Raw genomic sequence first — 261450 nt, 5'->3', positions numbered from 1 at the left:
CCCCTAGCCTGGGAACTTCCATAAACTGCAGATGTGGCCCTAAAAAGCAACAAAACAAAACAAACGAACAAAACAAAGAAGAAAAAAAAATTGTAGGGGAGAGAAAATTCATTATAATACAGTACTGTATTTACCAACACCCTAAGTTTACATCGTCTGCTTACAAGATGAACTGTCTTTCAGAACCAACATCAATATCACGCTGTGGGTGTTGTATGTATTACTAACACTAAACATCAAAAATGAAAAGATAGGAGTTCCTGCTATGGCTCAGCAGTAACAAGCCCGACTAGTATCCATTAGGATGTGGCTTCCATCCCTGACCGCTCAGTGTGTTAAGGATCTTGTGTTGCCACAGCTGTGGCGTAGATCAGGGCTCCAGTTCAGAGTCAATCTCTGGCCTGAGCACTCCATATGCCATGCCATGGGGTGGCCAAAAAAGAAAAAAAAAAAAAGGAAAAGAAAAGGTCAAAAAGAAACTCGCATTTATTTACAGGTGTCATGATTCATTTACTGATAAAGAAGAAGCAGTAATAAGTTTTTTTATGGTAGGTTAGTCTATACACAAATAAATCCATTGTTATAATAATTTTATGACATGCAGTATTACAGTCATATTTATAGCACAGAATTGAAAACACTGTCTTACGTTTAAAACAAAAAAAACACTCAACTGTGATGATAGGCAGTTTCTCCAATTATGAAAGAGAGAGAGACGTACTGTACAGTAACATAATTCTTTGAAAGCAACGTTATAAAACAGTAAGAAAACTAACATTAATTGTACATCAAATGTCAGCTTTTACCTGTGTAAGGATGGACTACTATCTATGTGCATTTTAGGTATGCCATAAACCTAACTTTGATATTTCTAATCTCCATGGTTCCTCTGTTTTTTCAAATTGTCACCAATCTCCAAAACTTTTTCCAATATTTTATTGAAAAAAATGTCTTTGGAAAAAAACCCTTACGTAAGTGGACCATGCAGTTCAAGCTCGTGTTGTCTGACTAGAGTGTATGTTTTCACTTTGCTGGAACCAAAAAATAAAACAAAGAATAAATTTAACAAAACAGAAACAGACTCACAGATCTAGAGAACAAACTGGTGGTTGACGGGTAATGGGGGTGGAAGGGTGGGTAAAATAGATGAAGGGGATTAAGAGGTACAGACATCCAGTTATAAAATAAGGACTCACAGGGAGTTCCCGTCGTGGCTCAGTGGTTAATGAATCTGACTAGGAACCATGAGGTTGCGGGTTCGATCCCTGGCCTTGCTCAGTGGGTTAACGATCCGGCATTGCCGTGAGCTGTGGTGTAGGTCGTAGACACGGATCGGATCCCCCGTTGCTGTGGCCCTGGCATAGGCCCGCCACAGCAACATTAGTTAATGGGGCTACAGCTCCCATTAGACCCCTAACCTGGGAACCTCCATATGCCTCGGGTGCAGCCCTAGAAAATGCAAAAAGACAATAAATAAATAAATAAATAAAATAAGGAATCACAGGGATGTGATGTAGCACCAATATTTTTTAAAGGTTTTTATTTTTTCCATTATAGCTGGTTCACACTGTTCTGTCAGTTTCCTACTGTACAGCAAAGTGACCCAGTCAAGCACACATATATACATTCTTTTTCTCACATTAGCATGCTCCATCACAAGTGACTAGATATAGTTCCCAGTGCTATACAGCAGGATCTCTAGAGCCAATAATAGCATAATAACCTCATATGGTGCATAATCTACAAAAATACTAAATCACTATGTTGTAACCTGGAATTATTATAACATCATAAGTCAACAATATTTTAATTAAAAAAATACAAAGAAAGGTAGTTCCATCTATCTTTTATCTCAAATTTCCTGGATGTTTTATTCTATTCCTCTGTTCCTTCTTTTGTCTACTAGATTTGTTTGACTCTGAAAAATATGTACTAAAATCCCCTACTATAATTGCATTTTTACTACACTCTCTTAATAGTTTTTGCTTCGTGTATTCAGCTACTGTATTGATTGTTGAACATGGTTTATGGTTGTTATACCTATTTTGTAAATTTGCCTTTTATCATTGTATAATATGCCTGTTTGTTCACATATTAATATTGCCAGACTTGGAGTTCCTGTTGAAGCTCAGTGGAAACAAATCTGACTATCTGACTAGCATCCATGAGGACGCAAGTTCGATCTCCGGCTTCATTCACTGGGTTAAGGATCTGGTGTTGCCATGAGCCATGGTGTAGGTCACAGACTTGGCTTGGATCTGGCGTTGCTGTGGCTGTGGTGCAGGCCTGCAACTGCAACTCCAATTTGACCCCTAGCCTGGGAATCTTCATATGCCATGGGTGTGGCCCTTAAAAAAAAAAAAAAAAAAAGCCAGACTTGGCTTCTTTTGGATTATATTTATATAATCTGCTGGCATCTCTTTACATCCTCCGAATTTTAACCACTCTCACTTTGTTCAAAGTGCATTTCTTACGTAACATGTGGTTGGCTTTGGCTTTTTAACCCACCCTGACAGTTGTCAGTAGATATTATCCCACTGTCTTCTGATTTCAGGGTTGCAGATGGAAATCTAAACCAGCCCGATTCGTTTTCTGCGTCAATAGCTGGTTTTTCCTGTCTGGAAGACAGTGGAACTTTGTCATTATCCTTATCCTTGGAAAGACTGCATTTTACCAGAGAATCTGTCCTGTGTGTTCCTTTTGGGAGGGGGGGGGAATGTGCTCCTTCCTTGGAACTCAAGGCATTCTTTCTATCTGAAGAAGCAAGCATTTCTCTAACTCTGGAAGATTTCTTCACCTCTTTGCTTCAGTATTGCCTCTCCTCCCTCTACTGCTCTTTCTCCTTCCGAAATTCCTACTCACGTACACATTACAACTTCTGGGCCTGCCTTCCGAGCCTCTTATAGTTACTCTGTGGATTCTGCCCTTATATGTTTGTTGTTTTGAGGGGTTTTTTCCGCTTGTTTTTCCAGGCCTCTGTTCCCTTCTTAACAGTGGCTGTACCCTTCTTCAGCACATCTGCCATATTTTTAGAGTCAGAACTTCATTCTTGAGTTTGGTGACAGCAGCTGAATGCTCTCAGTGGGTGCTGCCCTCCACCCCGCCACCGGCAGCCCACCCATGGTGTCAGTTCCTCCCTAGCTGCAGTGCTTCAGGGCTGAATCTTAGCAACAGCAATTCCATGAGTTATAGTTTCTGCCCTGTATACAGACAAGGTGTCAGCTGGAAAATTCTCAGTTGCTCATCCCAAGCTCTGCCCTGCCAACCCCACCCACCCCAGGTTCCTCAGCTGCAAAGGTTAGTTTTCTTACAGCCTCTAAGATACAGAGGCTTCAGCTCACCTGGTAGTCCCCAGCCACACTTTGGGGTCAGCAAGACCAGCAGGATCTCTGGGGACAGTTGTGTCAGTGGTAGGGTCACTAGATAAAGTACATAACGTGGGACACATTTATAATAAAAGAATTATTATTTATCTGAAATTCAAATGAAATGGGATGTCCTATATTTCTCTCTCTCTCTCTCTCTCTCTCTCTCTCTCTCTCTCTCTCTCTCTCTCCCCCCTCCCTCTCTCTCTCTGGCTCAGTCTGGCCCCCTAGTCACCTGAATGGGTCTCCGCTCTAATCTCTCCTCTCATCTGTGGATCCTATGGGCCAAGCTCTCCAGCAACACCGGGGCTCTGACCCTGGCCCCCAGGCCCCTCTGGCCCCTAGCTCTCTTTGGCTGGAGAGCAGGCTTGTCCACACTGAAAGCCCTCAGCAAGGAAGGTCCTGCACGAGTGCGCGCACACACACACACACACACACACACTCACACCGCCCCTCCCCTTGAGGGGCTCCAAGGACATTGAGTTGGGAGGGGAGAGCCAGGTGCATTTCAGCAGCTCTTTTGGGACATGTGAGGGAGGCTGTTCTCGCCCCCAGCCCTGCAGTCGATGAGCCAGTCTGCCAGTTACCGAGCAGACAGGCCTGCAAGCTCTCTGAAAGCCTGTCTGAAGTATTTTTCTGAAGATGGGAATATGGACTCCAGCAAACAAGGAGGGAAACAGAGAAGAAGAACCCACAGGATCTGAAAGAGAGCGGCTCAAACGGGGGTGGGGGTGGGGGTGGGGGTGGGGTGGGCAGTGTGGCTGCGCAGTCGGCCTGGAGAGGAATCAGCTGTGCTGAAGCCAAATCAGAGCTACAGAAAGGTGGTGTCTGTCCAGGGAACTGTGTGGAGATGACAGAAGAGCCTGTGGAGGTGGGAGGAGGCAGACAGCCCTTGTCCCCCAGTCGACTGTCATTTGAGCTGCTATCAGATCACTCAGGGCTACTCCCTCAGACTTGATCCTACTCAGAGTCCTATCCCCAGGGCCTCAAGATATCAAACCGGTATCTGAAGAAGGACAAAGGATATTTGCTAAAAGCCAATCAGCACCATCAGTCCTGCTCAAACTCAGACTCCAGAGATTCCAAAAGAAGTAATTTCAGACCCTGAGTTCCCCCTTTGTCCCACCTCCACCCACTGTAGGTAAAGGAAACGAGATAGAAAGGCAATCTTTGGGTTCTGATCTGGCACAGAAGGGGCTGGGATGCTGCTCCTGCACCTCACCCAGCAAAAAGATGAACTCTGAATACCAGCTGAAAGCTGCCAGAGAGGTGAGGGAATGGGCAGATCGCTGCCTCCAAAACTGGAGACAGACAGACGGATATGGAGGGTTGCACCTGACTGAGCACAGGTCCACAGCTGAAATGTCCACAGGAACTGAAGGCCAGGTAGAAAGACCTGACCTGCAGCTGACACATCGGTGGAGGCTCTGTGTGGATCATGGGGAGGCGGCCCGATTTTGTGGGTTTCACCTCCTGGAGCACAGCCAGATTCTTCCGACATGTCAGAGAAAATTCCCCTCTGCTTCTGGCAAGAGGAGGGAAACAGAGACCCTCTGTCCTTCTTAACAAGGACTATGCCCTCTGGTGAAACATTCAACCAGAGCCTAACCTGCCAGGTCTTACCAGAGGCTAACTGACCTGGAGGAGGGAAATACCCCACCCAGCCCCCTAGCCGTCCTGTCCTGTCCCACCCAAGGTGAGGTGGGGGTGACTGGGAAGCACAAGTTCGTGGCCCAGAGGCAGGGCTCACTGAGTGCTTGTCACAGGCCCATAGAGTGCTTCCTGCTCCCTCTACCTTCCTGCCTCATTTACAGAAGATTTTAGCCAGCATATCATATCCAGCTACCAAGAAAAACTACAAGCCTTACTCAAGACAGAGCAAGGATCAGAACCAGACTCATATGTGTTGCAGATGATAGGATTCTAAGACATGGAATATAAAACAACTATGATTAAGGCATTAAGAGCACTAATGGATAAAGGCATTCATCTTTATTAGACAACATCCATGAACAGATGGGAAATGTGAGTGGAGAGCTGAAAATTCTAAGAAAGAACCAACAAGAAATGCTAGAGATCAAAAATTCTGTAGCAGAAATGAAGGCTGTCTTTTGATGGGCTTCATAGCAGATTGGACACAGGAGGGTCAGGAACCTGTAAACTTCGGACTTAAGAGAAACCTCCCAAACTGAAAAGCAAACAGATAATAGGTGGGAAAAAAAAAAAAACAGGATAGTATATCCAAGAGCTCTGGGACAACTACAAAAGGTGCAAATACACGTAACAGGAATACCAGAAAGAAGAGAGAAAGGAACAGAAGAAATGTTTGAACAACAATGACTGAGAATTCCTCCAAATTAATGTCAGACACTCAACTACAGATCCATGCAGCTCAGAGAACACCAAACAAGATAGATGCCAAAAACTACACCTATGGATATTATTTTCAAACTCCAAAAAAATCAAAGATAAATAAAAATCCTGAAAAGAGCCAGAAGGGGGAAAAAAAACCCTCACCTCTAGAAAGACAAAAATAAGAATTACATCCAGCATCTCCTCAGAAACCATGTAAACAGGAAAAGAATAGAATAAAGTATTTAAAGGGCTGAGAGAAAATCCCCCCAACCTAGAATTCTACACCCTGTGGAATTCTCCTTCCAAAATGAAGGAGAAATAAAAGCTTTCAGACAAACAAAAATGGAGGGACTGTATCACCAGTGACCTGCCATGCAAGAAATATTTAAAAAGTTCTTTAGAGAAAAGAAAAATGGCACAGGTCAGAAACTTGGGTCCACATAAAGGAAGGGCATTAGAGAAAGAATAAGTGAAAGTAAAATAAACACTTTTATTTTTTCAATTCTTAATTGATCCAACAGATAACAGTTTGTTCAAAATAATGTCAACAACAGATTGTGTATATATGTATATACAGATATAATGGTGATGTAATGGATAAGTGGAGTAAACAATAACAATTATACATGGACAGGAGGGAGAAATTAGGATGATTTACATAAGTTACCCACAGTAGCTGAAAGGCAGTACAGTGTTATTAGAAACTAGACTTGGATTAGTTGTAAATGTATATTGTGAACTCTAGGGCAACCACTGAAAAGGTAAGAAAGAAGAAGCATAACTAATATGCTGAGAAGGGAGAAAAATAGAATCATATAAAATGCTCAATTAAAGTCACAATAGGCCAAAAAAAAAAAAAAAAAAGACTAAAAGACAAAAATAGGAACCAAAAAAAGGGCATAAGTAGAAAATAGTAACAAATTTGATAGACATTAATTCAATTATGTCAATAACCAATTGGAATGTCAGTGGTCCAAAATGCACCAATTAAAAGACAGATATTGTCAGAGTTCCCATCATGGTGCAGTGGTTAACGAATCCGACTAGGAACCATGAGGTTGTGGGTTCGGTCCCTGGCCTTGCTCAGTGGGTTAAGGACCCGGCGTTGCCGTGAGCTGTGGTGTAGGTGCGGCTTGGATCCTGCGTTGCTGTGGCTCTGGCGTAGGCCAGTGGCTACAGCTCTGATTGGACCCCTAGCCTGGGAACCTCCATATGCCGCCGCAGGAGCGGCCCTAGAAAAGGCAAAAACAAACAAACAAACAAAAAAAGACAGATATTGTCAAGGCAGATCAAAAAACAAGCCCCAACTATAGGTTGTCTGCAAACAACTAATTTTATTTTTATTTTTTACTTTTTTCGTCTTTTGTCTTTTTAGGGCCACATGCAGCATATGGAGATTCCCAGGCTAGGAGTCAAATCGGAGCTACAGCTGCTGGCCTATACCACAACTACACCAATATGTGATCCGAGCCATGTCTGCAACCTACACCACGTCTCATGGAAACACCAGATCCTTGACCCACTGAGCAAGGCCAGGGTCAAACTTGCATCCTCATGGATACTAGTCGGGTTCTTTAACCACTGAGCCACAATGGGAATGCCCAAGAAACTAATTTTAAGCATAAAGACTTGTAGATTAGATGTAAAAGGATGGAGAAAGATATACCATGTAAACATGAATAAAAAGAAAGCAAGAATAGCTATATTAATTTCAGACTGAGCAGACTTATAGCTAAAGAAGGTTATCAGTGCTTTAAAAAGGGTATTACCTAATGATAAAAAGGGTTCAATTCCCTAAGCCACATAACAATCTATAATGTTTACACATTTAACAACAGTTTCAAAATGTGGGAGGCAATAACATATACAGATGAATCCACTAGTACAGTTGGAGACTTTATTTTTATCAGAAATGGACAGCTCTAGCTGGCAGAAAGTCAGTAAGGACATAGTTGAAATCAATAACATCTAAAATCTAGATATAATGGACATCTATAAACTATTTCATCCAGCAACAGCAGAATACACATTCTTTTCAAGCTGAACTGGAACATAACCGGAACAAGATAGGCCACATTCTCAACCGTAAAATGTATCTTCATAAATTTAAAAGAATAGAAATCATAGAATGTCTATTTTCCAGGCTGCAATGGAAATGAGCTAGACATCAAAAACTGAAAGATAGCTGGGAAATCCCCAAATACTTGCATATTAAACAACAAAATTCTAAATAACATTGCAAGGGAAATTTTAAAATATTTCAAACTAAATGACAATACAGCTTGTCAAACTTTGTGGGATGGAGCATAAGTAGTGCTTAGAAAGGAACTTATAACATTGAAAGCATATATTAGAAAAGAAGAAATATCTAAAATCAACCATCTATGCTTCCACCTAAGAAAACCAGAAAAAAAGCAAACAAATTAAATCAAAAGTAAACAGAAAAAAAGAAAAAAATAAGAATTAGAGCAGGAGTTCCCAGTGTGGCTTAGCAGTAACAAAACTAACTGGTACCTATGAGGATGTGGGTTTGATCTCTGGCTTCACTCAACAGGTTAAAGATCTGGCATTGCCGTGAGCTGTGGTATAGGTTGCAGACATGACTCAGATCTGGCATTGGTGTGGCTGTGGTATAGGCCAGCAGCTACAGCTCTGATTCAACCCCTGGCCTGGGAACTTCCATATGCCATGGCTGTGGCCCAAAAAAAATAGGACCAAAAAAAAAAAAAAAAAAAGAATTAAATTAGAGCAGAATCAATGTAATTAAAAACAGGAAACTAATAGAAAAAATCAATGAAGTCAAAAGCTGGTTCTTTGAAAGATCAATAAAATCAATAGGCCTCTAACTGGACTCATTAAGAAAGAGAAGACAAATTTATAATATCAGAAATAAAGAATGGACATCTCTACAGATCCCATGAACATTAAAAACATTATAAAAGAATACTATGAACAACCCCATGCCCATAAATTTGATAACATAGATGAAATGGATCAGTTCTATGAAAAATACAATCTGCCAAGACTCACACAAGAAGAAATAGACAATCTTAATAAGGCTAAATCTATTGATGAAATTGAATCAATAATTAACAACCTTCCAAACCTGAAAGCACCGGGCCCAAATGGGCTCATTAGTGAATTCCACCAAGCCTTTAAAAGAAGAAATTATATCAATTCTCTATAGTCTCCTTCAGAGGATAGAAGCAGAATGAATACTAAGTCTTTCTAAGAAATCAGCATGACCCTAATACAAAAACCAGGTAGAGTCATGATAAAACTACAGACCAACATCTCTCATGAACATACACACAAAATCCTCAACAAAAATATGAATCCAACAAAGTATAAAAAGAATTATATGCCATGACTAAATGGGACTTATCCCAGGAATTCAAGAGTGATTTAGCATTTAAAAATCAGATAATGTAACCCATCACATCAACAAGCTAAAGAAAAAAAAATCACATAATTGTGTCAAGAGCTGCAGGAAAAGCATTTGACAAAAATCCAACATCCATTCATGATGAAAACTCTCAGAAATGAACAGAGGGGAACTTCCTCAACTTAATAGACAGCATCTACAAAACCCTATAGCTAACATCATAGTTAATGGTGAGAAACTTGAAGCTTTCTTGCTAAGACCAGGTACAAGGCAAGATGTCCCCTCTCACAATTCCTTTTCAACATCATACTAGAAGTCCTAGCTAAAGTAATAAGAAAACAAAACAAAAGGTATACGGATAGGGATTTAAGAAATAACACTATATTTGTTTGATGTTGACAGAACTGCCTATGTAGAAAATCTAAAAGAATTGACAAGAAAACTGAAACCAACTAGTTACTGTAGCAAGGTTGCAGGATACAAGGTTAATATACAAAAGTCAATTGCTGGTTTCCGTCTTGGCGCAGTGGAAACAAATCCGACTAGGAACCATGAGGTTGCAGGTTCAATCCCTGGCCTTGCTCAGTGCGTTCAAGCTCTGAGAGCTGTGGTGTAGTTCTCAGATGCAGCTCAGATCTGGTGTTGCTGTGGCTGTGGTATAGGCCAGCAGCAACAGCTCTGATTAGACCCCTAGCCTGGGAACCTCCATATGCCGCGGGTGTGGCCCTAAAAAGACAAAAGACAAAAAAACAAAAAAACAAAAAAGTCTATTGCTTTCATATATACCACCAATGAACAGGTGGAAATTGAAAATCAAAATAAAATTTACATTAGTAATCCCCTCCAAATGGAATACTTGAATACAAATCTGAAAAAATAATACCAAGATATAGCTGAGGAAAATTCAAAACTCTGCTGAAATAAGACAAACTAAATAAATGAAGAGATAGTCCATGTTCGTGCATAGGAAGACTCAATGTGGTAAAGATGTCAGTTATTTCCGACTCAACCTGTAGATTCAATGCAATCCCAGTTAAACTCCCAGCAGGTTATTTTGTGGATCTTGACAAAGTGATTCTAAAGTTCATATATAGAGGCAAAAGACACAGAACAAATACAACATGAAGGAAAAGATTCTATCCAACTTCAAGACTTACTATAAATTAGGAGTTCGGAATTAACATATACACACTACTATACACAAAACAGATAACCAAAAAGGACCTACTGTATAGAACAGGAAACTATACTCAATATTCTGCAATAATCTATAAGGAAAAAGGACCTTAAAAAGAATGGCTATATGTATATGTACAACTGATTTACTTTGTTGCACATCTGAAACTAACACAACATTGTTTTAAATCAAATATACTCCAATAAAATATTTTAAAATACTTACCATAAAGCTATAGTAATTAAGAAATTGATGTGTTGGTGAAAAGACAGACAGACCAATGGAATATAATGGAGAGCCCATAAATAGAGTCAACTGATTTTTTTTTTTTTTTTTTTTTGCCATGCTCAAAGCATGTGGAAGTTCCCAGATCAGGGACTGAGCCTGTGCCACAGCAGTGGCTGCTGCAGCAACAATACCAGATCCTTAACCCACTGCACCACAAAGGAAACACCAGCGTCAACTGATCTTTGACAAAGGAGCAAAGACAGTGAAATAGAGCAAAGATAGTCTCCTCAACAAACAGTGCTGGAACACCTGGATATCCACAAGCAAAACATTTTCTAGACATAGGCTTTAACCTTTTCACAAAAAGTGACGGAAAATGGATCACAGACCTAACTGTACAATGAAAAACTATAAAAATTTTGGGAGGTAACATAACCAGAAAATTCAAATGACCTTGGGTTTGGTGATGACTTTTTAGATATAATTCCAACAGCACAGAAGAAAAACTTGGTAAGATGGACTTAGTTATAATAAACATTTCTCTTCTGTAAAAGACATTGTCAAAGAATGGCAGACAAGCTGCAGGCTAGGAGAAAATATTTTCAAAAGACACATCTGATAATTACACAAAATGTAGGAGGAACTCTTAAAATTCAGTAACAATAAAACAAACAAGCCAATTAAAAATGGGCTGAATTCTTTAGTAGATACACATCACCAGAGAAGACATACAGATGACAAGTAAGCACATGAAAATATGCTCCACATCATATGTCACCAGGAACATGCAAATTAAAACAACAAGATATCACTACACACCTATTAAAATAGTCACAAATCAGGACACTGATAACACCAAATGCTGGTGAGGATGTGGAGCCACAGGAACTCTCATTCCCTGTTGGTGGGGGTGGAGACTGGGACAGCTACTTTGGAAGACAGCTGGTGGTTTCTTACAAAATTAAACATGTCCTTACCACATGGTCTGGCAATTGTGCTCCTTGGTATTTACCCAGATGTGTTGAAAAGTTACATTCAGACGAAACCCTCACATGCAGGTTATAACAGCTTTATTCCTAATTGCCGAAACTTGGAAGCTAGGAAAATGTCCTTTTGTAGGTGACTGGGTAAATGCACTGTGATCCATGCAGACAATGGAATAGTATTCAAGTGCTGAAAAAAACATGAGCTATCAAGCCATGAAAAGGCAGTTTTTTTAATTCACTTTTTAGGCCCGCGGGTGCAGCAGATGGAAGTTTCCATGCTAGGGGTGAAATCGGAGTTGCAGCAGCCAGCCTACACCACAGCCACAGCAACGCAGGATCTGAGCCATGTCTGTGACCCACACCTACAGCAACACGGGATCCCCAATCCAGCAAAGCCAGGGATCTAACCCACAACCTCATGGATACTGAGCCACAAAGGGATCTCCTCATGGAAAAATCTTAAATGCATGTTACTAAGTGAAAGAAGCCAATCTGAAAAAGCTACATATTGTGTCATATGTATATGACATTGGAAAAGCAAAACTACAGAGACAATAGAGATCAGTGGTTGCTGGGGGTGGGTGGGGTTGGGAGGGACAAAGAGGCAGAGCATAGAGTGTTTTTAGGGCAACAGAAATACTCTGTATGAAACCCTAATGATAGACACATGTCATTATAAATTTGTCCAAATCCGGAGTTCCCATTGTGCTCAGTGGGTTAAGAACCTGACATAGTGTCTCTGAGGATGCGGGTTTGATCCCTGGCCTTGCTCACTGGGTTAAGGATCTGGTGTTGCCGTGAGCTGTGGTGTAGCCCAGCAGCTGCAGCTCCCATTCGACCCCTAGCCTTGGAACCTCCATATGCTGCGGGTGTGACCCCCCCAAAAAAAGAAAAAAATGTGTCCAAACCCATATAAATCACAACATTCATCGCATTAATGAGCGCTAATGTGAACCATGACCTCTAGGTGGTGATGACGCATTAATGTAGGTTCATCAGTTGCAGACAGTACACCACCCAGTCGGGGATGCTGTTAACAGGGGAGGCTGTGCATGTGTGGGGCAGGGAAACAAGGGAAATAAAGTCTATTTTATACACACCACACACACACACACAACACACATACACGTTTTGGCCAATGAGGAAAAGCTCTGTGTGTGTGTAAAATATACACTCTATCCCCACATCTTGTTATACAAGCATAATAGTTTTCATGTTTTTTCTTGCCTTGGTTTCCTCATCTGTAAAGTGACACTAATAATAGCAAAGTCCTTAAAGGACTGTGAGGGGGAATGAGGGACTAAAGGACAGAGGACAGTGCCTGGCATGCAGTGAGCGCTACCGAGGTGCTAGCTACGTGGCCAATGAACAGCAGCGGTGCTCAGTGTTGTGGAAAAGTACACAAACTGGCAATAGGAAGGATGTGTGTTTGTAATGACTGTAGACAATTATATCAGGACACAGATAAAATGCAGAAACAATGGTGTCCCTTGAGCTCCTGTAGCTCGTGGTGGCTGCAACATCAATGTTGCTCTGGTGACACACCTGCTCGAAGATTGTGCAAGTGAGTGTGTAAATTCAGGAAAATCGTGTACTTGGAGCCACTTTGTACAACTACTTTCCCATAAAGTACTGTATTTCACAGCAAAATTCAAGGAATTAAGAGCAAGCTGACTATAGATTCATGCTATAAATGGAGGTTTATGTTAAAGAAATGCGAAGGGAAACTTGGTACCTTTTCTTCGTATTTGGTGTAAATCTATGTCACCATCATGGCGTGAGAATGCGACGTCCCTGCTTCCAGGTGGCGCCCACAGGCCCTGAGGGTTCCTGGGAGAAGAGTTTGCTGGGATAATGAGACTCTCACTGTGACAGATCTGGGCCCAAAGCCTCTGAGACTTCCCATCTCTCGGCACAGCTCAGATGCTCAAGGACAAGGACAGTGCCCTCCCTGCTCATGTCCCTCGAGAGGACAGGGTTTGCTGTTCCTGCCTTGAAGGGTGGAGTGAGGACACCCGCTGTCCTTCCTGGGGGAGGCCCCCCCACCCAGGAGCTGGGGTTATGGCCACAGGTACCAGTTGACCCAGCCAGTGTGTCTCCTGGGCCTGCCGGCCATCAGAAAGCCGGTGACCCCTTCACCACCTCCTGTCCCCCGTGTGTCCACACCCCCTCTTCTCCTCCCCTTGTGCTTTCTGGCAGGTGGGAGGCTGAGGCCCACTTGAGGTCCTCGTGGCTATTCTGTGGGTCCAGTGAGTGGCCCCAAAAGTTCAGGTCTCGGGGGCATGGGAGACCCCACTGGACTTCGGTTCTTGGCCACATTCTCCAGCTGGTTTCCTGGAAAACCTGTTTGGCCATTTAGGGTATGAAAACCGTGAATAAATGTGTGCTCTGATCCACACGGACCGTAAGTCTGACACCCAGCATTTTGCTTTGTGAACATCCTAGAGGGAAAGAGAATTCAGGGTTAAGGTCCTTTACCTGAGTGCAACCTGATGGAACCTGTTCGAAGAGTAAGCACTTACATATCTACACACACACACACACACACACATGCAGGTAAGCTTCCATATACCAGTTTCTCAGTAAGAAGAATTACAAAAATGGTTACACATTTTCTCACGTTTCCCCTGAGATGACGGGCTAGTAGGCTATGGGGGACAGTCCCAGATCTGAATCCTGCCACCTGCCAGGCATATGACCTCAGGCAAGATGCCAGTGTCTTGGACCTCTGCTGCCTGACCTCCTGGAGGAATGGGATCTGACATATGTCACCAGGTGCAATGGCCAGCGTGTTGGCCAGTGCGTAAAGGACCTTGTGGCAGAAACAGCAAACAAAGGACGCCAAGTGTTGGATTCACATCCACACTCCCCTTCAGGGGTGATGCAGGGGGGTCCACAGGGAGGCCCTACCTCCGAGGGTCCTATGTCCCTTGTAAGTAGCTTCAGGAGCCTGTCTGCTCCATAAGAACCCAGTTCAATCTGGTGTCCCCAGGGCTATGGAAGGTCAATCCATGGCTCCGAAGCCTCGCTGCTGTGTTGGCAATGGGAGCCACGGCCCATGAACGGAGCCTTGGAAATAGTAAGGACATCTCGGAAAGATGCTTAGAGCTTTGAACCACCCACATCGCCTCTGACAAGACCCAATCCTGCTCGGATGGACTGGCCTCGTGAATGGATAAATTATAAATCAAGAAAGACTGCCTTTAGAATGGCCCAGGACCTTGTTCATAAAGACCCCAGCAGCATGTCCAGCAGGGGCCCCAGAAATCCAACCCACTTGGTGGGCTCAGCAGATTGACTTCAAAGGCAGTCAACCTGTGTGAATATTTCAAACTTGGTAAAAACATACAAGTGTGAAAGTGAATTGAAGCCATAAGTTCCTCAAACTCAGTAACGAACCCCTTCTACAAGCCAAGTCACTACCACAGCACTCTCCTCTGTCAGGCTGAGACAATGTTGCACATGGAACGTCCTTATTAAGAAGTATGAAAATAATAGACCTGTTCTCTGATGGTGTCTAGCATCTCTGAGCCCAACGTTCTGTAATCCCAGGCAATGGGACAGTGCTGTCTTGGGCTCCATTCATAGATTAGCTTGAAAGGAGCTTGCTTGTCTGCTCTGTGAGCAGAGTGGGATCTCCATGAACCTCAGCCCAACCAAGGCTGAGAGGCTCAGGTGTCGCCGGGTGGGGATAGGAGGCCACGCCCAGCCGTGAAACGGAAGCCAGGTCACGACTAAACCCAACAGGTCTCAGGCCACCATCAGACAGTCCACTCCAGAAATTTTCCATGTCCACAGTGGACAGCCAGGGCTGTCTGCTCTGAAAATGTCTCTGAACCTGAACTATATCTGCCTGGCTTTACAGTGGGGCTTCAGAGTCACAGGGAAAATGTCCTAAGCTGAGCCCAGAGCCCGAAGGTGTTCCAGCCAAAGCCCCAGCGCAGCGCCACGACCTTCCAACGGGAGCCCCACCTCCACTATCTCCTCTCTACTTCCCTAAAGGAAATGACCAGCGCTGATGACCAGCAGGAGCCCTCACCGGGCAGCAAAGGGACACACCGTTTGCACCCAATTCTTACAGAGAGCCCTGCTCGGGGAAATATTTCAGGAAGGTCTCAGGGACGGCGTGTCTAGAATTCAGCTTTTTTAGGGCTCCCTAAATTCTGCCGTAATTCAATTTAGGCCTCGCCCACTAGGCTGCAGACCCCGTTAACTCAGCATTTACTGCGGGATCAGCTGGATCACTCCCCGAAGCCCGGTTTGTATTTGTTGCAAAACAAGGAGGAATTGCATTGAGGACATCACCCTATTTCAGTGCCATCTTGTCAACCGTGATTTTAATTTATGTGAAGCAAATATTTATGCTGGGAAATTATTTAAGTTTTGTAACTTAAGTGAAAATGACATTTGGTGCATGTTCTATTTATCACACATACTGTGTAGTTCTTCCTGTGCTGTATATATGTATGCTTTATTTTATGGACAATATGAGGAATTTTGATGAAATGTACGGTCTCCTTAGGCCCTAATCTGGACTCTAGCCTTTGTGGCAGGCCAGTCACATGGACACATCATGTGGGGTGCCCCTTGGGGCCTGATCTGTAAGCTGAGCCCATGCCCACATGCACAGCTGACCCAGGGCGATCAGGACCCCCAAGCTTTGCCTGGCCCCACTCCTGGACTCTGCCCACCTGCCAGCCGGCTCTGTCTTTGCCTCTCCCTCCAGCTCCTGGTCACTAGTCCCCCCTCAGCCTTCTGCTCCAGCTTTTGCTAAAGTATCTGGCACAATGGCAGATAAATATTTGTTGCACAGAACTTATCTGTGTGTGGTTTTGCATTGCTCCTGAGATGGACCCATGGGTGACCACCCCCACTCAGTAAACAGCCACTCCCTGCCTGGCCCCCTAGGTTTCCTGCAAGCAAACCTGGACGTCTCTTGTGCCAAGAGAGCTTGTCAAATATCGGATAGCACAGAGTGTCAGGAAAACACTTTCTCCTGAGGAATAAATAGAACACTCCCTTCCAATCATGAGAGCAATGTAAATTATCTCTCTCTCTCAATCTTTTTTTTTTTTTTTTTTTGGTAAGAGTTGCCAAGAACCTTCAATACACATAAGCTACATTACAGCCACTGTCCCGATGCTGTCTCTTCTTTGACCGTGCTCTTCAGCTTTGGGTCCTGGGGCAGTTTTCCTTGAGGTGTGACCTGGGAACCACCTGCATCAGCATCACCACAGATGTTTGTTCGCAATGCTGGTTCCTGGACCCCTCAACAGAATCACCAGAAGCAGGACTCAGGAATTTGCATTTTACAGACACCTCAGGTACTATAAGGCCCAACTAGAGAATCCCAGAGTTCTGCTGTTGGCTCAGCGGTAATGAACCCCACTGGTATCCATTAGGACATGGGTTCAACCCCTAGTCTCATTCAGTGGGTTGAGGATCCAGCATTGCCATGAGCTGTGGTGTAGGTGGCAGATGTGGCTCCGATCTGGCGTTGCTATGGCTGTGGTGTAGGCTGGTAGATGCAGCTCCAAGTCGATCTCTAGCCTGGGAACTTCCATATGCCATAGGTGTGGCCCTAAAAAGACAAATAAATAAATAAGTAAACTTGAAAATCCCTGGCCCTTTTCTATGTTATTTGTTATAAGATACCCCCTTATTCTTCTCAGAAGAAAAGGAAATTTATCATATAAAAAAAGTCATAATGATGATGGCCTTAGGTAATTTTTTTTCTTTCTTTTTAGGGCCACACCTGCAGCATATGGAAGTTCCCAGGCTAGGGGTCGAATCAGAGATGCAGCCACTGGCCTATACCACGGTGCAGGACCTAGTCAGGTCTGCAACCTGCTGAGCCACAATGGGAACCTGGCCTTAGGTAATGTTAACAGCATCATTTAATTATTAATGGATTAGCTTTGCTTTGCTTGACCTTTGTACAATGTATGAAAATCATTATCAAGGTTTATGTTCACAATAATTTCTGTAGAAATTAAGACAGTATTAAGCAGGTGTATTAAATAAAACAAAAATAAGTGCTGAGAGACTAGAAACAAACTGAATAACACACTCTTGCAATAAAACAGTTACCGGGGAGTTCCCATCGTGGCGCAGTGGTTAATGAATCCGACTAGGAACCATGAGGTTGCGGGTTCGGTCCCTGCCCTTGCTCAGTGGGTTAATGATCCGGCGTTGCCGTGAGCTGTGGTGTAGGCTGCAGACGCAGCTCGGATCCCGCGTTGCTGTGGCTCTGGCGTAGGCCGGTGGCTACAGCTCCGATTAGACCCCTAGCCTGGGAACCTCCATATGCCGCGGGAGCAGCCCAAGGAAATAGCAAAAAGACAAAAAAAAAAAAAAAAAAAAAAAAAAAACAGTTACCGAGGGCCACTGCAAATGGACTCCCTCTCACCCTCAGCTCTCAGTGGCCCACAGGACGTCAGGCAGACAGGTGCAGGTGAACCTCTCGGGTGCACTCACAGCATCTTTCAGAGCCTGTGGGTTCCGACCACAGCCAGGGAGAGTATCACTCACGAGCCACGCGGAGTTCAGAAATGGAAGCAAAACAAGTTGCTTATGATCCCAGGAAAACAAGCCCCTTTCAGCCCTCATGGAGCAACCAGAGACACCCCAAGACCCCTGGTCTCCTTGTCAATCCTGCCCACCAAGGCTTCCCCTCTCGCTCCCCTGCCCCCCGCACAGGGTCCAGGAGACTTCAGCACCACAGGGGCAGCAGGGGGCCCGCAAGATGTGAGGAGGGCTCCCCAGGAAGGCCTCTGACCTCTGACCGAGACCAGAGGCGCACCTTTGAGGTAGGCAGAAGGGCCATGTAGACACCTGAAGACAAAGAGGGAGTCCAAGCTGTTCTAAATCCCAAGAGGAGTTCCCTGGTGGCCTAGTGGTTAGGACTTGGCATTGTCACCACTTTGGTCCATTTCAGTTTCCAGTCTGGGACCCGAGATCCCACAACAAGCTGCTGTAGCCACAGCCAATCAAACAACCAATCAATCAATCAACCCCCAGAGAAGGCATATAAACCCCCCTCCAATCCCTGGGTGGCATATGAGTCACATGTTGTCTGAGCTTCTCTGGGCCGTGCAGCCCCCACCCACCCCACTCCAAGCACCTGCCACATCTGCCTGGTCTTCCTACCTGACCTCATTCTGCAGTGACTTATGTTTACATGGACACATGCAGTACTTGTTTAAATGGACAAAGTGGTGTCCTTAGCTGGCCATAAACCCCAAGAGGCAGGAGCCCGGCCCTACAGTTGAGTTTTTAAAACAGCTTCATTGAGGTATAATGCACAGACCATACATTTCCCCTATTCTTTCTTTCTTTCTTTCTTCTTTTTTTTTTTTTTTTTCTTTTTGCCTTTTCTAGGACTGCTCCTGCGTGCAGCATATGGAGGTCCCCAGGCTAGGGGTCTAATCGGAGTTGTTGCTGCTGGCCCACGCCATAGTCACAGCAATTCGGGATCCGAGCCGCATCTGTGACCTACATCACAGCTCACGGCAATGCCGGATCCTTAACTCACTGAGCAAGGCCAGGGATCTAACCCGAAACCTCATGGATCCTAGTCGGATTCGTTAACCACTGCGCCACAACGGGAGCTCCCATTTCCCCTATTTCAAGTGTACAATTTAGGAGTTCCTATTGTGGCTCTGTGGGTTAAGAACCTGACATAGTCTCTGTGAGGATGTGGGCTGCTGAGTGGGTTAAGGATCCTGCCTTGCCACAAGCTGTAGTGTAGGCCACAGATATGGCTCAGATCTGGTGTTGCCATGGCTGTGGTATAGACCTCAACCGTAGCTCCAGTTTGACCCCTAACCCGGGAACTTCTATATACCGCAGATGTGGCTGTAAAAAGAAAAATTAAAATAAAAATTAAAAAAAAAAAGGAAAGTGTACAATTCAATAGTTGGGCAACCACCACCACCACAGTTTTAGGCATTTTCATCCTCCCCAAAGACACGCTGGACACATGAATGGTCTCCCCAGTTCTCCATGTCCTGGGCTGAATTGAGTCCCCCAAGAGATAGCACATCCAAGTCCTGACCCCTGGATCTTGGGGAGGTGACGTAACACAGAAACAGGGGCTCTGCAGATGCCATCAAGTTAAGATGTGGTCATACTGAATTCAAGTGGCCCCAGGTCCATTGTGACTGGTGTCCTTAGAAGAAGAGGGAAGATTGATGCAGAGACACAGGCACACAGGGACAAAGGGCATGGCAGGTGGAGACAGAGGTTGGAGCAAGCTTCTACAAAGCCAGCAGGGCCGAGCACTGCAGACGACTAGTCCTGGATGAGGGAGGCAGATGACTCCCCAGGCCTTTCAGGGGAGCACATTCCTGCCTGTAGGGGTCTCAGATTTGGTGCCTCCAAAACTAGGACAAGATAAATAAACCTCTGTTCTAAGTGCCTAGTTTGTGGTTCTTTGCATGGCAGCCCCGGGAAACTAACACACTACCCAACAACCCCTTTGGCCCTGCCCAGCCAACCATGAGTCTACTTTGTCTCCATAGATTAATGCATTCTGGACATTTCATGTACATGGGATTACACAAGATGCGATCTTTCATTGAGTGTAATGTCTTAACTTGGTATAAGGTTATCCATGTCATAGCATGTACCACAGTACTTCACTCCTGTTAAATGCACTGCGGAAGACTATTCCATTAGATAGGTAACCACGCTTTGCTGATGCATTCCTCAGTTGAGGGACATTTGGGTTGTTTCCACTGTTGGCTCTTATTCTACCATGAAGAGCACATGCAAGTTTTTGTGTAGACGTGTTTCATTGCTCTTGAGTATATGCCTAGGAGTGGTACTGCAATTCATACGGCGACTCTATATTTAACCTTTCCAGGAAATGCCGTGCTGTTTTCCAAAATCACTGCACCATGTTACGTTCCCATCGGCAGTGTCTCAGGGTACCAATTTATCCGAATCCTTTACAACACTTGTGATTATCTGTCTTTTAATTACGGCCATCCTGGCAGATGTGAAGCTATCTCACTGTGATTGTGGTTTGCCTTGCCCTGACGGCCAGTGAGGTTGAACATCTTTTCATGTGCTTATTGGCATCTTCTTGGAAGAAATGTCTATTCAGATCTTTTGCCCATTTTCATTTTTTTTATTTTTTATTTTTATTTTATTTTTTTGTCTTTTTAGGGCTGCACTGCAGCAGTTGGAGTTTCCCAGGTTAGGGGTCAAATCAGAGCTGTAGTTGCTGGCCTACACCACAGCCACAACCACAGCAACTGGGGATCAGAGCCGCGTCTGTGACCTACACCAAGGCAATGCTGCATCCCTAAACCACTGAGCAAGGCCAGGGATCGAATCTGCATCCTCATGGATGCAAGTCAGATTCGTTTCTGCTGAACCATGGCAGGAACTCTGTTTTGCCCATTTAAGGAAACTAGGCTGTCTTTTTGTTGTTGAGTTGAAGGAGTTCTTTATATATTCTGGGTAAATGGGTTGTCTTTGCTTGAGTTGTACTATTTGCATATTTTATGGGGAAACACGGAGAACAGGATGAGGAGAACGTTTGTCTCCTGTGCGTGGCTAGTGTTCAGGAGGACCATGTGGGTTTCATGTTATGTTTAATGAACAGGCTGGAATAACATCTTACAGAGCTGCTGGGTCACAGTTTGGGGGTAAAGAAAGGACTCGATGTTGGCTGACTACCCACCAAATGACCCTCAGGACAACCTAAGGAAATTCTGTGTTATAATCACCCAGGAACAGGTGAGCACAAGGAAATTACTTCTCAGATATCACACAGCTGATCAGTAGTAGAGCTGCTTTTCTTCCCAAATCCTGTATTTTTAAACACCCTGGCCCTTTGTCCCTTCAAGATGTGGCAAAGCAAAGGGACATCAAAGCGGAAGGACCCCCCCCGGGGCCTCTGATACACACATGTCACCTCTCCACTTCCCGTCTCACCCGAGAAGTATAAACACTTTACATGGTTTCCAGCTCATAAATGAATAGTCTGTGCAAATCCTTCTCATGCAGGGAAGCATAGGAAGATCTGTATCGTGCCAATTCTTCTGTTAAAAACAGAAGCCCAGACTGGGATATGCAGAATTTCTCTGAGAAGGAGCAGAAAGGGGCCATAGTTTTGGAGCTCCAGCAGGGATCTCATGAGTCCTGCAGAGGCTCCCTGGATGTGCTGGCTCGGACCCCAGAGACACTTTCCCAGGGTCCAAAGTGCAAACGGCTCCTGCAGCTTGTGGTTCTGGCCCTGAAGCCGAAGGCCCCAGACTCCATTGAGCATGCAGCGAGCGTGTTCTGGCCTCAGAGTGCGCTCTCCCAGAGACCCGCGGACATCGAAGTCTCAGGGATCCAATTTCATTGCTGTGGACAAGTGTCTTCATCCTTCCAACCCCCAAATATAGGCGAGATGAAAAAGAGAAGTGAAAGTTGGAAAGTCTTCAAAGCGCGATGTAAATTCCCCCAAACATTTAAAACCCTGAGATTGCTCTCTGGGAAACAGTGCATCTGATCATCTCAATTTACAGCCTATTCTGGAAATTTCTCTTCCAGAATGAGGAAAAAAAATCTGCAAACCACTCTTGTTTGTAAAAAATATTTTTTTCTTTTTTAGCCGCCCCGTGGCATACACAGTTCCTGGGCCATAGATGAGATCTGAGCTACAGTTGTGACCAACTGGGCAGCTGCAGCAACGCCGGATCCTGAACCCACTGTGCCAGACTGGGAATTGAACCTGCGTCCCAATGCTCCTGAGAGGCCACCCACCCTGTTGCTCCACAGTGGGAACACCATAAATTATTTTCTCAAATGTCAAAGGAAGGTATCAGAAAGTAGAAAAATAATTAAAAGTGGGAAGATTTCCTGAAATTACCCAAGTAACCTATGGGAGAGTCTCAGGAAAAATGAGAATGCGATTACATGGCCACGTCAACACTTTAATTGGACTTATTTTCACAGGGCTGCCCAAGCAGAGGAAGAAAGAAATTACTTGACTTCAAGATAAAGCTAAGCCTTCTCTGGGAAAAAGAACCCAGGAAGGTGGCTGATTCCACCAGATCACATCTGTGCCGCCTGCCTCTCTGGGACCTCCTCACACAGCCCGTGCCGTGTCCTCTGTCCCCTGTGGATCTCCTCCCAAGCTGGAGGTCCCTGCGAGGCAGGCTGTGGGAATGCCCACAGGACACCATTGTTGCCGGAATTCTCCAGATAAATGGACATTGGGATTTTGTCTCTCCAGTCTCAGAAAGGGGCCAAGAAATGTTAGTTTCCCCCAAAAGCCAACTGAAAACTGAAGTCCAGCCCTGGACCTTGTGCTGCACCCCGGGTGGTCTGTCACCCTAGTGACTGTGCAGCCTGAGGCAGCCCTCAATCTCAATGCTGCTGCTATTGACACTTTCTTATCCCAAGGAGGGAGGTGGCTTCTGCAGATCCCTCCTTCTGCTCACAGTCTGGTTGTTTGAAAGGATGAAATCTAATTTTAACATAACTTTAAAGAAGCATTTGGAGTTCCCACTGTGGCACGGTGGATAAGAATCTGACTGTAGCGTCTCAGATCACCATAGCAATCACCTGTGTTTTCACATAATTGTTTGAGATCACAAAGAAGCAGATTTCCAAGGCTGGCTTCCATTTTAGCTGTAGGAAATCTCTTCATTACACATTTTTCTTCATCTTCAGAGCCACACTCTTCACATTAAAAAAAAAAAAACAAAAACTTTTTTATGGTCCCTATATTTTTGTTTCAGTTTATTCACCTTTAAATAAAAAAACCTCGAAAGAACTTATGTCCATTGACTATTAGAAAATATCTGACAATACATATTACCTTGAATATTTGGTTTTACCTGGAAGGTACCATATCATTCTTTTATGGTGTTTTTTTTTTTTTTTTTTTTTAGGGCTGCACCTGGGGCATATGGAAGTTCCTAGGCTAGGGGTCAAATTGGAGCTGCAGCCTCCAGCCTGTGCCACAGCCATAGCAACTTGGGATTTGATGCAAGTCTGTGGCCTACACCACAGCTCATGGCAACACCTGATCCTTAACCCACTGAGCGAGGACAGGGATCGAACCTGCGTCCTCATGGATCCTAGTCAGGTTCATTACCGCTGAGCCACAATGGGAACTCCTCCATATCATTCTAAGATGTGAGGGGAGGAGGACCTGGGGAAAAGGTCCCATCCTCTCCCAAAGTGGTGGGAGGTGGGGGTGGGGAAGGGGGGCGGGGGCATGGGAGGCACAGTGTGGCCCAGGACTTCTCCCTCATCTTCATGTCCCTTTCTCCTCCTCAAAGGCAGAGGGGACTCAATGCTGACACTGAGTTCTCAGTCCACCCGCCAGAAGGTCCCCAGCTGGGGCATGTGGCTCTCAGACTGTGACACTGCCGTGGGCCTCCCAGGCTCTTCTGTGGGACTTCACGGGAAGCCAGGCAGGAGGCATGTGGTACTTCCTTTGCAACAGGAACAAGCTGGAAACTCCTGCCTTTTGTGGTGCGATAGGGGCTGGGGGTGGTGGCAGTGTGGCTGTCTGGGTGGGCTTGGGGGGGAGGGGGCCTGGCCCAGGCGCTGGGCCGGAAGGGCAATGTGGAGAGCAGCCCGCCCTCATCAATGGCCACGGCGTCCCCGTGCCCCCCTCCTGCCCATGCTGCGTGTTGACAGCACTGCTGATATGATGCATTCACCACGTTTAACCACAAATGGCACCAATTAGGCATTTCATAAAGTTCTGCACCCACGGAGACAATTCCTTATCTCGGCCTCTGGGTGGTGGGGGGATGGGGAGATGAACATGTGTCTCTTGCCTGCAGAGGAGTTGTCAACACATCAGCCCTCATCTAATTCGAGGTGACAAGTGGGGCCAATCTGTCCTCATGAGAGCACTCGACTCCACGTGACTTTGCAGCGATAACAGTGTGTGTTCACATTCCACTCTGACTCAGCAGGTTTTCACAAGCACGAATTTCCCTCTTCTCTACTCCCCTTCCCTGATAGAAATATAAAATGTTATACTAAATCCACCGCTGGGCAGTGTAGCGGCTCCTCTGACAAGGAAGGGGATGGAATTATTGGGCATTTGCAGAGGCTGGGGCAGAACTAGAGGGGCGCTCACAGCCTGGTTGCAGAGGATTTAAGAAGAGTGCCTGCCAGTGACTGAGAGAGGCTGAGACTGAGCCCACAGCCAAACCAGCAGGTGAATCTGCAGCTTCCTGGTCGCTGGTCAATGTGAGACTCTCACAGGAAGAGCAGAGCCCAGTGTTAGCATTCTGCATGGGCCCCAGGCTCCGAATCCCACAGGGGATGAGCCAAGTGATGCCTGAACATGCACAGGGGTGCATTTCAGGGGAGGAGACCTGAGTTTGCGGAACCCAAATCTTTCCTAAGGAGCTGTAATCATCCTTCCCTTAGTTCTGAAGGGAAACACTGTATCCAAGGCTGTGCCTTAAAAAGATCACCCAGAACCAGGGCAGTCAGTGCCTGGCCTGTAAGACACACAAAAGTGAGATACTCAACGTGGAAGTTGGATATGTTGATGGACAACCTAGGTGTCCATCAACAGATGAAGAGATAAAGGAAATGTGGTACATACATGCAATGGAATATTACTCAGCCATAAAAAGAAAAGGAAATAATGCCATTTGCAGCAACAGGGATGGACCCTGAGATTATCATACTAAGTGAAGTCAGACGTCATATGATATCACTTGTATGTGGAATCTAAAACATGATACAAACTTATTTACAAAGGAGGAATAGACTCAGAGACTTCAAAAACAAACTTGTGGTTACCAAAGGGGAAAGGGGGTGGGAGAGGGATAAATTAGGAGGTGGAGATTAACATATACACAGGACTATATATAAAACAGATAATGAACAAGGACCTACTGCATAGCACAGGGAACTCTACTCGACATTTTGTAATGAACTATAAGGAAAAAGAATCTGAAAGAGAATATATATATATGTATATATATATGTGTGTGTGTCTGCATATATATATATATATATATATAGCCAAATCACTTTGCTGTACACCTGAAACTAACACAACATGGTAAATCAACTATATTTCAATTTTTAAAAAATGAGATACTCATGGAAAATCTTCTCCCAACAATAGCCAAACCTCATTTCAACATCATTGTATTAGTTTCTGAGAGTCCCTTAGCAAATTACCCCAAATTATTTGGCTCACAACATCAGCTCATCCCCACCCAGAGCCCTGGGGTACAGCCCCACCCCCTCCCTGACCAACCTCTCTTCCTTCCAGCTCCTGGGATCCTGGTGCACCTGTGTGTGGCTGTGTCCTTCCACTCTCTGTCACCACCTTCCCCTGTCCTCCTTCTGTCTCCTTTATTTGCCCCCAGTGGTCATACAATCCAATGACAAGATAATCCAGGAGGATTTCATCTCAAGAGCCTTAACTTAATGACCCTGCAAAGACCCTTCCCTAAAGAAGCTACATTCACAGGTCAGGGGGCTAAGACATGGACCCATCCCAACCATCTCTGCTCCTGGAGAGTTTTCCCATGAATATGTCCTCCACCAGCCACGCTAATTAATCCGCCAGCAGCTAAGACTAAAGCTACACCCATGTTGCAGGCAGCATCCCATTCGAGCCACTGGTCACGGGCTCCAAAGCACCAAGATGAGGCCAGCCCCCTCCTACCACAGCAACCATGGTGCCTAGAGCCCCTGCCCCAAGTTAAATAAACCCCTTGACCTCTGAGGGCTACAGTGGAAATCCACTTGGCCAGAGGTCTCTCTGAGAGTCCAGCAGGATGATTGCAAGTGGCACAGGAGGAAGTCAGGTGCAAGTCGCTCATCCAGAACCCTCCCGGCAGGTGGGAAAGTTACCTGAACACCTCACAGGGTGGAGGTGTGCTTCCATAAACACCCAAAGATCTTGAAAATGACACCTCATGTACTCATCACTGAGTTTCTGGGAGAGAGGTTGCTAATGCCTGGTGTCCACAGAAGAAGTAGAGTCTCCAGGATACTCAGAATACCCCTGGGAAGAAAGTGTTCACAACTGTTAGTACCGCATCAGTTGGGGACCACGGCTAACAGTGCCTCAGCTGTAGTGAAAAGCTGTAGGCGGGGTGTTTCCAGCACAGTCAAATAGTTGACTCTATCCTTGTTTTGGGGGCGGGGGGAGGGTGGCCTGATAGCTGTCAGTACAGCTTTTCCTTCTGTACAGGCCACCAGCAGGTGGCATATATATTCTGCGTGGAGTGACAGTGAGGAGCTTGGAGACACCCAGAGGTGTTACACGAACTGCGCTTCATGCAAAGTTAAAAGGGATGGAGATGAAGTCCTACCAGGAATTGTCTGGAAGGAGCTGGAGAACCAACAGCAGTTCAAACAAGGCACTTTATGCCCTTGGCACTTTCTTTCCTGGGGAAGGTTTTGGGTTGTTGCTAAAAGATGAAGAATATGAGGGCTTTTCCATCCCTCAAATGCTGGCTTTCTGCAATCTGAGCTACTCCCTTCCCATGTTCCACCACAAGCTTGGGAGTTATTTGGTTTTTTTTCTAATAATTTCCTTCCCGCACCCAGACCTTCTGTGTAGACAAGGTGAGGAGGTCCTCACCACGTGACCGTGGTCCTCACGCCCAGGACACACCCACCCACCAGAGAGGCCCAGGCTCTGCAGCTGAAATGAGTCTGGTTTCTCTCAAACCATAACCCAACCAGGCGGCTGCCTCCCAGACCATGACCCAACAAGGTGGCTGAGGATCACTTTTTGGGGAAAGGAAGACAAGCCAAGCCCAGGTGCTGTGGGCAGAATCCCGAATTTCCGGAAGAGAGCCTGGGATGCTGATCTCGTCTCACTAGCCCTTGTTCTCATCTGTGACAGGAGGCGGTGACTGGGTTGTGTATTTCCACTGTTCTGTCAGCTTTAACCTGTCATGATCCCAGGGGACATAACGCGTCTGTGACAGTAACACTCTTCTAGAAGGGAGACATGATGTGTCTGGCAATTTCAGGATTTTACAAGGAAGTCAGAACCCTGTGCTGTTCAATTCTGGAGGGACATTTTAAGAAGGACTTTGACTTTGCACATTTAGAGAGGAATGTATACCAGTTCATTCAAAGTAGGCAGACTCCCTGGGGAGAGTTGCTGTATACAGATGGCTTTTTTTACTTCAAAATGTTATGTACATCATTTAATCACTGCTTTTTTTTTTTTTTTTTTTTTTTCTTTTTCGGGCCGCACTCTCAGCATATGGAGATTTCCAGGCTAGGAGTCTAATCGGAGCTGCAGCTGCTGGCCACAGCCACAGCTACAGCAATGCCAGATCCAAGCTGCATCTGTGACCTACACCACAGCTCATGGCAATGCTGGATCTTTAACCCACTGAGCAAGGCCAGGAATCAAACCTGTGTCCTCCTGGATACTAGTCAGGTTCATAAACTGCTGAGCCACAACAGAAACTCCTAGATAATATCCTTTTTAAAAAATTTACATATGGGAGCTCCCATTGTGGCTCAGCAGTAACACACTGTACTAGTATTCATGAGTATGTGGATTTGCTCCCTGGCGTCGCTCAGTGGGTTAAGGATCCATGGTTGCCATGAACTACAGTGTGAACATAGGCAAAACACTCTCTGACATCAACATCATGAATATTTTCTCAGGTCAGTCTCCCAAAGCAATAGAAATTAGAGCAAAAATAAACCCATGGGACCTCATCAAACTGAAAAGCTTTTGCACAGCAAAGGAAACCAAAAAGAAAACAAAAAGACAACTTCCAGAATGGGAGAAAATAGTTTCAAATGATGCAACTGACAAGGGCTTAATCTCTAGAATATATAAGCAACTTATACAACTCAACAGCAAAAAAACCAATCAATCAATGGAAAAATGGGCAAAAGACCTGAATAGACATTTCTCCAAAGAAGATATACAGATGGCCAACAAACACATGAAAAAATGCTCAACATCGCTGGTTATAAGAGAAATGCAAATCAAAACTACCATGAGATACCACCTCACACCAGTCAGAATGGCCATCATTAATAAATCCACAAAGAACAAGTGCTTAGAAATCTATACATAGAACTTCCATATGACCCCGCAATCCCACTCTTGGGCATCTATCCAGACAAAACTCTCCTTAAAAGAGACACGTGCACCCGCATGTTCATTGCAGCACTATTCACAACAGCCAGGACATGGAAACAACCCAAATGTCCATCGACAGATGATTGGATTCGGAAGAGGTGGTATATATACACAATGGAATACTACTCAGCCATAAAAAAGAATGACATCATGCCATTTGCAGCAACATGGATGGAACTAGAGAATCTCATACTTAGTGAAATGAGCCAGAAAGACAAAGACAAATACCATGTGATATCACTTATAACTGGAATCTAATATCCAGCACAAATGAACATCTCCTCAGAAAAGAAAATCATGGACTTGGAGAAGAGACTTGTGGTTGCCTGATGGGAGGGGGAGGGAGTGGGAGGGATCGGGAGCTTGGGCTTATCAGACACAACTTAGAATAGATTTACAAGGAGATCCTGCTGAATAGCATTGAGAACTATGTCTAGATACTCATGTTGCAACAGAAGAAAGGGTGGGGGGAAAACTGTAATTGTAAAGTATACATGTAAGGATAACCTGACCCCCTTGCTGTACAGTGGGAAAATTAAAGAAAGAAAGAAAGAAAGAAAGAAAGAAAGAAAGAAAGAAAGAAAGAAAGAAAGAAAGAAAGAATCCATCACAGTATGAAAAAAAAATAAAAAAAATAAAAAATTTACATATGGGAGTTCCCATTGTGGCTCAGCAGTAACACACTGTACTAGTATTCATGAGTATGTGGATTTGCTCCCTGGCGTCACTCAGTGGGTTAAGGATCCATGGTTGCCATGAACTACAGTGTGGGTTGCAGACGTGGTTCAGATCCTGCATTGCTGTGGCTGTGGTATAGGTCGGCAGCTGTAACTCTGATTCGACCCCTAGCCTGGGAACCTCCATATGCCATGGGTATGGCCCTAAAAAGACAAAAAAAAGGATGTGTGGGCCATTAGGTGCACTGGAGTTAACACTTGTCTTAATTTTGCTGTCTAGGATCTGAACCTTCTTATTTGCAAGAAATTCTCCATTGGTTAAGTGTGGAAAGACACAGGCCCCTCCTTTCACTATAAGGATTAAAAAGATCATATCAGAAAAAAAGATGTTTATAAACCAAGACTCATTTCCCAGGTCCTTTGCCACTAGAGAAGGATCATACGATAAGGCTCAGCCAACGAGAGGCTCCACCCAGGACTTGGAATCTGAGCAGGATGCTGGAAATAGGAGAGCAGGCTGCGCCTGTCCAGGGACCTTGGGGCAGCCACAATGGAGATGATGGTGCAGACAGGGGCCATGGCATCCCATCCTCACTGGCTTTGGGTGCCATTTGGATTGTGGTCGAAGCTGCCTGGCCCCTGTGGTCCTGCTGATGTGTCCGCACGGCTCTCCAGCACTCCTGGTTGTTTCCTGACCTACCCCATACCCTTGAAGTCAATTCCTTGTCTATTTGTAATAAGAATAATAACAAATAAACCAGAACAGTAAGGCTAAATAAACAGCTTTGGTGTGCATGGTCTTGGCTGGAAAATAGCACCTTGAACAGGGAAATCCTCCATTATTAGGTTTGTCAAAGGAAATGAACACGGCATTTTTTTTTTTTTTTTTTTTTGTCTTCTTCTAGGGCCGCACCTGCGGCATATGGAGGTTCCCAGGCTACAGGTCTACTGGGAGCTGCAGCCACTGGCCTATGCCAGAGCCACAGCAACGTGGGATCTGAGCCACATCTGCGACCTACACCATAGCTCATGGCAACACCGGATCCTTAACCCACCGGGTGAGGCCAGGGATCGAACCCACAACCTCATGGTTCCTAGTCAGATTCGTTAACCACTGAGCCATGACGGGAACTGAACACAGCACTTTGATCCTTTAACTTTCCTTTCAATTTTGTTCGTGGCATGGAAGATGACAAATACGCACACACACATACACACATACACACAACTACATAAATATCTATATATTGTCTCCTATATGCTTCCCTAGGATTTCAGACAGCTTATAAACATATGTTGTCAACATCATAGTAATCACACTTCAGTAAAAATATGTTATATTGGGGAAAATGGACAAATAAAATAGAATTATGAGTGAAGTTAATGCAATATATTCTTCTAAACATCAAGCAACGCATTTGATTCTAAGCTTTCTACCAGCCAACAGAAAGGGGGAAATGCGATTACTTACACAATTCACAGTTCAAAAAACCCACAAACCTGTTGGCTTGTGTAACCGAATCAGGTTTGTTTTGCTCACATCCAGCCAGCTGAGGTTTGCAGCAGAGGCTTCATTCTCAAGGAGTGAGGAGAGGGAGGAACAGATTCCAAATCTGTCCCCCAAAGGTAAGCGGCCAGGGGCATTTATGGGATGAGGGATAAAGAAGCAGGGCGGTTGGAGGCATGGGGAGAGTGGGGAGCGTGGGGAGCGTGGAGAGGGTGGGACAAGGTGATTGGGAAAAGCGGCATCACGGTCATTCAGGGCAGAGGCAACTTGGCTCCAGGCCTCTGCACACTGTAAAGGGCACCGCAGAGATGCCGTGCAGGCCCAGTTGGAGGGTCTGGGGTCCCATGCACTCTAAACTGGCTCAGCTCCAAGTAGACCCAGCGGAGTCCAAGGTTTCAGGAAACAGCTCCGGCAACCATCTTACTGTTTAGGCTCCGTGCTCGTGGAAGACGTGCAGGTCTAAAAATGACCTTGACTGGTAATGGCAGGTGAGATGGATTTGATTAATAATTACACATTGTTTCACTTATGAGAAATGTAGCTATTTCTGATATTAAGCCCGGGTCATAAATTTCCTCAAGGGTCTTAACTAATACGGCATAATGTAATAAAATGAGCACGGATCTCAACAAAAAGGGATGTAGGGTGTTTTTAGCGCCGTAAGCAGCTCTGTGTCAGGAAGTATCGGTCTGTCCTATTTTGTTCAAGTAGCTGCAACTATGTGCCCTTGGCTTCCAAGCCATTGAAGACAAAACCTAAAAGGAAGAAAAGGATGTCTGTGTGTGTTGGGTGCTCCCTGGGGGCCAGACACATTTCGTATGTTGTCTTTGTCAACAAGGCACTTTATAGGATGTTTCACTCAACGGGACTAGGAAGCACCTCCATGAGGTGCAGGCTGAGAGATGACCCGAGCCAGGTCACCCGGCTGGAAATCACTTCCTTCCAGAGCGAATCTCCTCAAAGTGACTTCCTCAGGGTATTATCACTGTTTCATGTTTATTACCTAAAGATGCCTCTCATTTATATTAACTGCCAAGGATATATTGATAAAATGTCCATTCGATGAATTTCTGAAGCTCCATGCTGGACACTCCAGGGAGAACCCAGGTGACAAAATAATCCCTTCCCCCAGCTATGACATTCACCATGGAGGGAAGTGTCCCCACAATGCTTGGAATAGCTTAGGACGTGTCTCAAATAGATGTGAGAATTGTTACACACTTCTGTGCTCACAGTTAAAATCTTTTTTTTTTTTTTTGTCTTTTTGCTATTTCTTGGGCCGTTCCTGCGGCATATGGAGGTTCCCAGGCTAGAGGTCCAATCGGAGCTGTAGCCACCAGCCTACCCCAGAGCCACAGCAACGCAGGATCCGAGCCGCGTCTGCAACCTACACCACAGCTCACGGCAACGCCGGATCGTTAACCAACTGAGCAAGGGCAGGGACCGAACCCGCAACCTCATGGTTCCTAGTCGGATTTGTTAATCACTGCGCCACGGGAACTCCCTAAAATCTTTTTTCTGCTTTTTATTCCTTACTTTAAAGGTGATATTGTGTCTTGTACCAACTTTGGTTAAAATCATGAATCAGTTGACTCTACATTCAACATCTTCAAAGCTACAAGCTCTACATTGGAATTTCCTAGAAAGAGGAACAGAGATCAGACCAAGAACCACAACACTCGTGCTGTGATTCAGGGGCCACGTCAAAACAATCCTTGTTCCCCTGTGATCCCCCAGCTCTTTCCAAGCCAAAACAGGGCATCAAGTCCACGCAGGGTTGCTTTCTCAAGTGTATTTAACCTAACTTAAGAAAGAGTGAGGAGTTCCCGCTGTGCCGCAGCAGAAATGAATCCAACTAGTATCCGTGAGGATTCAGGTTCGATCTCTGGCCTTGCTAAGTGGGTTGGGGATCTGGAGTTGCCATGAGCTGTGGTGTAGGCTGCAGATGCAGCTCAGATGCAGCTTAGTCATATGACTGTGGTGTAGGCCAGCAACTGAGGCTCCTATTCAAGCCCTAGCTTGGGAACCTCCATATGCCATGGGTGCAGCCCTTAAAAAAAAAAAAAAAAAATGGAGGGACCATTAAGAGATTTATGTGGGTACAAATGACAGAGATCAAATTGACTGGCTGTTCCCTCAGAAAACAAAAGCATGGTCTTCACCAGTAGAAACAGGACACACAGAACCTTGAGGAGGGCAGGGCGCAGGCAAGGCACAGAGGGAAGGTGATCCAGAGAAAAAGTTAAAAGCCTTTAACTTTTGTGAGAAGCTGCAGTAGACAGAATGGCTGGTGTGTTGTTGGGAAATGGGAGTTGAAAGGGGAGAAGCTAAAATCTGAGAAACAGACATATTTTCCATGTCTAATCTGGAGAAAAAGCCAAAAGTATTCATCCTATCCCAGCAATGTTTTTCTTCTCTTCTGACTATCTACAGGTCACCTTTAATCAGGTACATTCCTTCGTAACTGTTCTAAGTTTCAATATTCTAAGATGCACTTTTGTGCCATCAAGACAAACAATCAACTCATTTAGTTAAGTCCTTGTGCCTGCACCAGATGGCCTCTCTTGGAGCACAGAAGAAATAACGGTGACCAGCTTATGCAGCTAATTAGCTGGTGACCTCTCCCAGGGTGACGTCAGGGCAGGGCCTGACCCACGCCGACACTGCCTTTGGCGCTGCAAGCAGCCGTGACTGCCAGAAGATGCTGTTTGCTGAAGCGTGAAACCCAACCAGGGTGAGATAAAAGGAGCTTAGTCCCTATAAAAATAGGATTGTTTTTCCTTAATGAGCTCTTTTTAATCAAGGGCTCTTAATCAAGAATGCTTTTCTCAACTGAAGTTTCAGGTTTCCAACTTCAGAAGAAGCTCTCTGGGCCACAGGTAAAAATTAGTGGGTGAGGCTCAGTAACTTTTACAGACGCACGTGTCCTTTTAATTGCCTTTGTCTCATTAATACAAGTCACCAACTTTATCCTGAAGATAAAGTTTCTTTTCTAGAGTTTCCACAGGCTGTAAGGAGTTTCTGTACTCACCCAGAGAGCAAACACTTGCTTAGTTATTCCTCTAAGCCAGGCCTGGGGCCCGACATTAGAAACTCAAAGACAGATGAAAAGGGCGGGCTCTGCTCTAAGAAACTCACAAAAGCCTTGGGCAGGAAAGGAAAGCAGCCATTGCTCTGCCAGGCAGAAAATGCAGCACTTAGTGTTTGAGTGTCCATGCTTTCTCTGGGGAGGAGGCGCCGGCAATAGGGTACCCGGGGAATGTCACACTAGACGAGACAGAAGGGGCTGCCTCCAAATGGCACCTTGGCTCCTGACCAGAGGCCAGCCGTGCCTCAGGCCTCCTCGCCAGGCTTCTCTTTTTGCCCCGATCATCACGAGCACCAGCTGCTGACTGACCTATTCTCTTAACTGACTCCCTGGAAGATCACACCTCTTCTTTAACATGCTCTGACTTTTCTCCTACCACGATTTAGTGACCGCTTGGCCTCGGTCACTGTCCATCATCTCCTGCGTTCCGAGGCCTCCCGTGCTTTTGTTCCCAACAGTCAACACTTGTGTTGACTCGTGTTGACAAAACTTGTGACTTTTCCTGATCAGCCACCCTCTGGCTGCATGTGCCACATGTGCAGAGCCTGGCCAGGGCGTTTCTATCCTGGGGGTGACAGTCAAACAGGGCCTGAAGGTGCGGGGTATGAAAGCCCTGCCCCTGACCTTGGGCCTGTCTGGGCTGTTCCCCTGGGAGATCAGGTAACCTTTGCAAAACTGGACCTTCATGTCCTTCCCTGTCCAACTCCCGCTTCCTCCCACCAGCTTCCCCCAGGATGTGCCTCAAGAAACCCCTGTGCACAGACCCCTGTGTGTAGAGCTGCTTCTCAGGAATGTGATTTAAGACCCTCCCCATGAAAAGAAAAGGAATGTCTTGTACTCACGGAATATGGGGTCTACCTGCTCCATGACACACAAGCTCCAGGAAACGCTGGTCTGACATGTCACGTGGTAAGTTCAGAAGGCAGGGAATGCTCACAGTTATGCGGCCGATGCTTTATAATCTTTATCATCTTCTCCAGTTTATTTACTGAGACTGACTCTCCTGGAAAACAGCTTACTTTGTAGCATCCTCATCTCTGTTCATTTGCTCATCTTCAGGACTTTCCTGCCTGTTTCTCTCTCCCGGAGCCTGTTCCATCCTCCTCTCGTCATGGTGAACCCACATACTGACTATGCTTTACACTAGAAAATGAATTCCTTGACCTTTAAAAAATATTTTTTAATCTAGTAATTCTCTTCTGCCAAGCTTTAATAATTCGTATGCATTATCATTTATTCCTCGTCATTTTCCTTAATAGGAAATAGCTACCCCAAATCATTATTACACTTATTTGTGTTTATTTGCTCATTCTCTGTTGACCCCACTAGAAGCTAAGCTCCAAGGGGTAGAACGTCACTTGTCTTATGGTTGCTGTGTCCCAGTGCCTAAAACAGGGCCTGGCCCATAACTACTCCAGTATTACTTGAGGAAATTTTTTTGGCCACAGCATGTGGAAGTTCCCGGGCCAGGGATGGAACCTGAGCCATGACAGCAACACAAGCTGCTAGTGACAGTGCTGGATCCTTAACCCACTGAGCCACAAGAGAACTCTTTGTTGAGTACATTGGGTGCAGTTTTTCAACAGTATAGTTCCAAATTTAGTTCTCTCTCCTAGTTCTTTCTGTGCTTATTGAGGCACCTGTGATGCTTTTCCTCTTGGTGCAGATGTGCCTCATTAAAGAGGATGATGAGATGAACCACCCTGGCCTATCTTGGTCATCTCTGAGGACCTAAAGTCTTTGGCAAGTCAACATCATACCCCTATTATATTTATGGGTATAAAATTACACTTTACCATAAATAATAGATCGGAGATTGAAATCAGCTTGTCTGCACACATGATTTTTCTTTAGTCTGTGGACAAGACTTGTCTGAGGGGGACTGGAAAGCAGCTCTTGGAAAATCCATGTTTCAGTCTTGAGATCTTGAATCTGAGCATGTGTTTGCTCCTTGATAAAATTAGGATAATAATAAACTCCTCCGTCTCCTAGGATTGTCGTAGAGATTAAACCTATACATTTATGTAAATGCTGGTAGTGTAATTGTTAGGTATTATACAACTATTAAAAGTTATGCTATTTTAATGACTATCACACATGAACAAACAATCTTTAGTGTATCTTTCCACTCCAAACATACTGGAAACAGAAGTTGAATTTGAATAATTAAAGAATATTATAACTGAAAGTAAAATCTAATTGCAACCAAGGGGGATTGCAGGGGGTGTGAAACAACTGGAACACTCATAACTGCAGGGAGCATGAACTAGTACAGCCACTTCGGAAAATTGCTTATCACTGTCCACGAAAACCCAACGTATCATATCTTGTGACTCAAAAATTCCATTCCTAGGTTTGTACACAACAGAAATTCATACATATTTTCGCCAAAATATACATAGAAGACTGGTCACTGCAGTTCCATGCAAAATATCCAAACACTGGAACAGAAGGTTGGATAAATAAATAGTGTAATGTTTTAATAACAGAAAACACCAGTGAGAATGAACAGAGTAAACAGACTGCACTGAATGCAACATGGATGAATTTCACAAACACAACATCGGGCAAAAATACCCAGACGCACAGGAATGTGTGCCGTTTGGTTCCACATATAAGGAGTTCAAAACTAATCTGTGATGTTACAGGGAATGATACAGTTCCCGTGGGGCGGGGGGTAATCAAACCAGAAATATCCCCCTTCCTTCATCCACAAGCTGACCACAGAGTGCATTCTCTTTTTGAGAAAGTACTGAGCCGAGCAATTGGGCACTTTTCCATATGCGCATTTAGATTTTGATACAAGTTGACTTAAAGGAGGAAAAATCCAGTGGAAGTTTTAATGAGTACAGTAGAATCAGTGATGTGCTGGCATGCTAGCTTTCAGGGGGACAAAAAGACTTGATTTGTAGTATTTGCCAAGTCTATATTGTAAACACTCTCATCTTGTTTGATTTCTGCTTATCAGTGTTTTAACAACCAGCTCATAAAAGCCCCGAATATTTATGGAGTTCCCATTGTGGCTCAGTGGGTTAAGAACCAGACACAGTGTCCATGATGATGCAGGTTTGATCCCTGGCATCTCTTGGTGGGTTAAGGACACAGTGTTGCTGCAAGTCATAGCATAGGTCTCACATGCAGCTTGGATCCCACATTGCTGTGGCTGTGCTGTAGGTTGGCAGCTGCAACTCTGATTTGACCCCTAACATGGGACCTTCCATAAGCTGTGGGTATGACCCTAAAGAGAAACAAACAAACAAAAAAGAATGCCCCAATAAAAAAAATTTTTTTTTAAAAAGTCCCGAGCATTTAACAGTCAGATCTTGCAAGTTGAAATGAGCTGTTTCAGTACATCACGGAGACAACACTGAAAAGAGGTTAACCCTAGTGGGGCTTTTTACCTTATAGATCACTGATGCTCTTTAATTCCAGGTATGCTTTTTGCCTCATAGTCCGCAAGAGAAAATTACTATATTATCATAAAAAGTTCAATTTATAATCTCCTCAGAAAAGAAAATCATGGACTTGGAGAAGAGACTTGTGGCTGCCTGATGGGAGGGGGAGGGAGTGGGAGGGATCGGGAGCTTGGGCTTATCAGACACAACTTAGAATAGATTTACAAGGAGATCCTGCTGAGTAGCATCCAAAGATATGTCTAGATACTCATATTGCAACAGAAGAAAGGGTGGGGGGAAAAATGTAATTGTAATGTATACATATAAGGATAACCTGACCCCCTTGCTGTACAGTGGGAAAATAAAAAAAATTATAAAAAAAAAAGTTCAATTTATAAAGAATGGCATGCCCCTAATAAGAGAGCTTCAAAATACATAAAGCAAAGTGGGTCAAACTACAAGAAGAAATGCATCAAAACCATCATCATAATGGAATATTTTAACACATCTTTCTCAGTAATCTGTAAAAAAAATCAATAGATAATTGATGAACAACACTAAATTAAAAGTTTACTCACTGGGTAAATAGAACATTGGTCTCACTTTTGCCGAATGCACATTCTTTTAGGTAAAAGCATCTCTCAACAAATTTCAGCAAATTGGTATCATCAAGAAAAAAGTCAGAGTCCCCATCATGGCTCAGTGGAAACTAATCTGATTAGTATCCACGAGAATGCAGGTTCGCTCCCTGGCCTCACTCGGGGGGTTAAGGATCCAGCGTTGCTGTGAGCTGTGGTGTAGGTCGCAGACACATCTTGGATCCCAAGTTTCTGTGGCTGTGGCATAGGCCAGAGGCTACAGCTCCAATTGGATCCCTAGCCTGGAAACTTCTATATGCTGCAAGTGTGGCCCTAAAAAGATAAAAAAAGAAAAAAGAAAAAAAGTCAGAAAACTACAGTCTGTTGCTAAATCCAGCCCACTTTCTGTTTTTGTAAATAAAGTTTTACTGAAACAAGGCATGCTTATTTATTTATGGGTTGCCTGGGACTGTGTTAACACTGCAAAGGCAGAGTTGAGCAGTGACAGCACAGACGCATTGGCCCACAAAGCTTAAATCACACGCTATGTGGATCTTCACAGGAAAATGTTGCCAATCCCTGATATAGACCATATTCTCCAACAGTGCAAGACAATAAAATAAGCACAACAGTTTAGAAGTTTAAAGAGACACTTCTAAATAACTCATGCCTCAAAGGAGAAATCCATAATTGTAATTAGGAAAATAATCAAAAGTGAACAATAAGAAAAATAGTATAAAACTTGTAGAAAACCACTCAGGGAGTTCTTGGAACTGTCTAGCCTTATAGGATTATAGTAGAAAACAGGAGAGGTAAAGATGAGTGAAATAAAGCATGCAAGTTAAAAAGTTGGGAAAGTACAGTTTAGGGTCACAATGTGGTGACAGGGTTTCAATATATCCTCCTCCTGCATAAAACAACTAAAAAGCTTGAGGAAACACATGAAACAATGGTTTTCAGACACTGCAGGACCAGAAGCCCCCAGAGGCCAATCCCATAGGCGAGTGTCAGAGAGGCAGGGCTAACAGAGGGTAAGCTCCAACAGCCCCAGGGGACCAGCATGTGTGCAGTCGGAGTCCTAGAAGAAGAGGAGAGTAGGGTAAGAAAGAAAAACATTTTTATCAAGAATGGCCAGTTCACAGAAACAGAAAGTAGAATAGTGGTTTTGCCGGGGGGCTGGGGAGAGGGAGGATGGGGAGTTAGTGTTTAATAGGTACAGTTTCAATCTGAGATGAACTCTCCGTGGGGATGGAGGCTGGTGATGGCTGCCCATCGCTGGGAACATACTAACTGCCTAGTGTACACTAACTGAACTTTTAAAATGGTTAAAGTTGGCAGTTCCCATTGTGGCTCAGCGGAAATGAATCTGACTAGTATCCACGAGGATGAGAGTTCAATCCCTGGTCTCTCAGTGCATCAGGGATCTGGCAGTTGCTGTGAGCTGTGGGGCAGGTCACAGACATGGCTTGGACCCCATGTTGCTGTGGCATAGGCTGGCGGCTGCATCTCCCATTCGACCCCTAGCCTGGGAACTTCCATATGATGTGGGTGCAGCCCTAAAAAGACAGACAGACAGAAAGAAGGAAAGAAAGAAGGAAAAGTGGTTAAAGTTGCAATTTTTATGTCATGCATATTTTGACACGAGAGAAGAAACAACCGCCTGAAACATTTCAAATTTGAAGAAGAGTCTGAACGTCCAACTCCAAAAAGCTCAACAAACTCCAAGGATAAGAGAAACATGAAGAAAATGATATCAAGGCAGACAACAATACATGTTTTTAGTCAGTGACACTCTTAAAATTCTTAAAAGCAGCCAAAGGAACACATGCAGTCTGTTGGCAGACTTCTTTTCAGAAACAATGGCAAAGACAGCCAAACAACACTTTTAAAATACTGGAAGAAAAAACTATCAAGTAGAAATCTGTAGGCATCAAGTATATCTTTTAAAAATAAAAGCAATAAAAAAGAAAGAAATCCTGCCATATGCAACGACATGGCTGAACCTGGAGGACATTGTGCTGAGAAATAAGCCAGACACAGGACACACACTGCACGACTTCACTGTCGTGAGGAATCTTAAATAGTCATAGGAGCAGTGAGTGAAATGACAGTGGCAGGGACTGGGGAGGAAGAAATGGGAAGTAGTTGTGTAAGGTGTACAAAGTTTTAGTTACGCAAGGTAAGTTCTAGAGATCTGTTGTACAACACAGAGCCTGTAGTTATCACTACTGTATACACTTGAAGAGAGTTGAGAGGGCAGATCTCATGTTAAATATCCACACCACAATTTTTTAAAGACCAATAAAAACAAAAATAAAGACAAAATAAAAATATTTGCAGTGGGGGAGGGAAGGACCGAGAGTTTGGGATAAGCAGATGCAAACAATTATATACAGGATGGATAAACACCAAGGTCCTACTGTATAGCACGGTGTACTATAGTCAATATCCTGTGAGAAACCATAATGGAAAAGAATATTTAAAAAAGATAGGAGTTCCTATCGCGGCTCAGTGGAAACAAATCTGACTAGTGTCCATGAGGACCCAGGTTCAATTCCTGGGCTCACTCAGTGGGTGAAAGATCCGGAGTTGCTGCGAGCAGTGGTATACGTTGCAGATGAGGCTTGGATCCCTCGTTGCTGTGGCTGTGGTGTAGGCCAACATCTCTGATTCAACCTCTAGCCTGAGAACTGCCATGTGCCTCGGGTGTGGCCCTAAAAATGGGCCAAAAAAAAAAAAAAAAAAAGAACATGTATGTATAACTGAATTAGTTCACTGTACAGCAGAAATTAATACAACATTGTAAATCAACTATACTTCAATAAATAAAATTTTAAAATATTTTCAGATATACAAAGGATTTAAGAATTCATGTATAGGAGTTCACGTCATGGCACAGCAGAAACGAATCCGACTAGGAACCATGAGGTTGCAGGTTCGATCCCTGGCCTTGCTCAGTGGGTTAAGGATCTGGCGTTGCCATGAGCTGTGGTGTAGATGGCAGACGTGGCTTGGATCCTGCGTTGCTGTGCCTGTGTCACTGTGGCTGTGGCGCAAGCCGCCAGTTGTAGCTCCAACTGGACTCCTAGCCTGGGAAACTTTATATGCTGCAAGTGCAGCCCTAAAAAGCATTAAAAAAAAAAAAAAAAAAAAAGGAATTCATGTATAGATGACCTTCCAAAAAGAAAGACACTTTACATGTAAATACAAATAGGGAAAAAGTAAAAGGATGGAAAATAACATAATATGCTAACAAACAACAACAACAAAAAAAAAATCTGAGTGGCTCTATTAATATTAGACAAAGTAGGGAATTCTCATTTTGACTCAGCCAGTTACGAATCTGACCAGTATCTATGAAGATGTAGGTTTGATCCCCGGCCTCACTCAGTGGGTTAAGGACCAGGCATTGCAGTGAGCTGTGGTGTAGGTCACATATATGGCTTGGGTCTGGCAACCCTATGGCTGTGGTGTAGGTCGGCAGCTGCAGCTCCTATTCGTCCCCTAGCCTGGGAACTTCCATGTGCCACAGCTGTGGCCCTAAAAAAAAAAAAGCAAAAAAAAAAAAAATATATATATATATATATGTTAGACAAAGTAGATAGAAGAGCAAAAATACTACTAGGGATAAAGAAGGCCATTTTATCTTTTATTTTAAGAAGGATCATTTTATTATGAGGACACAACAATCCTTATGTGTTTGTGCACTTAGTAATAAAAGTTCAAAATACATGAACCAAAAATTGATAGAAATGCAAGGAGACATATACAATTACATAATTATAGCACATTGTCTCTTGCTGGATAACAAATTACCACAATTTAGCAACATAAAACAAGACCCATCAATTATCCCACGGTTCTGCGGGTCTCAAGTCCGGCATGGCATGACTGGGCTCTCTGCTGAGTCTCCCAAGGTTGAAATCAAAGTGTTGGCCCAACTGGGCTTCTACTGGGGGATCTGGGAAAGAATTCACTTTCAAGCTTGTCCAGGCTGTTGGCATAATCCTCTTCTTTGTGGGTGTATGACCGAGGAACCCACATTTTTGTTAGCCATCAGCAGTCCTACCTTCAACTTCAGGAGGCTATCATGGTCCCTCATCACATGGCTCTGCTCTGTCCATCTTCTCAGACCTTGAATCTCTCTGACTCCTCTTCTGTAACCAAAGAAAACTCTCTGCTTATAACAGGCCCATCTGACTAGATCAGCCCCATCTGGATAGTCTCTCTTCTGCCATATGGGGTATCATCATCGTGACAGTGGTGTTCCTTCATAGTCACGGGTCCCACACACACTAAAAAGGGAGGGATTATGTAAGACTGAGAGTATTGGAGGGTCTCTGTTATAAGAGACCCTCTGGTCTCCAGTGACCCGTGTCCATCCCATGTGCAAAATTCACTCACTGCTATCTCAAGGTCTCCATAAGTCTCATCCCACTGTGGCAGTAACCTCAGACCCAACATCTCTGTTTGTGAACCATCCGAGTTGGATGTGGATTGGGGCTCCAGGTGTAATCTGTTATGTACATCTCTGGGGGCACAGTTCTCTCTGTCTGCTGACCTGCGAAACTAAAGAAACACGTTATATGCCATCGACTTCCCAACAAACAAGATGTGATGGGCACAGGATAGAGTCAGAGGTTTTCTAGTTCAAAAGAGGGGAAGTGAAGGTGAAAAGTAGTCGGGGGTCAAATGCAGGTATGAAATCCAGGGGGCAAATTCCAGCTGACAGTCCTTGGTTAGGCTTCAAGGATTAGGAGTCACCTTAATGGCTCCCAGCTCCCAGCTCTGCACTCTTGAGTCCACATTCTGAGTCATCTCCCCACCAGACCAACAGTTTAATCAGCCTGCTTTCTGCATGTGGAATTTTCAGGGTCTGACAGCCTTTTTTCAGTTTGTAGACATCTGCCCTTTCAGTCCAAACTGGAAGTGTTTCGGCTGGTATATAACTCTCAAAAATTTTGTGGATCTTGAGTAGATTTCACTCCATTGGAAGAAATGAATTTATAGGTCTCTTTGAGAGGATATTTTCTCTATATTTGGTTTCTTTTAGATTCTTAAGGCTTAATTTGAGATCTTTTCCAAAAGAGATAACAGCTTGAGACTTTTGCAATAGAAGCATTTTAGTGGTATGAATTTTCCTCTAAACACTGCATTAACAGCATCACCCAAGTTTCGGGTTATTTTTTATTTTAATTCAGCTTGAAATGCTTTCTAATTTAACTTCTGATTTATTCTTTGACCAATGATGTATAATTTGAGGTGTGAGTTTTCAATTATTGGAATTTTCTAGGTGACTTTTTAAATTACTAATGTAATCCTGTTGTAAACATAATTTGTATGCTTTGAATTCTTTTAAATTTATCTTTTTGAGATTTGTCTTATGGTTCATAATATGACTTATTTCTTTTTTCTTCTTCTTCTTTTTTGGCCACCCCACGGCATATGGAGTTCCTGAGCCAGGGATCAGATCTGAGCTGCGGTTTCGACCTTCATCCATAGTGGCAGCAATGCTGGATCCTTAATGCACTGTGGCTGGCCAGGATCAAATCTTCATCCCAGTGCTCCAGAGATGCCACTGATCCTGTTGTGCCACAGTGGGAACGCCTTCAACTTTTTTTTTTAAACAAGAAGGAACAGCTTTTTTTTTTTTTTTTTTTTTTGGTCTTTTGTCTTTTTAGGACTATACCCACAGCATATGGAAGTTCCCAGGCTAGGGGTCAAATTGGAGCTGCAGCTGCAGGCCTATGCCATAGCCACAGCAATGCAGGATCCAAGGCTTTTCTGCAACCTATACCACAGCTCACAGCAATGCCGGATCCTTAACCCACTGAGTGAGCCAGGGATCAAACCAATGCCCTCATGGATACTAGTTGGGTTTGTTAATTGCTGAGCCATGACGGGAACTCCCTAATATGGCTTATCTTGGTGTAAGTTCCCAGTGCATTTGGGAAGAATGTGAATTCTCCTGTTGTAGGTAGATCATTCTATAAATGTCAATTAAGGATACATTCATTAAATCTTCTATATCCTTGTTGATTTTCTTTCCACTTGTTTTATCAGTTATTGAGAGGGTGCTGAAATGTCCAATCACAATTGTAAAAATATGTTACTCTTCCTTTCAGGTTTTTTTCTTTTTTTTTTGCTTCAAGTATTTTGAAGTTCTGTGCTCATATGCATAATAATGATGAATTAATCTCTTTAACATTATGGACCTTATTTCTGGTAGTATTATGTGTGAGAAATTTACTTTGTCTTATGTAGATATAACTATTACATTTTTCTTTAGATTAGTGTTACCATGGTTTATTTCTTCCCATCTTTTTACTTTTAGCTCCCTTTATTAATATATTTAAATTGGGTTGCTCTTAGGCAGGCATAGAAGTGGACATTACCTTTTTTTAAAATCCAAACGGACAATCTCTGCTTTTCAATTGGGATGTTTAAACCATTTACACTTTATGTGTTTATTGATATGGTTAGGTTTAAATATGCCATCTTTTTATTCCCTCTTTATTTGTCCTATTTTTTGTTTCCATTGTTTTCTTTCTCTTGATTAATTAAATTATTTCTATAATTCCATTTTATCTCATTGGTTTATTATATCTGACTCTTTTCTTTCCTTTAGAGGATGTTTTAGAGTTTATAGTATACATCTTTGCTATATACTATATAAAATCAGAGTTTAAATCTTTGCTGTCAAATGCAAGTAAAAATGGAGGAGTAAGAACATCTGAAAATTTTCTCTTTCATAAAAGCAATTATATGGAGTTCCTGTTGTGGCTCAGAGGGTTAAGAACCCAACACTGGCTCTCCAAGGATGCGGGTTTGATCCCAGGCCTCACTCAGGGGGTTAAAGATCCGCCATTGCTGCAAGCTGTGGTGTAGGTAGCAGATGTGGCTTGGATCTTGTGTGGCTGCGGTCTGCAGATGAAGTTCCAATTTAACCCCTAGCCTGGAAACTTCCATATGCCACTAAAAAAAAAAAAAAAAAGCAATGATAGAATTGGCAAAAATGGTCAAGTTCAACTTTTCAGAACTCTGGAAATTAACCAAATGTCTTCAGCAATCCAGAGAGCATTTAAGAAAAATGACAGTCTTGGTTAGGATAGAGAGATTTGTGGCATTTTGAATTGCCCTACTCCCATTTCCTTCTCTGTGGTTCTCCTGATGAAAAACAGCAGCCTGGCAGCTGCCAGAGGAGGCAAATTTGCATTGGAACTCCTTCAAAGCTTTATTCCCAGAGAACTGTGATTATTTAACCTGCTTGGTGGGTCCCTGGAAGACCCCATTGGCAAGACTGTCTTTTTTCAATCTGACTTAGAGCTCACTCACTGAAAAAGTCTTTCCTCCAAAAGCATTTGCTGAAAATAATCAGAGGTACTTGTTAAATATTGCAGCTGCCTCAGGCAATGACTAACAGCTGGAACAATCAAGAAGCTAACCAAAATGCTTAAAAGGAAAATCTGGGGAGTGAGTCCATAGAGGGCTTTGAAGAACTCTGATACATTCCTGGGAATTTAGAAGATTATGTGCTTGTATAGAGTTGTGAACATGATCAGGAAACACCTGAGAAGGTCATAAGCTCTCACCCTTGCAAACAGTTTGAACTTCTTGAGGCTTACCTTGAAGCTGGTCCTGTTAGGAAGGGTCAAAACAGCCTTGGGTCTAGGAAGAAATTTTCACTACTATTGAGGCGACATCTTTCTAAATGTCCCATGTGTTGGTAGGTTTTTCCATTCCAGCTAGTAGGAACATGAACCCTTCCTAGTTTCGTCTTTGCTCTAAAGATTGTTTGACCTTCTCAGTTTCAGTAGTAGTAATACATTTCCCATAGTTTTTTTCTCTTTCTCTCTCACACACACACACTCACCAGGACTGAGTTGAGGACTTGAGATAGGTCTTCTGCTGGTTTCAGCTCCTCACGTGCAGCTCTCTCCCATCCAGTGCTTTATCCTGTGACTTTGAGCCAAATTGTTGTCCTCAAATTCTCAACACTGGCCCCTCATCCAAGGGAGACCAACATGTCTGTTTGCCCTCCTCCCCCTGTGCTGTGTCCCCACAGCTTTTCCCAGGCAGTAAGCTGAGCAATGATAAGTTTCACTCAATCTGTTTCCTTTCGTGCAGAGAACATGGTTCTGTACTACTTTGTGTCCAATGTCTGAAAACAGTATTTTGTCTGTTTTTGAAGTTGTTTAAGGTAGGAGGCTGTGATGGTTAATTTCATGTATTTACTTGAAAGTGCTTCTGTATGCGTTTAACATTTAAATCAATGAACTCTGAGTACAGTGATTGCCCTCCATAAATGTGGTGGGCCTCATCCAAGCAGTTGAAGCCATAAATAGAACAATGAGACTGGCCTCCCTAAGCAAGTGAAAATTTCTCCAGCAGACAGTCTTCATATTTCATCTGCCTCAGTGGCATTTCTGGGTGTCTGCCCACCAGCCTTCTCACCATCGACTTTCCATAGTTTCCAGGCTAATGGTCTTAGAACAAGACCTGCACCATTACCCCTTCTGGGTCTGATCCACACTGCAGATTTTTTTTTTTTTTGTCTTTTTGTTGTTGTTGTTGCTATTTCTTGGGCCGCTCCAGCGGCATATGGAGGTTCCCAGGCTAGGGGTTGAATCGGAGCTGTAGCCACCGGCCTACGCCAGAGCCACAGCAACGCGGGATCCGAGCCGAATCTGCAACCTACACCACAGCTCACGGCAACGCTGGATCGTTAACCCACTGAGCAAGGGCAGGGACCGAACCCGCAACCTCATGGTTCCTAGTCGGATTCGTTAACCACTGCGCCACGACGAGAACTCCCACACTGCAGATTTTTTATTTCCCCACTTCTGTAATCATGTAAGTCAATTTCTTACAATAAATACATATCCTATTAGTTCTGTTTCTCTGGAGAGACCTGAAATTTACAGAGAGTAAGTCCATTCCATGGTATTCTGTTATGACTGGGATAGAAGTTCATAATGCATTTAAAATCTGTAATAATTAAGATGGTTTGGTATTTATGCATTGCAAAGAAAAGAAGATAATGGACTAAAATAGAGAGCCCTGAAACAGATCCACGAGTATACAAATACTTGATATATACTGAGATTACAAATTTCTAGGGAAACGATGTCTGTACAATTATTTTTGTGAGGATGTTTATCTATATGAAAAATGAGGAGTTCTCTTGTGGTGTGGTGGATTAAGAATCCAGTGTTGTTATTGCAGTGGCTTGGGTCACTGCTATGGTGCAGGTTTGATCCCTGGCCCAGGAAATTCCACATGCCAGGGGTTCCACCAAAAAGAAAAAGAAAAGAAAAAAATGCCTGAGTTATACCCAAATATCCAGTTTAGAAAAATTAAAGACTCTAATTACAACTTTTGGAAAGTAATAATGTAAAACATACCTATAACCTCTGAGTATGAAAAAGTACCTTCACAAGGCCTCAAAAGCACAAATTCTTAAAAGACTATAAATTTGGAGTTAATATATGTAGTACATATAGCAGTCAAATATTAATATTCAGAAAGCACTTAAAGTCAACAAGATAAAAAAGTCGAGCCATTCTTCTAACTCAATAATCATATTCCTGTGGAGTAGGACGTCTTGAAACATGCATGTGTCAGGAGAATGTCCAAGAGCATCATTGTAACAGAAGGAAAAAACTGGAAATATTCCAAACAGCCTTTGATGGGATGTAGAAACTAAACTGTGATATATTCATAAATCAAATACTTTTGAGCAGGAAAAGTGAATGAACTCCAACTACTTTGATGAACCTCATACCTATAATTTCAAATTTTAAAACAAATTATAGGAGAATAATATGATTATTTTCACAACATTTAAACACAAGAAAAACTACACAATATATATTTTAGGTACAAATATATAAGCAGCAAGTCCAAACGATGACATAACTCAGGAGGATGTCAACTCTGCAGGGGGATAGGAGGTGTGCTCAGGGAAGGCCGGATGGGTTTGATGACAACGACAATACCTTTTTCTTAAACTAGGTATGTGGGTGTTTACTTCATCATTATGCTTATAACCTAAGTAAATTTTATATATGCCATATTTATCAGCTATTTCATAAATTTTTAAAAGTTGAAGAGAAGCAGAAAAAGAAACTGAAGAATGGAGGAGAAGGAAAAAGCAATCACAAGGAAAGACGTGAGAGAACTGGGATCAATCAAAACAGAGAATGATGGAGTTCCCACTGTGGCACATCAGGTTAAGGATCTGATATTGTCATGGCTGTAGCGTAGCTTACAGCTGTTGCTCAGATTTGCTCCCTGGCTCGGGAATTTCCCCATTTTGTGGGTGCAGCCATAAAACAAACCAATGATAATGATAATAATAATAATAATAATAATAATCCAATAAAAACAAAATAAAAATAAAAGCCCAGAAAATGAGATCAATTCTCCTGATCAGAAAATGATCAGGAGAAATGCATGCCCCTAGCAATCTCGGAAATGCTAGCTAGCTGAGTTTCCCAGAGTGCTTGGAATGAAGGTTCAAACCCTTTTATTTAAGTATTAAAAGAAGTAATTTATCAGTTACCTATTATATTTAAGCCCTAAGTGTATAGGATGGATGAACAACAACAAGGTCCTGCTGCATAGCACAGGGAACTCTATTCAATATCCTGTGCTGATAATGAATCACATTTCTCAATGCTGGTCTATTATTTATTTATTTATTTATTTATCTCTTTTAGGGCCACACCCATGGCATATGTCAGTTCCCAGGCTGGGGGTCAAATTGGAGCTGTAGCCTCCGACCTATGCCACAGCCACGTGGGATCGGAGCCATGTCTGTGACCTACACCACAGCTCACAGCAATGCCAGATCCTTAACCCATTGAGCAAGGCCAGGGATCGAACCTGCATCCTCATGAATGCTAGTCAGATTTGTTTCCACTGAGCCATGATAAGAACTCCTATACATCTTTTTAAAAATGTATTTTTTGAAGTATAGTGGGTTTACAATGTTAATTTTTGCTGTATATATACATTCTTTTCATATTCTTTTCCATTATAGTTTATCACAGGATATTGAATAGAGTTCCCTGTGCTATGCAGCAGGACCTTGTCGTTGTTCATCCATCCTATACACTTCCAGTACTTTCCTCCTCCACACCCTCCCCCTTGGCAACTGCAAAACTTAGACATCTTTAATAACTTGGTTCTGATTCCTCTTTAGAAATATGGTAACACTGGAGTTCCCATTGTGGCGCAGTGGTTAACGAATCCAACTAGGAACCATGAGGTTGTGGGTTCGATCCCTGCGCTTGCTCAGTGGGTTAACGATCCGGTGTTGCCATGAGCTGTGATGTAGGTCTCAGATGCGGCTTGGATCCTGCATTGCTGTGGCTCTGGAGTAGGCTGGCGGCTACAGCTCCGATTCGACCCCTAGCCTGGGAACCTCCATATGCCGCAGGAGCGGCCCAAGAAATGGCAAAAAAAAAAAGACAAAAAAAAAAAAAAAAAAGAAAATTACCCACTTGGAATTCTATGCCATCCTAAAGAATGAGATAACAATACCATTGTGGTAAAGTACCAAATAAGGGAATTAGCACCTTTAAGAGGGTCCACATATGACTTTAGGTAATACTTTGTCCATCTTAGTAGCCTCTTGCTTGACACGAGTTAAGAAAAACAGATGGTTTTATAGTCACAGGTGACCTTTTGGGATGTGTCCTGCGAGTCTAATGCATTTGAAATTGGTTATAACCATACTCTGGTCTGCAGCCTCAGATAACAGATACTTGCATATTGGTAAGAAGTTTCAGTGATTTACCTAAAAGTAATATTGGTAATGGCTGTGAGATGTGAGTTTTTAAAGCCATTCAGGAAATGGAAGATGATCTCACTCCCAAATGAAGTTAACTATATACATGAAAGAGTTCTGCATTCCTTCCAAACGAGAAAAAAAAAAAAAAAAAGATTCTAATGCTAATCATGAGGCTTCCATAAACTAGACGATTTACCTACTTCATCCCTGGACACATTTTAAAATTTCCTCAAGTGAGAACAAAGTGCAAAAGCAAATTTACCTTAGAAGCTAAGGCACGCCCATAATTTACTTGTCGAGTCATGACTCAGCACACAAAACCAACATTTTTTGGAGGGCCATAAGCAGGACTTGTGGAAGTTCCTGGGCCCGGGACCGAACCCATGCCACAGATGCAGCCAATGCCACAGCTACAGCAGCGCCAGATCCTTACCCCACTGTGCCACATGGGAACTTCCAAAAACAACATTTTAATGTTAATTCTCTAGAATGTTTTCTGTTGAGTAATTTATAAAATTACTGTAATTGTCATAAAAGGCCATCTCGATGCTTTATTTCCTAATTATTGGGGACACTAAGTATAATTAAATAATTATAACTGAGTGTTTTTAACTCATTAAATGTACATTTCAAATCTTGACATATAAATTAGATACATTTTTTAACTGTCTTGTATTACATTTATTTCTACCATGTAAACAGGGTCTACAATTTACCCCTCCAGAGACAGAATTTTTATATTTTTACAACTCAGGAAGCAGTTAGGAAGGGGCAGTAAACGCTCCAAGGAGTTTGCATTAGGTGTGTGACACCCACTGCCCGTAGAATGTTTTTACAAAGACAGAATTCCCTGTGGTTCCTGGCTGGGAGTAGTGTTTCTTCACTCCCTCAAAATCTCAGTTTCATACCTAGACAACAAAATTTCAAATGGAAGCAAAACAAAGGTCTTTAGTGAATTTTCAAAAAATTTTAAAAGAGAGAAATTTGCTAACACTTTCAGTGATATTCCTAGATATTTTCTCCCATGAGAAATCCACCCTGGGGGTCACTTGATAGTGGAGAGAGCAGGACCCTAACCACTGGCCCACCAGGGAGCACCTCACATGGCAGGTGAATGACTGGGTTAATCAGGGGCTGAATCCAGGCTGGGGCCAGGTCTTCTCTATACATGCCCAGCAAGAAAGCTGAATTTGCACACACAACCTTTCGCTTTCCATTTCAGTACATCATGGTCACAACATAGACAGGAACCCCAAATGGAGCAGCCTGAATGTGAGGGGTACTGCTGATGAGAGCGACTGCTGGTCTTCACTGTCATCTGTTTCTCTAGAGTCAAGTGTTCGTGATCACACCCTCACGTGAGTCAGCCCTTGCAATCCACTGGACAAACCCAAGACCTTGGCTCCTCTACCTTGATCAATAGGACAGTTCCACCTGGCTTCCCTCAAAATCCACACACCAAAAAATAAACTTCATGTCTTCCTTGAAAACCCATTTATACTCAGAATGTCTTCTCCAGCCTGCCATGTCCAGCCCCACCCATTCCTCTGCAGAGGTGTGCAGCTGTGTCATGTCCGTAAGACATTGCTTCTTCTCATCACGGTTGGTTGGCAGGGATGCAAGTGCTCCCTGGGCCCACAGGATAGCATGCCACGTCTTATTGATATTTCCAGGCTGAAGATTCCAATCAGATTCCCCTCTTTGAGAGGCAGAGTGAACAGCAGTTGTTTGTAGGCAATGAAGCAGAATATCATGTAGAATGAAAGTCTAAGGCAGCCTTTCCAGCGCCTGCAGATTACACCTGATGCCAGGGTCTCAGGGGTGCCCAGATACACCCAGGAACGCTCCAGTGACCTTGAGGGGGCTGAGAGACCATGGGAAGAATACAGGACACTTCTGATGACAAATATTTCTAAATTGGCAGGTTACTCCTCTTGTCTTTATCAATGTGAAAACAGAAACGAGAATAGTCGGCATCCATACTTTTTCTCTCTCCATTTATTTGTCATTTGAAATGTCTCTCAGGGACATTTTGTAGTTTTCTTTCTGTCTGTCTGTCTGTCTTTTTAGGGCCGTACCTGCGGCATATGGAGGTTCCCAGGCTAGGGGTTGAATTGTACCTGTAGCTGCCAGCCTACGCCACAGCAATGCCAGATTCAAGCCGCATCTGCGACCTACACCACAGCTCATGGCAACGTGGGATCCTCAACCCAGTGAGCAAGGCCAGGGATCAAACCTGCAACCTCATGGTTCCTAGTCGGATTCGTTTCCACTGCACCATGACGGGAATTCCACATTTTGTGGTTTCCAATGTGTAAAGCTGTTCACATATTTTGTCAGGTGTATCCCCAAGTATCTGAATAATTTATGCAACTTAAATGGAAGATTTAAAAGTTCAATTTCTGATTGCTATTAACATAAAGGAAAATAGCCAATTTTGTATACTGAATTTGGATCCTGCAATCTTTCTAAATTCATTATTAGTTCTAGTAACTATCTTGTAGATTCTATCATGTTTTCTATATTGAGAATTATGTCTGTAAAAAAAGGACAAAGTAATCTGGATTACTTCTATTTTCTTTCCTTGTCTTATTGTATAGGGAATAAGAAGTTGCAGGACAATGTCAAATGGGAAGAAACATTACAATTTTTTCATCAAGAAGTATGTTAGCTGTGGCCTTTTTCACAGACGTTCTTTATCAAGTTCAGGAAATTCTCTTATATTTCTAGTTGCTTAGATTTTTTATTATGAACAGGTGATGCATTTTCTCCAATCCTTTTTCAGAAAGGATAAATTATTCAAATAATCATTTGATATTTGTATTTAGTTTTGTGTCTGTAACTTTCTTCCTAATTCTTCTGCATAAGGCTTGTTGAGTTTCTTGCAACTTTGTATATATAGATTTACTAAAACTTGGAATATTTTCAGCCATTATTTCAAGTACTTTTAGTGTTTCCTCCCTTTCTTTTCTTCAGAGATTCCAATTAGACATAATTAGTCCACTTGGATTTGTTCCAAAGCTCATTGCTACTGTTCCATTATTATTATTACCATTATTTTCTGTTTTATTACTAGAAATCTAGTTTCTACTGTTATCCTTTAAAGTACCATAATCTTTTCTTTCGCAAGGTCTAATCTGCCATTAATGCTATTCAGGATATTTCTCATTTCACACGTAGGTTCACCTTTGAGTCACACTGGCTCTTTTATATCTCCCATGTCTATGTATTTTGAACATATGTAATAAGGCCATAATAACTATTTTCTAAATGAACTTTTTATTGAGATAATTATACTTCACCTGCAATTGAAAGAAATAACGTAGATCCTAGAAACACTTCATCCAGTTTCAAAAGTGTTAATACTTTGCAAAACTAGGGTACAATATCACAATCAAGATACTGGCATTGATATAATCCATCTCTTTTTCAGACTTCCCAAAGTGTCTCTTGTACCAACTCATATATATGTATTTAGTTCTATATAATTTTATAACATGTATGTCCATGAATCCATCAGCAGAGTCAAGATAAAAATAATTCCATCACCACAATTATCCCTCATGCTGCTTTTTGTGAACACATTCATTTGCTTCTCCTGTCCCCTTCAACCCCCAGCCAACACCGAGGATCTGTTCTCTAAATCTAAGTTTTTATCATTAGTATCCACCTACCAATGTCACGTAGGTGGAATCACACAGTAACTAACATTTTGAGACTGGCTTTAAAAAATTATCTTAATTTTCTGGAGAATCATCCAGGTTGCTACATGTATCAAAAATATTCCTTTTTACTGCTGAGTAGTAGTCCAGAGTATGGATGTACATCCGTTTAATCATTCACCTGCTGAAGAAACGCCAGCCTGTTCACAGCTTTTGGCTATTGCAAATAAAGCTGCTATGAACATTTATGTATACATCTTTAGGAAGATAAGGGTTTTAATGGTTCCCTTTAATGGTAAGTTTTATGTAGTTTCATAAGAAACTGCCAAACTATTTTCCAAAGTGGCTGCGGCATTTTATATTCCCTTCAACAGTGTATACACAGCTATCTCTGCACCCCCATCGGCATTTGGTATTTTCTCTATTTTTTTTTAATATTAACTGCTCTGATAGGTGTGTAGCAATAATTCATTGTTTTAATTTGCTTTTTCATAACTGCTAAGGATTATAAGCACTTTTCATGTGCATATTTGCTATCTGTATATTCTGTCTGGTGAAATATATGTTCATGTATTTTACCCATTTCTAATTAGATTGACTTTAATGTTCAGTTTTGAGAGTTCCTGATATATTCTAGGTATCAGTCCTTTGTTGGATATGCAATTTGTAAATATTTCCCTCAGTCTGTGTCTTTTCATCCACTTCACATGATCTAATTGCAGAGCAAAAGTGTTAAATTTTGATTAGTTTCAATTAATCAGTTTTTTTATGTATCACTCTTTTGGTGCCAAATCTAAGAACTATTTGCCTATACATAAATCTCAAAGATTTTCTTCTATTTTTCCCAAAAGTTATATAGTTTTATGCTTTACACTTAAGTCCACATTTTGAGGGTTTTTAAAAAAATTTTTTTAATGATTTTTATCTTTTCTATTATAGTTGGTTTACAGTGTTCTGTCAGTTTTCTGCTGTACCACAAAGTGACCCAGTCACACATACATATATACATTCTTTTTCTCACATTATCATGCTCCATCATAAGTGACTAGATATAGTTTCCAGTGCTATACAGCAGGATCTCATTGCTTAATCATTTTAAAGGCAATAGTTTGCATCTATTAACCCCAGATTCCCAGTCCATCAACTTCCTCCCCCTCCCCCTTGGCTACTACAAATTTGTTCTCCATGTCCATGATTTTCTTTTCTGTGGAAAGTTTCATTTGTGCCATATAGTAGATTCCAGATATAAGTGATATCAAATGGTATTTGTCTTTCTCTTTCTGACTTACTTCACTCAGAATGAGAGTCTCTAGTTCCATCCATGTTGCTGCAAATGGCATTATTTTGCTCTTTTTATGGCTGAGTAGTATTCCATTATGTCTATATACCACATCTTCTTAATCCACTCATCGGTCAATGGACATTTGGGTTGTTTCCATGTCTTGGCTATTGTGAATAGAGCTGCAATGAACATGCGGGTGCATGTGTGTTTTTTAAGGAAAGTTTTTTCTGGATATATGCCCAAGAGTGGGATTGCTGGGTCATATGGTAGTTCTATGTATAGATTTCTAAGGTATCTCCATACTGATCTCCATAGTGGTCATACCAGCTTACATTTCCACCAACAGTGCAGGAGGGTTCCCTCTTCTCTACCCCCTCTCCAGCATTTGTTACTTGTAGACTTATTAATGATGGCCATTCTGACTGGTGTGAGGTGGAATCTCATGGTAGCTTTTTTGATTTGCATTTCTCTAATAATGAGGGATGGTGAGCATTTTTCATGTGCTTGTTGGCCATCTGCCTATCTTCTTTGGAGAAATGTCTATTCAGGTCTTTTGCCCATTTTTCAATTGGGTTTTTGGCTCTTTTGCTGTTGAGTTGTATAAGTTGTTTGCATATTTTAGAGATTAAACCCTTGTCTGTTGCATGGTTTGAAACTATTTTCTCCTATTCCATAGGTTGTCTTTTTTGTGTGTGGTTTCCTTTGCTGTGCAAAAGTTTGTCAGTTTGATGAGGTCCCACTGGTTTATTTTTGCTCTTATTTCTGTTGCTTTGGGAGACTGACCTGAGAAAATATTCTTAAGGTTGATGTCAGAGAATGTTTTGCCTATGCTCTCTTCTAGGAGTTTGATGGTGTCTTGTCTTTTGTTTAAGTCTTCAAGCCATTTTAAGTTTATTTTTGTGCATGGTGTGAGAGTGTGTTCCAGTTTCATTGATCTACATGCAGCCGTCCAGGTTTCCCAGCACCACCTCCTGAAAAGACTGTCTTTCTCCCATTTTATATTCTTGCCTCCTTTGTCGAAGATTAATTGACCGTAGGTGTCTAGATTTATTTCTGGGTTCTCAATTCTGTTTTATTTTGAGTGTATGTCTGTTTTGGTACCAGTACCACACTGTCCTGATGACTGTGGCTTTGTAATAGTGCCTGAAGTCCGGGAGAGTTACACCTTTTGCTTGGTTTTTGTTCCTCAGGATTGCTTTTGCAGTTCTGGGTCTTTTGCGGTTCCATATAAATTTTTGGGTTGTTTGTTCTAGTTCTGTGAAAAATGTCATGGGTAATTTGAGAGGGATTGCACTGAATCTGCAGACTGCTTTGGGTACTACAGCCATTTTTACTATATTGATTTTTCCAACCCAGGAGCATGGAATATCTTTCTATTTTTTAGTTGTTTTGTAAGTTGTGAAATTTAGGTTGTTTCATTTTTTCCCTATAACTGTCCATCTGCTCCAACACAATTTGTTAAAAAGGCTATCCTTTCGCCATTGAATTGCTGCTGCACCTTTTTCAAAAATCAGTTGAACAAATTGTTATGGGTCTATTTTTGGCTTCTTTATTCTGTTCCATCGATCTAAATGTCTGTTCCTGTACCAAAACTATACTGTCTTAATTACTAGCAATTTAGTAAGCCTAACTTGAGTAGGCTGCTGTGGCTCATGGCAACACCAGATCCTTAACTCACTGAGCAAGGCCAGGGATGGAACTCATCCTCATGGATACTAGCCAGGTTCTTAATCCACTGAGCCACAATAGGAATTCCTCTTCTTTATTCCTTTATATGTCAAAGGACACTTAGGTTGATTTCATGCCTTGACTACTATAAATAGTGCAGTTATTAACACTGGTGTGCATGTATCATTTCAATAGTGATTTTGTTTTATCCAGATATATGCCCAGGAGTGGAACTGCTGGACCATATGGTAACTTTATTTTTAGTTTTTTTTAAGGAACCTCCACAGTGGCTATACCAGTTTATATTCCCACCAACAATGTAGGAGTGTTCCCTTTTTTCCACACCCTCTCTAGCATTTATTATTATTATTATTTTATTTGTAGACTTTTACAAAATAGTCATCCCAGAGTTCCAGTCATGGCTCAGTGGTAACGAACCTGACTAGTATCCATGAGGACATGGGTTCGATCCCAGGCCCTGCTCAGTTAGTTTAGGATCCGGTATTGCTGTGGCTGTGGTGTAGGCTAGCAGCTGCAGCTCTGATTAGACCCCTAGCCTGGGAACTTCCATATACTACAGGCATGGCCCTAAAAAGACAAAAATAAGTAAATAAATAAATAATAGTCATTCTGACTGGTATGAGGTGATACTTCGTTGTAGTTTTGATTTACATTTCTCTGGTAATTAGCCATGTTGAACATGTTTTCATGTGCCTATTGGCTATCTGCATGTCTTCTTTGGAGAAATGTCTATTTAAGTCTTCTGCCCATTTTTTGCCTGGGTTATTTTTGTATTATTGAGTTGTGTGAGCTGTTTGTATATTTTCAAAATTAATCCCTTGTCTTTTGTATCACTTGCAAATATTTTATCCTAGTCCGTAGGCTGTAGGATGTCTTTTCCTTTTGTTTAGGGTTTTCTTTGCTGTGCAAAAGCCTGTGAATTTAATTAGATCTCATTTGTTTATTTTTGCTTTTATTTCTATTGTCTTGGGAGACCTAGGAAACTGTTGCTATGATTTATGTCCAAGAATATTTTTCCTATGTTCTCTTCTAGGAGTTTTATGGTGTCATTTCTTATATTTAATTATTTAGGCCATTTTGAGGGTTGTTTTCTGTTTATGGAGGGTTGTTTTCTGTTTATGGTGTATAAGACTGAGTTAACTTCATTGATTTACATGCAGCTTTCCAGATTATCCAGCACCACTTGCTGAAGAGACTGTCTTTTCTCTATTGTATAGTCTTGTCTTCTTTGTTGAGGATTAATTGAACAAAGTGTGTGGTTCACTTCTAGGATCTCTATTCTGTTCCAATAATCTGTTCCATCCATATGTCTGTTTTTGTTCCAACACCACGCTGTTTTGATTACTGTAGCTTTGTAGTATTATCTGAAATCTAGGAGGGTTATGACTCCAGATTTGTTCTTTTTCCTCAGAATTGCTTTGACAATTCTGGGTATCTTGTGGTTCCATACAAATTTTAGGATTATTTCTTCTAGTTCTGTGAAAAATTTCATGGGTAATTTGATATGTATAGCATTAAATCAGTGGATTGCTTTGGGTATTAAGGCCATTTTAACAACACTAATTCTTCCAATCCAAGAGGATGGGATAACTCATTTTCAGTTTAATTTATCACTGTTTTATACTTCTCAGGGTATGTCTTTCATCTCCTTGGTCAGGTTTGTTCCTAACTATTTTAATTTTTTGAAGTGATTTTAAAGAGATTTTTTAAAAAAGTTTCCCTGATATGTCATTATTAGTATAAAGAAATGCAAAGATTTCAGATGTTAATCCTTTCTTTATTTTAATTTGTTTGAATGCACCATGGCATGCAGAAGATTTCGGTATGTTAATCCTTTCTTTAATTTGTTTGAATGCACCATGGCATGCAGAATCCCCATGGCATGCAGAATCCACACCACTGCAGTGAAAACACCAGATCTTCAAACCACTGAGCCACCAGGAAACTTCTTGGTATATTAATTGTGTATCCTGTCTCCTTGCTGAATTTATCAGTTCTAGTAGTTTTTGTGTGGAGTCTTTAGTGTTTTCTTTATATAGTATCATGTCATCTGCATATAAAGACAATTTTACCTCTTCCCTTCCAATTTGGATATATTTCATTTTTCTTGTTTGACTGCTATGGCTAGGACTTCCAGTATTATGCTGAATAGATTTGTTGAGAGTGGGCATCTTTGTTCCAGATTTTAGCAAGAAGGCTTTCAGCTTTTCACTATTATGTTGGCTGTGGGTTTTTCATAAATGGCTTTTATTATATTGAGATATGATTCCTCTAAACCCATTCTGACAAGAGTTTTTAAATTTTATATATGTTAAATCTTATCAAATGCTTCGTCTTCATCTTTTGAAATGGTTATGTGGTTTTTGTTCGTTGATTTGCATATGATAAACCATTGTGACGCTGGGATAATTCCAACTTGGTCATCATGTATGAGCCTTTTTATGTGTTGTTGAATTTGATTTGCTAATATTTTGTTGTGAATTTGTGCATCTATGTTCATCAAAGATATCTGCCTTTCATTTTCTATTTGTGTAGTGTCTTTGACTAGTTTTGATATCAGGATTATGGTGGCTTTAGAGATTGGCTTTGGGAGTGTTTCCTCCTTTTTAATCTTTTGGAAGAGTTTGAGAAGGATCAGTATAAGTTCTTTGTATGTTTGGTAGGATTCCCCAGTGAATCCATCTGGATCTGGACTTTCGTTTGCTGGGAGTATTAAAATTACAAATTCTATTTCACATCTGGTGATCAGACTATTCAAATCATCTGTTTTCTCTTGATTTAGTTTTGGTGGGCTGTATGTGGAAGAACTTGTCCATTTTTTCTAGGTTGTCCAATATGTTGGCACATAATTGTTCACAATATTCTCCTTCTCTCTATTTCTGCAGTATCAGTTCTTATCTCTCCTCTTTCACTTCTTATTTTATTTGGGTCTTCTCCCTTTTCTTCTTGGAGAACCTGGCCTGAGGTTTGTCAATTTTATCCCCTGTTTGCTATTGTTCTTTTAATCTCTACTGTTTAATTTCCTCTGTGATTTTGTTTTTGCTTTTTTTTTGGGGGGGGAGCTGCACCTGTGGCCTATGAAAGTTCCCAGGCCAGGGGTGGAATCAGAGCTACAGCTGCTGGCCTACACCACAACCACAGCCACACAGGATCTGAGCCATGTCTGTGACCTATACCACAGTTCACAACAATGCTGGATTCCTCATCCACTGAGCAAGGCCAGGGATCAAACCAGCATCCTCAAGGATACTAGTCAGATTCATTTCCACTGTACCACAACAGGAACTCCTTCCTCCGTGATCTTTATTATTTCCTTCCTTCTGCTGAGTTTGGGTTTGGTTTGTATTTCTTATTGAATGTGTACTATGGGTTTTTCTGGATTTAACTTCCTGAAAATATCAATTAAATCTAACTGTTCTATTACATCACTTAGTATCTCTATTGCCTTACTGATTTTCTGTCTGAAAGGAATGTCTGTTGATGTCAGTGGGGTATTAATGTCCCCTACTATTATTGCATTGTCAAATTCTCCCTTTGTGTCTGTTTGAATTTATGTATTTAGATGCTCCTGTATTAGGTTCATGTGTTAACAAATGTAATATCCTCTTCTTTTATTGATCAATTTGTCATTGAATAGTACCCTTCTTTATCTTTATGACCTTTGTTTTAAACTCTATTTTGCCTGCTATGAGTATTGCTACCCGGCTTTGTCATTTGCATGAAATATCCTTTTCAATCTCCTCACATTCATGTGTGTCCTTCACCAAAAAGTATGTCTCTTGTATGCAGTATACTGTGGCTCTTGTTTAATTATCCAATCTGTCATTCTATGTCTTCTGATTGGAGAATTTAATCCATTGACAAGTAAGGTAATTATACATAGATATGTATTTACTGCTATTTTTAAACTCCGTTTCAGGTTGATTTTGTGTTTCTTCCTTGTTCATTTTTCTCTTTTGTTTTTCCTTTTGTGATTTGATGGTTTTCTTTTGTATTATGCTTCGGTTTTTTTCTCTTCTTTTTCAGTTGTGTGAATGTATTGTTTTTGATTTGTGGTTACCATGGTTTTCAGATATGTTTAACCTGTTAGCATATCTATTCGCTTTAGATTGGTAGTCATAAAGGCTCACACATCCTAAAAGATGTACATTTTCTTACTCCCCCCTCACATTTTATGATTTTGGTGTTTATTTTACATCTTCATGTAAATTTATCCTTTTGCTTTTCATTGTAGTTGCTTTAGAACAATTTTTTTGATTTTTTAAAAACATCTATGTACTGCTAGAGTGATTTACTTTCCTATTGTTATTTTTCCTTCTTATACCTTCTTGCTCCTTTTCAATTTAGAGATTTTTTTAATATTTCTTTTTTATTTCAGTTACTATATTTTGCATCTCAGCATCTAAATACATAAATCCTGTATTTCTTTGCTCAATGTTTGCTGTAAATTATAAATCTTTGCCTCCAGTTTATTTCCAATGTCTTGCATCATCTTCAGCATCATCGGTATGAAGTCTTTTTCCTAGAGGCTGATGATCTCCAGATCACTTGGCTGTTTTTCTGGGCTTTTTTCCTTGTTCCCTTATCTGAGTTATAGTTCTCTGCCTTTTCGTTTTTATAGGTTTTCGGTGTGGTGTCCTTTTTGCAGGCAACAGAGTTATAGCCTCTTACTTCTGACATCTGACCACTTTGTGGCTGAAGTTGGTACAGGAGCTTGCTGTAGGCTCCCTAATGGGAGGGACCAGTGTCTGCCCACTGATAGGTGGGGCTTTGTCTCTGGGTGAGTGAGATTAGAGGTGGCTGTGTGCCTGGGGGGTCTTTAGGCAGCCTGTCCACTGATGGGTAGGGCTGTGTGATCCCACCTGGATTATTGTTTGGCCTGGGGCTTCTCAGCACTGATGGCTGGGGCCAGATTTTCCCAAAATGGCCACCTCTAGAGGAACACATACTGGTGAATATTCCCAAGAGCTTTGCCTCCAATGCCCTTCCCCCACAACGAGCCACAGTCACCCCTGTTTCCTCAGATCCTCCAAGAACTGCAGTCAGGTCTGACCCAGATTCCTATGAAGCCTCTGCTTTGCACTGGGACCCAGTGCACATGAGAGGCTGTGTGTGCCTTTCGAGAATGAGGTCTCCATTCCCCCCAGTCCCGTGGAGCTCTTGCACACAAGCCTCGCTGGCCTTCCATGCCAGATGCTCTGGGGGCTCCTTCTCTCAATGCCAGATCCCTAGGCATCAGGACCTGAAGTAGGGCTCAGAACTCTGACTCCCATAGGTGAGTCTCTGTGATACAATTACTTTCCAGTCTGTGGGCTTCCCACCCAGCAGGTACAGGGTTGTTTATATCAAGTAATCACCCCTCCTACCTCTTGATGTCTCCTCTTTGTCTTCTAGAATAGGTTATATTTTTGAAAGTTTCCAGTCCATTTGGTTGAAGGTTGTTTAGCATTTGGTTGTAATTTTGTTGTTTTTATGAGAGAAGGTGAGCTCCAGTTCTATTCCACCGTCTTAATTCCTTCCATATTTCTTTTTTTTAATTGAAAATTAAGCCTTTACTTTAGCTTCTCACAGAGTTGGTTGCCTTATTTATTGGACATGAAAAATAGATTGCTTTTCACCTGTCAAGCATAGTCTATTTTCAGACAGGTCTTCAAGAATAAGGAAAAATTACTGATTTCATTATACATATTCCCCTCCAGCTCTAAAACGCTATGATTTAATGCACAGCATTGGAAGCAATTGCTTGAAAGTATGTTTTCTTACCATTTCCTCATGTGAAATGTTCAATCCTGGGATCCCCCAGTGCAGTGACTGCAACCATTACTGTGAAGGGCTATCTTGCTGGTTAATGCTGGTGCATTACACCGCTGAAGTGGGTAATGACACACAGCGATATCTGAATCACTGTCAGTTCCACCTTTGTAAGAATTTGTCCATTTATTCCAGGCTGTCCATTTTATTGGCATATAGTTGTTTGTAGTCTCTTATGATCCTTGGTATTTCTATGGTGTTAGCTGTAAATTTTCCTGGACTACCATGTGATCCAGCAATCCCACTCCTGGGCATATTCATCCAAGGCTTGGCTCCACCACTCTCCAGCTGGGTGACCTTAGGTCTGTCACTTAATCTAAGTTTCTGTTGTAGCACCTGGAGGTGAGGTTAAAAAGCCCAGAACTCGGGAGTTCCTGTCATGGCTTAGCGGTAACAAACCCAACTAGTATACATGAGGACATGGGTCTGATCCCTGGCCTTGCTGGATCCTGGTGGATAGAGGATCTGGTGTTGCCATGAACTGGTTGCAAACATGGCTCCTTAATATTTATTTTAGGATAGATTTAGAATTGCTGTATTCTTTTAGTTTTTGCTTTTATGATAAATTCTTTATCTTTCTTTACTAAATGATAATCTTACTGGGTGGAGTACCCTAGGTTCAGATTTTTCTTTCAGAGCTTTGACTATATCTTGTCCTCCCTTCTGGCCTACAGTGTTTCCATAGCGAAATCGGCTAATAGTTTACAGGGGTTCCCTTGCAAGTGACTCTTTTGCTTTTGCTGCTTTTAGAATTCTCTAACTTGTGCTATTTAAATTATGATATGTCTTGGTGTAGGTCTATTTAATTGGGTATCCACTTCCTTTGTTAGGTTTGGGAAGTTTTTGCCGTAATTTTTCCAAATACGTTTTCGATCCCTTTTTCTTTCTTCTCCATTTGGAATCCCTATTCTATGTAGATGGCATGCTTTAGATTATCCCATAGGTCTTTTATATTCTTTTAATTTTTTTTTTGTCTTTCTGTCTGCTGTTCCGATGAGATTATTTCTATTATTCTGTCTTACACTGTGCTATTTATTGCCTTTAACTTGCTTTTCATCTTCCAAGTCAGTTTTCACATTTTGATTGCCTCCTCTTTATAGTTTTTTTTTTCTCTTTATAGTTTCTAATTCTTTATTACAGGGATCTTCATTTCTAAAGACAGCCTTTCTTAATGTCTTCAGTATTTTAATTACCTCTTTTTTGAACTCAGGGTTTAGTAAACTGGAGAGGTTGAAATTCTCTTGTCCTTTTATTTGGGAGTGGTTCCTTTGCTTCTTTATTTCACTTACATTTTTCCATCTCTCTGAATTTAGGAGAAATAGTTATATGGTGCTGAAGGGCTATTTCTATGTGGGAGCATCAGTGTGTAAGCAGGATATTTTTGGTGTGAGGGGTGTTTTGGGTATGGGTGCCTGCAACCTCTTTCCTCAGAGTGTTTTGGCTGATATCCCGTTATGGGACAGGGGCAGTGTGTGTGACTGGTGTTGTGACCAGAGTCTGCACTGGATAGTGTAGGGTCTTCTCTTTGCTCTGTCATACCCTTGTTGGAGGGGGATTCTGCTCCCCAGCTGTTGGAGTAGAAGCCCCAGATACGATTCAAAGCTATGGTGTGAGAGGGTCATGATGGAAGCACTCCTACTGGGAAAGGAGTCACTGAGTACTCCTTAGCAGGAAATGTCCATCCAGGAGTGTGCTCTGTGGTGTCGGCTGTCACTTGTTATATGGGCTCACACTGTTGTGGGTACTGCCCCCAGACCCACCTCAGTGGGAAATGCAGTCAGTTGGGGTGTCCCATAGGTTCTGTGTTCACAAAGCCACTGTTGCAGATTCGCCAAAGTCCAGCATGAGGACGCGCTGCAGGGGTTATGGAATCAGTCTAGACTCCAAGCCTGCCTTTGAGTACAAACACCCACAAAGTCCACAACTGCTAGCACCAGAGCCCCCCAGACATGGGAGTGCCAGTAAATTCACCAAAGTAACATAGCCACCAGATACAACTCATATTTCAGCCCTTGTGTGTGAGCAACCTGGCAGCACTTGGGTGCTCCCAGAGCTTGGAGAGGTAGAGCCATGCCCACGGTGTGCATGCTGAGAATAAGGCTGCTATAGCAGGGCCCTGTGCTTACCTTCATGCCAAAAAGGGCTTTCATGGCCAACCTGGTCTCCCTCCTGTGCATACCCCTGGTTGCAGCCTGGACCACACTGTGGGCTGTCTCCATGCAGCCAAGCCCAGTCCTTTCCTTGACTCTGTGTGCTGAAGCCCGAGTTTCAGGCTGAGGCACTGCACACACCAGGAGACACATATCTCAGGCCAAGGAGTGAAGGGGGGGTGGCCGGGATGGTCTATGCTGGTCTCTCTTTGTCCTGCCTGCTGCAAGTCAGTTGCCACGCTCTCTCCGAGGCTCCATTTCTCTCCTGACTGATTTCCCAGCCAGTGACAGGGTCCCCAGAGTGTGGAAACCTTTCCTCTTTCACAGCTCCCTCCCTGGGATGCAGGTTGCATCCACTTCCATTTTTTTTTCTTTCATCCTAATTATGTGATCTTTCTCATAGTTTTGATTGTATGAAATCTTCTGTCAGCATTCAGCAGGTATTCTCTGCGAATTGTTTCACATGAAGACATATCTATGAGGTATTTGTAGGAGGTGAGCTCCACTTTCTATTCCTCCATCTTGACAACCTAAACACATTTCTAAACGACTCATAGATTGAATGAGAAATCACAGCCAAAAATAGAAAATATTTTGAACTGAATGAAAAAGTGTGACATATCTAAATTTGTATGAAACACCTAAAGCATAATTTAAAGTTTAGAGCATTAAACACTTATGTTGTAAAAGAAGCAATTCAGTAACTTAAACTTCTGTATAAACTGAAAAGAAAGAATAAATTAAACCCAAAGTAAGCAGAAAAGAGGAAGTGATTTATTTATTTATTTTTTAGGACTGCACTCGCAGCATATGGAAGTTCCCAGGCTAGGGATCGAATCAGAACTACAGCTGCCATCATATGCCACAGCCATAACAACACAAGATCTGAGCCACATCTGTGACTTACACTGCAGCTCATGGCAATGCTGGATCCTTAACCCACTAAGTGAGGCCAGGGACTGAACCTGCACTCTCATAGATACTAGTTGGGTTTGTTACCACTGAGCTACAAGGAGAACTCTAGGAAATTAATTTTTTTAAAGTGCACAGAAATCAATAAAATGTAAACAGAAAATCAGATAAGGCAAAAGCTAGGTCTTTAAGAACATCAGTACAATGGATAGATCTTTAGAAATATCAAGAATAAGAGTGTACATCACTACAGAACTAAGACATTAAATGGATAAAAGGGGAATTATTATGCACAATTTATGTCAATATACATGATGAATTAGTAAAAATAAACACATTTTTACTAATGTAAAAGGACAAAAATTACCTGTATTAGTCAGCTTGGGCCATTGGGCTTAAATAACATATACTAATTTTCTCAGAGGTCTGGGACTATATATATAAGTCCAGCATTTAGGTTCCAGCTGATTTGGTTTCTGATTAGGGCTCTCTTCCTGGCTTGCAGATGGCTGCCTTTTCTCTGTGTCTGCTCAGGCCTTTCCTTGTGTGAGGGCATGGAGGGAGTAAGGGAGCTCTGGTACCTCTTCTTAAAGGAACACTAATCCTATGGGATCAGGGACCCTTATGTCCTCATTTAACTTAATTACTTCCTTGGAGACTCCGTCTTCAAATACAGACATACTGAACATTAGAGCTTCAACACACTAAATCATACAGTCCATAACATTATCAAAGCTCATCCAAGAACACAAAAAATGTGAATTGCCCTTATCTAAATATGAAATTTTAGTTTGAAATCTTCCCACAAAGAAAACTTTAGGCCCAGATACCTTAATGATAACCAAGAGCATTATATGCCAGGAATGTAAGACTGGCTTACTACTCAAAACTCAATCAGTGTTATCCTCATCATACTAACTAAAAAAGGAAAATCATACGATCATCTCAACAGGTACAGAAAAAGCACTGGAGAAAATACAATATCCATTTCAGATAAAAGTTCTCAGCAAACTAGGAATAGAAAGGAAATGCCTCAATCTGATGAAAGTCATCTTAAAGAAAAAAAAAAAGTTAAAATACATATAGCAAGCACACAGTTTTCTCCCTAAATGGAAAGAGAGCAAGTACTTCCTCCTCATCATTTACATTCTACATTGTACTAGTGTTCTAGCAATTGCAGTCATGTAGTCAAAATAAATGCCTACAGGTAGAAAAGAAAAACTGTTTTATTCACAAATAATGTGACTGACCATGTGAAAAACCCTAAGAAAGCTGCACAAATGGTTCAAGAACTAAAAGAGAATTAAGGAAGATTACAGGATACAAAGCAATATTAAAAATCAATTTCTATATACTAGTAAGTAATGATCAGAACAGAAAAACTTAAGATTCCATTATAACAGCATTAAAATGATGAAGTTAGAGATAAATTTGACAAAAGATATGTGAGATCCAAGTACTGTAAACTATCAAACATTGCTGAGAGAAATTAAAAATGACATGAGTGAGGACACATATCATATACATGGATCAAATATGCCATATTGTTAAGGAGTAAGGAGTAGAAAACACAGGAGAAGTCTTAGTTACATTGAGTTTTGCAAATTTCCATTAGACATAAAAATTACAAAAAAGGAGGAGTCCCATCATGGCTCAGTGGTAACAAACACAACTAGGATCCATGAGGATGCTGGTCACAATTGTGGCTCAGATCTTACGTTGCTGTGGCTATGGCACAGGCTGGCAGCTGTAGCTCTGATTCAGCCCCCAGCCTGTGACCTTCCATATGCCATCAAAATTAAAAACACTGCTGTTGCTTTTCAAGGTCATTGTTTAGAAAAGTAAAAGCTAGTCATAAACTGGAGGAATATGTTCGCAAAATATGTTATCTACAATATACACTGAACACATATAACCCAACAATAAGACAACCCAGTTTGACCTCAGACAATATGTCTGAACACACAAGAAGATGAATAGATGACAATGATGCTAACGGAAAGCTACCACCATTGTTCATTAGGGAAATGAAAATCACAGTGAGATATCTCATTAGGGAAATGAAAATCACAGTGAGACACCTCTGTACACTCTCTAGAATGGTTAGACTATGGAGAGTGTATAGGAGAACTCATGTACTATTGGTAGATATATAAATGATATAATCACTTTGGGAAAACGAAGCATGTGCGGGTTTATACCAAATTTATTAATAATATTTAACAACTGGAAACAGCCTATGTCCATCAACATATAAATGGATAAACTGTGGCATATATGTAAAATGGAATACTACTTAGCAATAAATACAAATGAACTATTAATACAACATATTGGAGTCAAAAATGTGCTTTGTCAAAGAAGAGAAACAAAAGAACACATACTCTATGTTTCAATTCATTGAAAACTAGGAAAGATTAATCAGCACTGACAGAAAGCAGACCAGCAGTTCCCTGGGAATAGGTTGGGGGTGGGGGTCACTGAATAACTGAGACGAGAAAAACAACTTTGAGGGTGGGCAGTCTTCTATGTTTTTATTGTGAATTTGGTTACATTAAGTGTTTACTTTTGACAAAATTTATTATACTCAACACTTAGATGGTCATTCTCTTGTATGTATATTAGACCTCAAACAAGTTGATTTTTAAAAATGTATTAGACATACTAGGAATCCTTAAAATGCAACTCAAGCTCAAAAGAAAAAGCTACAGCTTTTTAGATAATACAATTAGGAAACAAGGACTGTAAAGCTGGTACTGTACATATATTCAAGCATTGAAATGCAAAAAACCTTGGGATAAATGGACAGGATTTTTACAGAGAAAATTTCCAACTTGTTTTACAACTCCATAGTACCCTAATGCCAAAACCACAAAGATACAGTGGGGGTGAAGGGTAAGGAAAGAAGTTGAGGAAAATAAAGGAAGAAGAGAAAAAGACAGAAATGAAAGAAAGGAGTGAGGGAGAGACGATTAAAAAAAAAGAAACTGCAAACAAATGTCCCTTATAAACTTAGACGCAAAAGTCTTTAAAAAAAATTTAGCAAATTAAATCCAACAGACCTTTAAAAATTGTAACACTGTATCCAAACCCAAAAGACTACACATTCTTTTTAAGTTGCACAAAGAACATTCTCCAGCTCAGACCACATGGTAGGCCACAAAAAAAAAAGTCTCAACAAATTTAAGAAAGAAATTATATCAAGCATTTTCCCAGTCATAACAGTATCAAAATAGAAACCAATTACAGGAACAAAAAACGAAAAATAGAACACATGGAGACTAAACAACATGCTACTTAAAAAAACCAATGATGAAGTCAAAGAAGAAATCAGAAAACACCTCAAGACAAAGGAAAATGGAAACCCAACACTCCAAAATCTACTGGATGCAGTAAAAGCAGTTCTAAGAGGGAAGTTCATAGTGACTGAAGTCTTCTTCAAGAAACAGGAAAATATTAAAATACACAACTTAGTAACAATGAAATATTAGAAAAGGAAGACAGAAATACAATACCTTTTAAAATTGCACCCCCAAAAATCAAAAACCTGGGAACACACCTGACCAAGGAGGTAAAGGACTTATATGCCGAGAACTATAAAACATTCATCAAGGAAATTAAAGAAGATGTAAAGAAATGGAAAGATAGGGGTTCCCATCGTGGCGCAGTAGTTAACGAATCCAACTACGAACCATGAGGTTGTAGGTTGATTCCCTGGCCTTGCTCAGTGGGTTAAGGATCTAGCATTGCCGTGAGCTGTGGTGTGGGTTGCAGAGGCGGCTCGGATCCCACATTGCTGTGGCTCTGGCGTAGGCCAGTGGCTATAGCTCCGATTGGACCCCTAGCCTGGGAACCTCCATATGCTGTGGGAGCGGCTCAAGAAAAGGCAAAAAGACAAAAAAAAAAAAAAGAAATGGAAAGATATTCCATGCTCCTGGGTTGGAAAAATTAATATAGTAAAAATGGCCATACTACACAAAGCAATCTACAGATTCAATGCAATCCCTATCAAATTACCCATGACATTTTTCACAGAATTAGAATGAACAATCCAAAAATTTATATGGAACCACAAAGGACCTAGAGTTGCCAAAACAATTCTGAAGAACAAAAACCAAGCAGGAGGCATAACTCTTTCAGACTTCAAGTAATATTACAAAGCCACAGTCATCAAGACAGTGAGCTGCTGGTACCAATACAGACATACAGACCAATGGAACAGAATAGAGAACCCAGAAATAAACCCAGACACCTATGGTCAATTAATCTTTGACAAAGGAGGCAAGAACATAAAATGGGGAAAAGACAGTCTTTTCAGCAAGCATTGCTGGGAAACCTGGACAGCTGCATGTAAATCAATGAAACTAGAACATTCCCTCACACCATGCATGAAGATATAACTCAAAATTGCTTAAAGACTTAAACATAAGACAAGACACCATCAAACTCCTGGAAGAGAACAAAACATTCTCTGACATTAACCTTAAGAACATTTTCTCAGGTCAATTTCCCAAAGTAACAAAAATAAGAGCAAAAATAAACCAATGGGACCTAATCAAACTGACAAGCTTTTGCACAGCAAAGGAAATAAAAAAATAAAACAAAAAGACAACTTATTGAATGGGAAAAAATAGTTTCAAATGATGCAACTGACAATGATGCAAACTCTACTTAAAAGAGACACATGCACCCGCATGTTCATTGCAGCACTATTCACAATAGCCAAGACATGGAAACAACCTAAATGTCCATCGACAGATGATTGGATTAGGAAGATGTGGTATATCTACACAATGGAATACTACTCAGCCATAAAAAGAACGACATAATACCATTTATAGCAACATGGGTGGAACTAGAGACTCTCACACTGAGTGAAATAAGTCAGAAAGAGAACGACAAATACTCTATGATAACACTTATAACTGGAATCTAATATACAGCACAAATGAACATTTCCACAGAAAAGAAAATCATAGACTTGGAGAATAGACTTGTGGCTTCCCAGGGGGAGAGGGAGGGAGCAGGAGTGATCAGGAGCTTGGGATTAATGGATGCAAACTATTGCTCTTGGAATTGATTTATAATGAGATCCTACTGTGTAGGACTGAAAACTATGTCTAGATACTTACACTGCAACACAACAATGGAAGGAAAAAGTATGTATACATGTACATGTAACTTGGCCCCCATGCTGTACAGTGGAAAATAAATAAATAAATAAAAATTAAATTAAATTAAAAAAAATCCTTCCCAGCAAACAAAAGTACAGAACCAGATGGCTTCACAGGAAATTCTATTAAACATTTAAGGGGGATCTAATACCTATCCTTGTTAAATTATTACAGAACTGCAGTAATCAAAACAGCATGGTACTAGCAACAGAAACACAGACATCAATGGAACAGAGAACCCAGAAATAAACCAATGCATCTATGTCAATTAATCTATGACAAAGGAGGCAAGAATGTAAAAGCAGTCTCTTCAACAAGTAGTGCTGGGAGAACTGTACAACTACATGTAGAACAGTGAGAACATCACATCACATACAAAAATAAACCCAAAATGAATTAAAGATCTAAATGTAAAACCAGAAGGCTTAGAACTCCTGCAAGAGAAACATAGGCAGAACAATCTTTAACAAAATCATACTACTATTTTTTGGGGGTCTCCTAAGGCAAAAAATAAAAGCAAAAACAAATAGGACCTAATTAAATTTAAAAACTTTTGCACAGCAAAAGAAACCATACATAAAACAAAAAGGTAACATTCAGAATGGGAGAAAATATTTGCAAATGATACAAATGATGAGGGGTTAATATCCAATATATGAAAACAGCTCATACAACTCAATATCAAAAAAGCTCCTAGGAGTTCCCATCATAGTTCAGTGGTAACCCAACTAGTATCCAGGAGGACACGACTAGTATCCTGCGTTGCTGTGGCTGTGGCTTGTTTTTACGGCTGCCCCTGCAGCACATGGAAGTTCCCAGGCAAGGGGTTGAATCGGAGCTGTAGCTGCTGGCCTGTGCCACAGCCACAGCAACATGGGATTCGAGCCACATCTGCAACTTATACCACAGCTCATGGCAATACTGAGCAAGGCCGGGGATCAAACTGCATCCTCCTGGATATTAGATTCATTTCCGCTGAGCCACGATGGGAACTCTGGAATGATGATTATTTTCTTTTGGCCCATTGAATATACCATTTCACTGTTTCATTACTACTATTGAACAGTCACTGTCACTCTTTAACATTCCTGTGAAGGTTGTATATCTTTTTATCTTCAACTTCTTTTAAGATTTTTCCTTTTGTCTTTAATGTTTTATTTTTATTTTTTAAATTTTCTTTTTTGTCTTTGTCTGTATCCATGGCATGCAGAAGTTCCTGGGGGCAGGGATCAAACCCATGCCACAGCAGCGACCCAGAGCTGGTGCAGTAACAACATCAGATCCTTAACCCACTGCACCACAAGGTAACTCCTGTCTTTGATTTTACAGTTTTACTCTGAAGACACTAGGCATGCATTTCTCTTTATCTTTCTTGAAATCCACTATGCTCCTTGAATCTTGGAATGGAGTGTTACAGTAGTTTGGAATATCTCTATTAACTTCACCCTTTTCTTCACTCTAGGACTCCAATCAAACAACATTAGACATTCTCACTTCATTCTCTTTCCTTCTCTTGTATACTTTCAATATTTTTCTCTCTGTGTGCTTTAAAATATGGATAATTTCTTCCAGTTTGTTAATTCTCTTTTCTGCCAATGTAATGTGCGGCCAAGCATGTCCACTCAGTTTTTAAATGTTGGTTATTGTATTTCTTACGCAAATGAATTCTCTTTGGTTCTTCATAGCCAACTTCACCTTTTAGTTCCAAAGATGGTAAAGTTTTTACAGATCCCACTCCTGCAATCTCCCACTTACAATGTCTTGATTTCTTGTGTACCATTTTATCTTAAACTGTGTGTCATCATTGCTCTTAAAATTTTATCTATGGTGCTTTTCAAGATACAAAATAAATGTGCCTTCCTTCAGAGAGGCACTGGAATGCCTTATGCCAGGTTCATGGGCACCACTGGTTGGGAACAACCTCAAATGATACTTGAGTCTAAAGCTCCCCAACCCACCCAGATTTTGGTGCTCAAGGTACAAAACCATTTGAGGTACTGGGCTGTGACTACAACTTCAAGGATTTTGATCCTTTTCTCTTCTCTTCCAACAGTCCCTGAGTTTTGGGTTTTCTCTCATGTGAGAATGCAGTCTTCCAAAGTCTCACCTTGACAGAGGGTTTCCTAAAGGATTCTCCAGTGTGGTGGATGCCTGGCCTGGCCTTTTGCCCCATTGCTCCATGAGCCCACTCCAGCCAAGGGTCAGGCACTGGACACATGCTCCAGGCAAAAGTGTCTCTTTCTTTCTACTATTCCACTCATCTCTGGGTTGAGGTTTTCTCCAAAGTGATGGCCTCACAATTCACCTTCACAGATGGCCTCTCCTGTTTTCAAGTGTGTATTAAACACACACATACACACACAATCTTGAAAGATTCATCAATAAAGTGATAAAGGGTAGAGTACAGGTTAACTTATAGATAAAAATCCAACTTTGTTTAGCATTCCAAAGTTATTTTCAATAGAGAGGTAAATCAGAATAGTGTGAATAGCGTGCGATTCCCAGAAACTGGGTATCTCCAAAGAATTCTAAATGCTTCAATGCTAAAAGTGCTTTTCCCTATTGAATCTATTCCTTTTTACTCTCTAGAGGAGACGAACTGTAAAAGAATGTGCAACAAATAGTACAGGGTGAGGCCTGGAGCTGGTCTAACCCTGGCCATCTACACAAGTGAACTCATTCATGTTACAACTCAGCGCCCTTACTTGTGCCATGCAGACAACACTCCCACAAACATTCTGTGACTCGATAGAGGTTTCCACACTTCTCCTCCAACACCTACAGCAGACCTCATTGAGCAGTAAGAAGCGTCTTCCCTACTGGCACAGACACCTTCCACAATCACATCCAGAGCCACTCACGACCAAGCAGCTGAAGAAAGGAGTTACCTACTATTTGTCATCCCTATTCCTTATAGATGACACCCTTTGAAATATGACTAAACAACTCCTTCTACTGTGTTATACTCTTACTTGCTTATCTAAGTTAGGAATTTAAAAATATCTCTTCCCCCAAATCTTCTCTCATCTTTTAGGATTGTAGCAAATTAAAGTACAGAATTCAAATATTCCTCTGGGGAAAAAAATAGAAATCTTCTGGTAAAATAATCAAAAGTATTCTCAGCTCTCTGTAAAAGCATCCTACTAATAAGAGTGCTAATAAATAAATGACAACCAATAGTGCACTTCAGGTAATAATATAAATTTAATAGTAATATCATAAAATAAACAAACATATAAAAATCAAGTATTGAGTTTTAGATGTTAGAAATAATATACATAATAAATTCAGCATAGTACTGATAGTGCTACAAGAGAAGGCTTTACTGTTCAGATTACAGATTATGCCCATTGGGCTGCTTTGTCCTCGGTTTCCAAAATTCCGTTTTTTATTACTGAAATATTTGGACTTCAGACAATCTGAATGATGTGACACCTGGCAAATTGCAGTTGAAGCCAAGTGACCATCATCTTAACGACCTAGCTAAACCATCTCACAGTGGAATTAAAGAAGGCAAACATTTCCCCCCTTCGGAATAATAGTTACCAAAACTGTCACAGTGTCAAAATAAAAATGATTCCTTTCTACTTTTGAATCTCAATTAAAAAGCACATGCATGAGAGGAAGTGGAAAACAAAAATGGCAACTGTATGATATATGCTAGGTCAATGTTAAAATTCACAGACTAATTTCTAGATATAACCTTCCTGGTTCTGGTCCTCACAGAGAAACAGAAGGAATGAACCAACTGTTTAAATATCAGGAAATATAATTTTTCTATGCTTTCATAATCAGATTTCTCAATGATTTCTAAGACTGTTTTATAGTCTGTTTCCATTAAGCTAGTTCAGGAAAAACACTGGTTGAAAAAGGACTTGGAATATAAACTTTAAGGCTAAAAATTCCATCTTTGAAATGCGAAGGTTTAAATAGAGCCCTTGACAAAGTTATTTAACCCAGAGTTGCTGGCCACAAAAACAAGTAGACAGAAAAAAAGGTCATACTTAAATACTTAAGCGAAAAATCAAAGGCAGGTCTTTCATAACAGAAGTAACTTTTCAACGTAAAGACATTTGCTGAAAGTAAAAGTTACCTTGCTGCCTGGCAAATCTTCCAAGTCCAGTCTGGTTCACTAGGTCTTACACTTTGGTTGGATGATTTAATAAAGTATATATTGTGTAGCAGGTAACTATAGAACACAACCAACAAAATAAAACAGATAAAAAACTAGATTTTTAATTGAAAAATGGCATATTTCTCCATCATTTTCATGCAATTAGAATGCCCATCTTAAATCAATGTTTCCTTCGTAAAGTATTGCTACATTTCCCACTGAAGTTTATTATTCTGATGAGCCAAAATTTAAATGCTTTTATTCAGTTGAGGATTAAAGAATGTTCTGAGGATTATTCATCATTATCTGTAGAAAAAAGAAGAAAATTTAATTCACTTCATTGAAAATCAAGTTATATATATTTATGTAGTAAAAGAAAATCCTTTGTCATGCTAAAAGAAAAGAGTGGTTTTAAATGCAGTTTTTATTATAACATCACATGCTCAGTGTCGAAAATCAGACAATACAATGAAGAATTAAGTGGGAAGCAAAAATCACCTCTAAGCCAAAGACAAGCAAAGCTAATAATTTTATATAAATCTTCCCAGACTGCTCTCCTAGACATACACAAACATGTTGTAAAAATTTTTTAAAAATGCAGCTTTGAGACAAGAGTTTTTTTCCCTTTAAAACACATAAGGGATGGAAAGATGGAGAAATAAGTGACAAAGCAAGATTATAAAATGTTAATGACAGAACCTGGGTGATGGGCATATGGATGGTAACTGTAGAGGTGTTTCAACATTTCCATATAATAAAATTCTACAATAAAACCTTGAAAAAGAATAAATCATGGCTATAGTCCAGGTCTCTTTCAATGGCTGTGTAGTATTTTTTTTAATGGATACGGTGTAATTATTTATTTGTTTGTTTTTTTATGGCCACACCTGCAGCATATGGAAGTTCCCAGGCTAGGGGATGAATTGGGACTGCAGCTGCCGCCTACACCACAGCCTCAGCAAAGTGAGATCCCAGCCTCATCTGAGACTACACCACACTCACGGCAACACCCAATTCTTAACCCACACTGAGTGAGGCCAGGGCTCAAACGTGCATTCCCATGGGTATTAGTTGGGTTCGTAACCTGCTGAGTCACAATGGGAACTCCCAGTATGATGTATTTAAATCAACCATTTGTATTTATAGACATTCTAGCTATTTCCAGTTTTTTATAAGTCTAAAAAAAAAAAAACCATTGGAATGAACTAAAAAGACTATTTAATTTAACCTCACATGACAATCACTATCATCCACACCCTAGCAACAGATTTTCCATTAAAACTGAAGTGTCAGAGTTCCTGTTGGGGCTCAGCAGATTAAGAACCTGACTAGTTCCTGGCTCCGCTCACTGGGTTTAAGGATCCAGTGTTGTGGTGAGCTGTGGTGTAGGTCACAGATGTGGCTTGGATATGGTGTTGCTGTGGCTGTGGTGTAGGCCAGCAGCTGCAGCTCCGATTCAACCCCTAGCCTGAAAATTACATATGCTGCAAGTGCAGCCCTTAAAAAACAAACAAAACCAACCAACCAAACAAAAACATGAACTGTCATCTCAAATCAGTGCTCTGCTTAAAAGCCTACACAGGCTCTGCAGCCTCAGGACAGACCCTGCACTCCTCCTGTGCCTGCAGAGACCTATAGGACCTGGCCTCCTAAGGGTTTCTAGGCTTGTCTGCTTCCACTGTCCACTTTCCCTGCTGCCCCATACTATACGCCTTGGTAGCCCTGCTCTGCTTCCCCTTCCTGAAGCTCAGCAGCTTGCATTCTCCATACATAAGGACACCTATGGACTTGGGGGCAAATCCCCACTTATCTCTCAAAGTCCAGCTCTAATGTCCTCTCCCCTGGGAAGAATGACCCTAACACTTTTTTTCCTTCCGATAAAGCAGAACTGTTACTTTATGCAACACATTTTATTCCTTCTGATGTTACATTTATCACTGTGTACTATAATTTACTTATTTATTACAATGACAAACTTTCAAACTGTCAGAAAAGTTTAGAGAATAAACTAATGAACACACAGGTACTTAACACCTAGAACTAGTAAGTTAACTTTTGGCTACACCGGTTTGTATAATTGATTTGGGAAAAAACACATTGCAGAGAGAGCATTCTTTTCCTATCTCAGTGCTTCTCTTCCTGCCTAGTATGTTATCAGTATTCTGAAATTGACGTGTACCCTTCCTTCCCTGGCTTCCCATATTTATTACATTCATGCCTACTCCTTTTAATAGAGAAATAAAACTGTGTTTAAATATCATACAAATGGGTACCATGTACCTACTTATTCAACTCATCATATTTTGGGGGCCTATCCACAGTGACAGATGAAAATTTCATTCCCTCACAATAACCGGTGTGCAGAATTTCATTACATAAACACAGCACAATATTCTATCTAAAATGATGGTAGACAGAAGGTCTGTGCTTCCTTCTTAGAAATGTACAAGCTTGCACTGCTAAGACTGATGTTCTCCAAGAGGACCTGCTGGCCTTGGCCATTCCACTACTGTCTACAGTTGGCGCCTCCTCTCCTCGTGAAGTACATTTTTCAGAAATAATACCAAATAGTTCACACATTTTACATCTCTATTTGACTTCTGGCTCTAGTCTAGTTAGTATCTAGTTAAGGACCAAGCAGCATTAATTTTACCAATAGGTATACCTGTGGAGCTTAGCAAATCCTCAATGAGGGAGTCTGAAAACTGTAGGTGCTTACCAAATCTGCACTGTGACAGCTGTGGGAGCTGTATACTATTGGTGCTCAGCATAACTGCACTGGGACAGTTGTGGGGGACTTGTATACTGTAGGTGCTTACCAAATCTTCACTATGACAGTCAGGGGAGTTGTATATTGTAGGCGCTTACCAAACCTTCACAGTGACAGTTTGGGTTGGGGGACTGAACAGTTTAGGTTGTCTTTTGAGGACTCAGCTAATTTCCAATTAAATGAAAGAGAAATGTGCTATAGACAATCTTATTTCCTTGTACACAGTGACCCTGACACCACTTTGGGTGCAGGAAATACAATTACTCATCCTCTCCCTCATCTGTGAGAACAAGCATGTTTATATATGTATGACTGGGTCACTATGTTGTACAGCAGAAAATGGCACAACACTGTAAATCAATTATATACTTTAATTTTTTAAAATCTTAAAAAAAAAAAGAATGCCTAATCTTCAGTTTTTTAAAAAGGACTTTAACATAGTTATTCTAAATCCACTTGTTTAACATTTAACTATCTTATGATGAATAATACAAAAGAGCAAGTAGCTTTATTTGGAGAATTCAATATACATTTTAAGCCATCTTAGTGGGTTGGTATGTTTGGGTTGCTTTACCTTTTTCCTGGCTTGAGGAGTCACTGCCAGCGTTTTGGTCCAGCACTGGGGGTCCTGGGCCCCTCACTGTGAGAGTGCATCAGCTGTCTGACCAGTGGCACCTGGAGGAAACAGCCTTCTCTATAGGCTGGTGTCCTCTGAAGCCACTGGGTTGTCCCAGGAGGGTATCAATTCCACTGCACTGCTCAGGTGACTGTGGTGTTTTTCCATAGAAGGGGCAATAAATGCAAGTTCTCCAGATTTCTGCCAAACAACACTCATCCCCAAGCACAATGCTGATGGCTTAGGAATGAGTCCTGAAATGGTACCTACGAGAACTGCCTGAAGGATGAAGAGTCTGAATGAGAACAGAACTAGCCTGACACTCTCCAAGAGTCACTAAATGGAACCATTTTCCTGGACTCATGGCATTAACTTAACACTCTATCATAAGAAAGGGTCCAAGAAATCTAAATTCTGTAAAAATTACTGAGAATGTCTTCGGTCTACTACTGGACTGTTTTATAAAATGGGGTCCAAGATCGCAATTAAATCAGGAATACACGAGTTCCAGAAAATGTTTATTTTTCATATTTCCACTTGGATAAAAAGTCTTTTAATATGTAGGAAAAAACACATTGTATAGTAATAAGTCACAGCTGACAGTCATGTTCAAAGACTAGGACTTGAATTTTTCACTGACATAATATTTGGAGTCTGAAAACACATTTTCCCCTTTAAAGGAATCCACATGTCACTCAGGTTTAAGGAACACTGTGCTGGAGTCCCCTCTTTTTAAGACTCTTCAGAAATTTTTGTTTGTTTCAATACCAAAAATAGCTGTTCTCTGAGTAAACTGATGTGTTTTGTCCCATGAACTCTGTGTCTCATAGAATTAATTAGGTTTCCTGCCTTGTTAGGAAGATTAGCACCCGATTTGTGAACTACTTTCCCAAAGTGCAGACTCTCTGAACAGGAACTTTGTATTCCTATTTCAACTTGGCTTAATGTTACATTGCTTGGATTTATTTGCCCGATATGCTGACTTTCCCAAATGTTTCTTTTTAACTTAATTTCATTTTGTCTTTTTTCATTTTATTATTATTACATTTTAATGCAATCAAACTTTTTTGGGGGAGGGGACAAGATGGCATAGAAATAAATCTTAAGAAAATTTACATTGCCTGAAATCAGATTGTTATCATTGTACAACTACAGATGTGATAAATTCAATTGAGTAATTTAAAAAAAATGGAAAAAAAGAAAATCTAGGCCAATAAAAAAAAAAATTACATTGCCAAAATTAAGAATCACCATTTAAAGCCTCGACTTCAGTCTACAAATCATAACTTTAAAGAAGTAAATAATTTTTGACAAATATTCTAGAAGTGAATTCTTATCTAAAATATTCAGACTCATTTTACAAATATGTTAAAAATTAGGCTGATTACCACACAGTGAGATACTTAAAAAGACCACCTCTTTTTTTTTTTTTTTTTTTTTTTTTGTCTTTTTGCCTTTTCTAGGGCCGCTCTTACGGCATATGGATGTTCCCAGGCTAGGGGTTGAATCAGAGCTGCAGCCACTGGCCTACGCCAGAGCCACAGCAATGTGGGATCCGAGCCACATCTGCGACCTATACCACAGCTCATGGCAACGCCAGATCCTTGACCTGCTGAGTAAGGCCAGGGATCAAACCTGCAACCTTATGGATCCTAGTCCGATTCGAGCCACAACAGGAACTCCAATTTTTTTTTTTTGAAGATCATTTATTGTTTATCTTGATTATCCATTTCATTCACTAAACTTGGTTACAAGTGACTTCAAGCTTTTTCCACAAAAAATTTCAATGATCTCAGGATAGAATTGTACCAAAAAGGACAATCAAAAGAATTCTGCACATAAGCTGTCAGGGAAATCCTAAAAGAAAAGTTTTAGGATATTCTGTGTAATGGAACATCTTCATCATTAAATCTGTATCTCTCCTTGGAAAAAACTATATATCTACTTGGGTAATTTCTTTCTTTTCTTTTCTTTTCTTTTTTTTTCTTTTTTTTTTTTTTGTCTTTTTGCCTTTTCTAGGGCCACTGCCGCAGCATATGGAGGTTGCCAGGCTAGGGGTCTAATCAGAGCTGTAGCCGCCGGCCTACACCACAGCCACAGCAATGTGGGATCCAAGCCGCATCTGCAACCTACACCATGGCTCACGGCAATGCTGGATCCTTTAACCCACTGAGCAAGGCCAGGGACCGAACCCACAACCTCATGCTTCCTAGTCAGATTCATTAACCACTGCGCCACGATGGGACCTCCCTTGGGTAATTTCTTATATTTTTTCCCCAAAGTGGTATTATTTTATTGTCTTTTAACTTTTTTTTAAATAAAAAAGAGCTGCTTTGATAGATGTTTCTATTGATAGATCACATAGCAAGCACCATTACTGAGAAACATGATTCTGCTTTTGCCCGTCCACCTGAGGGAATCCCAGCTTCTAAGGGGCAAGGAGGGCATGAAGGCCCTGACCGCTGGCACCTGCACAGGCCTGGCCACACTCAATCCAGCCCTGCTGCCAGTAGCCTGGATTTACTCTGTCAGCTTAAAAGAAAAGTAATGAAAATATATGGGTTTGTACCTGAGGATTTTCCAGTTTCCATTTAACAACAACTATTAGAATTCAAACAAGACCTTACTTCCATGAAAACAACTCAAGAAACAATGTAAATAAGTCTACATAACCTTACAGTCTCTACCCAAATAGAAAACATTCTTAAATTCTGATTTTAGCAAACTTAATTTCTCATGAGTCAAAATAGCGAATATTTCTATGAAAATCCTAGCTCTGATATACTTGAAGTCAAATTCCTACGAACATCACCTCACACCCAAGTGCATTGACCACTTCCAATCAGACCCCACTTGCCACATGGCTATCCCAGTTGTCGACACTGCCACGGCCGGACAGGACTCTGCAGAGCACTCTGTCACTGTTCTGGGTTTGCCAGTGCCAACCTTCACTGCTGTCCTCTATATGTTTTAAACACTTCAAGGTGTCTAATCACAGGGACAAGTTTTCAACAGGAAGCTTCTAATACGCTCAGTTTAACCCTAACACATACCAACCGCTGGTCTGTTCCCTTTTCCCCACAAGTCACGCCATCTATTTTTCTGTCCACTTTTCCCTGCCCAAGCTCCCTGCTCTAATTCCCATTGCACTGAAAACATTTCAGAATGAATTTTTTTTTTTCTTTTAATGGCCACACCTGTGGCATATGGAAGGAAGTTCCCAGGCTAGAGGTCGAATTGGAGGTGCCCACAGCCACAGCAACGTGGGATCTAAACTGCATCTGTGACCTGTGACCAGTTTTGGGCAACACCAGATCCTTAACCCACTGAGCGAGGCCAGGGATTGAACCTGTGTCCTCACAGACACTTTGTTGGGTTTTTAACCTGCCGAGTCATGACAGAAACTCCCAGAATGAGCATTTTAATGTACAGATTTACACTTTCTTTCCTATGTTTATAAGTAAACCATAAACTACATGTTAAGCACAGACTTTGCCCTTTAGTGTTCACAGAAATGAAGTGCCAGGCACACAGCAGCCTCAATAAACACTCTGAAACCTATCACAGCACTCGAGGTGGAGAGCAGCTCCCCATTTCATGGCAAAGATGACTGAGACCAGTCACTTGGTGTCATGTCAACAGGTTCTCATGGAGTCAGGATTCTAACCCTGGTCTCTAGGTTCTATTCTTAGTGGTCTTGACCAATCTGAAAACTCGTTTTTAACTTTAGTAACTTTCAATTCCACTTATTCTGAAGAGAAGAGATTACATTCGGTACTAATTTAGGAAAAACTTTATATATTGCTGAAGCATATGTGTTTAAAAGTTTAATTTTACCTCCTTGATAAGAAAGTATTTTAATTTCCAGAGCTGTTCAATAAGTAGCTTTTTAAAAAATCTCATCAAATGTTATTTAGAAATTAAAATACTGATTTAACAAATGTGAACCAACACAGTTTATGCCAGAATCAGTAATAGAAAAGGACAGGGTTAACTTTATAATTGCTTAAAAGTAGCATATAAAATTCCAATGTAGATTTCACTAAAATGCATGTGATAGAAGCTCATCAATTTACATCTGTCCTTTTATTTTCTGCACATTTATTTAAAATGCACAGGTATGAGGAAATCTTACCTTCCTGATAGGCTCCATCTGCCATGACCAAGTGAAGAATCTTAGCGTAAAGATGCTGATGCTCACTTCCCAAAAGGTCCTCAGCTACTGTCGAACAAATCTCAATGTTTTCATCTTCATCTTCATGAACAGCCTACACCAAATTTCCAAATGTAAGTTGATAATTGAATGCTAACCTTCTCTAACTAGAGACTTTATTATACATAATAAAACTATTGACAATAAAAATCACAGACATTTCACTGGTAAATCAAACAGCATATTTCAAAATTAAATGTTTTAACTGACACTTTACTTACCTTTATTTTCTCATAAACCTCAAAGAATTTTTCAAAGCCTATTTCCTGCTCCAGGTGAAGCCTGAGCTCCTCTAAATGGTTAAAGACACTATCATATTCACATTCGCTGGTTATCTCACCATCACTGTTATCTAAAAAACATAAATTAAAAAGATATTTTATGATTTAAAAGACTAAAATAATTTTTACCCTAAATCAATTCAAATTTTGTGACAAGTGAATTTGTCACTGAAATATACTGCTTGTATTTTCAATTTTTTTTTAGTTAAAAAAATTGCTTTTTGGCTGCGCCCACAGCATGTGGAAATTTCGGGGCCAGGGATCAAACCTAGGCCAAAGCAGTGGCAATGCCAAACCCTTAACCATTAGGCCACCAGGGAATTCCAGACCACCTGTACTTTCAATATAAAGTTTTGTCATCATAATATTTGTCATTTATTCAGGTAACCAATGTATGTATATATAAATTTGTCTTAACAAGAATGTTACTATAGAAATCTTTTCTTCTTATAGACACAAATAGTAAATCAGGTTAAAATAAAAACATTCCCATATAAATAAGAACATTCATATATTCTGCATCAAGATAATCAACCCTACTATTTTTTAGAAGTTGATGTTAAACACGGGCCGAACCATGAAAGAGCATGCAGAAAGTGGATGACCTAAGATACATATCATAAAACTTGGAAAGTACCTAAAAAGTATAATAAATGCTTTATGTTTTATATCATGTACATGCTTAAGATAGTTCGAAAAATTCTAGCAAAAGACTAAATTACTCTAAAATCATTCCTTTACACATTAGCTCTTCTTCCCAAATAAATCGTTATTCAAATACACACATTTTCTATGCATCTCAGGATTGATAATATGAACAAGGAATTGTTACCAGACCAAAAAAAGAGTGTCAAGGTTTTAAAAACTGCTTTTAGTATTACTCCTGCTGGTTAACCACTGCATGTGGAAGCGCTTTGTGTGTATGAACACATGGAAGGGAATGGGTGGAAGTCAGAGGTGCAGGGCAGGCTACAGTCCTATTCAAAGCTGGAGATGGCTCACATCAGAGGTCAGAAAGACGCACCTGAGTGCCACTCCTCATTGAGCGCGCTCCCACTGCTGGGGTTGTCATCCTCGTCCCCCGCATCTGGCCCGTTGGCGGCCTGCTCCGCGTCGCTGGAGTCCTCGCCAGGCTGCTCCCGAAGCAGCTGCTCCATGGAGGCCTGCAGCTCTTGTAAATCCGTGTCAGCCTCTTCAAACACACTGGAATTTAAAAATTAAACATTACCCAAACTTCACCTTATTCTGAAATTTCACTTCAACTCAATATGCGTATGTTCCTTTCTACTTAAAAGTACTCAAAGAGGATGAAATCTGAAAAACACATAGTTTTTACAAAGGAAGTGAGGATTCACACAACTGACAAAGCACACAGCACTCACTCTGAGACATATAAACTAGAAAATGACTTGTTTAAATGATCCTGATTCAGTGAAGAGAATCACAAGACTAACAATATGATTAACCGCTTAAATTCTGAAAGAACATTTCAATATTTAAGAACCAGACTAAAGAGGCGTTCCACTTGCTTTCTAAAACAAACAACACTCAAACAATTTTCTTTCCCACAGTTCTGAGGATTCAGCAGAACCTTGGTGTGTACGCAGGAGAGTTGCACACCAGCTTCATTGGGGGCCTTGCTCAGAGGAGTGAGTCTTACTTTCATGCAGTTACAGATGCTGAGGTGAACTGATTTATGCAAATAATATCTTAGGTTCACGTAATACCTTAAATTTTAAAGCAGTTTAGACTCTAATCAAATAAACAAATATTTACTGAAGAACTAAAACATAAATACTATTACGTAAGACCTTACATAAAATTTTCATTAATAGAAACATAAAATAATTTTAATGTAGAAATATCTTTATTTTGTACTTATGTATACAAACTGCCACACTTTGACTTTGCAAGCAGCTATAGAAAAGCAAACATCTCCCAGGTATGCAAGGATTCTTTAATATCCGAAAATCAATCAGTGTGATACACCACATTAACAAACTGAAGAATAAAAACCATATGATCTGTTGAGCCTTTGACAATCCAACACCCATTTCTGCTGAAAACCCTTCAGAAAGTGGACATAGTGGGAACCTACCTCAACATAATAAAGGCCATATATGACAAACCTGGAGCTAACACCATTCTCAATGGTGAGAAGCTGAAAGAATTCCCAATGAGATCAGGAATAAGACAAGGATGTCCGCTTTCACCACTAGTATTCAACATAGTTTTGGAAGTCCTAGCCACGGCAATCAGAGAAGTAGAAAAAATAAAAGGAATCCAAACTGGAAAGGAAGAAGTAAACATATCACTATTTGAAGACGACATGATACTATACCCAGAGAATCCTAAAGACTACCAGAAAACTGTTAGAGCTCATCAATGAATTTGGCAAAGTCACAGGATACAAAATTAATACACAGAAATCAACTGCATTTCTATACACTAACAATGAAAGATCAGAAAGAGAAATTAGGGAAGCAATCCTATTTACCATTGTATCAAAAAGAATAAAATACTTAGGAATAAACCTACCTAAAGAGACAAAAGACCTGTACTCTGAAAACTATAAGATACTGATGAAATAAATCAAAGATGACACAAACAGATGGAAAGACATACCATCTCTTGGCTTGGAAGAGTCAATATTATCAGGAGTTCCCATCATGGCACAGTGGAAATGAATCTGACTAGGAACCATGAGGTTGCGGGTTCAATCTCTGGCTTCGCTCAGTGGGTTAAGAATCTGGCGTTGCCATGAGCTATGGTATAGGTCACAGATGTGGCTCAGATCTGGCATTGCTGTATCTGTGGTGTAGGCCGGCGACTACAGCTCCGATTTGACCCCTAGCCTGGGAACCTCATATACCACAGAATCGGCCCCAAAAAGACAAAAAGAAAAAAAATTATCAAAATGACTATACTACCCAAGGCAATCTACAGATTCAATGCAATCCCTATCAAGTTACCAAGGACATTTTTCACAGAACTCAAACAAAATATGTTAAAGTTTGTTTGGAAGCACAAAAGACCCAGAATAGCCAAAGACATCCTGAAAAAGAAAAATGAAGCAGGAGGAATCAGGCTCCCTGTCTTCAGACTACACTACAAAGCTACAGTCATCAAAACTGTATGGTACTGGCAGAAAGACAGAAATATAGATCAGGGGAACAGGATAGAAAGCCTAGAATTAAACCCACGCACCTACAGCCAACTCATCTATGACAAAGGAGGCAAGAATATACAATGGAGAAAAGACAGCCCCTTCAATAAGGGGCTGAGAAAACTGCACAGCCACATAGAAAAGAATGAAATTAGAATACTCCCTAACACCATACACAAAAATCAACTCCAAATGGATTAAAGACCTAGATATAAGACCAGACACTATAAAACTCTTAGAGGAAAAGACAGGCCAAACCCTCTCTGACATAAGCGATAGCAACATCTTCTCAGGTCTACCTCTCAGACTAATGACAATAAAAACAAAAATAAACAAATGGGACGTAATTAAACTTAAAAGTGTCTGCGCAGCAAAGGAAATCCTAAATAAAATGAAAACACAACCCACAGAATGGGAGAAAATCTTTGCGAATGAAGCGACTGACAAGGGATTCATCTCCAAAATTTATAAACACCTCCTACTGCTCAATACCAAAAAAACAAACAACCCCATCAAAAAATGGGCAGAAGATCTAAACAGACAATTCTCCAAAGACATACAGATGGCCAAAAAACACATTTCAACATCACTTGTTACTAGAGAAATGCAAATCAAAACCACTATGAGGTACCACCTTACATCAGCCAGAATGGCCATCATCAAAAGGTCTATAAACAATAAGTGCTGGAGAGGGTGTGGAGAAAAAAGAACCCTAGTACGCTGTTGGTGGGATTGTAAATTGGTGCAACCACTGTGGAAAACAGTATGGAGATGCCTCAGAAAACTAAAAATAGAATTACCATTTGATCCAGCAATCCCACTCCTGGGCATCAATCCAGAGAAAACCATGACTCTCAAAGACACATGTACTCTGATGTTCATTGCAGCACTATTTTCAATAGCCAAGACATGGAAACAACCTAAATGTCCACTGACAGAGAAGTGGATCAAGAAGATGTGGTACATATACACAATGGAATATTACCCAGCCATTAAAAGGAAAGAAATAATGGCATTTGCAGCAATATGGATGGACCTAGAAATTATCATGCTAAGTGAAGTCAGTCAATGAGATATCAACATCAAATGCTGTCACTTACATGTGGAATCTAAAAAAAAGGACACGATGAACTTCTTCTTTTTTCTTTTTTTTTTTGGCTTTTCTTGAGCCACTCCTGCAGCATATGGAGGTTCCTAGGCTAGGGGTCTATTCAGAGTTATAGCCACCGGCCTATGCCACAGCCACAGCAACGCGGGATCTGAGCTGCATCTGCGACCTACACCACAGCTCATGGCAACGCCAGATCCTCAACCCACTGTGTAAGGCCAGGGGTCGAACCTGAAACCTCATGGTTCCTAGTTGGATTCGTTAACAAAAAATTATCTTGTGCCACGACGGGAACTCCCACAGTGAACTTCTTTGCAGAACAGATACTGACCCATAGACTTTGAAAAACTTATGGTTTCCAAATGAGTCAGGTTGGGGGGATACACTGAGGGTTTGGGATGGAAATGCTATAAAATTGGGTTGTGATAATTGTTGTACAACTATAAATGTAATAAAATTCATTGAGTAATTTAAAAAAAAGAAAGAAAAACAAACATCTAATTAGAATGAGAAAGAGAGATAAGATTAATCTTTTGGATCATCCTTCTAGTAGCATTTAACTTAATATTTAATTAGAAGACTAACATCCCATGCCATCTGCTAAGTGACCAGGCATTAAGCTGTTGGTAACACCTTCCTGTGGAGGAACTAGTGGCTGTCACGGGTGGTATTAAAGCAAGTGGACCACTAGATATCCCCTTGGCAGAAAAACATGAGAACAGTAAGATCTTCTGTGAAATGAGCAATCAAAAAATTATCTTGGGGACTTTAATACTTGGCCCTAAATTTGTTTTTCAGTAGGATTTCTTCATTATATGATCTTGAGTAAAGTTTTGATAAAAAAAGCCACATATTTTCCAGAGAAAAATGTCAAGTAAAATTCCCCTATATGGATATGAAATAACTTACTTAAAAAAACCTTGGTTTTCAAATTTTTAAAATAATATTAAAAGTTTCTAACTTAAATTTTAAAATAAAATTGTGTAATCAACTAGTAATTAAAAGAATACAAGCCACAGTTCACTCAGATAAAAAATGATGACCGGCTTCTACTGTGATACAATGGGATTGGTGGCATCTCTGGAAGCACTAGGACACAGAGTCGACCCCCAGTCTGGCACACTGGGTGAAGGATTCAGCATTGCTGCAGCTGTGGCATAGACTGCAATTGCAGCTTGGATCAGATCCCTGGCCCGGCAACTCCATATGCTATGGGGCAGCCAAAAAAAGAAGAAAAGAATAATAACATTTTGCAACCCTTTCCCTGGTGACTTGAATAGGCTGCTCCAATACTCTGGCTTTACTTCCCCAGAAAGACTGGCGCCTGTGCATGATGCGCTGAGAAGATGACAGACATCAGAGAAGATGAAGGATCTTACTGTCCAGGCAGCAGCTTGTAGGAGTATGGGCAAAATCTCCCTCTGGGGTTCTAGGTTCCTCAAGAATCAGCAAGAAAGGAATTTTGTGAAAGCAATTAAGTTACATGTAGAACTCATATGTGAGCAGACACACACACACAAAACCATTCTACCTGAGAATTCCCCATGGCCACAATTTTGCAGTAACACAGCAGGAAACAGATGTAGACAGGGAGCTCTGGCCAGCTTCACAACTGCCACCACAGTCACTGCACCATGTGACATCACATCATTAACAGTCACCATCCTGCTGACATTCATTCCATGAAGCACTGCGATGGGTGCTCAGTGGCAAGTGAAGCAGAGAACACTGCAGTGACCTTGCCATGACAGCCCTCAGGGAAGGTTAAGTTCAAGAACTTAGAGGCAGTGACACATATCAAAGCTTACTCGACTGTACTCTAAATACACTGTAAAAAAGTTAAAGGAATAGTGAAAAGTCAGCTACAGATCATGTTCGAAACTGTGTGGCTAAATCACCATCTCTAGAATTTGTGTAAATTCAGAAATTCTTTGAGTGTTGGAATCTATGGATGCTGCTGTGCTCACATGTCTTCAGAGTCAGAAGGGCCTTCTTTGATGTGCTCATCTTCCATCTCATCCATTCCAAGACTGTCCTGACGTACATCTCCCACAGTGGGGACGTCCATCAGTGTTCTGAACAGCTTCGAGAGGTCGGGAAGTGAACACGTCCTCAACAGCTAGAAAAAGGCGACAGATTTCTTATTAGGAGAAAGAATTAAAATGAGAGAAATAAATCAAGAGACTGGAGCTAATAATAATTTTGTTATTGATAGACATGCTTCAGTCATACATTTAGAGCTAGAAGCTTCAGGGCTGACTTGTCTAGGGTGAGACTCTATTGCTTTTGAACTTCAGCTCAGCATTTTTTCAGTGATGAAACTAAGCTCGCCAGCTCTGCCAGGGTTCCAACCTGGAACTGCCTTTCCTGGGGGCATGTGTAGGGTGGGATGAAATGAGTCAGGACCATCTCACTCACGGCCCAGCTCTCCCTCTGCTGCAGCATCTCTGAGTCCTCCTCTCAGTCGCCAATGTCCAATGCTGCCCATATATTTCCCCAAACTTGGCTAAGCACCACCACAGGTAACTGATGGCCCTTTGTGTCACTTTATCCTAAGAGATGCTGGATGTTTAAGTCAAGGGCCTCAAATTACTGCAAAGAGCCCCCTCTGGCTCTTCTGGGCAATGGACTAAGAGACAAACCTTTCCCTCCAGAACAGATGGCTGAGAAGATAGACATCACGATGTTCACAATGAGAAGCATCTGGAGCAGCAGGGAGAGAAGGAAATTGGTGCATGGAAATAGAAGCTGCTTAAAATGTGGATTTGTGTTGGATAAGATCAGGATAACAGGAGTGGCCTCTGTCCACTGCCCTTTCAACATCAAAATGTGATGGATGACAGGGCCATGACTCACACATCTCCAGAAGTCGGGCCTAGGGGCTGGGTCAACCCTGAAGCAAACTGTAAGATCTGAAACATGACTCCTAAGGCCCCTGATAAGAACCCAGCACCAGATGGGAGACTGTGCAGAAAAACCAATGTTTAGCATATTAATGAAAATTTATGCACTTGGCCTATTTTATTGGTACAATCTGTTTTTGAGAATAAAAGAGAATAGATTTCTATTATTTGAATATAATTTGCATATTATAGCACTTGAAAGGGAAAAAAATGGTTATGAGCTACAAGATGGTGCAGATACATTGCAGGGTAAAGCGCTGAACAATGGTATTGAAAGCATTTCTTTTGCTGAACCTCCCCCACTGTCAGCAGAATTTATGCTTGATTTCTTTATTATTTTAACAGTTTGAACTACATATACTATAAACCAGGAATATGCAAACTATGCAGCTGGTAACAGTTTATCCAGATACATGCTAATCAATAAAAATAAAGAGTATATACGCATTATCTATCAAACACAAGGAGACCACAAAAAACAGTGCAATATTTTTTAGGCTGAGATAAATTTTAGCCCTTGTAAAATCATCTTAATTCTAGCTTGTTCCTTTCAATAATTAAAAAAATCATAAACTAACATAAAATAACACAGAAAGAAATTTCAAGTGGATTGTACCTCTTGGAATGGGTTTACACACCCATCAGTTCCACAGTTCCTACAAGTCCTCCATTAAAACCCTACTGCTCACAGCCCTCCTTTACACTATTGAAGTTTTAAATAGGACCTTCATCTTCATTCAGAAGAACTTATATAAGAACCCTTCCAGTTCTGTCATTCTGAGTCTATGAGATTTTTCACATTGTTTAAATAATATTCTCCAGTTCTGACATACATAGGAAGAAATCCTCCCCAAAATAGCTATTAATTCATAACATGTTGCTGAGATCTTACTTCATTTATAGGCAGACTAATTTTTTTTTAATTCTCTGTAGCATGATAATTTATGCAGCTATAGCATTTGGTACCATTATAAATGTTTTAGAAAACCTTAAAACATTTTTTAAAAATGTGGTTCCTTTGATTTTTCATTGTTACTTAATACCTATTTTTTCTTACAATGAAGAGAACTATGCAAGGTAGTAAATGAATTAAGTACTAATTGCACTACAAGAATTTCAGATGAAATCTACTTAATTCTATCAAACTTTTTCATCAATAGTATTTTGAATATAAAATTATGAATCAGTAATCTGCTGGTTATACTATAAAATAGTTTATGATGAGCATGTTTAGCCTCTGCTCACTGTAATTAAACTAGAACATTACATCCTCAAAACAGCTTCTACAAATATTTGCTCACCTCAATCCATAAACTGGGTTAAAAGTGGATTTAAAACATTAAGAAATTATAAACACTTATCAAAGGCAAAAATTAAGGATATTATCTAAGAATTGATATGCTGGCAAATCAAAAGAAGACATTTACAGTCCATGTGCTATTTGTGACCTGTACACTAATACTCACCCCCACTTTATATTTGCTCTAAGAGGAAAAGAAATTCTCAGGTTTTCACAGATCAGCTTTCCCCTGTACTCCCCAGACGGGAAAGCATCTGTGTGACATACCTGGTTCCCCCCAACCCCTGCCCTTACTCACAACCCCATGGAAGGAGGGCCTAAGGGGAGGGATGAGCAGCTGCTTCACTTGTCAACTAGTGTCTGTGCTATGCACGTCAGCTCACGAGAAGATCTCTCTTTAGAGTATTTTATCCTGACCTATCACACATCTACCTTCAGTAATCATCATTTACATGTTTTGCTCTCAATTTTATCACAGTGAAAGCAGTCACTGTGTTTAGGGTGTTTGTCAGAAGACAATGTAAGCCTAGATCTAGCAGAAATGCCCTTTCAGAGTGAACATGAAATGAAAGTGCTTTTAAATAAATAAAGCTGAAAATAAATTCATCACCAAAAGGGCTGCACAAGAAGTGTTAAAGCAATTCTTAAAGTGGTAGAAAAACAGAAACTCGAATTCTACACAGAGGAATGAAGAATGTCAGAATTGGTGATTATGTACATACAAAAGACTTCCTTTCTCAGTTTTTATTTTCTATAAAAGACAACTAAATGTTTAAAGCAAAAACAATAGAAATGTACTGTGGAGTTTATAATCCATGCAGAGATAAAATACATGACAACAATTCCACAAGGGACAGGCCAAAGAGTGGAAACAGAAGCATCCATCCTGTTGTAAGGCTCAGATGCCACACCTAATACGAAGGGAGACTTGGATCATCTAAAGATGTGCCTTGAAAACTGGGAATGACCACTAAATATTTTTTTAAAGTCTACCTTATAAGCAAACAGCAGAGTTAAAATTTAAAAAATACTCAATCCAAAAGAAGGGAAGACAAAAGTTTAAAAAGAACAAAAGAAGCAATGTGATGAACAGAAAACAAATAGCCAAATGATTAAGTTTAAATTCAGTCACATTGATAAAATATTGAAAATGACATTAGTATAAATGATCTAACCAAAGACTAGTGAGAATGGTTGAAAAGCAAGATTCAACTTCAGGAGAACTGTAAGAAATATACTTTATTTTATTTTATTTTTTTTTGTCTTTTGCCTTTTTTGTTGTTGTTGCTACTTCTTGGGCCGCTCCCGCGGCATATGGAGGTTCCCAGGCTAGGGGTCGAATCAGAGCTGTAGCCACCGGCCTACGCCAGAGCCACAGCAACGCGGGATCCGAGCCGCGTCTGCAACCTACACCACAGCTCACGGCAACGCTGGATAGTTAACCCACTGAGCAAGGGCAGGGACCGAACCCGCAACCTCATGGTTCCTAGTCGGATTCGTTAACCACTGCGCCACGACGGGAACTCCCAGAAATATACTTTAAATAGGAATTAAGTTTGATTAAAGGTAAGGATGTAAAAAGTATACACCACATAAGCACTGAGCAAAAGAAAGCTGGAATGGCTTTATTAAAACCAGGGTGAAGGAGATTTTAGAATGAGGTGACATGACCAGGGATAAAACGAGTCATTTCATAATAATAAAGAGGTTAATTTATTAAGACACAAATATTATTACCTTACATTCAATTGACTGGAAATTTCTTCCTTTCTTTTTTCTTTTTTTGGTTTCTAGGGCCACACTTGTGGCACATGAAGTTTCCAGGCTAGGGGTTGAATCCGAGCTGCAGCTGCTGGCCTACACCACAGCCACAGCAACACCAGATCTAAGCCACTTCTGCAACCTACACCACAGCTCACAGCAAAGCCATATCCTTAAGTCACTGAGTGAAGCCAGGGATCGAACCCGCATCCTCATGGATACTAGTCGGGTTTGTTACCACTGAACCACTACGGGAACTCCCAAGTGACTAGAAATTTCAATGGTGCTTTCTCACTAATAAACAAGCAGAAAGAAATAGTGCAGAAGACTTGAACAACCATCAAAGAGGGACAGACACTTCGTAACAAACGTACCAATTCATCTACAAGACATAACAATGCTAAGACTTTAGTTTCACTCAACAACAGAACCTCAAAATACCAAAACAAAGATACACGAGCATAGTTAAAAATTTCAATCTTCTTTCCTCAGCAACTGATAGTTAATGTAGACCACCCCCCCAAAAAAAAAAATCAGTAAAGATAAAGAAATCATGAAAAACACCACTGGACTTAATTCCTGACATTAACAAAACAATTCACTAAATGATGGAAGAATCTACATTCTTCTAAGGAGATCTGTCAGTAGAAGTGGCTGAGCAAAGGAGATGAGAGAGTGACAATAAGGGCGGAGGACAACCAGGAAAGCATGATATACAGGAAGCCAACAGATAAAACTTGTGAAAGATGGCTGCTGAAAGGACAAAAGTCCAAAATGTAAGAAAAAAAGGATGGGGAACTTGGTAACATACTGGTAATTGATGACTGGGGCAAGAGCAGTTACAGTGGAGGAGTGGGCTGAAACGCACACTGGAATGGACTGGGAAGTGAGTGGAAGGGACACTGCAAAGCTACAACAAGGAGTGGGGAGGGGTCTGCGGAGGGTGTGTGCTCATGGAGGTTGGCCACGGATGATGGGAGGGATGTGCTGAGGTAGACCCACTAGAGAAAGAAGTTTAGGGCACAAGCTGGAGGGACAAGAGAAAGGAGTGAATTCCTGGATAAGGCCAGGGAGGGTAGGACCCCTAGCCAAGGACATCCTTTAATAGGAAAAAGCACACAAGTAGTAGAACGTGACACTGAAAAAATAACCTGTAGCAAAAATCTTTGTAAGAGGTTAAATATCCCATTTTAAAAATGGATTATACAAATGCTTATAAACAATTTTCACCTTTTCCTCATGATCCAAGGACACCGTTCTGCACACTGATGATGTACTATTTTGGCAGAGTGATGAACTCCGTGACCTCCAAGATCTATGGGATGGGAAGTGTGATCTCCGTCCCTGCTTTCAAGGGCCACAGACCGATTTGCTTTTCTAGTGTTTTTTCTTCCCCTCCGTCTACATGAAATCTGCTTTGCTGTATTTCATGCCAGAATAAGTACTTCTACAGAACTACTAAGGCTGAACTAAGGTCATAAAAGGAAATCAAATAATCAAATGTATTATTTAAGGAATATTAACTTTATGTACAGCAGTAAGTTACTAAAAAACTCTGGGGTATACACCTTTACCACAAAAGTATGTACATCCTTGGCCTGCCCACCAAGATATGCCAAGTTTACAGAACCTCTGAAAATATGACTGCTATGAGGTGAGAAAATTTAGCAATCTCTACATTTAAGATAATCATAAGAAAACACTCCACGAAATAAAAAATCCAATTGGAAAATTAAATTTAAAATCAGGAGTTCCTGATGTGGCTCAGGAGGTTAAGGCCATGTCCATGAGGAGGCAGGTTCAATCCCTGGCCTCATTCAGTGGGTTAAGGATCCAGTGTTGCTGTGAGCTGTGGTGTAGGTCGCAGACATGGCTTGGATCCCAGGTTGCTGTGGCTGTGGTATAGGCCACCAGATGTATGTAGTTCCAATTCGGCCCCTAGCCTGGGAATTTAGGTGCGGCCCTAAAAAGAAAAAAAAAAAATTTTTTAATAACTAAATAAATTTACAATAAAATTTTCACTTAAAAATATTTTAAAATGTTAAGGACAAAAGAATTCAGGCAATTCATTTACATACAGAGTTAAACATATGAAAAATGTACAACTCACTAGTAAAAACAGAAATATAAATTTTTAAAAGTTAATACCATTACTCATTCACTAAATACACAATTTTTAAGTAAATGATAATAGTCAGTGCTATTCAGAGCATGAACTCTCACATACTATTTGTCCCACTGTAACTGTTTCTTGAAAGAAAACCAGGCCATATATAACTTTTTGAATTCCACTTAGAGAAATTTATTTTATGGAAATAACTGTGGATATGAACAAGGATACAGATGAAGGTGGTTACAACCAAAAAAACCCTGAAACCTAAAGGCCCAACATTAAAAAGATTAAAGTATGATAGAGCACCCAATGGAATTTGTTGTCATTAAAGAGAGAGGAATTTGACAATATGACAAAATGCTATTTTTGTAATATTTTTATAATATATAGTAAATACAAAAATAGGTTACAAAAACTATGTATAATATCCTATTTTGTTAAAAAGCTATATGTATAAAAATTAGATTATGAAAAGTAATATAACAAAATGCTATGTGATTGATTATATTCTAAATTTTCTATAATGTAATCTCTTAATAAGAAAAGAAACGTTGGTTACATATTTTTAAAGTAGCAAGTGAGAAAAGATAAGAGGTCTGGAATTTCACCAGAAAATGCAGATGAACATCTATTAATCCTCCTACATACATATTAGGCTACACGGCACTTCGATCCATTTATGATGAAATGCTTAAGCTCAGTTTAACACTGAAAACAGAAGCGGGGTGGGGCTGGGGAGGAGACAGGGTATGAGGGTGAAGAGGGATCTTTTGCTCTAACAGGAGCAGACCCTAAAGAGACCCTGAACAGCCAGCCAACCAGGCAGCTATTTTTTTTTTTTTTCTTGTCTTTTTTGCCATTTCTCGGGCCACTCTCGCGGCATATGGAGGTTCCCAGGCTAGGGGTCGAATCAGAGCTGTAGCCACCGGCCTACACCAGAGCCACAGCAACGCGGGATCCGAGCCGCATCTGCAACCTACACCCCAGCTCACGGCAACGCCGGATCGTTAACCCACTGAGCAAGGGCAGGGACCAAACCCGCAACCTCATGGTTCCTAGTCGGATTCGTTAACCACTGCGCCACGACGTGAACTCCCAGGCAGCTATTCTTTCAATGGCAATTTCCTTTCAGCACCAAAGAAAAGATGGAGGGGTTTTCTTCTTTCTGTTTGTTTTGATGTGTGTATGTGTGCTTATGTTTTTAAGGGATTAAAACAATATTATAGCAATCAAAGAGAAACAATAAATATGAAATGTTATCAAACAGATTAACGTTTTCCACTTGAGGAGCATACTTGCCTTTGGGTTGTTTGCATCAAACAGACCAGTTGAAAGTCCAATCAGCAAGGAACTCTGCTTTTTAGTTTTTGGTGGTGAATCAGAGAGAGATCGAAGTGGAAAGGATTCCTCTGGTGAACAGAGGGCTGAGTGAACTTGAGAGATGACTTTCAATTGTTCGGAATGAGCCACTTTATGGAAAAATGGTTCTGGCTGCACAGACTTATCTGCATCACACACAGAGGGCTGAGAACTATCTGCTCCAGGTTCTGTGGGATAAAGGACAGACCATGGTGTCTACAGAGTAATCAACGTTCTAAGTGATACTGAAAAAGTACAGTATGTAACATGTACATGCACAAAAAACTCCACGTCTATCAGAAAAACAGAAGCAAAATATATATGTGATTTTATTACCTTATAAATGATGTTTAAGGTATGTTTTATTTTCAGAAAAGACATTTTATTTGTTATATGATTCCAATATATCAGAAGTTTGAAAATGTAAATACAAGTGGAAGGAAATAAGAAAAAGTACTGTTTAGACACTCATGCTTAGTTCTAGTTTACCTTTGTTCCTATAGGTTAGATATTTAAAATGCTATACTCCTTATATTTTAATTAATGCTAGTAGAAGTAAGAAGACCACTTATTTAATGTCCCCAGTCCCTGGCTTAGCTTTGGCAAGCAATTCTTTTTGTTTTGAACATTCAGTAAGATAACTGACCAGAAAGTTTTATTGCCCACAGTGCCAAACAATATAGGATTATAAACACAGAGGTCAGGAGCCATTAAAAAGAACAAAATTCTGCCATTTGCAGCAACATGGATGGACCTAGAGATTATCACACTAAATGAAGTCTGACAAAGAAAGACATATACTGTACAGTATCACTTACACATGGAATCTAAAAAATAATACAAGTGAATCTATATACAAAACAGAAACAAACTGATATATATAGAAAATGAACTTGTGTTTAGAGGGGGAGGGATAAATTAGAAGTATGAGGTTAACAGATACAACTACTCTGCATAAAACAGATAAGCAATAAGGATTTACTATACAGCACAGGGAACTAGACCCAATCAATATCTTGTAATAAGCTATAAAGGAATCTAATCTGAAAAAACAAAACAAAACAAAACACACAACCCAAATCTCTATGCTGTGTACCTAAAATATTGTAAACTGATTATACTGTAATTTTGTAACACAATATTGTAAACTGATTATACTTTGAAAAAATAAAAAAATAAATGCAGAGTGTGGTGCTCTATGCTTATCACATTTCTGAAATGATTGAGGTGAACGGTAAGACATGCTATTAATATACAGTCCTAGGTCACTAGGCTGTACAGCAGAAATTGACACAACACTGTAAATCAACTATACTCTAATAAAAATAAAATAAAAACAACCAAATGAAATGTATTGCGTCCAAAACAGAAAAAAAAAAAAAAAGGATATTAGTGGGAAAACTAGAACAATTCCAGTAAGAACTGTAATTTGTTATGTGGTATTATATGAATTTAATTTCCTGGGTCTTATCATTGTAGTGGGGATGCTGGCATTAAAGGAAGTTAGGTGAGGGGACCACAAGAATTTTCTGTATTATGCTGGGAAAAAAAAAAAAAAAGATCACAAGTGTTTGTTCGCTTGTATGAAGCATAAACTTTGCTGTTTTACATTTTGATTGTGTGACACACTGTCATTAGAACTTTGTTGGAGTCCCACTGCATAGCACAGGGAACTATATTCAATATCCTGTGATAAACCATGACTGTAAAGAATATGAAAAGAATGTGTGTGTGTGTGTGTGTGTGTGTGTGTGTGTGTATAAAATGAGTCACTTTGCTGTACAGCAGAAATTAACACACTGTAAGTTAACCATACTTCAATAAAATTAAAAAAATACACAGACAAAAAATACATATAGTCTAAATAATCAGGTTAGTGCTCACAGCTGTCCAGAACTAGGCCAATCAGTGATGCTCACCTACATGAACTTCGCCAAGATGACCCACACTCCCCATGGCTCCATCTTCAGAACCTTCATTTTGCTGAGTAGGGACTCTATCCTCCAACCTACCACAGAGATAACGCCAGTTAAAACACACACTTTTCTAGAAATAAAGGTACTCTCAAATATGGAACACAGGTTCACTACTCTTCTCATTAAACACACACCTTCTCCATAAGCACCCCATGTATTTCAGCCTGTTCACACCTTCACATTCACACTAATACACAAAAACCAGCCTCAACATTCTCATCACAGCGGTCTCCAAAGAGTGGCCCCTATATATCAGCAACACGTGGGGACCGGCCAGGAATGCAAGTTCTCAGTCCCCACCATAGATGTGGGAGTCAGAAGCTCTGAGAGATAAAGCTGAGAAATTGGTTTTAATAAATCCCAAACTAATTCTACTGTTGCCAATGTTTGAGAACCACTACTTTAAGCAATCAAAATGTCCCTTAATAGCAGACAATATAAAACACATATTAATCCTATGAAATATTATTCAGCTATTTAAAAATGGAGTAGAAATCAGTATAACCAGATATGGAATGATAATCCAGATATATGATTAAGTAAGAAAAATAATCTTGAGACCAATTTATATAAAATGGTATTAGGTTTCGGGAAAATGTTGCGTGGTGCAGTAGAAGGAATAGAATAATATGCACAAAAACGTTTTAACCTTTAAAGGGAGTGAACTGATTTATGTAAAGAACTCACAATTTTATCTCAATACATGCTGGGAACTAAACTCATGTATTTTATATACATACATACATATTTTTTATTAAAGTATAGTTGATTTACATGTTCTGTTTCTGTTGTACAGTAAAGTGACCCAGCCACCCATACAAACCCATCCCCCCCCACCCCCATTTTCCATCAGTTTCTTACCCAAGAGATTGGGTACAGTTCCCTGTGCTGTACAGCAAGGCCTCATCCCCTACACATTCTAAACGTAATAATCTGTATCTACCAACCCCAAACTCTCCGTCAGTCCCCCTCTCTCCCCCTTCGCCTCTGGAAAACACAAGTCTGCTCTCCATGTCCATGATCTATTTCTGATTATAGATAGGAACATTTGTGTCATATTTTAAACTCAACATATAAGTGATATCATATGGTTTGTTCTCTTTCTGACTTAATTCACTTAGTACGAGAGTCTCTAGTTCCATCCATGTTGCTGCAAATGACATTATTTTGTCCTTTTTAATGGCTAAATAGTATTCCATTATATATGTACCATTTATGTTTAATGTAATTATGGGTATGTCATTTCTTAATTTTTTTGGATTGCTATTTTGGGTCTTTTTTCTTTCCTTCCTCTTTTAGTTGTATTCTCTTGTGATTTTATGATCATCTTTGTCGTTGTGTTTGGTTTCCTTTTTCTTTTTTATGTGTGTCCATTATAGTTACTTGATTTGTGGGTCCCATTATTTTTTGATATAACCATCTAATATATGCAGAATTGCTTCTGGTTGCTGGTCTCTTAACTTCAAATTCATTTTCAATGTTCTCCACTGGTCTTCTTCTCTTCCCATGCTTGCTACTGTAGATAACATATTTGACAGTGGGTGATTTCCTACTTTTATATTACCTTTGTGTTTACCAGTGAATGTTTTCATTGTAATATTCTTGTTTCTAGTTGTGGTTTTTCCTTTTCTGCTTAAAGAAGTTCCTTTAGTAGTTGATGTAGAGCTGGTTTGGAGGTGCTGAATTCTCCTAGCTTTTGCTTGTTTGAAAAGCTTTTGATCTGTCCATCCAATCTAAATGAGAGTTTTGCTGAGTAGAATATTCTTGGTTCTAGGTTCCTCCTCTTCATCACCTCAAATATATCTTGCCAGTCCCTTCTGGCTTGTAGAGTTTCTGCTGAAAAATCAGCTGTTATCCTTGGGGGGGTTTCCTTGTATGTGATATGTTGCTTTTCCCTTGTGGCTTTTAATATTCCTCTTTGTATTTAATTTTCATCAGTGTGATTAGTATGTGTCTTGCTGTATTTTTCCTTGGGTTTATTTTGTATGGAATTCTCTTTGCTCCCTCAATTTAAGTGAGTGCTTCCTTTCCTTGCCCATGTTAGAGAAATTTTCAGCTATAATTTCTTCAAATATTTTCTCTGGCTCTTTCTCTCTTCTCCTTCTGGAACCCCTATAATGATGGTGCATTTAATGTTGTCCCAGAGGTCACGTAAGACTCTCCTCAGTCCTTTTTGTTCTTTTTTTCTTTATTCTTTTCTGTGGCAGTGATTTCCACCACTCTGCCTTCCACCTCACTTGTTTGTTCTTCTGCATCCGATAACCTACTACTGGTTCCTTCTAGATTATTTTTCATTTCAGATATCGTGCCATTCACCTTGCTCTTTAAATACTCTAACTCTTTGTTACACATTTAAGTTCTCAATCCTTGTCTCTATTCTTTTCCCAAGACCTTGGATCATCTTTACTATCATCTCTCTGAATTTTTTTTAGGTAGATTGCCTATCTTATCATTTACTGGTTTTTGTGTCCTTGTCTTGTTCCTCTGTCTGAAAGCTACTTCTTTGGCATCTCATACTGTCTACCTTTCTGTTTATCATCCCCTTGAGAGTAGGTATGTAGATGAAGCAGCGGGTGCCCAGTCCTGGAGTTCTCAGGGGTGGTAATGATTCTTGTGTACCCAGATCAAGTAATGGGAGCAGCTGTATCACACTTCCTCTCCTGGAGCTGGGTGGCTTCTAGGGATGGGGTGTGTGAGTCACGTGGCAGTGATTCACAGTTCACAAGATTGCTTCTGTAGCATGAGGGGGCAGTAGTGTCTCTGGCAACTTTTCTTGCTACTAGGTAGCTTTCAGGACTACTTTCTGTACCTTGCAATGTCAGCAGTTGCTCTTGTAGTCCCCACCTTGGCTGGGGAGGCTGTAGCAACTGCTCTCTCCAGCTGTAGAGGCAGACTTCGCTGTTCGGTCAACACTCTCCTTGCTTGGTCACTTTAGGGATCTCCCTCTATAGCCCCAGAGGCAGGGGGCTTCTTCCTAACTGTTGCAAAAAGATTCTCTCTTTAGCTTCAAGATATATACTTTTGGCAGTCCCTCCCCCTACCTGCCTACTGGTAGGAGTGCTCTCTGTAGCCACTACGGTTTGAAGTATGGACCAATGGGCCTCCCATGGCTCCCTTGGTGTGAAATGAGTGTCACTGACAGGGGCCCTCGCAAGCCCACTGGAATGGCCCTGTTGCCTGTGCTTTTCTCCACCTAGGTAGCCCACAGATCCAGCAGGGAGCATGCACCAGCAGCTCTTTCTTGGCTCTTTTTGGCACAGGATGGGTGCCACTAGTGCAGACCCCTACAGGGCCACTGGGTATGTCTGCTGAACGTGTGCTTTCCCAGTGGGGCAGTTTACAGTTCCTGTGGGGCATGGGGGCCGGCAGCCCTCTCTGGGCTCTTATGGAGTCAGTGACACTAGTCTGGGCCCCTATGGCTACTGCTCCTGTGCAGTGCGGGTGCCGGTGGCCTTCTCTGGGTGCCTTTGGAGTCAGTCCAGCTAGTGTGGGCCCCTGTACAGCAAATGAGTGTGGCCTTGTTGCTTTTGTTTTCCCTGGTTGGGCCAATGGTGGCTCTCGCGGGGAATGGGCACCACTGGCAGCTCTGCTGGCACAGGTCAGATGCTACAGGCACAGAGGCCACCCAGAGGCCGAAGGTAGTGCTATTGCCCCAGGCGGTTACTCTGCCAGTTCCAAGATCTCTGTAGCCCTAAGGGTGGCGCTGCTTCCCAGATGTTGTTAGGTAGCCGCTGCTGCTGAGTGGCTCCCAGAGCTGAAGCAAACAATACTGCAGCTTGAGAGATCCAGCTCACAGCAAACCAGGCTATAAAGGCGGATGCTGCCCCTTCCTTCCAGCAACCTCAAACAATGGCATCGAAACTGGGTTGCCTCTGCTTACAGGGCCTCAGTTGTGTTTGTCCTATACCCTAGTACCTCCAGGCTGTTTCCATGTGGCCAGCCGTGGTTTTTGTCCACATAGCCAGCTCCAGCTCCCTCTTTGAGCCTGATCTCTATGGCCAGAGTTTTAGTTCCTGACACCTACTGGCACCTGAATACGGTTGCCAATAGCACTGACCCGTTTGTGGAGGATTGTTTCCACTTGAACTGCTTCACACTGATTTTCCAGAGTTCCTCCTCCATCTTGGTTGATCTCTGTGCTGCTGGGGGAACTTCCCAGGGCGTGTGGCAGATTTCCCTCTTTCCAGCTCCCTCCTAGGGGCACAGGTCCCATCTTGCTTCCTTTTGATTCTTTCTTCTTTCTTTTGTTCTATCTGGTTTCGTAAAGTATTTCTTGCTCTGTCATAAACCTGAGGTCTTTTGTCAGTTTTTACCAAATGTTCTGTGTGAACAGTTCCACATATAGACGTATTTTCAATGTATTTGTGGGAGTAGGTGAGTCTCACATCCTACTATTCTGCCATATTCCCTGAATCTCATGTATTATATTTATAAACAAAGTTTAAAGACTGGAAGAATATACTCCAAAAGGTACGAGTAATTTATCTCTGGAGTTTTCATTTATAAGGCAGTTTTATTTTGCTAATACCTTTTAATCCATTCCAAATTTAAATAATTTTTTACTTTTTCAATTCTTGCATTTGGAGTGGATAAGCAGGGTTCTGCTGTACAGCACAGGGAACTATAACCAATCACTTGTGATGGAACATGATGAAAGATACTATGAGAAAAGAAATATATATATATACAATTGAGTCACTGTGCTGTACAGCAGAAATTGACAGAACACTGTAAACCAACTATAATTAAAAATTTTTAAATTAGAATTTAGAAAAAAGTAAATATTTCTGGGAATTCCCTGGTGGCTTGGAAGTAAAGGATTCAGCACTGTCACTACCGTGGCTTGGGTTGCTGCTGTGGTGCGGGTTCAATGCCTGGCCTGGAAACTTCTGCAGGCTGTGGGCATAGCCAAAAATAAGCAATGTTCCTTAGTTACTCAAAAAGTTAAATATAAAATTACCGGGGAGTTCCCCTCGTGGCACAGCAGAAATGAATCTAACTATGAACCACGAGGTTGCGGGTTCAATCCCTGGCCTCGCTCAGTGGGTTAAGGATCCGGTGTTGCCCTGGGCTGTGGTGTAGGTCACAGACATGGCTTGGATCTGGCATTGCTGTGGTTCTGGCACAGGCTGGCAGCAACAGCTCCAATTAGACCCCTAGCCTGGGAACCTCCATATGCCATGGGTGCAGCCCTATAAAGACAAAAGACATAATTATATATATATGGTAATTATATATATATATAATTATCATAGGCCGCAGCAATTCCACTCCTAGATACACACCCAAAAGGACTGAATACAGGTGTGCAAATGAAGACTTCTACACAAGGCTCAAAGAAATACTATGCACAACAGCCAAGAGATAGAAATTCCTGGTAGGAATGACCTACCATTGTCTGCTGAATGTCAGCAACTGCTCAAAGGATTAAAATGTAGGATATATTCACAAAATGGAATACTCTTCAGCTATAAAAAGGAATGAAGAACTGATACATCCTAAACACAGAGAAGCTTTGAAAACTGAATGCTAAGTAAAGAAGCCAGGTTCAAAAAGCCAAATACTGTATGATTCCCCAGGAACTGTCAGGACTAGGCAGATCCAGAGACAGAAGCAGATCAGTGGTGCAGGGCCCATGAGAGAGGAACACAGGAAATGGCTGCTTCCTGGTGCAGGGGTTCCTTTGTGGGTCAGGAAATACTCTGGAACCACAGAGTGGTAACTTGTGCATTTTAAGATGACTAAATGATAAATTTTATGTTATACAGATTTTATCTTAGTTTAAAAAAAAGTTACTTTTACGACTCCCCTAACCACTCAAACCTCAGTTGCCTTTGCTGTTATCAGTCTTGTGCACATCTTACCACACTATTCCTTTAAAGTTACATACATATATATGCACATAAAGACATAGAAAACAATTTTAATAGGCTTATCAGTGTTATTATGATATATGGAAATGTATCATAATAATACAATGTAATTTTATTTTGTTAATCATCAAGTATCATGGATACATTTAATATATAGTAAATATATATAATTTATATAATAGCTAATAAAAATAATATATGTTAAATATAATAGAATTATACACTATTAATATTAAGATATCTAATATCTTATTAATAATATATTATTTAGTATCTTTTTATTAAATGTAATTTTATTTTGTTAATCATCAAATATCATGGATATATTTCCATATTCATACATGGAGACCCAATTTATTAAGTGCCACACACTGTACACAGCCAAAAGAGTTTACTACCTGGCCCTTGATAGAAAACCAATGATAATCCCTGCTACAGAGCTCAGCAAAGGAAGGAATTTCCAATGACTTTCTATGAAGGAGACATAACAAGAACACCACGGAAGACTCTCCTGAGTATTAATACAAAACCTCATAATGACACAACTAGAGTCCATTAACATAGTATCACATGACCAAGTAGGGTTTCCTAAGGTATGCAGCACAGTTCAATAGGAGCCTAGTAATAATTCATAATACTGATAGAGGAAAACAATTACATGGACAGTTCCATAGATGCCAAAAAGTCACTTGACGAAATACATTCCTGACTTTGTTTTAGCCAGTAAAATGAGTAGATATTGTTCTGAGCTAGAAGTTATAGTCACGCCTAATGAGGGTTAACATTAGAGTCATTTCACTCAGGTTAGGAACAAGACAAAGACACCCCTATTTCTAGTATCTAGCACTGTATAAGAAACACTAAGAGCAAGGAGAGAAAGAAACAAGTGTTTAAAAAACTGGAAAGACATAAAGCCATCATTATTTTCATATGATATGACTGTATATCTGAAAAATACAAAAGAGTCAACAGAAAATCTATCCTGAACCATAGTAGATGCAATAAGACAGTGGCAGCACAAAATCAATGTAAAGAAATCAACAGCTTTCATATAAACAACCTTCTACTTCTCTCACAGAGGAACAGGCACCATTTACACCACCAAACAAATGATAATAGAGCCAGGAATAAGCTTAGCAATAAAAGGGTAAAGACTAGATAAAAAAACTCCAAACATGATCAAAAAGAAAGGCTTACCATTCAGGAAGAATACAACATGTTCATTCCCCCATGTCAATTTATGATCTAACATCCCAATATGATGTAAATTGATTTTGTGTGTGTAGGGAGGAAGGTAAGCTGAAGTTAAGAAATTCTAATTCAGATGAAAATTTATACAGGCAAGAAGAGCAATGAAAGAGAATAAACTTTACATGATCTTAAATATATATTTTATATTTTAATTAAAAGTGTGTACTAGTACACTGAACAAAGATTAGTGGATCAGGAAAATAAAGTATTAAGAATGAACCCAAATTACTGAGAAAATTCAGCACATATTAAAAGTGGCATTTGAAATCTATGCAGGATAGGTGGGCTTTTTTTTAACAAATGCAATTATGACCACCAGGTAGCCATCTGGGAAAAAACATGAATCTATAGACCTCAGGATAAATTCCAAAAAGATCAGAGCTAAAGTGGCTACAATGAAGATACTAGAAGAAAAGATTAAAAAACTCTTTGTAACCTTAGAAGAAACAAAGTTTCTCTAAATAATTAAAAAAAAAAAAAAAAAACACAAACCTGCTTCATGGCAAAAAGATAAAACGCAAAAGACCAAGAGTGAAAAAAGTTGGCAATTCACATAAAAACCAAGGCAAATATCTCTAATATTTAAAGAGTTCTTACCAATTTATCAAAGACCAAACAATCAAATTTTTAAAATAGGTCAAAGATATAAACAGGGAATTCAAAGAAAAGCAAATACAAAAGTAACTCAAACATTGAAAGGATATGCTCAACTATACCAATAAAAAGAAAGAGATAGACTGAGACCCCAAACTGAGATGGCCTTTTACCGATCAGACTGGCAAAAACCAAAAATTTGATAGAAAAAAGTTTGGCAAGGCTGAGTGCATGCATTAGTACAATCCCTGGGGAGAACACTGTCTGTGTTTATAAAAATCACTTCTCTGTATCCATCTTGGAAATACATAGTTGTCCCCTTATGAGCAGGGAGAGTGCATAAATATTGCTGGATGGGGACAGACTAGGAAAGTGACTTTTCACTGCTTCTTTATATACATGTTGATTTCTGAACCCCATGAACGTAATATCTATTCCAAAATTAAATTAAATTATTATTATTATTATTTGCTTTTTAGGGCTGCTCCTGCAGCATATGGAGGTCCCCGGGCTAGGGGTCCAATTGGAGCTGCAGTTGCAAGCCTATGCCACAGCCACAGCCACACAGGATCCAAGCCACCTACACCACAGCTCATGACAACACCAGATCCTTAACCCATGAGCGAGGTCAGGAATCGAACTGGCAACTTCATGATTCCTAGTTGGATTCATTTCTGCTTCACTACAATGAGAACCCCTAAATTATTTTTATAAGGTGCTATACTAGGACTTAGTGTAATATTGGGTTATTAGAGGATTTCTTTAAAAGGTATTACCAGCCTTCTTGTCGTGGCTTGATGGGTTAAGAATCTGACTAGTATCCATGAGGATGCAGGTTCAATCCTAGCCTCGTTCAGCAGGTTAAGGATCCGGTGCCATGAACTGTGGTGTAGGTCACAGATGTGACTCAGATCCTGTGTTGCTGTGGCTGTGGTGAAGGCTGCAGCTGCAGCTCCAGCTCCAATTCGACCCCTAGCCTGGGAACTTCCACATGCCACAGGTGCAGCCCTAAAGAGTAAAAGGTATTACAAAAAGGGATGGAAGTTCTGAAATGCCAGGGAAGAGGGAACATACTCGACTTCCCCTGCGTCCTTCCCATCACTCATCCACACGGTGACTGCAGAGCAGGGCGGGTGACTGTCTCTGTCTGCCCTGCTGGGCTCCTGGAGAACTTCCATTTCCAGGTCGTCAGGCTCTGCAAAGGAAACACACAGCAAAAACATGTCTTGGGGCAAAAACCACTTAGTGAAAACAATACATCTTCTATAAATTATCACACCTAGTTTAGGTTAAAGTAGCAATAATAACAAAAAATTTAATATTTTATCTGAGGATCTTCAATCTTACTGTTTACTCTCTAGTTGTTTCTGAAATAACAGACTTTTCCTTTTGCATTGTCAGTGCAATGAAAATACCCAAAAGAAATAGTTACTCTGTGTATTTCATTATTATAAAAGGATTTCTCTTCATTAAAATTTTAGTAATATGTAAATTGCTTTCCAAAATGTACACAAACTAAAGGATAACAGTACCTGTGGTCAGAAATATGGAAGAGTAGACTACAATATCATTGATTAGTAACTGACAGGAAAGTTCAATCATCAAAAAACGCCTATTACCTGGCCTTTTGTAATGACACTGAGAACATAATTGGAGTGTACTAAATCTATTTTCCTAGACCTTCAAATAATGAATAAGCAGGGTACTACCTCTGTTTTCTTGCAGTGAGTAATAGTTCCTGAAAGTAAATAGTATGAGAACAAAGATTTTATTTTATTTCATTTTATTTTACAGCCACAGGTATGGTAAATGGAAGCTCCGAGACTAGGGGTCAAATCAGAGCTGTAGCTGCTGGCCTACACCATAGCCATAGCAATGCCAGATCTGAGCCACCTCTGCAACCTACACCACAGCTCATGGCAAGGTGACCTTGACCCACCGAGTGAGGCCAGAAATGGAATGTGCATCCTAGTTGGGTCTGTTTCTGCTAGGCCACAAGAGGAACTCCCAGGAGTTCTTTCTTCATTTGTTAACTTCCTTTTCCTCTCCGGTTCAAATTATCAATACTTTCTTGCTTTAGCCACTATGACTCCCATTTTTTTTCCCCCTGAAATTTGATACCCTTTCCTTCTCTATTTTGTTGTTGTTGTTGCTGACTGAGGTTTACTGAAAATATTACAGCATAGCAGAAAGATTCAAACGGCTCCACGTGGTGTTTTGAAATTCATCGCAACTGTAGGCTGAGTGACTTGCAGGTTGGACAGACCGCTAAAGTCCAAGAGTTTCAGCATCTCCTTAGTGTCAGGATCTACTTCAATGATCTCCTGATCCAGGGCTGAGACCTCAGGCACATAGTTATCTCTCCTCTCTCTCTCCTCCTCCTGCAGCTTGATGGAGATATCTCTCACTGGTCCTCTCTGAATCCGCTTCATCAGATGTGTGACATAGCCTGCGATCTTATTGCAGAGCTTCTTGCTGGAAATAATGGCAATCTCCTCGCACGTGCACACGTAGTACTTTTCAATGATGACCCAGGCCGCCTTCTTCACAGTCTTAGTGTGAATGCGGCCCAAGTTGGCGGGTCCTTGGTAAAAGAGAAAACAGGAAGCACCCCCTTCTCTATTTTACAAGTTTCCAATTAGCTGTCCTGCTTAGAAAGATGACTGACACTGTACCAAACTTTAAAATTTTATCTTTTACTTAAATGATTTTTTGGTCATGCATATAAGGTAATAAGCACTTGGGAAAGGGATTTTTTTAAAAACTTTTTTAATGAATAATTGTTCTCTAGTACCTTAAGCCATATCAATACGACTCACTCTATACAGCAGATCTGTGACTTTATTGTCCAGGAAGTTGGAAATATTCACTATGTGCTCTCTGTAGAAAACGTCTGCAAGTCCTTGCACTAGGCCATACAGCCTCTATTACATGCCTAACAGGGTTTTGTTTTGTTAAAGAACAGGTATAAAATGCCTATTAACTATGATCCTAATGAATAAGACTATTGAAGTGACTGTGGTGAATTAAAGATGGACACACATACAGCAAGATCTCCGACGTTCCTGTCATCTAGAGGGGACTCTGTTTCCCCTCCCTTGCATTTGGGCTGGCAGTGTGATTGCCTGGGCCAAATGAGAGAGCTTAAGTGTTAGAAGCCAGTTCCAGGTCCAGACTTTAAGAGAAGTGGCAGCTTCCACCTGGGCATCTGGAAGTCCAAGCCACCATGAAAGACCATACAGCAAGGCTCTGAGACTGAAATGAAGGAGAGGGACCAGCTAGACAGGCCCAGCCAAGCCCCTAACTCAAGACATGACCCATGGGCCTGACACTTCCTCGCACCCTCCAAACAAGCATAGCTGAGAGCTGACAGCTAAACACCACTGAGCGATGCCAGCTGGGACCCCGTGGAGGAGGAGAACCTTCCATTTCCTAATCCACCAAGGTGTGGGAGAAAATACAATCATCACTAAGTCTCCAGAGCAATTTTTTTGCAGCAAGAGATGACTGAGACAGAATTTCATATCTGAAAACAGGGTAGGAATTCCTGTTGTGGTGCAGTGGAAATGAATCCGACTAGGAACCATGAGGTTGTGGGTTCGATCCCTGGCCTTGCTCAGCAAGTTAAGGATCCAGCGTTGCTGTGAGCTGTGGTGTAGGTCGCAGACACAGCTCGGATCTGGTGTTGCTGTGGCTGTGGCTCATGCCGGCAGCTACAGCTGATTAGACCCCTAGCCTGGGAACCTCCATATGTCATGGGTGCGGCCCCAAAAAGACAAAAAAGAAAGAAAGAAAGAAAATAGATTGCAACATAACAAATCTCAAAAACATGCACTGATTTTGGGACAAGGCAGCAGCAGGAGCTGAACAAGGCTTCAAGGAGATGGTGGTGAGAGACTGGCCAGTGACAAACAGTTACAGAGGCTGGAGGAAAGGGCCTTCTTGTTACAGGATGGCAGAAAATTTGGCACCTGTGATAACAAGGATGAAAGAAAATGCACCTAATAAATTCAATGACCAAGCTAATCTGAGCAGAGCATTCCAAGTGCCATCTGGATTCCTGTGGCAGCCTCGGGTAACATACCAGGAGGAAAGGGCTAGCTGAAGAAAGAATTGTTTGGATTATGAGGAGAATTCAAGAGGAGACAGCTTCTCAAGGGAAGACACGGCCTCCAGATAAACACTAAACCAGGTGCTAAGGTGCATTCTCGGAGCAAAGACAAAGTCAAGGGTGTGGCCAAACAGCAGCTTGTCACACAGACTCTCATGGTTGGACAAAAGACTGCTAAGGATCTCAAGTACCCGTCTCCCAGCATCCACAAAGGCACTAACGAGAGAGAAGGCACAGCCTCCAAAATAAGCAACAAACCAAAAAACCCCAGTGATTTTTGACAATTGTGGTGAATGTCAATAATATTGGATGGAAATCCACAAAATCATTAGGAAAATTCCACATGCAGAAGCACCCCTAGCTCGTACTGAAAGCAGAGGATCCAGTTCAGAAGAGAGGAGCCCTCGAAGGCATGGACTCCTGGTGCAGGGGAGACCACTGGCCATGCTACTGGCGGGATTCCATGTCCAAGTACCAATGAGCACTGTGTGCTTCCCTCGGTCCTGGTTTTGGAAAAGAAGCCTCCAGTCCTGCCTCACCACTGGATGTTAAGTAGATGGAAGGAAGTGGCTGTTTTTGATTTTTACTTCTAGTTTCAAAGATTGAGAGTAATTGTATTCAGAGAACTATACCAAGGAAACACATTTATACACAAGCCTGATCTCGATGATAACGTCCTTAAACTCTGAGCCAATGTCATATAAGATGAGGCTTTGAAGAGTAAGTGTGTTTTGCAGGTGAGGGTGATGTAAACAATTCTGGTCAAACAGCAGACTGTGATAATAAAGATGGCTACGATCTTTAACCCTCTTACCTTTGAGAAGTGGGGTCTGTTTCCCTTCCCTCTGAATCCAGGCTGGCCTGGAACTGCTTTGACCAACGAAGTACAGAAGAAGTGACACTGCCAGTTCTGAGACTAGCTTCTACGAGTAAAAGCTGCTTATTACCCGGGTATCTATGGGCCAAGTAAGATGTCCGACCACCCTGCTGAAAGACTACACGTGAAGAGGAAGGCGGCCCAGGTAGGCCACCCTGTGAGCTATATCTGTCAGGACACCTGTTAAGCCCTCTGGGGCACATGAGACCAGCCTGACTGCCAGCTGAACACCCCAGGCAATCACAAAGCCAAGAGCACACATATTAGAGAAACACACGGGTGGGCCAGGCCTCGACTCAATTCCCGACACACACAAAGTAGTGTATGTCAGGAACTGAGTACTGTACATTACATTTATAGTAGTAAAATGGCTGTTGTTTTAACATGAAGTTTTGGGGAGATCTGCTATGTGGCAATTAAAAAAAAAAAAAAAAAAGAGGCCAGTTACTAGAAAAACAGTGAACCTAATTTGAGATGAATCACCCAAACACATATACGTATTCTGAAGATCTGTTTATAAAAAATACATTAAAGCATTATTAAATCAAATAAAGCTCATCTGATCTATTAAAACGTACCATCCACATTTCCTTCTGGTTTCAATGCTGTCTCTGCCTCACTAAAGTCTGGACTATTTGTCTCAACAGAAGAATCAACAGTAGCTGATGGCTTCATTTCAAGTGAAATACATTTTATTTTTTCTTTTAAAATTTCTTCTCTTTCAGGAGAAATCTCTGAAACAACAACAATAACAACAAGAAAAGAAAAATCATGCTATGTTCTCAAAGTGGCTTGAATTTTTATCTGTAACCGCATTAGAACAAAGTTCATTCTTAAAAAAAGGTAGTTACTGGTTAAGTTCTGTTACACACTAGAAATTAATAAATCATTAAAGCATACGATAGCCAAATTTAAATTAAAAAGGTGTTTTTGCTATAAAGGCACTGTTTTTCAGGCTTTTCAGATCAGTTAGAAAAATGTTTGGCTTTACTTAAAATCACAGCTCCTATTAAATTTAAAAGTGAGATAGTACTAAAATGCACTTGACGAGTATTCTGGACCTAGATATTTCAGCATTAACCAAGGTATGACATCAGTGTATTAACCTTTCCGAAGGACTGGCACCTTGTTTTGAACACGAGCACTCAGTGATGTTGCTGCTTTAGGATCGAGTTCCCCACAGTCATCAGCCCTTCCCCTATAAGCTGTGGGACCCAGTCTGTAACCACTGATGACAGGCATGAATATGAAGACATACCTCACTGTACAAGTGAAGAAGATATTCTTCTAAAACTACAGCGAAATACACATGGTGATAGCAGAGAGAGTTGACTCTCATGACTTTTCTATTTGCTGGGACTGGGTCTGCATCACGCCCATGGATAAGACACTTTAATAATTATGAATTATAAAAATTCCTTAAAATAGAAAACTTTAAAATCAAAAATTTTCCATGGGATAGAGACATTTCAGTGTCAAGCATAAAGATTTTGAAATATATAGAATTAGGTTATATCATTCATATGTGTGTGATTTTGTAAAACTCTCAAATTAATTTTTAAAATTTCAATTTTACCACTGTTATATGAATGTATTTTTATTTTTAACAACCACATTTATAAAACCACATTTCATCTCACCATCATCTTCATTCCACCTCAGTCACTCCAATGCACATGGTTTTGACTATCCCAGTTGACTGACTGTGTATGTATGCACAGGAATGTTTTATTCAAATGTATTTAGAATTTTCATTAATCAAAAACAAACTTTATCTTCATGTATAAAACCATTTTATGCAATGTAAAATGCATAATATTATACAAAATATTCAGAACACAATTATTTTGGTAATTTAGTTTGTATTTTTTTTTTTAGCTGCATCCACGGCATGTGGAATTTGCTAGCTAGGCACCAAGCCTGCACCATAGCAGTGACCCAGACCATAGCAGTGACAATGCTGGATACTAAACCACTAGGCCGCCAGGGACTCCTAAATCAGTTTGCATTTTTAATGTCCCAGTTGCAGTATTTAATTATTTAAAACATATTGAAACTTGGTAATGACCAATAAAGGTATAAAAAGCAAATGGTAAAAATTAATTAATTTCTAAGGTGGCTAAGATAAAGTTTACTTGCCTATTCCTTTGGTTAAAACATATGTGTGTGTGTGTGTGTGTGTGAATGATATTTTTTAAATTATGAACTAATTGTTTTTGTGTGTTTCTAGTAATTGCTTTGAAACTGTCCATCCTTTTAAATGATGCCAGGAGGGGCTGCTCTGGCTTAGGACAGCTTACTAAAGTTCTCTGGAAGATGGCCAGGTCACTCTGCCTGCTCCTTTCCAGCTCACTGTTGGGAGCCCCCACACTAACTCCATCTTTGCTCACCTGCTGGGTTTCTCAGTAACCTTCCTGTACCTGAGCTTGTCGGTTCATCTCACCATCATCTTCATTCCACCTCAGTCACTCCAATGCTCAGATCTTGGAGATCTCGTCATTAAATACAGCTTCTCAAAACGTTCAATGTTAAAATATTTCATGTTCTAATATCTAACATCCTGCTTTTCCACTTATCTTCCTCTACCACTGCAACTCTAAAGAATATTTCCCAATCAGGGAGTTTCCATTGTGGCTCAATGGGTTATGAACCCAACCAGTACCCACGAGGATGCATGTTTGATCCCTGGCCTCACTTAGTGGGTTAAGGATCTGGCATTGCCATGAGTTGTGGTGTAGGTCGCAGACGTGGCTCGGATCCTGCGTTGCTGTGGTTCTGGCGCAGGCTGGCATCTACAGCTCTGATTAGACCCCTAGCCTGGGAACCTCCATCTGTTGAAGGGGTGGCCCTTTAAAAAAAAAAAAAAAAAAAAAAAAAAGATTTGGTTCAGGAGTTCCTGTCGTGGCTCAATGGTTAACAAACCCGACTAGCATCCATGAGGACGCAGGTTCGATGCCTGGCCTCACTCAGTGGGTTAAGGATCTGGAGTTGCCGTGAGTTGTGATGTAGGTCGAAGATGAGGCTCAGATCCTGCATTGCTGTGGCTGTAGCATAAGCTGGCGGCCACAGCTCAGATTGGAACCCTACTCTGGGAACCTGTATATGCCGCTGGTGCGGCCCTAAAAGACAAAAAAAAAAAAAAAAAAAAAAAAAAGATTTGGGGTCAATCTCTGGCCTCACTCAGTGGGTTAAGGATCCAGCATTGCCATAAGCTGTGGTGGGGGTCACTGATGCACCTTGGATCTGGCATTGTTGTGGCTGTGGTATTAGGCCGCTAGCTGCAGCTCCAATTCAACCCCTGGCCTGGGAACTTCCATGTGCTGTGGGTGTGGCCCTAAAAAGACAAAAAAAGAGACAGTTTTGGATATGATACCAAAGCATAAGCAACAAAAGCAAAAAACAAAAACAAAAAGTGGGAGTTCCCGTCGTGGTGCAGTGGTTAACGAATCTGACTAGGAAGCATGAGGTTGTGGGCTTGATCCCTGCCCTTGCTCAGTGGGTTGACAATCCGGCGCTGCCGTGAGCTGTGGTGTAGGTTGCAGACACGGCTTGGATCCTGCGTTGCTGTGGCTCTGGTGTAGGCCAGTGGCTACGGCTCTGATTAGACCCCTAGCCTGGGAACCTCCATATACCGCGGGAGCAGCTCAAGAAAAGGCAAAAAGACAAAAAAAAAAAAAAAAAAAAAAAGGCAAAAAGTGGAACTATATCAGAGTAAAAAGCTTCTGCACAGCAATGAAAAAAATGAACAAAATGAAAAGGCAATCTATGGAACAAGAAAAAAAAATTTGCAAGTCATATATCTGATAAGAGATTAATATCCAAAAAATTTAAGGAACTCATACTACAACTCAGTAGCAAAAAAATGGGCAAATTAAATTTTTTTCTATTATTTTGTTTCTTTGTTTTGATTTTTTTTTTTTAGGGCCACACCCATGGCATATGGAGGTTCCCAGGCTAGGGGTCAAACTGGAGCTGTAGCCACTGGCCTACACACAACCACAGCAATGCCGGATATGAACCACATCTGCAACCAACACCATAGCTCAGGGCAATGTCAGATCTTAACCCACTGAGCGAGGCCAAGGATTGAACCCACAACCTCATGGTTACCCTTCAGATTTGTTTCCTCTGCTCCACAACAGGAACTCCAATATTTTTTTCTATTATTAACTAATGATAGAATTTTAAAATAGGCAAAGGAACTGAACAGGTATTTCTCAAAAGAAGACATAAAATAACAAACAGCCAACAGGTATATGAAAAGATGCTCAGTATCACTAATTATCAGGGGAATGCAAATCACAACCACAATGAGAGATCATCTCAGTCTTGTTAACACAGCTATTAGCAAAAAGATAAGAGATGACAAATACTGGAGAAGGTGTGGAAAAAAGGGACCCCTTATATGCTGTTGGTGGGAATATAAATTTGTATAGCCACTGTGGAGAACAGTAGGGAAGTTCCTCAACAAAATGAAAAAAAAAATTAAAAACAGAACTAGCATATGACCCAGCAATCCACTCCTGGACATTTACTCAAAGGAAATTAAATTAGGATGGAGATGAGACATCTGCACTCCTGTGTTCACGGCAGCATTATTCACAGTATACAAGACATGGAAACAACCTAAGGGTTAACCGGATGAATGGACAGAGATGTATCTATATACATAATGGAATACGATCCAGCCTTAAGGAAGAAGGAAATCCTTGGAGGATATCATTCTAAGCAAAAGCAGCCAGACATTGAAAGACGAACACTGCATGCTATCAGGTATAAGAAGAATCTAAAAAAGTCAAACTCAGAGAAACAGAGAGCAGAATGGTGGTTGCCAGGGGCTGGGAGGTGGGAGAAATGGGGAGATGTTAGTAAAGGGTACGAACCTTCAGTTATAAGATAAATAAATTTCTAGAGATATAATACATAGCACAGTTAATTAAAGATGCCAATATTGTATAGGAGACTTGAAATTTGCTAAGAGACTAAATCTTAAAGTTTTCATCACACACCCAAAATGGCAACTATATGGGGGGACGGATATGTTAATTGGCTGGATTGTGGTGATCATTACACAAGGTATACTTATGCCAAAACACCATGTTCTAAACCCTAGATATCACAATTTTTAAAATGTATCAATCAATTCAATAAACATGGAAACAATTAAAAGCCATATGAATAGCTATTTTACTTTGGATACAACCTATTCCCATGGCCACATTCAGCTGCAAAAGGAAGCTGGGAAAAGTCATCTGCCTAGGTAGCCATGTGCCAACCCAAACTAAAGCAGACATGGGAGAGTCTCATTCCGAACAGGAAGCAGGGAAAATCGGACACCACATGGCAGAGTCTTGTACCAAATAGGAAGTGGGGAAAATTGGATACCACAGTACAGCAGCAATTCTGTCACACGTGGATAGGGATGGACAGAGAGACACACACCCCTCCAACACACACACACACCCCATGTCTCCACAGATGCCAGGAAAATGGGGGAATATATCAAGAAAAAGGAAGCCATGACTCCAGGCAAGAAGAGATCTAACATGGGAATAGGTTAGGGGAGAGGCCAGGATGATGTCTTTCCAGCAGGTCAAAGGATAACCTCCCCTGGTTTGGAGTAGGTAGAGGGGATTCCAATATGATTACAGGTATGTAGGTGATCTGAGAAGAGACAAACATATCTAGGGGAGTGTCTGGCAAAAAACTAGAAATAAGTTCATGAAAAACAAAGCAAAATAGAAACAGATATTCATTAAAAGCAAAACAAAATATTGTGCAAGAAAGGAAAGCAGTCGTGGAACAATTATTTTGGCTTGATTAGAATACACATCAGTACCAACACTGTACACAGATCTCACCAAAATGGTAAGTATATCAGAAGGATCTGCGGATGGAAAGTATGGTTGTACATGGTGAGACTGGGGAGAAAAACAGACGGGTGAAAGGCAACTAAATCCTCACCTTCCCAAGTGGCAAGTCCATAGATGACGCCTAATGCTAAAAAACAAAAATAGTAAACACATCTTAAAATCAAGAAGTAACAGTGTAAGTATAGGGTTTATGTTGATAAATGAGAAAACAAATAGCTAAAAGAGCTGAAAGTGGTTGACTTTGAGGGTAGAAAGTACGGTAAAAGACATTGAAAGACAAACAAGTGAGGTCTGGGAGCTGGAGTTTTTGGTAACAGACTTCCAGAGCTCCTTGGCATTTTAAATTATGTGTATAGGTAACTTTTATAACAAGAGAACTATATTTTTAAATAAAAACAAAATTTATATGATTAATAGGAACATAATCTCTAGGAAACAAGGTTATGGGTAATTTCAACTTTCTATAGCATAGTGTCTGGTATTTTCTAAATGTTTTACAATGAAAATATACTATTACAGTCACCAAAAACTAGTTTTAAAAAATGTAGAGAATTTTGTTCCTGGTCATGACAATGTAACTCATATTGGATTAATCATCCACTAAAAATAAGTATGGACAAATAAATAAGATGGAAAAAATATATATACAAAAGGCTGTTTGGAAGCACTGGAGCATCAGTGATGTAGACAAGTCCCAGGGCCAGACTGAGAAGGCAAATACTGAAGATCCACTTCCCTGTGGCCTCCCTGAGATCATTTCCTAAGTACTTGCATAGGGGAACAGACCCCAAGCAGAAGGCAAGTCCTACTGGGCTGAGAAGTCTGAGACTACCAAAGTGACTCAGACCTCAAGGAAAAAAATCAGCAAAACCAAACTCAAACCTAGGTAAAAGTTTCCCTAAGCCCCCCAAAAAAAAAATCCCCTCTATTTTTTGCCTAACTCCTAAACTCTGCACACACAAGTAACACTCCAAGAAAATCAGCCTAAAGCAGCAACCAGGAGGCTGAAGGACTGGGTGAAGGTGGACAGCTGGGCAGCTGGGAGGACTGGAGAGCAAGTCCCAGAGTGCAGTGAGCAGACATCACCAACCCTGAGTGAGGAACACTGGCTACTGCCTGGAAGAAGCTCAAAGTCAGGAATACAAACAAACAGGCCAAGCTAACTTCAGCAGCATCAAGGGAACCTGATGGCATTACTTAGTTTTAAGATGAAAACATAATCTTCTTTCAAGAAAGAGAACATTATCCAGAGGCTTTATATATTCTAACCATAATGTCTGGCATCCAATCAAATACAGTAAAATTCAGGTAACAAAAATTCTAACCTATGCCCTGGTTTTGTACAGCCTACATGCTATAAAAACCTTTTACCTTTTTAAAGGGCTATAGAAAAAATTTAAAAAGAGAAAGAATGTGGATTAAATGGGCTCACAAAGTCTAGAAAATTTACAATCTGACAAGCTATAGAAAAAGTTCATTGATCTCTGTTATAAAGCATGGTTTATAAAAAAGAAATAGGAAAAAAAGACTGAAACCACAAAAAAGAGACAGCAGAAAGAGGACAGACCTATCTAACAATAGAAACAGATTAGAATACTTGGATTTGAGATTTATCAAGGCGGGACCTTAAAATAACTTTGATGAACAAATTCAAGAAAAGAGAGGAAGAGAAGGGCCAAATGGAAAATTTGGAAACCTGTAACCTGTAAAAAATAGGAAATGGATGTCCTAAAACCATAAAACACAGCCTCTGATACTAGGAACTCACTGGATGCATTTAGTGGTTAAAAAAAGCAGAAGGCAGGGTTGGTGAGATGCTAGCGGGGTCAGCAGAGAGAGAATGAAATGGAAGAATGCACAACAAGTAGAAGAGAGCACAAGAGGGAGCTGTAACAAACTCCAAGGGTCTAATACACGCAACTGGAGTCCAAAATCAGGAAGAGAACGGGTAGAAGCAACATGGGAGGACCGAAAGGACGTAATTTTCTCCTAACTGAGAGAAGACAGCAACCTCCAGTTTAAGAAGCCCAAAGGATATTACCTACAAAGATCCTTGTAACACTGTGGAAAGTCAGAGAAAATATTAGATCAGCTTCAAGAGAAACACATACTGCTTTCGAATAAACAAAAGTAAGACATAACACTGACGTAATTAGATAGCAGAAGAAAATCTAACTATACCTTTAACATGCAAAAGATAAAATGAAATTAAGCAAAGACAAACCATCGCACACCCCATCTACCAGAATTTAATACACAGTGAAAATATTCCATAAAACTGGAATTGAGGGAGTTCCCTTCGTGGCACAGTGGTTAACGAATCTGACTAGGAACCATGAGGTTGCGGGTTCGGTCCCTGCCCTTGCTCAGTGGGTTAATGATCCGGCGTTGCCGTGAGCTGTGGTGTAGGTTGCAGACGCAGCTGAGATCCCGTGTTGCTGTGGCTCTGGCATAGGCCGGTGGCTACAGCTCCGATTCAACCCCTGGCCTGGGAACCTCCATATGCCACGGGAGCGGCCCAAGAAATAGCAACAACAACAACAACAAAAGACAAAAGACAAAAAGACAAAAAAAAAAAAAAAAAAAACACAACTGGAATTGAAATAAAGGTCTTTTCAGACAAACCAAAGAGGATAGAGTTTCTTTATAAAGAAAGATTTGGAAGTTCCCGTCATGGCGCAGTGGTTAACGAATCCGACTAGGAACCATGAGGTTGCGGGTTCAGTCCCTGTCCTTGCTCAGTGGGTTAACGATGCGGCGTTGCCGTGAGCTGTGGTGTAGGTTGCAGACGCGGCTCGGATGCCACGTTGCTGTGGCTCTGGCGTAGGCCGGTGGCTACAGCTCCGATTCGATCCCTAGCCTGGGAACCTCCATATGCCGTGGGAGTGGCCCTAGAAAATGCAAAAAGACAAAAAAACAAAAAAAAAAAAAGAAAGATCTGTGCTACAGGAAATACTAGAGGAAATTCTTTAGACTAGAAGAAAAATGTAACAAATGGAAGTGTATAACTTTGGGAAGAAATAATGAATACTGTAAAGAATAAAATATGGATTAAATGTAAAAAATATTATAATAATGGCATTAATAATAATGATGATAATGATGTCTTAAGAGCTATATAAGATATGAAAATAAAACACATAACAGGAGTACAAAGGGTTAGAGGGGAATAAATGGAATGGTATTGTTAAAAGGACTGTGCATGGTTTGAGAAGGGATGTAAATACTAAATTAAGGTTGCTTTAAGCATTATGGTAGAATTAAGGAAGGATGCAAATTGTAAGCTTTAGGACCATAACAAAAGGGTAAATGAAAAATGTATAATTAAAAACAAACAAAAGAAAAGAATGGAATGCTTGATTAACTCAAAAGGAGGAATGAAAAGAATGAAAGGAATAAAAGAATAAAGAGACAAAAAACAGATGCAACAAACAAAAGAACATACAGCAAGACTGAACACAGGCTACAAAGTAATCTAAATCAGTAACTGCATTATATGTAAATAAATTAAATACTCTGAAAAAAGATAAAAATTGTCTTTGGACTGGATTTGAAATAAAAGTCACATTCAAAAATAAGGAGTCAGAGCAAATGAAAGAAAAGGCTACAGAAAAAGATATACTAAGGAAACATTAACTGAAAGAATTCTTGCTGGTATAGCTAGCTATGGAGTATAAGATAAAGCAGCCTTTAAAGGAAATAATGTTACTAGTGATAAACATGGACAGGTCATAACAATAAAGAGGTCAGTGTAACAGGAAGATGCATAAAATGATCAATGCAACAATCTAAAGAATTTAAGGCAATAATCTAAACTGCTATGCACTAAAAAACTTAGCTTCAAAATATAAATATAAGGAGTTCCCAGAGCGGCTCAACAGTAACAAACCCGGCTAATATCCATGAGGACACAGGTTTGATCCCTGGTCCCACTCACTGGGTTAAGGATCCAGCATTGCTGTAAACTGTGGTGTAGGTTGCAGACACGGCATGGATCTGGCATAGGAGCTGCAGCCCTGATTCAACCCCTGGCCAGGGAACTTCCATTTGCCAAGGGTGTGGCCCTAAAAAAACAAAACAAAACAAAAAAAAAACAGAAACAAAAATATAAATATCAAAAATTGATAGACTTGAAAGGAGAAACTGAAAAACGTACAAACATACTGGAGATTTTAACACTCTTCTCTCAGTAGCTGATATAACAAGCAGATAAGTAATAAAACACACAGGAAACTTGAACATTATGATTAAACAACTCAACATAGAATAAACATACATAGAGTAACTGTGAAATACACATTCCTTTCAAATGCATAAGAAACATTTACCAAAACAGACCATAAGGTGGGCAAGAATGCACGTATCAGAAATTTCAAAAGACTGAAACCATGTACACCATGATATTTTGAAACCACAATACAATTAGGCTCTAAAGCAGTAACAGAAAGGAAGCTAGAAAACCCCCAAATATTAGAAATTAAATGTGAAATACATTAGGGAGGTCCCTTAAAAACTAAAAATAGAGTTGACATAGGATCCAGCAATCGCACTCCTGGACCTATATCCAGAGAAAACCATGATTTGAAAAGATACATGAATCCCAATGTTCACAGCAGCATTGTTCATAACAGCCAAGACATGGCATGGAAACAACCTAAAGGCCCACCAACAGAGGAATGGATTAAGAAGTGGTACCTAAATCCAATGGAATACTACTCAGCCATAAAAAACCAAATAATACCATCTGCAGCAACATGGGTGGACCTGGAGATTATCATACCAACTGAAGTAAGCTAGACAAAGACAACATATGATATCACTTATATGTGGAATCTAATAAAAAAGTATACAAAAGAACAGAAACAAACTTAAAAAAAAAAAAAAACCTATATCCTGCACCTACAACCCCCTTCTCACTTGACGTAATCCTAAAGAGCACAATAAAAGGAGTGTGGTTTCTTGAGGCGGCGCTCTTGGTCCCTGAGACCTTCAGTCCCCTGGTTCCCACCTTCACTTAAGAAAAAACAAAAACAAAAACTACCATGAGATACCACCTCACACCAGTCAGAATGGCCATCATTAATAAATCCACAAAGAACAAGTGCTGGAGGGGCTGTGGAGAAAAGGGAACCCTCCTGCACTGTTGGTGGGAATGGAAACTGGTACAGCCACTATGGAGAACAGTTTGGAGATACCTTAGAAATCTATCCATAGAACTTCCATATGACCCCGCAATCCCACTCTTGGGCATCTATCCGGACAAAACTCTACTTAAGGGAGACACGTGCACCCGCATGTTCATTGCAGCACTATTCACAATAGCCAGAACATGGAAACAACCCAAATGTCCACCGACAGATGATTGGATTCGGAAGAGGTGGTATATATACACAATGGAATACTACTCAGCCATAAAAAAGGATGACATCATGCCATTTGCAGCAACATGGATGGAACTAGAGAATCTCATCCTGAGTGAAATGAGCCAGAAAGACAGGGACCAATACCATATGATATCACTTATAACTGGAATCTAATATCCAGCACAAATGAACATCTCCTCAGAAAAGAAAATCATGGAGTTGGAGAAGAGACTTGTGGCTGCCTGATGGGAGGGGGAGGGAGTGGGAGGGATCGGGAGCTTGGGCTTATCAGACACCACTTGGAATAGATTTACAAGGAGATCCTGCTGAATAGCATTGAGAACTATGTCTAGATACTCATGTTGCAACAGAAGAAAGGGTGGGGGAAAAATGTAATTGTAATGTATACATGTAAGGATAACCTGACCCCCTTGCTGTACAGTGGGAAAATAAAAAAATTATAAAAAAAATTAAAAAAAAATAAAATTACATTTGGATCAACAATAAATAAATAAATAAATAAATAATAAATAAATCAAAAAAAAAGAAAAAGAAAAAAAAAGAACAGAAACAAATTCAAAGATTTTAAAATTAAATTTAGGGTTACAAAGCGGAAACTGTGGAAGGGGAGAGGGATAAATTAGGAGTTTGGAATTGACATATATACACCATTATATATAAAGCAGATGACTAACAAGGACCTATGATACAGCACAGGGAGGTCTACTCAATGTTCCATAATAATCTGTGTGTTGGGGGGAGAATGGATAGATGTGTATACATAACTGATCCACTCTTCTGTAAACATGACACTAACACAACATTGTACATCAACTATATCCTCAATTAAATGAAAAAAAAAAACGAGAGAGAGAGGGAGGACAGGAGTGAGCATGAACATACAGAAAAGTGAAATAATATACACATTCATGTCTTGACACAATTTCCAAAAGAGGAAAAACAATATTTATCCCCCTCTTCATTTGAAGAAGCTGTTAAATCTTAAAACACCTGTTTTACAGCAACACTCAACTTTCTGTGTGGTCATAATACTGAGATCCACGACACTCGTGGAGCACAAATGTCTTTCTCTTGCCTAGAAGTCAGCTCCCAGTCCTAGGAAAATGGCTGTTGTCTCAACCACAGTGTCTTCAGCACATTTAATTCCCGAGTTCATGTTAAGTACACACCACTCACCTAAATGCTCTGCTCCTACACCTTTCCTCATGGGCAACACCATTCTGACTGCTCTACTTTCCTCCTCCTCCCTCCCCCATATATGTTTATTCTCCCTTTATTTGTAGATACCATCCAGGTTATGTCACAGCACAACTCAAGACTACCATTTGAGAAAACTCCCCTGAAAATGCAATCATTCTCCATCTGAATAGAAAACTACCATACCAAAAAGACAATCTATTACAAATAATTCATTTAAAATAAACATATAATTTTTTTTGTTTTATTTTGCTTTTGCTTTGCTTTTTAGGGCCACATCCACGGCACATGGAGGTCCCCAGGCTAGGGGTCAAATCAGAGCCACACCTGCCAGCCTACACCAGAGCCACAGCAACACGGGATCCGAGCCACATCTGTGACCTACACCACAGCTCATGGCAACACCAGATTCTTAACCCACCAAACGAGGCCAGGGATTGAACCCACAACCTTATGGTTCCTAGTTGGATTCATTTCCACTGCGCCATGACTGGAACTCCAGTTTTTTTTTTATATTACTAATAGTAGAGAAAAATATCTAGTTTCTGCTCACCACTGCTATTCGTTGTGTTTTCCAATAGTTCTGTCTGAAGTTGTAGTTCAGCTTCTCCAAGTACCTTTAGAACAGAATCTGTAGGGCTTTTTCCCCAGACTTTTCTTGGAGATCCACTAGAATCTAATTTAATAACCTCTCCCACTGTGTGTTCTAGAAGAAAAAGACATAAAAACATTTCTCAATGATAGCACATAATAACAATATTATAAGCCAGATTTAAAGTCGTCTATCCAATTGAGTGCTTCCCAGGAAAAAAAAAAAGGTATATCACAAAGTGCACACAATAACGTAACAATAATGATAGTGCTTAAAAAAAGACTTTTAGGGAATGAATAACAAATGACAGAACGAAAGCAAATAATACTCCTAATAAAAATATATCTAAAGATGTCTTTGAAAATACTTAGGATTAGAATTAGAGTTCCCATTGTGGCTCAGCAGGTTAAGAACTCGACAGTATCCATGAGGTCAAGCTAGTTACAAATGACTGAACTGTGTCCCTGAACGAAGGTCAAGAACATTTACAGGAACACAAAAGTATACAGCACCCATCAAGGTAACATCACTGTTTAGTCTTCTAACAAAAATGGCTAAATATGCACAGCTGCTGAATAGGAGAATTCAACCTATTTAATAAAGAGGGGTGTGGATCAACAATGAAGCAATAACAACTCAAAATTAACAGGGATGATATAATTTGGGGACAAGAACGTTTATAATTGTCCTTACAACTAAATTCTATGCATTCAACAAACTACAGATAAGATTAATGATATTAGGGACAGGGAAAACATCAAAAAGATCCATACTGAACTTCTAGAAAGGAAGACAGAAAAAGCTGAAGAATTAATTACGGCAAAAAAATTTCCAAATGTGATGAAAACTATACACTCACAAATCCAAGGAGGTCAATGAAACTCAAGCAAAAGAAACATGAAGAAAATGACACCAAGGAACATCATAATAAAATTCACTAAAACCAAGGTGGGGGGGGGGGCTAAAAAGCAAGCAGAGGAAATAAGACACATTACACACAAATAAAAATGAGAATGACAGAAAACTCTCATCAGAAGAAGTACAAACTAGAAGACAATGGAGCAATATCATTAAGGTACCAAAAGAAGAAAATGGCAATTTAGAATTCTATACCCAGAAAACATAGCTTTGCAAAAGAAAGGCAAAACTGATGCTTTTACAGATACAAAAAAGCTGAAAGAATTCATTACCAGTAGTACCATATTACAAGAACTGTTAAAGGCAGTCCTTCAGGAAGAATAAAAATGATACTAAATGGAAATCTGATTTACCAAAAGAATACAGACCACTAGAAATAGTAATGATGTGTAGATACAGAAGGTTTTTTCTATTATTATTCAAGACTCTATGAAAGATAGATGGCCATGATGTATTGTGAGGAAAGCATAAGCTTAAAAAAGCAAAAACAACACACAACTTGGAGAGAACAAATTTAAGTATTCTGTTGTAAGGTCTATGAAATGCTTTAAGTCACCTGAAAACAGATGTGATAAGTTAAAGATGTATTCTATAAACTCTAAAAAGGAAACACTAAAATACCAGAACAATGAGCTAGAATTATAAGCCAGTAACAGGTACTCAAAGCAAAATGGTACATTTAACTGAAACCATATTAACAATCGTATTTAACATAAATGATCTAAATAAATCAAGCTAAAGGCAATAAGCGTGGATGAAACAGGCAAGCCAGCAACTTGCTGCCTACACCCTATTCTAAATATAAAGACATAACTAGATTAAAAGAAGGGAAGATAAAGATGTGCCAGATTAACACTGAGCAAAAAAAGAAGTGACTGTACCAGTGTCAAATAAATGAAATTTAATCAAATTAAAAGGAATAAACTATCAATAATCATAACACAGATGAACCTCAAAAAGCATCCTGCTGCTGAATTAAACAGACACAAAAGACTACAAACTCTTAAAGTTTTTTTAATGAGAAATTTAATTGAAGATAGAAAAACTTCAAAAAAATTGCTTCTGAGAGGCCAGGAGCAGGGAATGACTGGGAAGAGGCAGGAAGCTTTTTGGGGTGATGGTAATGTTCCACGTCTTAACAGGGTTTGGATTGTGGAGGTGCAGGACTCTGTTAAACTCAGCAAATGCACATTTATGTATGCATTTCACTATATGTCAACTTAACATTAAAGAACAAACTTCTAAACACATACTGAACTTTGTTTAATGATAGGTATGCTGCAAAGTACGGAACTATACCAATGTCTGCAAGATACTTTGAACCACACCGATAAATTAGCTAGACTGATGGACGGATAGAAGGATGGATACATGTGTGGCCAGGAAAGCACAGTAAAGTGGTGATGGCAGGATCCAGATGGAGGGTTTTGATATTCACTGTAAAATTATTTCAGTTTTTCGATGTTTGAAATTTTCCAAATGAAATGTTGTATAATCACACAACAGACTATTACACAACTAAAAAAAGAATAAAGGAATTTTTCTTTATGGTGGTAGAAAAAGTTTACCAAAAACACTTATAAGAAAAATAAATCACAGCTGACCCTTGACAATGTAGGGGTTGGGGCACCGACCCTCCATGAAGCTGAGAATCCAAGTACAGCTCTTTGTGCCTCATAAAAAGAGCAGGACTTGAGAAATGACTCACCCATAGGCAGGAAGCCAAGGCAACCTGGACTCAAACCAGAAAGAAGTTGTTTTTTCTTTACTGGCCGTGGCGAGTGGCAGCTTGATATGGGATCTCAGTTCCCAGACCAGGGATTGAACCTGGGCCACAGCAGTGAAAGTGCTGAATCCTAACCACTAGACCATCAGGGAACTAAAACCCTTTTGATGCCGCGTATTATGATCTCTAAATGAACACACACTTTTCCCCATACTTAAAGATGTCTAAAACAAAAATACAGGTACTAGTTTTATTTTAAAAAAATCCACATATAAGTACCCACACAGTTGAAGGGTGCACTGTAATAATAGGTGATATGGAGTAATCTCTAATAAATAACGTAAAATCAATGTGTGTCTGTACTCATATACACACACACATACACAAATGACCTCTATAAGGATAAACAATAAACTAACATCAGTGGGTACCTGGTAACAGAGAGGCAGATGGAGTGGGTGCTGAGGCAGAAGAACCTCAAACACACAGTTTACACTGTGGGATGTTTGCATCACGCAAGTATTTTCCCACTTAGGAAATTAAACATGATTTTTGAGCCCATGAGACAAAGTATTATTTGCATAAGAGCGTTCTCAGTCTCATGCTAACTATCCATATAGAACTGCAGTTACTAAGGCAATAAACTACCTGGCAGGTCCTCCTAAATGTGTCTGAGACAAGCCTAGATGGTCATTTGAGAGTACACAGTTCTTGCGGTTTTGGTTTGCATATGACCTTTCCTTCCACTTTTTAAGAAAATACGGCAGGGTTTTCTCATCTTCTATAAACATCTGCTGCATCTCCCTGCCCTAGCTCTGTCCCATGGGCGGTAGTTTATTCCCTCAAAGGTGCCCTCAATTATCTCCAACTCCCACAGCAGATCTCACAATGTTGGCTGTGTCTGTCCTCCTATCTATCTATGTAATAACCACTTTCTGTGTCTAACACGTGCTTCACGACACGGAACACATGGTGTGCCCACAAGTCAGACGACCTCATTTTACAAGCCTGTTTCATCAAAGTGAACACAGGCAAAGACAGCTCAACAGATGAAGGATAAAATTACAGCATGTGATTAGTTCTTTAAAACTAGTAAATAATATTGTGTGCCTTGAAAAATAACAGAAGAGAGCTACTTTTAACAGCAAAGTGAAGAAAGGGTTTGTGGCAGCGGGGGGGGGGGGGGGGGGGAGGGTGTGGACGATAATCCAAGTCAAAGACCAACAGCTAATCCCCCAGCTAGGGGGCTGGAGCAGCAGGTGAAGGTGGGGGGAGAGGACCAGGTTGCACGCACACAACACTGTGAACAAGAGGGCTCCAGAAGGGGGAAAGGCCAACAACAGGGACAGAAGAGGCAAATAGTAAGCATCCAGCACAGGACGTGGGAAGGAGGAGAGGGAGGCAGAGGAAGGTGCAGGACTGTGCAAAGTGAGCAGAAGAGGCAGAAAGGAGGACAGAGTGAGCAGAGTGAGCAGGCTGACCCCGGGGGCCTGGCTGGAGGGGGCCTGGACATCCCTGCTCGGGGCAGGGGAGGTCGGTTAGGTTCAAAGTGAGCAACGGGCTCCCTCTTCATTCTTCAGTCTCTGCTCCGCAAGGCTCCATCTCTTCCCCTCACAGCTCAGTCCTATACAGCCCTTCACCCTACACCCTCTCCTCCAGAAACACAACATAGCTGTCATCAAGGTCACAATGTCTCTTCCTCACAAATCCCATGCAGATGTTGTAGCCTCAGCTTGTCATCTCTCTTCCTTTTAAAGCCACCAGTCTCGGAGTTCCCATCATGGCGCACAGTGGTCAACGAATCCGACTAGGAACCATGAGGTTGCGGGTTCGATCCCTGCCCTTGCTCAGTGGGTTAAGGATCCGGCGTTGCCGCGAGCTGTGATGTAGGTCACAGACACGGCTCAGATCCCGCATTGCTGTGGCTCTGGCATAGGCCCGCGTCTACAGCTCTGATTCCACCCCTAGCCTGGGAACCTCCATATGCCGCAGGAGTGGCCCAAGAAAAGGCAAAAAAAAAAAAAAAATATATATATATATATATATATTTCTGGGAGTTCCCGTCGTGGCGCAGTGGTTAACGAATCCGACTTGGAACCATGAGGTTGTGGGTTCGGTCCCTGCCCTTGCTCAGTGGGTTACGATCCGGCGTTGCCGTGAGCTGTGGTGTAGGTTGCAGACGCGGCTCGGATCCCGCGTTGCTGTGGCTCTGGCGTAGGCCAGTGGCTACAGCTCCAATTGGACCCCTAGCCTGGGAACCTCCATATGCCGTGGGAGCGGCCCAAAGAAATAGCAAAAAGACAAAAAAAAAAAAAAAAAAAAAAGAAAGAAAAAACCACCTAAAGAGGAAGAGAACAACCCAAAGGACTACAAGGAATACAGGACAGGAGATACTGCCTGTTTCCAACACACTGCAAAGTGTCTTAATTTGCAGTGCCCTGGGCACTCAGAAGGGTCCTGTCTCTTCAGTAGGGAAGAATTCTCACTTGACTATACACAGCCCTGATTTCACCTAATAACTCTTAAAAAACAAGGCATAAATGAATCAAACTGAGTCCAACTAAACTGCAGTCCAGAACAAATCTCCAGAAAATTACAGAAACACCAAAAAGCCTAGCACCCATGAATGTAAAATGCACAATAGCTAGCACCTATCATGAAGAACAGACTTGTGGTTGCAAAGGGGGAGGGAGGGAGTAGGATGGATTGGGAATTTGGGGTTAATAGATGCAAACTATTGCCTTTGAAATGGATAAGCAATGAGATCCTGCTGTATAGCACTAGGAACTATATCTAGTCACTTGTGATAGAGCATGATGGAATATAATGTGAGAAAAAGAACATATATATGTACGTGTGATTGGGTCAGTTTGCTCTATAGTAGAAAATTGACAGAACACTATAAATCAAGTGTAATTGGAAAAAAAATTTACCAATCATGCAAAGAAGCAGAAGAATATAATCCATAATGAGGAGAAAAATCAATCAATCAAAATAGATTCAGAACTGAGACAAACATTAGTATTTGCAGATAAGCTAACTAAATAAATTGTTTATGACTTTATTCCATATGATCAAAAATTTAAGAAGGGTCATGATAGATATGTTTAAAACCCGAATTGAACTTCTAGAAATGAAAACTACAATATCTGAGGTGAAAAATAAATCGGATGAGACTAATAGGTTAGGCAATGTAAAAAAAAAAAAAGGTGAATTTGAACCTATCCAGAGTGAAATGCATAGGAAAAAAGAGAAACTTCAAAAATGAAAAGCATATTGGTTAGCTATGGGGCAGCTTAATATACATGAAACTGCAGTTCCCAATATTGAGGAGGAAGGAGCATAGAGAAATAACTGAAGAAATATTGGCAAAGGAATTTCCAATGTGATGAAAATGTTAAACCCACAGATGCTCGGTCAACCTCAAAGAAAAGAAACATGAAGAAAGCTACAATAAGGCACTTCACAGTCAAATTGCTCAAAGCAGTGATAAAGACACACCATCTCAGGAGCCGACAGAGAACATCATCATGTGATGCTGAGAGGAGCAAAGATAAGCGTCAGAGTTCTTGTCAGAAACAACCCAAGTGAGAGGACAGCAGCATCTTTAAAGCACTGAAGGAGTTCCTGTCGTGGCTCAGTGGTTAACGAACCCGACTAGTATCCATAAGGACGTGGGTTCGATCCCTGGCCTTGCGTAGTGGGTTAAGGATCCAGCATTGCCGTGAGCTGTGGTGTAGGCCACAGACGCAGCTCAGGTCTAGCGTTGCCGCGGCTGTGGCGAAGGCCTACAGCTACAGCTCTGATTCGACCCCTAGCTGGGAACTTCCACATGCCACAGGTGCGGCCCTAAAAAGACAAAAGATTTAAAAAAAAAAAAGAAGAAAAAGAAACAATAAAGCACTGAAAGACAGACCTGCCAACCTAGTACTCCATACCCAGAGAAGATGGCTTTTACAGATTAAGGTATAAGCATTAAAAATTACACCTTACTAAATTATATAATTAAATTTATATTAATTAAAAAATGAGGTACAGAATCAAGTAAAAATACTTCTCAGTATACAGAAGTTGAGAGACTATCACCTGCATTGCAAGGTGAGTCAAACGATGATACCCCATGGATACACAAATCTAAACAAAGAAACTAAGAACCCCAGAAATAGAAAGTACATGGATGAATACAAAAGAGGCCCTTCTTTGCAGTAGCTGAAGCCCCTTCAAGGACAAGCGGAGTCCTAAGCTCTGGGCAGAGAGAGCAGACACACATCACCCATGTCCACTGACTCGGCTCTAAGAACGGATCACAGCGCACAAGCAGTGACCTGAGGGTGTGAACAGATGGCAGCTGGACTGGTGAAGAAGACAGATCCACAGCACCCCCAGTGGTGGGACATCAAGAACCCACAGCAGGTAAAGCTGACATGGAGACATGGTACCCGGGAGGTGGGGCAATCCCACTCTACCTCCCCTGCTCCTGGCCTCCCAGCTCCAAGCAGGCAGCAGACTGTGGAAACTAGAGAGAAAATACCACAGAAACAGTGCAGACAGAGGAATTCAAGAAAGCAACCCTCTGCAGGTGTCTGCTATCACCTGGGCTTACCACCTGTGCACACATGGACTTGACCCTGTCCTGTACATCAAAGACTGAAAACTGAGCTAGCCAACCGACAACTACTCAGCTCCCAGACAGTCACCATGGTACAGGCCGGCAGAGCAAAATGTACCCATAGGCTCTGGAAAATGAGCTGGTACTGAAACTATGGGCCACAGAAGGCAGATGCAAACCCATGGTCTGACTCTAACAAAGTCTATGGCAGAAACATCAATATTCCCCTAAGATTTAAAGAAGACACAGAGTCTCATCAGGGAATACTCAAAGTGTCTAGGATGCAAGTCAAAGTTACTTGGCCCAAGATGCACCAGAGAAATCTAGAGTCTCTTGGGAGGCAGCTACTGGCAGCCAACAGAAATACAGCACAGATGTGAGAATGATCTAACAAGGATTTTAAAAGGTTGTTATAAAAATCCCCCAGGAAGCAATCACGAGCACTCTTGACAGCAATGGAATACAAGAAAATCAGAGAGAAGAACGAAGATATAAAGGCCATTAGATGAAATTAAAATTTCAGTGTCCCTAACCAAGACTGTACTGCAAACACAGCTGCACTGATGCACCTGCAGTGTCCGCTGTCTGCGCTGCAACGACAGCTGGGGAAGCAGACATGACCTACAGGGCGCTCGAAGCCTGAGCTCTTGCCTGGCAGCACAAGGCATTACAGCTGTCCCTGCTGTGAACACCTCCCCTCTGGCCCCTCGCCTCCCGAGCTTTCAGCTGCCCTCCTGCCCTCATCGGCTCAGATTCTGCCCTTCACCTGGAAGCTGAGCAGCATTCCCAGGGTCCAGGCTCTCCCGGGGTCCAGCTGCTGTCAAAAACCGCCTCCTGGGTTCCCCTGAGACCCTGTGATGCCCTGGTTGGTGTCCCTGCAACAGCTGTGATTGTCGCCTGGGAGAGGCTCTCTCAGCCTTGATACTGCTCCACTGCTCAGAATGGGGGGCATATGGGACTCAGGACAGAACTGCTTGCTATGGAGTCTGGAACTTCCCACCAATGCAGGAAAAACTCTACTAAAACAGCCCATCAGAAAAATCACCTAAGACTGTGCTTAGGTGACAGCCAGACGTCCTTAAGAGGGTGGGCCAGGGAGAGGAGGTGTTTTTGCAGTTCCCTGCTATGGCCCCCGGCCTGGACAAGGCGGGGAATGGGAGGTGCTGGGGAATCCGCCGAGCAAACGGACCACTAAGCAACACCCTCTCAACACCTGAGCTGTGACCCATGGGACCACCCTTGTTCTCTCCAAGGATTATTCCCAGTGACAGATGACTGACGGACAAACGGCTAAAGTAACAATATAAACATCTATCTGGGTCCCATGCTCACACTGCAGACTGCTGCAATGAAAAGCCCTGCCATCTGAGAGCCGAAGCCTCTTCTCCACGTTCCACTTGTTACAGGCATTCTTTCAGCCCTCAGCCCCCAAAGGTGCCTCCGTCACTGTCCAGTCCACACGGTCACCCATGTGCTGGATTGGACAGGACATTAGCACTCTCATACACACTTTCAGTGGCAGAGAAGGACGTGTCCAGTGTCAGCTCATCCACAGGAATCACCAGCTGGCCTCCTGCCTCCCATTTCTTGCGATCTGACGAAACCGGTTTTTCTTTCTCCTGCTCTTTGGCATCTTCAAGTATATTTATTGCACCTGTTTCAGAGGGACTCTGCTTTCCTTTCTCATCTTCTTGAGCTTTAAGATTCTGATTTAACCTACGTAGTATTTCTCGCTTACTCTGAAACAGTTAAAATGTTATACTTTAATATGTATACAATTAAGTAAAATGATGGAAAATTTGAAAATTGTACCTACTGAAATAGCATTGTTAGTCTTTTGCATTTCTTCTGAGGTTTCCTGGGCATCAGTTAAACTTCTGTCCTTTAAACAGAGATAGTCACACAGTAAGATATCATGGTTTAAAATAACTTTTAAAATAAGTCTACTTAATACTTTTTGATATTTTTACTTCTTGTTTTTCATTAACACTTAATGCTCCTTGTGAATTTTTTATTCCTGTAAAATGTTAACATAGCTTCCTTCATTATCGACAAGGAGAAATTGTTAAATATTATCATCTAATAGACTTAATATACCAGAAGGGCCAATTCTCAATTATTGGTCATATTTTTGGATTACTTGATCATGTATTTATATTCTCATTTTCTTTGGCACCTGATTTTTGGTAACTTTTAATTCATGGTAGAAATTTTAAAAATTAATTCATATATTCAGTTATACCTAGGGAAGTTTTGATGGATGAATAATTCAAGATAGGCCATGTTATCTTTTTGTGTGTGTGTCTTTTGTCTTTTTAGGGCTGCACCCACAGCATATGGATGTCCAGTCAGAGCTGTAGCCGCCGGCATACGCCACCACAGCAACATGGGATCTGAGCCACGTTTGCAACCTACACCATAGCTCACAGCAACGCTGGATCCTTTAACCAACTGAGCAAGGCCAGGGATCAAACCCAAATCCTCATGGATACTGGTTGGGTTTGTTAACCACTGAGCCATGACGGAAAGTCCTAGGCCATGTTATCTTGAGGTTGTTTTTACGTTTCAGGTACATATATACTTATTAAGCTGGAAAACTTACACTACACATAATTGAGAATCGGCTTTTCTCCCTAAGTGAAGAGTAACAATAGTTTAAGTCCTTTGTACTAATGAAAATATACAATTTGTTTTTTATTTAGTATAATCAGAGTAATCTAGACCACCTAGAATTTTTAAATATATGAAAAGAAGATATTAGTAGTTATGAAACTATGAAAGCAAAGGTACGTAGAAGACCCAGGGTAGGGAAAAGCAGTGAAAGTTTTAAGTAAAGCAATATTTATTAAGAAGACACATGAAGAAAAACCATTTAGTTACACTGATTACCTCACATTTTATTAAATAGTGGTCAGTTTTACAGTAACATGTAAATCAGACAAAGAGAAGTTTACCCAGTAAAGTGGCAGGAATTAGCAGTCGCTACAACCAGAGTGAGCAGCTACTTGAGATGTGAGACAGGGGACCCGGAAGGGGCCCCAGAGTGGCATCTGAGATTGGATGAACAACATAGCACATGGAGTCATTATCAGAAGGAAGAGACTAAACCCACTGAAAGAACAATGGTTTCCCATATGAAGTTCTTGAGATTGACCAAGACTTGTATTTCCTACTCAATCTTGTTTTAAAGATAAACACAAAGGCTGTGAAAAAGTGGTGTGCCAGTAGCAGAGTGCTGTCTGCAAAACCTTAATGCACCAACTTCCAAATACCAGGAAAGTAGAAACCAGATTAAAGTGTCATATGACTTAGGACACTTTTCCCTCGTCTGCTGAATTCTAGGCTGAAATCCCACATCAGAGACCATTTCCCTTAGCCTTAGAACAGAGCTTTCCACATTTCAGACAGTTACCCGCCACATACCTCCAAGTTTAAACTCCACTTGCCCACATTTCCTTGTCTTACTATACACATGGTATGACAGGGATTCAAAAGCAGAGGTTAAAGAAAAAACTGATGAGTTAATAAGAGTGGAATTATACTGCGTCCTCCAACATTTACTTTGCCAAAAATTATTAAATACATGTAAAGATGTCTTGGACATTAGTCCCAGAGTTAATTGAGTACCAAAGAGACATTATTTTTTAAAAAAAGAACCTTTGCTAATTGTGAGTGCTACAGTATAAAAATGGTTTTTACATTATTTTTCACACATTTCTATGTATTTTTGGGTTCAGCAGTCTGTTAAAGTAAAAAAGAGAATCATTTTAATCACGTACCAGGTAGTTTTAGATATAAAACCTAAGAGCAGTGAGGCTTCAGTATTCATGGTAAACTGCACACAAAAATCTTTAAATATTAATTTTTTCTCAGAAAAATCTAACAGAATAGGGTTTAATGTAACTTCACTAAATTTAATCCTTTGCATAACCTTCTGACTTTGAGGAGGTGTAAATTTTAGGGAACTTACCACACCCACTTCCTTCAAAGCTGAAGTTACAGAAATAACAGGCCTCACTGGATGCCTGGGCGGAGAGCCACCTGCTCCTTGCTGTCCTGAAGGCGGGGATACATCAGAGCTCTTCAGTCCTCTGGCCACCAACTGTAGGAGAGAATGTAAGCACTGTGGGAACTTAGCTTCTGCATAAAGAAACACAAAGGACATGTAAGACACTGTCTATCCACAGAGTTTTCTCATCCCTCAAATCCTATTGTACAAGGCAATGTACTAGGTTCTGGGATAGATCAGTGAACAGAGACCCATCTCTGGTCTCACATGGGAACAAAACCATGTGACACAAAGTACTAAATCACTCCTTTCCATTGCATTCACAATGTTTCACAAACTGCCTTCAAAAAGATTAAACATGGAGTTCCTGTAATGGTGCAGTGGTTAATGAATCCAACTAGGAACCATGAGGTTGTGGGTTCGATCCCTGCCCTTGCTCAGTGGGTTAAGGATCTGGCGTTGCCGTGAGCTGTGGTGTAGGTTGCAGACGCGGCTTGCATCCCACGTTGCTGTGGCTCTGGTGTAGGCCAGTGGCTACAGCTCTGATTCGACCCCTAGCCTGGGAACTTCCATATGCCTCGGGAGCGGCCCCAGAAATGGCAAAAAGACCAAAAGACCAAAAGACCAAAAAAAAAAAAAAAAATTAAACATCAGTTCTCTGACTTTAACTGTAATCCATTACCAGATTTGGTGGGAAGAAAAAAATACCTTATTTACTAATCTTAGACTTCAAAAAGGAACACTTCTACAATTTCTGCAAGTTTGGCACAACCTTCTTAAAGTCTGAACATCAATCGCCCAACATGACAGCCCTGATTATAAAAATGTTAACATAAATAGGAAAAGAAGAAGTGAAAGGTACAGGTAATAGTACTTATTTCACTAACAATACCACTTGTTATATTCATGTATATGTTTGCTTTTATCCTGCCATTTAGATGCTGTAACAACATGAAGTAAGGGAATGCATTTCATGGTGTGCTCATAGGGACACCACAAGCAGGTCCATTCCTCCTTCTCACTCTTCTTCAAACTGGTAAACAAGAGTTTCTGATGAGCAAATATTTCAAACACAATATTTGTTGACCATCTTGTAAGCATAAGATAGTAACCCAATTCTAATATTTCATTTTCTGGACTTTTATTTTATACCAATATCTATTTTGTTCAAAAGGAGATGGAAATAGTCAACATATTAAAGGAGAAGAACTAGCTGCAGGACTGATACTACTTGAGTTCAAGACACACTAAAACTACAGTCATGAAGACAGTGTGATATTAATGAAAGAACAGCAAACAGATCAGTGGAACAGAGCATGGAACCCAGCAACAGACTCACACAAAGACAGTCCACTCATATTTCACAGAGGAGCAAAGGTAATGCCATGGAGGAAGGACAGTCTTCTTCTGAACAAATGGTGCTGGAGCAACTGGACACCCAGAGACAAAACCCTTAGACCCTTTACAAAAGTTAACTCACAATTAATTATAGACCTAAATGTAAAACTCAAACATATAAGACTTGTAGAGGACAATGCAGAAGAAAATCCACATGATACTGGGTTTGGCAATACCTTTTTACATACAACACCAAAGGCACAATCTGTGAAAGAGTCTTAATAAGCCAATTTCATTAATATTGAAAACTTATACTCTGTGAAAGACATTGTCTAGAGAATGAGAAGATAAGCCACAGACTGGGAGAAAATATTTACAAGTGAAATAAAGACATAAAGGACTGCTAACCAAAACACAAAGAACTCTTAAAACTCAAAAATAAGAAAACAACCCAATTAAAAAATGGGCAAAAGATCTGGATGTCTCAGACATTTTACCAAAGAAGATAAAGAATGGAATCAAGCACACAAAAAGATGCTCCACACCACGCTCCTTTAAAGAACTGCAAATTAAAACAATTTAACAGCACTACACACCTGCTATGATGGCTAAAACCCAGTATAACTGGGGAGTTCCCTTGTGGCCCAGCAGGTTAAGAATCTGCTGTTGTCAATGTAGCCACTCAGGTCACTGCTGTGGTGAAGGTTCAATCCCTGGACCAGGAACTTCTGCATGTCATGGGTGCAGCCAAAAAAGAATAAAAGAAGGGTAGTTCAGGGTAAAGTACTGACAAATGGCAGCATCATTATAAGCAAAGATAATATACATTGGTAACTTTTTTTTTTTTTTGGCCACATCTGCAGCATGCAGAAGTTCCCAAGTGAGGGATCAAACCTGTGCACAGCAGGGACCTGAGCTGCTGTAGTGACAACACTGGGTCCTTAACTGGCTGAGCCACAAGGGAACTCCTAACTCAGTTCTTCTTAGTAGAGGAGAACTTGGATATTCTGTGTAAACATGGTGGATACGTTATTTTTAGCCAGAAATATCAATGCTATTCAATATTAACCAGGTCTTGAGAGAAAAGAACAATATATTTTTAAATTTGTCAAAAGAGAAAATATTAGATTAAATCCTTAATCCAGAAAGATGACTGAATATGATAAAAAAATACATAAATTGAGAAAACAAAGTTTCATAGAAGACAAAAACATAAAAATTCAACACTCTTATAAATCATCTACACTTCAATAAAATTCTAAAAAAAACCCAAAACTTCAAAATAAGAAACAAGCAACCCAATTTTGCTACAACTGATCACCCAGTTAAACCTAGAATATATTCTTCCTTATAACACAGGGATTTGTTTTGTTTTGTTTTTAATTTCTAACACAGGTTTTCAAAATTCAAAGTTTTAAAAAAACAGTGCCGCAGGAATAAAACTTTGACCTCAAAGTTTCTGTCAGGTTTAAGAAACAAATTGCTTTAGAAGATATTTTTCCCTAGCTATTTTATCACCAGGTTAATAAATTCAAGACTCTTCTTTGTTGCTTATATCCCCACAAAACGTTTTTAACTATCACTGTAAAACTGCTTCTATTTTAGCTGTCAATTTTATTATTTGCTGAAAAGTTAACCAGCAGTGCCACCTAATGACAAAACTCCAAAACCACTACATACTGAGGCCAGCTTTGCAACTATGTGAAGTTATCAGTTTAGCTACTCTTGCAGTACATATAAATACCATTTTATTTCAATATCCTGAATGACTAAGATTTTAATACATGTTAGGAAAACAATATTAAATGCCGTAGTTTCTTATTTTGAATATAAAGCAACTTCACACATAATTTTATATAGCCTAACATACATCATGGCTAAGTTTTATCCATTTCACATGTAACTTCTTTAAAGTACCAAAATATAAAAATATTTTACCTAAATATTTTTTCTGAACTAGTACTGCTGTACTGCGTTTATACACATATCTAAGAATAAGAAGAGGCCCAGCAGCCAGAGGAAAATGTGACCACCTGGCAGAAGCCTTAAAGGCCTGCACAGAGGGCTAAGAACAGGATGGAGAGGAAAAAGGAATGAAACATACGAAAAAGAAAACATAACTAAAAAGAAACTTAGACTCAAAATATTGTCTTTGACTTTCCCTAATTCTATTTTTCACTGAAGTTTAAATCCTAAATACATTGCTACCCCTTTTTCAGAATTGAATCTATCTTCCTTGTATGTTTCACTCACAATATGAATATATAAGCTGGCTGGGAAAAGCAATACTCCATTATTTGGGTGGAAAAATTCTACCTTTAACACATGAAAATTTCTCTCAAAAAAACAAAACAAAAAAAAAACAAAAAAAAAAAGTTATTCTCTATCCTACAGTCCTATTTAGTATTTCAATTTTTACCATTAAACATGTCAAAAAGAAAAATTTATAAAATTAGGTATACACACCAATAATAATTAAGGCAGTGATTTTTCCTGTTCAAATACCTTTCAGAATCCAATGAAAGATATGTGGTCTTTCTGAATAAAAATGCATCAACATACATAGAGTCAAACCTGCGATTAACACTTCAGGGAGCGAAGCAACACCAACTCCAATGTGAAATACCGCAAGCCACCCCTGAGTTAGGGTAACAGTGAGTAAATACAGACAAAGCCCCCTGTATCACATCTAGATTATGCTAAATTAGACTTCCTGTTGAAATAGTCACTTAGTAACATAACTCTAATCCATTTTCTGTAGATTAAATTGGACCTAAGGACTTATATTGTGAAGATTATTTTTCTAGGCAAAATTTAGATCAAACAACAAGAGTTCCCGCTGTGGTACAGTGGGCTAAGAATCTGATAGCAGTGGCTCAGGTAGCAGTGGAGGTGCTGCTTTGATCCCCGGTTCAGCACAATGGGTTAAAGGATGAGTGTTGTCACAACTGCGGTGTAGGTCACAGCTGATGTTCAGATTCAATCCCTGGCCCAGAACTTCCATAAGCCATGGGTGTGGCCATAAAAGAAAAAACAAACAACATTAGAGATCAAGACTTTTGTTTAGGAGAAGAGGAAGTAAAGGCCCACAAACATTAAGCCAGTTCCCAAACAGGCTAATTAACTGGCAGAGCTGAGACTAAAAGCAAGCCTTCCTGACTCTCAGCCTCACTTCTATCCTCTCTACACCAGGCTGCACCCTCCGCATATAACTCAGAACCCCCAGTGAATACACTCTGAGCACTTTCTATGGAAAATCAGCTAAGGTCCTTTAGTTGAAAGCACCAGAAAATAACTCTGGAGGAAGGGGGAGGTGGAAACACAGGGAGAAGGGGAAAAGAGCTGCAGATGGATCAGAGAAGCAAAGGGAAGCACTCCAGCAAACAGGAGAATCTGGCAGCACAAGCTCACTCCTGGCTGCAGCAGGTTCTCTAATTGGATTAAATCAAGTCCAATGTCAAAGCTGCTCAAGCGCCACACCCTGGAGAGTTCAGCCCATCCACCTTAAATCAGCCTGTCCCCCAGCTAAGAGAAGCCAGAGCACTTTGTGTGACAGTCTTTTCAAATGTGCACACAATGACCTAAATTCCCCCAAATGAAAATGGGCTGCTTGCTTGTTTGGCCCTCAAAAGCCAGGCTCACTCCCAGTTTAATTAATGTTGCCACCATAAAAATCTTCCTGAAGAAACATGAGGAAATAAGAAGTTGTACTATTCCAGAAACTAGTATTATCTATCAAAATACAGCCATAGGGAGTTCCCATCGCACTGCAGTGGAAACAAATTTGACTAGTATCCATGAGGATGCAGTTCGACCCCTGGGTCACCATGATCTGTGGAACAGGTCGCAGATACGGCTCGTATCGCATGTTGCTATGGCTGTGGTGTAGGCCAGCAGCTGCATCTCTAATTCAACTGCTAGCCCAGGAACCTCCATATGCTGCGGGTACAGCCCTAAAAAGCAGAAAAAAAACAAATACAGCCATAAAATCTGCCATTTGTGTGTACTTTATCTAAGATGGCTCTACCATAAAAAGAGAGAAAATACCTACAGAGAAAAAAGTTTTACACTGGTCTTACATGGCTTAGCAAGCCAAGATTTCCAGTGCGGCTTTTGTTGGACTGCATCACCATCACAAGCACATGGGCGACAGTGTGAGTGTGCTGGGTGGGTATACGGAGGCCTGGGGCAGCTTCAGGCAGAAGAGAAGCCGGGCTCCACTGTCACATGAGGAATCAGAAGCTGCTTCTGCGCAGCTGTACAGCGGCCTGGCAATAAAGATCTTGTAACGGGAGCAGAGCACCTGCTCAGAGCCACTGTTGAACACAGTCTGTAGAGCACACTTGCTAGAACACAAACCCTGGCAGTGTTCCAGAGGCCCTCCCCTCCCCCACCCCACCGGAGAACTTTCCACTCTTGCCGCTTCGGAAATCAGCCTGACACTAGAAGGTCATCAGGGCAATGGCTCTGAAATAGGGGCCCTAGGCATAAGTGGAATCCTGATTCTCTTTGATGATCTTGAACCCTGTGCTGTCAAATAAACAGGTATCACAGAGACCTGGGGAAATCTGTGATCCAGTCACACTTGGCTCATGGAGCACAACTCCAGATGACCTCATGCTGTGTCTATGCGAAGGGTGAGAGGAGATGGTGAGACTAGGATAAGGACACTCTGAGGTAGCCAGGAACAGGGAGTGTCCACTCTGGGGACCCCATAAGAATGGGACAAAGAGAGAAAAGAAACACACAACAAAGAGTGAAATACCACTTGAGAAAAACTCATCATATTCAAAAAACAGCCTCTGACCTAATCAAGTAACAGATTCACCAACACATGGCTAAACCGATGCTAAGACGTGTGCTGCCCAGGCTGGGAGAGCTGGACAACAGGGGTCACGACCTCATTCAGCGGGCAGGACAGGGAGATGTAAGCTATGCAAAGGAATCCTGACTGGGGAACTGCACTTTAGAAAACCAAGACACAGTGTACTTAGGGTAACACCTGAGTTGTACTTATGGGCTATGTTTCTACCCAACTACAGCCAAATCTGGGGAAAGAAATAGAATGACAATGCTCATGCTTTGTGTTTGCTGGATTGCATTAACTCCAGCTGTTGGAAGCGTAAGACTCCAAATCACTAACATGAGCGGTTCCTACAAGCCTGGGGTAAAAGGAGAAATCTCCCACTGATAAAGGTGCCGCTCCAGAGCCTCAAGTGCTGATCACAACAGGAACTGAGGTGCAGTCATTCACCCCAGCCTACCTGTGGGGGAAACACACAGGTGTCTATATGGCAGCACAGTATGGCAAGCATATTAGAGAGGCCGCTGCCAAGACAGGGCCTATGGTGTACCCTGCTGGAGGTGTGGATGGGAGCAGCTGACACTCTAAGACTCCAGGAGTCACATATGCACAGCCACACACACTGCCCTCATCCATACTTCCAATCCACCCTGTGATTCTTCGTAATGGACCACATTGCTAAACTGATATTGACGTGCACCAAACACAAGCTCCTCACGGTATTTAATGGGTCCGTGACCATCACAATCACCCCCATGCCCTACATGGACTGTAGGAATGGATTCCCAGAGACTGAAGTGTAAACCCAGAAAGGAACAGCCCTGGAAGCCTGTAACTGTGGATTAGAAAAGAACACACAAGGAGTTCCACGCTGATGCATCCTGACAGAATCTGCCCCACTGAGCAAATTCGCAGGGGAGAGAATGTTCCTATTCCTTGGGCTTCTTTGAGTCAACATAAGCAGACTGTTCCCCACTGCAGGCTATGGAGCCAAAGTCAGGCTCACTCTTTTTTAGATCGGGTGAGTCTAAAAGGGGTTGGTTAATAGGAGAAATAACTGGTGCTGACTCTGAAGGTGAATTATTTCTACTTCTCACAAATGTGGTTGCTACAACTTTCTCTTGGGGGAGAGATGATAAGTAATGATTTAGGACAGTAATAATTTCATATTCATGCCTTATTCATGCTATGTCTGAACAAAGGAAAAGAAAGGGGGAAATAAAGAACACAAGAATTAAAAAACATAGTTTAAGCAGCCTAACCATCTGAAGTCCAGAAAGATTTTGGCCAATAGACCAGGAGATAAGTCCTGAACAACAGTGCTTACAACGTGGGGGAGGTAGGGAGAAGAGGTACGCTACCACGGTTCCTACTTCAGTCAGGACTGTTCATGCTACCTCTGGGGTGGGAAAGGAAAAGGAGGAATGAGATGAGAGTTCACTATTGGACTTGGGAAACTAAAGAGACAAAGATAACGAGCAGAGGATGGAGAAATGGGAGCAGTTATTAGCTAAAACTGATGTGAATAGAGAATAAAAGAGATTGTCAAAAACCCCTGGACTTAACTTGTGGAATTCCATCTCTTTGACTCATCTCTCAGCAGCTACATGGTTCTTCTTCATTAGGAATATGGTATGAAAGACTCTCCCTGAATATTACATCAGTGGGTGGATTAAGAAGACGCATTACCATATTAACAGATGTACAGAAGACATTTGAGGAGTTCCTGTTGTGGCTCAGTGGTTAACGAACTCAACTAGTATCCATGAGGATTCAGGTTGGATCCCTGGCCTCACTCAGTGGCTTAAGGATCTGGCATTGCCAAGAGCTGTGGTGTAGGTTGCAGACAAGGCCCGATCCTGCACTGTTGTGGCTGCGGGATAGGCTGGCAGCTGTGGCTCCTATTAGACCCCTAGCCTGGGAACCTCCATAGGCCAGGGGAGTGGCCCTAAAAAGACAAAAGACAAAAAAAATTTGATAAAACTCAAAACACATTTCTGATAAAAACTATAAGACCTAGACATAAAACTATATTTTTTATATTTTACCAAACATAACAGGGAAATGACTAAAATAATTTCCATTAATGACAGGAATAAAAATATTATCTGGCAGAAAACTAACAGAACTCTATAAACCAACTGCAATGGAAAAAATAAAAACCATTAAAAAAATATTATCCCCGTTATTTAACATTGTACTAAGAGTTCTGGCCAATGCAGTAAGAATAAATTGGTAATAAAAGGCTAAACTTAAAGAAAGCAGGGGAATTAGGTGCAGTTGCAAGAACATGGAGATGCTGACATATGATGGGCACAGGTTCAAATCCCTATTCTGCACTTCCTGGAAACATGACTTCATCTAACTGCTGTATCCTTCCTATATCTGCCTTGTAAAGTGGTAAAGGCTCAACAAAGCAATAAGGCATAGTGCTTATAACCTGCCTCACATACAAGAAACAATGAATAAATGGTAAGAATTATTGTAATGATACATATCATGACTACTTGCCAGTGATACTGCTGCATGCTAAAATCCCTCAAAATTGCTAGAACAGGTTACCTCACTGCATAAGAAGACCAGAAATTTCTCCAAATATCATCAACATTCTACTAGGAAAAAAAATTAAAAGCAGAAGTAGAATTACAATCCATCAGGGAATAACCTTTACAAGGAATATAACAAGTATGAGTTTAAAATTATCAAAATTCTATGAGAGATATGAAAGAAATAATGAGTAAATATAGATATTTTACATGCTTCTGGATAAAGACTATTATATATGTCAGTTCTTCTTAAGTTAATTTGTAGGATAAGGTAATATGATCAAAATCCTAACAGGATTTAAAGAAGGAAAAAAAAAACCAGAAACTATCCTAAACAGTATCTCACAGAGAAAAAGAGAGCAAATAACTAAGGAAGACAAATGGAAAAGGAAGTGAAGTGGGTAGTTCCTGTTGTGGCTCAGTGGTAACCAACTCGACTAGTATCCATGAGGATGCAGGTTCAATCCTTGGCCTTGCTCAGCGGGATAAGGATCCAGCATTGCCGTGAGCTGCTGTGCAGGTCACAGATGTGGCTTGGATCCCCCATTGCTGTGGCTGTGGTGTAGGCTGGCATCTGTAGTTCTGATTCTACCCCTAACCTGGGAACTTCCGTGTGCCTCGGGTGTGGCCCTAAAAAGACAAAATTAATTAATTAATTTTTTTTAAAAAAAGAAGTGAAGGGGAACTGAGGAAAGAACAGTACCAGGAATTAAAATTTGCTCTAAATCCATAACTGCCAGCCCAAAGAGACACTGGGAGAACAGACAGTGCATAGGCTATGGGCCCCACCTCCAGGACACACAGAAACCTAATACCTCTTTAAGGGCAGACCAGGAAGCAGCAGCAGAAGAAAGGGGTGGGCATTCAATGATTAGCTACTTGGTAATAATAAAAAGTAAGTAAAACCAATGGGATTCTCACCTCAAATCAAACCCCAAAATCCCTTCCATTTGGATCATCCTTAAATGATGAGACAGAGTGATATAGGGAAAAGGCAGGAGAATTTTAAAAAGCCTCACAGAATTGAGGCTGGCGGGGCCCCCAGCAGGAACGGGGGAGCAGGACTGGCAGGGTGGGAACAGGTCAAGGCTTACATGCTCCTCCCAGGCCTTCTTTTCTCGCTCGTAGGCCTCCCTCCTCTTCCGTTCTAACTGTTCCTTCAGCACTGAGGCGCGGGCACTCACTTGGGCCTGGGCAGAAAACCACCAGCAAAATTAGTACCACAAGGAAAGACATGGGATCTGTTTGGCTTTTTTTCCAATAAGTCTATAAAAATATTGACTTTTTAGCCAGAAAAGAAGTCATGTGTGTGTGTGTTTCCAGAACATAAACATAAGTGGCGCCCCCAGCACCTAACCCAAATCCCCAATGCACAGCAGTGCTCAGTCCTTCTGGAATGAAAATAAATACAGGTACATTCAAATGGAGATAAAAACATAATAATGTTCAACTATGACTATTATACATGAACTGGCCTTCACAGAAGTGGACGTTATGTTTTTTATTGTTAGAGATACCATTTTTTTCAAAAGAAAAATAAGGTTATTTGTACGATAGTTTCATGTATTTATTTTATGCTCTCCGTAAATACAGAGAATTTTTCTATTTTTCAGAAATGAAAAACTGCAGGATAAAAGGGAAAGAAAAGTTAAAGCAAGAGAATCGGGGGATTTAACTACAAAGACTTAAGAACACAATTTTCTGTCTCTGGTCTCAACTCTCTAAGAAAAACCCTCTCATCTCTAGAACCAACGTACCTTCAGTGCTTCCACTTTTTTACGCCTCACATCAGCCTCCTCAGTTCCCTCCTGCCCTTCAGAGCTGTCCGCCTCCTTTCACAAAATAAGATGAGTAGACCATTTAGGACAGAACATTAAATCCACTGCAGAGTTTATGTGAATCAGCTAACACCTAAAAATGAAAGCTAGGGACCTGTCACAGTAGCAAGCAAGCTCCCACAACCACCGACCCATCACAGAACTGGGAAAAAGATAAATACACCATTTTATATGTCTGTGGGTACGACTCAACAATTCCCTCTCAGAATCACCTGGAATGAAAGGTTTTCTCAATTGCAAATCATGTAAATCAGATTTACTATATCCTTGTATATAGTTTTCCTGGTCTTTGACTTTAGTTGTCTTTATCATATTTCACTTGGGGTGAGTGGCACATCGTTTTTAATCTCAATGTATTATAACACCATTCAATTACTTCATAAAAAATAGATTTTCAACCTGCCTTTTCACCACGAAGTTTGGCTCTAATCTGCTGGCGCTCATTGAAATTCTGCAGTCTTATCTGCCTCAGCCTTGCTAGGTAAACCTACAAGCAGAAAAAAAAATGCAACATTATAATTTAAAATAAAAACTACAACCATTTTCACTGCTAAAATTTTTTTAACTTAAAGAAAAGTGTTAATGAGAATATAAAATAAAAGTTTTGAAATCTGGTTAATGGGAATGTAATATTAGCTTTCAAGCGTTTAATGTAGATCAATTTATTTCTGAAAAGAAATACATTACAATGACAAATTTTTAATTTTATCAAAAGAAAAGAAATTGAACTCAGAATACTGAATAACATTTATGGGGCAAATTTATGACAGTATGTCAGAGAAAATAGATTAACAGGTCCCTGCAGACCTAAGACCCCTTGATAATTGTTAAAAATTTAAACCATGCAGGAAAGGAAGGCAATCAACTCAAAGTGGCTGTGGAGGCAGCGAGCATGCGGGAGGCGTACCTCTTCCTCTTTGTTTCTCGGCTTCCCTCCTCTTGAAGAGCTGGGCCTGCCTCCATACAGGGCTGCCAGGTTTTGCAGGATTCCCTGTTCATCATTTAACGTACTAAGTTTAAAGTGTGACTATGGCTATAGCAGCATTTACCTAGGAAGAGCCAGGGGCCACTTTCTTTCTTTGGGCAAATAATGGTCACATCTAGCTAGCTGATAAAATAAAAGACCCTGGCATTTTCCTCTATCAATTTAACCGTGTTCTGTGAGGACAGAAGGAAGCAATTAAACCCCAAACGTAATCATTCATTCAAAATAGGGAACAGCTATGTTTTCATTAGCCGTTAATAACACTGCTTTGGAGGACAGCTAAACCCCAAATCACAATTTCCCTCTACAGAACCCAACATTTCTACATGTCTGCTTACATACTAAACACACACATGGAGTATGTGACTCTGACTCCGTGCACCCGGGTGACTGGTTACTAGACTGTAAATGACCCACTAGCCACAGCGACTTAGGTTCTAACCTAGATTACAACAAGCACGGAATCAACTCCTTAGTACAAAGGACTAGTAATTACACTGTCTCTTCCTTCAGAACAAGCTGTGCTTCAAGTCCCTCCCAACCAAAAACCCTCGGCCCACTTCCCTAGCTCACATCTTTGGATCAGCTTATTGAAAACATATATTTTATATCTGTCACCTGATTTTCCTGCTTCTCACATTTTTCAATCCACTATCTCCTGATCCCACTGGAGCTGAAACTTTTCCAAGACTATCAGTAACTTCCATGCTCACAGTTCAAACAGACCCTTTGGAGCAAATTTTGCAATTACCATTTCCACTGGATATTAGTTTTCATTGAAGCTACTTATATCAGTAGTTTTTTCTCTCACAAAAATCACATCTGTTCACTGTAGGAAATGGATAAAATAAATACAATCCACTTAAATCCTACCATCTGAGAAACTTAGTTTGAGAGTATTTGCCTCCAAATTTCCTTTTATACTTAGTAGGAATTATATATACCTTTATGTTTACAAAATGGGTGTTTTACTACAGTTATTCTGACTTTTCACTTAAAATTAAAAGAGCATATTAATATTAATATTCTGAGTCTTGTCCCACATTCAATATTCTTAAAACTATGCAATGTAGGTAACACTGCACCAGCCAGGGCCCCAGGCATGCATGCAGTCCCCCGCCCCAGCCCCTCCCACCCTGGCCCTCCTCCTCTCCTCACAAGGCCACCTCATCTTCCCAGCTCCCCACAGAGCAGCTCAGCCTGGGACACTCCCATAGTGCTGCTTGTGAGATGCATGTGACCCTGTCACTTGTCACTGGTCCCTCCCAGCAGCGTTCCCCAGGGCAGTGTAAGGCAGGCGACTGTGCCGAGTAAGAATGGGTAGGGTGACAGACGTGCAGTCTTCAGTTCCCATGTGCCAGGGCCCTGACCCCTGATGACCTTCAACAAAACTACTTCCACCTGGTTCAGCCTGGGCACAGTGTCAGCACCTCCTCACAGTGTGCAGGACAGTGGGTGACACTATAGAGCATATCCCACAGCTCCCCAGACTGCCCCCTTCCCCCACAAGGGCTCTTCCCCCTATCAAGGGGATCTTGGCATCAGTTTGACACTTGAGTCTGGGACACAGGTCAGGGCAGACAGGGAGGAGAAGGAAAATAAGCAATAAAGCAGAACAAAGATGTAGGGTGAACTCCGAAAATATCCACAGTTACAGGAGAGTGGCAGGAGGAGCTGAGCACTGCTGGGGACCACACTTCCCTTCACGGCATTTGAGAAACACAAGCTAAAATCTCAGTTCCTCTGAAGTAATTTTTCAAACATTTTAGTTTGAAATATGATAGATGAACAACAGAAAGGTGAAAAGTACTGTGCAGGGAGGTTCCCGGTACCCTTCCTCTGGTCTGTCCCAGTTTCATCATCTTCCTCAACTGTGTACGCTGTCACACTGGGGGCTGGTACTGCATGAGCCAGAGGGCTCATCATTTACACACACACACACACCTACAGCAGCACAATTCCATCACATGGAGAGCCCTAAGGGGCCACCACCTCATTACAACACTTAACTATGACACTCCATAACCACACTCACTACTCCCCTCCCTGCCGGTCAACCAGTAAGTGCTCTCCATCTCTGTAACCACAGTTCAGAAATTTTTAATGCGCAATCACACAGGATGCATCCTCTTGAGGCTGACTATTCTTACTTGGAATATTCCTTTGTAGTCCCTCCAAGGCACTGGACACATGACTCAAATGGTTCATTCCATCTTAGTGCTGAGTAGTAGACTATGGTATGGAAATACCGTAATTTGCTCCTTCACTCACTGGGTCAAGGACATTTGGGTAGTTTCAGATTTTTTTGCTGTTAAGAATAAAGTTGCTAGGAATATTCATGTAACAAGTTTCTTAGTGGAAATACATTTTCTTTTCTCTGGGACATAGACCCAAACGTGGAGTTACCCGCCCTTGATACATAATAGATCCATTTTAGCTCTAAAAGAGACTATCAATCTATTAAGCAGAGTGATTGTATCGTTTAACTTCCCCACCAGCAGTGTATGGGGGACCTATGTTTTCCACATCCTCACCAGCATTTATCACTATTTTTTAGTTTAGCCATTCTGATAGATGTGTAGTGATCCATTATTATGGTTTTAATGTGCATTTCCCAAATGGCTAATAACGTTGACCATGTTTTCAAGTGTTTATTTGCCATCTGCATATCCTCTTCAATGAAATGTTTAGTGTGTCTTTTGCCTATTTTCTAACTGGACTTTTTGTGTTTTTAATGTTGAGTTTTGGTGGTTTTTAACTTGTTCTAGATTCAAGTCTTTTGTTAAACATGGGGTTTACAAATATCTTCCCCAACTCTGTAATTTATATTATCTCATTCTTAACAGGGTCGCTTGCAGAGTAAAAGTCTTAAATTCTGATGAAGTCCATTTTATCAAGATTTTCTTTTATGGATTGTGCTTTTGGTGTTAAATCTGTCTAGAACTGATCTTGAAATTTTCTTCTTTCTCTATAAGTTTTACAATTTTACATTCTACATGCAAGTGCATGATCTGTTTTGAGTTAATTACTTTGTAAGGTGTGAGGTTTAGGTTCAGGTTCATATTTTTGCCTACAGACAGATGTCCAACTTCTCCAGCACTAATACTTGAAAGGCAATCCCTCCACCACTGACCTGCTTTTGCATCTTTGTCAAGAATCAGCTGGGCATATTTGTGTGGATCTACTTCTGAGTTCTCCAGACTGTTCCACTGACTCTGTGTCTGTCCCTCCAGGAGTACTATACTGATTCCATTACTATACCCATAAGCAAGCCTTAACTGTAGAAGAGTCATTTTTCTCGCATTAGTCTCTTTCAGAATAGTTTTGGCTGTTTTAAGGCCCTTCTCTTTCTATATCAATTTTAGAATAAGCCTGTCTCTATCTATGAAGTAATATTTCTAAGGTTTTACTAAGAACTGCATTAACATAAACGTCAATTTAAGAAGACTTCCCATTTGCATTATATTGAATATTCCAAGTAATGAACACAACATGGTTCTCCAAGTATTTAAATCTTCAATTTCATCAAGATTTTGTCTTTTTATTTATTTTTTTTTTGTCTTTTTGCCTTTTCAAGGGCCGCTCCCGTGGCATATGGAGATTCTCAGGCTAGTGGTCGAATCAGAGCTGTAGCTGCTGGCCTACACCAGAGCCACAGCAACTCGGGATTCAAGCCGCATCTGCAACCTACACAACTCACGGCAACGCCGGATCCTTAACCCACTGAGCAAGGCCAGGGATCGAATCTGCAATCTCATGGTTCCTAGTTGGATTCGTTAACCACTGCGCCACAACGGGAACTCCAAGATTTTGTCATGTTAACTGCACAAATCCTGCATGCATTTTCTCATTTTCTTTGGAGCAACTGTAAATGGTATAGTATTTTAAATATCCTTTTCCACTTGTTTATTGTCAATGTACAGAAATCCAGTTGATTTTTGCATACTTATATTCTGTAACTGCAGTAAGTTTATCTTTTAGTTCTAGGAGCGTTTTGGCAGAGTCTTTGAGATAATTCCATGCAGATAATCATGTCAACTAGAAATAGCATTGGTTTCACTCCTTCTTAATCTAAATGCCTTTTCTTTTTCTGGCCTTACTGCGGTAACCAAAACTCCCATCATTGTGTTGATTAGGAGTGCAGAGAGAGAGCTTCCCTGCCTCGTCCTGGACTGCAGAGTGAGCTCACTCAGCCTTCCACTCTAAGTTAGTGGAGGCCTTTCATAGATGCCTAGTATGAGGTCGAGGACATTCCCCTTGATTTCCAGTTACTGATGGTTTTTATTAAGCATGTTGAACTCTCAAAAGATTTTCTGCATCAATTGTTATGATCATATAATTTTCTTCTTTAGTCTGCTGATATGGTGGATTACAGTGATTTTCTAATATTAAAACAGACCTGGGTTTCCAAACAAAATCCCACTTGATTCAATTTACTAAAAACTTGTTGAGGATTTTTGCATTTGAGTTAATGAGTTATTAGTCCGTGGTTTTCTTTTTTGTGCTGCATTTGTTCAGTTTTGGTATCAGGGTGATACAGGCTTCACAATGAATTGGGACGTGTTCCTTCAGCTCAAATTCCTCGAAGAGATTGTCTAATTCTCTCAAATTGATGTTAATTCTTTAAATGTTTGGTAAAATTCTCCAGTGAAATCATCTAGGCCTGAAGACTTTTCTTTCCTTTTGTAACAGTTTTTTAATCACAAATTTCATTAAAAAATTGTTAGAGGGCTATTTATAATATCTATTTCAATTTGGCTAAGTTTTGGTAGTTTGTGGTTTCATATAGTTGGGGCATTTCTTCTAAGCAACTTAAATTATGAGCATAAAGTTGTCATCCTTTTACTCACTAGATGATATGTAGTGATATCCTGTTTCATTCCTGGTATGGCTGATTTGTGTTGTCTTTTCACTTTTACCAATATTGCTAGAGATTTTTTATAAATTTCATTCATTTTTTCCTAAGAACCAATTTCTTTATTTCATTAAATTTCTCGATTTCAATTTCATTGATTTGTACTCTTAAGGATTTCCCTCATTCTGCTTGTGTTGAGTCTATTTTGCTCTTTTTCTAGCATCTTCAGATAGGAACTTAGACCACTACTTCCTTAGACTACTGATTTAAGACTTCTCTTCTAATGTAAGCATTTAGTGCTATAAATTTCCCTCAGAGCAGTGCTTTAGCTGCATCTCATTCATTTTGATATGCAGTGTGTTTTCATTCATTCTTTGTATTTTTAATTTTCTTAATAGGTTTCCTCTTTATTATTTAGAAGTATGTTGTTTAATTTTCAAGTTTTGTAGATTTTTCTTGTCATCTTTCCACTGCTGATTTCTAGTTTGATTCCTTTATACTCAAAAAATATATGCTAAGTAATTTTAAATCTTCTGAATTAGTCAGTTTTGTCTTATGATCCAACATATGGTCTATCTTGGTGAATAGTCCACAGGCACTTGAAAAAAATATATATTCTGCTAATATTGGGTAGGATGTAAATTAGATCCTGGTGTCCTGTGGTGGTATTTAGCTATTCTTTATCTTTGCTGATTTTTGTCTAACAGTTCTATCAATCACAGAGAATAGGGTGTTCAAATCCCCAACTGTAGTTGTGGATTTGTTTATTTCTCTTTTCAGCTCTATTAGTTTTATATATTTTGAAGTTTGGTTGTTTGGTATATGCCTATTAAAGACTACAGTAACTTCTCATTGAACTAATTCTTTTGTCATTATTATGTAATCTCTCTCAAACAATGGGGCCTTTCTTTTTTGGCCATGCTTGCAGCATGCACAAATACCTAGGCCAGGTGTCAAACCCAAGCCACAGCAGTGATAATGCTGAATTCTTACCTGCTAGGCCACCAGAGAACTCCTGTAATATCTTCTCTGTCCCTAGTAATTCTATCTGCTATGTTAACAAATTCTTTTCGTTTACTTCATTTGACAATGTCTTTATTTCTCCTTCATCTCTGAAGAACAGTTTCATCAAATACAGGATTCAAAGTTGACAGTTGTTTTCTTTCAGCATTTGAAAAAAGTTATGCCACTTCTTTCTGGACTCCGTAGTTTCAGATGAGAAATCTACTATTACTCAAATTGGTAGTCCTTTATAGGTAACATGTCACTTCTCTCTGGCTACTCTAAGGTTTATTTTCTTTGTTGTCTTTTACTTGCAGAAGTTTAATCTTTCTAAGTGAAAATTTCTTTTAAGTTCATCCCACTTGGGGAATTCTCAGCCTCTTGAATCATATGTTTTTCACCAAATGTGGAAAGTTTTTCAGCCATTATTTCTTCAAATATGTTTTCCAGTCTCATGTTCTTTGTATTGCCCTTTAGGTTTCAATGACATAAATATTAAATCTTTTGTTATCGTCCCATAGATCTTTAAGACTCTGATGATTTTTTTTCAGTCTTTTTTTCTCTCTGTTGTTCCGGTTAAGTAAACTCAATTATCTGTCTTCAAGTTTAGTGGTTATACTGCCAACATTTCCACTCTTTTACTGACTCTATCCAGTGAACTTTAAAGTTTGGTATTATATTTTCCAATTATATAATTTCCATTTGGTTCTTTTTGTAACTTCTAATCCTTCACACTGAGATTTCGCTCTTATTCATTCAAGAGAATTTCTACTGCTTGCTGAAGTATTTGTTTAAAATAGCTTTAAAATCTTTGTCAGATAATTCCAATATTCGATTGGTCCCAGGGTCAGCTCAATGTCAAATTGTGGTTTTCCTAGTTCTTGGGATGACAAATGACTTTACTCTATATCCTGAGTATTTTAGGTATTATGGTAGAAGACTCTTGATTCTGTTTATATGTTCTAATTTGGCAGGCTGTTTAGGCCCTGCACTACCTTTACTCTTTGAAGGCTTTACTTCAATGACAGCTTAGTCTTCTGAACCCTTAATGTCAACCTGGTCTGCTTCACTGTTCTGGTGTTGGTGGAGCCCTGCTCAGCCCCGCCTGGTGTTATCCTAAGGATGAGGCTGCTTCCCCAGACCACCTTCTGTTACTAAAGATGTCCTGAGGGTGGGAGGCAGATGCCACTGGGCCTGGTCTCCGTGTCCTTAGGTGGAGAGCATGGGACACAGATCTTGGTGGCTACTGCTACTATGGTGGATGGAGCATCTGCTCTTGCCCCAGTTGTTGAGCAGACTGGGAGAGTCCAGGGCTTTGTTGCTACTGATGGGTCAAAGTACCCTCCAAGTTGCCTGCTCATGCTCTAGATGTGGAAGAGGGTTGGGGTAGTCTAAGGCTTTACTGCTGCCGACAGCATAAATCACTCACCAGGACCCCGCTGTAGCAGATATTGGGATTCTTTTTTCTCAGTACATTGGCAACTGAGAGGCTTCTCTTGTTTTGTTTTTTAATCTTTGTTTCTGGTGGACCTGGATGGCAGTCATGGCCAACACTTAAGTCCATGATGTACAGGAGAGGTCATTTCCAGAGTATTTAACTGTATTTAGAGGGAAGAGCAGGGAAAAGTGAGTGTGTGCCATCTTGTCCTAGAACAATGTAGAAATTACTTCTTAGCAGCTAGGGATTTTGCACTGCAATACACTCTACAGTAAGACCAGTCGAGCTGACCCTTAAACAATGTGGATTTGAACTGTGAAGGTCCACTTTACACAGATTTGGTCAGTAGTAAATACACCACAGTCCTACACAATCTGTGGCAACTGAATCCACGGACGCACAACTGCAGATATGACTTGGAAGAACTGCATATACAGAGGGTCGGCAGAAGGTATGCTTAAGTTACTTGCAGATTCTCAACTGCAAAAGGGTCAGTGACCCTAGTCCCCATGTTGTTCAAGGGTCAACTGCACATCAAGGTTCCAGAGACTCACATGGGGTTGCTGTAAAGACTAAAACAGAGTCTTACGGGTTGAATTATGTTCCCCTAAGATTCATATGTTGAAGCCCTAACCCCTAGTACTTCAGAATGTGACCCTAGTTGCAGCCAGAATCTCTATCAAGTTAAAAGAGATCACAAGGGCGGGCTCCAATCCCACATAGCTGGTCTCCTTGGAGATAGACTCACACGCAAGCAGAGCACGTGTCAAACGAAGGCAAAGACCAGGCTGAGGATGCACATGTCAAGGAATGATAAAGACAGCCAGCCAGCCACCAGAAGACAGGGAGCAGATTCTTCCTCAGAGCCCTTGGAAGGAATGAACCCTGCCCACATGCTGATCTTGGACTTCCTCCTTCCAGACTGTGAGAGAATTTAAGCCAAAACTAAATCTAAAGCTTGCAGAATTCTGTCACAGCAGCCCTAGCAGACTCATACAAAGACAATGCACAAGAGTTGTTTAACATAATGTCTGGCATAGTAAGTTTTCAATAAACAGTTATTATTTATTACTTAATTTCTGGTTTAAATGTCTATCTCCTTTATTCCTTAAGTTTCCTTGCTGGCACAGAACCTAATATATTAGTGAATATATGTTCACATAATACTAAAAAAAAAAAAAAGTGAATAAATACTTAACATTTAACTGTATACATTTTAAAGGCATTTTCCATTAATATAAGTAAATACTGAATGATTTAAGATGAAGTAATAAGAAAATAACACTTCTCAAGGAAATAATACTGCCTCATCATTTTTTTATAAAATTCTTAAGTTTTTTTAAGTCATTCAACAGAAGAAAACAGATAACTGAGAAAAATTATTGTATATGTGTACCAGGAGATACATAAAAAAACGTTCAAAGCAGAAACTAGAGCCAACCTAAATACTGAAAGTCAAGTAAATTAACTGTGGTATATTCATACAACAGAATATTATACAGCTGTACCCAACTATGTGAATGAATCTTAGAAAACGAATGTCAAATGAAAAAAAGCAAGTCCCAATCTATATACAATGCGATATTATTTTTTATAATGCTCAAAAGTAAACAAAACAGAATAATACCTCATTCAGATATATAAATATATATAAGTAGAAAAAAGTACTTTTAAAAATCCACAGGAGGACTTCTCTTGTGGCATAGCAGGTTAAGGATCCAGTGTTGTCACTGAAGTGGCTTGGGTGACTGCTACGTCATGGGTTCAATCCCTGGCCCAGGAACTTCCACATGCTGAAGACCCCACCAAGGGAAAAAAAAAAAATCCACAGGCATGATTAATCTAAAATTCAGGATAATGGTCACTGAGAAAGACAGATGATCAGGTTAGGACAGAGGTTGTCAAACTATGTTTCCCAGGCCAAACCCAGCCCACAATTGTTTTTTTTTGTGTGTTTTCTAAGTTAAGAATGGTTTTGCACATTTTTAAATGATGGGAAAAAAATGAAGGCAGTATTTCATGATCACGTGAAAATGGTAAGCAATCCAAATTTCAGTGTCCATAAGTAAGGTTTTATTGCAACCTGGACATGCTCATTAATTTACACAGTGTCTGTGCTTAGCTTTGTGCTACAGTGCAGAGTGAGTAGTATGACAGAGACATCACGGTTCAATCCCTAGATGAGGGCCAGCACACAGACTGAACTTACTGTTATTCTTTTCTTTGTACCAAACATTATATTCTATAAGGCCAATATGGGAATCATTTTTTAAAAAGAACTGAAAATATAATCTCAAAAAAAGCAGCTTGGTGTTAAAGAACTAATTTGATATTAGGATGTTCCACAGTAGGAACGAGCAAACACAATCCTCAGGGCAAACCAAGGCTGCACTCAATGGGGTAGACAAGGTTTTACCAGCACAATTCCACTGTCTGTTCAGGCCTTTACCACCACTCAAGGCTGAGTAGTTATTCAGGTCAACATGTGGACCACAAAGCCTAAAACATTCACCTGCCCTTTTACAGAAAAGGTCTGCCTGTACCTGCTCTGCAAAATCATCACATCCTCAAGTTTTACTTAAAGTAAAGCAAATACTAACATGGGATTTAAAGGGCAACAAACAGCATAGCAAAACAGCTGGCTGCATGATCTCCAAAGTCAGGACTGCTAGGCATGCATGCTGCCTCTGGACACACAATGTGATCCTGGGAAAAGTGCTAATGACTCTGAATTAGTCTCAGAACCTGTGACCTGGAGTGATAATCCCCACTCCAGAAAACTACTGTCAGGATTCGATTCTAAGTGACTTTAGCTACTTTTTATTAATACTGCTCAGAGAAGAACAAAACAACATCTTGGCTTAAAGTCTTACTTGTTAAGAGTTTCCCTAACCTGCATTTTTTGAAAATTTCAAAAAACTTCTGAATTCACATTTAAGCATATGAAATTACTCAGAAATCCATGGTTACTTTAAACTAGACTTCAACATAGAAAATGTTCCAAATGCTTATCTATAAATCAAGGACTTTGACTTCATTTTCCCACAGCAACAATGTTGTAATTCATTATAATTTCTCAAAACATAAAACATACTGATCAAATAATTTAACTATAATACTTCACCAATTCTAGAGGATTAATCTTTTAAGACTCAGAACTTAAAAGATTGGGGGTTTTTTTGCGTGGTTTGTTTTGGTTTTTTATTTTTTGTTTGTTTGTTTGTTTGGCTGCACCCATGGCATGCAGAAATTCCTGGGCCAGGGATCAAACCTGAGCCATAGCAGTGACAATGCTGAATCCTTAATCACTAGGCCACCAGGGAACTCCAGGTTTGTTTATTTATAATGAGTTTTTTTAAAGTATTAGAAATCATATATTAGGTTTAAGACAGGTATCTGTCACAACCTCTTTAAGACTGCTTCTCTTCACCAGCAAAATGGATATTTGATGAGTTCTTAGAATAAATCGCAGTGTATGTGTATATATATTTTCAAAATGTACAAATGAATCATGAGTATTAATATTTATCAGTAAAAAAATATTTTGTGCTGCCTTAAATCACTGATTTTAGTATTTTTTTTATTGAGGACTCACAGTTATTACCATAAATATCCATCACTGTTCTCTGTTATAGGTACAGGCATTTTACGAATATCTTAGCAGTACAACACTGAATGGCATTAGAGCCCAAATAAGCAACTAATGATCACTATAAACTAGTCCCACACATTACTCCAAGCCCATGGAACACGTTTCTTCTCACTCGTCCTGTCAAGGTCTCTGAATGTTGTAAATAGCCGACAACATAATGCATGTCTACTACAAACTGACTAACAAAGGAAACTGCAAATCTTGCCAAAGATGAAGGATTTCATGAATGTGATGACAACGATACTGGAAATCTGTTCAAACCACATGAAAAACCATCTTACAAATACAACAAGATTAGGTAAACGAATTAAAAAAAATAATTATGGAGTTCCCATCGTGGCGCAGTGGTTAACGAATCCGACTAGGAACCATGAGGTTGCGGGTTCGGTCCCTGCCCTTGCTCAGTGGGTTAACGATCCGGCGTTGCCGTGAGCTGTGGTGTAGGTTGCAGACGAGGCTCGGATCCCGCGTTGCTGTGGCTCTGGTGTAGGCCGGTGGCTACAGCTCCGATTAGACCCCTAACCTGGGAACCTCCATATGCCGCGGGAGCGGCCCAAGAAATAGCAACAACAGCAACAACAACAACAAAAGACAAAAAAAAAAAAAAAAATAATTATGATGATGGTCCTTCAAAAATTGGGGGTATTAAAAAATTAAGAAATGGGAGTTCCCATCGTGGCTCAGGGGTTAACGAATCCGACTAGGAACCATAAGGTTGCAGGTTTGATCTCTGGCCTCGATCAGTGGGTTGAGGATCCAGCGTTGCTGTGAGCTGTGGTGTAGGTTGCAGACGTGGCTCAGATCTGGTGTTGCTGTGGCTCTGGTGTAGGCTGGCGGCTACAACTCGGATTAGACCCCCAGGCCTGGGAACCTCCATATGCTGCAGGTGCAGCTCTAGAAAAGCCAAAAAAAAAAAAAAAAAAAAAATTAAGAAATGATCTTTGGAAAACTGCCCAAATCACAGCCATTTTTACGAAAATGGCACTTTTTTTTGGGGGGGATGTCTTTTTGCCATTTCTTGGGCCGCTCCCGCAGTGTATGGAGGTTCCCAGGCTGGGGGTTTAATTGGAGCTGTAATCACCAACCTACGCCAGAGCCATAGCAACGCCGGATCCGAGCCACGTCTGCAACCTACACCACAGCTCACAGCAACGCTGGATCCTCAACCCACTGACCAAGGCCAGGGATCAAACCTACAACCTCATGGTTCCTAGTCAGATTTGTTAACCACTGAGCCACGATGAGAACTCCAAAATGGCACTTTAATGTCATAAAATTAAAACGTACAAGAATGTCAAGTGATATTTCATCAATTCTAATATGAACAGTTTTCACATCTCCAAAATGGGTACACCTTATAATTGATGGCACCTTTATCTTATAAACTGTTGGCCAGGCAGCAGTTACAACACAGATGTTATTGCCTGAGAACATATGAATTTTGTTAGTTTTTTCCCTTGATGTCATAACTGAAAAATCACAACTCCTTGAAGTTTCATAAAATAATCACCCACGGGCTGATTCAGGAGGAAACATGAGCCCGAATGACTGCCGAGTGCCTTGCATTGACTCCTCTGATAAGAGCAAGAAAGCACAGCAATGACTGCAGGCCACCCCGCAACCCCCCCCCCACCCCCCCCCCGCCAAGGATCCCAGAGACAGAACTGCTATTCTCTTTTCAGAAATGGTGAGTCCTCAAGGTGCTTAGTGACACAGAGGATATTATTTGAGAAAACATGAACATCAGTGACCCTCACTTTTAAAAGGAGTGATTGGAAAGTCATATTATGAATGTAAAGTCAATTTAGGAATGAATAAGTTTAACAATTTATTTTATTCATACTTTCCTTTTTATGGATGCTCAAGAATAACATTATTTTTAAAAAATCTAAAGAGTTATTTCAACAAATAACAAAATAAAAAGGTTAAGTGATAAAAAGCATTGTATCAAGTTAAAATGGAAACATTTTCCCCTTTCAGTCATATGTAAAACAACATGTTTTATTGTTGTATCTTAGATTTGATAAAGCACATATTCATTACACAGTTCTATCATAAAAATTAAAATCTGCAAGTTGTTACTTTCAGAATAAACATGGACCTACAAACATATCCGAAATAATTTTTTTTTTTTTGTCTTTTTGCTATTTCTTTGGGCCACTCCTGCGGCATATGGAGGTTCCCAGGCTAGGGGTCGAATCGGAGCTGCAGCCACCGGTCTATGCCAGAGTCACAGCAATGCGGGATCCGAGCCTCGTCTGCAACCTACACCACAGCTCACGGCAACGCCGGATCGTTAACCCACTGAGCAAGGGCAGGGACCGAACCCACAACCTCATGGTTCCTAGTCGGATTCGTTAACCACTGCGCCACGACGGGAACTCCCGAAATAATTTTTAAATTGCATTTTCTTAAAGTAAAATTCCAAACTTTTTTCAGTCTTTACTATACAATGGGGATCTCTATTTTGGCTGGATTTCTATTATGAAGTGGTTTTTCCAACATCAGCACTGCTGAGCTAAGGACAGTCTCCTGGTGACCAGGGCTGGCTGACTTAGCACCTCATGAGCAATAGTTCCTGGCTCTGGCTGTTTTCAGAGCAGACTGTGAAGCCCCCCATGAGGTGTCCGCCACACACCTCCCCCCACTCCCCACCCCCCCGCCCCCACCCCACCCAGGCTCCCGAGCTAGCTCATCAGAGCCAACACACTCTAGTCACGTTTCATGTTTCAGCCTGTGTGGCAGAAATGTGCAGTACAGACCTGCTGCACAGAATCAACCATTTTCTTATAACAATAATGGAATGTCTACTCTACGAAGGTGCCTGGAAGATAACACAAAGGCCAAAAAGGCAGAAAGCTTTCCACAAACTAAGACACTGCACATAGTAACAGTAATTATTTCTACAGTTAATCACCATGCCCTCCATGGCAGGAAACCAACAGAGTGGTAGTAAAAATGTCTGCTTTCCCCCTCAATCTCTGCACATCCTCATCCAAATCCCCCAAGCCAGCAAGGCAACAGAAAGGAAACATGAGCGCTCTCCACAAAGGTAAGGAAGATAGGATCTCAGGCAAAAACTATAAACAGCACCATCGGGGAACTGCAAATAGTCTGGTATTGCTGTTGTTTGAACTAAGAGCAATAAGAAACACAAAGGATAAAAGCTTGGAGCTGAGCTACCGAGGTTTAACATACCCTCTAAACAATAAAGAACCACTGAGCAACTCCAAGCAGATGAGCAGCATGAGTTCAGTTATGCTTGAGAAAGGTCACTCTTTCATCAAGGGAAAGATGCATTAGAAGGATCCTCAATTAGAGGCAGAGAGATGAAAAGACTAGTAAGGACCTCAACAAGAGCAAAAAATAACAGAAACAGAAAGGAGATGGATGTAAGATAATCAGAAGGTAGAAAAGGTGGCCTGGTCACTGACTGGCTATGAGTTGGGTGGGATGTGACAGGGAGAAGACACTAAAACATGACTTTCAAACCAGAAACCTCAAAGCCAAGCCATCTTCAACAGTGACACTCTGCAGTAAGATAGTCAGTGATACAGGAAGGGCAGTGGGTCTGAGGTCAACGCAGTGCATTTAGTTTTGGAAATAGGAAGAATGAGGAGCAGAAACCTCCAGTTCTGGGAACCACAGAAGCATGTGTGCGCATGCATGTACACGCACGTGTGTGCACGCACGCACACACGCACACACACACACACACACCCTCACTGGACACAAGGGTAAAATCCAGGCATATCTGGGGACTCTGAAGAGTAAACAGCAGCAGGCAGGTGGAAGCACCGCAGCTGTAGCACCTCCAAATTCATGATGAGTGCACCGTGTTTTCAAAACTATGGTGACTTTTGGAATTAACCTAACTTGGCCAAAACCTGAAACTGGGCACTCTGGCAATGACGAGGGTAACTCTGGTTATCTCTGCCAGTTCTGGAGTAGGGAGGAGACTCTTACGGAAAAAAGGGAAAGTGCTGCATCCCTGAGGAAAGCTCATTGACAGCCAGCATGAGCTTATGGGAACTAACATGGAAAGGGGGGGGGACCCTGCTTTCCTGTGAGATTGCAAAGGGGCAGGGCACAGCCTGTGGCCTCTCCCTCGCTCCTCTCTGTCTCCCTGTCTCTCTCTCTCCCCGCTTTCTGTGTCTGTCTCTCTCTCCTCCCACCATGGGAGCCCTTGGTGTGCGAGGCCTCTACTAGAAGACTGAGAAGTAAGTGCAGGGCAGATGCAGGCCTCAAGCGATGGTACACGGGGAGGGGGGGCTCCGGAAAAATGACCCCGGAAGTTGTTATAAAGTCCTGAGGTGGCCTGTACCGGTGTGTGTGGACACGACCTTACTGTGCATGAGCATGGGGCCAGCCAACAGACTTCTCCCGACCCTCACAGACCACACCAGCCAGTGCACACAGTGGGGAGAAGAGAGGCAGGGACTCACGGCCTGACATAAACAAGCCCACTCACTCAAATAAAATCAACAGTTTCCATGAAATTATACAAAATCCAGAGCCTAATAACATAGTATTCCAAATGTCTAGGGTACAACTCAAAATTAATCAGCACATGAAAAACCACAAAAATCTCAACTGGGAATATACAATAAACAGATTATGATTAGGTGAAACAGATGATATAATCACATGGCAAAAACATCAAAGAAACTATTTTAAAAGCGTATGAACAGCAATCATGAACAGTGATTTAGAAAGGTTAAAATCAGAAATATTAGCCCAAAAAAGAGAAGAATCAAGGAAAAACCAAATGAAAACACAAGAAATGAAAAACAGAATTACCAAAATAAAACCCTCATTTGATTCCATTTGATAGCCAAATAATCAGAATGAGAATGAAAGAGAAAAGGGAAAGGGAACCTGAAAACAACAGAAATTAACCAATCTGAATAACAGAGAAAAAAACTTAAAAACATCCAACAGAGGTCCACAAACCTGTGAACAGGAACAAAAGGTCTACCATTCATGTCACCAGAGAACCAGAGAAAAGAAAGAGCACTGAGCTGAAAAAATACTTGAAGAAAATAATGGCTCAAAAATGGCATAAGGCATGAATGCACAAGTTCAAGACATTCAGCAAACCTAATATATAAGACAACTATGGCATAAAGGGAGAAGGTAAAAGTACCCATATAGTAGAAAGAATTATGGGTTCCAAACTGGAGGAGTAAAACAGCATTTGTAGCTTATCCCTGAACAATGTAAAGTTTGAGGCACCAACCCTCCATGCAGCTGAAAATGAGATAATAAATATGTGTTGTTAAAAGCTACTAAGTTGTGGTAATTTGTTATACCACAAAAGAAAACTAATACAAAGAATAAAAAGAAATTATATCTTGATTTTTAAAAGTCAATTCACTAAAAACCCAAGAATTCTAAATGTATATGCTCTTAAAAAAAAAAAAAAAGGCAAAATTGACAAGGAGAACCAGATAAATCTACAATTATATATGAAAGCTATAAAAATTACAAAAGAAAAATTAGGAGTTCCCATTGTGGTGCAGCAGAAACAAAGCCAACTAGTAACCACAAGGTTTTGGGTTCAATCCCTGGCCTCGCTCAGTGGGTTAAGGATTAGGCATTGCCACTGAGCAAGGCCGGAGTCGGATCTGGTGTTGCTGTGGCTGTGGTGCAGGCCGGCAGCTGTAGCTCTGATTCAACCCATAGCCTGGGAACCTCCATATGCTATGAGAGCGGCCCTAAAAAGCAAAAAAAAAAAAAAAAAAAAGGAATGAGAGAATAGCAAGAAAAGTAAGTGGTAAAATCTGTGTAAATTCCTTTTTCCTCTTGAATTCTTAAATACGCTTGAAGTTGCAAGCACAATTTATTATTTTTTTTTCTTTTTTTTTAATTTTTTTTTTGCTATTTCTTGGGCCGCTCCCGCGGCATATGGAGGCTCCCAGGCTAGGGGTCTAATCGGAGCTGTAGCCACCAGGCTATGCCAGAGCCACAGCAATGCGGGATCCGAGCCACATCTGCAACCTACACCACAGCTCACGGCAACGCCGGATCGTAACCCACTGAGCGAGGGCAGGGACCGAACCCACAACCTCATGGTTCCTAGTCGGATTCGTTAACCACTGCGACACGACGGGAACTCCCGCAAGCACAATTTATAACACAGCCTGATGAGGATTTAAATGTATATAAGTGTAACATAGGTCTCAGACGTGGCTAGGATCCTGCTTGGCTGTGGTGTAGGCTGGCAGCGGTAGCTCTGATTCAACCCCTAGCCTGGGAACCTCCATATGCCATGGGTGTGGCCCTAAAAAGCCAAAAAAAAAACAAAAAAAACAAAAAGAAAAAAAATTAGGAGCAAATCTTCCTGACTGTTGGATGGGCATAGAGTTCTCAGACACAGCAGCAAAAGCATGATTCATAAACAGGAAACCTGAGAACTTAGGCTTCACCAAAGTAACATCTCTGCTTTGTGAAAACTATTAAGAGAATGATAAGCCAAGCTACAACCTAGAAGGTAATAGTGGCAAACCACGTATCCAATAAAAGACTTAGCCAGAATATAAAGAACTCAAAGCTAAACAGCAGCAATACAATTAACATGAAGAAATTATTCAGAAAGACACTCTTTAAAGAGGATATAAGGATCACATATATATTCTTGTTCAACATGAGACTCTACATTACGTGAGAGGCAAACTATGTCTGATGAAGCTTTAATTAAGAAATTTTTTTTTTTTTTTTTTTTTTTTTTTTTTTTTGTCTTTTTGCTATTTCTTGGGCTGTTCCTGCGGCATATGGAGATTCCCAGGCTAGGGGTCCAATCGGAGCTGTAGCCACTGGCCTACACCAGAGCCACAGCAACTCGGGATCCGAGCCGCATCTGCGACCTACACCACAGCTCACGGCAACGCTGGATCATTAACCCACTGAGCAAGGGCAGGGACCGAACCTGCAACCTTATGGTTCCTAGTCGGATTCGCTAACCACTGCGCCATGACGGGAACTCCTAATTAAGTAATCTTTAACCAATTAATTAACCTATACCTCCAAAGTGTTTACCACACTGCCTGTTGTTTAGTGAATAAAATAAATAATACATGATACACACACCCAAATACACTGAAAAGTAAACTTTCTTCACTTTTTAGCCATATTTTTGTAAGGCAACATTTTATATATAGAGTCATCTAGAGAATAAAGAAATTCTATAGAGTTTAACAAAATGAATCTTTTAAAGTCATATAAAAATAACTATGAAAACACACTGATTTCTAAAGCTTTTTTTTTTTTTTTTTTTGGCCAAGCCCACGCAGCATGTATAAATTCCTGGGCCAGGGTTCGAACCTGTGTCATAGCAGTGACCAAAGCTGCTTCAGTGATAACAATAGATTCTTAACCCTTAAACCACATGGAAACTGCCTACAGCATGATTTTTTTCAAATGATAGCATAACAGAATGTAAATACTAACTTCTGATTGCAAGATGGGAGAATGACAAATTCTTGCAAAATTCTGAACACAGAGAAGTTACTGGGCTAAGTGAATGCACATCAGTATTCAAAAACAGTTATGTCTTTAGGACATAACTGTGCCACCACCCCCACCCTGATCTGAAGAGTTAGTACAGTGAATGTTATAAAGCAGTCCCAAGAAGAGGAAGAATCTAGGGGTAAGGAAAGTACACAAATTGGTGTGAAATGACAAGTGTCATGAGGAAGAGGCCTGGCACAGCAATAATGGGCAGGAGGCCTGTTCTGAGACACAAAACAGCCAGGGTCACAAGGTGGGAGGGTGGACTAACAGTGACGGTGCTTAAATAAGAGGCTCCTCAGCACGTGATCCATCTTCACAAAATGGCTCCTTCAGACACAAGTGACCAGAGCATCTGGGATGAAAGGCCAGGCCAGAGCACTGGGTGACTGGTGACACCCAGGATGGATGGGGGTCTCTAAGCCCCGAAAATAAGCTGCCAGCACTTGTCTGGCAGAACAGCAGTGCACCACTGCCCTCTACTAGATGGCGATCTGCAGAGGACATATCACCAGCACACTCCCACCTCACCAGGGCCACACGAACAGAGGCCATGAAGAAGTGAGCAGACACCCCCAGACATAAAACAGCAAACGTGTGAGGAACAGCGGGACCATGAAACACATAACAGATTTAAAACCTGAAGAAATGAGGTGACAGCCAATGGTGCAGCAAGAACAAGATTCTACAGTGACTACAGCACTATCAGACAAAAAAGAGCACGGCCAAGGAGTTTTCCAGGAGGACAACTAGAATTCATGGACATGGAAATACAAGTTTCTAAAGTGAAGAGGAACTGCCTGGATGGCTGAACAGCAGAGTAGACAGAACTGAAGAACGGAGAGCCAAAGGAGACGGAGCCTCAAGGAGAGCCCTGCAATCTGCAGCTTCGTCCGAGCCCCTGCTGAGTGACAGTGTGACATCCAGTAACTTGTTAAAAATATTTTTCATTAAAATCTGTAACTAAAATTCCAAATGCTATTAAGAGAGGCAAAGTGGGGCAATAAAAATTACAGAAGGTGCTGTTCTGGCTATAGGAGGATACAAATACAGATTAATTCTGAATATGAGAAAAACAGACTGAATGGTGTTAAAAATATAAAGGGTAACCATTAAAAACTGAACTATTCTTCTATGATTTTATTTCAAAGAAAAAATATTATAAATTGGAATAATCATTAACTCATAAATGTATCACTTATGAACCTAAAGTATATATGTCTAAACAAAACATATTATTATATAACCTATTTCCTATATGAGTGTGGTGCTCATGGGTGCTGAGCTGACAGAAACAATGTCCGGTTGTTCTGTGGACAAAAGGTCAAAGGCATTTGTGTACCTCTGCAAATCAAAACTATTAGCTACTGAAATGATTATCCAAAAAGTGCTAACATCTTCTTGGGTACATGACTTAGTTCACTTAATGGGCATAATGAGAGGCTTTAAAACACTTTCTAATTTGCTTCTGAGTAAATGCATAATTACACATATATTTATTCAAATGTTTATTTCTCATTTTTCTTCCACAATTCTTTGCTACTTAAAAGTGTTTAAAACCAAAAGTATATTGGGGGGAAAAAAGATGTAAATAAATATAAATCCCGGGGTTGCTATACCTACGTCAACTCTTTTTAAAGGAAGGATGCAGTTATGAACTTACTCTCAGCGAACCACAGCAACAACAGAATTTCACGCTGGCATAAAGGAAATAGCAGAAGAAAGGTTAAATACTCTGCAGGTGTCCAGGAGAAGTGTTGTGAAGGATTACACTCTTGTCATTTGTACCTACCTTGTCCCAGACCTTCACCCTGAACCCTACCATGCTCAAGAATCTCAAGAACAAAATCCTACCACGTGGCCCTCCGCCCGAGCCTTGTTCTGCCTCGCCTCCCGTCTGCGCTGGAGAAACTCTTCCACTTGCTTTGCTCTCTCCACAGCCAGCTGCCCCTTCTGCCTGAGGGATGCAGACAAATGGCAAAGTCAGAAATTTTGAACATCAAATATCCCACAAAGTTAAAAACTACATTACTCTATTTTCTTTAAAGATCTTTGCAGAATATGAAGAAAGGCTGATCTGAAGTAAAACTTTGCTCTGTAATGAAGAAACAGCTACACATTACACATGATATTAGGATCCACCACCTAAATTACATTCACTATTATTTTATTTTAATTATTATTATTATTTTGTCTTTTTAGGGCTGCACCCATGGCATATGGAGGTTCCCAGGCCAGGGGTCCAATCGGAGCTACAGCTGATGGCCTACACCACAGCCACAGCAACGCCAAATCTGAGCTGAGTCTGCGACCTACACCACAGCCCATGGCAACACCGGATCCTCAACCCACTAAGCGAGGCCAGGGATCGAACCTGAAACTTCACGGTTACTAGTCGGGTTTGTTAACCACAAGCCATTACAGGAACTCCCACTATTATTTTAAATAGAAGTAAAATCTGCATTGCTTCTCCAAAACTTAATAAGGTTTCTCTTGACTTCATTTAATCTGGACTATTTACAGACCCCTAAAATGGTTCTGGGCTATACTTAACAGAAGAATCTCAGTGGTTTCCCAGTAGCTAAGCTTATTTCAGACTCAGCATCAAATATATCTATCAGTACAGAAGTAAAATCAAAGCAGCGGAGTAGCATTTGAAAGGTGATCAAAATAATGAAAGGTTTATTTCTGGGAGTTTTCAAAAATAGAGTAAAAAAATGCAGTCTGAATTTCTTTCTTTCATTTTTTTTTTTTTTTTGTCTTTGTCTTTTTGCTATTTCTTTGGGCCGCTCCAGCGGCACATGGAGGTTCCCAGGCTAGGGGTCCAATCGGAGCTGTAGCCACTGGCCTATGCCAGAGCCACAGCAACGCAGGATCCGAGCCGCATCTGCAACCTACACCACAGCTCACAGCAACGCCCGATCCTTAACCCACTGAGCAAGGCCAGGGACTGAACCCGCAACCTCATGGTTCCTAGTCGGATTCGTTAACCTCCTGAATTTCTTGAATACCACAATTATTAAAAAGTAAAATGCATAAATCTGGGGGAAAAACTAACAGCACAGTTATTGTTTCAATCTTGCCAATTATGTTTCTGCATCCGCCTCTGACAACTATGAAAGAATATTAACAGGCTGGTCTTAAAATATCAATAATGTTTTGAACATCTAATATATATTTTGCTTGTTACAGTGCTAAGCAAGGAAGATAGAAAAATAAATAAAATCCGGACCCCATAATCATTGCACAGTATCAATAGCAGTAACTCTGTGAGCAAGGAAGAAAGAAGAGAAATTTATTGGCTGTACTTCTGGGACACTGGCTTCGAAGACACAAAATTCCCAAAGCCTCTGTTTAGGACCATAACTACATTAGGCTCTGAAAAACACATGTCCTTTCTGACTTCGGAAGATTTAAATACCTCTGGTTTTCTTACCCCAAATAATCATTTCTTGGGCAAGTTTTGTTAACAATCACAGCCGACCCTTGAACAACACAAGTGTGAGCTGCTCAAGTGCACTTAATGTGGACGTGTTACAACTACAGTGCTGCACAGTCCATGGTTGGTTGAATCCATGGATGCAGAGGAACCTCTGTTACAAAGGACTGATCATCAGTTAAATGCAGACTAACCCAACATTGTTCAAGGGTCACCTGAACTAACATGTGTGAAAATATATTAAATACGAAATTAAGCTATAAAACTTAAAATCTAACTCACCACAAAGCTATGAATTATAGTGGTTTAAGATTAATTCACCTGGAATTCCTGTCGTGGCTCAGCGGTAATGAATACGACTAGTATCCATGAGTACGTGGGTTTAATCCCTGGCCTCAGTCAGTGGGTTAAGGATCTGGAGTTACCACGAGCTGTGGGGTAGGTCACAGATGCGTCTCGGATCTGGCGTAGCTGTGGCTGTGGTGTAGGCCGGCAGCTATAGCTCTGATTCAGCCCCTAGCCTGGGAACTTCTATATGCTGCTGGTGCGGCCTTAAAAAGACAAAAAAGAAGATTCATTCACCTTATGCAGTGCTTAAAAGGGATTTTTATGAAATTTACCCATTGAAATTTTCCAGGATAAAATAACATCTAGAGCTGGTTAAGAGCCTTTCCTGCATATTTATTGGGTATCTTATAATTTTATAAAATTCATTGATGAGTTCTAGGTTTTTTTTTTTTTTTTTGGTGGCATCATCAGGATTTTCTATATACATCATGTCATCTGTAAATGGTGACAGCTTTTCTTTTTCCTTTACAATTTGGATTCCTCAAAAATCTCTGAACTATGGCTAGGACTCCAAATAATACGCTGAATAAAAGTGGCAAGAAAGGGCATCTTTGTCTTGCTCTTAATCTTGGAGGAAATGTTTTCAGCCTTTCAACACTGAGTATGATGTCAGCTTGTCATATATGCCTTTATTATATTGAGATATGTTCCCTCTATACCTACTTTGTTGACAGTTTTTACCATAAATGGATTTTGAATTCTGCCAACAGCTTCTTCTACTTCTATTGAGTTGATCACATGATTTTTATTCTTCAATTTGTTAGGTGGTGTATCACCTGGATTGATTTGTAGATACTAAACCATCCTTACATTCCTGGGACAAATCCCACTTGATGATGGTGTATGATCCTTTTAATGTATTGTTGAATTCAGTTTGCTAATATTTTATTGAGAATTTTTGCATTGATGTTCATCAGTGATATTGGCCAGAAATGTTCTTTTGCAGTGATATCTTTGCCTGGTTTTGGTATCAAGATGATGCTAGCCTTGCAGAAAGAGTTTGGAAGTGTTCTTTGCTCTGCAATTTTTTGGAAGAGTTTAAGGATAGATCTTAACTCTTTTCCAAGTGTTTGGTAGAATTCACCTGTGAAGCCATCTGTTTCTAGACTTTAACTTGTTGAGAGTTTTTGTTGTTTTGTGTGTGTTTAGTAATTTAGTGATTTTGTTATTAGTCTGTTCAAATTTTGTTTCTTCCTGATTCAGTTGTGGGAGACTGTGTTTCTAGAAATTCATGCATATCTTCCAGGTTGTCCATTTTATTGGCATATTATTTATTGTTCATAGTAATAGCCTGTGATCTTCTGTATTTCTGTGGTATCAGTTCTAACTTTTTTTCATTTTTGATTTGATTGATTTGGGCACTTTTTTTCTTGATGAATCTGGCTAATGGTTTATTGATTTTGGCCTATTTTTTCAAAGAAGCAACTCTTAGTTTCATTTATCTTCTCTACTGTTTTTTCAGTCTCTATTTATTTCTGTTCTGACCTTACAGCATTTTATTAATTGGGGATTATTTTTATAGTTCTTTTTTGTCCCTTTTTCATTTGCTCTCTTCCTTTGTGATTTGTTGACTATCTTTGCGTTACGTTTGAATTCCTTTATTTTTTTGTGTTTGTATCTATTACAAATTTTTGGTTTGTTGTTACCATGAGGTTTATTATTTATTTATTTATTTATTTATTTTTGCTTTTTAAAGTTGCAACCGAGGCACATGGAAGTTCCCAGGCTTGGAGTCCAATAAGAGCTGCAGCTGCTGGCCTATTCCACAGCCACAGAAATACCAGATCTGAGGCGTGTCTGTGATCTACACCACAGCTCATGGCAACATGAGATTCTTAACCCACTGAGCGAGGTAAGGAATCGAACCCACCTCCCCATGGATACTAGTTGGGTTTGTAACCTGCTGAGCCACAATGGGAACTCATATACATGATTATTTTAAGTTGCTGATCACTTAAGTTTGAATGTATTTTAATAACCTTGTACTTTTACTCCCACATTTACTGTTTTGAACATTATATTTTAAATTGTTTTGTTTTATGTACCCCTTAACTACTTACTGTGGATCTAGATGATTTTACCACTTTCATCTTTTAACCTTCATTCAAGCTTTATAAGTGGCTGATTTACTACCTTTATTGTATATTTGCCTTTAGCAATGACATTTTTTCCTTTTGTAATTTTCATATTTCATATTTCCTTTTGTAATTTTCATATTTCCTTTCATTGACTCTTGGATAGGTATAGGTAGCTAAATCTTAATCTAATTCCACAAAACCAGTACAAAAATGCATTTCACTCAAGCCATGGCAGCTTGGGCAGATTAAAAATAAAGAAAGAGGAATTTGTTTATGTTTCTATAATATACCTGTTGTCCTCTAGCAGATATATTATACACTGTATAACTCTTGAGATTAATAAGGTACATCCAAGGGAGTTCCTGTCGTGGCACAGTGGTAATGAGCCCAACTAGTATCAATGAGGGTGTGGGTTTGATTCCTAGCGTCGTTCAGTGGGTTAAGAATCCAGTATTGCAGTGAGCTGTGTTGTAGGTCACAGATGTGGCTCAGATGTGGCATTGCTGTGGCTGTTGTGTAGGCTGGCAGCTATAGCTCCAATTTGACCCCTAGCCTGGGAACTTCCAAATGCTGTGGGTGTGGCCCTAAAAAAAAAAAAAAAAAAAAAAAAAAAAAAAAAAAAAAAAACAAGGTAATCTGGTCTAGATGCAATATTTCTCCTGCATATAGATAAGCAAGGCTGTTTTCTGGTCTACTGTAGCCCTATTTATAGAAGGTCTGGCCTGAAGAGAGCAGATAAACTTTCAGAGAACATGACACTCAGACATGCCATCTGGCAAGAGTCTTTGCAGGGGTCCTGGAAGCTTATAACACCAACTTCAACTACAAAAATTCTCTGCTGCATAGCCTGACTGCACTGACTTCTTTTTCTAACCTTTACGAAAGTAAGCAAAGTCAGACTAACCAGAGTTACTGATAAAAAGGGAAGAAGAAAAATAATTAATACCATAAAGAAAGAAGAGATAAATAGGGGCTATCCAAAATGTGAAGAAGAGAGAATTTAAAAGAGCCTTGGATGATTATAGATTTCAGTTTGCTGTTTCAGTCTGAATCAGGGAAAATAAATGACCAGGAATGACAATGACATACAAATTATAATAAAAACCAGAAGTCATGACAGCTGGAAAAAATGCTCTGTCATACCAACAGCCACTAAAAAGTAGAAGACGAAAGAATCATAATATTCAAATTTGAGACCTTGAGTACTAATTCAGCTTCTTGTTGAATAAAGTACTCGGAGTTCCCGTCGTGGCGCAGTGGTTAACGAATCCGACTAGGAACCATGAGGTTGCGGGTTCGGTCCCTGCCCTTGCTCAGTGGGTTAACGATCCGGCGTTGCCGTGAGCTGTGGTGTAGGTCGCAGACGCGGCTCGGATCCCGCGTTGCTGTGGCTCTGGCATAGGCCGGTGGCTACAGCTCCGATTGGACCCCTAGCCTGGGAACCTCCACATGCCGCCGGAGCGGCCCAAGAAATAGCAAGAAAAAAAAAAATAAATAAATAAATAAATAAATAAAGTACTATCATATTTCCATCTAGATATCCCTGACATGTGGGCATCCAAACCCCTGATTTACTTCTTTGAGTGTGAGAGCCCCAATTAAATCCAATGGCCCAGCCACTGCACAGACCTCATACTGCATGGAAACCTGTCCCTACTTCTCCTCCTCACTTCACTTATACTGTGGGAACACAAGGAAGTCTAACTCCTCTTCTGCAAGACAAGCCACCCAATTCTTTTTTCAGTGCTGGTGAAATTTTCCTCATAAAATAGTTCGAGCTTCAGTAAAGTCAATATGGCCCAACAGTTAAGTGAGTGAACTATAGCAGTCAACTCCTGGTTTTACTAATAAATAGTTATGTGGCCTTCCATAAATCGCTTATTTATGCAATGCCTCAAGTTCTTAATCTATTTTTAAAAAGCGAGAATAGGAGAATTCCTGTTGTGGCTCGGGGAAATGAATCTGACTAGAATCCGTGAGGACATGGGTTCAATCCCTTGCCTTGCTCAGTGGCTTAAGGACCTGGTGTTGCTTTGAGCTGCGATGTAGGCTGCAGATGCGGCTGTGATCTGAGGCTGAGGCACAGGCCGGCAGCTACAGCTCCAATTCAACCCCTAGCCTGGGAACCTCCACATTCCTCGGGTTTGGCTCTAAAAAGACAAAAAAGACAAAGGCGAGACTAATAATACCTGTTCACAGCATTGGTGATGACTGAGTTAATAACAGTCAATTCTCATTATTCACAGTAATTATGTTCTATACAGTCACTGTAATACGCATTAACCAACACTAAACATACCCCTAGGAGAATTACAGGGTTAAGTTCCTAACAGACTCCTGTTAACATTTTCATCAATGGACTGATATATAGCCTTATTTTATGTGTGTTTCTGATTAAAGATACGTTACCAGAAAGTACGTTTGTTTATCAGCTGAAAGAAGGAAGCAGAGCTGGCTGTGCTCCCCCAGCTGGAATGCACACTCTGGGCAACCCCAGTGTTCAGCTCTGCCCAAGAATGACCTTGAGAGGACAGGAGGCATTGACATGGGGTCACAAATAAATGTAGTAAGCAGGCAAGCCCACAAACACACAATCCAAAAGTAGTTAGGTCTGATGAGACAGGTGTATTACTTCAAACCAGTCCTAGCACAGAGGACACATACACAGCTCCTATTTTTATAAAACCACCATCAACCCCATCATCACTATTCTCACAGGCAACCAGTTTGCTGTAACCAGTAGAGAAGACATTGAAAAATTCACCTCCTCTACTACTTTAATTTTAATCTTTCTATCTTTCAAAGACTTCTTTAGCTCCTAGAAAGTTATTAGGATTGTCCAGGGGTATACGCCTTGAAATCAACAACAATGAAAAAACTGCAAAAAACACAAACACGTGGAGACTAAACACATGCTACTAAACAACCAATGGATCACTGAAGAAATCAAAAAGGAAATTAAAAAATACCTAGAAGCAAGTGACAACAAAGATCCAACACTCCAAAACCTATGGGATGAAGCAAAAGCCGTTCTAAAAGGAAAGTTTATAGCAATACAAGCCCACCTCAGGAAACAAGAAAAAGCTCAAATAAACAAGCTAACTTTACATCTAAAGCAGCTCAAGAGAGAAGAACAGATAAGACTTAAAGCTAGTAGAAAGAAAGAAATCATAAAGATCAGAACAGAAATCAATGAAATAGAAACAAAGAAAACCATAAAAAAGATGAACAAAATGAAAAGCTGGTTCTTTGAAAAGATCAACAAAATTGATAAACCCTTACTTAGCCAGACTTATCAAGAAAAAAAGAGAGGACTCAAATCAATAAAATTAGAAATGAAAAAGGAGAAGGAACAACAGACATCACAGAAATACAAAGGACCATAAGAGACTACCATATGCAATTATATGCCAATAAAACGGAAAACCTAGAAGAAATGGACAAATTCTTAGAAAAATACACTCTTCCAAGACTAAACCAAGACGAAATAGAAAAGATGAATGGACCAATCACAAGAACTGAAATTGAAACTATGATTAAAAAACTTTCAACAAACAAAAGTCCAGGACCAGATGGCTTCACATGTGATTTCTACCAAACATTTAGAGAAGAGCTAACACCTCTCCTGAAACTACTTCAAAAAACTGCAGAGGAAGGGATACTCCCAAACTCATTCCATGAGGCCAGCATCACCCTGATATCAAAACCAGACAAAGATACCACAAAAAAAAAAAAAACTACACACCAATTTCACTGATGAACATTGATGCAAAAATCCTCAACAAAATATTAGCAAACCGCATTCAACAATACATTAAAAGGATTGTGCATCATGATCAAGTGGGATTTATCCCAGGGATGCAAGGGTTCCTCAATATCTGCAAATCCACCAGTGTGATACACCACATTAACAAACTGAAGAATAAAAACCATATGATCCTCTCAATAGATGCGGAAAAAGCCTTTCACAAAATCCAACACTCATTTCTGATAAAAACCCTTCAGAAAGTGGGCATAACGGGAACCTACCTCAACATGATAAAGGCCATATATGACAAACCCACAGCTAACATCATTCTCAAAGGTGAAAAGCTGAAAGAATTCCCACTGAGATCAGGAACAAGACAAGGATGTCCACTCTCACCACTACTCTTCAACATAGTTTTTGGAAGTCCTAGCCACAGCAATCAGGGAAGTAAAAGAGATAAAAGGAATCCAAATTGGAAAGGAAGAAGTAAAACTATCACTATTTGCAGATGACATAATACTATACCTAGAGGATCCTAAAGACTCCACCAGAAAACTGTTAGAGTTCATCCACGAATTTGGCAAAGTCACAGGATACAAAATTAATACACAGAAATCGACGGCATTTCTATATACTAACAATGAAAGAGCGGAAAGAGAAATTAGGGAAGCAATCCCGTTTACTATCACGTCCAAAAGAATAAAATACCTAGGAGTAAACCTACCCAAAGAGGCAAAAGACCTGTACTCTGAAAACTATAAGACACTGATGAAAGAAATCAAAGATGACACAAATAGATGGAAAGACATACCATGCTCGTGGATTGGAAGAGTTAATATTATCAAAATGACTATACTACCTAAGGCAATCTACAGATTCAATGCAATCCCTATCAAGTTACCAAGGACATTTTTCACAGAACTCAAACAAAATATTTTAAAGTTTGGAAGCATGAAAGACCCAGAATAGCCAAAGACCATCCTGAAACAGAAAAATGAAGCAGGAGGAATCAGGCTCCCTGACTTCAGACTATACTACAAAGCAACAATCATCAAAACCATGTGGTACTGGCACAAAGACAGACATATAGATCAGTGGAATAGGATAGAAAACCCAGAATTAAACCCACGCACCTACAGCCAACTCATCTATGACAAAGGAGGCAAGAATATACAATGGAGAAAAGACAGCCCCTTCAATAAGCAGTGCTGGGACAACTGGACAGCCACATGGAAAAGAATGAAATTAGAACACTCCCTAACACCATACACAAAAATAAATTCAAAATGGATTAAAGACCTAGATATAAGACCAGACACTATAAAACTCTTAGAGGAAAAAAGACAGGCCAAACCCTCTCTGACATAAACGACAGCAACATCGTCTCAGATCCACCTCTTATGAGAGTAATGACAGTAAAAAACAAAAATAAACAAATGGGACCTAATCAAGCGTAAAAGTTTCTGCACAGCAAAGGAAACCCTAAACAAAACAAAAACACAACCCACAGAATGGGAGAAAATCTTTGCCAGTGAATCGACTGACAAGGGATTAATCTCCAAAATTTATAACATCTTCTGCAGCTCTATACCAAAAAAACAAACAACCCCCATCAAAAAATGGGCAGAAGATCTAAACAGACAATTCTCCAAAGAAGACAAATGGGTGGCCAAAAAACACATGAAAAGATGTTCAACATCACTCATTACTAGAGAAATGCAAATCAAAACCACTATGAGGTATCACCCTACACTGGCCAGAATGGCTATCATCAAAAAGTCTACAAACAGTAAGTGCTGGAGAGAGTGTGGAGAAAAAGGAACCCTAGTACACTGTTGGTGGGATTTTAAATTGGTGCAACTGCCGTGGAAAACAGTATGGAGATGCCTCAGAAAACTAAAAATAGAACTACCATTTGATCCCGCAATCCCACTCCTGGGCATCTATCCAGAGAAAACCATGACTCGCAAAGACACGTGTACTCTGATGTTCACTGCAGCACTATTTTCAATAGCCAAGACATGGAAACCACCTAAATGTCCACTGACAGAGAAGTGGATCAAGAAGATGTGGTACACATACACAATGGAATATTAGCCATTAAAAGGAACAAAATAACAGCATTTTTAGCAACATGGATAGACCTAGAAATTATCATGCTAAGTGAAGTCAGCCATACAATGAGACACCAACATCAAATGCTTTCACTGACATATGGAATCTGAAAAAAGGACACAATGGACTTCTTTGCAGAACAGATACTGACTCATAGACTTTGAAAAACTTACGGTTTCCAAAGAAGACAGTTTGGGAGGGGAGGATGCGCTGGGGTTGTGGGATGGAAATCCTATAAAACTGGATTGTGATGATCACTGTACAATTATAAATGTAATAAATTCATTGAATAATAAAAAAATTAAAATTAAAAAAAGGATTGTCCAGGGGGCACAAAAATGGACACTGTCATACACTCTTGATTGAGCATAAACTAGCACAGCTTTTGTAGAAAGAAAATTAGTAACATTTAGTTAATAAATTTAAAGTTAATTTAATAAAGTTAGTGATTTTCTTTCTAGAACTTTCATCAAGAACATAACAGAGAAATTCCTTTAACCCAGTAAATGTCCTTGTAAGATTGTCTTCTACAGAAATGATGAAAAAAAAACGATGAAAACATTTTTCTTCTACTCTGAAAAATAAAAAAATATATTCAGAATTTCCTTGTAGTGCAACAGGTTAAGGATCCAGTGCTGTCAGTGAAGCAGCTTGGGCTGCTGCTATGGCTTAGGTTTGATCCCTGGCCCGGGAAATTCCACATGCCACAGGTGTGGCCAAAAGAACCCATAATTGTTCAAAAAGGTGAAAAATTACAAACAATGTATTCTATTAGGAAAGTTGCTAAATAAATTGCATTAATGACACTAGAATCTTATACAGACATCAAAAATCCCCTGAAAACAATTTTTAGCAGGGGAAAACTTTATGGTAAAATGTTAAAACCAATACAAAAAAAAAAAAAAACCCAAACCCTAACCCACCAGATACAAATTTGTACGTATGATTTCATCTCCACTAATGGGAAAGACAAACGTGAACAAAAAGATGCAGGAAAACAGAGCACGGTCTCATAGTGACCTCACAACCTTCCAGGAGCAGATTCCTCTCCTGTTGCCTAACACTCCTCTGAACTTTCCTACTTTTCTAAAGCGAACCTACACCACCCTGGCAAGCAGAAAAAGAAGACCAAAAAAAGCCAACCGTGACTCCCCTTCAGGTTTCCTTTTTCCCTTGAATAAAAGGGAGAGAAAAAAGAGGCATGAACAATCTGGTTCAGAATCTAAGTGAAAGGGAGATGACAGGATAGTCAGCTGTTAGTATTTTAAAATCAGGAAATATGTGCGCATTCTTGAATTCATCAAAGGAAACAGCATTATAAGGGACCTTGAGGATTAGAGAAACAAAAAAAGAATAAAGGCCTTTGAGTAAAGCACAACACTAGCACGCAAAGACAACAGCTTAGGTTTGAAGGAGAAGAGTTGTTGATCAAAGACAGCGGAAAAGGATTACAGCATATATATAAATATGAGCCAGTAGGTATTGGTAAGGATAAAATTAGGAGCATAGCATACATAACAGCAATTAAATCTTTCCTTCGCCAATGATTAATAGCTATAAAAACTATGGGCATTTTTATTGTTTTTTAAATAATTCATTAAATTTTATATTTATATATAATATATACTTAGTTGTAGAACCATCATCATAACCTAATTTTAGAACATTTCTATCCCAAACTCCGAGTCCACTCCTCCCTCTGCCTACCCGTCAGTAATCATTAGTTTTTCAGTCTATGAGTCTGTTTCTGTCCTGCAAATAAGTTCATTTGTATGCTTTTTTTAAGATTCTACATATAAGGTCATTTTCATTCTTACAGCAAAATATAAGCATACTAGTTTGCTTTAAAAAAGCTTACTATTTTTTCATTGACAGTTTGCAAGAGAAGCAAATTTTTCAAATATGTTTAAACTTGCTGATTTATGAATATCTTTAAAGTTGCTTCTTTTTCCCTACCTTAACCTACAGGAGTGTATACTCTACCAAAATAAAATAAATATAATTGACTTTTTTTTTGGCACTCCTGAGGCATGCAGAAGTTCCCAAGCCAGGTACAGTCTGCTGTGGTACAGTGGGCTAATGATCTAGCTTGTCTCTGTGGAGGGGCTGGTTCAATCCCCAGCCTGGCACAGTGGGTTAAAGATCTGGCATTGCCACAACCTGCAGCATAGGTCACAGATGTGGCTCAGACTTGGTGTTGCTGTGGTATGGGGTATGGGCCGGCAGCTGCAGCTCCAATTCGATACCTAGCCTGGGAACTTCCATATGCTACATCGGGGTGGGGAGGGAGGAAGGAAGGGAGGGAGGAAGGAAGGAAGAGAAGGAATGGGAGCTATAAATCTCCCCACTAGAGACAGAATGGCTTGCTGACAAAAGAAGAGTTCTGTTGAAACCTGATCCTATTACCATTACAAATAAACCCCCTAAGACTAGGAAAGCAGTAATGACCAAGTGGGTGGAGACAGTGACAGTGAAGGAGGTGCCTGAGCAGCTCCCTGAGGAGCCATCTGAGCAGAACTGAGGGGGCTGAGTGATGCCCAGCCTCCAGCCTCACAAAGAGGCCCAGGTGAGACGTGCAAGCAGCCAGGAAGACAGTGAGCTCAGGCCTGTCAGAGCATGACCTGCTGTGCTCCTTTCCTTTTCAGAGGGAAACATCCATCACTAAGTTTTCCGTAGCTGTCAAAAACATAAAGAAACTATATAATTTTTACAAACACAAACTGACTTAATCCAAGAGATAATCTGTATTCCAAGATTGTGTCATCCTACTTTTTTCAAATCAAAATGTTCATTCTTTTATCAAAGAATAGAATTTGCTATCCTTTGATATCATTTTTGAATTTTAAAAAAATTATCAGCCCTAATGACCTTACTTGACAAAATTACAGTGTATTTTTATTTGGCTAGATAATTTTTCAGACTCAAAAGTACATGAAATTTACTCCTGTTAAATTTTGTCTACATCAAGGTAGTTAGTTATAGCTATGGTCTACTGAGATTGTTTCCTAATCAATCACTCAACATATTTACTGTTTCTTTTCACTTTATATCTTCTGGAAATATGACTGTATCCTTTGAATGTTTTTTTCTATGTCCTCCTTAAAAATGATGCTTAGCTTCAGGAGGACATGCTTCTAAAACTTTTTAAGTTGGACATCAAATCATTAACCAGCATTCTCTGAATACCTTTATTTATTAATTCTTTAACCAATTTTTTAATCCACCTAACAATTTTTTGTTTTGTTTTGTTTTGTTTCCTTCTTAGGGCCGTACCCACAGCATTTGGAAGTTTCCAGGCTAGGGGTCAAATCAGAGCTACAGCCGCTGGCCTACGCCACAGCCACAGCAACAGGATCCTTAACCTACTAAGCAAGGCCAGGAATTGAACCCACATACTCATGGATCCTAGTCAGGTTCATTAACCGCTGAGCCACGAAGGGATGTCCCCCAGCTAACAATCTTTATTTATATTTCTTCACCTTGCCTACACTGAGACACCCTGGCAACAGTATCCTGCCAAAGTTTAAATACACTACTTGGTATCTAAGTATATTTTCACAATGCCTCTATGCCAGCAGAAATCCCTAGCGGTCCCATTCATTAGTTAGGTCAAAACTGTTTAAGGGTATGGTCTATACTTTGTGCAACACTTGCAGCTGTTTCCCTCAAAACTGTAAAATATCCAAGGTGTTGTGATGCTCAAAGTCGCTTCATCACACAGTTTGAGAACTGTGGCTCTAGCCTACAAACCTAAGAAGAAATAAAGGCTGTATCTGACATAATCTAGTCTCTGGAACTTATACTGCATTACAGTGCTTCCTTTTAAGGTGTTTGCAGGCTCTACTTTTAATCTTGCCTGGGATCAACATGAAGAAAACTGTCTAGTTTATAGAATCTGAAAACTATATGATACTTGATGATCTTCAGTTTTCTACCAACACTTCCATTTTCCATGTCTTCAGATAAAACCAAAATTATTCAAAGAGTATACATAAAAGTTCATTCAGGATTTGGTATCATATTTAATCTTTAGAGTACCCAATATTTTAAAATATTATAACCTACTAAATCAGTAACTGTTTCACCTGTTCACCAGAAGTACCTCAAGAAACAGAGAGAGAGTTCCCTTGCGGGTTAAAAATCTGGTATTGTTGCTGTTTTGGCACAGTTTCAACCCTGGCCCAGGAAATTCTGATGCCATGGTGAGGCCAAAAAAAGAAAAAAAAAAAAAAAAAAAAAAAAAGCAGCAGCTGAGAAGTCCCTAACTGTGATCAAGGAGTTGAATGTTACACTCAGATGGAATTAGTTTTTAGTTTCAATCCCACCTCCGCCACTTACTAGCAGCCTCACTATGCACCAGTTTTAAATCTATGCAAGTCTTAATTTCTCTATCTTTATTAAAAGAATGATATCTAATTCAAAGCATTGTTGTGATGAATAAATACAACTTAGTATACAATAAGTGTTCAACAAATAGTAACAACTTCACGTATACCATATTTCTAAGTACTTATAAACCCACCAAAGTTGGCAAAAAGGAATGATAAATGATCTCACAAAGGGTTTAAAAGCCAAAAATTAAAATAGTGAAACTATATCTGGTGCTCAAAGACTGAATGAAAGTTGTGTTTCATGGAAGAAGTAATTGAGATACACAGCTACTGAAGACAATGCGAAACTCAAGTGTAGACATAATGCAGAAATGTCAAGGGTACATGGGAGTTTGAGGCAAATGGCCCAAGCTAGCCCATTACTTGTCACTCCAACTATGAAGAACCAAGAAACATTCTGGAAGATGAACAGATCAAAGAAACAGAATATAGTTTTCTCTATTTTCTTTACACTATATGCATTTATTTTAGGAGATCTGATTAAAATTAAATAAATAATTTATTTAAACAAAATAAAGCCAAAGTATATACTAGAAAGAGCAACAATACCAGAGGATAAAACCCACACATAAATCTGCTTTACCATTTAACCAAAAATATGCATATGTCTGAGTATGTATTTCTCTTTTCTCAAAAATGGTATCTAAAATTAGACTAACAATTCAAGTTACTATATATAATTCATAATTTTAATTTATATTTACCTCAATTATTCACCTCTGCTCAATATCTTTTAAAACAATTTTTTAAAAAATAATGTGGGGGGGCTACACCTGTGGCATGCAGAGCTTCCTGGGCCAGGGAGAGAATCCAAACCACATCAGTGACAATGTTGAGTCCTTAATTACTAGGCCACTGGTGAACTCTTACCTTTTAATAATCTTTTATAATTGCAGGGATCATAAAGATTTTTATCACACTCAAAAGTGTTCTCCTTGGAGTTCCCATAGTGACACAGTGGAAACGAATCTGACTAGTAACCATGAGGTTGAGGGTTCAACCCCTGGCATCGCTCAGTGGGTTAAGGATCCGGCATTGCTGTGAGCTGTGGTGTAGGTCGCAGATGCAGCTTGGATCTTGAGCTGCTGTGGCTATGTTCAGGCCAACAGCTACAGTTCCGATTCGACCCCTAGCCTGGGAACCTCCATATGCTGTGGGTGTGGCCCTAAAAAGCAAAAAAAAAAAAAAAAAAAAAAAAAAAAAAGTGTTCTTCCTAAAATGACAAATTAGATTTTCACAAAATGAAAATTCTCCTTGTGGCTCAGTAGTAACAAGCCCGACTAACATCCATGAGGATGCGAGTTCGAGCCCTGGCCTCACTCAGTGGGTTAAGGATCTGGTGCTGCTGTGAGCTGTTGGTGTAAGTCGAAGGTTCGGCTCAGATCCTATGTGGCTGTGGCAGTGGTGTAGGCCAGCAGCTGTAGCTCCAATCTGACCCCTAGCCTGGGAACTTTCATATGTCTCGGGTGCAGCCCTAAAAAGCAGTAATAAATAAATTAAATAAATTTTCATAAAACACTATCTATTCTTCCTTAACAGGAATGTTTTTATAGAATAGATGAGAGGGTCTAAAAAAACACATATGGATACTTTAAAAAAAAGGAGCTATGAAAGAAAAGGAAAAACCTCATGAATAGGATCATAGGTGAGCTATCAATCAAAGATGAATGTGAAGAGGAAACAACAAAGAGAAAGGTGGGTTCTAAGTGATGAGGAAGGGAAAGGAAAGAAGAAAAGCATGCTTTGGAGTTCTGCATAAAGTATAATTTCATTTTAAATATATTCTGATTTACTGAAAGAAAGTGGATAAAGTTATTATAACCATATGCTGGTTCAAAGTTATCACATGTTCCTTTAAATAGTATGTTCAGCCTATAACATATACAGGTCACCAAAATTAGGCTGAAGTGAGGAGCTACATGTTTGCCACATGTAATCAAGGGACAAATCTGTACATAAAAAATATTCTACATATCAATGGAGAAAACACCCAGAAAGTGTAGGGATTAGGCTATACATAACATAGGACAAGCTTACATGCAAGGATGAGGTTATGGATCACTGTGGTCCAACCGGTTTGCACTGGCACAACCTTCACTTTTTGCTTTTTTTTTTTTTTTTTTTTTTTTTTTGTGCTTTTTGCTTTTTGCTTTTTAGGGCCGCATATGTGGCATATGGAGGTTCCCAGGTTAGGGATCTAATCTGAGCTACAGCTGCTGGCCTACGCCACAGCCACAGCAACGCCAAATCCAAGCCACATCTGCGACCTACACCACAGTTCATGGCAACGCTGGATCCTTAACCCACTGAGCGAGGCCAGGGGTTGAAATCGCAACCTCATGGTTCCTAGTTGGATTAGTTTCTGCTGCACCACAATGGGAACTCCCAGTCTTCAGTTTTTTACAAAGGTTTCCTAATAGCATCAGCATTAGGGGAATGGTGACACCCACATCCTGGGACATCTTGGATGCACCCTTGCTGGGCTCCTCTATCTGTAAATGTGCCCCATGACTCCCACTGCTTTCTCCAGAGCAAAGCACAAGCAACTTCTGCAGAACATGCCATACCTTTCTGGAAGCCTTTGGCCGTTTACTTCTGCTTTCCACTTAGCTTCATTATCTTCCGCTCTTTGTTGCTGCATTTGATCAAAAATAGCATGATAATGTTCATATTGTCCTCGAGAAGAAAGCAATGCTGGAGCCACAGCCCCGCCACTGCCAAAAACGGGAGCCTAGGAATTAAACAAAGAACTCTCACAGGCTTATCTCACAGAGTCTAAAAAGAAAAAAGCAAATTTCAACACCCGACTCTTCAAAAACAATTATCTAATTTAACATATTCATAAACATACAGCCTAAAGCAAAATGTTTTCCTACTATGTTATAACCATTAACAATCAAAAAGTAAGTACACTTTCTTACTAACAAAGCATAATTTAATGTAACAAAAATTAATTACATAAGTATGGGAAAATCTGGTCTCAATTAACAGGTTTTGAAATGTTTCTAGTATACATTCTACTAAGTTTAAATATGTACAGTTTATTAGTAAAGCAGAACCTGCTTCTGTAACATTCACAATTGTATCTAACAAAAACATACAGCATTTAATATGCCCTAAATCCAATCTGATAAGCAAAAGAAGATAAAAACACCATTGAAACATACTCTAGGTATAAATAAAAGAGGCATAACAACATATGTATCCCTAAGCAATTTAAAAACAAATTGGGAAACAAAGCATAAAAGCAGAAAAACATTTCATTTCCTGTGGTTAAATAAATGGCAATAAGCACATGCTTCAGTAAGTACTGAGAAAATTTACAAAACTGAAAAAAAAATCATCAGAAGTGAAAATCTCGTTAAAAAAAAAAAAAAAAAACACATCAGAGTCCCCATTGTGGTGCAGTGGAAATGAATCCAACTAGTATCCATGAAGATTCGGGTTTGATCCCTGGCCTCGTTCAGTGGCTTAAGGATCCCGCATTACCAGGAGCTGTGGTGTAGGTGGCAGACACAGCTCAAATCTGGCACTGCCATGGCTGTGGCAAAGGCCAGCAGCTGTAGTCTCTGATTCGACCCCGAGCCTGGGAACTTCCATATGCCTTGGGTGCAGACTTAAAAAGGAGGAAAAAAAAAAATCACTTGGAGTTCCCACTGTGGTGCAATGGGATCAGTAGCAGCTCTGCAGCCCCAGATGTGGATTAAATCCCAGGTCTGGCATAGTGTGTTAAAGGATCTTCTATTGCCATAGCTATGGCATAGGCCGCAACTGCAGCTCTGATCTGATCCCTGGTCCAGGAACTCCATATGCCATGGGGCGTCCAAAAAAGAAAAAAAAAAAATCACTTGAGAAAAATATTCTTTAACCCAGCCTTGAAAGCAATGTAACAAAGAAAGATTAAATGATTAAACATGGGAGTTTCCAATGGAGCTCAGTGGGTTAAGAACCCAACATAGTCTTTGTGAGGATACAGGTTTGATGGTTGGCGTTGATCAGTGGGTTAAGGATCCAGTGTTGCCAGAAACTGCTGCATAGGTCACAGATGTGGTTTGAATCCTGCATTGCTGTGGCTGTGCATAGGCCAGCAGCTGCAGCTCCGATTCGACTCCTAGCCCAGGAACTTCCATATGCCACAGGTGCAGCCATTAAAAAAAAAAAAAAAAAAAAAAAAAAAAAGATAAAAAATTGTAAACTAAATAAATGAATGATTAAACATGAACCATGGTATTAAGGTAAAACTTTAAGCAACACATGTACACATCCAGGAGTCAGCATGAAGAGGAATGCCGTGAGGAGGAAGGAAGCAGGGAGCACTGGGCTCGGGCATAAAACGCCCAGGACAGAAAACTGCTATCAGCCTGAGGTGCCAGTCATACAGGAAACAACAACCCAAAGCAGGAGAGAGTACCAAGACAGTTTTTAAGATGGTCAGTAAGCCAATTTTTGAAAGAATAAGAGAGAATAAGGAAGAACGAATTAGAGGGCCTGCTGCAGTGACACCAAGTCAAGAACCCTTCAAGTCCAGAAAGGCAACCAAGGAAAATGTAAAGAGGTATGGACAGAGCTATGGATTCTCTGGGAACAATGAAGGATGACAGCAAAAGCACAGGACACAACTTCAGACAAAGGAACCCAAGTGAGCAGGAAAGTCCCAGGAAACAGACATCAGAAAGGCTGAGAGTTAAGTAAGCATATAACATTACAGAAGTCAAGGTGCAAGAACTGCACTGGGAAGAGGAAATCAGTAACCTCAAAGGCAAAGGCCAAGGACACTGAAAGGAAGACAAACTAGCAAGACTGAAGTGGCAGGGCAGGGAGGTGGGGGCGGGGGGGCAGACGCCAGAACGCCACCAGGAAAGGAGAGCTTTCAAGCGACAACATTCCGAGGAAGATGCCTGGCTAAGAAAAGACACAAAGGGAGCTCCCTTGTGGGGCAGTAGGTTAAGGATCCAGTGTCATCATCACAGCACATCAGGGTTGCTGCTGTGGCCTGTGGCATGGGCGCGATCCCTGGCCTGAGAATTTTCACGTGCTGTGGAAAAGACCAAAAAAAATAAAAAGAAGAAAAGATATCATAAAAATATGAGAACCGAATTAAAGACACTTCAGTGTACCCACTGAGGTACAACTTGTATTAACGTCTTGACACAACAAGTTGTATATACATTACAAGAAAGTCTGATATTTTAAAAATAAGCGCGAGACATTTATCAAGAATATTTATATTTACAGATAGCCGATTCAAGATGTTTGAACAGCAAGAGATGAAAGCTGCCAGAAGTAGGGAAGATAAATAATTAGGCACAAAACCCCATCAAGGCGATTTTCATACACATTGTCAGTATGTGCATCTCAAAGCCAGATGATCAGAATCAGAACCCTGGTAAATGTTGGTCACACCTCCTATGAGACCAGGTACTCCTTGAGTTCAGTCTGGTGCTAGAATCATCTGAAGTTTGAATGTTCTAATGTTTGTCTTTAGCAAAAACAAAATATGTACATATCTCTGAAAACACCTGTACTCAGTACAGGGCTAACAATACTGTCTTAGAATACAAAAGCAGCAGGACATTTCAGATTCCTTTACTTACTTACCAAGTATAAGGGCATCTTGATTCTCTGACAAATGGATATGTTTGTGGAACCACTGCCACAATCAAAAGCATATCTTATCACTCCACAAAGTTCCCTCATGGTCCTGTGCAGCCAATGCCCTCTCATTCCAGCAACCACTGATCTGCTCTCTGTCACAGAGATTGGATCTGCCTTTTCTTTAATTTCATATAAATGGAATCATACAATATGTACTCTTGTGGCTTCTTTCCCATGGTATGTTTCTGAGTGATCCATGCTGCTGCAGGTACTAACAGGCTATTCCTTTCCACTGCTGAGTAGTATTCCAGTATATTTTCAAACAGTTATGTCTCTTATCTATCATGGTTATCTATACAATCAATGTAGAATGATAGACAGCTTCATGATTTTTCTAAAAACACACATTCATAAGAGATACATCAAAAATGGATAAAGTGAAGTTCTTGTGTGGCTCAGCTGGTTAGGATCTGGCGTTGTCACCACAGCAGTTCAGGTCACTGCTGTGGCACAGGTTCAATCCTTGGCCCGGGAACTTCTGCATGCTGCAGGAAAAAAAAAATGGATAAAGCAAAAAAGTTCCAGATTTTACAGACACTAAATAATCAGAAAATTGGTTATTTATACTATGAATAATGTTTTATTATTTAAAGGTACATAAAAATAGTATTAATTTTGAAATATTCCCCTTAATGTTTAGTTTTTGTTTGATCTTTATTTTAGGGATCTCCTTAATTTGTCTTGCATTTTACTGAGCTTCCAGGTCCTCATAACTGTACAGAAAGGAAACAGACTAAGAAGTTAAATATTTCAAATCTCATAGCCGATAAGTACAGAAACTAACATAGAATTTGCTTTACATCATGGAAAATAAATTGTCTTATTAATCCTCAAAGACATACAAGTTCATGAAGTGAAGCAGAAATCTACTGAGCACACAGTACCTAACACTGATGAAAAACTGTTAGTTAGCAAACATTGATAAAACCAGACCTTACGATTAAATATGACTTTTAGACATCGTAGGGCAAAAAGGGTGCTTTAATGCATAGAAGATATACGCAAAAGGAGAAAAAAAATAATCAAATTCTCAGTAGTAATCATGGACAAGAAATAAAATGCTTGACAAGATTTGAGGATCTACACTTTGCTATGTTTTTACTTTCCAATCACGTAAGATATGGGATTATTTTTTGTTTGTTTTGGGGATGGTTTTTTGGCCGCACTCACAGCATGCAGAAGTCCTGGGCCAGGAATCGAACCTGCGCCACGGCAGCCACCAGAGTCATAGCAGTGGACAATGTCAGATCCTTAATCCACTGTGCTACAAGGGAACTCCTAGGGTTGGTTATTTTAGAATGGGCCACATTCTGAGTCATTCCCTGTCATTCAGAAGGTAGTAAGTTCTGCTACATATAAAGTGGGTAGTACAGTACAAAAACAGTAAGTTATAATTTTAAAAATAAAACTGTATTTCTAAAAACTGTATAAGTCTATGTTAATGCAGAATTAGAAAAAGTGACTCACACTTATGTGTAATATGAAAAATGTGTCATCACTAGACACTGAAAAACAAATTAAGAAAGCCAAGGAAGAACATATTTGTTGACTAAACTTTTATTCAAATCATAACTTTGGGGAGAAAAGAAACAAGTAAGAATGCTAATCTTTCCACTTAACAAATTTCTCCTGGGCACCTAAACACCAAGTGAACTGAGCACCAAGGAAATTCACAGTTCAAAGACCATAAGTACCAGCTAAATGGATGGCACAAATTGAGTGACAACACAGAGGAATAATGGTATATATTCATTCTCTTTCTTCTTTTTTTTTTAGGGCCACACCACGGTATATGGAAATTCTCAGGCTAGGGATCAAATTGGAGCTACAGCTGCTGACCTACACCACAGCCACAGCCACGCATGATCCAGCCTCGTCTGGGACCTACACCACAGCTCACAGCAATGTTGGATCCTTAACCCACTGAGCAAGGTCAGGGATCAAACCCATATCCTCATGGATACTAGTCAGGTTTGTAACACCCTGAGCCACAACAGCAACTCCTATATTCATTTTCCATTGCTGTGTCATAAATTAGCACAAGCTCAGCAGCTTGAGATACAGCCCTCTGTTACTAGGGGTTCTGGGTCACGCTGGCTGGGGCCCCTGCTCCGGATCTCACAGGCAGAAGTCAAGTTGTCAGCAGGGCTACAATCTTCATCTGAGGCTTACGACCCTCTTCTATGCTCACTGGCTCTAGGAAGGATCCATCTCCTTGTGGCTGTAGCGCCTAAGGTCACCACTTTCTTGCCAGTCAGCTGGGGGTCAGAGACCACACTGGGCCCCCAGAGGATACCTATTCTTCCCTGCCATGTGAATGTGTCTCTATGACCTCCTCCTCCCCTTACAGTCTGCTACCTGTGAGTCTTACAAAACAGTCACATGACCACATGACTATCCCGTCACCAGGGCCGGGTAACCACATTCACAGGTCCCCTCCTCTGGAGTGGAGGGGAAAACAACACCAGATGTGACAACTGGACTCAGGAATTTGGGGACCATCTTAGGATTCAGGCTACCTCAGACCTGTAAAGGATGCTCCATGAACCTAGAGGAAAGGCAAGATGCAGACTGGCAGAACAAAGAAAAGGAAGGGAAGAGAGGGGACCTTGCAAGCCCAGTTCCTGGTACTGCTCTAGAAATTTTTCTTTTTTTCTCTTTTCTTTTTTTTTTTTTTTTAAAGAAATTATGGCCCTGAAAAGTTAAGTAACTTGCCCAAGATTATATAGTCTGGATCTGCCCAAGGGAAATGTCTTAATTAACATATCTAGGTAAACGGCTAGCTAGGCCATTGATTACCTAGGAAAATGGCTCCACGTGGGAGAGAGAGTGAGGGAGGTAAAGAAAAAGGTAAGTGAAAAGACAAAAGAAACCGCACCAGGGGCCTTGGCTCAGCCCGAGAGCAGACGGCACAACATGGTGGCAATGGGATGAGCTGGAGACTGGCAGGGGCCAGCTTAGCAAGGGTCTTCTGAAAACTGAATCTTCACGTCTACACGAAACTTCAGGACTTTAAGCAGAGCTGTGACAAACTGTACTTGATCTTAAAAGGATGTCTCTGGAATGAAGGGTGTACCACAGCCTTCACAGCAAACTTTTAAAGCAAGTTTAACAGTGTCACACGTTAGTTATCACTACACGTTACATACCAAATACATGGCAGGAAAATTAAGAGGTCATAATAGCTATTGAAGAATTCTAAGTAAAAAGTAAATGTTCTACCCCAACCCCCAAATAACCCAGTTGTATACACCTGAAAGGGCAGAGTGACTCCAGAAAAAAAGCGCAGTCCTGTGGGTTCACTGCTGTCAAATGCCTACCTTCACTTCACCACCTGCGCCGCTGGCACTCAGCACGTTTCTCCATCCTTGTTCCCTGGCCCTATTTATTTTCTCCAACTTTTGGGAAGACAAACAAACAAAATACCACTTCAAAGATTTGATATAAAGTACATTAAATACATTCAGTAATGAAATACACTCAGTAATAAAAGGGAAGCCAGTGTATTCTTTAAAAAAAAAAAAAAAAAAAAAAAAAAGGCATGTGTGGGGGAAGGCAATGGGGCGGCCAGGGAACATGGATCGGACTCTTACCCTTTCCTTTTCTTGCCTTTTCATCTGTTCAGCCTTCAGTAAGCTAATCTGTAACAATTTAAAAGACAAACTTCTTAGAACTCTTGAAACAATTATCATCTCCAACTTGGCAGAGGAAGAAAAGTAAAAGCAAAATAACTACCTGATCCTTTTGTTTCTTTTCTTTATCATTAAAATCCAACCTTCCCTTTCTTGCTGCTTCCTTAAATAAAAAAAGAACATCTTTATCAATAATAAAGATTACTTTTTCCGGTTTATCAGTATAATTGTCCACCAGTGGTTGACATATGCCCAGGTTAAAAAATAGAAATAAGAGGTATCTGTTTGAAAGAAATAAGGAGGAAAGGTTTGGAGGTTTTATGAGGTTTGTTTCTTCTGGTATAATTATTTTTGCAAAGCTTTAAAAAGCTGACAGATATCTTTATACCTCAAACATTTTCCTCCTTTCTTCTCTAGGATTCACTTTCTTCACTGGAATTTGATGGGCCTGGACAAAAAGTAAAACTACAAATTAGGTAAGGATTTTGAGGTACCCACTTGAAAGTAAATGCATGGAAATTTACAATAAGAAAGAAAAAGCCAATACCACCATAACTCTCTTTCAAAATATATTATCCCTAAAAAAAAAAAGAACCACCCACTCAAGAGACTGCATCAACTTACACTCCCACAAAAGAATTTATTTCCCCTCAATCTCACAAATATTGAATATGATAAACTTATATTTTTTACTTTTGGAAAGGCTAATACTTTCTAGTATATTAGATATTTACATTTCTTCTTTTATATACCAAATGTCATCTAATTTTAGAGTCGTTCAATTTTAGGAACTCTGTATATTATGAAAAATCAGGCTGTTAAAGATGTTGCAAGTATTTTCTCACGTTCTCTCTGAATTGTTGTTTAATGTATCTTTCACCACACAGAGGTTTGTAATTTAAATATATTTAAACCTGTCAATCTTTTCCTTTACAACATCTAATATAAACCGTTTTACTAAGGAAGATATTCTAGACCTCATTATATTTTTTCTGCCAGTAAGATAGTTTCACTTTTATATTCTGATTTTAAAATATTTATAGTTAAGATTTTTATTTTTAAATCTATATGGAATAAACTTTTGTTCATGGAATGAGAGAGGAATCTAACTATCTCATAAGCATTTATCGGCTGATACATCTTTTTCCCACTGGTTTGAAATGCCTCATTAATTATAGAATAAATTCACATATTATCTGGATCAGTTTCCAGAATTCTCTATTCTATTCCATTCACTCACCTCCTCTTTTCTTTTCTTTCTACTAGATACAAAGTCAAGAATATAAAAGTAAAGGACATATGCAGAGGTTATCCAAAATAAAGGAAATACTCAAGTAATTACCCCGAAGTCAAGAAACAGAACACTGCCCACACACAGAAGCCCCCACATGCCCTGCCACAGCTCTGCCTCCACCACAGGGTAGCCACCACCCTGACTTTCCTAATCACCACCTCACTTTTCCTTATTGTTCTGCCGCTTATATATGCCATCCTAAACAACGGTTTAGATTTTCCTTCTGATGTGTCTTTTTTCCTTTTAGGGCCACACCCGCAGCACATGGAGGCTCCCAGGCTAGGGGTCAAGTCGGAGCTGTAGACACTGGCCTACACCACGGCCATAGCAACGTGGGATCCAAGTCACATCTACAACCTACACCACAGCTCACGGCAACACCAGATCCTCAAACCACTGAGCAAGGCCAGGGATCGAACCCGTGTCCTCGTGGATACTAGTCGGGTTCATTAACCACTGTGCCATAACAGGATCTCCCATTTACAATATTTTTAAAACAATTTGGCATTTATTAAATCATTAAACTTTATCCGCTAACAATTTTGTTTCAAGAGTAGCTATATTTTGGCAAAAGTCAATGTTATAATTTCATATATCACTTACTGCTTCAATTTTCTAAATTTTATAAAATGACCATACAGATAAGCACTAAAATGCTAAAAGCCAATTTAGAATATTGGCAGCTGTAGCTCCAATTGAACCCCTAGTCTCGGTACTTCCATATGCCATGGGTGCAGTACTAAAAAAAAAAAAAATTCCAGAAATATGTCACTGTTAAGATACTATATACCTCACAACATATAAAAGAGAACCAGAAAGACATGAAATTTACTCTCACTAAAAAAAAAAACTCAAAAACACATATATTATGATTTATAATTTAAGCATTATTTCCCACTTATGGAATAAAACAAACTTATTTTAATGAATATATAATCTGAACACAATAAAATGATGATATGTAACACCATCAAATGAGTTGATAACTGGTAAAATGAGAATAATAATTCTCTTATAATGTGCTTTGATATTTTAATGACCATCATAAACCAAATCTACTTTACTGATGCAGTGTGTTTTAACTCAAAGGTACCTCAACATGTGGTAAACAGTATTAAATTTCACACTGTGACTAACTGAACGGTAAATTTATTCCTGGACAAAGTGACTCAAGCAGTAGGTTCCCAGAACCACCCCAACTCCTCACTGTATTCTTAAATCCTAACTTCTAACCTAATTTTGGCTAGTTAGTACAATCCAACTTTCACTTAAGTTTACTACCTAACCCCAGGAAAGACATTAGGATTAATGAGATGACAATAACAAAGGAATATTTAAAGAACAGTAGCTTTCAAGATTTTTCTAAAAGCTACCCACAGTAAGAAATATATTTTACATCCAAGCCCAGTAAAGATACACATACACACACACACACACAAGTTCCATAAAAGAGCTTTACTATGTGTAACTGAGTCTGTTACCTTCCATCCTATCAAAGTCCCTGCTCTTCACCCACTAAAATGATTTTGTCACCACTAAGAAATAGCGACCCTCGTTTTAAAATAGTCAGGAGAGAATTCTGGGGGCACTATTACTGAAGTACAAGAAAAAAAATAGTTGTAGATAATGTTCCTCATGATATTACAAACACAAAGTAAACATTTCAAACTATGTTCATGTATACAGAATTTAAACTAGTGGGGAATGTTACCCAGGAGCTTTGTACAAATACATACTCCTTCCATACAAAAGAATATTATTTAGCAATAAATAGGAATTAAGTACTGATATATGCTACAACATGGCTACACACTACAACACTGAAAACACTGCACTAACTGAAAGAAACCAGTCACAAAAGACCACATACGAATGATTTCATTTACATGAAATATCCATAACAAGCAAATCTATATAGAGACAGAAGCAGATTAGCTGTCCATGGCTCTGGATGTTGGGAAGAGAAGGGAGCGAGTGCAAATGGGAAAAGGATCTGGGAGGTAGTGAGGAAAATGTTCTAAGATTGATTGTGGGGATGACTGTGCAACTCTTGCAAATTCATTAGAAACCATTTAATTCCAAGCTTGAAGTGGATGAATTGTATGGTATGTGAGTTACAACTCAATGAAGCTATTTTTAAAGACTATATATTCCAAAGAGTTGCTAAATCTTCATTTCTGGACACAGAGCCCTACATTCTACATTTGTGACAAGTTCCACAGGTTAACTCTTATGTAGCAGGCCCAGCACTGGTTTCAACATTTGTGAACCACAACATTTAACAACTTAAAATACTAACATGAGTGATACAGAAACTCACTGTAAATTACCAGATTTAAAACAGATTACACAAGAGTATGCAAAAAGAGGATGCTGAACTGAGACACCTACACACTCCTGAGTAAATAACATGAGGGCAAAAAAATATATCCATCCTTGGCTGCTTCAGACAGCCTGACATACAGGAGACTCAAGTATCTGTGAGATAAAAATGCCCAGCTGTTCCTCTGAGATCACCCAGGTATTTTCAGAACATTATTCCTACACAGAAGAGAAAAATATGGTTAACATAAAACATACATACTGAAAGAAATGTTTTGTGTTTCTTTGCTAAAATCAGAGCCAAAATGCTGAAACATATTCACAGAGCTCCCTCTGGTGGCTTCATAACCAGTCCTTTGTTTTAATAGCTGTGATTATTACAGGAACAGAGTGAAGAAAGGTGTTTGGTGTTTTGTTTTGTTTTGTTTTGTTTTCACTTAGGACTGTACCTACGACATACGGAATTTCCCAGGCTACAGATGGAATCAGAGCTACAGCTGCCCACCTACACCACAGCCACAGCAACGCAGGATCCGTGACCTACACCACAGTTTAAGGCAAGGACGAATCTTTAACCCACTGAGCAAGGCCAAGGATATCAAATCCGCATCCTCATGGGAAATAATCGGATTTGTTTCCACTGCGCCATGACAGGAACTCCTAAACTTTTTATTTTCAAGCTTGATAGAAAGTTAAGTTTAAAATTCAAAATGTTTTATGTATGTAGAATTTTTTTTTAAAAAGCCATTATGAGGTTTTTTTTTTCTTTTTTTTTTTCCATTATGACTTTGAATCTAAAAGGTGCTTTAGATTTTTCTGGAGGAAAAATAAGTCTTTAAAAACTATAAGCCATATAAAAACCAAAAGAAAAACCTTATTTAAAAATCATATTTAAAATAATTTAGACATTCCGTTTTTTCCTTTAATTTTTTTAATTGTTAGGTTTGAAAAACTATACGCATTTGACTGTCATTTCTTTTCTATTTCTATTTTTTTTTTTTTTTTTTTGTCTTTTGCCTTTTTTGTTGTTGTTGTCGTTGTTGTTGTTGCCATTTCTTGGGCCGCTCCTGCGGCATATGGAGGTTCCCAAGGCTAGGGGTCGAATCGGAGCTGCAGCCGCCAGCCTACGCCAGAGCCACAGCAACGCAGGATCCGAGCCGCGTCTGCAACCTACACCACAGCTCACGGCAACGCCGGATCGTTAACCCACTGAGCAAGGGCAGGGATCGAACCCACAACCTCATGGTTCCTAGTCGGATTCGTTAACCACTGCGCCACGACGGGAACTCCACCTATTTCTATTTACTTCTTAAATTTTTAACATTTTTCTCATTGTGGTAAAACACATATAAAATTTACCATTTTAAAAGAGAGTATAGAAGTTCCTTAAAAACTAAAAATAGAGTATCATATGATCCAGCAATCCCACTCCTGAGCATATATCCAGAAAAACACAAAAATTCTAACTCAAAAACATACAGGAACCTCAATGTTCATAGCAACAATATTCACAATAGCCAAGCCATGGAAACAACTCAAGTGCCCATCAACAGATGATTGGCTTAAGAAGATATGGTCCATATGTGTATGTGTGTGTGCACGTGTGTGTGGGTACTCATACCACAGAGTATTACTCACCATAAAAAAACAATGAAATAATGCCACTTCCAGCAACATGGATGGACCTACATATTATTATACCTAGTGAAGTAAATCAGACAAAGACAAATACTGCATGATATCATTTATATGTGGAATCTTTAAAAAATAACATAAATGAATGTTGGAGTTCCCGTCGTGGCTCTGTGGTTAACGCATCTGACTAGGAACCATGAGGTTGTGGGTTCAATCCCTGGCCTGGCTCAGTGGGTTAAGGATCCAGTGCTGCCGTGAGCTGTGGTATAGATCGCAGACGTGACTCGGATCCCACGTTGCTGTGGCTCTGGCGTAGGCCGGTGGCTATAGCTCTGATTAGACCCCTAGCCTGAGAACATCCATATGCTGTGGGAGCGGCTCTAGAAAAGGCAAAAAGACAAAAAAAATAAATAAATAAAAAACAGAAATAAATGAATGTCTATGTAAAACAAAAACAGACTCGGAGACACAGAAAACAAACTTATGGTTACCAAAAGGGAGAGGACAAATTAGGAGTCTGGGATTAAAAGATACAAACTATATACATAAAATAGATAAGCAATGTATGCTCCCATCATGGCGCAGTGGAAATGAATCCAACTAAGAACCATGAGGTTGTGGGTTCAATCCCTGGCCTCACTCAGTGGGTTAAGGGTCTAGGGTTGCCGTGAGCTGTGGTGCAGGTCACAGACGAGGATCGGATCTGGCATTGCTGTAGCTGTGGCGTAGGCCCGCGGCTACAGCTGTGATTGGACCCCTAGCCTGGGAACCTCTATATGCAGCGGGTGCGGCCCTCAAAAGACAAAAGACAAAAGACAAAAAAAAAAAAAAAAAAAAAAAGATAAGCAACAAGGATTTGCTGTATAACATAGGGAATTATAACCAACATCTTATAATAATGGAATTATATAATGTGCCCCAAAAAACCCACCCAAATCACCTGAAACTAACATAATATCATAGATCAACTACACTTCAATTTACCATATTCTCCATTTTTTAGTGTACAATTCTGTAGCATTAAGTACATTCACACTATTGTGCAGAAAGATCTAGTTTTAAGTGGAGTGGTTTTAAATAAGCTATATAATGATTTCATGTGCTAATTATTATTTAGTTCTCACTGGTCTGGATTAGAAAATCAGGACTATTTGCCTAAATGTTTAAGGATAACAACCTTGCCTGAACTCCAAAACCCAACTATCCCCTGAATAGTACCTGCCATTGACTATTTGATAAGATGGTCTACTCTTTGGATTATTAACTAGAATCTGAAAATATCACAACATGCTGCTCTTGCATACTGAATAAATATTAATTTAAAATAAGGGAAACAATAAAAAAAAAAAAAACAGCATACTATCTGATTCTATCAGCCAAGTGAAAGAATAAACACTTCACTCCAATCCCACCCAAGGGTGAGGGAACATCTGCTGTCCTTTAGTTCAGCCTCCCCAAGCGTTCCGATCTCTCCACTTCATCAGACAAACTCTCTGTCAAGAGATAAAACATCTGGAGTTCCTGTGGTGGCGGAGCGGAAACAAATCCAACTAGGAACTGTGAGGCTGCAGGTTCGATCCCTGGCTTCATTCAGTGGCTTGAGGATCTGGCATTGCCATGAGCTGTGGTGTAGGTCGCAGACTCAGCTCAGATCCTGTGTTGCTGTGGCTGGGCTGTAGGCCAGCAGGTGTAGCTCTGATTGGACCCCTTGGCCCCCTAGCCTGGGAACCTCCCTATGCCACAGGTGCAGCCCTAAAAAGCAAAAAAAAAAAGAGCGAGATAACATCTGACCTTCTATAAGTCCACCCAAGTATGTATTTGGGTTATTACAACAGAAAGTTAAAGAAATTATATTAACTTTCAGTGTCTTCAGTACAATCATGGATAATAACTTTCTAACTTAAGAAAAGTACTGTTGGCCTCAGAAAGTAAAGACACAAGCCAGTGTGCCCAAAAGAGGAGGCCATTATCATTTTTTCTCTCCCGGTGGCTTCTGTACAGCAGTTCACTGAAACTTTTTGTTATTCATTCTATAAAGAATTAACTCTTTTTAGAATGAATAAGCAATGAGGTCCTACTGTACATCACAGGGAACTATATCCAATCTCTTGGGACAAACCATGATGGAAGATAGCATGAGAAGAATGATGTGTATGTGTGTGTGTATGTATGACTGGGTCACTTTGCTGTATGGCAGAAATGGACACATTATAAATCAACTATAATTTAAGAAATTTTTAAAAAATAAATAAATAACTCTCAAATGCCTTGACAAAGTCAAAGTCAGCACTCTCTAATCCACTCTCCCTCCCCCTCAGCCAGTCAAGTGTTCCCTGAGGGCCTGCTCTGCGCACACAGTTCACACCATCAGGGAGGACATAGGCAACAAGCAAATACACAGAAACACACAGTGTTGTCAGACCGTGATGACACAGAGAAAAACAAAGCAGAAAAAGCAGAGTGGTGTGGATGGGGCAGTAGGCCAGCTGGAGGCTAGAGGTCCTACTCATAAAGTGGGGAGGGAGGGGGAAAGGAAAGAAGGAAGGGAGGACATGATTTTCTGGAGAGAGTCCTCCAGGGAAAGAGAAGAACAAATACAAGTGCACTTCTGCAGAGCAGCACTCGATGGGCAGGTGCATTTGAGCCCAAGGTCTGCTGGACAAGGCTGGATGGAGAGCAGCAAGGAGGGAGTAGAAACAAGACAGCAAAGTCTTTCTGGGAGAGGGACGAGGGAGCCCATGGAGCAGAATAGGGAGTGCCCGGCCCTCCACCATCAGGGAGCTGAGGCTGCCATGAGTGAAGCCAGAGCTGGAGCACCCTGCTGGCAGGAGGGTGATGAGGGGCCATGTTCTGGGGTCAGCTGGGACCCAGCCCTGCCACCCAGGTGCCAGCAAATGCTGCCATGGCAGAACAGGATCCAGGCTGGAGACAGACTGGGTCCACAGAGGGTCAAAGGGCAAGGCTGTCCATGGAGGAGGCCCCCAAGGACAGAGTTCTCATCCAGAAGTCAGGGTCACGAGGAGGAACCAGCCAAGGTGAGGAGAAATGCAGCCCAGCAGGAGGGGCCCGTAGGGTGCAATCCTATGGGCTCCCCCAAGTCCATAGGGCCAGAAGTGAGGCAGAGCAAGGAAATGACCCAGCCCTGTGCAGCCTTTGCACCCCAAGGGTCCTGGCCAGGAGCCGTGTCCTCACAGCATGACAGGGCAAGCCCTGGGCCATCAGGCTCAGGGGCAGCGAGGGACTAGAGACAGACTTCAAGAAGCTCTGCTGAGAGCAGGAGCATTCAAAGGGAAGAGGCTAGATAGACGGGGGGAATAAGAAGACAGGAAGGAGTCTTCTTAAGAAGACTGAAGAAACAACATATTTATTGGGTGAGAGGAATGATCCAGAAGAGAGGAAAAACACAGCAGCGTAGAGAGCATGAAGCCCTTGCTTAGGCAAAATAATAACAGATGGTACAGGAAAGGCAGGGTGGGCTCCAGAGCCAAACAGGAACAGGGCTTCCAAGTGATGGGCAGCAAGGCAGGGTGTTTATAAACAGACAGGACTGAGTGGCAGCAGTGGTGCAGTGAGCCTCTATTTTCTCAGGGAAAGAGAAAGAAGTAAGGTCATTACCCTGAGGGGAAGTGCAAGGAGAAGGTGAAAACATCCAGAAAGTGAAGGAGTAACTGGACTGCAGAAACATAACAGGGTGGCGACAGTGCCCACCGGATGCTCTTGGTATAAATTCAATGTGAGACCAGTGAGAAGAGCTGCATGTTTTCTCCAACCACTTTCCACTGGGGCAAGACAGAGGAGGTTCTGGAAACTATTACAATGAGAAAACATGAAATTTAAGCCAGAAAAGGAAAATAAAAACCAAGAGGAGAAGGACAATGGAATAAACTAGTTAAGATCTAAAGATCCAAATAGAACCAAAAAGTTCTGGAGGCAGAGTCCTCAAGGAATGGGCTGGAGAGACAGGAAACAGCAGTCAGAGAGTGGGTGCTTTTACCTGAGACTAGGGAATAGCTGCCATTCCTGATGACAGATGTGATGGGTGGCTACAGGTAAGAGTTCTAGCGTAAGGCAAGAGACAACATCAAGAAAACAAAAGGCTAGTGGGAGGGCTGTCTTCTTAGATACGGAAAACACAAAAATCAGGACAGCGCTGGGAAGCTCCAAGGATGCAAACACAAGGCGCAGCAGCAGATACAGTCCAGTGGCAACAGCGTCAAAACTGGGTGGGGTAACTGTTGTTGTTTTTTTTTTTTTTAATCCCACCTTGATTAAAATGTATTTGTCTAAAGGGATCTAATATTTGCTTTTTAAAAGCTGTCCTCTATTTAGGGGAACAGAATGAAGCAAATAACTGAATTTTATGTAAAAATAAAATTTAGACCTGTGGATCGGGATTATTTTCAAAATTTAGCTATCAATATGGTAACAAAAACCAGTGGCTTTTCTCTTAATACATAAATGAATAAGATGCAAATTAAAAACATAAAAAAAAATGGGTGGGGTGGCATGGGAAATAGGGGCAGTCACAAGGACAGTGAGGAACATGTCTCCACCATTCTACCTCTGGACTGGGCAGGACTGAGTGACCAAAAAGGAAAGAGGCCCTGGGAGAGCTTCGGGACTGTGTGCTCAGGGACACTCAGGCTTCAGAGCAGAGATGGTGCAGACCATCATTAAAGTTTAGAAGGCGAGAGACCTTGCTGACGATGTGCTGTGAAGGGCTCTGCAGGAGGCCGGGGTCAGAGCGGGCTATGACCAGAGCCTCATGCAGCTGAGAGACCAGGCAATGAGGAAAAGCTGGAGTCCTAAGCCCCTGTGGTGACTGGAGAAAAGAGGAGTAAGGGACATGATGGACCTGGTCTAGGTAGGCCAGAATAAATGTTATATCAAAACAAACGAGCCAAAAACCCAGAAAAACAAGCCAGTGTGCCAGCTGTCACACTGCCCCTCAGCTAGAATCCAGCCTTCTCTGCCCTGCTTATGGCCCTGAACCTGGGCAGTGCAACCCCATGCTTGGTGGCAGCCCCTGAGCTTTCTCAGCAGACGATGCTTGAGGGACACTGCAGATGGAAAAGGCTTCTGTCTTGTCATTGCAGATGTGGGCACACAGTGACACCACTCCTGTGGGTGTGGTGCCCTTGCCGGCCTCCCTGTTAGTCTCAGCAGTGATCCCAAGGCCAGCCCCCACCCTCTCCCCAGTCTAGTGCCCCAGCCACATCCCAGTCAGCACCCAGCAGTCCCAATATGCCCACTGCTCCCAGGAAGGTCCCAGGGAGTCTGATCCACTCCAGACCGGAGAGTCCCATATCTACTGGCCTTCCTGTGTGGGGCCCCCATCCCAGCCCAGAAGCATGGCCACTCCCCACATCTATCTGCTCTTCCTATATTCTTCAGAGTTCTCTTTACTCCAAAAAGTCAATTCCCTAAAAACAGGTAATAATTAATCACACTAAACTTTCCCTTATCAAATTACTGTGTTTTTGGAGTTTCTACTGTGGTACAACTGAATCAGTGGCATCTTGGGAGCACTGGGAAGCAGGTTTGATCCCTAGCCCTGCACAGTGGCTTGGGGATCGGGCGTTGCCGCAGCTGTGGCTTGGGTCACAGCTGCGGCTCGGATCTGATCCCTGATCTGGGAATTCCATATGCCCTGGGGTGGCTTAAAAAAAAAAAAAAAAATCCTGTTTTCTGTCTCCTGGCTTACACAGCTTATTTGAAGACTGATTCATGGGGATCTTTCTGAACTTTATGAGAGATTCTAAGCAAAGAGATAGATCACCCCTACTATGAGGTTTGTCTTATAGTACTATGCACACCCATGAATCTGAACGTGTGTGTGCACACGCGTGTGTGCACACATCATGCAAAACCAAATGGGTTCCATGCACAAGAGTACACAGCTGCTGACATGAAGAAAAATTTACAGTTATTGCAACTAGTACTGTGTGTTCTTGGGCACACCTTCATGCTGCAGGCTGTGACTTCCATCTGGAGTGAGAAAGACTGCAAGATCATGTTCCTTCAGCTCTATGTTTCTGATTTATTTATCTGATCATGAATTTTTTTTTTTTTTAATTTTTTGGTCGCTCCAAAGCATATAGCATTCCCAGACCAGGGATCAGATCAGAGCCAGAGTTATAACCTACACTGCAGCACACCGGACCGTTAAACCACTGTAGGGGGCCAGGGATCAAACCTGCAACCCAGGTTCCAGAAACACCACCAATCATATTGCACCACAGCTGGAACTCCTGATTATAAATTCTCAAATACAAAATTTCCCCAGATTTTTCTCATGTTTATCACAGATATTTACTTATTTTATTCCCAGAACTAAATGGCTCTGCTTATGTTGTTCAAAAGTGATTTCATTTAAAATGTTACTTTCTGGAGTTCCCGTCATGGCTCAGTGGTTAACGAATCCAACTAGGAACCATGAGGTTGCAGGTTTGATCCCTGGCCTGGCTCAGTGGGTTATGGATCCGGTGTTGCCGTGAGCTGTGGTGTAGGTTGCAGACGCGGCTCAGATCCCGCGTTGCTGTGGCTCTGGCGTAGGCCGGCGGCTACAGCTCCGATTTGGCCCCTAGCCTGGGAACCTCCATATGCCGAGGGAGCGGCCCTAAAAAGACCAAAAAAAAAAAAAATTTTTTTTTAAATTAATTAATTAAATGTTACTTTTTTTTTACTGCACCAACTTACGTTAACATATCTACTTAATTTTTCTTTATGACTTCTGAAGGGCCCATAAGTTTCAGAAGACTGGTAAAGCAGAGAACAAACAGCAATAACTAAATAAAAACAATCCTATGAATATCAGGATTAACTGAACTGAGCTGCAATAAAATAAGGTCAAACTGAACATATTATTAATACACAGTTTGTAACATGATCATCATACCTGTTTATGTTTTTGAAGTGATTTCTTTTCATGTAATTTTTTATCTCCATATTTCTTATAAGCTAAAGGTACTCCATATTTGGCAGCAGGCTTTGTAATTTTTGGAGCAGATATAACAAAAGCCAAACTTTGTCCTGAAGGTGGTCTTTTAGCTACATGAAAAAAATAACAAAGAATAGTTTTCAGAGTTCTTAAATTAAATCTTTAATTTCAAAATTCTTCAAGATAGCACTTTTTTATGTTCACAATCATTGACATGAATCATTAATCTGAGACTTTTCATTAAACATCTTACTCACTGCTTACCACACGTCAGTAGTCATTATGACTATTTTACACAAAAGCCACATTTTGAAAGAGGCAAAGAGCTATACTCCTCTAAGATGCTAAAATTTGTCATATTAAAAAAAGCACATCCCTAAAACTGATATGTGGATGATGACAGCACATATCTGTTAATAACACTGCAGACTTTAAATGGGTAAGCTGAATGGTATGTGGATTATATCTCAACAAAGCTGTTAAAAATAAATTTTAAGGGAGTTCCCATTGTGGCTCAGTGGCTTATGAACCTGACTAGTATCCATAAAGATGCAGATTTGATTCCTGGTCTCACTCCAGTGGGTTAAGGATCCCATGTTGCTGTGGCTGTGGCGTAGGCCAGCAGCTGCAGCTCCAATTCAACCTCTACCTGGGAACTTTCACATGCCACAGGTCCAGGCATGAAAAGCAAAAAAATAACTGAATAAATAAATAAATTTTAAAAAGAACGTTCAATGTCTTAAAAATTACTCTCAAAAATCAGAACATAAACTTCAAGAGCAGCTGTTAGACATTAATTCCATCACTATGAGCTCTTTTAATACTTGCTTCATAGATGGTCTGAGTAACGCTTATACCTATAGCCCTACTGGAGAACAAGTACTTTAAAGGAGTTGCTATAGCCAAAGGTTCCACAAATGAGTACGTCTATACACTACTAGTAGGAGTATAAACTGTCAAACTTCTAGAGAGCAATCTACATCAAGAACAATATTTATGAACTGATTTTAAAGAAATTATCAGAGAAAAAAAATGTATGCACAAGGATAAACCTGCAGCATCATGTATTAAACTTTTAGTGAAACCTAGACAAAGCTCAGTCTTAGAACAATGATAAATTCAAGAAAAGCAGACCTAAGTAATGAAAAAGAAAGTCTACACTTCACATCCCTCAAAGATACTAAGGTCTCATCTGCATGAAGCCTTCCTGAAGCCCCCTCCCTCCGACCCCTCCCTCTGGTTTGCCCTTGCCCAGCTTGCTCTCAGTCTTAGGAGTGCAGTGTCATGTGCTAGAACCACTGGATCAGTCTCCATGAACAAGCACGCTTCCTCTTTAGGAAAGGAACTGAGAAAAAAATTTACCTGGGCGTGCACAAGTTTATAGTACAATTAAACTCAGCTCTTCAAAGAATATTTAGTTTTACCAGAAAATGATTAACATATAATATTGTGAGTTAAAATAAGCAAGCCTTGTTTATAACACAACCCCAATTTTCCATCATTATGCATCTATTATCACAGAAAAAAAATATATACTTTATATAACTGTGTATTAGGGTTAGGGTAATTTTTGTTTTCTTTCTCTTTTACTAAGTTGTATGAATAGTATCTGTTCATGCAGATATGAACAGCCATTAGATTGGCAGTTTAGAGATCCACAACTAACATGTGTGGAAGGTATGACATAACAGTGTGTTATGGTAAGTTTTTTCTAAACATCTACTCCAACTGTAGTGGGATAGGAACTAAGAAATGAGAGAAAAAAAATTTTCCTTTTCAGAATTCAACTGTGAGCTGCAAATATACAAAGTCTGCATGCTGTAACAGGCCACAGGTATGAACGTAACCACAGAATTACAGTGTGAGTCAGAAAAAGGACAAGAAAGCTCAAAGCATGACCAGAAGGGTCCCACAAAGCCAGGTGAGCAGTCCCTGTCCTGGCAGCAGGAAGCTCCCTTCAGAGTCAGAGCCCACAGGTACTAATGGACCTCCTCCACGCAACTCCTCCCACAACAAAACAGCTTCCTGATTTCCAGAGGGCTCCCAGGAAAGCTCAGGCACCCCCAACTTGGGCAACAAGAGGCCTGGATGGAGATGGGACTCCTCCTTAGGCAAGACTGCCAGGAGAAATGGCTGACTGCCACAGTCATCTCCAGAACTGGGTTTAAGCAGCTGATGTCCCAGCATCAGCACCTGCAGTCCCTGCCACAGAGCCGATAAGCCCCAGAGTCTTTAGCAGGAGCTAAGAGCCAGCCTTCACGCTGCCACACCCATCCAGCTCATGTGGCCTCAGTTTCACATGGGGTTTATTTATTTATTTGGCCATGCCCGCAGCATACAGAAGTTCCTGGGCCAGGGACTGAACCTGTGCCATAGCAGTGACAAGACCAGATGTTTAACTTGCTGGGCCACTAGGGAACCCCAGGGTTTACTTTTATTAATGCATTCACACTCAAAATGGAGCAAGCATGCAAAGCAAGATGCTTGAAAAAATAATACAATCTTCAAATTTTAAATAACTTCCACTGGTTTTAGAAATCCATTCTGAAATCATTCCAAGCAGAAAAAAACATAATTTCCCTCTCATAGAGAAACATACATAAACACAGAACACATACACAGTCCTACAAATATTCTACTGCTGCTGGCCATATTTAAAAACAAACTCCTGGAGTTCCCGTCGTGGCGCAGTGGTTAACGAATCCGACTAGGAACCATGAGGTCGCGGGTTCGGTCCCTGCCCTTGCTCAGTGGGTTAACGATCCGGCGTTGCCGTGAGCTGTGGTGTAGGTTGCAGACGCGGCTCGGATCCCAAGTTGCTGTGGCTCTGGCGTAGGCTGGTGGCTACAGCTCCAATTCGACCCCTAGCCTGGGAACCTCCATATGCCGCGGAAGCGGCAGAAGAGATAGCAACAACAACAACAACAGCAACAACAACAACAAAAAAAAGACAAAAAAAAAAAAAAAACAAACTCCTGGGAGTTTGGGGTTGGTAGATGCAAACTATTACATTTAGAATGGATAAGAAATGAGGTCCTACTGTACAGCACAGGGAACTATATCCAGACTTTTGGGATAAACCATGGTGGAAGACAATATGAGAGAAAGAATGTATGTATGTGTATGACTGGGTCACTTTGCTATATAGCAGAAACTGGCACAACACTGTTAATCACTTATACTTTTAAAAAACTAATATACAAAAAAAGAGTAATACACAAAAAAGAAAATCTACCCTAGAGTTCTCTTGAGGCTCACAGGGTTAAGAATCCAGCAGTCAATTCTGTGGCACGGGTTTGCTTACTTGCCTGGGAACTCCCACATGCCAAGCCATGGCCAAAAAAAAGGGAAATCTATCCTTGATAAGGTGCTTGGCTTCACTCTGATTTACTTTTAAAATATTTTAGAACATTAAGTATTTACCAAAGAAAATTATTTTACATAAATATTAAGTATTTCCCAAAGAAAGTTTTTTCACATAGAGATTTAGACTAAGAGTATTTTATAACATTTATAATAATGTTCACAGAGTATCAGCTGAATATCTGAATAAGACAGAAGATTTCAAAATAGAATTCATTTAAATAATGATTAAATTAGGCAGACAATAAGTGAAAAGTTTGTTATTAATTCATCAGAAAATATTGTATATTGCCATATACCATAAAAAAATTAAAGACTGAGCCAGTCATGGCTCAGCGATTAGTGAACCTGACTATTGTCCATGAGGACACAGGTTCAATCCCTCATCTCAGTCAGTGGGTTAAGGATCCGGCATTACTGTGAGCTGTGGTGTAGGTCCCAGATGCAGCTCAGATTCCAAGTTGCTGTGGTGCAGGCCAGCAGCTACAGCACCGATTCGACCCATAGCCTGGGAACCTCCACATGCTGCAGGTGAGGGCCTAAGATGACAAAAAATTAAAAAAAAAAAAAAATTAAAGATTGGGAGTTCCACTGTGGCTCAATGGTAATAAACCCGACTAGTATTCATGAAGAATGGTTTCAGCCCCTGGCCTCATTCAATGGATTAAGGATCCAGAGTTGCCATGAGCTGTGGTGTAGGCTGCAGACAGGCTCAGATCCCGTGCTACTGTGGCTATGGTGTAGGCTGGTAGCATGGTGCAGCTCTGATTCGACTCCTAGCCTGGGAACTTCCATATGCTCTAGGTACAGCCCTAAAAAGAAAAGAAAAAATAATAATAATAAAGATGCATTTCCTCTGGATTAGACTTATCCTACAATTACCACAACTAACTACATCTACAAGTATCTTAGCATAAGTATACCGATTATTGCAAACAGGTGAAATGATTCATATTAAATTTAATTTACCTGGTATAGGCTGTGCTCCAAACTTGGAAAAAGTTTTTAGACAAAATTCTTCTGCAATAAGCTTGAATTGAAGAGGGGGAAGAAAGTCAAAAGACATTAAATTTCCAAATTAAAATAAAAAATACAACTAGCCATTAATCAGAATACAATTTTTGCCTTTTTACAGTCATAATCACATTGCCAAATAAACTGGACTAAAATGCAAGTAATTCATTCAACTAATTCCTCTTATGCTAACTACTCCACAATTTTACCAATTTATTTTCATTATTTCTTCTCAAATTAATCAGACGCACCACATAGGCCGCTGCACACGGCTTGCCTGTTCTGCATCTCAGGGATTTAACAACACTGTGCTCTATCTGGGATAACCTCTACGTTGATGTACATCCACCTCTCTCATTTACTTCAAAACTGCTGGAGAATTACTTCATTATCCTTCCCACAGACTAAACTCTCAGTTATTTCAACTTTGAATCTTTTCAGCATCTCTAGGGAGTTTTCGATCTTATCAATACGTAACTGTAAACACATTATTGATAAATATTTGAATATTCTACATAACTTAAAAGCTATCTCTTTTTGCTATTATTAAAACACTCCATTACTTATTCCCTGGCATTTATAAACATATTTTGAGAAGCAGAAATCATTGGTATTTTCTGCAAGTAATTTTCTCTCCCTACTCACTACATGCTTTCCCTCTTTAAATGTAACACGATGTAGGCAATAAGGATCTAACTCAATTTAAGCCTGCTTTTTTTTTTTTTTTTTAAACTGGGAGAGGAAGGGAAAGGAAAGTGAATTTTCTCTTTCTGGCAAGAGAACTGCGGCCTGATGAGAATATTCCCCAGAGTGGCAATGGGCCAGAAGCTCCAACAGGCAAAGAACTGTGAGATGAGGTCACGTTCCCACCTAGGATCCCGAGTAGCAGTTCCCAGTATCATAACAGCAGCAGAACCAGCATCACCAGCACCTACTAACCATGCAGGTTCTCAGGTTCCACCTCAGAATTACTGACACAGAAGCAGAGGAGGGATGAGCAACATCCTGTAGGTATTTTTATACAAGCTAAGGCTTGAGAACCACTTTGTGAAAAGATAAGTGAAAGTCTGCTTGGCTGCCACCTCAGAGCAACTGTGAGGAGGTGTTTTCTCTTCTGAACATGTGTTTTTTGTTTTTTGGTTTTTTTTTTTTGCAGAAGAAAACAGGTGCTTCACGACCTCCACTTGCTCTAAATTAAGTAATTTTTTATTCTGAGTGTGAGGCTTTCCTACCCACTGTGTGACTATAAATGTCAACTGAGAGATGAGCAGGTGGAACCCAGGAGATTCGAGAATCCGTATTCTGTGCTGTCCTTGCCACTACCCACTTGTAGCCACTTGCAGATTAAAATTTAAAATAGACACAATTTAAATAAAGTTCAGCTCTCCGGCCACACCGGCCACAACTAGGAGCGCTCAATAACCACAGGGCTGGTGGCTATGACACTGAACACACAGATAAGAAACATCTTCAGCCTCACAGAAGGTACTATGGGAGGGACTGCAGCGACATTCTTAATGGGTCAGAGGATGTCCATGGTCTATCCAGCCTCATCCAGGAGACATCTCCAGGATGTGCTGGACTGAGAACCAGGCCCATTAATCCCGGCTGATGGCAGTGAGAGGATTCCAGGATTAGAAATAAAACAGAACAGAACTTTATAGTGAGAGCGAAAATAATAGTTCTTATGTTGCAGTAGAAGTTCATAAATTATTTCAAAGTTAAAACCTTTCAAAAAAGTATCACAGACTCTATCATTAGGGTACCGAGCAAGTGGTAAAGAGACAAATCATAGGGACAAAAGAGAAAGGCTTCCGTGAAAAGTGAAACCTCATGAATAGCGATGAAAGACTAAGTATTTAGGAAGCACATATGCCAGATACTCCATCTGTTATTAGCCGTAATCTGCCCTTTTTTCTTCCCCTGCTGAGGGTTTTGTGCATATCAGGCTTAAATACTTTCTTTTGTTGGTGGCTAGCTGAATTCCAACGCTTCAGCCTTGAGACTGCACGTCCTAACTGCTGGTTGAGAGGAAAGAAACTCAGCAAGAATAAATGCAATCATTCTTTCTTCTCCAGCAGTTGCTAAAAAAACAACAGTACATTGCACCATAAATCCATCCTTGAAAATGTTATTTGTAACAAAGGAGTCTTGTGGGACACCCACACTTCAGAGATTGTTGCTATGTCCTATAAAAGCGGCCTTTAGCCACCAAATTTTCCTTGGCTTTCTACTTACTAAGGTTCTCCTAGTAGTAATAGTTAAATCCACATCTCTGTTTGCTGAAGATTATTTGTTCATACAGATGTTCTGTTTAGCCAGTGGTTATGTGACACTGCCCTCTCATCTGATGAACATATAAAAGTAATACAATGACGATTTTGCCAGTATCTGGTTTATACAAGAGTTTAACAGTAATCATTTAAATCAACAAAGCTCACACAAACTATCTAAAATAATACTACTTTCAGGTGATCATATTTATATCAATAACTTATACTAACTGATTTGATACAGATTTTTGATAGCTCCTGTCAAAACAAAATTCAACAAATATTTATATGCACCTATATGTAAGAGCTAGAGGAAAAATCATGATCAACAATCTACTACATATACATATAAATACCCAGACAACGATGCCTTCCAATCATTTTCTACAATATAAATTACAGTTACAGTCATTTAAATTATAAAGATAATGTATTTATATTAGCATAATAAAATGACATGATAATATTTGATATATATTGAGTGCACTGAGTACTGGTTAAGTACCAGACGTTAAGCACCTCATGCACATTACCACTTCCAGTTCTCATAACAACCTTGTGATGTATCTATTTACAAACCTACTGTTTACAGGTGAAGAAACGGAAGCATAGAATGTTCAATAATCTATAAAGTAGAAAGATGGATACCAGGGGCTGGGGAGAGGGGAGGGGAATGACTGGTTAATAAGTATAGTCTGCTTTACAAGACGACAAAGAATTATGGAGATGGGTGTGGTGATGGCTATACAGCATTATGAAAACTGTTTACAATAATAAATTCTATGTTACGTCTATTTCACCACAACAAAAATAAACCGGAAAACAAAACAATAGAAACCCAAGAGACAGGAATAACTTTGCGATACTGTGAATTATATTAAGAAATATATACTTGGTCTAAAGTGTCTTTTGTTGTTCAAAACAAGACCTTTTCAAACACTCCTTAATTTTATGTTAACAAGGTGACTTTTGGAAAGCACCAAAGGATGGAGGCCAGTTGCCAGGGAAACCAACACGCAGATCAGAGTTAAAATTTACAATCCCACTCCCCTTCCCCACCCAGGAGAGGAAAAGAGCTGACATCAATCACTAAGGATCAATGATTTAATTGATCATGCCCATGTAATCCAGCCTTCACAAAAAAACCAAAAGGATGGGTTCAGAAAGCTTGGGTGAACATGCAATGGGGGAACTCCAGTTCCTGCATTTGGGACCCTTATGGACCTCGCCATGAACACCTCTTCACCTGGCGGTCCATCTGTATCCTTAGAATAAACTGGTGACCATAAATCAATGCTTCTCCGAGATCTGTTAGTGCTCCAGCAAGCACGGCAACTGAACCAGAGGAAGGGGTCCTGGGAGCCTCTGATCTATAAGCTGGTCAGTCAAAAGCACAGGTGACAACCTGTGACTTACGACTGGCTTCTGAAGTGGGGGTGTCTTGTGGGTGAGCTGGAGCCCTGAACCCTGGGATCTGATGCTCTCTCCAGGGAGGCAGGTCAGGGACGAACTGAATTCTGCTTGGCATGGGGAAAACTGCCACACATTTGGTGATCAGAAGTGTTAGGAGAGAAGCACTGAGTGTTTGGAGGGAACAGAAGGAACGTTCTTCCTCCCACTGACACACAACAGGACAGCCAGCAGGAAGGGAAGGGCCCCACAAGAAGGGAAGCAGGGCAACTCCAGCTCAGTGAGAAAAGCAACGTCATTCCCCCAAGGCTGTGTTGTCCTCGCTCCCAAGCAGAAGCGGCTACATCTAAGCCAAGCACATAACCCCACTGTTCAACTTTAATTATAAAGTAGAAAACATACCTGAGGGGAGAGAAACTTTTCAATGCGTTTGGCTATAAAACCTTTCTCCAATATGGAATTGACTGATGGTCTATCCCTAGGATTTCTTTTAAATAATTGGGAGAGCAAACTGCGGAGATCGTAAGAATAATGCAAAGACACGGGTGGAAAAGATCCAGATATAATCTTCAGTACCAGGTTTTTCATATTGCCAGCTTCAAACTAAAATCCAGAAAGTAAATTAACATTATGAAGCATAAGTCAAAAATGGGGGGCATCAACAAGGAGAAACAGTTCTTTTCCTATAAATACAGACAAGAACTACCACCGTCCTCCCAGTATTTTACTCAGCACATACGCTCCAGGGTGACATTCACTTGGATACTTATGAACACACTTAAAATGGAATAATTCACTAGAAGATGAACTTTTACCTGTTCAAAACACTAAAAGATGGGACACAGGTATCAACTAGAGTAAAGAGTTTATAAAAACAATAATCAAGAAGGTAAAACAAGCAAACCTGAAGGTCTTCATTAAGACCTGCCTTCCTATGCCCCTGCTATAGCAATGAAAACAAGAAATTAACTAGAGAACTAAAAGTATTTGGAAAAAAATAATAAAGATATTAATTAATTTCCTTTTAAACAGTGCTCATTATTATTATTTTGAAGGGTGTGATGCTCCCAAAAGCCATGGAGTTGGTAATGTGGCAAATATTCCAAATGGAAATATAAGCCTTATCAACAGGATTGTATATTTTAGGATTAAACACAATATAAACTCTAACTGAAGTAGGAGGAAAAAAGAGGTAGGGCGGTTTAAAAATCTAAAGATTTTTAAAGTAAAATTAAGCTTTGACATCTCAGCTAAAATAGCATAGAACAGTTGTACACTCTCAATATGTTCTTAATGTGCACAGTAAGAGAACAAAAAATTCTATAAATTAGGCACTGGTGATTATACCAAGTATAAAACAGTTCTATTAAATGTTGAATTTCCCTAGCATTTAAAATGTGATACTGGAGTTCCCGTCGTGGCGCAGTGGTTAACGAATCCGACTAGGAACCATGAGGTTGCGGGTTCGATCCCTGCCCTTGCTCAGTGGGTTAACGATCCGGCGTTGCCGTGAGCTGTGGTGTAGGTTGCAGACGCGGCTCGGATCCTGCATTGCTGTGGCTCTGGCGTAGGCCGGTGGCTACAGCTCCGATTCAACCCCTAGCCTGGGAACCTCCATATGCCGCGGAAGCGGCCCAAGAAATAGCAACCATAACAACAACAACAAAAAAAGACAAAAGACAAAAAAAAAAAATAAATAAAATAAAATAAAATAAAATGTGATACTGTTTGATTTGAGTACAGTTCAGTTGTCTGGAAATATCTATGTTCCTACAAAGGAATCCTAAATGCAGAAATACGTTATTACTAAAAGGAAAAAAAAAATATGTTATTACTCTATTCCTTCACTACCATGAAATTTAGTTTATCTCAACTGATGAGCAATTCGTAAATAAAGGTTAATTAATTGAGTTCATGTGTCCACTTAAGCATACACAATTACAAAATACAGAAGCAATGATGACAGAACAATGTAAATGAAAGACTTTTTAAAAATATATACATTGAGACCTAAATGCCTGTGCGTCACAGAAAAACTGAGCAGTTCCTTAAAATACAGATCTAATATCCACCATGCCTCATCACCTTGGCAATCCATGCTTTTTTCCTTAAGAAAGAAAAACAAAATCTTACGACATGACAATAGAAGAATATACAACCATGAAAAAACACAGCAATAAAAAATACTCCCCAAATAATATCACACAATAAAAACAGACTATAAAACTACCTATACAGGAGTTCCCGTCGTGGCGCAGTGGTTAACGAATCCGACTAGGAACCATGAGGTTGCGGGTTCAATTCCTGGCCTTGCTCAGTGGGTTAAGGATCTGGTGTTGCCATGAGCTGTGGTGTAGGTTGCAGATGCGGCTCAGATCCTGCATTGCTGTGGCCCTAGTGTAGGCTGGCAGCTACAGCTCCGATTAGACCCCTAGCCTGGGAACCTCCATATGCCACAGGAGTGGCCCTAGAAAAGGCAAAAAGAGGGGGGAAAAAAAAAAAAAAAAAAAAAAACCTACTTATACAATATAACCAAACTTTTGAGGGGAGGAAAAAAAAACCTCATTTTATAAATTATTCTACGAATTCCCATCATGGCTCATCAGTGATGAACCCGACTAGGATCCACGAGAATGCTAGTTCAATCCCTGGCCTTGCTTGGTGGGTTAAAAATCCAGTGTTACCGTGAGCTGTGGTATAGGTCACAGATGCAGCTTGGATTCTACATTGCTGTGGCTATGATTATAGGCCAGAAACAGTGGCTCCAATTCGACCCTAGCCTGGGAACTTCCATATGCCACAGGTGTGGCCCTATGAAGCAAAAAAAAAAAAAATTATCCTAGAAGAAAGCCAAACTGAAATAATTTGGATGTTTTGAGAAAAAGTGCTAAAATGAAACTAATAGTTTAACTAAAATATCGAATCCATATAAGGTTAACATTAAAAAGATAGCAAATTTAGGGAGTTCCCTTCGTGGCTCAGCATTTAAGGAACCCAACTAGTATTCATGAGGATGCAGGTTCGATTCCTGGCCTCACTCAGTGGGTTAAGCATCTGGCATTGCCATGAGCTGTGATGTAGATCGAAGACAAAGCCTCGGATCCAGTGTTGCTGTGGCTGTGGTGTAGGCCAGCAGCTAGAGCTCCAATTTGACCCCTGCCTGGGAACTCCATATGCCATGGGTATGGCCCTAAAAAGCAAACAAATAAATTAATTAATAATAAAAAGATAGCCAACGTATCTGTCTTCAGAAATAATTTTTTGGAATAAAGTATATTACACATATATAATATGCATATGTAATATAGATATATAATATACACATATATGTTAAGGGAAATTTGATTTAAATATACACCTCAGAAAAGATGAGAAATTCACAAACCAACAGAGAACTTCTAGTCCAAGGGGGTCATCTGAAAGATGGCATAAGATTTTTCAAATATAGAAATGTTATAAGAGGAGTTCCTGTCATGGCTCAGTTGTTACCAAACCCAACTAGCATCGATGAGGACGTGAGTTTGATTCCTGGCCTCACTCAGTGGGTTAAGAATCCAGCGATGCCATAAGCTATGGTGTAGGTTGCAGATGCAGCTTGGATCCTGTGTTGCTGTGGCTGTGGTGTAGGCCAGGGGCTACAGCTCTGATTCGACTCCTAGCCTGGGAACCTCCATATGCTACAGGTGTGGCCTTAGAAGATTAAAAAAAAAAAGGAAATGTTATAGGTACTTTTTGATATAATTTTAGAAATATTTCAGAAACTTCAACTTACTGCATGTTTAAGTGTGCACATCTCATAAAGGACACATCCCAGAGCCCAAATGTCACTAGAAAAGAAAAATGCTATTAGAATTTTTCTCTAAGTACTAGTATTTACTTAATTTTTTTTTATTTAAAGGAAACAAAAGCAGCATGAAAATGCTTTGCAAAAATATGTGTTCCATAAAACATATCCTCTCAAACTTAAAATTTTAACCATAACCAAATAACAAAAGCAGCTATCCTAGATTAGATAAGTAAGTTGCCCAAACAATTATTTTAAAAGTTACATTAAAGAAATCTAATATTTAAATGAACAAAATCAGTAAATTTCAAAATTAAGACCAATGTTTCTCGGTTGGGATTTTAAAATTAGACTACGGGAGGAGTTCCTGCTGTGGCACAATGGGATTGATGGCATATGTGCAGCACCAGGACATAGGTTCCATCCTTGGCCCAACACAGTGGGTTTAAGGATCCAGTGCTGTGTGGTGTAGGTCACAGCTACGGCTTGGATCTGATCTCTGGCCCGGGAACTCCGTATCCTATGGGGTGGCCAAAAAAGAAAAGTTAAATTAAATTTCAAAAAAAAAATTAAAAAATAAAATTAGAGGAGTTCCCGTCGTGGCTCAGTGGTTAATGAATCCGACTAGGAACCATGAGGTTGCAGGTTCGATCCCTGGCCTTGCTCAGTGGGTTAAGGATTCGGCGTTACCGTGAGCTGTGGTATAGGCCACAGATGCAGCTCGGATCTGTGGCTCTGGCGTAGGCCAGTGGCTAGAGCTCCGATTCGACCCCTAGCCTGGGAACCTCCACATGCCGTGAGAGCGGCCCAAGAAAATGGCAAAAAGACAAAAAAATAAAATAAAAATAAAAAATAAAAATAAAATTAGATTGTGTGAGAGAAAATAAAGAGTAACTGGAATTTGGTGACAGAATTCCTGTTCCCAACACACACATCATTCACTGGGTCAGCTGTATACAGCTCAGTGATTAGGGATCTGGGCTTGGCAGGCAGATGCTGGGACTCTATAAAGTCACTGTACCTCTCTCTGCATTGGTTTCCTTATGGGGAAAGGAACACTGATTAATACCTACAACTCGCAAGGTTAGTGGGAAGATAAAAAGAGTTAATTAATGCATAGAAAGCACTTTAAACAGTGCCTGGCATATAGTAAGTATTCAATAAATATTAACTATTGTAATTCCACAGCAAGTAACTATTACAAAGAGAAAGACAAAGAAAACATTGTTTCCCATTATAGCTTTACAAGGTGATTCTTTCTATAGTTCCTCCAGTAAGATCATGAAATAGCTTCTTTACAATTCCCCTCCTTATATGTATATATACATATATATGTTTACCTATGTGCATTACTGATTTTAGAATAATATTCTGAAGATTAATAAATATAGTATAACAAGATTTAAAAGAGATACATCATTTTAAATACCTTTTATTATTATAAGGTTTGTTTTCACAGATTTCAGGTGACAAGTAGTACGGGGTCCCTATGCAAGTCCGAGCCAGCTCCACAGTACTAGAACAGAAAGGATTATAGCACAAGCTTAGGATACCGAGTGATATTACAAGTGATCACAACCCATCATCGCGGCTTAAAATTTCACTGAAGACACTATATCAAACCAAAGTTTAAAACTGATATGTTACCTATTAAGGACTCTTGCAATTCCAAAATCTCCAAGTTGTACTGTCCCATCTTTGGTTAAAAATATGTTCTATAAAAGAGAAGAAAAAACCCAGAAATAGTGCTGCAGTCCAGTTCTAAGTTGATAACTTCTGTCATAAAAATGAATCCAGTGAAAAAGAAATGTTGGGATAACTAGGTATGTGCATACAAAAGAATGAATGTAGACCCCACCTCACATCACAGGCAAAAATCAACTCAAAGTGGATTCTAGACCTAAATATAAGAACTACAAAACTCCTAGAGGAAAACACAGGAGTAAATCTTCATGCTACTGGGTTATACAATGACTTCTTAGATATGACACCAAAAGCACAAGTAAGAAGAGAATACAAATTGGGACTTCATTAAGTTAAAACCTTTTGTGCAAAGGACAACCATTAGGAAAGTGAATAGACAACCTCAGAATTGGGAAAAATATTTGCAAACCATGTATCTGACAAGGAATTAGTATCCAGGATAAAGAACTCTTACAACTCATCAGCAACAAAAGACAACCCAAATTTAAAATCGGCAAAGTCACATATGAGATGATCCCATTTATACAAAATGTCCAGAGTAGGCAAATCCATAGAGACAGAAAGCAGACACCAGTTTCCAGGATGTAGGTAACTCCAATGCTCTCTCATCAAACACTGGATCTGGGAGTTTGTTGGGTGACATGACTTAAACTCTGTTATTAGTTGGGAGATTTGAATCAAACACAGTCGCTCAGCCAAGGGTGGCACAAGGTGGGAGTGAGTTGAACAGAGTAAAATGGTTTTCATAGGCAGTTCCCATCATGGCGCATCAGAAACAAATCTGACTAGGAACCATGAGGTTGCGGGTTCGATCCCTGACCTTGCTCAGTGGGTTAAGGATCCAGCGTTGCGATGAGCTGTGGTGTAGGTTGCAGACTCAGCTCAGATCCAGCCTGCTGTGGCTGTGGCATAGGCCAGCAGCTGTAGCTCCAATTCAACCCCTAGCCTGGGAACCTCCATATGTGGCCCTAAAAGCAAAAAAAAAAAAAAAAAAAATGTTTTCATAGGATGAGGCAGCAGAGGGTGGGGAGACAGAAAAGATGGGGTACAGGGCTTCCAACTACTCATCCCGGGGTCACGAGGCTACATGAGAAGCTGCAGGCCTATGAAAGTGAGGAGAGAGACACATGGCCTTGACATCAGGAAAGGAATCCTTCTGCACTGCACATTCTGGGCCAAGTGAGTGCAAGAGAGGTAACCATGAAAGACCCTCCACGCAAAGGTGAGGGAGCTGTGCAAACACCTCCCATAAATATCCAACACACATGCAGAGAGCTGACGCAAGCATTCACTCCAGACAGAATTAAGTTTGTAAGACGGTCCAACAAATACTCCAAAGTAGATATATTTAGAATATTGCAAAGAAATGAAATAAATATGCATTTGAAAAGAATAAAACTATGAAACAAAAAGCAATTAGAATAAGAACAGATGTGTATGAAAAGACATTTAGAAATCTTGGAAAAAAAACAGTCATTATAATAAAGAAGTAGATGGGTGAGGAAAGCACTAGTTTATGCAAAATTAAAAAGGGATTTAGTTAATCGGAAAGTAGATTGAAGAATTCACATAGAATATACCTGAGAGAGACAGAGACACATATGGAAGAACAAATAAGATACATGAGAGAAAGATTAAGATGCTTCTGCCTACGTCTAGAAAAAAATTCAGGAGACGACTCTGAAAGCAGCAAGAGAGAAATAATATTTGAAAACAATACAGCTAAACATTTTCCAAAACATTTCTAGAGGAAATACACATTCTCAAAAGTACATAGCATAATAAAGATTGGGACCTCACCAAGGCACAACAACGAAATTTCAGAACCTCAGGATGGAGTGACTGCCCTAAATCAGCCAGAGAGAAAACACGAATACCTTATGAGACCAAGAGACAAACGGGCCACATCTTCATAACCCTATAGGAAAACAATTTTTAACCTAGAAGTTGATATCAAATTATCATTAAAGAGAATAAAGTCATCTTTCAAACGTGCAAAATCACAAAAAAAAAAAAAAATCCCTTCCTTAGGACTTTTTTTCCCCCCATCATAATGAGAGAGTGCCCAAGAAACAGGAGAAGCCAGAGATCTGACACATGCTGCTTCTGAGGAAGACTCAGGGTCACAGTGATGCAGGGACCCTGAAAGGAGAGGCCAGTCTGATGGAGACTGCATCAAGTTCAAACAATGCTGGCTCTATGTTCACATCCACTTAAAACTTATTACAGACACAATAAACATACCTGTGATTTTATGTCTCGATGAAGAATTTTTCTGTCATGTACATGTTTCAGGGCCAAACATATCTGTACAAACCAGTCCAGAATCTAGGGGGAAAAAAATCAGGATCTGTCACTTCCCTTAAAATTTACATTTCACAATAGTCTTTCTTTGATCATTAAAAGGATTCGGGGATATTTGGGGATGAGGAGAACTAAATATTAAATTAGGCTACAATTTGTATTTTCACTGTAAATAATGTCATTAACATTAGGTAGATATTCAAGACACCTGACACATTACATGCAGCATACATGCTATGTTTAAATGTAAGAGACTGCTACTGAAGCATCCTTTATAAATCAGAATTAGCATGGAAAGAAATTTCCAGAGAAGAGTGAAAAATGGAAATATTTTATATTGTAGGATAGTATGATGGTGAGTAACTCTGCTGTTAAATGTATTTTTTCCCTACATTAAGTAAGACTCATGAGAGGAAAAAAATTAGGCTGGAAATTCAGAAGATATCTCTTTTTTTTCTCTCCCTATAATCAAAATATATAAATACACACTCTGGAGTTAGCCACTTGAAAGTAAAAGGGCTGAATTTCTACCACATTTCTAAAACCAAAAGAACTGCAAGTAGATGGCTTTTTTAAATATTAAAAAAATTTAAGTATAAAATGAGGAAAAAATATGTTAATTTTCTATAATCTTTGACTGATGCAGGACTTTCAAAACATGATATTAAAACCCACGATTCAAAAGAAAACTTGCCTATATAAGTTTTAAAACATCTGGCTGGCAAAATATGTAATTTTTTTTAAGGGCCACAGGTGTGCATGTGGAAGTTCCCAGGCTAGGGGTCAAACTGGAGCTGCAGCTGGCAAACTATGCCACAGCCACAGCAACACAGGATCCAAGCTGCATCTGCAACCCACACCACAGCTCACGGCAAAGCCAGATCCTTGAACCACTGAGTAAGGCCAGGAATCAACCCCACATCCTCACGGATGCTAGCAGGGTTCTTAACCCTTTAAGCCACAATGGGAACTCCAAAATATATAATAAGTTTAACAATTATTTGAGAAAATTCCTGTAACACAACTGTCAGACTGATAATTCTCTAATACACTACAGTTCTTCAAATTTTTATTTTACTGGCAGCCAAAATAAGAAGTGGACAAGAGACTGGAAAAGCAAATGATGGAAGAAACATAAGCCAATAAACACACAAACCAAACACTACTCTCCCTCTCAATTAAAAAAAATAGCAACTAGGAGTTCCCGTCGTGGCGCAGTGGTTAACGAATCCGACTAGAAACCATGAGGTTGTGGGTTCGGTCCCTGCCCTTGCTCAGTGGGTTAAGGATCTGGCGTTCCCGTGAGCTGTGGTATAGGTTGCAGATCCCACGTTGCTGTAGCTCTGGCATAGGCCGGTGGCTACAGCTCCAATTCGACCCCTAGCCTGGGAACCTCCATATGCCACAGGAGCGGCCCAAGAAATAGCAACAAGACAAAAAAAAAAAAAAAAAAGCAACTAAAACAAGTTATCTCTGTAACCTGAAAAAATGAAATTATAAACAATGTCAGTCAGAATGTGAGGAAATAATTCTTTGCATGCCTTGTGAGAAAATTACTTGGTAAAAATTCTTAATTCACATACCATTTGAAGGAGCAACTGCAATTTCAAATGTATCCTATAGATAAAGTATCACAAATACAAAAGGACACATACAAGGATGTTTAGCCCCGGCATCATTCGTCCATCTAAACTTAAACATCTAACTATCCTTCAAGGGCCTGGTTAAATGTCACAATGCCATCATGAGAATGCTGCACGACCAATGGACAGAATGAAGTACATCTGTGTCCATTCATTACGCAGAGCCTGCATGGCACACTTCTCCTCTTAGTCTGTGCACATCTATTGTGTACCTGAACTCTATGCAATGGTTTACGACTGTGTGGGTGTAGGGAGGACGCACAGGACAGCTGCCAATCGGTTATGAGCATCCTCGTCATGGAACATTCAGAGGAAAGAATGGAAGGTAAGTAACAAGCTTTACTTTCTACTCTTACCTCATCAGTACTTTTTTTAAAGAACAAATATTAATCTTAAATTAATTTATAAATTAATTTTTTTATAAAAACAAATCTCTTAGTTTAGTTTGGTAGACATTTATTGACTTCATAAATTTTAAGTTCCATTCCATATTCACATAAGGTGCTAAAGTAAAAAAACGAAACACAGTTCTCCAACCTTGAGTTCATAGAGTGGTAGAAATATACTTTCAGATAAGTACCTAATAAAAACCACATCTTATAACAGCAATGTATACTGAGAGCAATTCATTCCAGCAGGGAGGGGTCAGGAAAAGCACAAAAAGAAAATAACAATTCAGCTCAGTTGAGTTCTTTTGTCAGGCTGTCTCTCTCCACCTGAGATCTGAAGTAGCCGTCAACAATTAGAGCACAGATCCCTGATATCTGGAGGAAAGGGACCTTTTTGTCCACCCTGGCTCACACAAGCTGCATGCAAGCTCCTTCTGGGATGCAAGCACAGCTGGATGCCCTAGCGCTGGGCAGCAGGGGATGTGGAACCTGCTGCTAACCTAGCTAGGAGCCAAAATCGCCTGAACTTAACCACAAGTTACTATGCAAGCCTTCCCCCAGAAGCTGCAAACCTTCAAGATTCCAGAGATCCAAAACAGTCATATCAGACAAACTCTGCCACTGTAACTCTTGTTTAGGTGGGAAGACAAGAGTCCTAGTGTTTCCTACTCGACTATCTTCCCAGAATCTTCTCCATCAATATTTATTTTAAAATATTTTATCATTGCGATTAAATGGGTGAACAAATATTACTTTTCAGGCACCCATGGCCCTATGTTAAGTGACCAAATTGCTGACAATTCTTTAGGTTTGTGCCTTCCCAAGGTTAGAGCCTAAATTTAAAAATAAAAATTCTAGGCTACTTCTCACAATACCTATTAACTAGCTCAACATTTTTATGAGAGCTACTTGGGGAGACCTGCCAAATCAACAAAGATGCTCAGCACTTTCTAGTCTGTAGAGGTAAAATATTATTATTTTTTTTTTAGGCAAGAAATACATTTATTAGGATAGGATGCTTGTGAGAGATGTAAGCAGGCAGGCAAGGAGGCTCTGCTAAAATATTATTAAGTATTTCAGAAAGCACACACTTTATGAGAAGATCCTAGAGATTTGTCAATGACTTTGCTGTCCATTTTTACCCTTAAGGAAAATATTCATCAAGTCCTTATCGACTATCTCTGTGGAGAACTTCATTCTGTTACTGCTTACTATACTAAGTTAACTACATCCTTTCAGTCTCTCTTTTTTTTTTTTTTAAATCTTTTCTAGGGCTGCACCTGTGGCATATGGAGGTTCCCAGGCTCCAGTCCAATTAGAGCTGCAGCCGCCAGGCCACAGCAATGCAGGATCCAAGTCATGTGTGCGACCTACACCAGAGCTCACGGCAACGCCGGATCCTTAACCCACTGAGTGAGGCCAGGGATCGAACCCAAAGCCTCTTGGTTCCTAGTCAGATTCGTTAACCACTGAGCCACAACAAGAACTCGTTAGTCTCATTATTAAACAGGCCCCTGCCTCTTGATGCAGCCAGAAAGATCTTGGAAAGGACTGTACTAGGACACTGAACTACTGATACTTCAAAAAACAGACTCCTAAGTGCAGGCCTCTGCACTACCATTGCTAAGGTAATCAACAATGCACTGAGTCAGGATTTCTAAGACTTTTTCAGTCCAGAAGCTGTTATACATCATAAAAGACAACTAACCCCAAATCCAGCAGAATAAAAAAAAATTAATAGGACTGAATGAACTGAATTAAATGAAATGTAACTGCGGCTATGTTTGGAATACGATTGTTAATATTTTAAATGTTCTACTCTTCTATACTTCATGAACACATAAAGTCTATTTTTTCTTCTTAAACTATCTCTAACACTCAATTTAGTAAATTATGCTTTTGCAGACTGAAATATAACATCTTAAAGTGATTATCTGATTCTCACTGAGCCATTCAGAATTCAGAAACAAATAGTTTCACTGAGTTTTACTTTTCAGAAACACTGTAATTTTCATTGGCTCAATAAGGATCTACACTTATTTTTACCAGACTATAACTATACAAATCAACCATGCAACCAAAGCCATAGCTGGAGTGTCTAATGTGAGAATGATTTTCATTCAGTCAGCTGTGATAAGCCCACTACTAACAAATATATGTGGGGTCAACTTCTGTCTAGTGCCTGATTTACAGGATCTCAGCGTCATAGGCGGCAAGGGCATTTTGTAGTCTGCAAAAACCTTGGCAAATCCGAAAGCCCTCAAGAAGAAAATCACCCAGATTTATAGGTACTACAAATGAAATTCAGGAGAGAATGTACTGGGCTTGGTTTCCTGGCTTGGGATAGAAGAGCAAGTAGTATTCTTTAAAAATCCAATCTAAGATTCCTTATGAAAACTTCCAGACAACAATCAATTCTGTGGCCTTAGTAGCTGCACAGTTGCCTAATTCTATAAGGCTCTAGATTTTCAGAGCAAACTCAAGGAAGCCTATATGCTTATTTAACACTCTGACTACACCTAAATATTAGGGCCAACTCTGAGCTCAGACTTTCTTTTAAAAGAATATAGGAGTTCCCGTAGTGGCGCAGTGGTTAACGAATCCGACTAGGAACCATGAGGTTGCGGGTTCGGTCCCTGCCCTTGCTCAGTGGGTTAACGATCCGGCGTTGCCGTGAGCTGTGGTGTAGGTTGCAGACGCGGCTCGGATCCTGCGTTGCTGTGCCTCTGGCGTAGGCCGGTGGCTACAGCTCCGATTCAACCCCTAGCCTGGGAACCTCCATATGCCGCGGGAGCGGCCCAAGAAATAGCAACGACAACAACAACAACAACAAAAAAGACAAAAAGACAAAAAAAAAAAAAAAAAAAGAATATATATTTGGGGAGTTTCCTGGTGGCTTAGTAGTTAAGGATCCATTGTGGTCACTGACGAGCCTCATGTCACTGCTGTGGTGCGAGTTCAACCCCTGGCCTAGGAACTTCCGCATGCTCTGCATGCGGCCAAAACAAATGAATAAATAAAAGAATACATATTTGGAAATTACTACAAGAGAGGAAATTTATCTAGGAGTTCCCACTGTGGTTCAACAGGATCAGTGGCATCTCTGCAGGGCCAGAATGCAGGTTCAATCCCTGGCCCAGCATTGTGGGTTAAAGAATCCAGCATTGCCATGGCTTTGGCATAGGTCACAACTGTGGCTTGGATCTAACATCTGGGCTAGGAATTCCATATGCGTTGGGGTGAACTCCCCCCCCCAACAAAAAGGAAAATTTATCCAAGACTTGAAAATAGCCAAAAATAGTCAGTGGCACATCTTTTCAATATCCATGTTGGGAAAGGCCATCTGAGGATTGTTGAGGAGAAGGTACTTAATTCATTTCATTGTTTATTACTGATTAAAAGTCACAGACTTAGTCAAGTTGCTTTCTAACCTGACTAGATTTTTTCCAGTAAAGATGCAAAAGAGGAAAGATCACTGATGAGAATGGCTTGAGTAGGTTGAAGAATTTCCTCTTTTAACGGGACTTTCTGGAGTTCCCGTCGTGGCTCAGTGGTTAACGAATCCGACTAGGAACCATGAGGTTGTGGGTTCGATCCCTGGCCTTGCTCAGTGGGTTAAGGATCCGGTGTTGCCGTGAGCTGTGGTGTAGGTCGCAGATGTGGCTTGGATCTGGCGTTGCTGTGGCTCTGGCGTAGGCTGGCAGCTACAGCTCCAATTAGACCCCTAGCCTGGGAACCTCCATATGCTGTGGGAGCGGCCCTAGAAAAGGCAAAAAGACAAAAAAACAAAAAACAAAAAAAACAGGATTTTCTGCTCCCACTTCCATCCTAGAGATGGAACAAAACCATCTGAGACTTATTCAATCTAAGTCTAAAACAAAAATGGGCTCTGACCTCTGTTTTCCTGCTTCAAAGCCCCAAAAGTAGCAGAATGTTTCTGTTTACATAATTCCCATTTCAAATAGGCTAACAAAACTTGTCATTTTGAAGGGTAGGAAAAAATGCTATTAACTTGAAAGAGCTAGAAAATGTTTATTGTTTATTATGGAATAATCTCAGAGACGAATAAAAATATAGAGAGTAGGAGTTCCTGCTGTGGCGCAACAGAATCAGTGGCGTCTTGAGAATTCTGGGACACAGGTTCGATCCCTGGCCCAGCACAATGGATTGGGGATCTGGCACTGCCACAGCTGTGGCTTGGGTGGCAGCTGTGGCTCAGATCTGATCCTTGGCCTAGGAACTTCTAATGCTGTGGGGTGGCAAAAAAAAAAAAAAAAAAAAAAAAAATACACACACAGGAAAAAAAACTCCATGATGATCTCTATGAAGATAAGATAAAAATACATGTACACATATAAATCATCATGTACTAAGAATATTTACCCAACAGTGAAACCGAATTACTCCATTTTACTCCATTTTATAGCAGAATGTTATGAAATTTAACAGTAAGCATTTTAAAATTCGAGAGAGATAAAAGATTAAAAATAAGCACAAGCAATGGAACCTGGATAAATTCTAATAAAAACGGCACTCTGTACACAAATATTGATTACTACCTGACCTTCACAACAATACTAAAGTTGTTTACCTGGAAGGAACATCCCTATAACGAATGAGGAGACAGCCTTAAAGCAGTTAAGTAACTTGTTAACATAACTACCAAGCTGATATGTGAAAAAGGGCTCAAACCAAGTCTCCTTACTCCACGTTTTATGCTCTAGTAGGCTTAATTGTGGAAATAACAGGTTAAGTTGGAAAGCTTCAGAAATACATTACCCTATTCAACAGTACTTACAACTCAAGATCTCATCCTACCATATTTCCAAGTTAACATCAAGAACCTAAGAGTCCCTGTCTATGACATTATCAAGCAGCGGATGAGCTGTGCCAAGTCGGCGCTGTCGTAGACAGAGCCTTCTACATACCCTGACATGACAGAAGAAAACTAGGGTCTCTGCTCTACAGATGATCACAACCCATTCGGGGAAATAACGCTAATGTGAAAATATTCAGGGTACATTAACAAAGGTGAATGATGCAGTAAAAATAAGTGTAGACTTGGATGAATACCATGGACTATTACAGTTAGAAACAACAGATGCATAGACAGCAAAATGGATGGATCAGAAACAGCACTTGGATGGGAGGGAGTAAAACTGAATGAGATAGAACACAAAAGGTACACATTTATAAATACACACAAACAAAACAATGATGGCCATTCTGCAACCATACACAGAGATATGGATTAAAGGCATTGGAAGAGCAACCTATGGAGGGGAGTGGAACAAAACGAGTAGGAAGTGAAAAGAAACAAAGGAAAGGCTTTACTAGAATGGAATATAACTCAGCTCTTAAAACTAATACAACTCATCTATATGGACTGAACCATTGAGGTCATCAAGATAATTTTTAAGTGACAAAAGCAAGACAGATATGGTATATGTAACCTCTCATTTCTGAATGTGTGTGTACCTGCATCTATGTGCAAGATGGAAAAGAAAGTCTGGAAGAGCACACCAAACCAAAACAGTGATAATCTCAGGGACAGAAGAGTGGGAGAAGATGACTTCCACCTCCAAACACAGAATAATTTTACAATTTAGGTTTGTAAAAAGAAAATTTTATAAACTTTGGTGTGTGTTAAAAGTAGATTCAAACACCAACTGTGATTTTGGGCAAGCTACTTAACTTTGGACTTCTTTCCTCCTAAACAGAGAAAACTCTAACAGGCTGACCCATATTGGGTTATAAGAATTAAAAGAAACAACAAATATAACACTCCTAGCACAATGCTCCCTCCACTCGCCTATGTAAAAGCATGTGATTAAAATTAAGAGTGTGTCGGAGTTCCCATCATGGCTCAGTGGAAACACATCTAACTAGTATCCATGAGGACACAGGTTCAATCCTTGGTCTCACTCAGTGGGTTAAGGATCCACCATTGCCATGAGCTGTAGTTTACGTAGCAGACATGGCTCAGATCTGGTGCTGCTATGGCGTAGGCCACAGCTACATCCCCAATTTGACCCCTAGCCTAGGAAGCTGCATATGCCATAGGTGTGGCCCTAAAAAGACACAAAAATAAATAAAATTAAGTGTGGGAGATAATGAGACTAACAGGAATTCAGAGAAGGAAAATATGACAGAAGACTCAAGTACCTATGGAAAATCTAAAGAAAAGCCTAGGACTTGAGCTGAGCTTTTTTAAAAATGATAAAATACTAATTACATAGAGTCAGGGGCTAGAGCAGGAAGGTATTACCAAAACAAAATAAGTAATCAGAATAAGTACATAGGAAGAATGAGAGGTATAAACACCCAGTGCCAACCACAGAAAGCAGGCACCATAAATATCCATTAAATCAATGGAAAAGGGTGCATATTAGAGAACAGAATACCGTATGACTGTATAAGTAGAAGAGGCTAATATTTCAGAGATCCTTGAAATCAAACAGAGATTAGATTTAACACAGTTGCCAGTAAAAAGCTTCTGGAGCTGGAGTTACCTAGCAAAGCCACATCTTTGAAAGATAAGGTCTGAGCAGTTAAATCAGACTGACAGGATACAGAATAACCAATCAAATAGTTACAATGAATAATTAAGTTGCCTACAAAAATATATAGTTATACATACATACACACACAGGATACAATTTATACATGTTAACAGTGTTACTATAGAGAGGAAACCGGATGTGAGCGGAACCCAGGAGTAGAGTTTGAGAGTAGAATGGGACGAGACACTGGTGTTTGCTATAAAACTGCCCGAGGAACCAGCCAGCACTTGTAGTTACGAAAAAACAGATGTACAAAACAAACATTGAGTTACTTCTCAACAACATTTCACAAGTAAGAGTCAACCTCCCACATGCTAACTCACCTGATCCTCTTGAAACAAAATGCCTTTCTGAGCATTTATTCGTTTAAACAGATCCCCTCCTTCACAGTAATCCATCACTATGTAGAGAGAGCCATTTTCTACAAAATATAAACATTACATTCCATTTTTAAAAGTGTACATCAAAAGCATAGCTACAGTAAAGGTACCTAAAGGTTTACTAAGAAGCAGCAATCAATTAAATGCGCTCTGTTAAACACAGAACCAGTCAGAAAAACGAAAGTGCAAAGTCAAGGAATACTGGTCAGATTGTTCGACCACTTGAGTTAATAGGCAGCTCCACCATTAATGATTTTTCTACCAAGAATACACCATCCCATTGGAGAGCAATGTCCACACTGATATAAACATCTCTGGAATATGGACAAATTGCACAAAGATATACCTGGTTTCATTTAATAGATGCATTTCCTTAAACATCACCTACAAAAATCATGCTTCTCCACCTATTTGTCAGAGATGGGTGATCTTGGTTTCCCGCTGACCATTACTTCTCAGCTTTGTTTATCAACCATATTATCTGTTAAACACATAGTAAGTAACAGACATTGCGATGAACTCTCAGGGTTCAACAGCAGACAGAGCTCCTCCCATGAAGCTCTCTTGGATTTCACTCTTTCCAAAAACTGAATCTAATCTGTGAGCAAACATGAAGTAGGGCACTTCCCTAATGCCTCTGCCTCAACCCACAGAGAAACGACTCCGTGACTCTTCTCATGGTAGCCAGGATGAGAGGACACTCCAAGCCTCCTCTCCACACTATTCTTATGTAGGAATGAGACCATGCTGTTTCTGCCCAGGTAAGGAAGAGTGGCCAAGAGCACTTGTTACAACTGAAAGAACAGCCTTTCCGTCACATTCGTAGTGCCTGTGCTGACAGCTTCACTGTCAGCAGGCTTATTCTTGCAACTTGGGAGATGGTCTTGCTTCTTGTAAAGGCTACACTGCTTCTAATGTGCCAGGGTTGGGAACCTGAATGACTGAGCTTATTAAGAATCTGTATCACTCTTTACAGGAGTTCCCTGGTGTGGCTCAGCGGGTAAGGGATCTGACATAGTCTCTCTGAGGATGCACGTTCAATCCCTGGTCTCGTTAGTGGGCTGAGAATCTGGCATTGCTGTGGTTGTGATGTAGGTCACAGATGTGACTCGGATCCCGTGTTGCTATTGCTGTGGCTATGGTGTAGGCAGGCAGCTGCAGCTCCTATATGACCCCTAACCTGGGAACTTGCATAGGCCGGAAGTATGGCCATTCAAAAAAAAAAAAAAAAAGGCAGAAAACTGTATGATCTACTACTGATGAAAAATATGTATAGGATGGCTCCATTTATGTAGCATGAGAAACAAAAAGCAAAAAGTTATGTACAGTTTGCTATTATTTAGGTATGCTTACTAGTGCTTAGAATATTTCTGGAAGGAAACCAGAAAGTGGTAACAGTGGGTACTTCCTGGAGAAAAAAAGAGGAGGCTCAAAGAGAAAAACAGAAGGCAAACTTTTTACTGTTATGTAGCTTTGAAGTTTGTACCATACGCATGTATCAAAAATTAAATAAACCTATCAAAAGACTATTTTTTAAAAGAGGAATGAGTATGTGTGTGTGTCTGCATGAGAGAGATGGACAGGGACAGGGACAGAGAGACAGAAAAGGTTAAAGAGGACCTTAGAAAGATGGAGAAGCAATCTTGAACTAAAATACTTGAGCTCTGTGGTGTTTTCTGCTGCCTAAACATTTGATTTATTTGGGGATAAATACTAGTTAAAATGGAGGGTTAACAGAAAAGCCTTTCCTCTGGGAAGGAGGTACTAGTCTGTTTTGCAGTCATTCAATCACTTAACATCTTAGTGCCAACTATGCTGCAGGCACTTGGCACGAGATGCTAGAGATATAGACTTCAGGACACCACTCAGAGCACCAGCGAGCCCACACACTGCTGAGAGAACACTCTCCAAAAAGGCTAGAAACTACCACTACCTAGAACCTGCTTGTAATTGAGGCCGCAAGACTATAAAGCAGATGACAAAGCCTCAATGTGTGTTACAAAATGATGGAGAGTTAGCGGAGGACGTAAGCCACGACATCCAGCAAGGCACTTGCAGCTGGCTGGCTGGCCCCATAACTCTACACTTCTCTCCCTTGATCACCTCTCACTGCAGAAGCTTTTTTTTTTTGGTCTTTTTGCCATTTCTTGGGCCACTCCCGTGGCACATGGAGATTCCCAGGCTAGGGGTCAAATCAGAGCTGTAGCCGCTGGCCAACACCAGAGCCATAGCAACGCCAGATCTGAGCCGCGTCTGCAACCTATACCACAGCTCATGGCAACGCCGGATCCTTAACCCACTGAGCAAGGCCAGGGATCGAACCTGCAACCTCATGGTTCCTAGTCAGATTTGTTAAACACTGAGCCATGACAGGAACTCCTCACTGCAGAAGCTTTTGAAAAAAATCCCAGATTTCCTAATTCCCAGTCTCCCCTACAGTTAAATATGGTCACTGACCCCATTTTGGCCCACAAGATCTACAAGGAAATCTGAACAGAGATTCCTGAGACAGCACTGACTCATCTGGTCACAGGAAAAGAACCAAGGACAGAAATGCTATGCTGCCCTTTGTCCCTGCTTTCAGCACCTTTTGGATGCAGGCACCACCTGGGGTTGCAAAGTGTCATCTTGGGACAAGGTGACAGCATGAGGCTGAAAACCTTGTATTAAGGACGTCAGAGCAGAAATTAGAGCCGAGGCTGCCATCTACACCCTGTACACAGGACTGCCCATCTTTGAGAATTCCTATTAGGTGAGGCCATTAAATACTTTCCTCACTTAAACCAATGCTGGTCAGATTCTGAGTTATCTGCAGCAAAGAACAATTCAAATTGAGCCTCAAAGAAAGGCTTTCTTCCAGCAAAATGAGAAGTTAGACTATGGCAATACCAAGGGGAAAAGGCTGAATGCCAACACCTATCTTCATATATGAGACTGGAAAATTTCCATTAAAGGTATACAAACTACTTTAGCAACAGTAAGAAATAAAACAAACTTAGGAGGATAATAAATGTAGTCTGTAGGAAATAAAAACAAAAAAATGAAAGCAATTAGAAGTTGATAACTAGATAACCAAAAACAGAGAGCAATACATGAGTAACAGTAAATAAAAATGTATAACAGATACCCAAATACATAGTATCACAAGACTTTCTCAATGATAATATCAAAATTTTTTAATTTATAAATTTAATAATATAGGCGAAGGAGTAAAGTGTCTAATTATAATATTTAATATTATAATTTAATTATACATTTATTTACCTGGAAATACTGTTTTCTCTCCACTTTCCAGTGTTACAAAACATTTTTTTTTCTTTTTACGGCCACACCTGCAGCACATGGAAGTTCTCAGGCTAGTGGTCTAATTGAAGCCAAAACTACAGGCCTATGCCACAGCCAGAGCAATATCGGACTCCAGTTGCGTCTGCAACCTATACCATAGCTTGTTGCAATGCCAAATCCTTAACCCACTGAGTGAGGCCAGGTATCAAACCCACATCCTCACAAAGACTATGTCAGGTTCTTAACCCACTAAGCCACAACGGGAACTCCATTACAAAACAATTCTATCCAAATTTTCCACATCTTTCCTCAATATCACTGTCTTTTATTGATTCACTTATCAGTTTTTGTAATACACATGATCTTCGTTAGCTTTTAAGTTAACTGAAACAGAGTAGTTTTTAAATCTCTTATGTTGTCAGTGGAATTTTTTCCTATGTCCAAATTCCCATATGTATAATATTGAGACTTTAAAAAAATCATCCTAGTGAGTTTGCATGCATGACTGTCACAACATAACCATTACTGCCTTTGAAGATACTTTAGAAGACTTACAATGACATCTAATACCTGCAATTAGAAAATCAACACTGAATTTCTTTGATGCCCCCCCTTTTTTTTTTTTAGGGCCGCTCCCATGGCATATGGAGGTGCCCAGGCTAGGGGTCGAATCGGAGCTGTAGCTGCCGACCTACGCCAGAGCCACAGCAAGGCAGGATTTGAGCCGCGCTTGCAACCTACACCACAGCTCATGGCAATGCCAGATCCTTAACCCACTGAGCAAGGCCAGGGATCGAACCCGCAACCTCATGGTTCCTAGTCGGATTTGTTAACCACTGCACCACGACGGGAACTCCCAGAATCAGTTTTTAAAAAAGGCATCAGGAGTTCCTGTTGTGGCGCAGTGGTTTACGAATCCGACTAGGAACCATGAGGTTGCGGGTTCGGTCCCTGCCCTCTCTCAGTGGGTTAAGGATCCGGCGTTGTTGTGAGCTGTGGTGTAGGTTGCAGACGTGGCTCGATCCCAAGCTGCTGTGGCTCTGTAGGTCGGTGGCTACAGCTCCGATTAGACCCCTAGCCTGGGAATCTCCATATGCCACGGGAGCAGCCTAAGAAATAGCAAAAAGGAGTTTCCGTCGTGGCGCAGTGGTTAACGAATCCGACTAGGAACCATGAGGCTGCGGGTTCGATCCCTGGCCTTGCTCAGTGGGTTAACGATCCGGCATTGCCGTGAGCTGTGGTGTAGGTTGCAGACGCGGCTCGGATCCCGCGTTGCTGTGGCTCTGGCATAGGCCGGTGGCTACAGCTCTGATTCAACCCCTAGCCTGGGAACCTCCATATGCCGCGGGAGCGGCCCAAGAAATAGCAACAACAACAACAAAACAACAACAAAAAAGACAAAAAAAAAAAAAAAAAAAACTGATTCTGGGGTTCCTGTTGTGGTGTAGCAGAAATGAATCCAACTAGGAACCATGAGGTTGCAGGTTCAATCCCTGGCCTCGCTTGGTGAGTTAAAGATACGGTGTTGCCATGAGCTGTGGTGTAGGTTGCAGACATAGCTTGGATCCTGCATTTCTGTGGCTGTGGTGTAAGCCAGCAGCTATAGCTCTGATTCAACCCCTAGCTTAGGAACTTCCATATGCTGTGAGTACGGCCCTAAAAAGGAAAAAAAAAACAAAAAAAACTTATTCTGCCTGAGGACCTCCACAAGTACTCAAAAGTAACTCAGTGAGTCTTCGTCCCCAAAAGCATTTTGTTTTTTAATGTATTAAAAAAAAATGAGAGCACATCCTATAACATGAGAGGCTTTACAAGAAAGAATTAGACTGTAAGCAAGACAACTTTCTGACAAACAAATTTTGGAATATTTTTCCTTATGTTAAGGTACATAGAGTTTTTTTTAAAAAATAGTGAAATGAAAACTTTTCCTGCAACAAAGAAAAACAAGGATTTGCAGGCAAAAAGGGTACAAATGTTCCAAGAGAAACAAGATCAGAATTATTAATACTTAAGTCATATTCTGGAATTTCAATCCTAAAAAAAGAATCCTTTGAGCATAAAGGTAATACAGCAAATTACCTTCAAGAAGAGGAGAAGCTTTATGCTGAACTCAAACTTTTCTATGGAAACATTCAATGCCAGAAGACATGATGTATTTAGAAGGGGAAACAGGAGTTCCCATCGTGGCACAGTGGTTAACGAATCCAACTAGAAACCATGAGGTTGTGGGTTTCATCCCTGGCCTCGCTCAGTGGGTTAAAGATCCAGTGTTGCCATAAGCTGTGGTGTAGGTCACAGATGCGGCTTGGATTTGGTGTTGCTGTGGCTCTGGCGTAGGCCGGCAGCTGTAGCTCCAGTTCAACCCCTAGGCCTGGGAACCTCCATATGCTGCAGGATCGGCTCTGGAAAAGGCAGTAAGACAAAAAAAAAGAAGGGGAAACAGGTCATCAAAGACACTTATTCACATATAAAAGCATCAACTAGACACTCTCGGAAATGAAAATATTAACTGCATTGAAGGAATACAGTATCCACAAGCTCTTTATTAAAAAAACTGATGAAATCCAACCAAGCAGGAGATAAATTTAAGTATCTCTGGAAAGGGAGTTCTCTGGAAAGATAAATTCAAGTATCTCTAAAGTATAAAAGAACTAACAATATGAATTAAATTTGTCTAAATATAGAACCAAGGCCAAACAACTCTAAGAATTATAACTTCAGAAGAAAGGATAAATTATTACTTCTACCATGGCAAATGAACAAAAAAATGGGAGAAATTTTAACTACACTAATTTCCTCATCCTTCATGGCAGACATTCAAAATAACATCAAATTGTCACTTTTTAAAGCAACTTGCCATTTTTAAAAACTGACACATTTAAAATGTTCACATATCTAAGTTATTTTTAATCATTTTAGAGAATAAATATTTGTGTTTTACAGCTCCCAAAAGCTCTATGAGAAACTAAAAGGTCCAAAGAGCTATGTGATTAAAATGAGAAGATGGTTCAGCTACGGCAGAAATAGGGACTGCAACTAAATGTACTGAATCACCAGATGATGTTACATCATATACATTTGAGAAGGAACTTATAAGCCAGGGCTGGAGAGCTAGTGAGACACAGGAACTTTCCTTTCTTAAGTCTAACAATTTCACTTCTAAAATACTGCCACAGCACAGAGACCAATGTCCAAGGATGCTGAGTGCAACACTGTCTGCATTAATGAAACACTAAATATAACCTAAGTATCCCTAGAAAATAAAACCAGCTATACAAACTGTGACAGGGCCACAAAGTAGCACAGACACTGAGACATCCTACAATTATTACAAGAAAGGTGTAAAAAACAGGACACATCAATACCCAGTGACATGGAAAGAAACCCATGAGATATGAAATGAAAAGAACAGAAGTAAGTACATACGTTCTTAAGTGTCTAAAGCTAGGAATTCCCGTTGTGGCTCAACAGGTTGAGAACCCGACTAGTAACCATGAGGATGCCTGGCCTCCCTCAGTGGGTTAAGGATGCAGCATTGCTGTGAGATGTGGTGTTGGTTGCAGATGCAGCTTGGATCAGGCATTACTGTGGCTGTGGTGTAGGCCGGCAGCTGCAGCTCTGATTCGAGCCCTAGCCTGGGAACCTCCATATGCCACAGGTGCAGTCCTTTAAAAAAAAAAAAAAAGTGACTAAAGCTATACATATAAGCTTGTTCCACAGAGTTACAGAAAATACAGTAAGGAATCAACGTGGAATTACTTACAGTGTTGACCCCTAGAGAATGAGAGTCGAATGGCAGAACAAAGAACCTGGGTTTATGCATGTCTGTCCTCTTGAATATGTTTACCATGAGTATTTACCCCTTTAAAATTAAATGTCAGCATAGCTGCACACTATGGTGTACGGAGTGACTGGCCAATGGAGACCTGCTGTGTAGCACGGGGAATTCTGCCCAGTGTTTTGTGATAATCTATGTGGGAAAAGAATCTGAAAAAGAATGGATGTGTGCGTATGCATGGCTGAGTCTCTTTGTTGTGCAGCAGAAATTAATCGTGACATTCTAAAGAAACTGTACTTCAATAATAATTTTAAAATGAAAATAAAATCAGCATTAAAAATTCAAAAAAAATTAAATGCAAGTAATAAACATAATCAAAGAATGTGCTACCCCTTCTGAATCATTTAGATATTTCTAGGTGAAGCACTTAACATAAATACAAAACATTTGATAGTGTATTTGCTACATACATTCAAACCTTTTACCTTGAAATACTAAAATCTTGGTGATGAAAGAGAAAAGAAACCAAAGGACAGGAGTTCCCGTCGTGGCGCAGTGGTTAACGAATCCGACTAGGAACCATGAGGTTGCGGGTTCGATCCCTGCCCTTGCTCAGTGGGTTAACGATCCGGCGTTGCCGTGAGCTGTGGTGTAGGTTGCAGACGCGGCTCGGATTCCGCGTTGCTGTGGCTCTGGCGTAGGCCGGTGGCTACAGCTCCGATTCAACCCCTAGCCTGGGAACCTCCATATGCCGCGGGAGCGGCCCAAGAAATAGCAACAATAACAACAACAACAACAACAACAACAACAAAAAAGTATCAAAAAAAAAAAAAAGAAACCAAAGGACAGAGGCTAGGAGAAAGAAAAAGAAATTCAAGGCCCTAGGAAGGAAGAGATGGTTAATATCGTACTCTTTCACATGAGATATAAAGCCTCACTTAGCTACCTTCATAAAATAAATAAACTGAGTACTTTATGACATTAAGGTGTTAGCTGATTCATGTATTTTTTTTTTAAATATGTCCTTCTTCAATAGGTAACAGGTTTATTTGGGAACAAGAACACCTTAATTCAGATGCTGAAATTGAAAGGTAATGAGACCCAGAAACAGCCATTTAAACTATCTTCTACTTTTTTTTTTTTTTTCTTTTTAGAGCCACACCCACAGCATATGGAAGTTCTCAGGCGAGGAGTCGAATTGGAGCTTTAGTCGCCAGCCACAGCTACAGCCACAGCAACTCAGGATCCAAGCTTACCACAGCTCACAGCAACGCTGGATCCTTAATCCACTGAGTGAGGCCAGGGTGGAACCCACAACCTCATGGATACTAGTCAGATCAATTTCTGCTGTGCCACAATGGGAACTCCTAAACTATCCTCTTTCAATCTAAATTATCATTTTATTTTGCAATTGACAGGGATTTATGATAATAATGGGGAGGATCACAATAGGACTGCAATAAACCACCCTGACCTGCCTTCAGAGAAGCTTTGTCTTACCTTAGTTCATGCACTACAAAACATGATGGTCTAAAAGAGTAATACTTTTTAATATTTTAAGAACTTGAAAACACTTTCAATATACCTTGATATTATAATAATGAAATATACAGGAGAACACCAAGAAGTAGGATACTTTCTAAGATCAGAACATTTTCTCAGTGGCTGTGGTGAAAGCACTTAAACAGAGCTTAGCTTTAAAAGGTATAAATGACTGCTCTGCCTTTGTGCAAACTCCTGCACTGACCACACTGTCTCTTTATAAGCAAATCTAGTGACAGTGAGCCAGCTGCAGGCTACACAGGGACAGCATGGTGTATTACTCCAGAATCAAGCCGACACACACACACATAGGTATTGAAGCAGAGATATGATATAATTTCCTTCCTGAGAAAAAGTCACAAAAATATCCTTAAAATGTAAGTATACAACAATTGTCATATGTCTTAGGAGTTCTTTTGAGCTCTCTTGCAAATTTTTCTGACCTTCAAATGATTCTCTATATTGGACAATATTTGGATGCTTCATGTTTGCCAAAACTGCAACTTCTCGCCTCGATTCTTCCCTTTCTTTATTGGACATCTTAAATAGAAGGAAAAAAGAAAACGGTAAATTACAACATAAAAGTCCATCAAAGAGAGAGCAGATAAAAATAATACTACCGGAGTTGTATTCGGACAACTAGGAACCATGAGGTTGTGGGTTCGATCCCTGGCCTTGCTCAGTGGGTTAAGGATCTGGCGTTGCTGTGAGCTGTGGTGTAGGCTGGCAGCTGTAGCTCTGATTAGACCCCTAGCCTGGGAAACTCCATATGTCACAGGTGCGGCCCTGAAAAGCAAAATAATAATAATAATAATAATAATAATAATAATAATAATAATAATACTACCAGGAAAGCACAGTCCAAATACTAAAATGCAGCCAGAAGTTAAAAAGAATGAGTTGGAAGAACAAATAAAAAACTTTAAAATGTTCAAACCAGATGAAATTACCAAGCAGTAGATGAAGTATCTTTTTTAAACACATAAGCATGAGCACACATCACAGAAAAAACTCTTGATTTACAGACTCTTCCAAAATGAATAGTTCTCTCTGCGATCACTGGCACTCTTATACTTTAGGTGATGCATTGCAATGTATTTTTTATTTTCTAACAGGCAGTCCTCTTGTAAGCAAGGTTCTACTTGAGTAATCAAAAAAAAAAAAAATACACTTACCCTTGAGATGTTAATTTCTTTGATAACATATTGTCTGCCATCTTCTATAGATTTAACAAGAATAGCTTTTCCAAATGAACCTTCTCCAATCTTCTGCACCCTAACATACTTCTCCATGGTTCTTTTCTAAGGCATCTGAACAGAGAGGCTAGACATTAAAAAAAAAAAAAAAAAAAAAAAAAGAGTAACAGTAATAGAGATAAAGCATGTCATCTACAACAATTTTAATGTTTAATTCAAATTCAAATTCCTCAATGATTTGCTTAATTAAAAAACATTAAATACTTACTGGAGGTTAAATAAACTTTATCTGAATTTTACTCATACAACTTAGAAATAGCTAAAAAGAGAAAATCAGTGACATTTCAACTTTATAAGAATCTTTTGTAAAGTCAAATACTGTATATACTTAATGTACATGGAGAAAGAAGCAAACTTTTTCCTCCATTAACTAATTAGCAGGATTACTCTATCTGCAAGCTTAATAAGACTACTTCCCAAAGTTATTTAACTAACACCCTCTTGTTAGACATTTAAGTTGTTTACAGTATTTGCTATTATAAAAAGATTTCAGATTAAATTTCTGTACATACATTTTATGTACTTATTATAAAGATTTCCGGGGGCATTCCCATTGTGGGAAACAAATCCGACTAGGAACCATGAGGTTGAAGGTTCGATCTCTGGCCTCATTCAGTGGGTTAAGGATCCGGCATTGCCATGAGCTGTGGTGTGGGTCACAGATGCAGCTCAGATCTAGCATTGCTCTGACTCTGGCATAGGCCGGTGGCAACAGCTCTGATTAGACCCCTATCCTGGGAACCTCCATATGCCACTGGTGTGGCCATAGAAAAGACAAAAAGACAAAAAAAAAAAAAAAAAAAAATCCTTAGCATAAATTTCAACGTCAACTCCCTATGCACATTAGAGAGTTCCCATGGTGGCTCAGCAGAAATGAATCCAACAAGTATCCATAAGGATGTAAGTTCTATCCGTGACCTTGCTCAGTGCGTCAGGGATACCGTGTTGCTGTGAACTGTGGTATGGATTGCAGACTCGGCTCGGCTCTCATGTTGCTGTTACTGCAGCTCACGGCAACACCAGATCCCCGACCCACTAAGCAAGGCCAGGGATCTAACCCACATCCTCATGGATACTAGTCAGATTCATTTCCCCTGAGCCATGAGGGGAACTCCCATAAGTAGTATCTCAACACTGGCTATTACTTATTAAAATCTTTGAGAGGCAATAAAGGGTAATAGTTAAAGAGCACTAAAACCCTGGGTCTCAATGCTAGCTTTAGCACTTATTTGTTAGGTGACCTTGGACAAGTTACTTAAGTGGCACAGTTTGTTCATCTGGGTGATGTGGATAATAGCATCTCTGACAGAACTGATGGGAGATCAGTCCATCTCAGGAATGTCCTGAGAACAGTGCTGGCAGACAGCAAGCATCATGTCACAATCTGTTGCTACTGTTACTACGTTTGGTAAGGGGAAATAGAGTCTCACTTTCATTTGAAGTGCTTTTGCTTACCAATGAACTTGAAAAATTCTTCCATGTTTATAAACTGCTCTATTTCTTTTCTGAACCATTCATTCGGGTTCTTGTCCATTTTTTACTGGGATAGTCCCCCTTATTTTTTTAAAAATGATATATTTATTTTTAGGCATACAGCAAAGTGTCTGTTTTATATATGTATAAATATATATAGGACATACATTCCTTTTCAGATTGTTCTCCATTATGGATTATTACAAGAGACTAACGATAGTTCCTCATGCCATACAGTATGTAACTGTAGTTTACCTAATATAGTAGTGTATATCTGTTAATCCGTACTCCTAATTTAACCCTCCCTCCCTTTTTCCCATTGGTAACCATAATTTTGTTTTCTATGTCTGTGAGTCAGTTTCTGTTCTGTAAATAAGTTTATCTGTATCATCTTTTTAGATTCCACATGTGATATCTTATGAGATTTGTCGTTCACTGTTCTGCCTTACTTCAATTAGTATAATAATCTCCATCTATGTTGCTGCAAATGGCAATATTCATCCTTTTTATGGTAATATTCCATTGAATATATTCACATCTTCATCCATTCACCTGCTAATGGACTTTTATGTTACTTCCCTGTCTTGGATCCTGTAAATAGTGCTGCTATGAACATTAGGATACATTATCATTTAAAATTAGAGGTTTCATATTATCTGGATATATACCCAGGAGTGAGACTGCAAGATCATATAGTAACTCCATTTTTAGTTTTCCTTAAAAGGAAACTCCACACTGTTCTCAATAGTGGCTGCATCAATTCACATTCCTACCAACAGGGTAGAAGAGCTCCCGTTTCTCCACACCCTCACCAGACATTATTATCTGTGGACTTTTTAATGATGGCCATTCTGACTTATGTGAGGTGGTACCACATTGTAGTTTTGATACGCATTTCACTAATAATCAGCGATGCTCAGCATGTTTTCATGTGCCATCTGTATGTCTTCCTTGGAGAAATGTCTGTTCAGGTCTTCCACTCATTTTTTGATTCGGTTGATCAGTTGCTTTCTGGGGTTTTTTTATATTGAGTTACATGAGGTGTTTGCACATTCTGGAAATTAAATCCTCGTCAGTTGCATGGTTTACAAGTATATTCTCCCAGTCCAAGGCATCTTTTTGTTTATGATTTCCTTTGCTTTGCAAAAGCTTATAAGTTTGATTTGGTCCCCTATGTTTATTTTCGCTTTTATGTCTTACTACCTTAGAAAAGTTTAAAAAAATATTGCAAAAATTTACATCAGAGAATGTCTTGCCTATGATCTCCTCTAGTTGTATGATGTCTTATGTTTAAGCCTGTATGCCACTTTGAGTTTACTTGGGTATGCTGTGAGGGACTGTTCTAACTTCACTGACTTACACGCAGCTGTCCAAGACCACTTGCTGGAGACCGTCATTTCCCCACTGCATATTCTTGCTTCTGGTCAAAGATGAACTGAGCATAGGTATGTGGGTTTTTTTTCCAGGCTCTCTACTCTGTTCAGACACATATGTCTGTTTTTTTTTGCCAATATGATATTATTTTGATTTGGAAGTATTATCTAAAATCTGAAAGATTTAGGCCCCTGGCTTTGTTCTTTTTCCTCAGACTGCTTTGGGAATTCTGGATCGTTTTTAGTTCCATATAAATTTTAGGATTATTTGTTCTAGCTCTATGAAAAATGTCATGGATACTTTGACAGAGATTGTATTAAATCTTTAGATTGCTTTGGGTAATATGGTCATTTTAACAATATTAATTTTTTGGAATTCCTGTCATGGCTCAGTGGTTAACAAATCCGACTAGGAACCATGAGGCTGCGGGTTCAATCACTGGCCTTGCTTAGTGGGTTAAGGATCCAGCATTGCCGTGAGCTATGGTGTAGACTGCAGACGTGGCTCAGATCCTGCATTGCTGTGGCTCTGGTGTAGGCCAGTGGCTACAGCTCTGATTGGACCCCTTGCCTGGGAACCTTCATATGCCACGGGAGTGGCCCAAGAAATGGCAAAAAGAAAAAAAAAAATTTTTTAACTAAAAAATATATAAAAAATAAACTGTGGAGTATCAGGGGCAAAAAAGGGGGAAAGTTCTCAACTAATGCCACGGGTGTAGGTCTAGAAAATGCAAAAAGACAAAAAAAATTAATTTTTTAATCCAAGATAGGATATATTTTCATTTATATGTATCATCACCAATTTCCTTATCAATTATGTTGATCAATATTTCCTTCATCCTTTAAGCACTATCTTTCACCTCCTTTGTTAGGTTTATTCCTAGGCATTTTAATTTTTTGACGTGACTTTAAACAGGATAATGAAAAGAAATGCAACATTAATCATGTATCCTGCTTCCCTGCTGAACTCATTTATTAGTTCTGATAGTTTATGTGTGACATCTTCAGAGTTTTCTATATAGAGTAACATATCACCTGCACACAATGACAGTTTTTTCTCTCCCCTCCCTTCCAATATGGATTGATTTTATTTCTTTTTCTTTTCTGGTTGCTGTGGCAAGAACTTACAATACTATTTCAAATAAAAGTGGTGACAGTGAGCATCCTTGTCTTGTTCCAGAATTTAGCAAGAGAGTTTTCAGCTTTACACCACTGAGTATAACGTTGGCTGTGGGTCTGCCATAAATGCCTTTTGTTAAGATATGATCCTCCATACCTTTTTTTTTTCTTTTTAGGGCTGCACCCACGGCATACAGAGGGAGGTTCCAGGCTAAGTGTCCAATAGGACTACAGCTGTCAGCCTAGACCACAGCCACAGCAACATGGGATCCGGGCCATGTCTGGAACCTACACCACAGCTCAAGGCAACACCAGATCCTTAACCCACTGAGCAAGGCCAGGGATCGAACCCGCAACCTCATGGTTCCTAGTGAGATTCTTTTCTGCTGTGCCAAGACGGGAACTCCACCCCATACCCATTTTAGCAAGAGTTTTTGTCAGGAATGGATGCTGAATTTTATTAAATGCTTTATCTACATCAACTGGAGTCATCAGGTGGTTTTCTTTTGTTGAGTGTGTATCATACAGATTGATCTGCATATGTTGAGCAATCCTGGTCTAAAATGAACCAACTTGATTACGGTGTATGATACCATTTAACGTATTGCTGAATTTAGTTTGCTAATATTTTGTTGAGGCTTTCTGCACCTATAGTCATCAAAGACATCAACCTATATATTATTTTTTGGTAGTATCTTTGGTTTTGGTGTCAACATGATAGTGGCTTCAGAATTACTTTGGGAATGTTCCCTCCTCTTCAATCTTTTGGAATAGTTTGACAAGGATCAATATAAATTCTTCCTGTTTGTGTAGTAGAATTCCACAGTGAAGCCATCAGATTCTGAACTTTTGTTTGCAGAGAGTTGTTTTAATAACAGATTCTATTTCACGTCTAGTGTTCTTTCTGTTCAAATTATTTGATTCCTCTTAATTTGGCGAGCTGTATGTTTCTAGAAATTTGTCCATTTCTTCTAGGTTGTGCATTTTGTTGTCATATAGCTGTCCAAGCATTTTCTTGTGATTTTCTGTATTTCTGCAGTATTGGTTATTACTCAAGTTTCTTATTTTATTTATTTGGGTTCTCTATCTTTTCTTCTTGGTGAGCTTGGCCAGAAGTCTGTCGATTTTGGTTTAATCCTATCAAAAAACCAGCTCTTGTTTTTATTGATTTTTTCTTATTTTTTAATCTCTATTTTATTTATTTCATCTCTGATCCTTATTATTTCATTCCTTTGCATAAAATACCTTTTTCTATCTCCTTCATTTCTTCAGCCACACCTGCAGCATGCAGTCCAGAGCCAGGAATCAAACCCACACCACAGCAGTGACCTGAGCCATAGCAGTGAAAATGTGAGATTCTTAACCTGCGGGCCACCTGGGAACTCCATCCATCCTGTCACTTTCAACCTATGTGTGTCCTTAGCCCTAAAGTCGGTCTCTCATAGGCAGCACATTGCAGGTTTTTACTTCATATCCATTCTGCCACTCTACATTTTTGACTGAAGCCTTTAATCCATTGGCATCTACAGTATTTATTGATAAGGATCTATTTCTAGCAATTTTAAACCCTATTTTCCACTTTTTGTATTTCTTTGTTATTCCTTTCTTAAATTTGTTTTTCCTTTTGCAGTTTGAGAGTTTTCTTTTGTATTATGCTTGAGTTTTTTGTTGTTGTTGTTGTTGTGAATCCACTCTATGTTTTTGATTTGTGGTTACCCTGGCTTTCAAGTTAACTCATCACTATACCTACTTACTTTACACTAGTAGTCATATAAGCTCAAACACATTCTAAATGATCTATATTTTCTTACTTCCCTCCCGCTCATTTTGTGTTTCTCATGTTCTATTCCTTATCTTCATGTTTATCCTTTTGCTGTTCATTTTAGTTAAAACTGCTTTCATATAGTTTTTTATTATTTTTTAATCAATGCACTTATCTTCATTTTATACATTTGTCTTTCCTATTATGATTTTCCCTTTCCCATAGATTGTTGCTTCTTTTCTATTTAAAGATAACCTTTCAGGGAGTTCCCGTCATGGTGGAGTGGTTAACGAATCCGATTAAGAACCACGAGGTTGTGGGTTCGGTCCCTGCCCTTGCTCAGTGGGTTAAAGGATCTGGCGTTGCTGTGAGCTGTGGTGTAGGCTGCAGACGTGGCTCGGATCCCACGTTGCTGTGGCTCTGGCGTAGGCTGGTGGCTACAGCTCCGATTGGACCCCTAGCCTGAGAACCTCCATATGCCGCAGGAGCAGCCCAAGAAATGGCAAAAAGACAAAAAAAAAAAAAAAAAAAAGATAACCTTTCAATATTTTTCTGGGTATGGACTTAATATTGTGGAATTCTTTCAGCTTTTATGCCTGAGAAATTCTTTTTTCTTCTCTTTTCAGCCACCTCACAGCATATAGAGTTCCTGGGCAAGGGATCAGATCTGATCCGCAGTTGCAGACCTGAGTCGCAGCTACAGCAACACCAGATCCTTAACACACTATGCCAGGGTGGGGATCAAACCTGCATCGCAGTGCTCCCAAGATGCCACTAATCCCACCTGCCACCCAGTGTGCATGCCCACAAAGTTCACTGTCACTAGTGCTGTCCTTGGGGACCACCTCCACTGCAGGAGTGTGAGCAATCAGCTTGGACATCCCCCAGGCATGCACATGCAGTCTCAGAACTCACCAGCACAAAAGTCCACCACAGCCACATCCCTTCACCCACTGTGGGAGTGCTGATAGATTTAATCCCCACCTCTGCATGTGCACACCCAAAAAAGTCACAAAACACATGGCAGCCAGAGCCATGTTCCACTGTAACTATACACTTCCCCCTTTGCATGCTGACGACAGGGCTCCTAAGGCAGACCTGCACTCCATCTGGTGCACATCCCCAGCTGTGGCCTGGGTCCCACTCCAGGCCCTTCTGGCTGTCTCCTTGCACCCAGAGGGATCCCAGGATCCCTCTGCTGAAGCCTGAGTATCAACACCAGCGTCAGGGGCTGGGAAGGGCAGTGATGTGACAAGAACTGTCTGTTTCTCTCTCTCTACCCTGCAGGACTGCAAGCCAACTCCACACTGTCCTCTCAAGCCTCTCAAGCTCTCCTACCTGTCCTGGTGGACCTTCTAGCTGGTGAGGGAGGTTCCCAAAGTGAGGGAACCTTTTCTCCTTTCAGAGCTCCTTCCAGGAGGCAAGTCCCATCTACCTTTTCCCTTTTTCCTACCCGTTCACATGGAAACGTTTCCTGCAGCTTTATATGAGCTCTTCTGCCAGCTTTCAATAGGTATTCTGTGAGAACTGTTCCACATATAGATGTATTTTTTAACGTTATTTGTGGGAGGAGGTGAGCTCCACATCCCTCTGCCATCTCCAAGTTCATTCTCTTTTTATTAGTTTGTAAAGCTTCTTCTTTAATGACGATGTTAGCTAACCCTTCCTCAAGACAGTTTTTTTTGGCTTATATGTCAAATGCCTTTCAATTTTATTGAAATATAAAAGTTTATTTTTTATATATACTTTTTTTATTTTTTGTCTTTTTGCATTTTCTCGGGCCGCACCCACGGCATATGGAGGTTCCCAGGCTAGGGATCTAATTGGAGCTGTAGCCACTGGCCTACGCCAGAGCCACAGCAACTCGGGATCCGAGCCGCGTCTGCGACCTACACCACAGCGCACAGCAACACCAGATCTGTAACCCACTGAGGAAGGCCAGGGATCGAACCCACAACCTCATGGTTCCTAGTTGGATTTGTTAACTACTGAGCCACAACGGGAACTCCTAAAAGTTTATTTTGATATGAAGAAATGTATTAATTTTTTTCTTCTACTTCTGCCACTGGTATCATACTTAGACCTTTACCACACCAGATACCATAATATACTTGATTACCGTCATCAGTAGCTTTAGCAATAGTGATTTCAGGAGAGTGGTGGAGATGGAAGTCAGAGTACAATATGCTAGGTAGTGAAAGTGTTAAAAAAAAGGGGGGGAAAGGGGAGGAAGATAGATGGCAAGAGAGAGAGGGAGAGGAAAAAGTGTTACAAAAGCAATCATTAGCACTGCCTACGGGCAAGATCCCACACATGGTGAAGATACATGAATTCACAATGTTAATCTAAAAATAAATATTTAGTTCAGGGGGTGTGGCTAAGATGACAGTAAGAAGAACATGAGCTCACCTCCTTCCTCAAGCACACCAAAATTACAACTATTTAAAGAAAAACTATCTATAAACATAACCAGAAGACTAGCAGAAAAGATTTTTCACAACTGAAGATACAAAGAAGGAACCTCAATGGGATGAGTAGGAGTGGTGAAGACCCACACCCATGCATAGGTGACCCCCCAAACAGGAAGGTAATCACAAATGCAGAGGTTCTCCCTAAGGAGTGAGGGGTTCAAGTCCCACATGGGGATCCCCAACCTGGGGCTCTTGCACCAGGAAGATGAGCCCCCAGGACATTTTGCTTTGGAGGCCAGCAGGGCTTGTATACAATAGAGCCAGAGGGCCACAGAAAACAGACTCTGCTTTTATAGGGCACACATAAACTCTCACCCACTGTTGAACACAGCTCTGAGAGGCAATCATTTGAAAGAAGCCTGGATCAAACCACCTGGAGATCTTAGAAAGCCTCCCAGAGAGGTGGGAGGGCCACTGGGACACCCCCTGGGGACACAGATGCTGGCAGCAGCCATTTTTGGAAGTCCATTCTTCCACAAGGACACTGATAGTGGCAAGAGCCAGCTGATGTCCTCCCTCAAGCCTATTAGCACCAGGGTCTTACTAACCTACTAATGGGATGGAAACAGCCCTGGAGACCACCTACAGGGCATCTTTAGCCAGGCACACTGGTACTCAGCACCACCCACCAGTGGCAGCGACCAGTTGGCAGCACCTGGCAATCAACCAGGCCACAGGCCAGCCCCACCTACCAGCATGGCCACAGCAGTTTGCCCCACCAAAACAGAAGGACCAACAGAAGGTGCACTCCTAGAGCAAACAGCTCTGGTTACCAAAGAGGAGTGTGCCACTGGGTCCTACAGGACATCTCCTACAAAAGGCCACTTGTCTAATATTAGGAAAGATAATTGACCTGCCTACTTCATAAATATAAAAACAGAGGATTTCTCATTGTGGCTCAGTGGTTAACACAGACGACTGGTATCCATGAAGACACATGTTCAATCCCTGGCCTCACTCAGTGGATAAGGAATCTGCGTTGCTGTGAGCTGTGGTGCAGGTCGCAGATGCAACTCAGATCCCGAGTTGCTGTGTCAGTGGCGTAGGCCAGCAGCTACAGCGCCAATAAGACGTCTAGCCTGGGAATCTCCATATGCTGTGGGTATGGCCCTAAAAAAGACAGAAAAATAAATAAATAAACAAAGACAGAGATTTAGGCAAAAAGAGGAGTTAAGAGGAATACGCAACATAGGAGGACACAAGACAAAACTCCAGAAAGTCTAAGCAAAATGGAGATAATCAATCCACCCAATAAAGAGTTCAGGGTAATGATCATAAAGACACTCAATAAATTCAGAACAGAAATGGATGAGAAGTCTGATAAGGAGCTAAAAAAGCATAAGGAAAAACCAAACAGACATGAGGAATACAATCTCTGAAATAAAAAAATACACTAGAATGCATAAAGAAAAAAATCAGATGATACAGAGGAACTGATCAGCACACTGTAAGACAGAGTAGTGCAAATCACTCAAGCTGAACAGAAAAAAATGAAAAAGAATTCAAAAAAATGAAGATAGTTTAAGAGATTGCTGGAACATCAATCATGTAACATTAGCATTACAGAGGGGCCAGAAAGAGAAGAGACAGAGAAAGGGGAAGACAGCTTATTTGAAGGAATAATAGCTGAACATTTATCTAACCTGGGAAAAAAAAAAACAAAAAAACACATGCACATTCAAGAAATAGAGTCACAAACAAGATAACCTCAAAGAGGTCCACAGCCATAAAACATTAAAAGAAAATGGCAAAAACTTCACAGATAAAGACAGAATCTTAAAAGCAGCAAAAGGAAAGCAACTAGTCCAGATGATTTTTCAGGAGAAACTTTGCAAGTGAGAAGGGAATGGCATGATACACTTAGAGCGATGAAAGGAAAAAACTACAACCAAAAATATTCTAGTTGGCAAGACTATCATTTAGATTTGAAGGAGATAAAGAGTTTTACAGGGAGTTCCCATCATGGTGCAGCAGAAACAAATCCGACTAGGAACCATGAGGTTTCAGGTCTGATCCCTGGCTTCGCTCAGTGGGTTAAGCAGCCCTCATTGACATGAGCTGTAGTGCAGGTCACAGACATGGCTCAGATCCCATATTGCTGTGACTGGTGTAGGCCAGCAGCTATAGCTCCAACTGGACCCCTAGCCTGGCAACCTCTATATGCCACGAGAGCAGCCTAAAAACCAAAAAAATAAAAAAAATGAAAAAGAGTTTTACAAGCAAGCAAAAGTGAAAAGAGTTCAGCTAAACTGACTTTACAAGAAAGGTACAAAAGAAAAGGCCATAACTAGAAATATGAAAATCATAAAAGGAAAAGTATCATTTGTATAAGTAAACATACAGTAAAAGTAGCAGATCAAACACTTATAAAACTAGTAGGAAGATTAAAAAGAAAAGTCATAAAATTATCTATATCCACAATAAGTAGTTAACAGATATGTTAAAAAAAAGATATGAAAAAATGAAGACAAAAACATTAAACATAGGGGACTGGTAAGTAAAAATGCAAAGTTATTAGAATGAAGTCAAATTTAAGAGATCACTGACTTAAAATAATCATACACACACACAGAAGGAGAGAGAGGGGAGAAAGATGAATTCCATGGTAACCACAAACCAAACCTATAATAGACAGATACACAAAAAAGAGAAAGGATTCCAACATAACATTACAGATAGCCATCAAATCACAAGAGAAAAGGAAGCTCCCATGTGGCACAACAGGTTAAGGATCTGGCATTGCCACAGTGTCATAGCTGTGGCACAAGTTTGATCCCTGGCCCAGGAACTTCCACATGCCATGGGTACAGCAAAAATAACAATCACAAAGGAAGAGAGCAAAAAAAGAGAAAAAAAGGAACAAAAAAAAACTAAAAAAAAAAAGAAAACAACTAACAAAATGATAATAAGTACACCTGTCAATAACTACCTTAAATGCAAATGGACTGAATGCTCTAATCAAAAGACACAGCATGTATGCTGCCTTACATGAGAGTCACTTCAAAGTTAAGACATACACAGAAAGTGAGAGGATGGAAAAAGGTACTCTATGCAAAGGGAAATAAAAGGAAAGATGGGGTAGCAATATTTACAGAGGACAAAATAGACTTTAAAACAAAGACTATAACAACACACAAAGAATAAGATTAAATAATGATAAACAGATCAATCTAACTAGAAGACACAACTGTAAATATATATGCATCTAACAGGGTAGCACCTATATATACACAAACAGCAAAAATTAATAAACATAAAAGAAGAACTTGAGTGTAACACAGTATTAATGGAGGATTTTAATACTCCACTTATACAAATGGACAGCTCATCCAGACAGAAAACCTATAAGGAATCACTGGCCTTAATGACACATTAGATCAAAAATATATATACATATATAGAATATTCCATCCAAAAGCAGAAAAACATACATTCTCTTCAAGTGCACATGGATCATTCTCCAGGTTAGATCATGTGTTAGGTGACAAAATGAGTCTCAATAAATTTAAAAAGGGTGAAATCATATCAAGCATCTTGTCTGATCACAATGGTATGAGATTAAAAATCAACTGCAAGAAGAAAACTGCAAAAAAAAAAAGTCAAACATGTGGAGGCTAAACAATGTTACTAAACACCTAACAGGTCAATGACAAACTAGAGAAGAAATCAAAAAAAAATACCTGGAGACAAATGAAAACAAAAACACAATGATCCAAATCTGAGAGACAGCAAAAGCAGTTCTAAAAGGGAAGTTTATCGCAATAAAAGACTACCTCAGGAAGCCAGAAAACTCTCAAATAAACCATCTTAACCTTAAACCAAAAGGAACTGCAAAAAGAACAAAACCCAAAGTTAGCACAAGGAAAGAAATTATAAAGATCAGAGCAGAAATAAATGAAATAGAGACTAAAAAAGAAAAAAGAAAAGACCAATAAAACTAAGAGTTGGTTCTTTGAAGAAATAAAACTGCTAAACCTCTAGCAAGAAAAGAGGGGGGACACAAATACGAAGTCTGAAATGAAAGAGAAGTTACAACCAACACCACAGAATACAAAGGATCATAAGAGATTACTGTGCTTAATTATACACAAATAAAAGGTCAACCTAAAAGAAATGGATAAATTACTAAAAATGCACCATGTCTCAAGACTGACACAGGAAGAAAAAAAGGATGAACAGACTAATTATTAATAATTAAACTGAACCACTAATCAAGGAAGAATTAACACCTATCCTTCTCAAACTATCCAAAAACCTGAAGAGGAAGGAACACTTCTGAACTCATTCTACAAGGCCAACATCACCTTGATACCAAAATCAAAGACACCACAAAAAAAGGAAAACATCACGTTAAGGGCCAATATCACTGATGATTGCAGGTTTGACCCCCCAGCATAGCACAGTGGGTTCAAAAATCCAGCAATGCCACAGCTGTGGTGTAGGTCACAACTGTGGCTTGGAACTGATCCCTGGCCAGGAATGGCCAAAAATGAAAAAAAAAAAAATCCTCAACAAAATATAGGCAAATCAAACTCAAACACACATTAAATGGATCATATACAATGATCAAGTAGGATTTACACCAGGGATGCAAGGAGGGTGCAATACCTGCAAATCAATATGATACATCTTTTAAAAAATCAAATAAAAAATATGATTATCTCAACAGATGTAGAAAAAGCTTCTAGCAATATTCAACATCCATCTAGATAATACTCAACAAAATGAGTATAAAGGGAAGAAACTCAACATAATAAAGGTCATATTTGACAATGTACAGCCAACATTATACTCAATGGTGAAAAGCTGAAAGCATTTCCTTTATGATCAGGAACAAGAAAAGGATGCCAACTTTGCCGCTCTTATTCAACATAATATTGGAAGTTGAGTCAAAGCAATATACAAGATGAAATAAAAGGACTCCAAACTGGAAAGGAAGAAGCAAAACCATCACTGTTTGCAGATGGAATGACACTATATATTGAATATACTACAGATACCACCAAAAAGCTACTAAAACTAATAAATGAATTCAACAAAGGTGAAGGATACAAAATTAATATACAGAAATCTGCTGTATTTCTATATACTAACAATGAACTATCAGAGGAAAACAATCCCATTTACAATTGCATCAAAAAGAATAAAATACCTGGGAATAAATATGACTAAGGAGGTAAAAGACCTGTATTTGGAAAACTATAAGACAATGATGAAAGAAACCTAAGATGACACACACAAATATAAAGATATACATACCATGCTCATTAATATTGTTAAAATGACCCTACTGCCACAGGCAATCCTCAGGTTGAATGTAATCCCTATCAAAATATCAAGGCATTTTTTAAAGAACTAGAACAAATAATTCTAAAATTTATATGGACATATAAGTAACCCCAAATAGCCAAAACAATCTTGAGAAAGAAGAAAAAAGCTAGAGGGGAGTACTCTTGTGGTGCAGCAGGTTAAGGATCCAGCACTGTCACTGAGCAGTTTGGGTCACTGCTATGGTGCAGGTTAGATACCTGGCCTGAGAACTTCTGCATGCCACAGGTATGGCCAAAAAGAAAAAGAAAGAAAGAAAGAAAGCACAATCAATGGAAAAAAACAGACAGTCAGAAATAAACTTACATTAATATGGACAATTAATCTAAGAAGAAAAGAAGAATATACAATGGGGCAAGTTAGACTCTTCAATAAATGTTGCTGGGAAAAATGGACGGCCACATGCAAAACAATCAAACTGGGCTACTTTCTCACACATTTGGAACAATATCCAACTAAAAAAGTTTTGTACAACAAAGGAAACTATCAACAAAACAATAAGGCAAGCTGCTGAATGGGAGATATCCACAAACAATATATCTGATAAGAAAAATGGCAAAATATAACTTATGAGGAGTTAATACCTAGGAGTTAACACCTAAAATATACAAAGAACTCATACAACTAGACATAAAAAAAAAAGAAAAAGAAAAGAAAAACCCAATTAAAAAAATAGGCTTAGCCCCTGAATAGGCATTTTTCCAAACAAGGCATACAAATAGCCAACAGACACATGAAAACACGCTCAACTTCACTAATCATCAGGGAAATGCAAATCAAAACCACAATGAGATATCACCTCACACCTGTCAGAATGGCTATTACCAAAAACAACATATAACAAATGTTGGAGAGGATGTGGGGAAAAGAGAATCTTTGTGCACTCTTGGTGAGAATGTAAATTGGTATAGATACTATGGAAAATGATATGGAGGTCCCTCAAGTAATTAAAAACACAACTACCACATAATTCAGCTATTCCACTTCTAGATATTTGTCTGAAGCAAACAAAAATACCAGTTCAAATAGATGTATGTGGCCCAATGCAGCTGTTTACAATAGTCAAGATATGGAAGCACTCTAAGTGTCCATCAATAGATGAATGGATAAAAAAGATGTGGTATATGTATGCAATGGAATATTGGCCATAAAAAAGAATGAAATCTTGCAGCAATATGGATGGAACTAGAGGGTATCATGCTGAGTGAAGAAAGTCAGACAGAGAAAGGCAAGTACCATATGATTTCGCCTAGGCAAGGAATGTGTAGAAGAAAACAAATGAAGAAATTTAACAAAAGAGAAAGGGACTCAGATACAGGGAACAAACTGGTGGTTCCTGGATCAGTGGTGGGGGATGAGAGAAATAGGTTAGGGAGATTAGGTTAGTTATAAAACAACAAATCATGAGGATATAAAGTACAGCATAGGGAATACAGTCAACAGTATTTTAATAACTTTATATGGTGACAGACAGTAATTAGATTATCAAGATAATGTATACAATATTGAATCACTATGTTGTACACCTGAAACTAATGTAATAGTGTCTGTCAACTATACTTCAATAAAAAATAGACTATAAATAAATAATCTGAAAAATACCCATTCACCTAACTTGCTCCCTTCTATTTCTATTCCATACCAAGCAGGCTCTCCATGTATAATTCCCTTCTAAGAGAAAATGGGCTTGTCATGAAGACTCTATCAAAATTTATGTGACAGTTTACTATATCTTTCATTGTAAATTAACAAATCCAAGTTCTCATTTCACCCATTATTACTAAATTTAATTTATTTTGCCTCTAAAATATTGATCCAGTCTCCGTAAATGACAGTTCATATCCTGGGTCTGTAAGACTTAAAGGCCGGAACTCTGCCTGTGGTAAAATCAACAGGATGATTATGCTTTTTAGAAATTTGTGGCAAAGAGCCTCTTCTACCTTAGGAAACTTTTCTATTTCAATAGTTCTGTAAGAAATGACAAGGCTTTTAGCAAATTTAAGAGAAACAAGAAAGTAACTATTATGACAGCACTACAGCTTTACTAGTGAGTTAAAGAAGAAAAGTCATTGCAAACACACTTTCAAGCCCAAGTCTGGTCAACTGGCATAATACAATAGCTACCTGGGTATCAGCCAGAATTTAATGATTTCTCCAGAACATCTTATTACATTACTATGATATTTAGCAAAAAATATAAACTCATCTTAGAAAACTAAATTTCATAAATTGAATTACATTAAATAATAACCATAAATAATGACATTATTTCCCAATCATCATTATTCTATGACTTTTGCAGAAAAAGAAAGACAAAATTAGTCCATTTGGCCCTCCCTCAAAATACTGCCAATTCCTTCTGAGGGACCACCTAACAAAATGGAGGCCCCCAGGGTCCTAGCACTGCAGCCCACTGTCCACCACTGACTAGCAGTGTGTTCTGACACCTCAAAAGAGTGCAGAAGGATCTACTGCTCTGGAAGTGAAGAAGGATGTCTCTCATTGCCACCAAATCATCTCCAGGGCAGACATCTTTCTGAAGACTACACTAGACTACACTGCAACATAAGAAGTGAAAGAGAAAACATGAAAAGACAGATTATTTCAGGGCCTTACAATATATCTAACAGAGTTACTTCCCAGACCAGAGACTTCCCAGCTGAACTACAATCCTAAGAGATCTTTCAAACCAAATCAAATAAGTGGTAACAAGCAAATGTACTAGAGGCTTACACACCCAAAATCATCATGACATGTAACTGAAGAAGTACATGAATCCTGTTAATTCCATTACTGTGAAGAACTCAAACTACACATGAACATTTATCCTTTCTATGCCTCAGCTTCCAACCTCAGAGGGAAATCACTAGACCGACTTGACAGTATCTTGGGTTTCTAACAACTACATCAATTTAATCCCTTTAATATGTGATATTGAGGATATTCAAAGTGTAAAACAAAGTTGTTTTTTTTCTTTTTACAGCCCCACCTGCAGCATATGAAGTTCCCAGGCTAGAGGTCATGCCACAGCCACCAAAATGCCAGATCCAAGCCACATCTGCAACCTACATCACAGCTTGCAGCAACACTGGATCCTTAACCCACTGAACAAGGCCAGGAATCAAACCCACATCCTCACAGAGACCATGTCGGATCCCTAACCCACTGAGCCACAGTGGGAATTCCAAAGATTTTTTTATATTTAAGTTTTCCAAAGAGTTTTGTGAAATAACAAATAAAGCAATGGATTCAGGAGTTCCCGTCATGGTGCAGAGGAAACAAAATTGACTAGGAACCATGACATTGTGGGTTCGATCCCTGGTCTCAATCAGTGGGTTAAGGATACGGCATTGCCGAGAGCTGTGGTGTACATTGCAGACACAGCTTGGATCTGGCGTTGTTGTGGCTCTGGCGTAGGCCGGCAGCTGTAGCTCTGATTAGACCCCCTAGCCTGGGAACCTCCATATGCCGAGGGTGTGGCCCTCAAAAGACAAAAGACAAAAGACAAAAAGAAAGCGATGGATTCAGAAGAGAAAAGCTATGTGACCAAAAGCAAACCACATGACTTCCCTGGGTCTTAGTTTCTTCATCTAAAAAACCCCAAAGATTTAAATACAACGCATGGAATTCTCTTTGTGGTGCAGTGGTTAACGAATCTGATAGGAACCATGAGGCTGCAGGTTCAATCCATGGCCTCGATCAGTGGGCTAAGGATCTGGCGTTGCCATGAGCTGTGGTGTAGGCCAGCAGCTACAGCTCCGATTAAGACCCCTAGCCTGGGAACCTCCATATGCCATGGGAAGCAGCCCTAGAAAAGGCAAAAAGACAAAATAAATAAATAAATACAATGCAACTGTAAAGGCTCCATCAATTCTAAGTCTGTGACTCAAGAAGAAAATAAAGAAGTAGGTCACAAAGTGGGAAACTTCAACCTTTTAAAACTGCACTACTGACCACAAACAGTAGGAATGACAGAGATGCCCAAAGCCTTTCCTTCCGAAAAATCGAAAGATGCCACAAGAGTAATTGCTTTAGACTAAATCTTTAAAAAGTCAAAAAAAAAAAAAAAACAAACCCTTCAACTTACAACTGAATACACCAGACGGGAACATGCATATTTAGCACCACTCCCTCCCCAAACCAAACCAACACAACTTTAAAGGATCAGAAGGGCAAAAGAGGTGAGAAAACAACAGTTAAAATTCTGGAGCTGATGAAGACAAGCACAAGCAGCAACTGACTTAGGAAACCAGAGAAATAAAGTCATGTCCTCAGGCAGCATGAGGGAATCAGACTACTTCAAGACTAGGCTGACCCAGGACTGGCGCTGACTGTGCAGTTCACCTCCTCCACCCCCGAGGCACGTGACCACCACTCCCACCTTGGCAGACGACTAGAGATGTCTCCAGATTAGGGATATGTAACACAGCTGAGAGTGGAAATGCCATGTACAATCTGGGAAACTGACTGAAAGGGGACATTATAATCAGTGACACTCTGTTCCCACGATGATGATGTACCTGTATCTGACCTTCCTGCTCACCCCCTAAACCATCATAAAACCTGAGTAAAGCACATGAAACAACGGAAAGAAATGCACTAGGCAGTGGAATAAGCTAGTGAGTCCCAGATGCACCCAGTCTTTTGCCTGAAGACATTTTCCAAACTGTGGCATAGCAGAATGGAGCTTAAGGAGAAAGCAGCAGCCTCATGGGCTGAGGAGAAAGAGAGCAAAGCTGAGGGGCCCAAACCCAGGGGAGGAGGAAGAAAAAACAGAAGGAACCCAAAAATGTGCATGTAAATTCCTCTGTTGGAAAAGAAAATCATGGACTTGGAAAATAGACTTGTGGCTGCCGGATGGGAGAGGGAGGGAGTGGGAGGGATCAGGAGCTTTGGGTTATCAGACACAACTTAGATTTACAAGGAGATCCTGCTGAGTAGCACTGAGAACTATGTCTAGATACTCATATTGCAACAGAACAAAGGGTGGGGGAGAAAAAATGTATACATGTAAGGATAACTTGATCCCCTTGCTGTACAATGGGGAAAAAAAAAAATTCCTCTGTTGGTGAGCCACTCCTAAATTGTGCAGACACAGGACAAGACTAAAACAGACTAGTCCTAATCATAGAGACAGACTTACAAGGGACTCAAATATAGAGGTGTCAGTGGGGAACTTGAAATAACTTTGATTAACATGTTCAAGAAAATAAAAGGAAAAGATGGACAAAAGTAATTCTTTTTAGAAGATGGAGAATTTCAACAAAGAACTGAAATTTACTTTTAAAAATTAAATGAACTTCTAGAACTAAAATAGAAAATATCTAAAATTAAGAATTCAGGAGTTCCATTGTGGCTCAGCAGAAACGAATCTAAAACTAGCATCCATGAGAAGGCAGGTTCCCTGACCTCGCTCAGTGGGTTAGGGACATGGCATTGCTGTGAGCTGTGGTATAGGTTGCAGACACGGTTTGGATCTAGCGCTGCTGTGGCGTAGGCTGGCTGGCAGTTGTAGATCCAATTAGACCCCTAGCCTGGGAACCTCCAAATGCCATGGGTCCAGACCTAAAAGACAAAAAAAAAAAAAAAAAAAAGAATTCACTGCATGGGTTTTACAGCAAGCAGGATTCAGAACAATTAGTAACCTGGAAATTAAGCCAACAGAAAATACTCCAAAAAAAAGAGAGAAAAAACGAAGGAAAACATATTCAAAAGGAAAAACAAAAGAAAAAAAAGAATGAAAAAGAAGATTCAATATCAGAAAGATTTTAATTCTTAATCTTTAAATTTAATCCTGTCCAAGTAAAAACATAAGCTCTGGGGATGAGGGTTATCAAACAAGCTTATTTTTAAATTTAACATGAAAAAAAGCAAGGATAGGTGTTCCTGTCATAGCACAGAGGAAACGAATCCAACTGGCCTTGCTCAGTGGATTAAGGATCCAGCGTTGCCTGCTCAGATCCTGCATTGCTACAGCTGCCGGCCTATGCCACAGCTGTAGCTCTGATTAGACCCCTAGCCTGGGAACCTCCTTATGCCGCAGGTGCGGCCCTAAAAAGCGAAAAAAAAGGACAGCCAAAGAAATACTGGAAAAAAGATCAATGAAGGAAGACTTATTCTACTTGATATCAAGACACTGTAAAGCTGTAATAATTATGAAATAGGCAAATCACAGAAAGTCCAGAAATACATCAAAAAAATTTTTAATTTAGTGGATGACCATAACGTTTCTTAAATATATATATACATATATATATATATAAAACAATTGATTTACATGACAACATTTTAAATTGGTAAGGAAAAGATAAAGATTTTGAATAAATAATGTTTAGACAACTTGGTAGCCATATGACAGAAAAAAATAGAGTTAAATCCACTTTCTTCACTTTATACCAACACAAATTCCGGGTGATAAAACACTTAACTGCCCCCCCCCAAAAAAAAGAAAAGGAGTTCCCGTCATGGCACAGTGGTTAACGAATCTGACTAGGAACCATGAGGTTGCAGGTTCGATCCCTGGACTTGCTCAGTGGGTTAACAATCCGGCGTAGCCGTGAACTGTGGTGTAGGTTGCAGACGCAGCTCGGCTCGGATCCCGCAGTGCCATGGCTCTGGCATAGGCCAGCGGCTACAGCTCCGATTGGACCCCTAGCCTGGGAACCTCCATATACCACGGGAGCGGCCCTAGAAAAGGTAAAAAGACCAAAAAAAAAACAAAAACAAAAAAAACACTTAACTGTAAAAAATAAAAACATAATGGTAATAAAACTATTATTAAAATGATGTTTATAATCTTAGAGTGGGGTAGTTTAGTATGACACAAATCTAAAAAGCTTTAAGGAATTAATATCCTCAATAGCAAAAACTAGTATAAGTTAAAATTTAAATGACAAAAAAGAATATATACACATATTTACTTTTTTAACTCATGGGACTAAGGACTCATTTTTCTAATACATAACTTTGATTTTACAGTTATTTTATTTTAGAGCACGCATGCAATGGCTTGATGTGGGATCTGTTTATAGACCAGGGACTGAACTCAGGCCACAGCAGTGAAAGCACCAATACTAACCACTAGACCACCAGGGAACTTCCTCATTTTTCTGATAAATAAAAGGCTCCTACATATTCAGAGAACCACAACAAAAACAGAAATCCAACAGAAAAAACAGACAAAGGATACAAAGTTAAAAGTTAACAACAACATAAAGGCATATAACTGATGCTAAAATGTGCAAAGGTATCCAATCTCCCATAAAGAGAATACAGCTTAAAAGTACAAGAGATAAATATTATGCTATGTACAATTTACCGCAACAAAAAAAATACAAAAAATAGCATTTTTAACTCATCAGGATGGCAAAATTCAGAAAGTCCATAACTATACTATGTTTGAGGGAATAAAAGGAAACAGAATACGGTAAGAATACAAACTGATACAAACACTAAAGAAAATAATTTGGTAATATCTACCAAAATTAAAAGTGTTCACACTGTGATCCGACAATTCCATTCAAGGAATTTACCCTAAAAATATTTCCAAATACATGAAAATGACATATGTGCAAAGTTATTCTCTGCAACAATGATGAAATGGCAAAACTTAAATATCCAGAAAAAAGTCAAAGAGAAAATTGACATGGATTAATTTCTAAGCACCAGAATAAGAAATGTGAAATACTATTTGTGTATTAAAAGGAAATACATTTGAATATATTTATATTTACACTTACTTATACACGTGTGCATGTATATATAAAATACTTGCATTTACATACACAAAATGCAATCTTTTGTGTAAGTAACATCTGAAAGGATACACAACAAACTGGTAATACTGACTGACTTCAGCGAAGAGAACTGAGTAGTTGAAAGGCCTTTCTATCTTTTTCTACCTTCTAAATTTCAAACCATCTGATTGTATTAACTATTCAAAACCATAACTAAAATTTAAATTTAAAAGCAATAATAAACGCTGACAGAAAGAAATAGGAAGAATGCTGCCTAAATCAATTTCTCGGGTTAAAATTCTTCAACAGTTTCTCCATTTCCAAACTTCAAACGCTGACATTCAAAATCTTTCTGTGTGGCATCACTCTTTTCAAGTATGTCAACTGAGCTCCAAAAAATATTATAGCCTGTAGTCAAGTTAGACATCTTTCCTCATATTTTACTAAGAATGTCTTTAAGCCACAACTACATTTGACATGGCAAAATTCTGTGCACCAAATGTGAAAAATGTCAGAGTATATGAATGAAAAACTGTATCCCCACCAATGTAGAACATTAAGCCTTTTCAGCTCTTTCAGTTATTTGACAGACAAGCAAAATGTCCTGAAGGGAAACAATGGTAAAGGAATGTCAAGAGATTTCCAGAAGCCCATGTGGTACAGTCTGCAACTGCAATCCACACATATAGCTCTCCTAAAACAATAAATGCCATTTTGGACTGTGGGAGAGGGACAAAATATCTCCTCAATGAGGGAAGTCCCTGCCTTATTTCTCATAATTCAAAAAAGCAGAAAGCAGAAATGGAATTCCTATTACACTTTTTTCAAAATACGTTTTTTCTTCTCTTTAGGTCTATTCCTCTCTCTAAGACAATTCAGATAACAATTAACAACTTTCCTAGTGGAAAATACCAACATGTAAAGTTTATATTCATGAAATGGTGTCATGTCCATGACTTAGGTTAGAGGTAGGACACTAGACAGAGTAAAATTAACTTTGAATACAACGCTAATTTATTATTAAAATGACCTCAAAACAACTCCTGTGGCCAACTTCTGTAACCTTTAGTAAACGCCTAAAGGTGACTCAATGTGCAAAAACCTGTTATCCCACAAAATAGGCTCCTTACCTTTCAATATTAAAACAGATCTGTGGATCCTCTAATGTCAGACAAATCTACAGCAGAAACAAAGAACTAATTCTCTCCTTATCTGGCATCCCTCCATGGTGTCTACAATACTGCTGCATCATAAGAAAAGGCCATTACCAGCATATACTGGATATTACCTTCAACCCTTCATATGATTATTTCTGATGTAATTTACCATGGCAATAAAAACTCTTCCGCTTCTTGGGGACAGACCTTATATTAGAAAATAAAAATTAGGCCTGTATAAAAAAAAGTTACGATGAACTCTAACAGAACTTTTAATTCTCTACATACAGAAATTTTAAGCATGTAGAAATTATACATGAAGAAATTCTAAGAAATATAAATGACTTACCGGTAACAACACTTCTATTATTTTAAATCCATTATCACTGCAAGTTTTTAAATAATGTCAAAGAGTTGCTTAGTAACGCACACTGTTCCCTGGAGAATTAACACTGAAGAGATGCGGTTACTATTTCCCGTGCACTTCAGGTGAGGATCCCTGCAACCTCCACATCAGAAAGTCTAGACAAGGGCTCCCCGTTTCCAAAATGACTGCACTGTTCTGCACGTCGCCGCTTCCCTGAGAGCCACTCACCTTGGACCCAGGTCGTGGGCAGCAACGGCCGTGAGGGTCGATAGGCGCCGACCGTGTCGCCGTATTCCCGCGGGGTCAGCGAGGCAGAAGCACTCTCCCGCGGTCCAAAAAGGACATCCTGAAAAAGAACCGAGTTCGTGACCGCAGCGCCCGGCCCCGTCAGGAAGTGGCGGTGGGATCCTGCCGGTCCCCCACTGCAGCCCGCGCCGCCCGGGCCAACGCCCCGGGACACCGGTCCGCGCCACCGGGAGGCACAAACTGGCTTCCCAGCCCCTGGCAACGGCGGCGGGGGGAGTGCCCCGGGCGCCGCCCCCCAACTTCTCAGACGCGGCTGCCGGCGGCCTCACGAAGCAGACTCATTGGGTTTGGGGGCTATCTGCCGGCTTTTCCCCCGCGCCGCGCCACGCGGGCGCTGGACACCGGGCGACGCAAAGAAGAGCTGGGCAGTTCAAGCTCAGGACTCCATACCCGGCGCCCCAAAATCTGTAGCCAGTGCAGAGGGCGGGGCGTCCCCGGCGCGGCCGTGTGACGTCAGCGCGCGGGAGCCGACGCGGAGCGGGGGTGGCCGGGAAGGATGGGCGAGTCGTGGGTGGGGCGGGGCGGGGCGGGGCGGGGCGGGGCGGGGCGGGGTCTGGGTAGGACTGGGCCTGGGCGGGGCGGGGAGGGGCACTGCAGGTGCTTGAGGAGCGGAGTGGAGAGGTTCAGCCGGTTGGCTCCCTCGCGAGAGTGCAGCACAGAGGAGGGCCAGAACCTGCTAGAAAGTGGTATGGAGTAAAGCATATGATAAACTCGTGCATACACGTACTACAAAGAGAAAGGGACTTTTTTAACTTGGATGTTTTTTAGGATGCCACGTTTTGAAAACTAGTTTTGCTTTAAAAAGCAAGTTTTAGAGTTCCCATGTGGCTCAGCAGAGACAAACCCGGCTAGTATCTATAAGGAGGCGGGTACAATCCCTGGCCCCACCCAGTGGGTTAAGGATCCTTTGTGGAGAGCTGTGGTGTAGGCTGTAGTAGTCGCTCAGATCTGGTTGCTGTGGTTTAGGCCAGTAGCTGTAGCTCCAGTTCAACCCTTAGCCTGGAAATTTACGTTTGCTGAACCTGTGGCCCTTAAAAAAAAAGGCAAGCCTGAAGTGAAATAAGTCAGAAACAAG

The 261450-nt window shown here is 40.3% G+C and overlaps 1 protein-coding gene, 1 non-coding gene and 1 pseudogene across 51 annotated transcripts; all 3 read right to left on the bottom strand.

Annotated features, from left to right (window-relative positions):
• Window positions 1-73522: 73522 nt before the first annotated feature.
• On the bottom strand, window positions 73523-260833 carry NEK1 (NIMA related kinase 1). Of its 50 annotated transcripts, none has more exons than XM_013982714.3 (36): window positions 260766-260833; window positions 260298-260415; window positions 237203-237350; window positions 236471-236567; window positions 227366-227463; window positions 218388-218471; window positions 216087-216154; window positions 215869-215955; window positions 214428-214482; window positions 211058-211258; window positions 206928-206988; window positions 202554-202705; window positions 190793-190852; window positions 190508-190567; window positions 190366-190413; window positions 190093-190170; window positions 183685-183848; window positions 166853-166955; window positions 146465-146548; window positions 145961-146044; window positions 145477-145551; window positions 144814-144909; window positions 134993-135145; window positions 132839-132904; window positions 132533-132761; window positions 123731-123883; window positions 116688-116723; window positions 111302-111457; window positions 106810-106930; window positions 97961-98049; window positions 95982-96229; window positions 88573-88724; window positions 83356-83534; window positions 82272-82402; window positions 81973-82105; window positions 73523-74757 (listed from the first exon to the last, which is right to left on the bottom strand). In XM_013982714.3, exons 3-36 carry the CDS (start codon window positions 237317-237319, stop codon window positions 74744-74746), a joined length of 3732 nt encoding a protein of 1243 aa, XP_013838168.2. In that variant the 5' UTR covers window positions 237320-237350; window positions 260298-260415; window positions 260766-260833; the 3' UTR covers window positions 73523-74743. The 50 variants fall into 50 exon arrangements, with proteins under 50 accessions (XP_013838168.2, XP_084850798.1, XP_084850809.1 ...); XM_084994672.1 differs by having other exon boundaries at window positions 134993-135124; XM_084994683.1 differs by having other exon boundaries at window positions 183685-183752.
• LOC102167102 (small ribosomal subunit protein eS17 pseudogene) lies at window positions 107871-110985 on the bottom strand (annotated as a pseudogene).
• On the bottom strand, window positions 126494-126565 carry TRNAE-UUC (transfer RNA glutamic acid (anticodon UUC)). Its single transcript has one exon. It is a non-coding gene; the product is annotated as a tRNA-Glu (tRNA).
• Window positions 260834-261450: the final 617 nt, after the last annotated feature.

This window comes from Sus scrofa, chromosome 14 (assembly GCF_054392235.1).
Source record: "Sus scrofa isolate SSC_HxYL_T2T_F1_AM1 chromosome 14, Sscrofa_HxYL_maternal_Yorkshire_Landrace_v2.0, whole genome shotgun sequence".
NCBI classification, from domain to species: domain Eukaryota; kingdom Metazoa; phylum Chordata; class Mammalia; order Artiodactyla; family Suidae; genus Sus; species Sus scrofa.
Note: the sequence above shows the minus strand (reverse complement) of the source record. Positions and strands in the feature narration are given on the sequence as shown.

What these genes read in the sequence shown, in the direction of transcription:
- NEK1 (XM_013982714.3), bottom strand. Translation starts at nt 237,319, where the DNA reads ATGGAGAAGTATGTTAGGGTGCAGAAGATTGGAGAAGGTTCATTTGGA. An exon ending in CCAAACTTCGTGGTGAAAAG is followed by an intron (nt 145,552 to 145,960) that starts GCAGGTTGAAAA and finishes ATTTTGTGAAAG; the next exon opens with GAGGCGGACAGCTCTGAAGG. An exon ending in ACCAGAAGGAAATGTGGATG is followed by an intron (nt 106,931 to 111,301) that starts GTACGTTTTAAT and finishes TTTCCTTTGCAG; the next exon opens with AGCCTGACGACCTGGAAATG.